This window comes from Cavia porcellus, unplaced genomic scaffold (genome assembly GCF_034190915.1).
Source record: "Cavia porcellus strain 051 isolate PalLab524CR breed Dunkin Hartley unplaced genomic scaffold, mCavPor4.1 scaffold_3, whole genome shotgun sequence".
In the NCBI taxonomy this organism is placed as follows: domain Eukaryota; kingdom Metazoa; phylum Chordata; class Mammalia; order Rodentia; family Caviidae; genus Cavia; species Cavia porcellus.
Window position 1 is genome coordinate 8,240,555 of NW_026947486.1, and position 262,719 is coordinate 8,503,273.

The window sequence follows — 262,719 nt, forward strand, 5'->3', positions numbered from 1 at the left end:
AAATTTGTAAATTTGAATCTTTATTACTGATGATCACAGAAAAGCTGAAATACACAACCTGATGAGTGTTTTTCACCTTATAGGTGGAATTTGTAACGTCAAAAAAATCTTTAGGTTTATAAACGGAACACATTTGATTTAGGAATCATTGAGAAAGAACCAAAGAAAAAAAGCAGAAAAAACTATGACCCATGTCTGAGGAGAATCAACATAGGAAGATACAACATGTTAGGTAGTAGATAATCAGTGGTAATCCATTTCTTGAAGCAACTACATGTAGAACAATAAGGATTTTGAGCATATCGTAACTTTCATTCAGAGCTAAACAGTAAGTTAGACACTACCCTAACCATTGTATGGGAAAGATTCCATTACCAATTTAAAAATAAGAGAACCATGGATTAGGAAGATTAAATAACTTCATATCTAGTAAGCTACAGTGTTTACTATTATTTTATATTGGACAGTGTGACTAGTAAAACTGAGCTGCCCCTCTTCAGATGGAGTGGTGAGGATCATTTTTCTTGTTTACTGTACCTGGTTTGTAATTCTCCCACATTTTCTATAGTGATTATGAGTCATCTATAGTGACTGCAAAATTCTTAACTATTTTTTTTTCAAAATTCTTAAAGTTGATGATGCTGAAGGTAGTGGGGAAAAAGACAAGAAAAATAGTCAAATATTGTTATAGTGCAAATTTTTATGACCTTTGTAGGAGAATATAATCAAGAAACTAGTCAAAAAAGACAGTAAAGTAGGGGCTGGGGATTTAGCTCAGCGGCATAAGTGCCTGCCTTGCAAGCAGGCAGTTGTGAGTTCGATCCCTGGTACCGATAAAAACGAAAAAGACAAAAAAAAAAAAAGACAGTAAAGTTAAACCATTTATAGGTAGAGAATTCAGGCATTATGAAGAACATCACAGAGAGCAATAAATAGCCACTGAACACATTATATCAGGCTTTGATCTAGATCCTGGGGATACAGCAAGAAACAGCAAAGGCAAAAATGCTTGTCTGCAAGGGGATTACATTCCAGTGGTGAGAAACAGGTGAGAAACAAATCTATAATATTTAATTTTTAAATAGTTATGTTTGCCATTTAAATAATAAATTGGGGCCAGGGTGTAGTTCAGCGGTATAAATGCCTGCCTGGCAAGCACAAGGTCATAAGTTTGATTCTCAGTGTAAAAAAAAAAAAAAAAAAAAAAAAAAAAAAACAGAACAAAAGCCACAATAAAATAAAATAATAAATTCAGAAAAAACTCAGCAAAAATAAATGAAGAGGCAAGCCATGAACGTACATCTTAAAGAACACTGCAAAAAGAGGAAACTGCATTATATATACTAGTATGTTTTAGGAACATAAGGTGGCCATTATGGTAAGATCTGAAGAAGTAGAAGAGGAATAGGAAGATTAGTTGTGGAGGGCCAGATGACACTAGGCACAGTAGGCCACACTATGGTCTCTGGATTTCCTTTTGTGGAACATACAAAACATTGGCAGGTCAATAAACAGGATCTGACTTACGATTTCGGCTTTGGTTTAAGAGGAGCTTGTATAGAATGAGAGAGCAGAAGAATTCTCCAATTAGCTTGGTAATCTAATAAATTAGTTATGAGTCTCCACTGAGGACATGTTAAAGGACCAGGTATAGCACAATTCAGTTATTTCAACCATTTCTATGATGCATCTTTTGAGACCAAATTTGGAAAACTTTCTAGAGGCATCTTAAAAATATCTTATTTAATAAAATGTGTTATACCTTAAGGAGCGCAGTTTAATAATAACACAAATGCTGATTTTTTCATATTCACCCCTAGATAGCAATGAATTGTATGAGAGGAGCACTTTGATTTTAATACTCTTTTTCTTGGGTAGTTTTAAATAATATTTTTTATGTGATTTACTTGATGAAACTGCTAAAACTATTTTCCATCCATAGTTTTACATAACGTGCATAATGAAATACTGAAGAAGAGTTCGAAAATGGATAATTCAGCAAGATCATAGAAACCATGTGCTGGGAACTACCCATCAGCAAATGCAGTGAGAAATTCAGTAAGTATCAGGACAAATCTTGCCCATAGGGGTGAAGTAAATGCACTTTGCAAGATGTACAGATTGCTATTTCTTGCTGGGTCATTAATAATTCTAAAAGTTCAACTGCATACATTATTGTGGAATAATACAACTTTCTGGTGCCTGTGCACCCTGTCTTCCAGATTTTTCTGAAATATTTCTCTTCCCAACTGGTTATTGACCTATTGAGAAAATAATTTTGATTAGAGAAGCCTTATATGGCATTGGATAATGGGAAACTCATAGGATGTTCTAGTTATCATAGCTACATAGTAAGTTATCATAAAACATTAAATACTTAAAATAAATATTATATTTTGCTCATAATTTGGCAAATCAGAAAATCTGAAAGACCTTTAGATAATGCTTCTTACTTGGGGCTGCAGTTGTATGAAGGATGCACCAGGCTGGATATCCAAGGTGGCTCCATTATTCTGTCATCTGTGCTATACTCTCAAGCACCTTCATGTGACCTCTTTGTGTTGTCAGGGCTCCCTCACAACATGGTAGCTTCAGAGTAGTCAGATTCTTACAAGCAACTCAAGGGTCTAAATGTGAGTGTTCTAAGATAGCTAATAGAAGCTATATTCCGTTTTATGACTTAGTTTTGGTTGTAATGCAATGAAGTTCATATTATAGTCTACTGGTTTTGTGAGAATTACAAGCCTACGGAAATTCAAGAGTAGGTAACATGTGCCTACCTCCTAAACAGAGAAGAAATGTCAAGGTCACATTGATAGTAGAGGAGCATGTGGTATATGAAATATTGTTGTGGCCATATTTGGAAAATGTATCTGTCACACAGGGTTAGATGGTAAAAATAGAATGTGTGAAGTCACCAAATTCAAGGTAAAATATGGAGGTCACCAGATCTGGAGAAACAGACAAAATTAGGATGCAGAAACTGCCTAAGATTTACATTCTTGCATGTATAAGAAAGAGCATGAAGATTCAATAATAATAAGGGTTTAAACAATTCAAGTTAAAATTTTAGCAAAGACCTCATTTTGTATTTTATGTTCCAGACTATTTTAATGATAATATTCTTATGTTAATCCATTAATTTCATAAACTTTTAATAAGAACCTGCTAAGAACCTATTACATGTAGTCAAGGACTTTTCTAGGCTCTTGGTGCACATCAGTAAATAAACATAACAAAAAATCCCTACCCTCATGAAGAGTGTATTCTAATGGTACAATAATGATGAATAACACTACTTGAAAATTAAGTAAATGATAAATAGAGATGGGGCTTCATATTGTTTAAATAACTTGCTCCATTGTGAAGAATATTTGGGGCTAGAAATTTGGCAGATGACTGTGCAGCAGACAGGGCAGGGAAATCTTTCAGAAAGCATTATATAGATTAAAGGGTTCTTTTGTTTTGTGAGTTCAAGAAGGCCTCTGGATATCCCTAACTTGTTGTGTCTTCCACATCCTTTGCTTTATATCCATCTTATGAGTATTATCGTACTTGCTTCCTTCCATCAATGTCCAAAAGAAACCTCTAGGATTCCATCTTTTGTATTCACACTCTTTTTCATGGGCCTTTGGAGTTTTATAAAAACACCTCCTATTTCTTTATGTGATTTGCCAATAGAATGAGACAGAAAAGAGGATGCCAGTATGGAGACTAGACTTGAAGAATTCTTGCACATTTGTACTTTGTTTTTGGCCCTCTTCCATTGCATGCTAGGTAAGCATGCTAGGGTGGGCCTGCTGGAGGACAACACATAAGTAGGCCACAGTCCAGTTGCTTTAGTCTCACTAAGCAAGAGCCAACCATATCCAAATGCATTTGTGAGTCCAGCCAAGATTCTAGATGTGTGAACAGTAAACTTTTTACATGCTATGAGAGTTTGAGATCATTGTATAGCATTTGAGAACAATAGACAAGTGACAAAACAGGAAAAGCAGGGCTCCTTCTCCTTGTCATTGCTGCTGGTACCATCTCTGGGGTGGAGTGTGTGGAAGGATAATCAGAGTCTGAGTTATCATAAGTGCCTCTAGATTTCCAAGAGTGGGATGTGAGGGAATGAAATGGATTAGGGCTCCATTTCTGCCTGCAAAATCTTGCATTTTATGTCTATATCTTAATACCTATTCCAATTGAAGTATGAGGAAGGAAGCCTCAACATTAAACATTTCAGTTCCTCTTTTGATGTCCTTTCTTCCTTTAACTTCTCAAATTCCCTTTGGATTTAGCTGCATTATCATCATCATCATTTGTAGTAATTAAAATACGCCTGCTTTGGTAGTGTTATCAAAGGGTGACAGCCAACCCATCCCTGAACTAGATAAATGTGTCAGTCCTGCCCATAATTTTGGCAAACTTCAGTCCTTTCCCAGACTGTATTAGCAAGAATGGAGGGGTAAATCAGAGAAAGACAACTAGTTTGTACAGTACAACTACTTCTTTTCTGTCTCTCCCACTGAAGTTTAAGCTCTAAGAGGTCTGGGAACATGTCTATGTTTCTCATACATTTTGAGAATCCAGGACACACAGGAAACCCTAAATAATGCTTGCCTACCGAAAGCAGAAGGGAACACTGGAAAAAAGGGAGGGAAGGAAGAAACTAAGAACACAGCAGAATCATTGAAATCTTAATTATATTCTCACACAAGGCTCATTCTGTTAAGTAGTTATGATTTTAAGATTTTTTTTGGCCTCTAACTTACACATAGGGCTGGGGAGGAAGGCTGGCAAGGGAGACCCTATTTGTTTGCCTTAACTTGGTGTGGTTCTTTTGGTTTTGAATCTTGTATATTAAAAAAAAATAGCAAAACTGCAACTAAAGTAAGCAAGGACGAGAAAAAAAAATTCTTTATTGAGACATTTTGGCTTTCTAGCAGGAAACACAATGGACACAAATCCCCTAGCCTTTAGGATAGAAAGAAGATGAAAACTCTGAAGTACCCAAAAGACAAATTTAGAAGTCTTTGTTCACTTGGATGGGGCTTCTTGTTTATTTTTTTCTGATACTTTAGCCTAGTTACTGGCTTCTAAAACTTGAATGTGCATTCCAATGAATCATCTGGGGATCTTACTAAATAGTCAATAGGTCAGGAGTGAAGACTGAGATATTTTTGATATGTGCGTAGGTGACTCATCCTTCTGACTTGAGCACAGTACTTGAGGTATACAAGGGACTGAGGCCATCACCTCCACTGCCAGGTGCGCTAATGCCCAGTCTTAGCATTTTGGATTGTCCCCCACTTGCCTGGCCTTCTGCCAGGAGGGGAGGAGCTGAGGGCGGAGTGGGAGGAGTGGCATGGGCCCCGCGTGGGTCCCGCCTGAGATCACCTCGGCCCCTGGGAGAGGCGGCAGAGCTGCGGCGGCGCAGGAGGGGGCGCGCAGCCTCTGGGAGGGGGGTGCACGACGCGCATCCCCCGCCTTCACCAAGGCCACTCCAGAGCTTCGCGGCAGCCTGGTGTCCCATTTGGCCATTCGCTCTGTGCTTTTTTCTCGCACCCGCCTCCTCTTGTCACCTCCAACCTCACCCTTCTCGCTTCATCCCCGCCGCATACGCAGTCACCAAGTGCTTCAGGGAGCCGGAGATCGTGCGCGGGAGTGGCAGGGCGCACCATTAAGCGGTCCCCAGCTCGACATTGTGGGGCACAGGCAACAGCATGGACACCAAGCGCTGCTTCGCCAACCGCTTCGATGACTACCAAGGCAGCCTGCTGGCTGGCCAGTGCGAGGAGGCAGTGGCGCCCCTGGTCACCGCCACCATCGAGCGCATCCTCAAAGAACTGCCCCCGCTTGGGGGCGGCGCTGAGGCCAGGGGGGCGACGGCTGGGGCCAGCAGCTGCCAAGGAGGGCTGTACAGTGGCGTGGCGGGGGTGGCCTACATGCTCTACCATGTCTCTCAGAGCCCGCTCTTCGCCGCAGCCCGGGAGCGCTACCTGCGCTCAGCCAAGCGCCTCATAGACGCGTGCGCCCGCGCTGAGGAGTGGGGCGAGCCGGACGCTGACACCCGCGCTGCCTTCCTGCTCGGGGGCGCGGGCGTGTACGCGGTCGCCACACTGGTGTACCACGCTCTGGGACGGTCCGACTACGTGCAGCCGTTGGGCAAGTTCCGGGCTCTGTGCGCCGTCTGCGCGCCGGTCTCCTTCCTGGAGTGCGGCTCTGACGAGCTGTTTGTGGGCCGCGCGGGCTATCTGTGTGCTGCGCTAGTGCTCAAGCAGAAGCTCGCCCAGGAGGTAAGAAGCGGCCCCGGCCGCGGGGGGGCGCTCGCCGCCAGCCCTCAATGACACTGCCCCTGGATGGTCTCTAGGTGCCTCTTTGTCAGGCTCTGTCATTTCTTTAGTCTCTTAAGGTTTATCTTCTGCTTTTGTCCTATTCTGCCCTCCTCCCTCCTTTCAGCTTCTCCTTTGTTGGAATTTCGAGACTTTGCTTTTTGTTCCTCTTTATACTGAACAGGGCATCATCACAGAGTTCTCCTTGTCCTCTAGCTCTCTGCGAACTGACAGTGTGGTTCTTTCACGCAAGACTTCAAAAACTCAATAAATAAATAAATGAAAAGAAGGAATTTCCTTTCTTTGGATCGTGCTGTCAATATCTAGGGCACCTTCGAGTGTTAAGAGCATCAGAAAAGTAAGGTAACTTGTAAGGGCTGGTGTGAAGGTAGGTTACTTCTAGGCCCCCCGGGGTCTGTAAACAAGAAAATTGCTCTTCTGTTGGTCTAATGTGATTACTATCTGGCGTACTACTTAATTTATACCATAGCTCTTATCAAATGCATATTTAATGGGAAAATCCATCCTTTTTTCAAATCCATAAATGTAGACAGAAAACACCCCCACTTTGATCAAATGTACATTTTTCATATGAAAACATGTAATTGGGATAGTCAAAACCACAGCATTCTTGATGCGGCATCTTCTTGATGAATAGCTTTTTAATGGCTTCTTAAAACGAATTGGATTTCACAACTATGGTTCTATGTATTTTCTTTTTTCTGTATTCACTTTGAATACAGCTTGTGCCAGTTCCTGTGGAATAGATGATAAAAAAAGCTCTAGAGTATCATAGTAACTAGAACTGAAAAAGAGGCACTTTCATTGATAATCCACTAGAGCCACATATTGTTCAAGTGAAGAATTGACACATTTAACTTGGCTTTACTTGGGTGAGAAGGGCATTGGAAGAAAAATTAATGGTATAAAGTGCATTTTAAAAGTATAATTAACTTAGATAAATTCTACAGGGCAGATGATATTTTTTGATTTATTAGCACGTGAGGCTTAGTCAAGTGTGAAAAACGATTATTAAAGAATGTGCAGTGTGCTAGCAGAGCAGTAAAGGTCTGTGTCACAAAGTTGTCTTGAAATAGTGCATTCTGTTTCTGAGTCACTGTTACCTGCTAGCAGTTTCCCAGGGGCCCTTCCAGTTGTATAAAACCTTTTAGAAGGCCACTGAGCTATTTACATATCATTTGCATTGCATTTACTTCTGCTTCCCAGATCTTGCAGTCTGGTGGTAGGCAATTTTCAAATTTATTTTTTTCCAGTTCTTTTCCTTAAGATTTCTTTTTCCTCTTTCCATACTTTGAGGCCTCTTTGACAGAATGGAATGGCAGAGTGGGATAACCACCAGGTCATATACGCAGAAACAGAGATGAGGAACCCTGCCAGTATGCAGTGCCAAATCACAAAAACATTTGAAAACCTTTGTTCTGATTCCCCTACCAGATGAAATCTTTTTATACTAATCAAATGAGATGTGTCCCCTGACTCGCAGAGATGGAAAAAATTCCTAAGTTAAAAAAAAATTCTTATTGTATCATATAGTCCTAGCACTAGCCTCAGCTTCCAAAATTTAAGCAATTCGGACTTGAAGGGTATGGAGTAGGGTCTAAGCAAGCAATTCTCCCCCTCAAATCTAAGTTAGCACATGGTCCTGCCTTGTGTAGATAATCCATAAACACTGATAAAACTGAATTTCCAACTTGGATGTAATTTCTCTATGAATGATCTGTCATTGTGTCCCGGATTTCCACCTTCCAGTGTCTTTTGTATTAGCCTTCCTCTGGCAGTTTCCTTATTTATTACCCTAGTTTGTATCTTCCCCATACTACTTGATGCATCTTTGCAACCTGAGAATTACAGTATACTGTGACTAGCTCATTGTAGTTTAGGCTGGATTCTCCCACTAAACCATTCTATCCACCTTTAGGAAAGCAGTCTTAACAACTCACTTCATTGTGCCATTTACCTGCTAAACATCCTGTGTGGATCCCTATTATCTTTTCTCCTACAGCTTCTCATCTCACAGTTAAAACTATGACACTTAAAATGGCTGACAAGGGCCCACATGATCTAGCCCCCTGCATGCCTACTTCTTTTCTTGCTTACTTTTCATCAGCTCTTGCTGTTTTCAGCATTCTTCTGTCTCAGGCTGTACTGTTTGTTCTCTCTGCTTAGAACACTTGCCCTATGGTATTGCTCCAGCTAGCTCCGTGACCATCTATGTCTCTTTAACTCCTTGGAGAGGACATTCCTGTGTGCCCTATTTAAAATTACAACCCCCTGGCCCCCCCTTTCTGCATTATTTTACTCAATTTATTTATGTCTTTAATAGTTAGAAAATAAACTCCGTAAGGGTAGAGATGTTTTAGTGTCATTGCCATACCCCAAGCATTAGCTTACTTTCTGACACATATTAGGTACCAAACTTTTCTTTTTTGGTGTTGTTTCAAATATTGTTTGCACTAAGATTTGCTTTAACACTCATCTTTAATGACATCTAGGTTATCAATATTTTCCTTTACAGTGGTGCTTCTAGTTTTACATTTAAAGAAATTCTTTCCAGTTGCTTAGGTCTGAGTAAATACTTGTTGAATGAATTAATTAAATGAGTTTTAGTTTCTTACCTTGGATCCAACTAACCCATTAGACCACTGCTTGTTAAAGTTTAATATGAGTAGGAATTACATGCAGATATGATTAATAAAATACAGATTTAAGATAGGGCTTGATATTCTGCATTTCTAACAAGTCCCCTATGTGATACTAGATTGCTGCTGGTCTATGGACTATAATTTGTATAATAAGGTAATACAATAGTACATAAATTTTTGGCATTATACCAGCCAGGTCTATTAAGACATAAGTGTTTATGAAGTTTGATATATTTATTTATAAAGCTATAATTCAAAATGCTGATTACCATATCTTGTCATGCTTTCATTGTAAGGACTTGCAAGAGAAATTTATTTCAAGATTTAAAAACAGAAGTAGGTATATTCCTCCCTAGAAGTGAATGAGTTATTTTAATATGCAATGTCACTGACTGACTGTATCTCAGTGCTTTATACTAGGAGGTATGTGACCAAAATTATGGGCTGTATTAGGTAATATAGCATGAACATCTTATAACATGTAATTTTATATATCAGCATTTGCCCCTGGTTTTATCTGATTTGTTCCTTTTTGTAATTTATCTTTTCTAGCTTTTTCCCTTTCCATTTGATTTTATTGTTTGCATGTTTATAAGATTCAGGGGTGAAAAATATTTTGCATATATACGGAGAGACAGACATACAAACAGAGAAAATCACCACATCCAAGAAATATATTTTAATTTAGTTTGATCCTCTTAGAAATGTTAGCTTTTAGGGTTTGTTGGTGACATATGCTTGAACAGTGGGGCACTGAACTCCCAAGAAGTCATGTTGCATAAATTTATTTTAGGTCTATTATGCTTTCTACTAAGTGGCAGAAATGTAATATGAATGGTGGTGTTTTTAGGGGAGGCTGAGGACACCAGTTAAAATGATTTTCACATGATGTAACATTTAGCCTCAATTTCCACACTTGCAAATGGGTTAATAAAAACTTCTTTGAAATGTTTTGCCATTCATTCATTTAACATTAGGTTTTTGTCTTTTTCTTAACACCTTAATAGATCCTGGGATTCAGTGCTCAACAAAAACAAAAAAATATAATTTTGTTATGATGAGTGATTTGAAAGAAGAAAATAGAAATGGTGGCATTGGTGGAATAGGGGAAGGCTTAGGATGGTTTGGTAGAAAGTCTGCAAAAGGGGTGTTGTGCCTCATTGCTACAGTATAAGAACTAAGTGGCTACCCTCAGTGTAGGCATTCTAGGCAAAGATGAAGACCTCAGATTATAAAATGGCTCAGAAGTCCCCAAGAAATGAAAGAAATTCAGTATGGCTAGAGCAGAGAGTGGAAGTTACAATCATGAAAGGAAATGTAAGGAAGCTAAACTCAAATCCTGCAGAATCAGATCAGTCAAAGTCAAGAGTTTGCATTTGTTTCATGTTTAAATAAGGGAGTATATTGATCTTATTTACCTTTTAAAGAGATTACCCTTGTCTTTTTGAATGGAGAATAGACAGACTATTAAAAATAACTAAGAGGTTGGGGATATAGCTCAGTGGCAGAGCTTGTGCTTAGCAGTAGGCCCTGGGTTCAGTCCTCAGTGCAAAAACAACAGTACAAGGAAGACTAATTATAATTATGAGAATGTAAAATCCTTTTGTGTTAAGGACTACTTTATAAGTCTGAAGCTTTGGAAACTTTTCTTAGAATAATATTTTTAAATATGTGGATTAAAACACATAGCATTACAAAGGAAGCCAATTATATTTCAATTCAATTATTGAAACATTTGAAAATAATGTATCACACAGTAGCATTTGTGCTTTTCATCATTGTATTGAATAAGATTTTGCAGTTTTTGTTTTGTAGATTTTGTGCTTTTGAAATAGTCTTGAGAGTCATGGTATTTTGAGATGTCTTCAACAACTGCTGTGATTTCTATAGGTGACAAAGTCACAAGTACTACTGGGGGTTATGTTTTACATTTGTAATAAATGGAAATTTTCAGTTGTTTAAGATGCAAGATATAGATGTACTCTTTATCAGTTAAAGGAGACTGGTTTAGAAGATTCTGTGCTGATTACTCTTAGATACTATGCCTTGTATGGTGCTTGGACACAGTAGCTGCTTAATGAAATTAACATGATCCCCTTGGCCTCTATGATTAGAAAATTCAAGGTAATTCTGAGCATCAGCTAGAAAATGATACTCAATTCAAGATATGTCTTTCTGTTGTCATGACAAAAAATTACAAAGGTATTAATTGGGTCCTTACTGCATTCCTAACGCAGGTGGTAAGCAGCTATATAAGTGAGTATGTTTGTAGCTGCAAATAATAGAATGCTCAATAAAAAGAGTTTGAAGTCAGATGTAGTGGCATATATCTGTAGTCCCAGCACAAGACAGATGGAAACAGGAGCAGTACTTGATCCTGGGAGTTCAAGGCTAGTCTGGGCAGTATAGCAAGATTTCAACTCAAAGAAAACCAACCAAACAAAAAAGTGATTGAGTGGGAATTTTATCTCATTTAACAAAGAATATAGAGGTAAGCCATTCCAAGATTGGTTCAGCAACTAGGGAGACTTATCATAACCCACATCCTCTCCAGCCACTTTCTCTCCTATTCTTGTGTCACTTTTTAGTATTCAAGATGGCTGCTCCCAGTCCAAGTATCATGTTCCTGTTCAAATGAAGGAAGAAGGACAGCTCTGGATTTTTTTTTCCTGGCATCTCTTTTTATTACGTAGAATGTTCTATCTTCAAGAACTTCCCCTCTGACTTACTGCTCAACACTTGGTCTCTGGCCAGTTCTAGTTTCAGGGAAACTGGGAAGACTAGTGTATTGCATTTCTAACTTTTAGAAATGGATGCAAATTCTAACCAGAAAGAAGGAGGAAGGTAATGGCTGTTGGGAAGGTACCAAAATACCCTTTGATTTCTCCTGGCACATTTGTCTGTGGTCTTTTACCTTACCCATTCACTTCTTTTCTCTTTAGGGTTTCTCTTCCCTTTTCTGGCCCACCTCCACTTCCCATGAAAACAGAAAGTTGTATTGTTCTTGCTTGCAAATGTCAATCAAATACAAGCCATGTTAACTAATAATAAAATTTTAAACTGCTGAGTTTTAAGAATATACTTTACTGCAGCAACTATTTCCATTGTTCTAGCTTTTCTTTAATTTATTATTATCCTAACAAGATAAACTCAATGAGAGTGTACAAAATAAGACCTCTTTGAGCTAATATTTTTTGCCAGGGATATGTGGCACAGTGCCTCCCTGGCAAGCGCGAGGTCATGAGTTTGATACTTGGTACAAAAAAATCAATTAACTAATAGTTGTTCATGTATTTTCTTAAAGAAATAATGTATTTAATACAATATTCATATTTTTATACAGTTACACAAATGATGATATATATGTTTTCTACAGGTTTCTTGCTTAACATTCAGCATCTCTACATATCCTGCATGGAGAAATGTTTCTATTTTATACTGGTTACATTTAGTGGCTATAACATGACTTAATCCTTGTCAGTGAACATTTAAATTCATTCAAGTTTTTAAAATTTTTTCTATTCTCAGTTACATATATAATGCATGCTTATATGTATATACATACATATGTCTTTCTATATAATTATCTTGGTTTACTTTTGCAAGATATACATTCAGGATCAATTTTTTAAGACAGAATTCTGGGTCAAATTTGTTTCATTTGATAAAGATATTCAAATTGCTTTCCAAAAAATTACACCCACTTTCATCCTTTGCATCAGGTTTTGGGTTGTGTATGGTCTGACATTCCTGCAACACTGGATTTCAGAAGACTTTAATATAAAGCTAACTGATAGAGGTTTGTTGTGTAGATAATGAATCTCCTTATTGTCCATTTTAGTGGACAACAGAATATATGTGCTGGATTTCACTCAGTCTTTGGATTTGAGCAATCTCCATTTTTAAGCAGATATACACTGTCTGCTGCCTACTTAAACTCTGAAGTTTGGCTTCAAATGACAGCAGGCTTGAGGAAACAGGATTTTTAAAGGCCATGTCCAATACTTAATTGCTTGATTATAGACTTTCCAAAAAGTAGGACATGTCTGTGTGCCACAGTTTAACACTTTTTTACTCATGACCCTGAAGGCTGTGAATGCTAAAAGAATGTAGCAGGAACTAACAATGATTTATTATTTATTTCCACACACTGTTGTACTTCACATCTATTATGTCATGGATATGTAGTTTTCATGTACTTAAATGTAACTTGATTTTTAAAATTCAACTTTTCAATTAAATAATTGCATGCATTTGTGAGGTACAATGGGATTTGTCAATGCATGTATATATATATATATATATATATATATATATATATATAGGATAAACATTATTCTAACATATCATTCATGTCACCTACTTATTTAAAATATTCATTATTATTAACTACAGTATAGTCACTTTTCTAAGAACTACATACTCTTCTTGTCTAACTTATTTTTTTCTTTTCCCACTCCCCACACCACCTCTGGTCATTCCGAGTCTACTTTACTTTTACAAATTCAACTTTTTTAGATTCTACATATACATCAGACATGGATTGAGGAATTTATTCCAGATCATACAGCTTTTCAATAGCAGTGATGTGGCTAAATCCCCACAGACTGGTCTCCAAACCTGTTTTTGCTATTAGAGTTCCACATACTTCAATATGCACATTAATCCTGGGCATCTTGTTCAAAGTTAAGTTTGGATTTAATAGGTCTACAGTGAGGCCTAAAATTGTATATCTCTAGCGAGGTTTAGATGATATTTGTTGCTGGTCCATTGAGCAAACAAGTACAAATACACCAAGTCACTCTTTACCCAATTATGAGTTTTATCATTTGTCCTTGTACTGAGAATATCTTCTCCCACAGATGCCAGAATATTAGCTTTCCAATTTTTAGTTCATGCTGCAGGAAAGATGCACCAACTGGAACACTTGCTGGCAGATTCTGGGATTCTGTTAACATGTTGAATGAATGAACACATGTTTGGGTTTCTTTTTCCAAATAAATATAATTTCGCATTGTATACATAATGGTTTTAAATTTCCTTAAGTAAGTCACATTACAAATTTTAAATTATTTCATGATAATATAAATAAAGCACTTTATTACCATTCTAAAATGAGAGAAAATGTGAGCTTGATATCATACTGTTGTTTAAAAATAATTTAATTAATTTTACCTGCATGACAAAAGTAGATTTCCCTTCCTCAAGTCTAAATTAACTTAAGTTGAAGATGGTCAGCTTTTTTCCATTTTATTTTTAAATTTTTTGACTCATTAATTTAGCAAACATTCTCAAAATATGCCATAAGCTTTTAAGTATAATTTATTTATACTTTTTCATCTATTACTATATATTCCACTACAACTCAAGCATATTTTTTTTGTCAACTTTTAAAGAAAGTATGGCTCATAATTTCCTTATTTTTGAATAAATAGTTTGGGGAAATAAGCACAACGAAATTTCTTTTAAATGTATTGAATTTTAAATGTACAGAATTATTTTGCCAATAACTTAAGCTCCTAGAGTTCTAGAAGAAGGTTGTTTTAATGGTATTTTATTATATGCACTGACCTCCGAATATGAAAACATAGAGTATATTAATTTATTAGTTTATTGGCTGACTTCATTTTTCAGGTTAATTTAATGAATGATGTTTATCATGTGACCCCACACATACAAAATATACAGTGGAGTTCTTCCAGGGGGTAGGAAGGTCCTTTCATATACCCACATGGGATTAAGATAGTCTCTTGGCAAATTGGCCAACAGTCCCTGATGTGTCCAAGTAAATGTTTCAATTCATAATTCAATTTTACGAATTGTTCCCTTAGCTACAATTTTTAATTAAGTACAGTGCATTGGAGGTTTGATTCATCTCATCAAAATTATGTTTTTCTCATGCATTATTTATATATATCTAAGTAACACTTATCTCTTCCTGATTATTTTCTTCATGAATTTAGTTACTAGGGAAACCTATAAAGTTAACAGACCTATTCTAGCCTGTTGGGCAAACTCAATTTTGAAGAAATCATTTGATACATTTTTTTTTCTTTTTGCAAGCTGAGCCAAGGTGTACTTTGTATAAGATCAAGCTTCCTTTCCTGAACAGTTTTAATCATTCAACACCTCAGATAAATGAATGAATTTGACACGTTGAAGTGTGAATATTGCTATCTGGGCCATGAAGAAGCTGTTTCCCAGATGAGAGATATAGTCTTACAGACTTCACTGGTGAGAACGTCATCTAAATGAGAGGTGGCAAGACAAATATTAGCCATAGCATTAAGTGCAGTTAGATGTTTCTGTGTCCATCTGCTGGCTCTGTGCCTTTGCATGGAATGAATTCCTCCTGCTCAGTGGTGTGTTGAAATCTGGTGTCCATGGCAACCAAAGCATCACCAATTTCAAAGCAAGTACTTTGGGGACCAGCTGACTCTCCATGCACACAATGACTATAGGAAAGGTTCACATTCCTAATAGTCTTTACAGTTGTACAAGCCTGAAGAGGTCCAGTGCTCAACTAGAAAGGACGTATTGTCCTTACGCACATATTAGCAGTACATAATTTTCCTTTTTAAAAATGCTTTATTATTTCCTTGTGAGGCAAAGAGGTTAACACATGTATTATAAATCACAACTGTTGAAGTAGATTAGAGTTTTACTGAAGTGATTGAAACAGGGTAGTTAAGAACACAGCTGTCAAGTAGCATTGAGATTGAATTCTGATTCTAGTACAATAGCTTCTTGACCTTAGGTAAGTTTTTTTAGCATTTTTGAGGTTTAATTTCCCTATCTGCAAAACGCAATCAAAGCAACACCTGCCTCTTAAGGGTGCTATGAAGAACCACTGAAAATGTGTATGTAATGTGTTTAGCAAAGTGTCTATGAGACACAGAGAAATGATTCTGTGTATCAGTCATTTGTTTTTATTATTTTGAGGATTACTATCATTAATGTGAAATGAACCTTTTTTGTTGACTCAGTAACATAGGTGTGTTTTTCAGGCATTTAGCCAGTCTGTCTCTTAGTTCCTGTGGTGATTTTCATAGCTTCTTTGTCCCTGATGGCAACAGCAAATCTTCGAGATTTTTACACAGAGGCCGTAAAGGGCAGGAGAGAAATATCCTCTGTGCTGCCATGCAGGAGATTAAACTGAGCTGCTCTGACAGATAATGTGTCAAAGTAAATTGATTGGCTGGCATCACCCCTGAAACATGAACCTATATGAGTTATCCTATATATTTATTCTAGGGAAAGGACTCTTTTCTTTTTTTAAAATTTTCACTTCTTTGCAGACTTAATTAGGAACTGGCTTCCTTGTGTTTCTGATTTGTATTTCTCTGAGTACATTATCTGTCTGGCCTAAAGCTACTGTAAATTGCTAAGCAGGCTAGGTTAAAATTCTTATTTCTTGTCTCCTCTCCTACTTCTGCATTCTAAGTGGTGAACTCAAGAATCTCTTCTTGCTATTAAGTTCTCTTCTTTGTTCCTAAAGAACATTAAATTGCATGACACTAGCTTGTAATTTCAGAGGAATATCAATAGTTGTGACTGTTGAAGTGACAATTTCAAATGAGATTTCCTCAGCAAATGTTACAGATCATCTATATTTGGTAGCTTGTTTCTGATAAGGATTAATATAATTAATGGTTTTTCAAGTGTTTCTTCAGCTTTTGGTGCAGAAATTATTTTTCGCATTAATGTATTTTCCTATTTGCATTGAAAGACTATATGTTATATGCGCTCCATCAATTTTATAATCAAATATTCATTTCACTTTTTAACTTCTATATCTTATTTGTATTCACTTATAATACTCTCACTGGTAACAACTACACTACTAATCTGGAATTATGACTTTGCTTTACTCTTAAATAGTGAGGTGTCATGTATATTTATTATTTCTGGTAATGACACTCACTACCACACCAACTGTGTGTATGTCTATGCTTAGCTTTAATCTTCATGATTCTTTCTTATATTTTTCTCTGAAGCCAGTGAGGCTCACACTTAAGCATGTATTAAAATCTCTGGAGGGCTTGCTAAGCACATATGACTTGGATCCACCTCCAGAGATTCTGACTCAGTAGGTGTAGAGTTGGGTCTAAGAATTTGTGCTTTGAAGTTCTGAGTATTCTACTACTGCCCCTTATCTGGGTAATGAATTTTGAGAAACACTTCCTTAGAAAACACAAGTAATCTTGGCCAAACATCTCTAAAAAATGGGAACTAGATGAGGCTTAAGGTATTAGTAATGTAAGCTTGTTACCCCCAGAAAAATAGGTCAAGAGTATAGAACTTGCTGTATCACAGGCAGTATGATAAATGTGTTTTTATATTGCAGATGAGAAAATTTTAACTTAGAGGCATTCAGTAACTTACCCATCATTGAATACAATGACAATATAACAAAGTGCTGTACATTTGTTGCAGACTTACAGGAGCCTTTGAGTCCTTGATTTCTGGACACTAAAAAGTTTGTGAATTGGAGTTTTCAAGTACCACTAATAGTAATAAGAATGCGGGTTAGGGGGCTGGAGATTTAGCTCAGCGGCATAAGCGCCTGCCTTGCAAGCAGGCAGTTGTGAGTTCGATCCCTGGTACTGATAAAAAGGAAAAAGACAAAAAAAAATGTGGGTCAGGTCTGAAAACAGAACTAGTTGAAATTTTGAGTGCAGTTAGACTCCCAGATACTTCCCCAATCGAAACACCTCAATGATGAACTTAGGTCAAGTCTTCAGAAAGCTTCCCAGAAGTTGTAAATTCATATTTGTGCTGAAAAAAGGAAAAATTAAAGGACAGGGAATCCAAGAAGGGTGCAGTTTTAGGATAAGTTCCGGCATCTGCCTTATCCTCCAGGAGACTTCTGAAATATAAATTGCACCCTAGACAAGAGACATACTTTTACACAAAGAATAAGCTCCATGTGTTGGAATAACAGGGTATGTAGACTTTCAGAGCATGTAAACACCTCTCTATATTGATATTTTGTTAAAATGACTATTGTAGTTCACAAATAGGTCTACTGAAGAAGGCTTTAGGGATGAATTTTTATAAAAAGAACATAGACACAGACACAGAACTAATAAGGATTGCTTGTCAGTGTTGGTAGAAACACATATTGTTTTGTTACTTTTCAGGCCTTTCAGACCTTTATAGAAACTTGGAGTTTTACTTTCTTGATAAACATAATTAGATAAGCTTGCCTTTGAGGCTCAAGCACACTCAGATCAACAGATGACTTACAGACACAGAACTAATAAGGATGCTTGTCAGTGTTAGTAGGAACACACATTGTTTGTTACTTTTTGGGCCTTTCAGGCCTTTCAGATCTTTATAGAAACTTAGGGTTTTACTTTCTTGATAAGTGTAATTAGATAAACTTGGCTTTGAGGCACAAGGCACACTCAGATCAACAGATGATATAGTTTTTTGAAAACAGCATGATGACATCCAAGTTTGCATGCTGAAATGTGACGGACATCCCTGCACACACACACACACACAAACCAACATATGGACACACATAACCTTTTCCTCAGATCAACTCCCAGTGCACTGGATGTAGATTAAGAAGGGTTCCTGGTGTTGAGATAGACACAAGAAAAAAGCCATTGGGTCCTGACCTAGATCCCCAATCTCCCAAATGAGTATACAGTGAAGGCTTAAATAAAATGAGACAAAGGATATGATTTTAGGGCACCAGGAGGATCAAAACCCTTTAGCTGCGTTCAAGACTCTGAAGGTTAAGACAAAGACTTCTCTGGACTGCCCATTTTTATTAGGTCCAAAACAAAGGGCAGGGAAACTGAGTAAAATGAGGGAATGAGTAGGACTTGGGAGTCACTTCAAGGATGTCTCCAAGTAATAAATCATGTCATTTTAGGAGAACTGTCTTATTTTCAGGATAACATGATAGGAGTGAGATTATTGGGTAATTTCTGCAGCGGCGGTCTCTATCTGTATAATTGATGTTTGAGACAAGTGTCCACAGCTGTGGCCTCATCTTGCCTTTTGAGTTATCTCTGGCCTCACAGGCCACTACAGGCCTCAGCCATGACCAATGATTCATAGAGATTCACTTACTATGAATCAGCTCCTGTCACCAGGCAAGGGCCTAGGACAGTTTCACAGGTAAACATAGAAAACCAATTAGTTAATTTTAAATCCTCCTCAGAGCTGCTTTGTAGTGGTATCCAACAAAAAGCCATAAATACTGATATTTGTAGGAGTAGTACTCCATCCCAATGTAATTTTAACTACATTGCTTGGTCATCTTACGATAAAGTTCATGAACAGGCTAGCTATTTCCAATACTCATAGTTTCCATTGGGCTTTTTAAAATGACACTGTTAAGTTGGAAATATTAGTTAGAAGACATTTGAGGAAAGCAGCTGGTGTGAAAGGCAATGCTCCTAATACAATAAATAAATAAGAAAACTAAACTTAAAGGAAACATATAATACTAGAAGTATGCTCTAGAATGGATCTGAAATCTACCCCTCTCCCAACCGACATGTTAACAGGTTGGTCCCTGGCTTTGTCCTTTGAACGATGGTGGAACCTTTAAGAGATGGGGCCTTTTGGGATATTTTAGGTCATTAGGGTTTTGTGGGATACCAGTCTGCCTTCACATTTCCTCCTCTGAATTGACATTATTTTCTGCTTTCCACTGCTGCCATAGTAAGTTGCCTCATCACAGACCTAAAAGCAAAAAATCAACCAATCATGCACTGAAATCTCTGAAACTAATTCAGCATCAAGCTTTTCCCCTTTTATCCTGGAAGCCTCAGGTATTTTCTTACAGTAGTAGCAAGCTTGATCCGGCCTGCAGACCAGTTCGTGGGTCTCACCTGGAGAGGGGATCGGGGATGGGGGCGGGGCAAGAGAAAAGAGAGATGGAGACAGGATGTGATTCCAATCGAGTCTCGTTTATTTTCAAAATGGCTACAACTTTAGGGTGGGGGGCGGGCCAATGGGGCAGGAAGAGGGCACAGAGTGTTATCTGATAGGTCATCATCACATCCGGATATATGACATAAGCAGACGGGGATTATGGGTAATGTAGGCAGACATGAGGATCATGGGAAATGTAGGCTGACACACAAAATGCCCTCAGGCAGGAGGGGCAGGGCAGCAGCAGCTATTCAAAGCCGCTCCCTACACAAGCTGATTAAGAAAATTTTCCAAATGCTAAATTGATACTCTTAGGAAAATGATCACATGTGAAAACAAAAGCTACGGGAGTTCCAGAAGATGCTAGATCAGGAAATAGCAAAATAGGGAGCCTCTCCAAGAGAAACAGCTCAGATGCTGGAATAAAATATCCTGGAGAAGACCAAATGGAAGGAAATGGATCCTCTCAACCTAGGAAGAAACTAATAGTAAAGGAAAAGAAGAGAGGAAAAAGAAAAGAAAATCTTGGACAGAAGGCTATAGCCAAGCTTTCTCTCACTGGAGCCGGTTCCATTGTATACAAAACAACACTTGAATCTGGAGACCCGCAGTCACATTGAAGTTGAGGGTTGGCGAGCCTGAGGGCCTCAGTAGAAAGAAGTGGTTGCGGAGGGGAGCAGTGGAGAGTAGAGCAGCACTGGTTCGAAGATCTGGCTTGGAGATCTGCACCAGCTCACAGTGAGTGCACAGAAATCAGTCCTCCCATGGGAATGGGTAAGGGGCTGGGCAGCATTTTGCAGTCATGCATGGTAAACTCAGGGCCAGAACTGCAGTGGCTTCAGTGAGCCACTCCTAGTGCACAGCAGATTGGTGTGAGTTGGTTGGATTTAGTCCCGCCTCTGCCATGATCCAATAGCCAAGGAAGAGGTCTCTTTGAAACTATACCTAACCGGCCTCATCCATGTGGCAATACTAACATGGTGAACACTTACAATGGTTGCCCAGCTCAGAAGGGAGGGTCCAGCCTGCCCCACCCCTGCTTGTAATTCAGGTGTCATCAGCAGACTGGGGAGGGCAGCCATGCATAACTAACACACTTCAGAGTAATCATGGCCAATATGGGAGGTGCCAGGGACCCCAATTGTCCACTTGTCAGGAGGAAACCAGAAACATGACAAGAGGAAGAAACAAAAGAAAATCTAGAGCCCCAACAAAAACACTACAGTCCCTGAGGGAGGTAAATGCAGAAGAGATTGTGAATTGCATACCTACAGTGTCTGAAATAGCAGCATCTGACATAAATAATTATCTTCATGATATTATAAAAAACTCAAAACAGAAATTCTAGCACAAGTAAAGGAAGGTATAAGAAAATAATAAAAGAAATGCTAAGCACCTCTCAGCAAGACACAGATGGAAGAATGGAGGGAAAAAGAAAAAGGAGAGAAACCTTTGATGAAGAATATTAAAAAAAAATCTACAATACATGAAACATTCAAAGAGACCACCAGGAAATTGAAAACTCCATTGAAAGCTGGCAAAACTACTGGAAAGGAATTAAAGATAGACTATAAAACCTTGAAGACAGGTTTGCAATGTGTGATCGTGAAAGGAAAGATCTCTTAAAAATAACAAGGAACCAGGAATTAACAATACAAAGGCTAGAAGACAGCAAGAAGATCTGTAACTTAAGAAAAAATAAGAGTTAAGAAGCAGGGGTAAACACAAGTGAAATACAAAGGCTATTTACAGAATAATTAAAGAAAACTTCCCAAGCATAGGAAAAGGAAATGTTATCCAGATATATGCGGCATACAGAACTCCAGCCAGCTCTAAAAAAACAGATCTATACCCAGACATATAATAATCAAGATCCCAGAAATTCAACACAAGAACAGAATATTAAAAGCTTTCAGAGAAAAGAAACAGATCTCTATATAAAGGAAAACCCATCAGAATCACGGCAGACTTCTTGACACAAGCCGTCAAATCAAAAAGAACTCGGAGTGAAGTATTCCAAGCCCTGAAAGAAAATAATGTCCAAACCAGGTTGATGTGCCCTACAAAACCGTCTCTCAAAATTAATGGAGAAACAAGATGCTTCCATGACAAAGAGGAACTGGGGGAGTTCATGACCACCAATCCAACCCTGCAAAAAATAGTGAAGGACATTCTAGAGAGACAGAGGAAAACAGCATGGTTTCAAGAACAGTGACAGAGGAGACTCTGAATGGGGCAGACAGTGGAATGAAAGGGAAAAATAGATAACCAATGGCAGAAAAATAGCATGGCAGAGATCAGACAGAGAATATTGGCCATAATCACTAACATAGATAGCCTCAATACACTAATAAAAAGAAACACAGACAAAGTGGATCAGGAGATACGGTCCATTAAGATGCTCTATATAAGAAACATATTTAATCTGAAAGAAGTTTTATGGACTCAAAGTCAAATATGAGAAAATAATGCTCTATGTGGCAGGGAACCAGAAAAATTTGGGAGTAGCTTACCCATCAGCTGCAGATAGGTTGGAAAGACATGTCACTTTTGTGCAGTGGAGATCTACTCAACTATAAGGAAGGCAAACCTTGAGGCTCTTGTAGGTAGATGGATACCACTTGAGACCAAGCTCAGGGGTAAAAAGGTTCAGAAACCTATTTACAAAATAATTAAGCTCAGGGGTAAAAAAGTAGATAGAGGGTTGCCTCCCTAATCTAAAAACTAAAGGAGTTATACAAAATGTACAGTGTACCCTGTTAAAGTGAAAAGGGAGGAATTGTCTAAATAGGGAAGGCAGGGGACATCAGTAATCTTGTGTGATGATTTGAAACCCATATTGCTTTCATCACTCTTTTTAGTTTGGTTATATTCTGTTTCATTTTGTCTACTTGTACTAGATTTGAGGGCATAGACAGTTATTCCAAAGATAGCAGGATTTACTGCTAACCATTTTTAATTTCCTATTATGTTAATCTGAAACCTTGTGTTGCTTTCACTGCATTGTTTTGAGTGATTTTATTTGCATCTGTTTTGTTTGCAGAGGGGAGCAGTGGAGAGTTTTCTTGTCTTTACTGATTTTATTCTAATTTGTTATGTTTGATAGTATCAAGTATGAGAGTATAGGCAACTGCTCTGAATACAAGAAGTTTCACTATGATACCCATTCTGGTTTGACTGTTACCCTCTTTTGAAGTCCTATATTATCTCCAATGTTTTGTTTTTATCAATTTTGTTCTGTAGTGCTATGTTCAATTTTATTGCAATTCTATTGAAGATAACAAGAGATATCATGGTAACCATTGGAGATCACCTTGTATTGTGGTTTTAAATTATGTAATATGTTCATTCTTTTGTTTTGAATGACCCTACTTCTTCTCATTTGGTTTTATTCTTTTCAAAACATAAATAAAATTAAAATAAAAATAAAAAAGAAACAAAATATGAATATTATTGAAAGGAACATTCACAGAACAGAAAAAACTCTCAGAAATTAAAGATATGACAGCAATAACAATAATAATAATTCTACTGAAAGATTAGAATATTAAGTTGAATAATGCTCTGAAAGTTCAAACAAGAGAAAATGAGATTGATTAAAAGAGAGAAGGTCAGAGGAAGTCCAACCTCTGTTTTATAATCAGTCCAAATTCAAAGAAGATGAAGTTAGTAAAAGGGGACATTTTTGAAAAACTAAATCAAGAGTATTTATATAAGTGAAAAACATGGGTTGTTAGATTTAAAAGGTCTACTGGTACGCTGTTGAAAAAAATAAAAATTAGATTCCATAGGCTTTCAAAAAGCAAACAAAATCTGATTTCATGCAAGGATTAGCACTAAACTTTTAAAGCAGCTTTGGAAGCTGCAAGGTGAATAGGAACAAGGCCACAAAAGTTCCTTTAAAAATTATTTCTCAGAATATCATAGCAGCCAAATTTATCGATCAAGTATGAATGTAGAAAAAATATCATTAAGTAGTTAAGGTCTTGAAAAACAATCAGAACTTTTTTGGCTCATTCAAAAGAGGGAATAAACCAAGAAATAAGAAAATCTGGGAATTAAAAAACCTGGGTTTTAAATATGGATGAGTCACAGGATACTTCCAGAGTGATGGCCAAGAACAGTCCAAATAACAGCTGGGTATTCATGCAAAGATTAGGAGAAAAAGCAGGAAAAAGTAAAAGATAATCATTGCACACGATATTGCTTGATAAACACTGATTGAAACAAGGTTATGTAAGTGTTTTGGGTGACTGAGAAATGGAGAAACGATAAGAAAGCTAAAATTTCATCTTTGTGAGCAGATCAGTAAACATATCTAAATGGAAAAATAAAAAAATAGCTGTGTGAGTATAAGCATGCCATATTAAAAATATGTAGGTATATTACAGGTAAAATATACGATAAAATGGGGTTTATTTTACCTTTTTGCCTCAAAGGAGTTGAAATATGGGTGGAAGGGATAGAACAGGGATTTGCTAATATTTTTAGGAAGTGTGGCTTCTTTACATAATCCAGGTATATATTTTTTGAGACATGAACACCAAGGACATCTTCTCTTAACTGACCTTGCCTATGCATTTTGGCTATGATTTCTCCATAGTCTGTTGTTCTTCATAATTACTCTATTCTTACCTAGTAATTTTTAAGATAAATTGTTCTGTGTATAATTAAGATATGTAACACACAATTACAGGTTATACATAGACAGTGAAGAGATTACTACAATGAAGCAAATTAACAGAACTGTTACCACATATGTGTACTCAGTTTTTGCTTTTGTGGCAATAAAAGCCAACAGAACTCATTTAACATCAGTCTTAATCTCAGTACAAATTTGTTGCTTATAGAGCTCTCTAGACTTCACCCTACATATCTGCTGCTTTTTAACTGCTTAGTGATAGACAGTGTTGCTGGAGAACATTTATGATTAATGTAGTCATTTACAGATAAGTTTTGTCAAGTGTTTCCCATTAAAAATATGGCTTGATAAATCCTTATATCCTTGTAAGTCGTACTAAATTAATATTTAATTATAAGTATATATTTTATCAGTTTGACTATTTGTATAGCCCTTTCAACTTAAAACTTCATATAGTAAAACTTTTTTCCTAACAGTATATTAAAGAATTGAGTAAAATCATGAGAATCAGGACTATATTGAGCTCTTACCCAAGGAGGAAGAAGAAAAAGCCAAGTAAAAATAATTGCAAGTGAAAAGATAGATGATTAGAATATAATAGAGACTGGTGAAATCATTTATGTAAAGCAGAAGAAAAATAAAAGTTTTTAATAGTAGTCGTTCTAAGATCCTCTAGTATTCTAAAATGCTTCCAATCGTTCTGCTAGTAAATAGTAACTATATAAAACATTAAGTAGCCAAGTATTTTTACATAAACTGTCCTACTTAATTCTCACAGAAGCTCTTCAAGTTAAATATTATTAATATTTTCACTTTCAAAATAGACAAATAGACAAAATTTTCAAAATAGACATTGAAAATGATATATGGTTGAGAAGTGAAGTAATGATAACATTTATTGTCCAAGAAAATTAGTTTTGATAGATATTGGGAATAGTAAGACAACTCAAACTAAGATTTACCTCTGGAATAAATGTATTTATGATTATCTAATTAATAAGAGATAGAGCACTTTCTAGAATCTATATTGCTCACTGAAGATGAGATTTTCCTGGTACTTTGAGCTAGTCGTACCATTAGCGTTGAACAAAATTTCCCATACCTTAAATATATCAATACATTTTTACTAAATGGCAAATAGTTATTTTTATTCATTATGAGACAATTCCAGGGACTTGATAGAGCTTCTAAAACAGTCTTTGGGATTCAGGACTGAGCTGCTTATTTACCGTTACCATGAATTTACCTGAGTAGCTTAAAAACTCATAGAGGGAGACATCTTGGAAACATTTGGATACAGGTAAGAAATTCCTGAGTAGAACATAATAAAATAACTGGTAGTGTGATGTTGAATGCAAGCATGAATTGTGAAGTGTGAATTGAAATTAGATGACAAAAGGTGAGGCAAATTATTAAGCACAAATTTCTAAGCTCACATTTATTCCCTCAGTTCATTTTGATATTTTTTTTCACAAGACTTTTTCTTTCTTGATCCCTTTCCCTAGCATCCCTGGTTGAACTTTTGGATGTACTGTTAGCTGCACATATCATATTTCTTTTCATGCTACATGTTCCCTAGAGAATGTTTCTTACAGTATCTCTGGGACAATTCTGCCCTCTTCATCACTACTGCTTTTTACCACTACTGAGGTGAATAATGGGTACCCTCTTGGCAAGTAGACAATTCTCAATAGATATTTACAGAAGGAAAAGGGCAAATTAAATGTTTTTAATTTCATGAAATCGAATAAATTCCTTTACTTGAAGCTTATATATACAATCTCAAGAAAAGGCAGCTTGCATTAAACCTAACTCTTTATAAGCTTCTACCTAAATGTCTTTTTAATTTTATAAATCTGACTGTAGAGCCACTTAGGTTTAAGTATTGATAGACAGAGCACTTGATTAGTCATGACTATTGTCATATTTTCATTCACAATCAAGCTTTAACTGCTCAAGAATGGTAAAATTCTACCACATTTATATTACAAAATGGGAAATATGCTGACCTTATGATATGTCAAAATAACCCACTTATGCTTTTGTCTGCTGACAGTAAGACTGTGATTATTAACATTAATCATACCTTTTAGGAAACTGATTTTGTATTTATACAATTCCTGACATCTAAAAACATTTTTATTTTTTCTTTTTAAAATAAATGGTATTTATTTTGCATTCACGAAGGTGATAAAAAACCACCTGTGTGTTTCTGGACCTTTATCTATTTCTGTTTTAAATTTGCATTTTATTTTTAATAAATGGAACATTAATAGATCTAGGCATTTACTTGGCTATTAGGATGATTCTTTATTTTTCTACAAAGAAAAATGGAGAATTTGGTGTAGAAAATGTCACTTTAACTGCATATTAAGCACTACCCCCTAAAAAATTGTAAACTATGTATAGAAGTAGAAGAGTCAGAGCTGGTTTGCAGTAAATTTACTTTTACCACACATAAGAAACGAATATTTAATCACAATCTTCCCATAGTAAGTAGACACCTGAAGAGATAATTAAATCAGAATGTAGAAAGTATCCACATTCTGTAGCACAGTCTGAGTTGACATATTACATCTTAGACAGCACAAGGTTTTAATTAGCAAGAGGAGGGAACCCTGTATGGCACAGTTGTTTCTGATTTATACTGTTGTGTGTTATCCAGCATGTAACTGAGCTCCTCAGTATCTCCACAATTCAGAGAAAAGTCCATAATTCCTGCCTTTCTACATTACTACCAGATGCCTTCTTAGAAGTCCTTACTAAAATTGCAGTATCACATAGCCTTTTATATATGGCTTTCAAACTTGAAGGATTTTGTTTTCCAGCAGGCAAACTGTGTTCCTATACCACTGGAACAAATGTGAATGAAAAAGGGCATGAAACTGTTTCAATTTCTGATTTATATTACAGGCTAGTATTTTGTTTTAGAAATTTCAAACCAAAGAAGATATGTATTTTCTGTGTAGTCCCTTGTTCTGAATGTCTATTATCTTACAATTAATATGTTTTTGTTGTATTCACAATGCCTTCCAAATTTTGTCTGCCAGGGATTTGCTCTTGGCTGGTCCAGTTCCAATGTAGTATGTGTAATTTAGAATCAATTTAAACTTTGTTATATGTTGTGTCTCTTGTATTTGTATACTTATATCTTTAATCAGTTTTCAAAAAAGTCTCATTTTTCCTTCATATATTGCTTCATCTCTATTTTAACAGCTTTATTGATATATAATTGATATACTAAATAATTTTCCCATTAAAACATAATTCAGTGGTTTTAACATATTCTGGAGTTGTACAACCATCACCCAAGTCAATTTCAAAATAGTTTCATCATCTCTGAAAGAGACTTTGATGCCATTGGCAGTCTATCCCTTCTATGCCTTTCTTGCATTCTTTCTGCTGTACTAGGCACAATGTATCTAGTTTTAAATCTCTATGAATTTTGCCTATTTGTGACATTTTTTTACAAATGGAAGAAAATAATATTTTTCTTCTCAGTGGCTTCTTTCATTTACAAAATGTTGTCAGTGACCATCTATGTGGTAACATGTATTAGTACTTCATTTATTTTTATTGCTAAGTAATATTCCATTGTATGAATGCATTACATTTTAGCTACTCATTATATGATAGGAATTTGAATTATGTGTATGTTTGTGTATGGTTGTGTGTGTGTAAACATTTTTGCCCATTTTTTCATGGATCTGTTTTCATTTCTCTTGGGTATAAAGATACAAAAAAATTCCTTTATCATGTACTGGTTTTACATTTAACATTCAAGGAAATTTTCAGAAAGTTTTCTGAAACTGTTGTGGTATTTTACACCCCTGCCAACAATATATGAAGGTTCCAATTTCTCCATATTCTTACCAACATTTTTGTCAGACTATTTATATATAGTCGTATTAAATAGATGTAAAGTGATATCCATTTGTGTTGTAGACATTTTTCTTGATGACTCATGATTCTGACAATCTTTTTATGGGCTTGTCATCCATTTACACATCTTTGGAAAAAAAACCGTTTTGATTTTAAGCTATATTTAACTGAGTTGTTTTTTTTATTTTAAAAAGATTAAGATAAAAGAAGACAAAACAGATCAGAACAGTACAATTTCAGCAACATAGTGTTTCACCTCAAGACAACCTGACGTAACAGTAGCTACCATAGTGTCTCTTTCCTTGAAATATTTGAGTATGCCTTCTTACACTGTAGTATGAAACATAAAAAAATAGTATAAAACCATTCAAGACAATGAAAGTATCACAGAGTATTCAAAACCAACTAAGAGAAAATGAACAATGGTTACTATATTATCTCCTTGTCCATAAAAAAAATTATTTATACTATCACATATAATAAAATCCAATAAGATACAACATGATAAAACTGATAGAGATAGAAGAACAAAAGCTTGGTAGGACTTCAAAACAAGATGATATTAAATCAGCACTAGTTGATTTCATGTCTTATTTTCTTCAAAATAGCTGTTCATACCATCACAGACAATAAAATTGAACAACCCAGATTTAAAACATTCCAGTTAATGAGTGAAAACTTTATATTGCTTCAAACCAATATGATTGGGAATCATGATTACCACATACTTTTATGTATTTTCACCGTTTCTTACACTAGGGAGACTATATGGTATTTATACATGTGAGTTTTATTTATTTTGCTTATGAATATGGTCTCAAGCTCTGTCCATTTATTTATAAATATCTCAAAGTAATCATTTTTTATAACTGAGTAGTACTCCATTGTACAAAACTACCATAGCTGTTTTATCCATTCCCCAGTTGATGGACACTTAGGTTGTTTCCAAGATCTGGCTATGACAAATTGTGCTGCTATAAACACGGGTACACATATATCACTGTGGTATGATGTTTTCAGTTCTTCTGGGAATATGCTTAGAAGTGGAATAGCTAGAACAAATGGGACTTCCAATCCCAGGTTTTTGAGAAATCTCCAGACTGACCGCCACAATGGTTGCACCAGTCTACACTCCCACCAACAGTGCAGGAGAGTTCCTTTTTCCCCACAGCCTCTCCCACATTATTTGTTGTTAGTTTTCTTGATCCTGGCCATTCTTTCAGGAGTGAGATGGAATCTCAGTGTGATTTTAATTTGTATTCCTCTAGTGAGTAATGATGATGAACATTTTTTCATGTATTTATTTGCCATTTGTCATGGTTTGTGTTTGTGTCCCCCAGGCCTCATGAGTTTGCATTGTGCATTTGTGATTCGTTCATTGTCTAGTGCTTGGATTGATGGTTGTTATTGCTACTTCCACTTAAGGGTGGAGCCAGGATGTGATGTAATGGGCAGGAAGAAGGTGTGTCTTTCTCTTTTTGCTGGTTTGAGCTTGCTGTTTTGCAGCCACCATGTATGGCAGCCCAGCCATGCCCGCCTGTCTTGGAGCCAACTGAGTGTGGACTGAAACCTCCAAAAACTGTAAGAAATAAACCTTTCCTTTCCCAACTTGGGCATCAGGTATTTTGTCTCAGCAAGGATCATAAAGTAACTAAGACACCATTTATATTTCTTCATCTGAGAACTGTATTCATCTCAGATGCCCATTTTTGGATTGGATCTTTGAATTCTAGGGGTCTGATTTTTTTTTATAATTCTTTATGTTTTAGACAGAAATCCTTTCTCTGAGGGGCAGTTCACTAAGATTTTTTCCCAGTTTGTGGGGTTTTTTCACTATGCTGGATATTTCTTTTGACATGTAGAAACTTTTTAATAAGACGTGATCCCAGTTATTGATTCTGGGAAGTATTTCCCATGCGGTTTGAGTCCTCTTCATGAATTCTCTATCTACCCCTATGTCTTCAAAGTTTTTACTCAATTTGTCTTCCAATAGATTTAGTGTTTCTGTTTTAATATTCAGACTTGATTCGTTTAGATTTTAATTTAGTACATGGTGATGGGCATGGGTCTGGTTTTAGTTTTTGGCATATAGAGAGCCAGTTTTTTCCAGCACCATTTATTAATGAGACTATTTTTCTTCCAGTGAACATGTTTGTCCCCTTTATCAAAGACAAGGTGGTTGAGTGTGTTTGTAGTTGTGGTTTTATCTTCTAATCTATTCCATTGATCTTCAGCTCTGTTTTTATTCCAGTATTGTGTTGACTTTACTACTGTTGCTTTGTAGTATAACTTCAAGTCAGGGACTGTGATGCCTTCTGCCTTGCATTTGCTGCTTAGAATTGTCTTTTATGCTGTTGTTATTGAATTGTAACTGTTCTTTATACATTCTGGATAGAAACAACTTATCAAAATATAATATACAAGTGTTTTTTATTATTCTGTAGGTTTGATTTACCTATGTTGGTGGTTTCCTTTGAAACACAATTTCTTTAATTTTTGTATATATCGTGCAACTTGTGCTTTCAACATTGATTAAGAAATAATATAAATCAAGTTCACAGTATTCTCTATTTTTATATCATTATTTCTCTACCTTGGCTGTACACTAGAATTACATAGAAAATTTTAAAAATTCTAGAAACCCAAGCCATGCTCCAGACAATTAAAAAATGAATCTCCTAGGATAAAGCTCAGTCATCAAAAGTTTTTTAGTACCATAATTGATTCCACTTGGCAACCAAAGTAACACACACTGCCTTATATTTTTCTGAGTTTTTAAGTGGATATATATTACAACTTCATGTCACTTCATGTTGCTTATCTTCACTTCTACATTTTCTGTTTAGTTATATCTCTGTGTCAAATTCTAGTTAATTTCTAATTCTAGTTAATTTCTTCCAGTTTACCAGTTTACTTTTAACAGTAGTTTGTCTACTCTTTTACTCATCCATTCTGAGATTTATATGTATTAATTGTATTTTTTTTCTTAAGTTTCAGATGGTCCTTTTCCATACTTTTATATTGCTTCCTATGTTTTATGATACTATCATTTGTCACAAAATATTTGATTTTTAAAAATCACATATTTGAAAATTTCAATATTAATTATCATTTAGGCCTTGGTAGTCTAATTTTATTTTTTGATGTTTCTCCAGACTGTCACTTACAGTGTTTTCTTCCCCCTGGGCTGTTTAATCTTTCTACATGTACATGTGCACATATTTTATTGAATTCAGTAAGTGGTGCCTAAATTGAGAAAGTTTCTCCAAAAACAAGATTGATATTTGCTCTTCCTGAAAGCAGAAGAAACTACTGGTTTTCTACCAATTTAACATTCTTCTGAGTTCCCCAGTTTGATGCAGTGGATATCAACAGTTACCCCAAGGGCAAGCTTGCTTTTGCTTATCATATATATATATATATATATATTTCAACTTAGAATTTTTGTTTTTCTTTTTAAAGACCATAGGGGTTTCGTTAATTTACTGCAATCTAGATATATAATGGTAAATAAATTTTATAAAGGACAGGCAGTACTTAAACAATTATGGTATTCTGTCAATTGTAGGACACATTTTTATACAGCAGTAACAAAGAAAAAATGCTGTCAATTAAACTGACATAATACTTTTATATCACTTAGTATTTTGTATTTAAAGAGTTTTAAAGCTATTTGGACATTGATTTTATTATATAACATTCTTAAGTGTATATATAGTGGAAAATTTAAGCTAAAATAAATTTATTTATGAATTTTCTTAGAAATGTTCAGACTTGGGCTGGGAATTTAGCTCAGCGGCATCAGAACCTGCCTGGCAAGTGTGAGGTTGTGAGTTCGATCCTCAGCATAAAAAAAAAAATATGTTCAGACTACAGTCCTCAATCAGTTCTCCTCAGTCACTGATGTCCATGATTTTACACAAAGTAGCATCCTTTGTGCCATCAAAATCTCTGGTAATGCAACATTTCTTTTTTAAAAAAAGATCCTATTTAACGAGATGTGAGGGCACATACCTCTAATCGCAACACGTGGGAGGCTGAGGCAGGAGAATCATTGCAAGTTTGAAACCAGCCTAGGCTATAAAGTGAGTTCAAGGCCAGCCTGAATTGCTCAGCAAGATCTTATCTCAAAAAGACAAAAAAATAGCCTATTTTACTTCTGTCAATTTTTCCATGTATTTGACACCTGCTTTGGAAGTCTTATTGCACATGTACAAGCTGAGAGAGCTAAGTCCTGCTGCCTCCTGGATGATAGTGATTTTAAGATGCATTCCAACTTCAGAGTTATTAAGATGTAAAAAAAAAAAAAAAAGAAGTACATCTTGGAATTGATAAAATTATATATTTTCATTGCTTTGTTTAGGAAAAGATACATCAGTTTGAAGACTAGTGCTACTCAATGTGTGATTTGTAAACTATTGTCATTGTGCCATTATGTTGTTGGTATATGAGTGCATAAGTACAAAAACAAGGGTAAGCCCTGTGTTTCTCTGAAAATAAGGCCTAGGCGGCAAATGATCAGCCTTGAAAACTAGAGCTCAAAGTGTTCATCCCCAATCAGCCTATCCTTACATCCTCTGCTTTACGGAATAGCCACTGAGCAAGAGAACAGTGATGATAGGCAAGGTAAGGAAACTGTTTGAGACTGGTGTTTTTCATCTCCAGCTTTTAAACGTGGTTATTTTTCAGGTTATTTGGGGGAGGGAAAGAGTTAGTTTAAATAATACTTATCATACTGCTTCTCGATGTTGACATTTATCAGAATCACCTTGTGGGCTTATTAAAACACAGATTGCTCGCCCTTACATAGGTGTGGAATGAAGTGGTAATTCTGGTCCAGGATCATACTTTGAGAATCACTGCCCAAGACCACCGTACTCCCAAATGCAGTAGTTTTAGTGCCAAGGACTGACAGCTTGGTTTGTAGGATGAGAAATTCTATTATCTTGGAAGTTTTCTACTTCTACTGGTCATTGTTACTTTTGGTGAAGTTAGAATGGAATCTCTAAGCCTAAATTTGTTTAATCTCTCCTTGGAGCACTGTTCAGAACACCATGACTTTCAGAGCTAGTGTAATCTGTGATAGGATATAGAGTATTTGTGATCATATTTGACTAGATGTTCACATTCTTCTTAGAAGTGCAAAATTGTGTTTTACTTCACAAACAAATCCCTGCTACTATTGGTTGTAAAATAAATTCCCAGTTCTTATGAGAATGCTATGGACAATCTGTTGACAGCGTATCAGAGCTTCTGACTATTCAAGTAGCACAAAGTTCAAGGTAACTCCTTCTTGTGTTTTAAAGTAGACAGCATATCGGACTTTTGAGATACTTGTGTTGCCTCACAAAGGTGAGATTGCGCAGATTCTTCATTAAAAACCTTCACTGCATATCAATGGCATGTATCCCAACAACAACTGTTATCACTGTTATTTTAAAGGATGTATATTAAACTCAGAGACTTGATAAAATGACCTTTCGGGGAAAATTCATCTTTGGACTTATGAAATATTGGTGCTGCAGACAGACTAATTTTCCTTCTTTTCTCCATAGTAAATGCTGCAAATCTTTGAAGGTTTCACTGGCAACATCCTCAGTCTTCTAAATAGTAGATGATGCCTGTCTTTCACTGGGTTTTGATTAATTATTATCTCTTCTTTCCAGGTATTATACCTTGCCAGGAGCATTTTCAAGTTCTAAGTCAGTGCTTCTTGAACTCTAATGAGTCTGAAGTGCTTGGAGAATCCATTAGAATTCTGAAACAGGTCCTACCTAAGATTCTGCATTTTTCTTAAGCTCCTCATTAATACCATTGTTCCTGCTTTGAGGAAAATTTGTTGAATGATGAGATCCTAAACCTTTTTAAACCAGGTGCTTTCACAGGGTACCCAATCTTTTGAGTAAAGTAGCAAGTGAATCACTGGTGGAACACTTTATCAGAAGCTTAGCATGCTTCCCCAAAATAATAGTTGTTTGCACCCTCATTTTCATGCACTATAAATACTTGCCTTTTTCTTTGGATAGTATTCACTTTGGAAATAACACTTTTATGTATGTATTTTTGATGTCTTTTTACTTTGGTTATTAAAATTATCAAATTTAAGAGCAGGAGGCATAGCTAATGTTTAACCTATGCAGGGTCCTAGATTTAATCCCTAGCACTATCAAAAATTGTTCAAATGTATTTTCATCAAAAAATGCTGTTATGGGGGAAGAGTTGTCTTTCAATGTCCTATCGAAGGTCGTTCCATAGCTTAGTATCAGAAAAACCTTCGCACTTCTTAAGGAAGGCTGAAGATTCCACCTCCATGATGTACCATCTAATGATGTTTTCAGGAGGCTTCAATTTTCATTTGTAATCTTCAACTTGTGATCAGTGATCAGTGATACATGAGATGTACATTTCTTTAATGAAATTATGATTTCATTGTTTGCTTTAGTTTTGAGTGAAACAAGGGAAGTAAAAGATATTATTAATGAGCCTGCTTGTGAACATCACACACTGTGAGATCATGACATATTTATTCCCAAGGAGTACACTTCAGTAAAGTAACAGAGTTTATTTTAAACAATTGAGTCTCCTCAGGTTTTCAGGCAAATGCTGCATTTCTTTCTTGACCAAATGTATTAGTTAGCAATTCTTTTAGCTACAACTGGTAGAAGACATGGTTTACAAGTCCTTAAAATAGGATAATTTTTTTTCTAAAATATGAAGGACTCTGTAAGGAGGCAACAGCTGGCACTTTTTCAATGAATGGGTGGTATCAGAACCAGTATCTCTGCATTTGCCCATCCTGCCCCATGGTTGCAAATGTGTGTTAAAATTCTAGATACAGTGTCTCTATTCAAGGCAGGAAGAAGAGGAATGACCTTGAACTTATTAGGCATGTCTGAATTTATCAGGAAAGCAAAAGCTATCCTAAAAATCTTAAGCAAACGTCCCCTTAGATGTAAAAGCGTACCTGATATTTGGCCATCAAAGGGAGATTTGGAAAGTTTGCAGTTTTCTAGGTTACCTTGAATAAAAAATATTAGCAAGAGAGGAAATACGGCTTTAGGGAATGCAACTAACTACATGCCACTAGAACATTTTCCTTCCTGCTGTGGTTCAGATTTGTTCTTTTCTTTACAGAATGTAGTCTTCTTTACTGGGATGTAGAGTGAGTATATGGCAGCAGGAACTTTGGTAGAGGGGAAAAAAGCAAAGGTCAGACAATCTTTCAACAACCAAACTGCATTCTCTCCAAGTGAGTTACATGCTCATGTGGTTCTGAAGGGACAAATTCTACTTGAATTCTAAAGAAAAGTCAAATTGACCTCATGTTGTGCTTGCAGAGCAATTTGGAAATGCAAGCAGCATAATTTCCAACTCCTTATTATGGCACCCTTTATTCTGGAATCTTTTTAGAAAGTTCAAGTACTAAACAGTTTGCGTTGTCAGCTTAATGAATGTCTAATGATTTGAAAGAAAACCCTGTACTAATAATTATAATTAAAATGTCTGTTGGGATGTTTCAAGATTTAGTTCTCAATAAGGAGCAATCAGTAAGGACTTGATAAAGAATAAAGTAACATGGGATGTGAAAATCATGGGGAATATCCTCCTCTTAAAAATGTTCTTTAGATTCGTGGACTTGGGACAGAGAGAACAAAGGCCACACCAGCAAACAAGTGCAACTGGGAACTAGTGCCAGGAAGGGACCATTGCCAGACTGGTAAAAGCCAAGCCGCAGCCTCTTCCGGCAAGCAGTCTTGCAAACAAGAAGTACCAATTCCCTGCCATCACGCTCCATAAACAACTGGCTTGTCTGGAGAAATACAGACTGTGATAATAGCTATTGAGGTGAAATGAAATTGAAAGTCTGTGGTGCTTTGGTGTTTCACTAACATTGCAGGTCTAGGGTCAGTGGTCTGATCATAAGTTCAGATGATAGCAGGACACAGTGTGGCATCTAGGGGGATCTCCTTCTGAGGGTTGTAGCCATTGTTGATTCCCTGTGGTCTTGATTTGTAAGTTCTATACCATTTCCATTGTTTTGTTGGGTTGGGTTTTATTCTCTTTTGTTTTGTTTAAATATGTTAAATCCAATGGCAGGATCCGCTATTTCAAAGATAGCAAGATACATTGTGGTAGCGATTTTGGATTTACTACTGGCTTGTTTTGAAATCCTTTACTTCATTCATTGCTTTATTTTCATTGTTTCTATTCTATTCTGTTCTGTTTGATTTTTACTATGTCCAAAGTTATCTGCAGCTATTTTGAAGACATCAAATGCCAGTATGATAACTATTGTTGATTTTGAAGTCCTGTATCTCTTACACAGGTTTGTTTTGATTGGTTTTGTTCTGTTTTATCCTCTTTAAAATAAAAAAAAAATATATAAAAATGTTCTTTGGATGTTGTTTCTTTAAATAATAAATATTTCTAATCATGAAATGTATTTTATTTTTGGGCAGTCTATTGTTTCAGTGAAAGTTAATTAAATCTCTATTAAACAAGAATTTTTCACATTTTTCAGCCTGGATAAATATTTTTGTCCCTGCCTTTATTTAATTTTATTAAAATAATGTAGTAAGTTGGACTTCACCCTTCTTTTGAAATTAAAGAAAAAATACAATTTTGTTTGGAGGAGTGAATTACTTTTCTTTTGCTTAATTAACAACATAATATTTACAGTCAAAAATCAGGCTTTTCAGCTTTATTGTGTTACATTTTGAAGGTGATTGCCTGATTTAATCCTCTTCATCTATGCTTTCTTGGCTACAAATTAATGCACACATTTTTATCTGTAGTATAATCACTGGATGAAAATTAATGATATCTGTGCTGTAATGATTTTAGAATTCGGAGAGGTAAGATAAAACTCTTAATTTTCATGCACTCACATAAGGAAATAGAAGTCTTTCTCTAATTTTGGAAGTTTGGCAAGGAATTGTTATTGTGAAGAGAATATGGAAACTACTTTCTATAGATCTTGAATAAGAATTTCTTTCTAGGGGCTGGGGATTTAGCTCAGTGGCATAAGCACCTGCCTAGCAAGCAGGCAGTCGTGAGTTCAATCCCTGGTACCGATAAAAACGAAAAAGACAAAAAAAAAAAAAAAGAATTTCTTTCTAGGGGGTTTCATTTCTTGCTTCCAGAAAAAATGTAAAATACCTTGTGCCAAGATCTAATGGCTAAGAAAAGTAATTGTGGAGTAGTGTGGCAGAGATAGCAGAAATACAATTTCAAAGCATTTCTTTTGGACCAGAGTGAATGAGCTGAACTTAAAGATCCTGGACTGAGAACACTGAAATGGAAAGCCATGCTCTAACTTCACATGGATTCTCTTTCCTTGTTGATGGATTTGTTAGTATTCCTCCCTCTTCAGAGTCTGCATGGAACTTGCAAACTACTTTGGCCACAGGCATGGGGTATCTTGGGTCCTGAGTACTATCAAGGCTTAAAGCTCTTTGAAGGAAAACCCAAATCTTCAAGCTCCAGTGAGCAAGCACTGTGATTCGACTTGTTCTTACTTGAATTGATGCTGAATCAATTGATGAACATATCTGTGTCTTAGATTGTAATTTGTGTCCTGTTTTAACATCTCCTCTCTCATTCTACAGCTTTCCCTGTATTCCTCCATTTCTCCATAATTTGTGTTAAAAGACTTCTTGATGTAACTTTGAAAAGTTCTTGAAATATCTCTTTATAGAGCACAATGACCTAAAGAGATACCTAGTGCAGCGGTAAAGAAGAAACTGGTAGAGGGATGGGGAAAATATTGTTCAAGTTAATGATCATAGGCACATTCAGGCTGTAAATTAACAATATTGTACAGTGATGTGCATTTGCTATTTTCTATTTATGTGAAAAAATAATGATTCTGCAACTGAATTATTAAGTTCCTTGTGACATAGTTCCAGCTTTAAAATCAAAATGAGGTGATACCTCAGTTGTCAAATGGCTCCAAGCTTCAACTTTCTACTAATCAAGCAGAAAATTTTAGAAAAAAATCTGCTTGATGTTCGTAATTTTGCTCAATAATCCAACTGAAAATCCAACTTGGAAAAAACCTGTACAGACTAAAAGTGACTCACGTGTCACATATCACCAAGGACACAAAAGGGTGACCTTTTCTGTTAACCACTGCTTTTGCCTAGACAATGTCTATTGCTTGTGTAATTTGGGGACCTCAGAACCAATTTTTTCATTTTGGAAAAATATATTTTATTCTCGAAACTTTCAGTGTTTAAACATGAACTGAGTTTGACAACTGAGGTATCATTGTACTATGACCTAACACCAGAAATTTTTTCCCCTTGGACCAATATAAATATACAACTCATTTAATGACTATGAAGGGCCATGGTGCAGGTCTTTGGTATATTCACCTTATCCTTAATATTATCTTAGTTATCCTACTATTCTTTTTACTTCTTATCCTCATTCAAACCATCGAGTCCCTGAAGGATATGGAACAGCCATTCGTGGCCTTATCTGTCTTACCTCGTCTCCTGCCTATCCTGGCCTCTACTGTTCCATATATATTGGCCTCCTTACTATTTTCAACACACAAGTAATGCACTGTTCTTCAACACACAGGCATACTTTCATGAGCCGTACTATTTGCTGAGAAAATGTCACCCATATATCACCTTGACTACTGTCTTCATGTCTTTCAGATCTTTAGTCAGATGACCAGAACTATACTGACTTACATGTGTAACACAGCACAATAGCACATCCTCACCCCAGTATCTCAGTCTTCCTTCCCTTCTATATATTCTCTTTTTCTTGACACTGATCACAGTTTGTTACGTTAGATAATTTATTCAATTACAAGTTTCATAATGTCTGAGCTTCTTTATTCTTTGTGTGATAAATGTCAAACTTTACCCCAAAATCAGTGATTCACAGAAGTGCTTAAAGAACTCATAATACAGTCATAACCATAGCTATGACAGGAAGGACACAAAACAAAATCAGCAAATAGAAAGGTTCATGGAATGAATCCTACAAGAAACCAGGCACAGGCTTCCAAAGGTGTCTTCCCAGTGAAATCAAAAAAGATGTACTTCATTCCATTACCAATGAGTTGTGACATGTGTGAAATGATGTCTCCCAGGGAAACTCATTAGAGACTCGATGCCAGTGGTGTGTACTTGGAGCTAGTCACATAAGCACTTTCTTCACACCATGTACAAAAATTCCAAACACCTAGAAGGAAGGGACATTTTGCACATATGCCACAATGTCTGCATGAACATTTTAGGAATAAAGAGCCACTTTTATTAGTCTTTGGAATATTCTTACCAAAATCCCAGTCTTGAAATGCCAGCAAAAGGTCCATTTTACAAACAGGCCTTTTTAAGAATAGCTCTCTTGGATCTGATATGTTAATTCTTTTTTTCACATCATGAAAAATATAAGCTCTGTGAAGAAAGCTGCTTTTGTTATGTTTTATGATATATCCATTAGAACAATTCTGGCACATAATACTTCGTAAATATTTGTTGAATGGATAGATAGAATCTAGACCCTAGAGGACACTTTAGTGGAGGAATAAGATGCAAATTAAGAAAGATCTAATCTTCTCTAAGCATTCACCACAACCAGCAGGCCTCTCTCCTACCCAAGCACCACCCTATCCAAGAGCCTAAAACTAATCCAGCCTCCACACTCTAATTTAATTCTTTGGATGTTTCATATGTAAGTCTATCTCATTACCAAAGTTCCAGATTCATGACTGAATCACATAGCATAGGATGTGGATTCTTCCCACAAGGATACATCTGCTCAGAAGCAACATGACCAAACTAACATATTTAGTTGCTTAGAGAAGTTCCGGGTCCCTTGATTTTGTTTTTCTTCTTTGTCCTAGTTGGTTTTGTCATCCATATACTTGGTGTAGTGCTAAGTAAATGTTTTATTGACTTTAAAATTTCATAACTTGCATTGAATCAAGACTGGCCTGGATGTACCATATAACTACACAAGACTGACTGAGATATTCATGTCAGTGATCTCAGTTTCTTATTTTTTTTAGTTTCTTCTCTTAATGTTTATTTTTAAAAACAGCATACCATATTAAAAGGTTTTCCCTTTACACAAAGTACATTTATTTTTCCATTTCCTTAACCTAAATCATTTTTCATTGTGACCATACAAGCTCTTCTGTTTACCTACTACCAGTGACTCTTCATGTGAAAAACTGGTTTTTCATTCCTAATCTCTCAGTAATAGAAAGATTTAAGCTGATTTCAAAACTACTTGTCTCAGGATTTCATCCCATCTGGCAATTCTGCATTATCAAAGGTTTGCTTGTCACTTTCTGAAGCTGAACAAATTGATGGAATGAATCATTTATTTAAATTAAACAAAGAACACCCAACCCATATTTTGTGGGTCTGCTTAAAATTGGACTCAGCTCCAAAAATAGTGAATTGAATTGATCAACAAGAAAAAGATAAATGGTTTCCAAAATGAATATCATATGACAACAATTGGCATCAATATTAAATTTTAATTTTACTGCAGTAATGTATTGTCAATACATTAACTTGAATAAATGGCATGATCTTGATAAAAATTTTTTAAACAGCTTCTAATTGTTTAAGGTACATTTTCACTTTGAAAAAAATTGGGCTAACCTTTCCTGAACTGTAAAAAAAATTGACAAAAACTGGACTCATATGCCAAGATATTGCAGTATTCAGCTAATGTTCTTGAGCACTGTGACTTCGTTACTTTCAAGAATTTATAAAGCCCTTAAACAATTTGTGTTCTAAGTGGCGTGTTGATGCTGCTTGTCCAGTGATCACACTAAGAACCACTAATGTAGGAAGTGAGAAGGAATGTAAGAATTTTTTGTGGGATTTCCTGTAGTGAAAAGGCACATGTTAGATTGGTTGACTGATGTTTGGAGCAAGTTCCAAATGTTATAGTACTAGGAGAATTGAAAGATCACATGGTAAGTTTACTTTGCCTCCTGCACTCATAATTATTAGACTAGATAAGATTTCCACACTGTTGATAAAGATGTCTAGAAATTTTATTCCTGCTTCAAAATTATGTTCTACTGGGGAACTGGAGAATGAGTAAAGGGGATGAAAGTAAATCAATACTATGGAAAAGCAAATATCTACCTAACAGATATGTTAAGGTATAAAATAAAAGTTAATTGTAAATACTTATTCAGACTAAACTTGTCACTGAGAATCTACTAATTGCCTTTATTCATTTGGAAAATTTATGTTAGCATAGGAAAAAAGAAAGAGAGACATAATATCTGAAAACACACAAGAAAAATGGGTAATTGAGCTCACAAGGAAAATTGAACTTAAAACGGGAGTTGAGTTTTCCCAATTTTTGTTTGTTATGACCAGTTAACAAATTTGTTATCAGAAATAAGCTTTTAAAGAGGTTTCCTTATTGCTACAGAATGAGAAGATTTTCTGATATCAGGATTAAATCTGGCAATCCAACTTTTACAGTAATGTACATCCATGTTTTTATTAACATAAAGCTTATTTTCACTTATTTCCTATTTTTATCTTTTGGTTAATATTTATTGTGTGGTTAAATTCAAATTGATATATGGCAATTTATTGAGAGGCAAAATTTGTGGATAAATTGGTGATTACAACTTTTCTTCCTGTCTCTTTCCAGCAACATTCCACCTGCTAAAAAGAAATTCATTTTGCTTGCTTACAATTTTGTTTCCTCTTCACTTTCTTAGAGAAAGAAAAACTATTGCTTGTTGGCTAATTCAAGCTTTTAGAAGGAGAAAGAAAGAGAGAAGCAAGGAAGAACACAAATGGATTCTAGGATTTATGAAAAGCGTTGATGTATAAAAGATTCTGAAGCAGTTGTGAGGGACAAAAGAATTGGAGAATGGGGAAGGGGTTTGTGGAAATGTTATTGTGTGGTATAAATGGGTTTCTATTATTGTCTTTTGAAAGACAAATAAAGTAAAGGCCTTTTTAAAAAATTATATGTGGCTGCTAAGAGACACTGCTCCAAGTTTATACAACATGAATCCTTGTGTTTATTAAGTTTGCCTAAAGTGCCTAAGAATCTCTACTCTAAAACTTCTATTTTCTAGAGAGAATTAAGTAAATCCTTGGGAAATTAAGTTACCAAAGAAACTAAAGTGAATGGAATAAGAGGAACACTATGCCAGTCTGTTAACAAAAACAGTCAACTTGCTCTTGGTAAAGCAGAAAAATGACTGTATCACTGTAGCTGAATTAAGAAAGAGACAAATACATGTAGATTGAGGATACAACTTGAGACTCTAGGCTTCATAAAGGAGAAAATACAATTTCTATTCTTGGGAAACCAAGGGTATCAGTTATCAACAGATGTATAACAAAAGACCTCAAAATGTAAGCAAGCAGACCAAGTGTCAAAAGAGTGGTGCCCCACAGCCAAGAGAGCAAGCATACCCATACCACATGAGCAGTGCCCCTCCACCACAAAAGCCAGCAGGCCCAAACTGGAAACATGGCACCCACTGACACAAAGGTGTGAGTGTGACAACCCAGCAACTCCAAGCTAGTTCTAAATTTTTCTTCCCCACAGCACAGGGCAGCAAAGGTAAAGACTAACCAACTGACCTGATCCTAGATGAGGACAATGCCTAGTGAGAGAAGGAATTAACCAGACCTCAAGACTATGGATTATAAATCCAACAGCCCACTCGAATCTCCACCCTGCAGTCTACATCTAGCAGAGACAATATGACTGATCATTATCTCCATCTACCTTGGATTACATAGCAACAACAGTATGGGGAAACACAGAGGGGTCTCTGATAAGAGAAGGTACCTTGAAAACCAGTAGACCCTAAAGTTAGGGATAGAAACTTGTGACTGGTTCATCCCAACACTTGCAGATCTTAGAAAGATCATGTGCACACACAAACATTCATTCAATAACATAGAAATTTTCTGTTTGACTCAGTGTTTTTCTAAATTTTTCTACTTGGTATATTTTTTATCTTTCCTTCATTGGAACTTTTGAGAGTTTGAGGTTTTTGTCTCCATTTTTTAGTTTTTTTTTCTCTTTTCCCCTTTCAATTTTTTCTCTTCCTTTTCATCTTTTCTTTCCTGTTGCTGCTCTCTGTTTATCTTTTTTTCTTTTTTTCTTTTTTGTCCTTTCTTTGTATGTTCTCTAGCAATATTAACTTTCCTTTTACTCCTCAATAGGACCCTCATATCATTATTCTGTTCTATGATCACATTAATCAATTTTTCAGCTTTTACTAAACTCTCTGGTTCCCCATCTCCTCTACAAAGTTTTATGAATCTTTAAATAGCAATTTAACCCTACACTATTACTATTGCACACTGCTATATTGTTAGCAGAGGTAAAGTTGTTCTATTTAGTAGATATGTATTGTAGGTTAATATAGATCTCTTGGTAGCATATTATTGATCTGTGGAGTTTGTCATATTCAGATTGTATTGGGCACTATAATTGATATCAATTTTATTACTATAGTCAAAGTGAATAGCTGTTGATATTAATTGGTTTTGTTGGGGTACCAATATCTGGATTTCCTTGGAGTCATTCCTGGAAAACTGACTATTGTGCCAAATATGCTGCAAACCACCTATCTCAAGTTAACGGAGATGGTTAGATCTTCAAACAAAGGCAAAAGCTAATAACCATACCCAGAGGATAAAGCAGACATTAAATAAAGAGTTCTCCAGAGAAAAACAAAGCTTTCCACTACAATTAATACACCAGCTTCAACACACACACACACACACACACACACACACACACACACACACACAACGTGAGAGGTCAACCAACAAAATATCTCCAAAAAAGGGGCTGGATATTTAGCTCAGTGGCTTAAGTGCCTACTTGGCAAGCACAAGGTCATGAGTTTGATCCCTGGTACCAAAAAAAAAAAAAAAGTCTCCCCAAAACAAACTCCTCTAAAGCTAATCTTGATCTAAGGATTATCAAAGAGAAGGAACCAAAGCAACTCACCAAAATTATTCAAAATAGAGGTTTAGCAATCTCACAAAATTATAAATAAAAAGGTTTTATGACAAATAAAATGATTGGTGAGAAGGAACTAATAGGTGGTAGAAGAGCTACCCAAAATGATGAAAGACATAAATGCCAACATAAAAGAGTATAGTCCATAAAAGTTCTAAATAGAAACTCAGAACATTAAAATTTCTATCAAAAGACGTGACCCAAATGAGGAGAGTGCCAGAACTGGAAGTGAGACAGTTTTCCATGGCCAATTAGTAAGAGATACCTTACAAACAACAAGAGAAATGAAAAATGCTCTGATGACACAGACTAAAACTTATTTGAATTGGTGAGAAATCAGAATAAAGCACAAAAAGAATTTTAAAATCTGTTTACTAAAATAGCATCAGAAAACTTTCTAAATAAGGAGAAAGAACTTAACATACAGGTAAATGTGGCATGTAGAGCTTCTTCACAAAACATTATAGTGAGAGTCACAGAAATCCAACATAAGAATAGAATCTTACAAGTTGTTAGTAAAACGCAACAAGTCACTTATAAAAGAAAACTCATTAAAATTATAGAAAATTTCCCAACATAAACATTAAAGGCAGGAAACCTTGGGAAAGTGTTTCAAATCAGACTAGTATATCCCACAAATGTATTGTTTGTAATAAGATACTTTCATGATAAACAGCATCTCAAGAAATTTATGATCACCAAACCAGCACTGCTAAAATTTTTCAAGGATAACCTAGAAAAAGATAATGAAACTAATAATTATAAAAGTTATAATAAAATGAATAGACCAGTTAGAATGAGAGTTAAATAAAAGGTAAATATAGAAAATTAGCAACATGATGATAAAGCAATGCCAAAAATAATTCAACACCTGCTAGTAACAACTCTCAATGTGAATGATCTCAGTTCCCCAGTCAAAAGCCATAGACTGGCAGAATGAGTCAAGAAATAAAATCCAAGTGCACACAAGGAACATGTGTATCATAAAAAGAAACTCACAAAGTTAAATTTGAAGGACTGGAAACACTATTCCACATAATGAGAACTGAAAAAATAGCAACTTTAGCTATCCTGCATTGAGACAAGTGAACTTCAAGTCAAAATTGATCAAAACAGGCAAAGAAGTTTATAATATTTTGGTTAAGTGAACAATCCAACAAGAAGAGATAACAATTATTAATATATATTAAGCAAACAACAGCATGTCCAACTTTACAAAGATAATTACTACTGGGTATAAAAATGAGATAAACATAAACACACGACGGAACTTCAATAATTCCACTATCACAAAAAGACAGATTAACTGAAAAAAATTTAAAAAGAATTATCAGAGTTTAACACAACCTTTGAACAAAAAGACTATTGGACATTTACAGAATGTTCCACACAACAACAAAATACACATTCTTTTCAGCAAAACATGATATTTTTCAAAGTAGACTGCATATTAGCCAATAAGGTAGACTTTAGTAAATATAAATGAATTGAAATTATATCATGTGTATCATCTAATCATAGTACAATATATTTAGATATCAACAATGAAAGAAAACACACAATTTATACAAATGCATGAAAATTTGGGCTTATTCCAAGACTTAGCTATTAAAACTTGTTCTGCTATAAACATGGTTACACATATATTGTTGTGGTACCACATCTGTGATTCATTTGGGAAGATACAAAGAAGGGAAATAACTAGGTCAAATAGGACTTCTATTCCTAATTTTTTAAAAGAATCTCCATACTGATTTTCACAGTGATTATACCAGTCTACACTCCTAGCAACAGTGGACAGGTGCTTCTTTTCCTCTGCAGTCCCACTAGCATTTGTTGTTGGTTGATTTCTAGATAGTAGCCATACTTTTTGAAGTCAGATGGGAGTCTCAGCATTGTTTTAATTTGACATCTCTTGAATGGCTATTGACTTTGTGCATTTTCATATATTTATTTGCGATTTGTATTCTTCATCTCAGAAGTACATATTCATTTCAGATGCCCATTTTTGATTGGATCTTTAAATTGGGGATTCTGATTATTTTCAAATCTTTATATGTTCTAGATATTAGTCCTTTGAGTAATAACTGGCTATAATTTTTGCTCACTCTGTGGGGTGTTCTCTCATTCTGTTGGTGATTTCTTTTGCTGTAAAAAAGGTTTTTAATAAGGTGAGATCTCAGTTGTTGATTCTTTGTAGTATTTACAGTGCAATTGGAGTTTTGTTTATCTTTCTGTACACCTATGTCTTCAAAGTTTCTGCTTAACTCTTCTAGTTGAGTGTTTCTGTTTTAATAGTTAGATTTTGCATCTATTTTGATTTTATTTTAGTTCATGGTGATAGATGTGGGCCTAGGTTTAACCTTTATCATGTGGAAAGTCAGTTTTTCCAGCACCATTTATTAAAGAGGCTATCTTTCTTCTAATGAAAATATGTGTGGTCCCTTTATCAAAAATAAGGTATTTGGAGGTGTTTCTGCATCTTCCAATTTGTTCCGTTGATCCTCAGGTCTTTTTTGCCAGTAACATGCTGTTTTTATCACTGTGGCTCTGTTGTATAATTTCAGCTTAGGAGTTCTGATACCTCTGTCTTATCTTTGTCATGCAGGATTGCTTTTGCTATTCTAGATCTCTTGTTTCCAAATTTTAGGAATGTTTTCTTTTGTTCTGTAAAATATGATAATGGTATTTTGATTGGGATTGTTAAATCTGTATAGTAATTTTGGAAATATGGCCATTTTCACTATGTTGTATCTTCTTACTGAAGAGCAATTTCCATTTTGTGATATCCGCTTTGATCTCCTTTTTTAGAATACTGTAATTTTCTGTGTAGAGATCTTTTAATTCCTTTGTTAGACTGAATCCTAAGTATTTCTATTTTTAATGCTATAGTACAAAGACGTGGTTTCCTAAATTTCTCTCCCAGTGACTCTGTTATTTGTGTATAGAAATGCTACTGACTTTTGAATGTTGACTTTGTGTTCAGCTATGCTATTTTTTTGAAGTCATAGTTTTATTATTTTAAAGAGAATAAAGCAAAACAAAACAGGATAAGGAAAATCACAACAGAACAATGCACACAATACAGGACTTCAAAACAAGACAACAGAAATCCACAATGGCTAGCATGTCTCTCATTTTTTGTCAAAATAGCTGGCCATATCATCATACAAAATAAAATCAAACAAATAAAGCTATTACAGGATTTCAAAACAAAATCATAGGACATCAACAAAGGTTACCATGCTATATCCCATATCTTCAGAATAGCTTCCCATACCATCAGAAACAGTAAAATCTTACAAACAGTAAAATCTAACAAAACAAGACAGAATAAAACCAAACCTAACAAAATTGTGGGAAAAAATACAAGAATTCAAAACAAGATAATAGGAATTTAGCCATGGTTACTCTTTTAACTTTTTAGGTGTTTTCTTCTCTGTAAGTCTCGTGTTTGTTGTGCTTTTTAGATCCCACTAAATCTTTAAGTTTTTTTTTCTTATTTTACACTTGATATTAGACCAAAGGCCAAGAAGCAAAATTTTGTCCTATTTTAAAGAGGATAAAACAGAATAAAGCCAATCAAAACAAGCCAGTGTAAGAGATACAGGGCATCAAAACATTATGAAATCAACAATAGTTACCATAATGACATTTGATATCTTCAAAACAGCTGCAGATAACTTTGGACATAGTAAAAATCAAACAGAACAGAATAGAATAGAAACAATAAAAACAAAATAATGAATCCAATAAAGGATTTCAAAAACAAGCCAATAGCAAATCCAAAATTGCTGCCATAATATATCTTTCTATCTTTGAGATAACTGCTCCTACCATCGGATTTAACATAATTAAACAAAACAAAATAGAATAAAACCTAACCCAACAAAACAATGGAAATGATATAGGACCTCAAAAAAAGACCATAGGGAATCAACAGTGGCTGCAATCCTCAGAAGGAGACTTACCCTAGATGTCATACTTAGTGCCACTATCGTCTGAACCTATGATCAGACCACTGGCCCTAGACTTGCAATGTTAGTGAAACACCAAAGCACCACAGGCTTCCAATTGCATTCACATCAGTAGCTACAATCACAGTCTGTGTTTCTCCAGATAAGCTGGTCATTTACACTGTGTGTGTGGGGAGGGTTCGGTACTTCCTGTTTGCCAGCCTGTGTTCCAGAAGGGGTTGGGGTCTGGCTGTTTATAGTCCAGCATTGTCCCAACACATGGTGCTCATTCTCAGACTGCACTTGCTTGCTGTTGTGGCCTTGCTCTCTCTCCCCCCAGTCTTTGAATTGTACTAACTCTGGGGAGAGGCCTGGGTCTGACTGTTTCCAGTCTGGTGGCAGCCCACACTTCACTCTTCAGGTTTTTATGGTAGGGAGATAGCTTGATGTTCACCTATATGAAGCCAAACCACTCCAACCATGAGCATGATTTCTAGTTACATCCATTTACCTACAAAAGCCTCTAGATTATCCTGCTTTTTAGCTGGTAACTTTCCATTGTATGAAAATACCATATTTTTCTTATCCATTCTGTGGTTGATGGGCAAGTTACCCTAGTTTTTTTTTTCTTGTGTCTTGTTTTGTAGGACAATTGTTTTCTCTTCTTTGATTTTCAGTCTATGAATTTCCTTTCAAGTTAAATGTATTTCTTGTATACAGTGTATTGATGGATCTTGTTTCTTGATGCCCTCTCTTTGTGGTTTTTTTTTTTGTTGTTGATTAATTGAGGCCTACATTAATAATTACAACCAACATACATTGGTTCATCTCTGCCCTGCTATCCTTCTGCTGTTGGCCCTTCACTTTTTTTTCCTTTGTTCAATTTCCTACCCTGTTTGGTGGTCCTCCTCCGCTGCTCTTCCTAGAACCTTGGTCATTTTTATCTCTCTCTAGAATATCCTTTAGCACTCTCTGTAGGTTTGGTTTGGTAGTCATGGATTCCTTCAGTTGTTCTTTATCATGGAAGTATCTTAATTTTTCATCAATTTTGAAAGATAGTTTTGCAGGGTATGTGAATCTGAGTTGAAAGTACTTTTCTTTCAGTATTTGAAACACTTCAATTTCTTCTTGACTTGATGGTTTGTGTTGAGAAGTCTGCTGTGATTCTGATTGGTTTTCCTTTATAAATGATCTGTTTGTTTTCCTAACAGATTTTAATATTTTGATTTTGTGCTGAATTTCTGGGATCTTAATTATATGTCTGGATGTAGATTTAGTTTGGTTATGGCTAGTTGGAGTTTTATATGCCTCCCTTATCTGTACGCCAGTTCCTTTTCCCATTTAGGGAAGTTTTCTGCTATTGCTTCTGTAAATAGTCTATTTCATTTGTGTTGATAGGTATCAGCTTGTTTGCTGATACCTATTACTCTTAAATTATTTTTCTTGGCATCATCTTGCAACCATTGAATTGTTATTTCCTGCTTTCTTGTTATTTTTAAGAGATCTTTCCTGTCATGACTGCTAGTTGTGATCCTGTCTTCAAAGTCTGAAAGTCTGTCTTCACTCTCTTTAAATCTGTTTTGCCAGATTCCAGTGAACTTTTTAACTTCCTGGATATCTCTTTAAATCTGCTTCATGCATTGTAATTTTTTCCTATATTGATCATTCAAGGTTTCCATCAATTTCCTATGTTCCTCTTTTTTAGTCTATGAATTCTTTAGATATGCTTAACAATTCTTTCATTATGTTTGTGATTTCTTCTTTTACCTGAGACATTATTTATGATCTGATTACTTTTACAGTCTCATGAAGTATTTTCTTTACTTCAGTTGGTATGTCCTTGGAGACTTCAGGTATGTGATTCCATATTCATCCATGACTATATCTCTCAGACTTGTTCTGTTTGGGCTGGAGGTGTGAGATTGCCTTTTGCTCTTTTGTCTTGACATTCTCCTGGGCTCCTCCAGCAAGCCAAGAGTCCCAAGCACTTCCCAGTTTGGCTTCCCGTCCATTGTGTAGGGCAATGGAACTGGCACCTGGGTTTCACTGAACCCAGGTTCCTGGGTAGGCCATAGGGTGTGAGACAAGCTTCTCTAGCCCCATACAGCTACACTAATCTTTATACAATGGACAGGGTTGCATGGTGGTGGGGCCGCTTCTTTGCTCAGCCTGCATGACTACACTAGAACTCTCAATGGCTGCAGGCACGCAGGGATGTGTTTGTCTGATTCTCCCAATGGGTACTGAATGCCCACAGGAAGGAAGCCTTCCGATGGTGGTGGCTGGCAAGCAGGGCCCTAGTTATGCCACTAAATTTCCTTTTTAAATCTAGAAATCTTTTGGTAGAGTTTTGAGGTCTTCTATAGAGTATCATGTCATCTGCAAATAATAATTTCACCACCCGCTTTTCTATTCTTACTCTTTTATTTCTCTCTCTTCTCTGATTGTTCTAACTAATGCTTCTAGAACTATATCATATAGGAGTGATGAGAGTAGAGACCCTTGCTTGGTTTTTTAATTTTAGTGTGAAAGCTTTCAGTTTTGGGCCATTTAGCATGCTATTGACTGTTGGTTTGTCATAGATAGCTTTTATCAGATTGAGATAAAAACTTTCTATCCCAATTATATGTACAGTTTTATCATGAATGAATGTTGGACTTTGTCAAGTGTCTTTTCTGTATCTATTGACATGATCATGTGACATTTCTTTTGCTTCTGTTGATATGGTGTATTACATTTATTGATTTGCATATGTCTAGTCACTTCTGAATTCTTGAAATGAATCTCCCAGTGGGTACTGACTGCCCACAGGAAGCAAGCGCTCCGATGGTGGTAGCAGGCACACAGGCCACTTGGTCATGGTGTATAATTTTCTTCACAATTTACTGCATTCTGTTTGCCAATATCTTACCGAGGATTTTTGCATCTATGTTCATTGAGGATATTAGCCTATAATTCTCTTTTTTTGGTTGTTTCTCCCAGGAATTACTTTTTTTTTTTTACACAATGGAGTAATACTGAGCCATAAAGAAGGATGAATTTTAGATATTTATTGACAAATGAATACATTTAGAGGCCATACTCTTAAGTAAAATAAATCAGACAAACCTGTATATATCACATGTTCTCTGTGGTTTGAGAATTGAAAGTGTAAGAACCAAAATGTATAGTAGATATTATGAAATAGAAAAGGGAGTTTCAAAAGAAAAGGGAAACTAGGGATAGTGCAGAGGGAACAAAGGAAGGGAAAACAAAAAAATTAGACAAAAAGGTCAAAAAGGAAAAAAAAATACTTTGTAAATGAAGAGAGGAAGAGCAGCTGAAGGGAGGAGAGGAGAATGAGAAAAAAAGGAATCAAGCTGTATCATGTACAGATACAAATTCTGTATTATGCATGTGATCATTATATATATATATATATATAGTGCCATTAAACTTAATAGTAATAAAATAAATAAGTAAAATGATAATAACAAATACTAGTGAAGTTTCAGGGAGAAAGAAATTCATCTACACTGCTTATGAGAATTTAAACTAGTACAACCACCATGAAAAAGTGGTCACAACATTCCTCAAAAAACTGTAAATAGAAACTAAATTTGACCCACCTGTTTCCCTTTTAGGTATTTTTCTGAAAGTTATCATAATACAGTGATACATGCATATCTATGTTCCTCATAGATAAATTTTTAAGTAGTCTGTATTTCTATCAGCAGATGAATGGACAAAGAAAATGTGATATTTACACAGTGGAGTACTGGTCTGCCATAAAGAAGGATAGACTTGTGTCATTTGTAGAACATAGATGCACTTGGATGACATAATATTAAATGAAGTAAACCAGATACACAATCTTAAATGCTATGTATTTTCTCCCATGTAAGAAACCAAAGCATACATAAAGAGCAAAATAAAAGATAGATAATAGGAAGTAGGAAGACAGATCTCTGTCACAGGTGAAAGAAATCAAGAAATAGTGGGAGGATGGATACAGTGAAAGGAAAGGTGATGAAAATAGGAATTCAGATGAGTTATGTACATGAGCTAACACCATAAAGGAATATAAACATTATGTGTTACAAAAATATGCTAAAAAATGAAATTTTTAGAAACCTCACAAAGTGGTGCTTCAAATAACAGCAATCATTTGTTTTGCTCAAAAATATGTGTTTTGGGAGGATTCAGCAAAATAGATTCCCTCTGTTCCTTTAGTTTTTAACCACAGGGGCTCACCATGAGGACAGAGGAGACATTTTCGAGATTTCAGGATGCTTATTCATATGTACTAGCTGTCTATTTGGAATTTGCCTGAAGTGCATAACTTTGTTTCTTCTCCACATTAGCTTTTCCGCGGACTTCTCGGGCTGTCTTGTAGCATGGTAGTTGAATAAAATATGTCTCCAGAAAGATTGGCAAAAGTACACGATATTTCATGACCTAGACTCAGATGTCATATATTACTTCTGCCGTACTCTGTTGGTCACTATCACCATAGAAACTTGAGGGAATGGAGAGTGTCAAGTTGTTGGAAAAACATTTAGATGACCTATTGTAAACAGAAAATCTGTCACATTGGGGAAGGTAAGGCATAGTTTAGACTGTATGTTTTTATTTTCTAAAAGATTAGGTGTTGAACTACTGGGCTCCAGTTGTCCTTATGTCTAAAGGCTTCTGAGTAACGGGGACTATAGGTATGTATTTCTGTGCCTGGTTACATGGTCTAGGTTCGAAAATTAGTGTTTATAACAGCCAAAGATATCTCACTGTTTGCCACTTTGCTTCCTTTCTCCTGTTTAGCCCTATAGACAATGTACTGGGCCCTTACTAAATGGTTAATCCTAGGACAAACTCTGATATTTTCCATTTATCTTTGTTGAGGAGATCAAGTTTGACCATTTAAAAACATTTCAGGTCATACAACTGGGAAGATGGTCCACAAAATATTAAACGAGAGAACCAGAATTTTTGCAAGTAGGTGACCACTGGCTTTCCAGGCAGTGATAGTTTTCCTTAACACATTAAGGGATTAAACTTTAAAACTTTACCTATAATAAATATTACATTTATTATCTGTTCTCCTTGTCTTTGTTTGGATTACACCAAAGTACTCTCAGAGACTAGGATTTGAGAAAAAAAATAGTTTATTTAATAGATGATCCAAGGAAGTCCAGGAAGAAATAGTAAGGTTAGGCAGGAAAAAATCAGGTTGCCCCTGTGGGCAAGTCAGGCTCAATCCCATGGGACTCTTTGACAGCATATGTAGAATATACACCGAGTTGTTCCCTAGGAGGAATGAAGAAGTTGGAGTGTTCATTCACTTCTGAGCTGTCACTTGTTTAAGGATGCCAACTCTGATACCTCTAGTCTGCCCCACCCCAAGACCAAGCTTGTTTGTGAAGCTTGAGAAAGCCCTGAGGCAAAGAATGCCCATCTTTGCATTATTTCCCTGGTGATCCTGCTGGGCAGACCAACACAGAGAAGAATGCTGATGAGCACTTTCTTCTCAACTAGACACTCTCATACCCTAGCTATTGCCACTACTCTGTCTGTGATGGTTTATTTTTTGGTCTCATATCCCAAACTCTGGTTGGGGGCTGCCTTTGATTTCCTAACACATTACGCTTTGCATAGTATTGTATTCTTGCCTGGATGTAGAACAAGTCATATTTTTAAGTCTTCACAATATAGCTTGTGGTACTCTTCTGAAATGGGAAGTAGAAGAATGTTCCCTAAAGTCAGAGTCAAAATACAGATAGTTAGGGGCTTCAGGAGAAAAAAAGAAAGGACCAATATAAACCAGTTTTTTTAAAGAGTAGGTGCTAGGTTGCCAGTATAACTCAATTGCTTGATGTAAATGCGTATTAAGAGGCAGGATACTAAGGAGCTCCAGAGTATAAGCTTTAGAACCAGTATGCTTGAGTTTGTTTTTTTTTTGTTGTTGTTTTTTTTTTTAAACTAGAGAAACAAAAATAATAACAATTTTTAATTGCACATTGATTTTAACAAGTAAAGAAAGAAAACATTCTTACAGTTGAAGTAGATATGTCAAACATTCACTGGGCGTTTTACTGTTTGATTGTTTTCCTGATATTTTTAATTATAGAAAAATCCATGACTTAGAAACATTTGAGTTGAGAACTTTCACAGATAGAAACAAACCTCACATCACAAATACTTATAGATGGCAGACAAACTGCTAAAATATTTCATGTGCCTGCTGGATATTGTCACAGTTGTGCTGCTGTTTGCTTACTGTGCAGAATGATAATATATGTATGCTTGAGTTTGAATCTCAGAGCAGCTCAATGATTATATGACTTGGGATAGTCACCTGAACTTTCTGAGTATCATGTCCCTCATTTGTTACATTCACTTACTTTCATTGTATAATTTTTTGTGTATGTGAATCAGATGAGATGTAACAGGAAATAAGTTTAAAATGATGCCAAGCAATTATTGCATGTTCAATAATGTTAGTTGCTGTTTTTATTATTTATAGTACATATTCTGGACCTAGTGAATTACAGTGTGTAAGAATGGATCCAGAAAATGTGTATTTTTAGCCAATCCTCCTAACTAATGATTCATATACATACTGAAGTTCAAACGCACTGCTTCAGGCTGAGATGCAAGGAGAGCCATGAGGTGCTGTCAAGACAAAGTCGATTAGCTCCGTAACACCTCATTTCTCCAGCTTATTAGGAAATGCATAGTTTTGTGTATGTTTTCCTGATGTCTGAGGCCCCCCTCTTGTTTTAAACAACCAGTCTCAAAATTAAACTTGATGTATTAGTCATTCTCAGTTCTAAACAATATCACATTTTAACAGAGAATTCTGGAATAGTAGAGTTGTTGCGGTATTTTGAGAGTGATTCAGCATCATCAGACAGCCAGGTAGACACTAAGTATTTATTGACTACCTCACTTAGTTTTCCTCATTCTGGTAGGTGCTGATGATAAATAGCATCAAATCCCTGCCCTCCAGAGGCTCACTGCCTAGTACAGAGGCCAATGAATGTTGATGAGATAGGAAAAAGAACTAATAAAACAACATTGTTCTGAGCTTTATCATGAGGATGTTCTAAAGGCTTTTGAAGTGAGAAGGTATGTTACCCTGATGCTAGTCCCTCAAAGGCATGGGCCTGCCAATGTGTAAATCTTGTTTCATCTTGTGCTATCAATCAACATTCCTTGCTACTATCAGTTTGTCTGCCTTCAAATGACATTCACATCATCAGCTAACACATAGCTTCTAACCTGTATGGACTGGAAACCACACAGCCTGAATGTGCTGAACAATTGCCTTTTCTGACCTCTCCGTGTAAAATAGCATCCCCTACTCAAACCAAATTCTATCTCTCATACTCTTTTGTTTTGCTTTATTACACTTACTCTCTGACATGATGTCACATATTTGTATTTCTGCTCTGTGATCTGCCTTCTGCATTAGAAGGCAAATGCTAGGAGGGCAGAGGCTCTGTCAGCTTAGGACGTCAATGTATCCTGTAACTAGAATGTGACCTATTTTTGAGTAGGTTTTTAATACATATTTGTAGAATGAGTGATGATAATAATAGGAAATATATTTTTCTTCATTTTTGTATTGAAGTATAACTTGCATGTAATAAAATGTGCCCATTGTAAGTATTCCACACAGTGAATGTGGTGATATATGTACATATTAAACCCCAACCCAGACCAAGATAGCATTGTTAGCACCACTCAATAGGCTTGCTCAAGACCCTTCCCAGTCAGGATGGCCTCTCAGAGAAAGATAACCCTCTTCTGACTTCTGTTGTCATTGATTAGTCTTGCTGACTCTTGAGTTTCATATAAATGGGATCATGTCACTTGAGCTATCATATCACAGTTTCCTCAACATTATATCTGAGATTCATCCATTTTTGCTGTGTGTTGCAGCCGCTCATGTTTTATTAGTGATTGTAATATTAATTGGATGCATTTACTGCAATATATTTTATCCATTTTGCTCACATAAGGATTGGTTCCAGGTTTCATAAAATTAGTAATGAGAAAGGAGCTGCAAAGCTTTGTGAGTAAAGGACATGGCTTTGGTTGGTAGGTTGGGCAGTTTGGGTATTTTGAATAGTTTTCCTCATTACCCATTTGTCAGCCCTATATATCTGAAATTGTCCTTTATTCCTGCTATTTCAGGGTACTGATTTATGCTTGGGCCTATGAATCTGTCTGGAACTAAATCAAATTCACAAAACCCCCAGTTGACTGGTGGCAGAGGAAGCTCACATTCTGCTTGTTCATCCCAGGACATAGAAGTGGAATGTTAATTAACTGTCTCTTCTAGTACCCTCCTCTTTGTTTCCTTTTTTATTTGTCCTTGGTTCTTATTTGCTTTTTGAAGTCCATTCCCTAACTGGTAGCACTTTTCGACCTAATATGTTTTATAGTAGTGATTCTTAATAATGGCTGCACATTAAAATCACTTGGAGAACTTCAAAAATTTACATGCCTGTGCCTCACTCAAAGGAAATTAAATCAGCATCTCTGGGGGTGGATGTCAGGTATTAGTATTTTTTAAAAGCTGTCCAGCAGTTCTAATGAATAGCCAAATTTGGGAACCATTGAAGGACACAGCTCATCCTAGGAAATAGTGCATATGTATAGATTGAACTCTCTCTTCCCCTCCCACGTCAGGGAGAACCAATTTGTTTCCCGCTGTTTAGCAGTTGGGGCCATTTTGAATGCCCTCAACTTTATAAATTCCAGGTAACAGTTTATATGAGAATTATTTTTAAATGGGGAAGTCAAGGAATGTGCCTTTGTCTTCCACCATCATAATCACATTTTAGTGTCTGTAGTGGCCTTTTACAGAACTTTAAATTTAGCTTATGAATTACAATCTGAATCTATCATTTAAACTCTATGCTCTGGCAGGGATGCCTTGACTACAAGTGGATGAATATTTCTGAAAGTCTGTTGTAACTGTTTTAAATGGACACCATATATCAGAAGAATTAGCTCTATTAGTTTACAATATCATGAGGCCAGGATCCATTTTTTAATCATCTTTGTTCTGACACTATCCAACACTGTTCTTTCCACTGAAACTAACATTCACACTATCTATTGTTTTTTCTTTCTTTGTTGCTTAATATTTCCAACTCAAATAATCCTTACTACAATAAGAACAGTCTGCCTGAGGACTTCTGTGTTTTGTCCTTTTATAAATTCTTTAAATATATTCATTCATCTGCTCCTCCCAACAACCTTGTAAATTGAGTTTTAGTTATTGTCTTCACTTCATAGATTACAAAGCTGAGGCATAAATCGGTTAAGTCCCATGTCAAGACCTCCTAGATCATAACTGATAAACCTAGGATTCAAGCAGTTTGGCCTCAAAGCCCACTTCCTTACCAGGCTTCCCTACCATCTAACTCATTCTTCTCAAATTTTAACATATATAAATGGCACCTGGGAGTCTTGTTAAAATGTATATTCTAACATTTGTCTGGGGTGGAACCTAAGAGTACATTACTAATCAACTGTAACATGGTGATGCTGCTACAGATTTATAGAACACATTTTGATGTGCAAGGACATGACCTAATGAGATAAATTCTATTACTGTCTCAGTTTTCAGGTGAGTACTCAGAGACCCAAAGAGGATAGTAATTTTACCAATTCCTCACAGGGAATATACAATGAAGTTGTACTTAGAATACCTACAAGTTAAGTCTTGAAGATGATCAATTAGCTGCTATGCTTAGTTGCATGGAAATAGCTATTGAATAAACAAACTATGCAATGCTGGATCCATCAGATAACCATTATATAGTCAAAGGTTGGAATATAATGACTAGAACCAAAGCAATTATATATTTTAATTTTTACATTTTACACCTTAGAAATGAATCTAGTATCAGCCATTATATTTGCCAGATTTTCTTTTCATGGTTTAAGTAGTGTTTTGACCATGCTGTTAGCAGGGAAGAAAAAAGAAACATTTCAACATGTTTTTGTTGGAGCTACCATTCTTTGTGTCTCTTTACCATTGCTTTTGATTTTGAAAAGGAGCATGGACCTGGACTCCTGCTGATATCAATATTTATTAAAATTTTCAAACATCAATACCAGCAAATACAGAAGAATACATCTTCACAAATAATGCCACTATTTAAGGCTTGTCATTAGTGGAAAGATTATTTTCTGGCTTTTTAGATAAAAGATATATTTTTACCAATAGACTGACTCATTCAAAGAATTATATGCATGAGATACAGGCTCGCAGTCTCCATTATTTCTGTGATCATGGATTTCCTCTGTGAGAAACCTCTTGAGAACAAGGCCTAAAAGAATTAAATTTCACATTTTCTACAATTCAACCATTAATGTTACAGGATGAACTCTCCACTCACTCCCACCACACTGAATGATATTTTCCAGGCAGATAATGTGACAAGGGGCACTTTGCCTGGAAGAAAATTTATTTACTTATTTTAAGAGATATTTGTTAACTCAGAAAACTGGAAGAAATAAAGTATGCATTATAAATTATGTGGCTCATAAAAATATGTGATTTCACATGACAGAAATCAGGGACGAAATGCTAGTGTCTCAATATTGTAGTGGGATCCAATGTTAAGAAAAGGTCTCCTACAAGAAGTTAAGTTGCCCCTACCCACATCCATTAGTGACTGGTTGACCCAGAGAAACACAGACTAAGATGATAGTTATTGAAGTAAAATACAACTTAGTGCTTGTAGCATCTAGTATTTCATTGATTTTGCAGACCTAAATCTGGTAGTCTGATCATCTATTTAGAGGATAACAATATACAATATAGTATGTATCGGGGCATCTCCTTCTGAAGGTGGTAGCCGTTGTTAATTCCCTATCATCTTGTTTAAAGTCCCGTGTCACTTGCGTTGTTTGGTTTGCTTTGGTTTTACTCTGTTTTGTCTTGTTTGATTTTGTTTTTTTAAGATGGCATGGGCAGTTATTTCCAAGATAGCAAGGCATATTATAGTAGTCATTTTGGATTTACTATTATCTTGTTTTGAAGTCCTGTGTTGCATTCATTGTCTCATTTTTATTGGTTCTATTTGTTGTGTTTTATTTGATTTTATTATGTCTAATGTATGGGCAGTTATTTTGAATACAGTATGAGATATTATGGTAACCATTATTAATTTTATCTTTTGAAAGATAACATAAAAATTAATTTTATGTTTTGAAACTCTGTATCACTTACATTGTTTTGTTTTGATTGGCTTTCTTATGTTTTATTTTGCTTGGTTTTATTCTCTTTAAAATAAAAATTTTTAAAAAAAAGCAAAGGATTCCTAGCTGGATTTTACTCTCATTCTGAAACTGCTACTTTCTCTGCAGAAATGTCAAAGAGGTACTGGCTTGTCTCATTTATCATTGCTAGAATGAATAAACTTGTCCTGAAAATTAGTGGCTGTATTCACTTCATTCATTTGCTTATTCAGTTACTCAGAAAAGCTTTTCTTTTTGGTGCTGAAGATTGAATCAAAAGTTTTTCACATGTTAAGCATGTGCTCTACCACTGACCTATACTCTCAGTTCTCAGTAAAGATTTCTGAGTGTCACTGGGCTAGACACTCTGGGAGAACTAAAGACTATAAGACCACAGAGTTCACACAATTACTAGAGATACAGTACAAACAGGAAAATAAGTTGCCAATAAAAGGTGGAGCATGTCAAGGGTAATATAACTAGGACACATTATTTTAGAGCAGTGTTTCATCAGAAAGTGCTCCTTGTAACCTCATATCAGCCTTAACTAAGGACATTAAAATGCAGGTATTTAGTATCCCTCAGACTCACATAATCAGTAGCTCTGTGAATGAAACCCAGGACTTCACTTTTTTTTTTAAACAGAATCCTACTTGGATTTGTATGTGGATTAAAACTTTTCAAGAGAGTTGGGCATGGTGGCACATACTTGTGATTGCAACACTCAGGAGCCTGAGGCAGGAGGAGTGCTGCAATTTCAAGGTCAACTTGGACTACCTAGTGAGTTCAAGTCCAGCTTGAACTGCACTGTGAGACCCTGTTTCAAAAAGATAAAAAAAAATTACAAGCATACTTCTAAAAGACCACTTTATCAGAGGAATGACAAATTAAGGGCTTGTATACATGTAGTTAAAATGTTAAAAATTTTGAATATAAATGATAAAATATAATTAGTAATATTCACAGATACAAGCATAAGAACAAAGGAAAGACAGAAAGGTAGCAAAAAAAAACATTTTGCCTCCTGGGAAGTGAGGAGATCTGTGAATGTTTCCTACTGGGAAAAATCTTATCAGCTCTGAATTTACTTGTCTCTAACAGAAAATCTGAGAGTGATTTAAAGATGGATCGTTCTATTTCACACAAGAAGTAGATGGAGGTAGTTGATCTCCAGTGCTGATTCAGGTGATTAAGCCTATCTGGGTAGCCATTTTCTTTTCACCTATCACAAGGTGGCTGCTGTAATTCTAAGCATCATACTTTCATGCAGCTATACTCAAATGCAAAATAAAGGACGAGCATAAAATAAAGAATCCTGTTGATTTCTTCTCAGGAATCAACTCTTTCATAAAGTCCTCCCAGCAAATCTCTATGACTCATTAAATAGAACTATAACCTATGACCTCTAGTGGACCAAGACCTTGTCTATCGACTGTGATTTCTTTGAATGTCAGCCCAAAATTCAAGGTGAATTGAGCTGTTATCAGAGAACAAGTATTCTTGTTTTTTATTTAAAGAGAAAAACAAAACTAAATGAAGCAAAACAGTAAAAGGCTAGAAGTAATACAGAATTTCAAGAGAATAAATATACAGTAAGAATTCACCAGTTAATAGATCACATATTGTCATCTTAGAAACAGTTGTCCAGATTACAAAATTAAAGCATACAAAGTAGAGACTAATACAGTGAGATTACAGTCAGTTCTGTTCAATGATCCAAGAAAAACTCAGCAATATGGTTCTCTATCCTACACATTTAAATATACTTGCAGTTATATCCTTTAAATCACTTCACTTCCTCTCTTTTTTACGCTAACAATCATACATTTTAGTTTCCATTACTCCCACAGTTTTTATAACTTTTTCTTTGGAGAGGAAAAGAAAAAAGATTTTCAAAAAGCCAAAAAACAAAAAACAAAACAAAACAAGACAGACCAAAGAAAAACCCAATGTGACAAAGCAAAACAGAGTCAGTTAGATCAGGAGGATGGACATAGTATATAATGAAAAAAAAGGATTACTAGGTGATCGACAATGGTTACCATTGTGTCTCTTGTTATTCTAAAAAGAGTAGCCTATATCAACTGGTATAAAAGAATTGAACAAAACTGTACAGAAGACCAATAAAACCCACATTGGAGAGCTTACAGGATTCCAGAGAAGATAGTAGTCAAACAATAACGGGCATCATAGAATATCTGGATGCCTTCCAAACGGTTGCCTATACTCTCAAACTTGATACTATTAAGCAAAACAGAATATAATAAAATCAGTCAGAACAAGATGTGGAGAACAATACAGGGAGAGAACAAGTATTCTTAAGTGACAACAATTTGGGGTAGATCACTAACAGCATATGGCACAGGAGAACTTCAGTAGGTAGAGTCAGAAGGATATTCCTAGGACAGGGAAAAGCATGAACAGAAGCATGGGGGAGGAGGAAAGTTTGTGGGAATAACATTACTAGATGTAACTAAAACATAGGAATCTTCCAAAGGTACTCTCTGCCACTGAAAAAAAAAATGCATGAAGTGGGTTATATAGCATAGTGGTAGTATGCTTCTCTAGCATGTAAAAGGCACTGAATCAATTCTTAGAATTGCAAGAAATTAAAATAAATAAAAATTAAAATATAAAAATCTACAAAACCCTGTGGTCATTTGGAATTTCATGTAGAAGCCCAATTTACAAAGGAAAGGAAAGTATACTTCCTTTAGTCAGAAGTAGGATGGAATGCTTGGAACCAGCCTGCTAAGCCCTAGGTCTATCTCAGTTAAAAGGATTTTTTTAAGAACAAACTGAAAACAACACCCCAGAAACATAATACTTTGTCTCTGCCACACCTGAAATTTTATGGGGCCATGAGACATATATCAAGATCACTCATTTGGCTCCATGTTGTAACTTCACAGATACACATGGAAAATATAATGTTCCATGCTGGGTATTAGTGTTTGTTCTTATAATATTGCCTTATGCAAATACTATGTATAATCTTCTGCCTTTTTGTTTCTATTTTTGATGTATAATTTCCAAAAGAGGACTTAAGGAGAGAATGATTGAAAACAACCTGACAAAGAAGGGCTCAATTCTTAGTGACAAATGATTGTTTTTTAACCCTTGCCTTGCTACTCTGTATTATTTTCCCAGTTTCTTTATAACAAAGTACTGCAAACTGAGAGGCTTAATCATCAGAAATAATATTGCTTCATGATTCTGGAAACCTGACATCAAATATCAAGGTTTCATCAGAGTTGGATCCACTGCAAGGCTGTGAGCAGAATCTCTTCTCTGCCTCTACCCTAGCTCCCTGTGGTTTACTGACCCTATTGGGCGTTCTTTGGCTTTTTTAGATGTCTCCATCATTACATGAAGTGCTTACTGTATATATGCTTGTCTCTGTGTGTTCAAATAGCCCATCCCTCCACTTTTTTATAGTACTGCAGATTGAACTCAAGACCTGCACACTAAGCTACATTCCTAGCCCTAATTATTTATTTATTTATTTATTTATTTTTATTTTGAGAAAAGATCTTGCTAAATCACCCAGGCTGAGCTTCAACTTGCAGTCCTCCTGCCTCAGCATCTCAAAATGCTGGGATTATAGGTATGCCACCACAACTGAATGTGGTATACACTTTAGCCATATTGGAGTAAAACCCATCTTAAAGACCTTATGATAACTTAATTATTTATTTCACAATAATGTAAGATTCAGACATATTAGAAGTTAGGATTTCAACATATCTTTTGAAAGTGCACATTTCTCCCCAATTCCACACCTCCAATTCTCTTTCTTTGAGACTTCTGCTCCTTCTTCTTGATCCAGGTAACAAGGCTTCATTCATTTAACTCTTACTGCAGTGGAATGTAGTGGGGAAGGTGAATCATTTTAAGGACTGTTTCATCCTCAGTGTTCTCTTTGAAGAGATAATTATGTAGAATGTTTATAAGAAGAAACATTGGGGCTAAATCATATCTCTATATTTTATCTTCTGCATAAGATCCTGAGTTTCAACAAAATGGAGCAAAATTAAAAGACTGAAAAACAAATATTATAATATTACCAATATTATCATTTATATAACATTTCATATAGAATCTTCTTATAAATTTCTTTATGTGAGTGCTCAAGAACTCTTTTTCACATCCATTTTTGCTCCATAACAAATTCTTCTTGAGAATATTTCTTGACAGGCTTGTCTGGAGAAAACCTTAGAAATGTAACCAGAATCTTCCTAAATTTACCTAAATGCATGTACAATGGATCTGAAGTCCGAGCAAGGGGAAATAAAAATAATAAATGAGGCACTGAGGAAACACAAAATGGAATTTAAAAATTATAATTTTGAGATGGGGGGTCAAAGCACATCCAGATATGGAATTCAAATTTTGTAGATCTCAGTTTTCTTCCAAGTTATATGTTCATCATTTGGAAGTATCTTCATTAAACTTTTCACCTGCCTATTAAATACTATACTATTTCTTAGTAGTACAATGTACTGTTGATCAAGAGAGCAAAAAACAGAATTTACTCTGGAAATGGCAGGTTCCACATTCTTATACTCAATTCTGTAATCAGACTGCCTCATCTCAGTGGAAATTTTCTCTTATCCCATTTACCCTAACTATGGAAAACAGCTGCACAGAACTTCCTTTCAGCTCTCCTTGTATTCAAAGAGTCTTATTTGCATCAACAACTCTATGCTTTCATTAATTCCAATCTGCCAACAATTTTCATTCATTTCTCTCTTCTTCAGAGTGATCTACTCTCTCAGTGTGGACTCCCCATCCTAACAGAAGCATGATACTTAGCAATTGTTTACATCATCACTCCTACCTAGAATGCTTTTCCCTCTTAACTGGCTGCCCAATTACATGTCTCTTTTCTTCCACACTTAGAAAAAAGAGAGTTCTGGAGAATATATGGGAAGACACAAATGGGAGAAAACTCCAAGAAGGCAGAGTAAACAAAGTCTAGGTGACAGCCTGGCTTTCTCTTCTGTCTTGTTTGCCCTCCTTGTCTCCCACAGCTATGGTGCTCATCATTTTTTAAAACTTTGAATAAAATAAAAACAAGCAAAATAAAACAGAACACAGCCAATCATAATAAGCCAATGTAAGTGAGATGGGACTTCAAAACAATATGAAATTAACAGTGGTTACCATAATGCCTCTTGTTGTCTTCAAAACAGCTGTAGATACCTTCAGACATAGTAGAAATCAAATGAAACAGAATAGAGTAGAATGAATAAAAAACAAAACAATTAATGCAGTAAAGGAGTTCAAAAGAAGATAAAAGTAAATCCAAAATGGTTACTACAATATAGCTTTGATAGCTGCCCATGCCATCATAATTTTTGACCAGTTGGTGAATTAAGAACTATACTTTCCTAAGACCCAGGTGGCTTCTAGGATGAAGGATAGCTTGTGGGCGTGCTTCCTTTTATTTATTTACTCAGATCTGTGATAGAATCAGTGAATTCCAAGTAAAAGCTTCCATCAAATCTGAGGATATGGGCACCAGCTTAGCGAGGTGTCCTTTTGATGAGGATCTCGCTGTCATGTGTACTCTATTTTTCCCCCACATACTTGTCGAGTTACCCAAAGGGACTGGAAAAGGGACAAAGGACAGTCATTTCACAGTTTCTCAACACAGATCTCCACAGATCACACCCTTGTTTATGACACATCAGTAGTGCTTAATCTCATTCACATTCAAATTAAGAAACTCTTCATACAAATTTTCATTTTTTCCAGATTATATCAAACTACATTTGGATATCTCAGTAATAGTCCCCCTTGTCCTTTTCACATCATCATTTGGCTTCTTGGGAAGTTTGCAATATTTGTGTGGGCCTGCCTCACTTGTCTAATAATACATGCCATGACGTCATGTACCAAGTCTTTTATTAGTTTTTCGTACTCTACACAGTGCTTGACACAGCATTTGCAGAGTGCACACATACTCTTGTTTGACAAATAAATTCAAGATAATCAACTGATTCTGAAGATCATATGTTCTATAGCTACAAGAATTAAATTCCAGAAAGCTTCTGGTAATAGCAATCCTAGTTGAAGGTCACCTTTATGACAGAAATAAGTGTTGGTGGATCAATAACAACCATTAAAATGTTTCCACTTTCACTGAATTAAAACATTAAAAATGAGCATTCTAAACAAAGAAAATATCTATAAGATTTTATCACCTTCAATTAATGTTTTATTTCTCTTTTCCTCATCTCACTTGACATTTGTGGCTTTTTTCACTGCTATTTCACCTAAATAATTTGTTTGGTTTTGTTTCAGGAAATATCCATTTGTTAAAAGATAATCATAGACTGACTATACTTGGCTCTATAGCCAAATATTCAGTCTTTCTGTTTTTACAAGAACACCACCAAAACGAGACATGAAATAATTGACCTTGAACTCCAAATGGTTCACCTTCCTGCAGTACCACAGAGACGTGAAGGCACTTGGAAACTTGAGTTGGAAAAATTTGTTAATTATGATCCAGCTCAGTCCTTGCTCCACTCAACTGGTAACACAGCCTTAAACCTGGCCCCATAACTTATGGCAAAACACCTACTGTCACTCCTCTTGCACATATCTCCTGGATGTCACCTTGAGGTTTTGGCGCAAGATATGATCAACAAACCCTCTGTTCCTCTCTATTAACTATTTTCCTAATTCCCAGGTCCATCTTTTACTAAGTGGTCCCCAAAGTGACCTCCCTCACTTGGCATTTCCTAGAATCATGATTTTTATAGTGATAAAATGGTGCCAGAATTATGTGTACATGAGAAGGACTCATGTTGAGGAAGAACCTGTGTATTCAGAAAGAAGAATTCCAATGTTTAAACGTTGACAATTTTACTAATTTTATAATCCATGGTTTATAGATCTTATACAAGCAACAGCTTTAGTTCTCAGTAAGGATTCTGTTTCCCCTCTGGCATTTCCCAAATGACAGGTAATTTATGTCACATGCAGTATTTTGTTTTCAAATTCTATCACACTCTTGCAGACTTATGCTGTACTGAGAAATTCTACATTGAACAAAAACTTTTTAAAAAATCTAACATTTTCCAAGTATGTAAGTTGTTGGAAAGGAGGCTTTCTCCCTTCTACTGATTATCTATTATAATCTGGTAGGACAGAATTTTGCAAACACATAAGTAACACGTGAATTTCACACTTCTCCATGATTTTCAAGCCTGTTGAAAATTGAACTGAATTGAATATCTCTATTCAAACTGAATGCCACTTCTGTCTTACACACAACATGATGTGCTATATTTCACTGGTTCCGTTTGCTCAATTAGCTGGTAGCCTTTACTTATAGCATTTTACCTACTTGGATAATATTTTTCGATACAAATTATATTTCAAATCTTATCCGAAGCTTTTTCCTGCTTTTCCATTCTCAGATTGCCTATATCTTTGTCTTCAGTATTGCACTAGTTTAAGACCTAGTGTTGTTGCTACAACTGTATTTTGCCACAAGGGATGGCCATATCCCATCAATTGCACTATTTTTCCTTGGTTCCTTTCAAAAATATAAAATGTTGGCTAAATAGTAGGATATGGTAACATATGCCAGTAGTCAGTTACTTGGAAGGCTGAATCAGGAAAGTTTCTTGAATCCTACAGGTCGAGATCAGCCTGGGTAATATAGCAGTAAGATGCTGCCTCAGGAGAAAAACATTACTAAATTCTGCTTTATCAAATGGATAATGAAAACATTCTTTTCACTGTCAAAATTGCAACTTTTTAAAGGCAGTTTTTCTGCTTTGAGTGTTTTAACCAAGTACAGCTCAATTCTTTCCTGAAAAATGCACTTATTCTATATTTACTGTCATGAATGGCCAACACAATTATTTCTACTTTATTTTATTTTAAGGACAGCATGAATGTTGAGTGTTTATTTATTTCTTTCAATACAATAAAATATGGCTATTTAAAACTTTTATAATGGCTCACTGCCTAAGAAACACTTTAATTCTGTGGACCAGTCATACCATAGGTATAAATTGCCGGCCTTATCCTTCAGTTTCTGTAGAAAAAAAGATAAGCCACAAAGATAATGCAGGCATTATCTTTCCTGTGTCCTCAGAGTTATGTAAATAACCCTACTTCCCCTACCACCTGAACAACTGTCATTAGTTTGCTTTTGAGGTCATTCTCTGTCTACTGAGTGAAATTCAATAGTCCTTGAAAATTCAGCCTTCCACAGTCTAATCCCTAGATCACTGCTTAAAAAAGTTATTCCCTTAAATGCAATGATTTTCTTCAAGAGTAATAGGAAGAATAACAGGATATCTTTTTGGTTTCCTGTACACCTATGAGACTGTTCAGTCATTTGTTTATGATGTTTCATTTTTATCAATTAGATTTATTTTTTATTTTAAAGGGTATTGCATGCATTTGATAAAAACAAAAACACACTAAAAATAAAAACACATCCAAGTATCTAGAAGGGTTAAAAACAAGAGTTAAATCTTCTTGCCTTAGATTTTTAGCCTCTAGTTCTCATTCCTAAAGGAAATCTGTTTCATCTAAAGCTTCCCAGGAACATTCTAAACGTATCCATGAACACATATATATGAATGGAACATGTAATGCACATCATTTGCACCCTGTTTTTTATTCAACTATATATGTTAGGGAATTTTCCATGTTAGCATTCACTGATCCACTATATTCCTTTGATGACCAAATGCCATGTCATTGTTTATAGATATACTATACTTCATTTAACAAATTTATACTAAAAGGCATTCTGTTTGTTTCTCTGATTACCATGGTATATAAAGCTGCAGTGACTTAAACATGCATTTTTGCTCATTTGGGTAAAAATATTTGTTGGAATTTTTAAGACAAATTTTGATCCATGTTGCCAAATTACCTTCCAAAGAAGTTGCACCAATAGACCCCTCTCAACAGAATATGGGACAGTTTCCCCCCACTTGCCTGGCTATAAATTTAATTTATTCATTGTTGCTACTCTGATAGTTTTAAGATGTTATTTTAATTTACATTTTCCTATTATGAATGAGGATACTCTTTGCATATGTTTGAGTCTCTTATATATCATCATATGCAAGTCCCTTGTTCATATTCTTTAGTTTTCCAATGAATTGTTGTTCTTTTTCTTAGTTTGTAAAATTTTATATACTGGTACCATCTGTCATATTTTGGCAACATATATAAATAATGCCTCTGTATTTTCATCTACTATAATATTGTGATTACTTTTTGATACATTAGTCATTTGGAAATTATTTTATTATGCCACATTATTGTAAAAACGATACCATTGAAATTGCTTTAAGTTCCATGAGAATGCAGGTCCAGTTTCCTTTTTTAGTCATTGTGCATCTAGTGTCTGACACAGTTGTTTAATAGCAGTTGTGGCCAAAATATCATGAGTAGTACATTTCTGGCATTTCTTTCCAGCTTTTCCTCAGAAGATTCTCTGACATGTTGTTCTTGGCTGAGTAGTCACGCCATACATTACTGCAACATAAGCAGTTGAGATGGCAGTAGTGGAGATGGTACTTGTGGCCAAGAAAGTGAATTTGACCCTGGTCTCTACTGCTTCCTCCTCACCATGCTGAGAGCCTCAGATACCTCTAACAAGTATATCAACTCACATTCACCATCTTGCTGAGATTCTCATGTGAGATTTGGCTACTTTTCAATTGCTTCCATGTGGAAGAAATCCCATACTACCATTGAGGCTGGGATACAGGTGAAAGGGAGTGGCATAGAACACTCATGGGAGACTTCTTTGACCATGGTAGCTGCCATCCAGTCCCATAAGCAGAAAAACCTAAGTGGTTACAAATTAAAATTCACCTTACCATTCCTTTGCAATCTGGAACTGATAGTCATGTGGGAGTGAGTGAACTTCAAAACAACATTAATAGTGATTTTTAAACACATAACAAACATCCATATATCTCAGTAGATTACAACAATAAATATTATTGTTCACTCTATATGAGCTGCTCTTTGTGGATTCAAGTCGGTTCCATTTATGTCCTGGTTCTCCTCATACCATCATTTCTGGGATGGTGTCCCATGGGACATGCAGAAGCTCCAAAGGACAAGTCAAAACATAACACTATACTGAGCTCACCAAGGCCAAGTAGGAAGAACCTCCAGCTTGTTTCTGCCTACCCATGACATAACACAATATAAAATACTGGAGCTTGATACCAGTAGGCTATCAGGCACCATTGAATGCTTACTCTGAAACTGTTTATCTTCAGGTCCTTCCACAGTAAGGGACCCTAATCCCCACATTTGAAGCTCACAATGCTATATTCTTTTTTAGCCACTCTTACAGCTGTAAGTAACCATGTCACACAATTCTTGTCAATCAGACATTAAGAGAGCTTTCAGGATACACCTGAGAATTTTTGTTTCCTGTTTAAGGAAGTCACTTCTTACTACTCAGTACTATATTTTCATTTGTGAATTAGACCGTGGTATAATTCACAGGACTGTTGTATTAGTAAATTTTTGATTCATAACAAACAATCCCAACTCTCAGTGTTCTGGCTTGCTGATAGGTCTATGGGTCATGTGGAGTGCCTCACTTTCAATCTATCGGTAGGGTTCAGTTCAACTCATGTTCTTCAGAACTATACAAAGTACCTATACAAGTTATTTTCCACCTTCTGATTATGTCACTAATGTTTTGATAAATCAGTTCACATAATCAAGACTATCAGTAGGGACAGATACACGCTCCAGCTATAATAGGAAGCATTCTGGTTACATGGTAAAGATGTTGCTGTATAATTTTATTACAGTACAGTGAAGACATTGGACATTGATCCAACATCTCACCCTTCCTAGATGTATGAACATAAGCAAGTACTAGTTTCTCAGAACCTCAGTCTCTTCATCTTCAGATGGCAGTGAATCATTTTCCCTGGGTCAGTATAAAGACTAATCATAAGCCATCTACCTATGGAGACCTTTAGAAAAGGTAGCACTACATCTCCAATAATGAGGTCTTATTGTTTGCTGTAAAAGCTCCTATAAGGTAGGTTTGTTATGTTTGATACACTGTGTCAACTTGAGAATTTTAGAAGTTTAACTGAGAGACTCAGCATGGAACTAGGATCCTTATTTTGTAAATATCCTCATCCTGTGCAAGAGGAGGGCACAGAGATTCTGTGAGTGCTACACCTGTCCTGGAGTGGGAAGGTGGCTGGTGCACAATGTCAGGGAGGTGAACAAGCCTGTTCTGCCCTTTTTGCTCTGGCTCCTGCCTTGAGGTACTACTTCAGTGCCATGCCACCCTGCCTTGCAGCCAGCTGATTATGGACTGAAACTTCCAAAAACTGTAAGATGAATAAGCCTTTCTTTCCTTAATTTTGGGTGTTGGGTATTTTGTCCCAGCAATGAGAGAAAAGTAACCAAGACTTGGTTTAATACTGGTAATTTGGGAGACTGATGAGTAGATGAGAAGTCATTGAGACAATGACTCCCTGGAGGAAGGAGACAAACTATTCACTAGGCAAGTACAGACTGAGTACCTGAAATCATTATTACAAGGTCATTCTCATGTTTCCTTGCTTCAATAAACTGTGACTGCTTTTTTCTTTTTATGGCAAATGACTTAATTCATTCTGACAAGATCATATGAACACTGGAATTTTAAGGCTGCTTTTGGCTGTTTCATAGGCTCCCTCTGCTGGAGCAAAACAGCATCTTTTTCTCAAGATTTAAAGGCACTCCCTTTAATTGAAAGCAAAAGTAAGAAATAATTTGCTGCATTGCTAGACTGTCTTTTCATGTAATGTTTCTGCTGTTGTGTCCTAAATTTAACTGTCATAGAGACATAACACCAGTTGGTACTTATTTTTTCAATTCTGAGCATACAAAATGCATACAAAATTCTGAGCATACAAAATTCTTTAAAAATTTTTAAAGAATCTTCCAGAAATGTGAATTGTTAATAGTAAGCAGGTTTTTCCTATGAGTAATGCCCTTATTACTTCAATTTTAACCTTCTTAATTTTAGAACATCTGGGAGTATTATTTCAAGACTATAGTGGGCTTTTTAGGGATGCTTGCTGAAAGGAAATTATCCTGAGTCACCAAGTTTGTTGTGTTTTGTAGATAGACTATAATTTTCCATAGAAAAATTGCAGATGATTCGAAGCCAATATTCCCCTGCCACAGGGATCCACCCTTTCTCAAAACATATACATTCTCAAGGCAATCAAAACTAGGCTTTCTATGAATTTAAAATGCAGTGAAAACTGGGCATGTTGGCACACGCCTGTAATCTAAGCACTTGAGAGGCTGAGACCAGAGGATTATTGTGAGTGTGAGACCTATCTGGGCTACAAAGTGAGCTCAAGACCAGCCTAAACTGCATAGAAAGACTCTGTCTCAAAAAGACAAATCAAATAAAGTATAAAGCCATTACTCATTGGTTAATGTTTATAGAGTTTCACTTTATTTCTTACTTGGCAGCATTCCACGTATGTTTCCCTTTGCTTTCTTGTGTCTCCATTATGTGGGAGTTACTTTTTGTATTTAAATGACTTAGTAGGGTATTTAGTGAGTTAACTGGCTGATTCATAGAGGCTTCTATGTGATGATTTGGAAGGAATGTCAAAGTAATCTTGACTCCGTTGTACGTGAGTTCATGGTAACACCTCAAACAAAAATAGTGTTTTCTTACAGGTTCAAAACTCAAAGGACAGGGGCTGGGGATTTAGCTCAGCGGCATAAGTGCCTGCCTTGCAAGCAGGCAGTCATGAGTTCAATTCCCGGGACCGATTAAAAAAAAAAAAAACTCAAAGGACAGGCTGGACCAATACCATTGGCGTCACATAGGGTCTTGATAGGAATGCACAGTTTCAGGCCATGTGCTAGATATACTGAATCAGGCACCGCACTTCAACAGTATTGCCAGGGCATTGGCATCACATTACAATATGAGCAGCACTGTTTAAGAAGAAGCAGAAATCACATAGTAATAACACTTTCATGAGAAAATGTTGGTGCTTCAGACTCTGCCATAGTTAGGAATACATTAATGCTACAATCCACTGAGGTCTGTGACTAACAACCATGGGCTCAGCATCAACTCTACCCATGAACATTATAAGACTGGGTAGTGAGCCCACAACCCCTGCCCTGAAATCAGAGCTGACTGTTGTTGATTGGTGCCTTTGAACTCACAGACTTACTTTCTGAAGTGAGATGGAATCTCAGAGATATTTTCATTTGAAATACTTCATTTCTTGAATGGCCAGTTATGTTGGAAATTTTTTCATATATTTATTGGCTGTTTATATTTCTTCATCTGCAAAGTGTCTATGCATTTCAGATATCCATTATTAATTAAGTCTTAAAATTTGAGGGGGTCTATGTTTTTGAGTTCTTTATATTGTCTAGATGTTACTCCTTTGTCTAAGGAGTAGCTAACTAAGTATTTTTTCATTCTGTAGATTGCCTCTTCATACTATTAGTGATTTTCTTGGCTGTGAGGAAGCTCTTTAATTTGGTGAAATCCCATTTGTTGATTATTAGTACTATTTCATGTGCAACCAGGGTTTTGCTGAGAAAATCCTTGCCTACACCTATGTCTTGAAGAGTTTTATTTTTTTCCAGAAGATTAAATTTTTTGTTCTGATGCTTATATATTTAGTTTAACGCATGGTAAGAGATACGGGTCTAGGTTCAGCTTTTGGCATGTAGATAGCCAGTTTTCTTATTACCATTTGTTAAACAGACTGTCTTTCCTTTAACGGAGGTATCTGGCCCCTTTGTGAAAACAATATAGCTGAATATGCCTGGAGTAGTTGTTCCATTGATCTAAGAGTCTGAATTTTTTCCAACATCATACTGTTTTTATCACTGTAGCTTTGCAGTATAACTTCATGTCAGGAATTGTAATGCTTCCTGCCTTGCTCTTGTTTTCCAGAATTGTTTCTGGTATTTTAGGTCTATTCTTGTTCCATATAAATTTTAGGATTGATTTCCTTCTCCAGTTCTGTAAGGAATGTTATTAGTATTTTGACTGGAATTGCATTAAATCTATATGACAGTTTTGTATACCCATTTTGACTATGTTGCTTCTGCTTATCCAGGAAATAGGCAATATCTTTTCATTTTCTAGTGTCCTCTTCAGTCTTCTTTTTCAGTTTTTATTATAGAGGTCTACCACTTCCTTAGTTAAGTTAATCCCCAAGTATTTCATTTTTCTTAATGCAATTGTAAAGGGTATGGTTCCCCTAATTTTTCACTCACTGATTTTGTTTTGGGTATACAAGAATGCTATTGATTGACTTTGTATTTTGCTATACTCCTGAATTTGGACATTAGTTTTAGAAGTCTTTTGACAGAGTTTTTGAGTTTTTATGTATAGAGGGACATGTCATCAACAAATAATGACAATGTAATTTCTTTCTTTCCTATTCATATCCCTTTTAATTCTTTCTCTTGTCTTACTGCTCTAATGTTTCCAGAAATTATTAAACAAAAGTGGTGATAGTGGAAATCCTTATCTTATTCCTGATTTTCTGTGGGAAAGCTTTTAGCTTCTCTCCATTTATTATGATGTTTTCTATTCATTTGTCACAGATGGCTTTTTCAGATTGAGATAAAGACTATCTATTCCTATTTTCTTCAATGTTTATCATCAATGGATGTTGGGTTTTGTCAAGTGCCAGTATTTAGAAAGTCGTGGGCTTTTCAACATTGAAAACCTAAGAAAAACCACAAGTTTTAAACATCTCAGGTGACTGATTTTCAATTTGAAATAGTTTCACCAGAAAACCACCAATATGGGTCATTTATAGTGGCCTACCAGTGTGATGTCTGTAAAGGAGAAACCCAAGCCTAGGATCATCATACTCCAAATACATAAGGCAAATATAGTCAAAGAGGACTATACAAATTGAGATATATCTTATAAAATATAATGTTCATGCTCTTCAAAACTTTCAAAGATAATAAAATAAAAAATGAAGGGAGGTTGAAGATATGTTACAGAGTAATGAAGCCTAAAAGTATATAACAGTCAATGTAATTTGTGATTCTAGGTTAACTCCTATGCCAGAAAGGGAAATAGTTTTATAGGACATTACTAGGATTATCAGAAACATTTAAAAATGGACAATGAGGGGAATTTTAAAGATATTGGCTTGATAGGTAGCAGAGTAGAGAGCCTCTCTGAGAAAAACAGCTCAGACACTAGAATTCAACAACACGAAGACCATACAAAAGGAGAGGGATTCTCATGCCCTAGGAAGAAGAAACTGAGGGGAAAAAAGAAAGGAAGGAAGGAAGAAAAAACATGGATGAAAGGCTGGAACCAGACGAGCTCACTGGAACTGGTCCCACACTGTGCTGTGCGCTCTGTGGAGACAGATGATTCACAGTCACACTGAAGCGGCAGCCACTGAAAACAGGAGTTGGAAGTCGAGGGCCTTTGGTGGGAGGACACGGTGCAGTGCAGAGTAGAGCCATCGTGCATTAATTCACGATGAGTGTGGGAAATTGCGTCCTGCAGCGAGTGGGGCTGGCTGGAGGATATATTGGAGTTGGGCACAACAAGCCCTGAATCTGGAAAGGCATGAGCATAACCAGCCACCCCCAGCCCAGAGAGCACTGGTGAGATCTGCTTGGGCTAAGTCATACCCCTGGTTTGGATCCAATAGCCAGGAACGAAACTATCCCCAGCATGTGATGTCTACACAGCACAGACTAATGTGCTGAAAGCACTTACCTGTTGACTGGCTCAGTGAAGAAGAGCCAGAACACAGTCCCTGTGTGCACCTCAGATGATGGCAAACTAGAGAAGGCACCAAGCACCCAGCCAGCGTGCTTTAGAAAAACAATAAGCAACATGGAGAGGCCCTGAGATCTCCACCATAGACCTGTCTGAAACAAACCAGAAACATGACAAAAAAAAAGAAATAAGAAAAAGCCTCAGCCATTGGCCCTGGGAAAATAAGTCCAGCAGAGGTATATACAGAAGAAATCCAAGGTAGCAAGCATGCAGTATCGGCCACAGCATCAGTGGACATAAACAAATACCTTCATGACCACATAGATGAACTTAAAACTGAAATTCTAATCCAAGTGAGGCAAGATATAAAAAGATTTAAAAAAGAAATGCTAAGTCCCTCTCAAGAAGACACAGGTGGAAGAATGGAGGAATCCAGAAAAAGAAGAGAAACCTTTGATGAAGAATATAAACTAAATCCAGAATACATGAAACAGATCCAAAGAGATTACCAGGAAATTAAAAACTCCATTGAAAGCTGGCAAAATGCATTGACAGAAACTAAAGTTAGCCTTTCAAAATTTGAAGATAAATTTGCAATGTGTGATACTGAAAAAAAAAGACCTCTTAAAAATAAGGAATCAGGAAGTAACAATACAAAGGCTAGAAGACGACAAGAGGATCTATAACTTGCGAATAAAAAACGTGATCCAAGAAGCAGGAGGAAGCACAAATGAATTACAAAGGCTATTCACAGAAATAATTATGGAAAACTTCTCAAGCACAGGAAAAAGAAATAATATCTAGATAAATGAGGCATACAGAATGCCAGCCAACTATAATGAAAACAGATCTACACACAGACATATAATAATCAAGATCTCAGAAATTCACCACAAGAACAGAATATTAAAAGCAGTCAGAGAAAAGAAGCAGATCACCTATAAAGGAAGACCCCCCCCAACAATAATGACAGACTTCTCAACACAAACTATCCAATCCACAAGAGCTTGGAGTGAAGTAGTGCAGACCCTGAAAGAAAATAACCTCCAACCTAGATCTATGTACCCTGAAAAAGTGTCTCTCAAAATTAATGGAGAAAGAAGATGTTTCCATGACAAGGAGGAACTGGTGGAGTTTGCAAACACCAATCCAATCCTATAAAAAATACTGAACGACATTCTAGAGAGAGATAGAAAAAAACACCAGGATTCCAGCAACAGTGGCAGAGAGGCCTCAATGAATGGATCAGTCAGTGCAATGAAGCAGAAAAGTAGATAAATAATAGCAGAAAAATAGAATAGCAGAGATGAGGCAGAGAGTTTGGCTATAATCTCTAATATAGATGGTCTTGATATACTAACAAAGAGAAACACAGGCCAAGTAGATCAGGAGATAGGATCCATCGAGACACTCTGAATAAGAAATATACTCAACCTGAAAGAGGGTTAATAAATCAAAAGTTAAAGATGAGAAAACAATGCTCTATGTGACAGGGAACCAGAGAGAAATAGAGACAGCTCATTCAGCAGCTGCAGATAGATTGGAAAGTCGTGACACTATTGGGCAGTGGAGAATTATTCAACTAGAAGGAAGGAAAACCTTGAGACTTTAGTAGGTAAAGGAATACAGCTCAAGATCAAAGTCAGGGATAAAAAAGATCAACACCACTTAGGTAGATAATGGGTTGCCCACTAATCTAAAAACTAAAGAAGTTAGTGAGACCCAAAATATACAAAGCACCCCGAGAAAGGGAAAGTATCTAAAAAAGGAAGGCAGAGGACATTATTAATAGTGTATCAGGATTTAAATGCCACATTAGTCTTATTGCTCTGTTTACTTTGATTTTATTTTGTTTGAGTCTGTCTACTCATACTAGATTTGAGGGCACAGACAGCTATCCTAAATATAGCAGGATACACTATGGTAACTATCCTTAATTTCCTATTAACTTAAACTGAAGCCCTGTATTACTTACATTGGCTTACAGTGGCTGATCTTATTTGAATCTGGCTTATTAGACCGCTGTTTGGTCTTGACTGATATTATTCGAATTTGTTATGCTTGATAATATCAAGTCTACGAATAGAGGCAACTACTCTGAAGATGATAAGATGCAATAAGATACCCATTCCAGTTTGATCATTAAATGCTTTTGAAGTCCTAAAATATCTCCAAAGTTGTGTTTTTATTAAAATTGCTATATAATGCTATGTTCAATTATATTATGCCTGATGATGTACACAATTCTATTGAAAATAACAAGAGATAGCATAGCAACTATTGTACATCCCCTAGTATTGTGGTTTATATGTCCTTTTCATTTTATGTTTTCCTATGAATTTGTCTTGTTTTCTTGTTTTGGTCTTTTTTTCTTATAAAACAGAATAGATAAGTATACATGTAGAGATTCATACATGTGTAGAATTTCTAAAGAGTTTACGGGAACTGATTATATAATTCATGATGCAATGAACAGATACTCTGAAGAAGAAGAGATACTAAGATACCCGTGCTAATTCTGTAGCATTATGATATATAATCTAGCAATACTATTATTAACTGTTCAGAGTGATATTAGTCTATTGTCTTATGTTTAATTTCAGTGTATGTAAGGATGTACATATTTATTTCGAAGAGAATGAGAGACATTACGGCAGTCACTGTTGACTTCCCTAATTGTCTGGTCTTGAAAATCTAAAAACCCTTCATCATCCTGTTCTCATTAGTTTAGTAATATGATGTTCAGTATGTATTCACTGTGTGTGAAGATGTGGATAAGTATTGGAAGAAAACAGAAACAATGTGATAGACAGTGAAGATCTCCAGTGGTCTTTCTTTGAAATCTGTTTCTTTTTTAGAATCAAGGAAAGTAAAAAAAAATTGTTTCCTTATGATCTGTTTTGTTCTGTTTAATTTTATCCTCTTTTAAAAGAGTTATCATTAATTTGGTGAAAAAAAGAAATACAAATGACAAATAAATAAATGATAAAATGTTCATCATCATTAGTCATTAGAGAAATGCAAATTAAAACAACACTGAGATTCCATCTCACTCCAGAAAGAATGCCCAGGATTAAGAAAACTACCAACAATAAATGCTGGAGAAGCTGTGGAGAAAAAGGAACTGTCTTGCACTGTTGGTGGGAGTGTAGACTTGTGCAAGCACTGGGCAGGTCAGTCTGGAGATTTCTCCAAAGTCTGGGATTGGAAGTCCCATTTGATCTAGCTATTCCTATTCTTGGCATATTCCCAGAAGAACTGAAAACATCATACCACAGTGATATATGTGCATCCATGTTTATAGCAGCACAATTTGTAATAGTCAGATCTTGGAAACAACCCAAGTGTCTAACAACTGAGGAATGGATAAAATAGTTGTGGTACTTTTATACTGTGGAGTACTACTCAGCTATAAAGAAGGATCACATTGAGATATTTATAAATAAATGGATGCAACTTGAGACCATACTCATAAGTGAAATAAATCAAACTCATGTGTATAAATACCGTATAGTCTCCCTAGTGTAAGAAATGGTAAGAGTATATAAAAGTCTATGATAATCATGATTCCTCACTACATTTCATTGAAGCCTTATAATGTTTCCATTCATTAGTTTGAATAGTTTTATCCTCTGTTGTTTGATTTTATTATCTGGGATGGTATGAACAGCTATTTTGAAGAAAACAAGACACTATAATAGCCAGTGCTGATTTAATATCATCCTGTTTTGAAGTCCTATCATACTTTTTTCCTTCTGTTTCCATTGGTTCTGTCATGTAGTATCTTATTGGATTTTATCATGTGTGGTAGAATATAAAGAAATTTTTTATGGACAATGTGATATATAGTAACCATTGTTCATTTTCTGTTATATGGTTCTGAATGTCCTCTCATACTTTCATTCTCTTTAATGGTTTTATATTATTTTGTTTTGTTTGATACTATGGTGTATGAAGCTATGCTCAACTATTTCAAGGAAAGAGAAATAATGGTAACTACTGTTATATCCGGTTGTCTTGTGGTGAAATACTGTGTTGCTTACATTGTTCTCTTCTGATCTGCTTTGTTATATCCTCTTTTATCTTAATCTCCTTAAGATAAAAAAATTTAAAAAGATACTTCAAACATACTTACACCATATTTATTGCTACTTTATGAAGCAGTTCTATACGTCTATTTTGAAGAGTGCCTTTCCTTGAAGTGCTGTGGCTGCTTCTGTCTTGAATCAATTCAAAGCATTTACTTTTGGGTAAAAGTCCATAGCTGTATGGGGCAGTGACAGATCCAGTGAAAAAAATGGATCAGGATACAGTACAATGGTTTCATGAGACTGCCATTTTTTAGTAGCATTTAGCAGCAACACCTATGTTTTTTGATCATACCTTAGAAAGACACAAAAAAGGACTTCTAGAACTGCTTCAGAAGCAGGCACGAAAGGTGGGATAAATTTGTTATAAACAAAGTAGGATATTTTGAGAGGAAAAATGATGATGTTCTTTATAGTAAATTTTAAGATTTAAAGATTCATCATATTTATATTTTTTGATACAGAGGATCAAACTTGCGACCCTATGCTTGCCCGTCAGGCACTTAGGCCACTGAGGTAAACCTGCAGCTCTTCACCATATACATTGATCCTGTCTATCTATATATCTCCATTCCTCCTGTATTTTTCATTTAGACAGGACAGTGAATCTGCCTTTTGTGTGATTACACCCCACGTTGTTCTATGTTAACCATATGATTTCTAGCATTCTAAAATAAAATGTTTCTGGTTTCTTTTAATAAAAAGTTTTAGATGTGAGTTTGATTTATTTCACTTATTAGTAAGTGTCAAGGCACCTCCATTTACCTATAAGTGCCTCAAGATTATCCTTTTTAAAGCTGAGTAATATTCCATTGCTTAAAAATATCACATTTTTTATCTATTCTGGGGTTGATGGGCATTTGGATTGTTTCCAAGATTTAACTATTACAAATTGTGCTGCTACAATCATGGGTGCACATATATTACTGTGGCATGACATTTTCAATTTTTCTGGGAAAATATCCAGAAGGGGAATATCTGGATTGAATGAGACTTCAAATACTAGTTTTTAGAAATAAAAAAAACCTGAAAACTGAAATAATAATGGGATTCAAAATGTGCAATAGGTATTGTAATAATGAGAGGGTAAGAAAGTGCTCAAAATAAAGAACAACTGGGATAAGGGAAAAGATAAAAGAAAGAAAGGAAAAGATTATATATATGCAGATATACATATATAAATGTATGTGTGCATATGTATGCAAGGCAGATAACTATATTACTAATCTGTTAGTTCATTAAAAAGGGTAGTTTGTGCTGTCATTATTTGACTCTTTGATCACTTTTCTGCCTAGATCTTGTAACCTGAACAATTACTCCTAAGATAACAATGTATAATATATTAACTAGTTAATTTCCTACTATTGTTTTGAAATTCTGCATAATTTCTAATCTTTTTTCCGTTTTGCTTAAAAAATATTTTTAGCCAGGGATGTATAGAAGAGCTGGAATCAACTTCTATATAAACAATATATTGAATAAAAGAGATTTGAGGTGACCAAAGCATAAAGACATGATTAAGGAGATTGCTACCACCATCTCCTGGTGATGAGCCAGGCAGTCATAGTGCATAATGAACAAAAGTGCCACTGTGGCTGGTTTTTGTTTTTGTTTTGTGCCTAGGGATAGGAGAAAGGAATACAAAACTTCTGGAGCAGATGACTATTGAAGAAAAGAGAAGAGCGAAGTAAGTTTAGATCTTCAATCTATTAAGGGTAAGAAGCTGCTGAAAGATGCTCCCTTATATATGAGCTTTGACAAACTCCAAGTGATTAATACTGAACAAAACTAGGGAGGCTTCTGGTCTTTTGAATGGATAGAACGACAAGTTGTGAAATATAACCAGTACTAAGCAAAGCAGGATTTACAACCATGTAAGTTAGTAATGAAAGACCTTGTCTTAGACAAAGGTTTATTGTGTAAATACTTATTTAGCATTGCTATGACTCACCAGGAAAATATCAGTGAGAAAAAGGGAAAATTCTATGCTTTCAGGGAGATCTAGTGGATAGTTTGAATAAATTAATATTTTACTCCATATTTTATTTCCCCAAGTATGTCGTACTCTACCAGTCTCTATAACTTGGTGTTATTTTAGTAGAGCTGATTTTATAAAGAAATTAGTATCAAGTTAACCATGTATCTTATCTCAAGTTGCCCAGGGAAAGTTTAACAGATGAAACCTATTTGCATTCTTCATGTTCACTGATGAGTAAGCACTAGAATTTTAAGGTTGGATATAGGGAAAAAGTGACCAATGCTATGGCACATAATTACATGGAAATTTCTTTTTAAAAAGCCCTTAGACTAGAGGGTAGACCAAAGTTTCAGAGTGGGAGCTTTATATTTTTAAAAACGTCTCTGCTAGTGATGCTAGGGCAGAGACACTATTTTATAGAACTTTGCATTACAAATCCAGTGATACTTTGTATTGCAAATAGTGTAAGTGGCTGAAACAAGGAACTCTGAATTATTTTCTGTGGTTCTCTTAGCTTGGCTGGATTTATTCTTGGTCACAGACTAGACTCATAATTATAATCTTGATGCCATGTACCCTCTCAATGAATTGGTCTCATTAGTTGTCACACAAAATACTATTGATCATTTATCACTTTTTAAATAAACAAAAGCATACATCTACACAATAATGAGTGATCTCATGCTTAAAATGTAAGGGAGAGAGATCTATTAAAAATGTAAATAGTAATAGATAGGTACTTACAAAATGTCCTCCAATTATTCAATGAAGGTAAAACTCAAGATAAAATTTATTTGCCATAAGTACATGCACATGATTAAGGATGATTATACTACATAATATATAATGAAAGATGTGTAATTTAGACTTCTGCTTCAGTACCTCAATGTCCAAGATAATTAACTAGGTCCACTTGCATAAAAATATACACAGTGGTAGAATAATTGCCTAGCATATGTGAGGCCCTGAGTTTGAATCTTACCACTGAAAAAAAGAATGTCTATTACAGCTTTATTTATAGAATTAAAACTCAGAAACAAATGTCCATCAATAAAATGAATACATTGTGGTATAGTCAGACAGTAGAATATTACTTAGAAATAGGAATAGCACACATTACTGATGCATGCAACAACATAGGTGGAGCTTGTAGACATGTTAAGCAAAATGTCAGATACAAAAGAGTATTTGCTATATGACTCCATGTATCTGAGGTCCAAGAAGAGCAAAATCAAACTATGATGATAGAGATCAGAAAAATGGATGCCTCTTTGTGTTGAGGTGAGTTGGGGGTTAATATGAGTGGCACTTATTTGGACAAAGGAAACTCTGGATTGATGAAAATGTTCTGTATCTTGATCTGGGCAGTATATATACGAATTATGCAGTTAAATTATTGGGCTATATACTTAAAATTTTACATTTCACTATATGTAAATTATACTTCAATCTTTAAAAAGCAAAAATAAATCAGGCTATTTATCAGCATATCTATCAAGTGATAGAAAAATTGACTTAGCTGTCTGTTAAATCATCATGTCTGAATGTAAAAGTCCTTTGGCTATGCTTTGGAAGCATCAACTTTACTAGCTGTCCAGAAGGAGGGGCTTCCTGTACCTTTGTATGCAAAAGAAAAATGCTGTTCTATCTTTTATAAGGACAAATGACATAAAAATGTGTATTATCTCTGGGCTAATACAGGCTCAGGCCAGAGTTTAGTGATAAGAGCATGGAGACAGGATTTCAATTTCCTTGGCCTTTGACCTTTGTGCAGGGTACATTTGTGCTGACTAGTCAGGGCTGCCCTGATCAGTATCAGAAGGGAAGCTAGGACACCAGAAAAGCTCCTGAGACCTGACTGCAGCCAGGCCCAAGAAAGAACTATTATTCGAACCCAGAAAGCTGTCAGGCTGCCAGTGTTCTTTCTCTCTTTGTGACACTGGTTCTCTGCTACTTCCTCTTTCACTTTCTATAGGTACAATTTGTCTACTGATCTGTTGCTGAAGATGACTGTCCATCATCCCCCTCCCCACACACACTCCTACCAACTTTTGATATGTCCCTCAGTTTTAGTCATACTGTAGGATCAACTAGAATCACTAAAATTCAATGTAAAAATTCCTGAGAGTATCCAGGAATGTACCCAAAGTAGCTCAACTAGATGTCAAGATCCAGAGAAAGAAAAGGGCGGTATTTTATAGAGAAATGAAGCTTTTGAGCTTGGCAGATATTCCCAGAAATGTTTACTACTCAGGGACATGTTTAATCTAAATAGAAAATCTGGCTTCTAGTAGCTTAATTAAATTACTGTCATTTTCACACAAGTCTAGAAGTAGCTGACTGCTGATATTGTTTAGTGACTTTTAATGTCAGAGACAGGATGAGGCAAGTTCCTTTTCCTTCCCTCAAATTGGCTCATAGGCACAAAATGGCTATTGCAACAACATACAGACACCTTATTTCCTTGCAAGAGAGGAAGAAAGGAAAAATCAGCATCAGTCATATGCATTCTCTTTTACCAGGAAACTAAAGGAATTCCCAGAACTCCCAAGCAGATTTACACTGGCATGTTATTAGCAGTTCTGTTTGACATGGTCACCCATGTTAAAGGTGACAAGTTGGAAAAGCAAGTAAATATAAAATTGTATTGCTATATTTAACAAAATGTAGATTCTGCTAATAAGCACAATGTGCAAAATGAAACTCTGGGAGAAAATAGACAGTGTTTGTCCCCATACTGATCTGTAAGAATCCATATTCTCTGAAAATTTATTTTAATAAATCATATTCACATCCGAAAGCAAGTGATGAAATGCACATTTAATTCTTTTTAAAAATTCGTTATTTCATGGCATGCACTAAGCCACATGTATTAAATTTTGTGCTCACTCCACCACCTAGGAACCTTTGGCTAGGATTTGCATTCTATTTCAAAAATCATCATGCAGATAATTGGTTAAGGTAGGATTCTTGGCTCCCACCTCTCTAACCACTACACAAATGCTTCTTCTACTGAAGGAATATAGGATCAAAGAAAGCATGCTTAAAGTGTGTGCTGTTTTCTCTAAACATACTGTTATTTCAAACGTGATTTAATGATAGTTATTTTTATATATGCACCTAGATGATATCCCATTTTAAGTCTCTACCTTAGTATGAAACAGGTGGAAGAGATGAAGGTTGAGATAGATGGCTTCTAGATCCCATCTATGGCTGATACTACATTTTCTAACTGCACTGCAATCATGACAGACATTTCAAATAATTAAATCTTCATTAATATTGCTTTTCAATCGAGAGAGACTGAATTTTATGAGATAAGAATGCCATGGAAAAAGGACAGGATGTTAAATGGAAGAAATTCAAATCTTTTAGCTGATTTTTATCAATGTTTTTTGTGTGTAAACATTTTATTCATTAGATACAAATGTAAGAACAAATTTGGGGGAAACATCATGTTAAATGGAGGGAAGAGTTTCAGATATCTGTTCATACAATATACATTCATGTTACAGCATACTTATCATCTATGTTAACTTTGTCCTACTTCAATACACATTCTAAAAGTGTAATGAAGAGAACATATTTGAGGATCTGTGTGCTACTGGAGCTCTTGAAGATCTGTTCTTAAACCAATATGAAAGGAATCTTAAACGCTTGCAGTTGTAAACTGTATTCATTAACTGTGAATTCAAAAAAAAATTAGAGTCTCAAGTTTTCTTATCCATGCAGTAGAGACATTCAAAAATATTGACTTTCTTTCTTTCTTTCTTTCTTTCTTTCTTTCTTTCTTTCTTTCTTTCTTTCTCTCTCTCTCTCTCTCTTTCCCTTTCTTTCTTTCTTTCTTTCTTTCTTTCTCTCTCTCTCTCTTTCTTTCTTTCTTTCTTTCTTTCTCTCTCTTTCTTTCTCTTTCTTTCTTTCTTTCTCTCTCTCTCTCTTTCTTTCTTTTTCTTTCTTTCTTTCTTTCTTTCTTTCTCTCTCTCTCTCTTTCTTTCTCTTTCTTTCTTTCTTTCTTTCTTTCTTTCTTTCTTCTTTCTTTCTTCTTTCTTTCTTTCTTTCCTTTTCTCATACCAGTAATTAAACTCATGACCCTGTGTTTGCCAGGCAGGCACTTATGCTGCTGAGCTATATCCTTGGCCCTGAAAGCCCACTTCTTTCTCAATGCCCTCTCTTGCTATAGCATTTCAAGTTTATACTATTAAAAAAGAAGTTTTAGATCAGATTTGTGGCATCAAGTCTTCCATTTCCAGTTCCTAAGGTTCCCATACTGCCTAGAGTTTTATATCTCTTCATTCATTTTGTTACATTTTTCCTATATTCTGCAAAAATTCCTCTTTTTATTTTCATAAACTTTTAGTGTATAATTCCAAACAATTAAAAAATAGTATAAAATTTCCATATACGATTTGCTCACAGTCATTTTTTTAGTAACATTTTGCCACATTACTTTATCACCTCATTTGGACAGGAAGGGCATTTTAGAGTACACTACAGACGTGGTAGTCCTTTACCAAGAAATATTTTGTCATATACTTTCTATGAGAAAAGACACTCTCTTTCCAATGAAATTATCAAAATCAGGAAGCCTAATACTAATATAATTCAATTATGCAATTTATGGTCCATTTTTATTTATTTTTTATTTGTTTTTAATTTTAAAGAGGGTAAAATTAAACGGAATAAAACAAAACAGATTATAAGGAAACAATTTTAAGAAACATTGATTTCAAAGCAAGATCACAGAAGATCTTCACTCTCTATTGTATTGTCTCTTGTTTTCTTCCAAATAGTTGTCCACATCTTCACACACAATAAAGACTTATTGAATATTATAGTACTAAACTACTTAGAACAGGATGATGAAGGCTTTTTAGGTCTTCAAGACCAGACAATAGGGAAGTCAACTATAGCTGCCATAATGTCTCTTGTTCTCTTTGAAATAGTTGTGCATTTCTTTACATATGTTGAAATTAAACATAAGAGAATAGACTAATAATCACTCTGAACAGTTAATAATAGTATTGCTATATTTTATATCCTAATGCTACAGAATTAGCACGGGTATCTCAGTGTCTCTTCTTCAGAGTATCTGTTCATTACATTGTGCATTATACAACCTGTTCCAGTAAACTGTTTAGAAATTCTACACATGTATGAATCTCTATATGTGTACCTATACTTTCTGTATTACAGGGAAAAACAGATCAAAACAAGACAACAAAACAAATTCCTAGAAAAACATGAAACAAAAAAGACATATAAAGCCACTGTACTAGGTGATCTACAGTAGTTACTATGCTGTCTCTTCCTATTTTCAATAGAATTGTGTACATCATCAGGCATAATATAATTGAACATAGCATTATATAGCAATTTTAATAAAAACACAACTTTGGAGATATTTTAGGACTTCAAAAGCATTTAATATTCAAACTGGAATGGGTATCTTATTGCATCTTACCATCTTCAGAGTAGTTGCCTCTGTTTTCATAATAGTTGGCTGGTGTTCTGTATGCCTCATTTATCTAGATATTATTTCTTTTTCCTGTGCTTGAGAAGTTTTCCATAATTATTTCTGTGAATAGCCTTTGTAATTCATTTGTGCTTCCTCCTGCTTCTTGGATCACGTTTTTTTTTTTATTCTTAAGTTATAGATCCTCTTGTCATCTTCTAGCCTTTGTATTGTTACTTCCTGATTCCTTGTTATTTTTAAGAGGTTTTTTTTTTTTCAGGATCACACATTGCAAATGTATCTTCAAATTTTGAAAGGCTAACTTTGGTTTCTGTCAACACATTTTGCCAGCTTTCAATGGAGTTTTTATTTTCCTGGTAATCTTTTTGGATCTGTTTCATGTTTTCTAGATTTTGTTTATATTCTTCATCAAAGGTTTCTCTTCTTTTTCTGGGTTCCTCCATTCTTTCATCTGTGTCTTCTTGAGAGGGTCTTAGCTTTTCTTTTTTAAATCTTTTTATATCTTGCCTCACTCGGATTAGAATTTCAGTTTTATTTCATCTGTGAGGTCACGAAGGTATTTGTTTATGTCCACTGATGCTGTGGCCGATACTGCATGCTTGCTACCCTGAATCTCTTCTGTATGTACCTATGCTGGAATTATTTTCCCAGGGTTAATGGCTGGAGGCTTTTTCTTATTTCTTTCTCTTATCATGTTTCTGGTTTCTTTCAGACAGGTCTATGGTGGAGGTCTCAGGGCCTCTCCATATTGCTTATTGTTTTTCTAAAGCATGCTGGCTGGGGCTTGGTGCCTTTTCCAGTTTACTTTTATTTGAGGTGCACTCAAGGATGATGCAGTCTAGCTCCACTTCTCTGAGCCAGTCAACCAGCAAGTGCATTCCGTGCATTAGTCTGTGTTGTGTGGACGTCACATGCTGGGGACAGTTTCATTCCTGGATTTTGGGTCCCTACAAGGGTTGTGACCCAGCGCAAGCAGGTCCCACAAGTACTCTCTAGGGCAGGGGCTGCTGAGTGATGCTATCGCCGTTCTGGGTTCAATCCCATCATGCCCAATTCCAATATGTCCTCCAGTTGGCCCCACCCATCACAGGACCCAATTTCCAGCACTCACTGAGAATTAATGCAGCTCTTCATATTGGGTACGTTATACGCTGTGCCGCATCCTCCTGTCAATGGCCCTGGACTCACCAACTCACAGTTTCCAAGGCCGAGGCTTCACTGTGACTGTAAAAACATCTGATTCCAGGACGTGCCCAGTACAACACGGAAGCAGTCCCATTGTGTGCGTCTGGTTCCAGCCTTTTATCTGCATTTTTCCTTCCTTTCCTTTTCTTTTTCCTCAGTTTCATCCTATGTAATGAGAATCCCTCTCCTTTTATCTGGTCTTCTCCATGTTGTTAAATTCTAGCATGAGTTGTTTTTCTCAGCAAGGCTCTCTACTCTGCTACTATCAAGCCGCCATCTATCTAGCTCTGCCATTTATATTTCTTCATCTGAGAAGTGTGCATTCATCTTGGATGCCCATTTTTTGATTGGGCCTTTGAATTTCAGGGGCTTGATTTTTTTTAATTCTTTATATATTTTAGACAGAAGTCCTTTGTCTGAGGGACAGTTTACTAAGATTTTTTTCCAGTTTGTGGGTTTTCTTTTCACTATGCTAGAGATTTCTTTTGACGTGGAGAAACTTTTTCATAAGAGGTGATCCCAGTTGTTGATTCTGGAAAGTATTTCCTGTGCAGTTTGATTACTATTCATGAATTCTCTACCTATCCCTATGTCTTCAAGATTTTTACCCAATTTGTCTTCCAACAAATTTAGTGTTTCTGTTTTAATATTTAGATCTTTGCTCCACTTAGATTTTAGTTTAGTACATTGTGATAGGCATGGGTCTAGTTTTAGTTTTTGGCGTATGGAGAGCCAGTTTTTCCAGCACCATTTATTAAAGAGACTCTTTGGCCCCTTAATCAAAAATAAGATGACTGAGTATGTTTGTAGTTGTGGTTGTATCTTCTAATCTATTCCATTGACCATCTGTTCTGCTTTTATTCCAGTACCATGTTGATTTTCTTACAGTTGCTTTGTAGTATAACTTCAAGTCAGGGATTGTGATGCCTCCTGCCTTGCCAATGCTGCTTAGAATTGTTTTTGCTATTCTAGATCTCTTTGGGTTCCAGATGAATTTTAGGAGGGATTTCACTAGACCTATGAGTTATGTTGATGGTGTTTTTCATTGGGATTGTATTGAATCTATATAACAGTTTTGGGAGAATGTCCATTTTCACAATATTTATTCTTCCTATCCACGAACAAGGGATGTCTTTCCATTTTCTGAGATCCTCTTCAATTTCTTTTTTCAGAGTTTTATAATTTTCCATGTACAGATCTTTAATATCTTTTGTGAGATTAATTTATAAGTATTTCATTTTTTTGGATGCTAGTGTGAAGGGTGTGGCTTCTCTTATTTCTCTCTCAGTGATTTTTTTTTAGTGTATCGGAATGTTATTGATTTTTGAGTATTGATTTTGTATCCAGCTACATTGCTGAATTTATTTATTATATCTAGGAGACTTTCAATGGAGTTTTGGGGGTCTTCTATGTAAAGTATCATGTCATCTGCAAATAATAATTGTACTTCCTCTTTTCCTATCTTTACTCCTTTTATTTCTCTCTCTTGTCTAATTGCTCAGGCTAGTATTTCCAGTACTACGTTGAATAGGAGCAGTGGTAAGTGATACCCTTATCTTGTGCCTGATTTTAAGGTAAAGGCCATCAGTTTTTGGCCATTTAGTTTGATACTGGCTGTTGGTTTGTCATAGATGGCCTTTAACTTATTGAGGTAAAGATCATCTATTCCAATTTTCTATAAGGTTCTTATCATGAATGAATTGTGGACCTTATCAAAAGCTTTTTCTGCATCTATTGAAATGATCTGGGGATTCTTAATTTTGGCTTTATTAATATGGCGGATTACATTTATTGATTTATGTATGTTGAACCATCCCTGCATGCCAAGGATGAATCCCACTTGGTCATGGTGTATAATCTTCTTGATGATTTGCTGCATCCTGTTTGCCAATATTTTATTGAAGATTTTTACATCTGTTCTCATTTGTGAGATTGGCATGTAGCTCTCTTTTTTAGTTGGGTCTTTCTCAGGTTTTGGTGCTAGAGTAATATTTGCTTCCAGGAATGACTTAGGAAGAATTGCTTCCCTTTCAATTTCACTGAAGAGTTTGAGGAATGTTGCCATTAAGTCTTCTTTGTATTTCTTGTAGAAATCTGTAGTGAATCCTTCTGGGCCTAAGCTCTTCTTTGTAGGTAAGGACTTAATTACATTTTCAATTTCATTAATAGAAATTGGGTTATTCAGCAGTTTTATCTTATTGATCCAGCTTTGGTACTTCATATGTTTCTAGGAATCTGTCCATTTCTTGTGTGTTATCGAACCTATGAGAGTAGAGGTTTTTGAAATAGGTGTTGATGATGTTCTGTATTTCCAGAGTCTGTAGTGATTTCACCTTTTTCATTCCTTATTGCATGAATTTGAGCATTTTTTCCTTCTTTAAATAAGGTTAGCTAGGGGCTTACCAATTTTATTTATTCTTTCCAAGAACCAACTCTTTGATTAATTGATCCTTTGTATTGTTTTCTTCATCTCTATTACATTAATTTCTGCTCTAATTTTTATAATTTCCTCCCTTCTTTTGGCTATTGGCTTAACTTGCTCTTCTTTTTCTGGATGTTTGAGTTGTAGCATCAGGTTGTTTATTTGTATTCATTCTGTTTTTCTCATGTGGGACTTCAGTGCAATAAACTTTCTTCTGAGGACTGCTTTCATTGTATCCCACAAAAGCCGGTAAGTTGTATTTGTATTTTTGTTTGCTTGTAGGTATTGTTTAATTTCTTCTTTAATTTCCCCTGTGACCCACTGATTGCTCAAGAATGTATTATTCAATTTCCATGTGTATCTGGGGTTTATGAAGTTTCTTTTATCAATAATTTCTAGTTTCATGGTGCTATGATGCAATAACATGCATGGCATAATTTCAATTTTTTTGCATTTAATTAAATATGTTCTGCAGGCTAGTATATGGGTCTATTTTAGAGAATGCACCATGTACTGCTGAGAAGAATGTATATTCTGATGTTGTTGGATGGAACACTATGTATATGTCTATCAAATCCATTTGTTACAGGTGTGATTCAGTTTTGTTATTTATTTGCTGATTTTCTGTCTTAGTGATTTTCATTCTTAGTGTCAATGGTTTGGTAAGGTCTCCTCTTATAATTTTGTTATTGCTAATTTAATTTTTCATTTCTATTAATACTTGCTTTGTATAAGTGGGTGCGCTGGAATTTGCTGCATATGTATTTAACATTGTTATCTCTTCCTCCTGAATTTTTCCCCTAACCAGTATGTAGTCACCTCCTTTATCTCTCAGGCTCATTCTTGGTTTGAAGTTCACATTGTCTGCAAACAGAATAGCTACCCCTGCTTTTTGGGGGGTTCCTGGTGCATGTAGTATTGTTTTCCATCCTTTGACTTTCAGTGTGTGAGTTTCCTTTTGGGTTAGATGGGTTTCTTGTAGACATCATATGGTTGGATGTTTCTTGATCCATTCTGCCAGTCTGTTTCTTTTAATTGGTGAATTGAGACCATTTACATTAATGATTATAACTTATATATTGCCTTATTGTTGACATGTTAACTTTCTGCTGTTGCATCTTTATCTTTCCATTTTGTTTAACTCTGCTTTGCTTAGTGGTTTTTCCTATGTGTATTTAAACTGTCTTTCAGTATTCTTTGCAGTGTTGACTTGGTGATCACAAAGTTCTTCAGCTGTTCTTTGTCATGGAAGTATCTTATTTCTCCATCCATTTTGAAGGACAGTTTTTCAGGGTACTTCAGTCTAGGTTGGAAATCCTTTTCCTTTAGCATTAGAAATACTTTGCTCCAAGCTCTTCTTGACTTCGTTATTTGTGTTGAGAAGTCTGCTGTGATTCAGATAGGTTTTCTTTTCTAAGTGATCTGTCTTTCCTCTCTAACAGCTTTTTAATATTCTGTTCTTATGTTGAATTTCTGGGATGGCGATTATTATATGTCTAGGAGTAGTTTTATTTGGGTTATGGATATTTGGGGTTCTATATGCTTCACTAATCTGTAAGCCAGGTTCTATTCTCATGTTTGGAAAATTTTCAGCTATTACTTCTGTAATTAATCTCTTGATATCATTTGTATTATCCACTTCTTTTTCATTTATCCCTATCAATCTTACGTTGTTTTTCTTTGCACTATCCTGCATCTGTTGAATTGTTATTTCCTGATTCTTTATTATTTTTCAAAGATCTTTTCTTTCCTGTTCACTAGTTGCAATCTTGTCTTTGAGGTTTGAAATTCTATCTTCACTTTTGTTGACACAGTTTTGACAACTTTCAATGGAATTTTTGATTTCCTATATATCTCTTTGAATCTGCTTCATGTATTCTGTTTTTTTCTTATATTGTTCATCCAGGGATTCTATCTTTTTGTTTTGTTCCTCTAATTTTTTAACTGTGTCTTCTATTCAGCTTCTCTTTCATTACCTTTAGCATTTCTTTTTTTACCTGGGATATTATTTCTTGCTTGAATTCCTTTAAAGGTCCCTTCTTTAAACTTTAAGCAATAAAGTTGCTTCTTTATTTCAGTTGCTATTATTTCAGGTATTTCAGGTGTAAGCATATATTTTCTTCTATATACCTAGCTCCTAGGCTTTCTTGGGATGTGCTGGATGTTTGAGATTGCATTTTGGTCTTTTGTTTTGTCATTTTCCCATATTCCCATGTTTCAAGTGTTGTTTCAAGTCTTCCTCTGGGCGTGCTGGAAATCATCTCCTATGCCCTTGGCTCCTGGGACTGAATGGAGGTTGCTGAGTGTGGTCTAGTCCAGCTCACAGGATGTCATGTGCCACCTCCAGTGTTCCAGGAAGCTGGACAGGCACCTAACCACTGTGGATGATGGTCCAAAGCTCTCCCTAGGCAAGGACCAATGTGCTGGAACTCACTTCAGATGCTCTCCACTCCTCTGATTGAAGAAAATCGCTGGGTGTAATCTAGTCAGGCCGTAAAACTTTCCAAGCCTAGTCTAGTGTGGCTGGTAGCTGGGTGGGTCCTTGACCATTGGGAGCTACAATCTTAAACTCTTCCTGTGGCACTCTGGATGGTGATTGGAAACTCACCCCTGCTGGCAACCCAGTTCCCTCCCCTGGCAGCAGGTTCCCGGATTGAAAGAAGTCACTGGGTGTGACCCAGGTGGGCCTAAAACCTGAAGTGCCCAGTCTACTGTGACTGGAAGCTGGGCGTATCCTTGACCACTGGGAGCAATGAACTAAAACTCTTCCGGGGCTTGGATGGTGAGCAGGATCCTACCCCCACCAGCAGCCTAGTTCCCTCAGAGTTTGATGCATCTTGAAGAGGATTAATGGCATTGTGTCTTTTAGCATGGTAAATTTTTAAAAAATTAAATTTCACTACATTTTATTATCTACCTATTACATCATGAATCAGAGAAGGCCTGAAGTTAGCAGGTTGGCCACTTCATTTTATATATTAAGACAGTGAAACCAGGGAGATATATCATTTGTTCAGGGACATAAGAAGACAAAGCCAAAAATGAGTGAATTACCTAATCACCCCCACCATTACTTATAGCTTTAGGTTTCATTTTGCACACTGAGAAGATACAATTCATGACAAAACCAGCTTATCTTAGCCCCTAGGATTCCAATTTTAAAAATGTATTTTGGGATGCCAGTAAAATGACTCTCCACCTTTCCTTCCTGCTGTGTCTGACCTTAAGAGCACCATCAACCCCATAGATTCATGCAAAGGACATGGAAAAGTAAACACTTAGAGCTGGTTCTGTTGACACTATTTCAGTGCAAAAATTACTGAGCTTTAAAATGTTGTAAAGTGCTCAGCTATTGTACATCCAGGGCCATTTTTATGAATAGCTTTCTAAAATGACAGAGCTGGAAATAAAAATGTCATCACTTAAATTGAGGGGACAGCACTTTCAGGAAAAAAAGATAATTGCTCCACAGCATTTGTTGCTGAGTCTCCTACAGATTTGGGGATTTGAGAAGCCACTGACATGAAGGAAGACTGGAGAGTATCCATTATCTATTACCCAGAGCAATGCAGGTAGAAGGAACAAGGAGGTCATCCAGCACATTGGCAGCAAAGATGGCAGTGTGTTTTTTCTTCTTTGTCTCTGGACTCTAGGATAGCACTTAATGAGAAAAAAACCCAAAAGTACAGACAGAACTGGAAATTATTTTTGAATTTTCCCACTCAGGTAGTCAACACCACATTAAAGAGAGCCAGAGCTAAAAGTTTTTGTGGAAACAGAGGTGCATATGGACACAAAATTGCTTTACAGGGAAATGAGTATCAGCAATGATGTTAGGTTGACACTTTATGGCTTCACCATTGATGTGAGTTTAACTAGCAGTAGCCTAATGATGTTTTAAAAATGATATTTTAAAAGTGATATTTTAAAAATGGGTTAGATTTTCTTTCATTGCAAGAGTCTGGAGCTAGATGATCCTCACTGAGCTAGATTCCCAATGATGCCTGCATATCCTAAAGTTTTTCCCACTGCCCAACTCCATGATTTTTTTTTCTGAATGTCAGCTTTTCATCTACATGCTAACTGCATCAGGGCACAAAATAGATATTACTATTCCAGGCCTCACATATGCATTCAGGGGGACAAGAAAAGGAAAGGGGAGTAACAGCCAAGTCCAGTCATTTTATTTCTATTTATTATCAAGCAAAAACATTTGCAAGAAGCTACTGTAGATTTTTCCTTTGATGAAAATGAGACTCCATTGCCAGTTCTAGCTGCAAAGAAGGCTATCTGGTAGGCAACACTAGGATTGACATATTTGGCTAACTCTACTCATTATTTATCACTTAGGGTTAGACACAACTGTCACTGTAATAAGAGTGAGATTTGGTTAACAAAGAATAAGGAGAGGCTAGATGTCAAGTAGCTAACCAGTAGTAACGCAAGCCATACATATGTAATTAGAATAGTGGACCTTTTCAAGTGGAAAAGTCACTTACTATTTAGCTATAAACTACTCATCTTTGTATTTCTGTTCTCTGTAGCACTGTATGCCTGTGCAGAAGGCACTTGAAAAGTTGAACCATTTATTGAGGAAACTACAATGACTTACTCATTCAGTACTGGCTTAAAGGAGGCCTTTGGTATGAACTGTTAACTACATACAAAGATTTAATAGTTGGGGACACTGGAAGACTGATGACTCCAGATATTTAAACAACTACTGTGAAAAAGAGACCTAGACCTTTAAACTAATTACAATGAAGAAAGTACAGAAGAAAATATGCCTCTTTAATAAATAAAATGCCTAGAATAGGACTAGTTAAACTGTGATAAAACATCATTGCAAAGGACTTTTTTCCTACTCTGTAAGACATTAAACCATTAAATATACCATCACATCCACGTTCCGGAACTACAATCCAAATATGTGTATGTAGGTTTATAAATACGTGTCATAAAATGTTGCATCATAAAACAATAAAATTATATTGTTGAAAGGCACATTAAATACCACCTTGGCTTAATTGCTTATTTTTCCCAGAGGATGAAACTGAGGCCCAGAGAGGTTGCTTTATTTTTCTACAGTTGTATAGATAGTTAGTTGCAGAGATGTATATATAAATGAGATGATATTGAAAGTTAGTTTTAAAGAGCAAAGAAATATAATTTTGGGAAAAGTGAGAGTGAAGTCTCCAAGTATGATGATGAGAAAATAATGGTAAGCACATAGACATTAAGGCCACATGTTTTTAACTTATCAATCACAAGTTACAACAATGTAGGAATTGCAGGTTGCTCATAACCTGGTCCTTGGGTGGAGGATAAAGTTTGAAAGATGGCAACAGAAAGGTTCAGAACACCAAAGCCTATGGTGCTGAATGAGAGTCACTACTTGACCTTGGATGTCCTTCTTCACTAGAGTTTATATGCAATGTGCTTTATGTCAGGAACTATGCTAAGTGTCTAATGTGGAATTCTCAAGTATCTCTGTAAGGTAAATCTTAATATTGGTCTCTTTTACAAAGGAAAACATAGTTCCATTAAAAATAAGATCTAGGTGGTCTGATGACTTAAGCATAGTTATGGCATCAAAATTAGCACTCAATCCCAGACCCCCTGATTCATAGTTGAACGCATTGTTTTTTCTGTCCTGTGATTTCTCTGTTACCCTCCCACAAAATGTGCATTGATCCCTGGGGTGGGAACACTGGCTAGTGTTCAGTGGACCTCTGGCCTAACCTAGAAGTTACACTCTTTTGCACATCCAGTGTCTCCTGTTCACTCCTCCATGACTCAGACCAAAGGCATTTCTCTATTTTGTCTTCTCTTTTGACATTCTTTGTTTCTCCTCTTCCTCTTTCTGCATATTATTATGTCTTTGCTTTTCAAAGCTGCTTTTGCATTTGTTTTCTTTTTCATATCAGAAGTTCTTAACCTGTCTGTAGTTTGTTATCACATAGGGAGCTTTTAAAATGTCCAGATGCCAGAGCCCCGTGCCTATAGAGTGCAATATGATTGATTTGGGTCATAGTTGGAGCACAGCCACAGGTTAGGAATTACGTCTTCCTTAAATCCTGAGGAGATAGGTAGGGCAAGTGCTGTCATCACTTTTTTACAGATAAGAAAGCTCAGATTCTGAGATATTTGGTGTCTTAGAAGAAAAAGAATGAAATCATGGAATGACATTTGATGCAGACTGAGTTAGCAGACACTTCTAATGAGTCAGAATCCCAGCAGTCAGTCTGCAAGAATGGAGTAAAACCGGTTTTCTTTTTTCTGATTTCTGATATTCCATAGGCTTGTGTTTCTTAACATAAGAAGCGAAAAGAAGCATCAATGAAATGATATCAGGATAGAAAATGTTTGTAACTGAAATTCTCTGCTGAATTTATTTAATGACTGGAGAATAATTTTCAACTTTAGCAACTTGCATCCCATTCCTTATTGCCTAGCATAATAATGGTCAGGCAGCATCAGGAAAACCAGATGGAAGGGACTTGCTCATTCTGTACCAGCACACATGGCTCATTTGGAGACTAATTAGGAAGATAACCAACCTGGCCACATTGGCTAAAAGAGCTTACCATTGGGATCTGCAAATACGGACAGTTTCTTATGTGTATAGAATATTGGTAGAGAATTTAACATTGTTGCTGCTTCTCTTTTCTGGGTAGTCTAATCATTTAAATTATAGTGTGTAACATTCTTGCCTTGTGCTCATTCTTGCTTCCCTGATGTCTTCGAAATCTTCCTATGCTTCCAAGATCTAGTTTCTTATCTTTTCTACGACAGACTTTGCTGCAGTCAGCCACTACATTCCTTTACTCCTTCAAGTGTGGGTCCATGGCTAGCATCATCAGTTTCAGTGTCATCTGGGGGCTTGTTAAAGATATAGAATCCTGGCCCCACTGTAGACCTAGTAACTAGAATCTTCATTTTTATCAAAAGTCTCGAGTGATTTGTGTCCATGTTTTGGTTAAAGAAATGTTGCTCTAATGCACTGTTTTCCCCCCAACATCTTGTAACTTAAATGCCTTTTTTTCTTACTGCTTTTGTTTTTTCACTTCCTATTTATCCTTCAAGGTTCAGCTCATTTATCCTTTATGAAACCACCGATATTTACTGGCATCTTCTTACTTATATAAATCACTCCATTTAGGATTTAAATGAATGCTGAACATTTCATTATTTAAATGGTCGACATGTTTACTTTGCCTAATTATCATGAATGCATGTTCTTCCAAAGTGTATCACACATGCTTTACACATAATACTCAAGAATTATTTGATTTATCAAGATCACTTTCCTGCTTGAAAAGTTTCCCTTAGTCTTATTTCATCCTTTAAAGGTGCCTCAGTACTTTCTCTGTTCCTGATGTTATGGTTTCAGTGCAGCTCCTCCAAGTTTCTGTTTTCTTCATCCATTAAATGAATCTCCACCCATTTCATTTATTTCTTCAGAGGCCTGACTTTTCTATAACCTAGTGAGCTCCAAGTGAATTGTAACCTCAAAGTGGTAACAAAAGTTAAAGCTAACCACTTGTGAATATTGACTTGGTGCTAAAGAAAAATCCCTCACATTGTATATTTGAAGTAATTTAGAATGGTAATTTACAAAAGAAAACTTATTGTTGAATATGGCATGCTAGTCTACACTTGTGCCTAAAGAAAACTCAGAATCGTTTCCCGTTCTTTCATGTGAACTATGCCATGCAGTGGTATCCCTTTTACTGGTCCTACATCCTGAGGCAAGAAACATATCTTTGAGGCTGCCATCTTGCTGAATTCCAGGAAAGAGAGGACACACATCCTAACTATCTATGAACCTTTAAGTCTATCTTTAGGACTATAGTATCTCTTCTAAAGCTTAGCATGAGAGTATACAGGTAACAAAGCAAGAACTCTTGCTGACTTTCAACTTTCAATTTTTTTGACAGTTAAGTTTTCACATTTCATCAATTTGTATCTCCATTCTGATTCTACATGTCATTCAGATCTATTGATATATGATTATTCATTTGAAGTTCCCACAATATGCAGATTATAACATCTCAAAAGCATTTTACCTTCAAGCTGTTGTCCATGAGTATCAGAAATTATTGTGATGTTCATTGGTGGTCAGATGACTTGCTTCTTTATCTGAACAGAAGCGTATACTAACCACCACAATGGAGGATTAAAGTATTGAGAGCAAAAGAAATTACTGGAAAAAAAATGAAAGTTCTTAATCAGTTACATCTGTGTTTGGTGTCATATTGAAATGAGTCTGAATTCTACGCAGATGAATACTCAGACATTTCGTATCATTGCATGATAATGCTGGTGGTAGTTGAACGAGATCTGGGGTAGGAAGTCTAAAATGTTCTGAAAACTGTTTCAAATGAAAAAAAATTTTTTCAGTGATAATTGGCTGTCATGTTGGCCTAAGTACTTTATTTTGACATGAATAATTCATATTAATTGAATGACCCTTTCAAGACACATTTTCCAAGTCTTGTAAAGATATTTATTTCTGTTTTATGGTAGTGGTTAATATTTGTAATAAACTGTATTGGCTGGAGAGATGCCTAGAAAAGTAAAGTATGATTCTGTGTTTGGCTATATAAGTCACACCAGAGTGACTTTGAGGACTATGTCTGGTCCCAAGCTCCTTTTGCTCTGACTCTTTCCCTGTTCCTTGCCTTCTGGCCACCATGAAGTAAACACCTTTCCTCTGCAATTCTCTACTCATGGAAGACAGTCCACTATGCATGGATCAAAATCTCTGAAACTGAGACAAAATAACCCTTTAATTCTTTAAAGTATTTATGTTTATATTTTGTTCTGGCTACAGAAAACTGATCACATATACCTACTTTTGGGAAAAAATGGAGTGGATTTCAATAAAAAGACATAAATACAATGAAACCATTAACCATTCAACTAATGAATAAGGCTTAAGAAGAAAAATGTTGATAGCAAAATCTCTAGAGTAATGAAAATCACTGCATTGATTATCCCTGATTCTTGTCCTTTATGCCTAATATGAAATATTTGCTTGTTCCTTTATAATAAAAAGATTTTCAACTTGTTATGTGGGCTAAAGAGAGCAGCCTGTCACTTGGGCCTCATTAGAGAACTGTTAGAAAACTATAAGAAATATATTTAATAGCAGTTTTGCAAAATCATTTTGTTTCTTATCTCAACCTTTCCTTCATATAGAAACCAGGCATGAGTCCTGTGTGCTGATGAATACCTGTAATCACAGTTACTTGAGGGGTTAAAGTAAGATCATTGCAAGTTCATGGCCAGCCTGGACAATTTAGAGAGACTTCGTTTTAAAAATTGGTTTTTTTTTTTTTTAAAGCAAAGAAACCAAATTCATAGTTGAAAAGTTGAAAAAGCAATGGAAAGTTGGATTTATGTAATCCAAATATACAACATTATTGGGACCTAACTTAATACTGAGGAATTTTAAAAACTAGCAGATGATTTTTTTTAACTGTTGGACCTCAAAAACAAGGCCCCAAGATGTTGTTCAAAAAAACAGGACAAGATGTCTTTAAAGGAAGCACTTTATTTTAGCTGGTACCCAGCGACACAGCCTGCATTGGAATCTACAGAACTGTGTAACCAGGTTAGATTACAGATGGTTTTTTAAAGGAAAAGCCGCACAGAAAAGGAGGGAGCTTATACAAAAAGGGAGTTAATCTCTGCAAAATGTTTTACAACCAGGGCCAGTTGGTCCTGGGACCGAGCGTTTTATAAAGAGTGGTCAGCAAATGTTTTACAACCTAAGGGTCAGCCAGTTTCAGGACCAAATTGATGTTCTGGAAGGGGGTAATTCACAAGAAACAAGAGTTGAAACGCAGGTCAGGGTAACAACACTTTACAGAATAGAATAACGGCACATTAGCCAGGTTACAACATTAACCAGTACTTCTTAAACTTTACTATATATGCACATCACCTAGTGATTTGTAAACTTAATTTCTGACTCAGGGGGCCTGGACCAGGCCCTGAGCATGTGCATTTCTACCAGGCTCCTAGGTAATACTCAGGTTGCCACTCCAGAGTCCACGTTTTTAGGAGCAAATGATTCTCAGATCTCAGATGTCTTAAATGGACTTTGGACAGAAGTATGAAGACATGCAATTCCAGACTGAGATGTGTGCCAGTTAGGTAACTTAGGTGCAGCCATCATTGTTATTTTGATTCAAAGGATCTAGCGTAATAGGTAAATGTGTTTCTGTGAAGAGTAAAAGAGTGAAAAAGAAAAGGGTTGACTTTGTCAGTGCTAGTTCTTTCAATTTTTGAGAAACAAATCAACAGCAACAAAAGGCGGATACTCTGTCAAATAGCTCAAGTAAAGGATAGAGGGAAACAGATGGGTCTGTGTATTGTATGGAAATAGCCCCAAATACTAAAGGAAGCAATCATAAACTCTTGGGAACTAAGAAAAGAGGTATAAGAACTAAGCTACTTTTCTTTACATTTCTTTCGGTATCAGTTTCTTAGTGTACATGCCCCAGTCTTTTTCATGCATGCTGTTAGGTAGTTGATTCTGCCATTCTCCCTCACAGCATCTGCTTACTCCCACCAAACTTCGGTGTGCACATGAGCCCAGCTCTACTCCCTGAAATGCTTTTAACATCAACTGTAATTCCCAACAGCTTATTATTGGGGGGAGTATGCATTTCAGATTGCTAAGAAAAGGAATTTGATGTTTGTAGTAGGCTTTGGGATACCTGCATACTCAGGACTTGGCTGCCATTATCCATGAATTCAATGAGCACCGAGGGAGAAGGGCAGCAAGATCTACCATTTCAGAGGCACTATGGGCAGAACACTTGCCCCAGAAAAGATGCATAATAAGGTGAATATTTTGTGGCTTGGCCCATTTTACTCATTTATTTGGTGAAGATCATCTCTCCTCTGCCCGGATATGCTTCAGTCATAGCATGACTTTTAGCCAGGGTCAAGAATCATACCATGTACTTTATTGCTGTCTTATGCCTTCATACTCAGAGGCCAGCCCAAGAGGAATATTTAACAGGATCAGTGATGGGAATCCGTGAAATTAGTGAAACTGTTTAAACAAACCACCTCCTACTTGTTTTTCTTTTAAGATAACTTTACTTTAATTCAGTGCATGGGAAAAACAGTTTAAAAAGCCCAATCCTTACAAAATGTCAACACAGGTATGGAACTTCAGTGCTACAAATACAGAAAAGGGAATTTAGGCTTGTTTTAGCAAAAACCTTATAGGAAGGGAGCCCCTGTCTGCCCTCTGCAGTCACCTTTGGCCTCTACTTCAAATGCTGTTCTGTGACTCCCAGGGCCTAAGAGTGTTCTGAAAGCACAGAAGCCATCTTCTGGAGGGAATTTGTGTACTGACTCTCAAGTTTCTGTGTGCTCAGAACAGGAAATGGAGGGACGTTTGAGAGACCAGACAAACAAGAATAAGATCCAACTGCTAACACCAGTCCTTTTTCTTTCAGCACTGCTTGTCCATGGGGGAGGAAGGCGACTGGCACATTATTTCTCAGTGTTCCGCACACACAGACTTTAATGAGCACTATTTTCAGTTCTTATTTGCTGATCAATAAAGTCATGGGTAGGTCTTGTCTGTTCTCAGAGATAAAAAAACTTGCATGCATAACTGGTCTCTATCCAGCCGAGCAAGCACTCCGGTTTCTCTTTGTTTTTCACAGTGTTTCTGAGAGATAAGAGGTAACCACCCAGATATGATGCATGACCAGGGGAGGTTTTGAAATAAAATTTTATAAAGTTGTTCCCTATTCTGAGCTGTGGATTAGGGGTGGAAACAATGGGGAGAGCACCATATATAGCACATAGATTTGTTTTCTAGATTCGAAACAAGCAGGCAAACATATGAACACACACACACACAAAAATACAAGTAAATATTCCACTGAGAAAAGAATAAATGTATTTTCAGTTAGGGCAATGAAAATTAACTAGGGAAAGTTTAGTTATTCAAATTAGTGTGTCTCTGAAAATTCAGGGACCATTTCCTACTGCAAAAACTGCTTCTGTCATAGTGATTAAAATCATTATATAGAGGACAGGCCCTGCATGCAGTCAAACAGCAAGAGAGTCTCCCAGACAAACAAACATAGAAAGGAATCAAGATAGAATCCTACTAAGTGAATGCCTTTTAAGGCTCTTAGCAAGTTTCTAAGTGAGAGCCAGGATGGAGGAATTGATTTGAGATTAATGTTGCAAGATTTTCAGACTGAATATATGATAAGGATTTATATAAAGTGCAGAGGGTAAATGTTTTCAATAGCAAATAAAAATTTTGGTAGGGACTTGAATGGGCACAAAGTAGAAAACCATTTAGGAGAAATTTGCTATTAGGCTAAAGAAAGACCTTGGGCTGACTTGCCTTGACAGTGAAGATGCATAGAAAGATAAGGTTTTCAGCAGCTGTAGGCAGAAAAGCAGCTTGTAACCAAGAGACAAAGATAAGTAACTAATAAAGGGGAAATTTAAGTGGAAAGCCATGGCAAGCTTGTTTCACAACAAATAGAACCTGAGGTACAAGTCCAACTTTAGTGAAGCACAGTGGTCCTTCATTGTACATGTTACATTATTGTCTGTTTTCATCGCTAGGTTCATGAACTTTAATTTCTCTTTAATTGCTCTTAAATTGCTCTTTAATTGCAGACTTTTGTCTGTATATCATCTCTATCACTGGACAGTAGATTCCATATATGGAAAAATCTATCCTACAGTTTCTAGAATTTCTACCCAATACCTATTGTGGGATTTCACTGGGATAATTATTTAATAAATGCTAAGTGGCAGAATTAATTCATAATTTTCTTCATTAAATAATTATTGTTTTCCAAAATAAGTGCTCTATTTGTGGAAATCAAAGCCTAAATTATATTTTACTCTTCTAATATTGGTAAATCAGAGGAGCAACTTAATACTAATGCTATTAGGACCTTATTTCAGTAAAATAAGTTGGTGAATTTAATGCCAGATATCAGGTAGGGAAATGAATTGAAAAATGAGTTTTAGAAGAGAGACCAAAATCTAATGGACTAATACTTTTTCTTACATTTATTCCATCAAGGAATGTGAACTTTAGGTAATGTTTTTCTGGTTAATCTGACCAGTATTTTTTCTGTGTAAGTCTATATTTTTGGAAGATTGGTTTCATAATAGCAGGGGTCTTATTTATCCTATTCACTGACCTATCACCAGCATCTAGAAAAGGCTTGCCTGGATAGAGACTTAAGAAATAATCATAGGAGGAAGGTAAAGACTGAGGGAGAGAGAAACAAGAAAAGAAACAAGGCATAAAAGGCTCTTCTTTATATGCCTGTTACCCAAAATTTAATTTTCTTATTCATTAGCTACCACACCCCACCCCCAGGTAACTTATGCAGGAACCAGAGATACAAAAGTGATGAGGCGGCACGGTTTTGTTCTCAAATAACTGATAGTCTAGGAAAAGAGACCTACCACAGAAGGTAGTAAATGTTACAATAGAGTAAGAGGACTGGTGATATGAGGAGTATGCCAAAGGAACCATCTAGTCTGCCCCCTGGAAGGGCAGGGCACAGAACACAGTACAAACCTGAGAAGAAACTTAATGAACTCTGTAATGCTTTAAAGGCTTGAAAACTTTGTAATCTTTATAGTCCTAAAATCAATTGTAGATAGACTGTCTGCAAGACCCTACATTTTAACTATTCTCTATTCAGAGTCATTTTGATGTCTGAAGTTGTTTTTCTTGGTACTGTTTGATTTTGGCTTCAGTTAGAGAATGTAAATGGCTGCAGTGAGTCTGTTATTTAGCAGTTTGTCGTAGAATCATGGCTTTATAAACATAGTCTAAATGTCACAAATTGAAGATTTATTGTCTGGCCCAGACCTACATAGTACCATGTACCAGGAATAACAGCATGGTCTTTTTGTACCACTGTTTGCTCTTATCTGAACACATTCTTCTCCCGGTGATGAGGATTAATAGTATAACAGATATAACATGGTTTTTGCATTTTATAACAGCCTACAATAGTGAAGGTGTGTGTTTTCCATTAAAGCAATGAATTTTTTGAGGAAAATAGATAAATATGATATCAAAGGGAAAATGAGTGTAAAACTAAATCGTAGTTAGTTAGCTATTTATATATAAGGAAAGATAGGGATATGCTGATAAACACTTTAAGAAAAAAATTCTAATGCCTGGCAGAAGGATTTTGCTTTGATTTCTGCTTCTTGATTTTCCTTAATCAGGTGCTGACTCCAGTACAGATCAAGTCAATTTGCCAGGCGATCCTGGAATCTGGGAAACAGTATGCCACGAAGAAAAGAAAACCATTCCCCCTGATGTACTCTTATTATGGAACTGAATACTTGGGTGAGTAGAGTTGGCACAGGTCTGTAGAATGGAGGGAGTTTCCACAGTTAACACCAAGAGTGGAAACTTGGTGGGGGGAGCATGGGCAGTCACTACTGATTAACAAAAAATATTTTAAAATGTCATTCAAAAACAAATATTGATATCAGTGGCAAATTATAATGCAATATTCATTTTTATTGTCTGCATTACAGAGATTTGACAGAGATGCAGCTATAGTAAGAATTAGTTTTACTAATGACTAAAGTCCTTATTCTAGATAAGAAGCCTATTGGTCTCATTTTCATTTTCTTTGTCCTTCCTTCTTTCCTTCCTCTCTTTCTTCCTTTCTACCTTCCTTCCTTCCTTCCATCCTTCTTCCTTCTCTTCCTTACTTGTTTCTTCATTCCTTCCATCTTTTCTTTCTTTTTTGAGATGAAATATCTCTGTGTTACCCAGGCTAGCCTTGAATTCTTAGGCTCAAGTGGCCTTCTTGCCTCAACTTTCACAGTAGTGGAAACTACAGGCATGTGCCACCACATCTAGTTTCATTTTTCTGAAAGATTGTGAATATTTTTTACATTGATTACAAGTAATCCCTCTGCCTAGGGAACCAAGATTCAATCACTAACATTTTAAAGATTTTAACGTAGTGGATTAATAATAGATTACTAAATCACAGAGACTAATTTTGAACTTGTAAGGAGGAAAGTACTTACTCACCTTTTGAGTCCTGAACAAGATTTACAAGCTCTTTTTTTTTTTTTTTGGTCTTTTTCGTTTTTATCGGTACCAGGGATCGAACTCAGGCACTTGAGCTTAATCCCCAGCCCCTGCAAGGTCTTTTTAGACCACATGCCTCTTTTCCAGATTCAAACTTTATCTCCCCACTCCAAGTTCTGTTCAGCATAGTCTCCCAATCACAAAATGTCCTCATATATTCATTCCTTTGTGCATATTTCTTTTGCCTAGAATGCTTCACTTCTCTTATATCCTTCATTTACCTGTAATACACAGAATGCAACACTTTGCACCAATATCAAAGATCTTTCTTTTCTTAAAAGGATTGCTGAATTCTTTCTGGAGAAATATTTACATGTTTCAGATTCTTTCTGAGCAAATTTGGTTAACATCATGGCACTCTGCCCATGATTTTATTGGAGTCTTCATCACATAAGATAGTATTAGTGGCTTACCTGTTAACCCATCTTATTGCCCTTTGTGAACCTTCAGGATGGGAACTTACTATATTCTCATTTATCTTTGTTGTATAAAGACATTTGCTATAAAGCCTGCATACACGAAGTGAAGATAGTCAAATTTATGAATCAAATTTATGAATCAGTGGCTGCTGGTCAATATTAATGCGAATTTTCTCAGAGAATTGCTAAGTTTCTCTGTAAGTTTCCCAGGAATCAGGCGCTGAGATGAGGATTTAGGTGTGAAAAGTTGATTCAACCAGTAATCCCAGAAAGCCTTTGTAGCGTAGTATGGAAATGAGACAAGATAGAAAACAAAAGTTGGACTGGGGATTTAGCTCAGTGGCATAAGCACCTGCCCGCAAGTGCTAGGTCATGAGTTCAATACCTGGTACAAAAAAACAGAGAAAGAAAGAAAGAAAGAAAGAAAGAAAGAAAGAAAGAAAGAAAGAACAAAGGCTACAGTGAGCAACTATTGACAAATGAGGCTCAGTTACTTGGGGACTCTCAGAGACAGTATAGAATATGCCTCAGTTGTCTCACTGAACTTGTTAAGGAAATTCAGGTATTCATCCACCAATTCCCAGCTCCTTCAGAGGTGCTAGTATTTCTGCTTTGTCTCTGTTAACTAGATACATTACTGTGGCCAAAGAAAGTTCCACACAGAATGATAGGTGCTCGAGGGAGAAAATGGAGAGGGTAGGGGCATTTGAATAGTGACTGTGTCAGGGCACTAGCAATGGATGCTCTGGTCCCCCGAGAACAGGAAGCTAGTTTCATTTTTGAAATTTTTTTGAAAGAGAAACTAATATTCAGGCCAATCAAATATCAACTACATTTCTATAAAATGCATAAACATTTTCCTTAAATAGAAAGCTTTGTTTTTCTAACAATCGCAAATCCAGAAAAAGAAAGATATTTTGACATTTCACAACCAAATTTTAAAATCATTAAAAATTTAACCAAATACAACTGTAAATCTGTTCCTGGGGACTCAAGAGAGTTCCAAGTATGGCAAAGTGAAAACTGCCTACATATAAAGCAAAAACTTTAAAATTAAAGATATGAGTTTTTAAAAAATAGCCCCTGGGATACATTAACCCCAGTACAACTAATTAAAACTTACTAACAGGGCATGAGTGAAAATTCCTCAGGGTCTGAGATGCTTTTTTCCCTTTGTTAAGCTAATTCCTTTCCCAAAGACAGGCTCAGGATCAGGCCTGTGATAATTCAGTACTCTCTTGCTAGAGCTGTTTGTTCAGAGAACACCATTTCTGTGAAACCATCAGTGCCCCCTCCAACTCTGAAGCTAAGCTAAGCTCTGTCTTTGGTTCTCTAAGACTTTTGTATTAGTCCAATTTCTCTAGAGAAGTGGATTTTATGTATTGTTTGAATCAATTCCTTATAATAATAACATATGGTAAGATATTGGCTCACGTATTTAGAGGGCTAAAAAAGCCACAACCAGGCAAGCTGATGTAAGATGCAGTGTGAGTCCAAATCCAAAGGCAAGAGAAGACTAATGTCTGAACTGTAGAATTCTTTGTTAGCCTTTTTGTTCCTCTCAGGCCTTCAGTGAACTGGATAACACCTACCACTTTGGAGAAGGCAATTTGTTTTACTTAGTCTAAAGATTCAAATGATATTTTCATCTGGAAATAATCTTCACAGCCACACCTAAAAATAATGCCCAAATATATGGGCAACATGTAGCTCAGTTAAATTGCCACATAATATTAATCACCACATACCTAGCACAAATCTAGTGTAGAACACAACATTTCAAGTTCTAGTTACATATCTAGCTCTCTTACTGAACTAGATGTGACAGCCTTCAAGGGTATGGACAAATTCGTATCAGGACAATGCCTAATTCACAACTGTCAAATGTGAAGAATTAAGTAAATTAATGCTACTTACTAATGTTTACAGAAGGATTGATTCTGTTTCATTCATTGACCTATCTTCAACCCCTAGAACAGTATCTGAGTCCATAGTAGATGCTTAATAGTTCTGTGTTGAATGAATGAGTGAATCTTTAGAATACCTAGGCCAAATTATTTTCAAGTACTTTAGGAGCATTGCCATAAAAGGTATTGATATGCTTATTAAAGGTTTTTAAAAAGCTCTTCTTCAGTAAAGTATAGTAAAGTACAACAGACTTTTTCCATGAATAGTTTGGCAGTAAATATTTTAGGTTCTGTGGGCCATATGGTCTCTGTCACAAAAACAACTATTAAACTGTGACAACACTAAAGCAGCCATAGATGCTCAGCAAATGACCATTGCCAAATTTCAATAAAACTTTAACAAAAACAGGCAGTGGGATACTTTTGGCCTATAGGCTATTGTTTACCAGCAACCTAGATCTTCAACAGCTACATTGCTAAAGTATTCTGTGTGTTCAAGTAGCATGGCTGTTTTATTTTTTTTAATCCTGTGATTATCTTTTCACCAAATCAAAGTGGCTCTCTTCCCTATTGTGTGAGTGAACTATGTTTTGTTTGTCCATATAGGGGCAGCTCATGGCCTGTCATCCATTCTCCAGATGCTTCTTTCTTACCATGAGCACCTCAAGCCTGCAGATCGTGAACTGGTGTGGCAGAGTGTGGACTTCCTCATGGAGCAGGAACAGAATTGCAATTGGCCACCTGAGCTTGGGGAGACCATCGAGAGAGAGAATGAATTGGTCCACTGGTGTCATGGTGCTCCAGGTCTTGAATGCACTGTTGTCTGAAAGCAAAGTCTATCATCTAACTTAGCTTAAAAAAAGTTTCTTTTCTGAGATGTGAAGTAAAAGATTTCTCATTATAGGCCATCACTATGTGAGATTAAAAGGACAAAATAAGGGATGGGGGTGTAGTGGAGCAGCAGACCACTTTTCTAGCATGCATGAAGTCCTGGGTTCCATCCTTGGCACTGCCAAACAAAGAAAATTTACCAGGATGAAATTTTTGGGCCAGGGGTTTAGCTCAGCAGCGTGCTTGACAAACGCAAAGTTGTGAGTTTGATCACGGGTATCAAAAAAAAAAAAAAAAAAGAAAGAAAGAAAGAAATTGTCAAAGCTAGAAATATCTTGATCCGTAAAGGACTTCTGAAAATAATTCCATATCTTAAAAATATATGATCTATATCTCTTTGTATATAAATTAAACTAGCACACCCAATAGAAATAAAACCCACGTGTAATTTAAATTTTAAAGTATAGGGAACATAGCTCAGTAATAAAGTGCATGCTTAGCCTACCAGAGGAACTGGGTTTAATCCAGAACACCAATCACACCAAAAAAAATCGATGTATGAAATAAATGTAATATTATTTATTACAGAACTCAATATACCCATAATATCACTTTGACATTAATCAATTTAAAAATTGAGATAGTTTACAGTTTTAAAATTGGTGAATATTTAAATTCCATTGTCTTTACATCACTCATCAATTAGACTAGCCACATTTCATAGATGAACAGCTAAATTGGATGATACAGATCTGGAGTCTACCAACTCTTATTATGGGACATGACCTAGTAGCATTGATAACTGAGAGCTTGTTAGAAATCCACAATCTTTGGCCCCACTCAGACCTACTGTATCAGAATCTGCATTTTTAACATTTTTAAATTTTAGGCAATCTGCATACACTTTTATTTTTAGGGTTCACAGTTTTAATTTTCTTTTTCAAATGAGAATTTACTGTACTGCCTAATAAAAGTCTAGAGAAATGGGAAGCAATCCCTGGTGAACTCTCAGCCTTTGTTTTTAAAATCCCATTACAGTACTAATTAGGCCTTTGAAGAAGGGGCAATTTGAAAGAAGTTAACTTCAAATAAATCAATTAATTTTGATTAATTTGCGAGGAGAGAGGTTGAAATACCAAAATAACATAATTTTTTTATATTCTAGGTTCATTTCATTTTTAAGGATATGCTTCAATCACAAGAGCACAGCTTTAGACTATATTTGCTCTCTTTGTCATCAGATTTTTTTTACTACCTAACCCTCCACTTAATGTTCTTTAATCCAACTGTAATTCCATTTTTTCCTTCATATAGTTTAACTTGAAGAGTAATATAAGTCATAGTGTATTGACACATTTTCTCTGCTGCCATCTTTACCTGTAGTAGAAAAACCCTTCAGATTGTGTACTTGTATCTGGACATTGTACATTTTGTCCTTCCTAAATCCTGCCGGGTATAATTTGTGCTCTTTTTTTCTTGCTTTGATCTCCTTGGAAATAACACACAGCAGCTATTTACCATCCTGGACATTACATTTCTTCTTGTTATGCTCACTATATCCATTTTCCATCCCCTTTCATCACTCTCAATGATGATCTCTCTGGATATCTTCCAAGCATCCCAGGATCCTTGAGTTTTGGAGACATCCCAAATTAAATGCAGAATATTTTAAAAGCACTCAGTGTGCTAGTAAAATCTCTTAATAGAGTAGAAAAATAATCTATGAGAATGAGTAAGAGAGCCAGTTAATTTATGTAGGTGTCTTGAAGGGCATCCTTTCTATATACCCAATGCCATCTGTCTCTATAAACCATCTCCTGTAACAGGGCAGCATGGAATTCATCACACTGGGGACTTGATACATCCTTCTTTATCATTCATATTAATTATGCTGAGAAGATGAAATATAAGTTGCAAAGCAAAATCATTCAATCCATATTATACCCACTGAACTGTCAAAAAAAAACGCCAATCCTCAAATAAATAAAAAAACTAAGTGGAGCCTGTAATTTCTGCCAACTCCCCAGCCCCATCTGAAGGATATTTGTCTTCCTTTTAAAAGATACTTTTAAAACAGCATCAGGGGACTGGGGATGTGGCTCAGTAATAGAGCTGGTGCACAAAGCCCTGGATTCAATTCCCAGTACCACAAATAAATAATAATCTGAGATATGTAAGTCAAAATTAATCACCATCTTTGAGGAAAAAAATTAAGAGTAGATTTATGAACAGCACAGATGGTTAAGGGTGGTAGACCAACCCTGTGATTAAAACTCTGCCAGACATAATCTACAATGGAGAACTTCATTAATGGTATCTTATCTTTTCATTTGTTTCCTATTGACTTTCCTTCATGTTGCCTCTACAGATTACAACCTTTGTTGTCATTTAGACACTTTAGAAATAATTCTTGACTACATATTGATAACTTTAGAGTCTGACTGTAGCTGCAACACTAACCATTTAAGTCACCTTGAGGAAAATCAGTTTCATCTGTGAAATGAGCACTTTGAGATAGATAAGAACTCAAGCATTTTTTTCATCACAAGAAAGATATTCTCTACATTGATCCTTGTCATTCCGGAGGTATATGTCCCAGATGCTTTGCAAAAGCCCTTATTTATAAATATCTACCATGGCATATAGATTTTTATCATTCAATGCAATAAAATACTGCAGGAAGACTCATATAACCCCTTGATAGCCTTCATGACTGTAATATATAGGGAATGTCATTTGCAAAATTATTAAAACAAAGCTATGGCTAAAACAAACTGTCAACTGCATCAAGTTACATTATTACTATGGTAACACTGACATTGCATTTTCTGTATTCTGTGTGAAACACAGGTGTGAGAATTTTTAAAGACTCTTTGCACAAAAGCACTTAAATAAGTGACTTTGAATAAAGAACACAACTTTTGAAACACAAATTGGTTCCTAAGCTTTATAGCACCTCAGAAGAAGTACACATCCTGGAATGGGCCTGAGTGGTGATTCTCTAGTATCTTGATACTATATGTCAAGTCTAGCTGTCACAAGTTTCTGCTAGATCCAATGTTTTCAAAGATTTGGTCTCTCAAACCATTTTTATTAAGTAATAATTCCTTTCCCCGTCATATTTGGTAAAGATATACATTTCTGCTTGGCTTGAATTTTTTTTTCACTGCACACTAATTTAGTTTCCCCATGAAGAACTGATAAGGTTTACATCAAAACCAATGATACAGCATTGTTCAATTTAAATTAAGCAGGCTTATTGTGGATTCTGTAGTTAGGTTAGGAGCCACCACTTTAGAAGTTTTTCAGAGTCCTTTTTACATATCATTCTGTGATCTAGGCTACAGGAAAAAGCCCTTTCACGCTGGCTAGAGCCACAGGATCTATACGACTGAGGCTAATGGCCTTATATAGCAATTAGACAATCTCAGATCTTCTTCATTCCACATCTCTCATTCCCACCTGAGAATTGGCCTGTGTAGAAATGTGCAATTAGGAATCACAGGGATATTTTTGGGACCATGGTCATGTGTTAAACACTGTGCAACAGGTAAAAATGAGTAAGATACAGTTCTTGTTACTGAGTAATGTACACTATACTAGGAAAGGTAGACATGGAAATTGATCCTTTTAATTTGCCTCTATACAAGTGATAAGGTTTTTATTGGGAGCTATGGGAGACCAGAGGAGGAATTCCTGATACTGCTTCCAGGTTTAAGAGAAGCTTTCTGGAAGAGGTGATATCTGCAGCAAATTGATTGATAAACAAAAATGAGAAGCTTTTTCTAAGAAGTGGCAACAGCATGGACATTCAGAAGCATAGAAACACTGCAGGTAGTTTGTTAAAGTAAAAGCCTTCAAGCAGAGAATTGAGGAGAGACAGGAGCGGAAGCTGTATGATGCCAATGTACCTAGGTAATAAAGAGGTATTTCATCTTCCTTTAGCGAGAATGACTCCTTCCACATCATACTATTTTGTGGGTGACTAGAAGCAGAGTCTGCTCTTATCAGGAACCTATCAAGCAACAAGGAAGCAGGATGAGGCAAAAGGAAAAGCCAAAGCATGGCTCACCTGGAGACTAGCTTCATGCACTCTGACAATGAGGTACATCTAAGAGGCACAAACCAAACCAGAAAATCTAATTCTGTCTTGAGGTAAGGGAGCTGAACCTTTGCACTCTTCTCTAGTTGAAATATGCTGAGGAATGGGTGCATAAAATAACCTTCCATTTAACGGTGGGCTAATCCATCAAGGAAGGGATAGCTGTAAACTGCTCTAAGCATTGTTATTGGCCAGCTCTCACAGGAACTGGGAGATGGGCCAATTTTCTTGTGAGCTAAGGGAGATCCAGAAAGGATACCAATAGCACACGGTACACCTAGCCAATTCCTCTTCAGAAAGCATCATTTTCCAGTAAATCCTTCCTACCATCAATTGTGGGGCAAGAGCCTTGCCATGTAACCCCAGTACATCTCCATTTCTCCACACATACTCTAATTAATATCTCTACATGAAAGTTGGAACTTTAGAAAACCTATGCCTGGCACATAGTAGGTTCTCAATTAATATCCAAACAGCCACCAAATCCTGTGACATTACTCTTTCATTAGCTTCATTTCCATCTTTCTGCCAATATAATAAGCGAAGAGTCATCCTATTACCCTTCTTTAGACCTTCTCATAGCATTGTGGAATGATATGTCTGTAAGAACAAATGCACTGTTATATAAAACACCAAGCAAATCAAAACAAAAACACTTCCAGTGGTTCCTTATTTCCCACAATATGCAGTTCAAGCTGCCTAAATGGACTCCTAAAGCCTTCCATAATCAGCGCCTGCCTGTCAGTGGCTTACTGGTTAGCACATTGCCCCTTTGGCCATCCTATAATTCATCTTTCCTGTATCTAAACCTTTGACTTTGTGATCTTGGTGCCTAGAATGTCCTCCTTACCTCACCTTAGGCCTGGAGTTTCCTAATTGTCCTAAAAAAAACACTGATAAAGTCCTACATCTGTGGCCTCTCCAAACTGTCTTCCCCAGGGAACTTCCATTTTCCTTATCCATCTAGTATCACTGAAAGATTTGAATGAATTTTATATCCCAGCAGCATCATGTACATATTTCTATCTCATTTTTAAGACAGTGCTTCTTAAAGGGCAGGAATTATCTTTAACCTTTATTTTATATCACCCTGGCCAGGACTGGCAACATAATTTTGGGAACTCATTGCAAAATGAAAATGCAGGGACGATTTTAGAAAAAGAAAATTATTAAGTATTTCAAGATGGTAATAGCAACATGTAAGAACCAGGATGGGCCACTTTAAGGGATGTAGACTGTGGGCATATGCAAGTCCAGAACACATGCGAGGCCCACGAAGCTGGCCTTGCATAGAGCTGTACATTAAAATAATCAACAGTCATTGTCAAACAAATGGATGCAATGAATTAATGAATGTATAACTAATTTTCTTTTAAAATCAGCCTTTAGTTTGCTGAGATTCTTTTTTTTTTTTTAAACGTAAGGAAAACAATCCTGTAGGTAAGCCATGTCAGTATTGGTTGACTGGAAAGCTTTGCCTGAGCATTGAGCCCATTGCTGTGTGTTAACCACAGAGTTAAAGGACACATTGTAAGAAGATGACATCAAAATTGTGGCTCTAATATAAATATAAAATGGATGTATATCAAACATTTTTCTTAGCTCATTAACTAATGAGAGAGCTGGAAAGGTGTTACAACTGGTTCAAAAAATATCCAAAGAGCAGGCATATTTATAGAACCTTTAGGAACATACAAATGCATTAGTTTCATGGCTGCAAAATTGACTTCTCCCACAAAGGTGGAGGAAAAGGAAGTTGACTTCTGCCAGACAAAATGTGAGCATCTAGGGACAAGGATTATTTACATTACAATCGGTTTTCTACAAGGTAATTTCTATATGTACATAATTCTAAAACAGCCTGTTCAGTGCAATGAAAGACAGATAACCCTGATGGATGAGCTAGTCAAGATACATACTGCATGTCGCCTTTTTAATGTACTACTTTTTAATGTAATTTTTTTGGTACTAGGATGGAATCCAGGAGATTCACATGAGCTAGGCAAGTACTCTGCCACTGGATTGTTCTCCAGCCCTTTTTTACTTTTTAGTTAAGAAAAAGAAAGGCTATGCACTAGAGAAAATGGTACTGTGTTACTACCCTCTCTGAACATAAAGCACCTGGAAATTGGAACCTGGGTAAAATCATAGCTATTATTTCTCTTGTTTTCATTTCCATCTTTGTAATTGATATTACCTCTCTTGACAAGTTTTGAAGGGACATTTCTTTACTCTGAACAGTGAAATGGGAATGACTGTACAGTTGGAATACCATGAGAAGTCTTGGTGAGGTCTTTTGGAACCATTGTCGTTCTTGGAGAGATTCCCAGTTTTGCTCTTAAGAAAATATGTTTTGTTATAAGTACTTAAACATGATATGTGCTGAACTTCTGTGGTGGGATGAGTAAATTCTATGAACAGCCTTTCCAAATAGCCAGAATATATGCATTTTAAATATTAACCCATTTGTAAATTGAATGATGGATTTTTATCAATCAATGTCCTTCAATTAAAATATTGCCTTTTCTCCAAGGGCCAACTCCACAATATAGTTAAAACAACTTAAACTACATTCCACAAGGAAAAATTTGTATAACATTCTTGCTACTGAAAATGTGATCACCATGAGGGTGCTTGTTAGAAATGCAGTATCTTGTTCTGATGTAATTCTGTGATAAAGTGAACACAGAGGGAGAGAGAGAAACAAAAAAGGAGAAGGAGAGCAGGAAGGAGGGAGGATAGGAGGGAGAGAAATAAGGAAGAGAGAGAGAGAGAGACAGAGGGGGAGAAGGAGAGGGAGAGAGAAACGATAGATAGATGGGGGAGGAGAGGGAGACAGAAAAGATAGTCCCCCTTTCAGAACTGTCATATTAGATTTTGTGAGATGATTTCTGAAGCTTTTAAAGTTTCAGAAGTTCTGTTCTATAGTTTCAGACTTGAAAGTCACCTCTAATATATGATATTTTCACAGGAATTGCCTATCTGTTTGCCAAAGCTTATCTGGTTTCCAAGAAACCACAGTACCTGGATACATGTATCCGGTGTGGGGAGCTCACATGGCAGAAGGGCCTGCTAAAGAAAGGGCCAGGAATTTGCCACGGTGTAGCTGGCAGTGCCTATGTATTCCTGCTGCTATATCGACTTACTGGAAACTCAAAATATATTTACCGTGCCCAAAGGTCAGTCATTTCTCTCATGTATTTTTACAACTTTTAATCTAATGAATTTTCTGTGTAGGTATAATAGTCACATGGTCTAATAAATACAAAAAGAAAATCATCAACAGTACCCACCAGCCATTTGATTGGGTTGTTTGGAAGCACTGCTACCATGTTTTGGTTACCTTCCTAAGGAGATTGTGTGTACATACAAGCAAATGGGAATATGTACATAATTTTGCCCCTTACTTTGATGTACATATGGTAACAGCTTGTTATCTTTTTGATAACCCTAAGTCAGTGTAGGAAGAAATTTTACAATGTTTTTGTTAAATATTTTGTTTTTTATTGTAATAAAATATTTTATTTGCTAATTGACAGTATTTGTGTTATGAATAATAGTATAATGAATAACCATATACAAGTACAATTTTGCAAATATATGGGTATATTTAAAAGGTAAATTCAACTTGGCAATGTGGCTTTTGCCTATAATCACAGCACTTGGGAAGCTGAGGTAGAAGGGTCACTGCAAGATCCTGTCTTTAAAAATCAAAAAAAGAAAAAAGAAAAAAAAGTTAAATTCCTAGAAGTGAAATTTGTGGACCAAAGAATACGTATATTTGTAATTTTGACAGGTAATGCTAAATTGCCCTCTATACTTTATTCCCTGAAAATAATAGAGATAGAACATCAGCTATATAACAGACAACATTCCTTTTAATAGAAATAACTTTTGACAGGTAAACTGAGTAAAACGGAAGAATAATACCATAAATGTACTTTCAATGATCTGGTAGAATGCATAAATGGAAGCTTCACTCATTGTTGACTGGCATGAAACTGGCATTGTCTTTGAGGGCTTCAGAAGGTGTCTATGTCAGTAAGCTGTTACAAAAGGTACTAGTTCTCTATGTGACACTTAGGTTCTGTAATCCAAGGGCCCTGTCCCACGATTATGTTATCTGATTCCTTGTATCTGAGCTGTCACTTGGTGGAGGATCAAGAATAGCCTCTGTACTGTTGAGATCATTCCAACTGAGGGATATAATTGATGGTTATTATATGGAGATGTGACCTTCAGCTAGTCACTTACCCTAGTCTGTATCTCAACTTTCTCATCCATGACACATGGAAAGCAGTGCTTACTTCACACGGGTGCTGTGTATTTTAAATTAGTTAACATATGAAAATCATTTTTAAAATGTCAGGAACAATTGCAATGTCAGTGTACACTGTTAGTATTATTATATATATTAAATTGAGTTTATCATTCCATTCTTTTCTCTGTGCATAAATGTGTGCATGGGTGTATTGTTTTTTTATTTTGAAGATTGGATCTAGGACCTCATGCATGCAAGTGAGCACTTTATCACTGAACTGTAATTGTCATCTCTATGTTATGTTAAATAGGCTCTCCTATTACCTTTATATAATAGTACTGTTTTGAGCTTGAAATTTTGCATGATGAATTTTAAAAGGACTTCCTTCATTTCAGTTTGCTTAGATCTGTCTTGTTATTTTAACCAGTTATATTCACTATGATTATACCATAATTAATTTAACCAATATCTAAGTAATGGATATTAATTCATGTGCAACTTTCACTAGTACAAAAATTGCTCCCAATGTCTACTATATATATTGTGCCTTTGTGCAAATGTTTCTTATGATAAATTTTAGAATTAAAGTTGGTAAGTCATTAATTGGTATTTTTTAGCCTGTAACTAGTCTGTTTTAATATTTTCTTATTTTTTTTCTAATGTGAAGCTTATTAGGAAACATAACATTTTGTTAATACATGCTGTAATTATTTTCCTACTGTGATATTACTTTTTAAACTTTATTCATAGTCATTTTCTTGTTAAAGATGTCCATATTTCCCTTAAGATTTCTGGAATTGTATTGTGCCTAAAAACTACTAATCCCTTTCAAAATTCCAAAAGTGTTATTTTACCATTAAAATTTTTGTTCATCTAGAACTGTATTATTTATTGAAAAGTAAAACTCCACAGTAATTATATATATACATATATACGTATATATATATATATATATATATATTCTAAAGGAGAAATACATATGTAAAGAATTTACATACGTATTTACTTCAAATGAGCATTTACTTCTTTTTTTTTTTTTTTTTTGTCTTTTTCCTTTTTACTGGTACCAGGGATCGAACTCACGGCTGCCTGCTTGCAAGGCAGGCGCTTATGCCGCTGAGCTAAATCCCCAGCCCCAATGAGCATTTACTTCAAACTCCATTTTACTTCAAACTCCATTTTTCTAGGAATTCTTTGAGCATTTTAATTCAGGGTTCTCTAATTCATTTAGATAGAAAGAAGTCTCACCTGTTGTTCCCTAAATATAGCAAATAAAAGATATTTTGGATTGCATCTAGGTTAATGGGTTATACCTCTGATAAATTTCATTAAAAGTTCTCATGCTTTAAAATGTTTATTAAAATAGGAGTGTAAACAAGTACAGCCATTATGTAAATCAGTATGGAGATTAAAACACTGAAATTAGAAATTCCATTTGACTGAACTACTCCCTTTCCAGATATCTTTTGGAAAATATGTCTGAAGAGACATATTACCATGATGCATGTATACCCATTTTTATAGCAACATAGCTCATAATAGCTAAGTGACCTATATGTCCATCTACAGATGAATGGATTATACACAATGGAGTACTATTATGCCATAAGTAAGGATAAATTTGAGACATTTGTAGGAAAAATAAATGTACCTTGAGAACATAATGTTAAGTGGAATATATTCTGAAACACAATCTTAAGTATCACATGGTATCTTTTTTATGAAAAACCCAAAATAGAAATTAAAAAGCAAAATAAAAGACAGATAATGGGAAATAAAGAGATAGATATTTTTCAAAAGGGAAGTGGACCAAAGGATGGGGTGAAAAGAGAGAAAAATGTGTTATGTACGTGTACCAAGTTCCCTTGAGGAATGTGATCATTATATACTGCAAACATTTATTAAAATAATAAAAATCAAAAAGAAAACACCTAAAAACATAGGTTCCATTGGAGACAACTTTTGCCTTCTTGATAGCTTCCTAAAAGAATTAAAAACATCATACCACAGCAATACATGCACGCCCCTGTTTATAACAGCACAGTTTGTAATAGCTAAATCTTGAAAATAATCCAAACAACCATCAACTGATGACTAGATAAAGAAAATGTGATTTTTCAAAATGTACAACGGGTGACTATTCTGCCATAAAAGAGGCTAAGCTGGAAATACTTCTAGTTAAATGGACACACCTTGAGAACATGCTCTCAAGTGAAATAAATCAGACATACATGTGTAAACACAGCATTGTTTCCCTAGTGTGAGAAACTGAAAGTGTAAATAAGGACTAACATATAGAATAGATATTGGGAAATAGGAAGAAACTGTCCAAGATGAGGAGGAAATGGGGAGGAGAGAGAAAGAAGAGAAGAGAAGGCAGGGAAAAGAAAAAAAAATGAGAAAAGAAGGAATAAATGGAAACAAAGCTTTTTTAAATAGGGAGAGGAAGAAGGGTTGAAGAGAAGGTAAGGGAATGGGAGAAAAAAATCAAATTATATCATGTACAGGTACAAATTCCATATAATGAATGTAATTATTATGTATATTGAAAATGTAACAACAAATTTAATTTTTAAAAATTGGATCAAAGCAGCCTCCCTATTTTCTGGCAGGCCAGTCCCAGTTCTAGCTTACGAAGTCTGGTTTATACGATTGTAATTTACCGGGCTCTTCAGAAAATTTTAAATTCTCACAAACATGAATGAGACTAAAAATGTGCAGGTAATATATGAATATTCTTTAGACACAGCATTTTATTGCTTAGAGTACTGAAATTTTCAATTAATTATGATTCAAAGTTAAAATAATATGGCTGAAATTAAGGAGGCTTACCTAATTTTGGCAGTTCCTAAAACAGTATTTCAAATAATATGCACCTTCCTAGAAAAATCATTACTTGATCATTACCTATTACTCTTTTAATTAACAGTTGAAATTTTGGGTTACAGAAAATGTTGACAACTTTTTCATTTTCTTCTATGATTATTAAATTACTATAGTTTTCTACCTATTCTTTTCAGTATTAGATATATTTCTATAAAACCACCTTGTTCTTTGGATTTTCAAATTTTGACATAGAGCTCTAATAATTTAGTTTTGTAATATTTTGAATTTCCAATGTCTGTGGTTGTATGCCTTCTCATTTCAAGTGTCATTTAATATGGTATTGAAGGACACGTGTTATTATGTCACATGTTTGTCTTACAATTGTTAACTGAGGTTAACGATGTTGTTTAGTGGCAGAGAATGTGCTCAGCATGCAAAGACCCTGGGTTCAATCCCAACACCAAAAAAAATTTTTTTACTAACTGTGCCTTAATGTAATTAATTTCCTTTGAATATTTTTATATTTTATTTTATGCATTTGAAAACTTCTATTGAGGAGTCAAGACTGCCAAATGATTTGTTGCACTAAAAAGGCAAAAATTCCCCTCAAGCTGCACCATCTCACTGATTCAATTTTAGGATTAAAAGTTTTGAAATAATTTGAAGATGCTTTATTATTATACTGTTTAAAATAAAATTCCATTTTAAGTTGTTGCCTATTCAAGAAACCATTTGATACAAAGATTGTATCTAACAGAATTGCCATATGTTGCCTGCTCATTTTCCCAAGCTTTCATCAGTAATTGAAAGAGCCCTTAAAAAAAAGAAATAATTATGCTTCATAGCATTCCCTGTGTAGTAGCAATAATATAAACTTCTGAAAGTGTCAACTTTCAGATCTTATACAGGTCTGCTCCATTCAAACTTTGTATGCTCCATTCAAACTTTGAGTTGGCGGTTATTTTTGTTCTTGATGAGAATGAGTAGAGAAAGTCAGTTAAAAAAAGACAGATGACAGCACTCTAAAAACTAAACTACTATAAAAATGTCACTTGTTACAAATAATCTCAATAGTATTTGTGGCAAGTGTAGATAAGAGATGAAAAGGTCTTTCATAGAGAATTTGGAAGCCACTGATATTTTTAGGGTGGATGTCTTAAAATTATCTGTCTTCTAGCTGAGATTACTATTTGACATCATCATTATAAAAGGTCTGTTATCCTTTCACATGTATCTTATTATTTTGTTTTCACAAAGCTCAGATTGTATAAGATCTTGCATATTTAATTTCCAGTGTAGGAGAACATAAACTATGTTCTCTGAATGAGCCTTTGTGCTTTTTGTCATGTTATGCAGTGAACTATTTTTAAGGTCTAATCAGTGATTATTTTTCCAACTCCGTGTTTCTCTAAGGAATTATTTTGCACACGGACCATTCTTAGCAGTTTTCCTCAGTGATGGAATATCATGAATGTGAGTCATTATGTAGCTGTCGTACATTGAGCAAATAAACTTACAGATCTGATGTCAAAAAAAAAATTTCCAACTCTCTACTATCTGTCACGTATAAATGAAAACTAGTTCAGAGATAATATGTCTACAAAGACACAGAATATTTACTTTTTTTGAAGGAACACTGACATAGCACTTTGTTTCTATTCAAGAGAAATTAAAAAAAAACAATTTATCCACCTTCTCTTTTAATCATTAGATGACAGAGGGAATGAAACCCTTAGAAAATACCAAAGTGCTTTGCTTTGCAAGCTCTGAAAATAGTTGCATTTGCTTGCCAGCATAATTTGTGGTGAAACATTCACAATTATTTGATAACTCCTCTTATTGTTTTTACTCAGTGAATTAGACTTTCTCAAAATAATTATACAATCATGGAAAGAAAATATGCTAAAATTTTAATTTAGCTGAAGAAGAGAAAGAAACAACCCAAGGTAATACTGTGGAATTACACACGTTAACACTATTTCTATTTTCTTCTTCTCTTAGGTTTGCTCAGTTCTTATTTACTGAAGAATTCAAGGCTGGTTCTCGAGTTCTTGAAAGTATATACAGCTTGTATGAAGGCTTTTCTGGGACAGTGTGCTTTCTGATCGATCTGCTACAGCCCAGTCAGGCTGAATTCCCTCTCTTCAGTGTCTTTGTTTAGAAGGTTCCATCTCCTTTTGTGGCCCGGAAGAAGTCTTCTGAGGTTTCTTGAGCCTCTAGCAAGGCACTTTCCACACAAGCCACATTCAATGGTATCACAACCATGAGCCTTAACATGGCCACCAGAAGAATGAGAGAAGGCAAGTTACGGGAGCACAATACCAAACTGGAGAGGAAATCTGTGAAATGTAGATTATAACAACTCACCTGAAAATGTTAGAGATTTACTATTTCAGGGAATAGATGTAAAACTAGACATCAGAGGAAAAAGAGAAAGAAATGGTCTATTTTTCAGGGAGTGATATAGTAAACAAATTTGAAATGGTGGCTATGGCAATAAAATGTTAACACTCTCACAATTGAAAACAAAATTCAACTATTTGTGGATGCCCTCCACTCCTAAATTCAGAAATAATGACAATCAAAAACTAACATAATTTTTATCCCCACAAAAACTGCTAGCAGGGATGAGGTATAAGAATGAAGGACATAAAAAGAAATCTTTGGTTGTCCTTTGCCTTTACTTATTGAAATTCATAATTTTTACTGAATAGTGATATTTGTGTATGAAACTTTTATCACTACCCTGGGCACTTTAAAAAATATATTATAACTTAATTCAAATATGGAAATGTTTTTCATATCCCTTATCATTTGTTTTCCTAGTTCATTTTTCTTTCCTAAAGCTCAATTAGAATAGTAACATTCTTAGCTGGGAATGTAGCTCTAGCATAGAGTATACACTTAGGATATCTGAGGTCCCAGATTCTATCCTTAATATCATGGGAGGAATAAAATTAAAATTCATAAGCTAAAAACACCATAGAAAGTGTTACAATCAAGTATTTCTCAATTTGAAGTGTGAACTGTGTATTTTCTAGTGTTAGTAAATTCTAAAGTGCTTCTATGTTAATAATCCCTACAAAACTATTATTGCACTGTAAAATATGCTCTTGGTAAAAATCACTCATCTCAAGGATCAGGGTAACCACGACAAAGGCATATTATTTCTGCGTTTGATGAAATATTATGTCTCTTAGGACAGTCACTGGCTGAAAAAATCACCAGAGATTGTGGAATTTTGCTTCGTTTTATAATCTTAGAGTTCTAGATAAATGAATTTATCGGTGATCAACAGTTCTTCCAAGATACAAGGTACACTACAAATTGACCATAATATCTACTGAGCCCAGTTATCAAACTGAATCTTCCTAAAAACACATAGAAATTGTAAAACTGCTTCAGGTGCTTCATAGTGGATCATAGAACATTGTAGGAGTGTCTGTCGGTTTAATGCACACTGCATGAGCTTACCCCTGTCATAGAATTTGATCCCTGACATTTTCATATATCATATTAAGAAGGAAACTTTACTGTATAAAACTTAATTATTTAAAGTCATTTGATATTTGGATGTTTATGAATGTGTATATATATGACATATATATGTACATGTGCTACATCTTATCTTCTAATCATCTACTACTTAGTTCAGTAATTCCTTATCTAAGTCATACGTAGACCTTTGGGCAAAATTAGGGAATGCTCTATGGCCTAAACATTTATGTGCATTTGGTATGTGTAAATACATGCACTAATGTGTTGGGTGTGTGTCCATGCATACTCCTGTTTGATGGAAAAGAATTTCTAGTATTTGTAAGTTTCTTAATCTGACCAAAGAAAGACAAGAACTATAACCATCTTTGTATATTTTATGGTATTTTGTATGTTTACACACATTAAGACAAAATTATTTTGAGAAGCAGGCATATTTTTGGCTTACTGTTCCATTTCCATATCTTCAGATAAAAGCATGCAGAATTAGCCTCCTTGTTAACTTGTGAATATAGTCAATTTGGTGTAGCACTATATAAGTAGCAGCTTTCAGATGACTCCCAAAATTGGGTCCCAAAATTGGGTCCTCCAGGAACAATCAATCTTGTCATTTCCTCTTAAACTTTACTGCAAAGGCTAATAAGTGGTCTCCTTTAGACATGATAATGAGGCCTGCTTTTCACCATATCATTTTAAATTTATTTCACTGCCCCTATAGGTTAAAAATAACAACTACCCAGTATTAGGGCTTTAATCTTTAATAGTAAACTTGCTTTTCTCATCCTCCAGCAACCCTTGAACATGTGCATTATGATTGCTCCGAAGTTTCAAAGCTAGGAAGCATTAAGGCAAATATTTAAACCCAGGACTTCACTTTCCAAATTTATGTATTTGATATCCTAAACTACCTGACCAAAATATCCTTCTATCTTCCCTTTCTTTTTGCTTGTCTTTTCACCATTCATGTCTGAGACCTAAAATCTAAAGCGGTAAGGAGTGAGACACTAGCTCATCCTATCATTCTAGGATCTTTAGAAAAAGTGGACTTCTTCTTTGTTTACTGATACTTCTAAGATCTAGTAGGGTAACTGTGACATGTTGTCCTTACTGTTGTGGGAAGACACTTCTGGTTTGTCAAATCCAAGAAAAGCTCTTGTTTGGAAACTGTCTTTCTGAAACAACATCTCAGTCAATTAGAACAAGGTTAAGCTCATTAACACTTAAATACTGTGGAAACTTTTTGTTTTCCTGAAGAAATAGAAATGTAGTTTTGGGGAGGTACTCTTCTATCATATTTTCCAAGAATAGGTCAGAAGGCTCTTAAATTTTGCTATAGAAAGGCGGCTTGCCACTTCTTGTTAATCCACCTTGCTCCCTCTGTGTCATACTGTAGTGCAACACCATTACTGCAATACTAAAGCATGTTTCCTCTTAAAGACTACAGGAACATTTTTACCACCACTAGTATAATTTTGATATTACTTATCATATGTGGAACAAGCTGTGTAAGTCTTGAAGGCAATTGTGGAAATGTTTGTGGATTCATCAACAAAGTTACTCAACAATAGTAAGATTGCATTATACTTTGATAATAGGAGTTTTGTAAACTACCACAATCCTGTGTGTTTTTTCATGACACAATTACATTTCTTTTTTTCCACTCATCCCCCAGAATGTTATATTATCTTTTTTATCCAGTCTGATTTTACTCATCAGTTTTTACTTTTTTGTTGACTATTCAAAACTGAGAAAAATTTTGGTAGCACATATGGCCCTGTACTTCTTTAGATAATTGACAGTGTTTTTAAGATGATAATGTTCATATATTGATAACTCAAAGAACAAATAGAATCAAATATGATTTTGTTTTTTGCTAAATCACAGCTCTTCCCTTGGCAACCTACTTCTTTAACTTTCTTTAACATGCTAAGATTATAGTCATTAGTATGCAAATTATTTCAGTTTCTGTAGAGAATATGCCTCAATAATTTAAAAAATGTAAGGTTGTAATTTATAATAATGTCAATAAAATTCACAGAACTGTGGGTGTATTCATTAGTGACAGAGTACTTGCCTAGCCTGTGTGAAGTCCTGGTTCCATCTCCAGGAACAACAATAATATATATATATATATATATATATATATATATATATATATATAGTAATGATAATAAAATAAGGAAGGAAGGAAGAGAGGGAGGGAGGGAAAGCAAATGAAACATGCTATATTTTAAGTACATAGAAAATTATGCTCAATTATGACTTCCAGTAAATGTTTCAGCCAAACAGAATCCAAGTCTGAATAACTGGACAGGTTAAAATCAATGTACATTTTTTATGTTTTACCACTAGTCCTGACTATAGCTTACACAGAGATTAATTTGTTTAGCCTGGGAGCTTCTTTTAATACAAATATTTATTCTACTTATTGAAAACAAAGGATTATGATGCCCATATAAGTGAATTGAGAAATTAAGTAATTTAATACTAAGTTTGATCTGTATTTTAATTTAGGTATCAGAGCTATATGACATATAGAAATAAAAATGTTCTGTCAGCTGTGTATAAGTACTTCCTTTGGGGACCTGGTTTATTTTTCAACACTTTTTCAAATTATAGCTAAAACCACTAAAGCAGTCTCAAATTTGCTAAGGCTCTGTGATCTTGATATAAACTTGGCAAGGAAAATAAATGAGAAAGCAAGCAAAGGAGTAGATAGGTTAGAGAGTTTGTTAGCGCTCTGCATCATAAAGTGAATTAATGGTGCTAAGAATATGAACAATCTTACCCATTCATTTTATTGCTTCCTGGGACCTCTAATCCTGAAACATTCCCAGTGTCTTCTTTCTCTTTAAATAGCTCATTGAGATGTATTTTTTTCTCCCCTATGTCTAGTTAATCATGTGACCTTCTTTCTCCTGGGAGGGCAGCTTTTCTCCTTATCTCTCCTGTCCATGTCTGTTCTTAACTAAGAGCTCCAAATTCAATAAGGCTGGACTCCTCTCCGGACAGAAGGGCTGATCTTACATTCAGCAGCAGCAGTAGTTGAGCCTATTCTATAGTCAGATTACAAGTTCAGCACAGCCTACAAGTGCACCAACTTGTGAGAATGTGATGGTGTTATCCTGCTTCCCCCTCTTAAATAAACTTGGTCACTGCATTTTATTTTATTATTTTAAAAAAGTTGATGCTCCATTACATGTCTTGGTCATCATAAATCTCACAATGGAAGTGTAGTCTCTCTCAGTTCTTTATCTGAAAGTGTTAATGCATTGAGGCCTGATGGATGATGCCTTTAGTGTATAGAAGAATATTTGTTTGAATTTTCTTAAAATATCAAACTTGGTAATTTCTACCAGGACTTTCAAAAATTGAAAATTCTCTTACCTTCAGAATTCTTACCATGTTACTTTTCCATTGTGTACCTGCTATTTACCCTTCTGAACTGAATTTAAACGTTTTTTAGAGTGGAAACCAAATCATTTATACTTTTGTTCTGAGCTGGGAAGAGGGAAAAGCTGGTGATTTATATGAATTAAAACAGAAGATTGTCCTCTCTTTCTTTGTACTTTTATTTGATACATATTTATGTGGTATAGTGCAATAATTCTGAACATGTATCCAATATGTAATGATTAAATCAGAATAGTGTATCCATTTCCTCAAACATTTATCATTTCTATGTGCTGAGAAACTTTGGTCTCTTCAAAACAGAATGAAAAATATTATGAATTATTTTGGACAACAGTGACAGCACTGTACTATAACACTGGAAATAATTTCTCCTGTTTTTCCTCTCAATTCTTTCCTTTCTCCTCCCTGAACAATAAGAAGGAACATAGAAAGGGGGAAACATGCCCAAAATTCAGTTCCTCCCTTGCCGGGTGTGAGTCTCTCTGTGTAAGCATGAGAGGGAGAACATCCTATTTGCCCGAAGATTATTCAACGGAGCTGCTTGATATTACAGCTTTTACCCTACCATAACACATGGATTACAGTCCTAATCTCATTTTCAAAATTTGGCATAAAATCTCTGGCTCTAATTATTTTTGTACTGTTCTCCCTTATTGATAGTTTTTTTTAAAAAAGACATTCTAGTTATTGTATTGTTTTAGTAACATTTCCATTTACAAAATATTGAAATTCTTGATTGCTAAAAATTAAATGAATGATTGCAGTGAGCCACATTTCTTTTTCTAAGTGGGTAATTACCCACTTCTTAAACAATTGTTTTAAGAAGAGTGTCACATGTGAAATAAAATCTAACCTTTAGCTATGAAAAACATCTGAGTGAACAGGTATGTTTAAGCATAAATTGATTAATGAATGAGTCTTAACTTTGTGCCAACTGCTCTCTATTAATTAACACATAATGAGGATCCAAGTTGAACTTCAAGCTATCTTGAACTTTCATTTTTGTTAAAACTTCTGCCACATAGTAGCTATCTGTAGAAGATACCAAGGGTTTCACAAATACAGCAGCACTGTTTGATGGAAATATGTGACCCATAAACACAAACTACATATATAATTTAAAAATTTTATAATAGCCACGCTAAGAAAGAAAAGAATGAAATTAATAATTTTGTATTTGACTAAAGTTACTATATCCAGCATATTAAAATATTATAGTTTTAATGTTCCTTAAATACAAAATATTAATGCAATATTTTACTTGTTGTACTAAGCCTTCAAATTCAATATGTATTTGCATTTACCACTCATCTCAAGTTAGACTAGCTATTTTTCAGGTGTACAAGGACTACACTATGGATTGATGGCTGTATTGACCTTACAGAACTAGTATCACATTCTTCTTAGTAATGATAAGATCTCACTACTGCTTACATTATCTTTGTTGTTATGAAAGAAAACAGAAACAAAACACTGCATACTATATGAGTACTAGACTTCTTATACAACTGCAGCAGAACAGTCAAAGTGAAAAAAGGAGATTCTGAAATTAAGTTAGGGAAATTTCATGCCTTTACTTTCTTTTGGAGCTTACATGGTGAGTTAACATTCCAAACGCTGAGCAAACTCTCCTGGATAAAGAACCCCAGATAAAGTTGACTTGTTGAACTCTGTGTAGTTCTAGAAATTGCCATAGGAGTCTCTACACAAAAAAATGCTTTGTGTTTTCCTCTCCTCTTCTCTTTTTTGAGCACATCTCTCCTTATATTTATATTGAGAATCACCTGGGAACTATGATATTATTGCTCTTGTTCTAGAATATCAATTTACTAAATTGTAACCAGCAGATGGCTTTAAAATCTTACACATAAAAGTAGACCTTTAGAAAGAACCGAAATACATACTTTTAGAAATGGTCAACACACTCTAAAAAGATATGGAAACATCTGAACCTGTATATGTGTAAACGTGGATTCCATATGTGTACAATACAATTTTGCAAGTCTTCCTTTTCCTATTTTATGTGCTTTAGTGTACATTCTCCTTGTGTAAGAAGTAGTTATGACATAGTTATCAGTTTAGAGAGTATACACTTGCCTATTGTCAATCTATGACAAATAATCTTTTTACAACATGGATTTTAGTAGGGCCTCTGATATTGTTCCTTAAGTTTTGTTTTAAAATCTGTGTTTTAGTGGAAATTATCAGTCAAATAAATTTTGCTTCTGAATTTGGCTCAAGTTAACTGTGGTAGCTCACATATGTGGTTGTATTCAGACAAGCAGATTGATTTAAGTGATCAATTTTGCTTCTGTTCTTTAGACTTAAGTGTTTAAATATTAGAAATGTCTTCTGAAGACTGTAGCAACAATAAGAATCAGTTTGCTCTTGACAATGCCATCCAATGTTTTTATGTAGACTCTCCAGGAACAGGAGTATAATATTGTAAATGCAAAAGTTTGATTTTAGAATCTGATAAGCATAGGCTATTCTCTTTTTTTGTTTTGTTTTGTTTTTTTCTAAAAAAGTAACAGCTCTCCCAACTTTGAATATCTAGGGGATATCTGTGTGGAAGACTGAATTTTAATATATTTTTAAGATTTTTAAATTTTTTTCATTTCATTTAAAGAATTAAGACAAAAGAGGACAGAATAAAGCATATCAGAACAGAACAATGTTAGCAACACAGTATTTCACCACAGGAAACCAGATATTAACAGTAGCTACCGTAATGTCTGTTTCTTTGAAATTAATACTTGGTTTTGATGGAACTAAATTAACAAAAATTTAAAGCTGGATCTTGTAGAATACAATTATTAGAGAAAAGATTTTGCAAAGCCTTATATAACATGGGGATAGTTCAACATTGTGCTGCAGTTTGGTAATATGCATTTCCCAGTGAATTGAATCTGCTTCACCAAAACACTTTTTGCCTCTCACAATTTGCAATTGTATAGAAATACAATTGTGTCCTTGGAGGAAAACGTTCATCTTCCTCATGCTACATTCATGAGCAGCAAAATAAGTAATCCTTACTTAACTGAGGGAGATTACAAAGGAATAATCTGTCCATATACTTTAACCGCTTATTCCTAATTGTACTCCAAAGTACCATTACTTAAAGTACTATCGAATTTTTAAGAACTACTCAGTGAATTACTGTTATTAATAAAATTGTACTCTTTGAAATACCTTTGTCTCAGCATAAATGCAGAGTTAAAATGTAAAATTACTAAAAATATAGAAAATACTAGAAATTAGTTATTACTACTTTAAAATCCTATTAATTTTTATAAAAATCAAATCCAGCACAAGTTATATGTTGTATATAACAAAAGTTTTGAATCACTTGCATAGAAAATGAAAAACAAGTTAGTTGATCAGTTGCTAATTGGTATATTTCCTTAGGGGTACTCTGAGGTACTTTTAAAGATATATCAGCAGCAATTAGTTTTGCATTAAGAACAGAGCATTTTGCAGGGTGTTTCACTACATCACAAAATGTCATAGAACCATATTTTATAATAAAATCAAATTCTCAATTCTAGCATTTTACTTATTATACAAAAACATCATTCTTTATAAGTTTATTTATTGTGTACATAATATTAAAAGTAATGAGTATTTCAGTCTCAGTGAGAGAACAAAATGCAAGATATTGATCTTCAGTGAAATTGCATTTAGATGTTTGATAGTGAAACTAGCAACCCTAAACTGTAATGTGTACGTTATTCTCAAAATTAAAATAATACATAAAGACTTTAACACAGAGGTTAACTAGTCCACAGACCAACCAGAAGGTTTAATTTACAAATGTCCAAATGTTATTGGTGTGTCTGCTGATGTTACTTCTGCTCACAATCTACTGTATGGTATATTTAAATATCTCTAAAAGTAAGATTGAGTCAGAAGCTTAAGATTATGTACTTTCCTGTTTTAAAAACTGTTGTTATAATGTTCTAAACACTGAAATCTTTTCAATGTGTTTTCTGTATTAGTTTTGTACTGTAGAAAATAATTTGCCATCAACCGTGCTGCATATTGTTTAAAGTGAAGTTATTTACTAGCTTATTGCCTCCCTGCCTCACAACACACGGTTCACTTAATGTAAAACCTGTGATAATGCTTTGCTTTAAAATAAAATCTAGTGCTAAATATTTACTGTGTTCCAATTAATGATTTATGCTAATTAATTTTCCTTTTAAAGCTAACCAGTATCAAATAAAATCTTACATAAATATCCTATGAAGTGCTGCAGTGCTGATTTTGTGTTTGTGACAATGTGTGTTTCTTGATTGAGAACATGATGGCCTGCTGAGTTCTATAAATAGACATTAGTAATCCTTTTGGAAAAGGGGCCTTGTACCTCTCAGCTGTCTGAATCCTGCTCGCTAGTCTTATAAATAGATTTTCTCATGGCATACAACAACTAAGTAAAACAATCCATCATGTCTACCCCTTGGATCTTTGCCTTGATCCTTTCTGAATCTTTATATTGTATTTTTCACAGTGCTTTCCTAAATAGAAAAAAAAAAAAAAACTGAGAGGCCTGAAGAGTAAAATCATCCAATGTCAGCAGAGAAAAGAATCTTAGTCTAATCTCTGTAGGGACAAGTTAAAACCTGTATTTTAGAGAGATTTGATCAAGGTCTGAGGGTTCAGAGAATTGATCAAGGTCTGAGGGTTAGGGCTGGGATGAGTCCAACGTGATGTCTTGAAAGTATTTCAAAATTCAGTATGTACAGAGGAGTTTGTTAGTCTTAGGGCTGGCACACCAGTAAGAAGAGGCATACCTCAGGGTAGAAAACTGCTTCCTTATTAGGTCCTGGTCTTTGACCTACTATAAAGGAACACATTCTGTAAGCAATTTTTCTCACAGGAAAAGCATGGGCTCTTAGTTCTTTCATCATTGGAAGGAATATTTCAGACTACTGCACCTGGAGGTCTATTTCTAAATGACAGCAAACTCTGGCCTTTGGAAGAACCAGGCTTTCCTTAGCCCAGAAAATAGATAGTAGGCTAAAAAGGCGTCCATACCCCAATTATGGTCCCTATTAGTTGCAGTTTCTCAAAGGCTTATGAATGGGTTCGAAAGACAGCATAAGCCGAGCGACTCTAGGACCCAGAGACTGCGCTGGGGGCCAGCTGGATTCGCCTTAACGTTCTGGGCTCCCGCGCGGCGTGGCGCTAGTCGTCTCACGACGCGGGTTCGCGGCCCGCAGGGAACAGTCGCCTTAGCGACGCAGCGGACATTGTGGCGCGCGGGCGGCGCACGGTGCGTGTGGGCGTGTCCCTGTGGGGCCCGCGCTCCCGCCCCACCTCAGCCCGGTCGGTCGCCCCCAGGCCCCAGCTCCGAAGTCCAGGCCTGTTGGCCCGGCCCGCGTGCCCTCCGCGGGCTGCGCAGAGCGCGGGAGCTGGTGGGAGCTGGGAATGCCGGGAGCCCCTCGGGTAACCGCCACCGCCAGCCGCCGCGCCCGCCGCTGTCCCCGCATCAGTCCCCGGTGAGCGCCGCTGACGCGCGGAGATGAAATTCCCGGCCTCCGTGCTGGCGTCCGTGTTCCTGTTCGTGGCCGAGACCACGGCGGCGCTTTACCTGAGCAGCACCTACCGGTCGGCCGGGGACCGCATGTGGCAGGCGCTGACACTGTTGTTTTCGCTGATGCCCTGTGCTCTGGTACAGCTCACGCTCGTCTTCGTGCACCGCGACCTCAGCCGGGATCGGCCGCTTGTGCTGCTGTTGCACCTGCTACAACTCGGGCCCCTCTTCAGGTGCGTGTGAAGCCCAGAGCCAACCCTAGGCCGCAGCCCCCGCCGCCTGCCCCACTAGTCGGAGCGCAGCGCAGCAGTGGCCTCCGGGTAGGGACCCCTGACTGGATCCAGGCCTGGTCCCAAGGCCGGCCCTCCCCCTCACCCAGCAGTGTGACACGGTCCTAGTATAATGATACTAAAGTGGGGACTCCCACGATCCTATTTAGTACCACCCTATCAAATGGGCAACATTCACCTGAGTAACCAACAAAAATGGCAGTTATTATGTGGTTCAGTCTCATAAAATACATGGCTGTCTCTGCAGATGGGTTCAGGCAGAATTGTCTTGCGTGTTCACAAAACTTGGAAAGTGTGTTCTAAGCTGTGGTTACAGCCCAAGTGTGTGCAGGTAATTTCATTTGACTTATCAGACACGTGGAGGTTACTGTGTGCCCTTTGTGCCAGGCAGTGTTCTGAACACTTTAAAAACTATTAATTTATATTATTCTCATACAGAAGTCTAGAAATCCTCACTATTCTTTTCTCTTTGGTGGTTTAATAGTTGTGCAGTGGGGAAACATAATTGGGTTGTAGAAATATCTTCCAGCCCTTCCTATCAGTCATAAACTCTGCTAAACAGTGGGACACTAAGACAAAAACTTACTATGTCTAAAGAAAAACTGACATTTCTGGAAATTTATTTTTATGAACACAAGGCAAATAGAAGTAAATGGTAATGAAACAGATGTTGGCTTTATCGAAAGACCTTGAAAGGAGTTTAATGGGTGGTTTTCATATCTTTAGAAAAGCAAAACAATGACTATATCTCTGAACTAGAAATAAATTTAAAATACTGAGTTTTAGATATAGAGGACACAGAAATTTGATGAGGCAGCTTAGAGACACACCTCAGCTGACAGAATAGGATTGTTTCCTACAAGGAAGTCCCCCCAGCACACACAGAGTCGTGCACCAAGGTATTTTTTATAAAACTTGTGTACCTCATACTAAAGCCAATCATTCTAGCTGACACTCAAGATACTGACTTGAGATAACACAGTCATGGCAAACTTGGCGAATAATTTCCTGGCCTCCAGAAGCTGCAGAATCCTAGAAGGGAATACAAACTGGCATGCTAGGAAATGACAAGTTGCTCCTCCTGATGGGGGGGAGGGGAGCAGAAAAAATTTTAAAAAGGAGAGAGAAAGACAGAGACAGACAGAGAGACTGATGCACAATGACTTTACGAAGTACTATATCCTAGTGCTATTTAATGAGGAGAGAGTCCTCTAGCCAAGAAAGTCCTATGATCCTGATGTTGGTTCCTACTCAGTAAAATAAATGTAATCTGACTAGCAAGTCAGTTACTGCTTCTTAAAAGGGGAGACATGGGAAACTAGCATTTTTCAACAGCTTCTTGTGGTACATGGTTTGATAGTCACCTTTATGTCTCAGTTCAGATTGATTTCCTGTATAAAGTAGATGTAATTGTTGCCATGTTTATTATTGCAGCACTGAGGATCAAATCCAGTGCCTTTCCAGAGCTAAGTGAGCATTCTACCCATTGACCAAGTCCCTAGCCCTACATTTTATTTAATTTTATTAATTTTTATTTCAAGTACTAGTAATCAAAGAACTCAGGACCTTTGCACTGAGAGAGCTTCTCATCCTTTTTTAAATATTTTAAATTTTGAGACAGGATCTCAGGAAGTTCCTAAGTTGCCCAGGCTGGGCCCCATCTTGCCATTCTGCTCCCTCAACATTTACTTATTTATTTATTTATTTGGGTGCTAAGGATTGAACCTAGGCCCTCACACCTACAAAACCAGTACTCTGCCACTGTGCTGCTACACTTCTAGCCCCTGTCCCCATCTTACACAAGAGAAAAATAAGGCTTCAGATAACATTTTCAAGGCTTCTTGAGAAATGGAATTGGATTATTTATGTTCTCTGATCTGTGAAAGAAAGCAGAAGTGTATATAGTGTATTTTTTTAGTTCTATCTTTAAAAAATTTATTTTGACAAAATTTAAAAAATTAAATACTACCTAAATAGCCATATAATTAAATGAGAATACTCTACCACTGTTGACATTTAAAATGTTTTTAAACATTAAGAGTAACCCAACACAAAGCTAATTACATGATATGCACAAAAGCAGGATGAAAAATATAAACCTGAGCTCAAGGAAATATACTAAGATGTTAAGAGCTGTAATTTCTGGACGGTAGGATGTGACTTCACTACTCTGAAAAACAGAAGTATATAATTTTCTCCTTTGTATATTTTTAGTTTTTACAATGAAATAATTTTATTAAAAGGAAATATTTTGTGCTTTCAAGAGATAACTTTTCAGTTACATAGGAACTTTCAACACTGTAAAAAAAGCTCTACTTCTAGAAGATTCTGAGCAGGTCAGTGTCTTAAGGGAAAAGAAAAATAAAATACTAAAAAAAGAAACAGCCTCTTTCCACTGCCAAAGAGTCTGTTGTTGTAATTCACCTGATTTATTTCGAGGAAATATTGGATACATAATCTTAGAGCTGAGGTACACAAAATGTGGTTTTTAAGTCTCTTAGCTTCCAGACAAAAAGTAAAGCAATTTCTTGTTATATGTTAGCATGACTTTATATCCTAATAACTTTGTTCTGATAGATTTCATCGGAAGGCTAAGACATCAGTTTTACCAGAGATCACAATTATTTTCCCCAAATAAAGGACTGATAGGAAGTTTTACACCTTATTATTGGATTTAGTAACGTTTGGGGATAGTGCAGCTCCATTTAACTTTGGGCAAGTAACAGCCAAATTTATATTCTTTTTATACAAATGATTGTTTTTGAATTCATATGGGAATTATGGCCCAGTTAAATTACAATATAGGGTTGGTGATGAAGTTCGATGGTGGAGTACTTGCCTAGTATGCCAAAAGCCCTGAGTTCTATTCCTGAAACAGATGAAACAGATGTTGGCTTTATCGAAAGACCTCGAAAGGAGTTTAATGGGTTGTTTTCATATATTGAGATATGAAAACAATTCCTGCTACCTCAAAAACAAACCCAAAAAACATACTGAAACATTACAATACATTACGCTATTGATTATGGACTAAATACTATTACCCTGGCTCTGTCTTTCCTTTAGGGAAGTATTTAAAGAGCACCTTATTTCATTTACATTTTATACATGTTCAGTTTTATGTTTAGGTCTGTGACTAGTTTGTATGAACTTTGACTAATGCCTTGAATTTATTTTCAATTTTAAGCAAAATCTTACTTTGAAATATAATTAATATCCTGTAAAGTCATAGGAGGAGGAATATTTCTCACCAAAACATTTAAATTGTTCTGTTTATCATTCTTATATAATGTAAATTTGCATAAATTAATTGAGAAAAGGGGTAAATAAATTTGAGGACAGGTCCAGGAATTACCCTTATTTTTAATGCTGGTATAAGAAAGAGGAAATGGTGCATGAAAAATCTGAGTTTTTAAAATACAAGCAAAAGTTCCAAAAATCTTTATACAAAATTGCAAAATTATTTATGACAATGTTTCTCTACAGTAAACTTTCAAGGCAATTTAAAATAAAATAGTGTAGACAGCATTTATTGACTTTACTTTCCACGTGCTTTTGCATAGTGTTTAATGCCATCCACTGTTAAAAGTCTGTGAGCTGTTATTATCTTATTTTTACAGTCCAGGAATTGAGGCTTAGAGAGATTAAGCAAGTGGATCTTCAAAGGTCTCAAAGTGTTTTCTTTTTAACCAGTTTTGTTTTTGTGTAGCCTCCTAGAGCATGTATGCCATATGAAGATAACATAGTTTATGGGAAATCATAGTATTTCTTTGGAAAAAATACTTTTATTAGGGTCCCTGATACCAATATTTGTGTCTACACCAATATGCATGGCTTCAATTAAGAAACAAATTAAATTGTGCTCGAAAATGGGAGAATGATACTTGGAAATAAGATAAAGTGAAAAAACATGGATCAAACTACCGAATGTTTACATCAGAGCTCAGAGAACTGTTATCCACACACTAACTCCACTGCTTGTTTTTAATAAAGTTTTATTGAAACACAGCAAAGGCCATTCATTTATAGATTGGAACTGCTTTAGCATTATAGAGGCAGTGTTGAGAAATTATAACATAGAACATGGCCTGTAAAACTTGAACTATTTACTTTCTATAAATACAAAAATTTTCTTCACACCTTGGTCTGCATGATTCCTTAGTTTTTTTTTTTTTTTTTTTTTTTTTTGTTGTTGTTGTTGTTGTTGTTGTTGTTGTTCCTTTTTACCTGGTCTGAGCTCCGCTCATCTGTGTTTCCTCTCCTCTTCTTTTCTCTTCTATCTCTTCCCCTCCCCTTTTCTTTTTGGTGCTGGAGATGGAACCTAGGCTTTTGTACATGTTATGCACTCTACCACTAAGCTACATCCCCAGCCCACACCTTGAAAGATTTGGATAAAAGTATCTTATTTGTTGCTTTGTTTACACAACCTTGCAAACAAAACTACAAGAAAACAGAGTGCAAAGACCAGATTTGAAGTAATTAGATACGTTCTACATAATTACATGTATACAGTAGTAATTTGCTAGTTTTTTTTTTTTTTTTTTTTACCAGTGGTAGTAGGAGGTTCACAGATTTATTTATTAAAACCCTACTACATATCAAACTGTTAAGGCAAGTGTCGTATCTAGGAAAACCAATAGAATATAAGAAAATTCACCTGAGTTTTAAAGCCATTTATGACATTAGTTTCATTCTGGGGTCTTTTTTTATTTCCATTCATTTATCAGTGAAGTTTTATTTTGTTTACAATTCTATGAGTGCTTCCAGTCTCACACAGTTCTCTTAGTATCAAGACAATTGCATTTTTCCCAAACTCTTGTTTCATTAATTCATTTCTTAGCATGAACTAGTGTTCCATTTGTTTGCTTGTTTAGATCTTTGAAAACTCATACCTTGATTTTAGCATGCCAGTAAAGCATGTTTTTTGTAGAAATGACAGAAAAGAGGAAAACAGAAATGCTCCATGAAGAAAATAAAATATCTAATTTAACTGCCTAAAGAGAATAATCATTAATGTTTTTCTTGTATATCCTTACTAATATTTTTTGTGGTGATAAGTTTGTAGACTTAAGGAAGATGTTTACTCATTTATATAATGTATTTATCCCTGAGTCTGGTCAAGCTTGACAACTGGATTTCAAATTTCCTATCGTATAGTTGGCTGTTCTTAGCCCGTATGAACCAGCTCATTCTATTTTAGTACGTGTGTGTGTGTGTGTGTGTGTGTGTGTGTGTGTGTGTGTGTGATTATTTTCACAAAGATATGGTATTCATCACATATTTGAGAATAAAGACAAGTATCAGTTTATTATTTAGCCCTTCTTATTCCCAATGGTCCAGCAGTGTAAAAGTAGGCCTCATTCAGTCCTCAGTCACAAACTTGAGTTTTGGACAAACTGTACTTAAACTTCTCAACTGAACTTGATTAGTTTTATTTTCAGCTGAATGAACTTGTCTATGCTGTTTTACATGTTTTCATGTAATACTGTATATTGCAGTGTTGTTAAGTCAACCGACCAAAATCTAGTAGATATCCCGCCCTCACACACACACACACACACACACACACACACACACTGCAGGCACACTGATGCATGATCTTTCTCCCAGGAGCAAATGAACATATAATCACAATTATGTTCAATTTGTACTTACAAAAAATGTTTTCTTGTTTTCTTTATTGTATCAGTAGCTTTATTTTATTTTTTAAGATACAAATGTAATTTCATTGTTAAAGGTGCCTCAGTGTGAGAGTATAAAATTAATAGAATTCAGTAAAATATCGTGTATGAAACCATAAAGCTTTTTAGCAGCATTATAAGATTATGAAAGTTTGTTTCAAAGGAAAAAAAAACCTTCAACAATTTTTAAATTGCAGTTGTGTTTGTCCTAAAGAAAACTTGATTATGCCCAGCCTTTTATTATGAAAAGTTTTAGACATATAAAAGAAAACTTGAGAGAATTCTGCAGTGAACAACCATGTACCCTACATCTGTATTGCACAACTGACATTTTATGTTACATGTCTGTCCATCTATCAGTCTGTGTGTGTGTGTGCATGTAGGTACTTCAGGTAAATCACAGGTATCAGTACCTTTTCCTCCCCATTTTAACATGTACATCATTACTTAGAGAGGAAACCACAATTTATGATCCAAGTATTCTCTTCCTTAGATCAGGTTTAGAAATCCATTAAGTAATACATATCTGGCAGGTCCCTGAGCAAGACTGACTTTAGCTCTGCCATGTAATAGCATGTGAGGACAAAGAAATAGGTACTATGTTATGCTCTTTCAGTGAAATGCCAGATGACAAGCTGCTCTGTACTGGGCAATCTCCTGATCAACCATAATTCCTGCCTTAACCAGGGTGTGTGTGTGCGTGTATGTGTGTGCATGTGCGTGTGTGTGTGTGTATGGAGGGGCGTATTTCCATCTTTCAGAGAAATATGACCAAGTAGGTATGTTCTCTGCTTCATAATTGAGAAAAGGGCTCAGAGAGTAAGTGACTTGTCCAGGGCTACACAGCTAATATGTGTCAGGATTGGCAAATTGAACATTTTTCTGTGACACTTGATCCTGAACTACTTCTCATTCTCTAGTAGGTTTCCTTGCCTCCCCAGTGGTCTTTAGTGTCACTTCAGTGTGATTCTCATCAGCATGTTGGAAGGTATGAAGAAGAGCAAGAATGTACAACTCATCCTTGGGGTGAATGCTATAAAATGGTGACTCCAGTCCAAAACAGCCAAGTCAAGGCTTTGAGAATCAAGCTAAGTAGAAGTAAGGGGACTGAGAAAAGAGAGAATCCTACCTACCTCTAATAATTATGTTTTGCTGATATTTTCAGGTGTTTTGAAGTCTTCTGCATCTACTGTCAGTCAAACCACAATGAAGAGCCTTATGTCAGCATCACTAAAAAGCGTCAGATACCAAAAAATGGCCGCTCAGAGGAAATTGAGAGGGAGGTGGGCCAGGCAGAAGGCAAGCTATTCACCCACCGATCTGCATTCAGCCGGGCATCGGTGATTCAGGCTTTCCTGGGCTCAGCCCCCCAACTGACCCTGCAGCTGTATATAAGTGTCTTGCAACAGCAGGTCACTTTTGGAAGAGGTATGTATATTTTTATTTTTGTTTGCATTTAAATCTTAAAATTTGAAGCAAATCATGTATATTTATGTTGTTTCAAGTAAAGTTTATCCATATATGCAAGGTCTGCTTTCCAATTACTTATCTTACATTTTACTGAGTTAAAATTGTAACATTCATGTCTCTAATGCATCTGCATTTTGTGCAGGGCCAAGAAGGAAAGCTCACCTGTATTCCACTGTGGATCAGATGAGGTGGCTAAAGATAGAGAGCTAGTCTACATCAAGGCCCAGTGACTCAAATGTTTTATTATTCTGATGTCTTGATGCTGGATGTTTTGGGGAAATCTAAGTTCTTCTCCATTTGCTCTCTATGTGTAGTAGTTTGAATATCCTTGCACCATTGTGATTGCTTCCAAGGGTGAAGGTCTTCAGAGCAAGAGTGCCAGATGAAAGGCATATGGCCTTTTGTGATCCACCCTTGAGAGTCATGGATCATTACTTCTTCCTTCTCTTTATTGATATAGTCACAAAGTCATGCTCTGGTTCAAGGAAACCAGAGAGAGGTAAATGATAACTCTTGTCGGGGTGTGTAGAACGCTGGAAATTTATGTAGACCCAAAAATTCCTCTATGGACGTTTTTAGGACAGTTTGCAGCTGAAACTACAGATGCTAAAGGTTGGTAGACTTGTGATTTCACCTCTGTCTTTCAGTGATAGCTCTAAACTAGCTGAGACAGTTGATCATAAGAGATTTGTGGTGAATTATGGAATCAAGACCACTATTCTGTTCAAAGTTCTAATAGATATATTAGAACCTTTCACTTCTAAGTGAACATAACTTTCTACTTTTTGAGCTCACATTGTCAAATTGAGAGTAGAGTTTGGTTAATTCATTTTTCCCTAAAAGTTTCCTTTTGCATTGGACATAAATGAAAAAGATTTCCAACTATGAAAGGGAAATAACTACTTCCAAAATTGATAGTATGTATAACTGAAAACCAAGCATTCTTGTAAGTTTTACTTTGAACACACAAAATAATTTAAAAACCTGAAGTTTATAAATGCATATTTAAGAAAACATTGAAGACAGAATTTTAAAAATACTCTTTATTTACTTCATGGCATGATTTTTATTTTACTCTGTAGTTTAAACTGGATGGTAATATGTCTTAAGTCATGGTAGGATCACATGATACTCATATATCTGAATGGTCTCCCTTATCTATATTACCTTTAAATCTTAAAAAAAAGTTAGTTAGGGTTTTAAGTAGAGTTCTTGAACTTTGACAGAGTAAGGGGGGGTGTTTGTTTTTTGACACAGAATCTTGCTATGCAGTTCAGGCTGGTCTCCATCTCATTTTGTAGTCCAGGCTGGTCTTATTTCAACAATCGTCCTGCCTCAGCTTCCCAAGTGCTGGGATTATAGGTAGATTAATATGTATAAGAAAGTACCTCCCACAATCTCTAGTAGATAGTACGTAATAAATACTGTAACACCTTTATTCTCTAAGAATTTATAACAGAAATGGGTACTAGTCAAGATAAATCTATTCTATTTATTGTTTTTCCAAGTGGCAGAGACACAGTGATAAAGTCGGGGAACTGATTGCCTATTTGAATTTTATAACTAGACCCATTTTTCTCAAATTTTTGATAGTGAAGAATGCCATTTTTCTCAAATTTTTGATAGTGAAGAATGCCTCCTAGGCCTGTAAATAAAATTTTGTAGTAACACAGCTATGCTTTTTCATTTATATATTGCCTATGATTGTTGAGGGCCACAACGGCAGAATTGCACGAGACAGCGTAAGGGTCACAAAGTCTAAAACATTTTCTAACTCCTTACACAGAAAGTTTGCCAACCCTTGTTATAGTTCTCAGACAGAATTCCATTCAGGAATATAAAAGCTATCTTGGAAAATGTCAGTATCAAAAGGAATAGCTGTAAGATATCCCCAGGGACTTAGAAAAATAAGTCTTGTGAGTCAAATGATACATAGACACAAAAAGCAAGTGGGGATGACTGTATTAGATGGCAGACGTTTATGCAGGTTTTGCCCATACCCTTAATATATCTGAGGAAGAAATCACTCACTGGTATGGAAAAAACCCTGGAAGGGGAGGATGGACCGTGGTAGTGGTGGTGAACCTATACCACATATACCACAGGCAGCCTGTTTGTATCATTGAATGCTCACCATCACTGGGTTAGGGTGTGTCTCAGAGGCAAATGTTGGATTGGTTTTGTCATATATTAGGCATGTATTTAATGCATGAGACAAAACCCTGATGACGGGATTAAATAACCTAAGGTTTATTTCATTCATTTATCAAGAAACCAGAAGTAAACAGTTGATGGCACTATTTCAACAATGGCAACTTGATATACCTGAAAATCTGCTGGTCTTCTTCCTGGTTTGCCACTTCAGTCTCAACAATCATAAATGCATTCAAGGTGGGAATAAAGACTGAAGATATAAGGGAAGATGTCTCTCTTTTTATCACTAAGTATAACTTTCCTAGAAATCTCCCTGATACACTTTACTTTTGAGTCTCACTGACAAATCATACAATGACCTAGCTTCAGGGGATTCTTGTAAAGCCAGGAATAGCAGTAATGGTTAACATTGGCTTAGACCACTATCATCAAGCTTCCCTGATGATTATTAGAGTTTCTTGGGGTCTTGTGTAATATATACTGGGACTCTTCAATTCTGTATACTCTAAATCTGTGCTTATTGAAAAAAGCATGGATAAATTTGGCATTGGTAGAGCTTGGCATGCAGGAAGAGAAGAGGGAAACAGTTGCACAATCAATGAAGTGATTCTTTTAAAAATTGTTATGCAATCTATATAACATATATTTCACCATTTAAAATATACAGTTCAATAGCTTTTAGTGTATTCATATTTGTGCCATCATCACCACTAATTTTAGTACATTTTTGTTACATCAAAAAGAAATGTGCTACCTATTAGTAGTCATTCCCTATTCCCTCGTTTTTCCTGCCCCTAGGCCGTGGCAACTACTTCTCTATTTTCTGTTTCTGTGGATTTGTATACTGTGCATATTTCATATGAGTGGTTCATACATTATTAGTTATTTTGAAGTCAACAAATAATTGACATTATGTCTATGAGCTTTAATATTGGGTGAGTTTGATTATATTGAGTCTCACTAAGTTACTATGATCTCAGTAGAGACTTGGTCAAGTCACTGGACCTTGGAGGATAGGATGGTATGAAGCCCAGATGGGATGTCTCTGCAGCCTATCATTTGGCCTGCATGGACCTTATGGTGCCCTTCTTGCTTTCATTCTAGTGGTAATGGTGGTACTAATAATGATTATTCCATGAACACTTGCTTTGTGCTAGCCACTGTGATAGACATCATAGAATTTCATTTCCATGGTGTCCCTGGTAATATTCCCTTTATCTCACTAAAGAGGGAAATTGTAATCACAGTCTACCAGAGGAACCAAGATTTGAGGTTATATTTGTGTGATTCCGTTCATTGATGCAATAAATACTATGTTCTGTGTTTCATATTTCATGCCGATATCTGAGGAGGAAGTGATATAAGGTGGACAGGACCCTGTCATTGTAGAATGTACTGACATGAAACAGATAATAAATCATATATTGATTTTATTTAAAATAAATCCTGCAAAGTGAAAGTTAAGTAGCTAGTATGAGGGGATATTGAGGAAATCTGAGAGATGAAGCGAAGACCTATAGAACATAGGTTTATATTGAAAATTAGTGTGTGATGTAGAGAAAGCAGGTGAAGGAAAAGCATCCTAGCATTTCAAACTTTACCACTGAGGCAATGGGAAGTCATTGATGAGTTTTAAGTAACATGCTGTCATGATAAGATTTAATTTTAGAAACTAATGACTGGGACATAATTGGGTATTAGTGAAGGGAAAGACAGGGAGCTCAGTTGCCAAAGTAGCAGTCAGAATGACTTACTAAAATAGAATGGATTGTCATAGCAGTACTAGGGGTGTGGAAGCACAATCACTTCAGTGATTAATTGCATATGAAGATGAAGCAGAGGAAATGTCAAGAGTGGTTCCCAAGTTTTAGACATGAATAGTTGCAGCCATGGATTCCCATTAGTATTGGTGGAGGATACCAAGGGGAAAAAGCAGGTTTGTGTTGTATATTGGTTTAGAAATTCAGACTTTAAAAATAAAGATTCTATGTAGTTCATGAGAAAAAAAAGATCAGATGTTGAAACTGGATTAAAAGACACTATAAAGGAGAGACATATGAATATTAATAAGGCATATTGAAATGAATATGTAAATGGAGATAAAACTGGTTTTACTATGACCTGAAAGGGTAGAACATTGAACTACTATTTTTTAACATTGAATATCTCTATCTGTGATGTACAGCTTACAAAGGGATTTCACAAGTCTCATGGGCAATACAAAGCTAGAATCAGAGAACCTGGAGTGGTGGTGAGAACATGTGACAGTGTTTCCATGGAAAATAATATTTGCTAGAATATTGAACTCAAATAGAAAATTATAGTTCCCTCAAAAATGGTCTGTCATTTGAGTAATTAGTTTCTTTTTTTTTTGCTACCGAGGTTCTAACCCATGACCACATGCTTGCAAGGCAGGCTGTTCTGCCTGCCGAGCTAAATCCCCAGCCTTGAGTAATTAATTTCTTGTCACAAACATTTCTAAGCCAGGCCCTATCAGAAGTCAGAAGATTAAGTCTAGTGTTTGGATCACTGCTAGGTGTTGAGGCTCTTGACTGTGACAGTCACCCAGTGAGGCACCTTGGGGAGAGGCAGGAGAGTGCTATGCAGAGAAGGGAAACAGGAGGAGATGGACACCAGCCAAGTCACACTCCTGCTTCCTCTGTCTTTCTTATAGCTGGTGATTCACCCTCTATTATACGCAGGGTATACAAAAGAAAAGATTAAATATAGGACATAATTTAAAGGATTATTTTATAATACTCATCCAGACAGTCAAATGGGAAAGAGTGTGGGAGTTCTGTTCCCACACCAGAGACCAAGAATCCAGCTGAGGACCTGAATGTCACAGCAGTGTCCTGCATAAATCCAGCTGAAGACCTAGAGCATGTGGCAATATCCTCCACGAGTCCATCTGGAGGCCTACAGCTCATGACAGGGTCTCATGCAAGTCTGTAGCAAGGATCTGCACTGGTGGAAGCTAGAAAGTGTGCACCAGTCAGATGAAGGATCTGTGCCAGCAGGCTGAGGGATGTACACTGGAGCCAGGAAGCAACGCTCAATATAAGGACCAGAGCTCACCCAAGGAGGTCAGCAGCTATCCTCAATGAGAGCGAGGAATGGAGTTCCTCCAACAATGAGAACAGCTGAGTTCGTATCTGGAGAGCCAGTGCGACAAGCTTCTCTAGAAGAATCAACTGCATGTTATCTTCCCCTTCATTTTTTTAATACTATTGGCAATAATCCTCAGGTCAGTCTTCTACACCCAGAACCAGGCTTATTCAGTGCAACTGGGTATTACAAATTGCCCATTGCTTAATCCAGTACACCCTCTCTCTACCTCTGTGTGCTTTGGCTAATTCACAGGAGTGTCCCAAGAACAAAGGGAGTATGTTTAGGTTGTGCTACAGCTCTTTAGATGCTGCCACAAAATGTCCACCAAACCTTGTTTTCATAGACATCTCTTTGCCAAGTTATGATTCTTTATAAAGCTTTGGACCACTGCTTCAAATTCATCTCTGCCTCTGCCTCTTCTGCTCATTGAAATAGCATTTGAACCTCTTATTGCATGACTGCAGATGGAGGTTCATCTTCAGTTGATATATATTAAGGACGACATCATCCCCTCCCTACCATGAAGGACGATTATGACAGGGCCTTGGTTTTTCCATTTTAGTGTCATTCAGTGAAAAGTGAGGAACTCTAGGACAGGAATTGCCAGAAAGTTAGTTTTTATACTCAGATCTTGACATGCTGATTAAATAATTTTATGATATTTAAAATCTGTTTATGTGGCTAATGACTGTGGCTTATTCAACTTCAAAATATAGCTGTCTGGATTCTTCACAGCACTACATTGAAGAAGACTTCATTCAGGGCATGAGAAAACAAAATAGGTGGGATAACCACATAAAGTGAGCAGTTCTCTGCAGTCCATGTGGTAACTGATATTAGTGTTCACAGTGACTGCTGCATAGAACCAGGCTTTCTGGATTCTCTGAGGCTCTATTTGGCTTTCCAAGGTGGTTTGGAGGCTGAACTCTAGTGAATCCTTTCTGGCAAACACTCTGGAGGCTGGGAGGACCAGCAGGGACTCTGCCATTCCTTTATGCATTGTGATCAGGTGGGCTTGTGTGTTTCATATGAAACATGGGGGCCAGAATATCATCAGCCTGGTCCAGCACCCTGGCAAATGCCCTTTCCACATCCATAAAGAATCTGTACCACAGAGAGAAAGAGAGAGATGGTGGAGTGATATTTGCTGCCATTGGGAATACATGAGACCGCCAAAGTTTAGGTCATTCATGTCTTTCTGAAAGGCAGGGAGGAGGGATGGTGAGGAAGAATTTCCTCTAACTTCGACCTGGGGAAGAGGTCATCATTGGTGACCAGTGTCTTGTGGGGAGAGGGAATCCTGCCAAGTGAAAAAGGAGAGGTTCACAACCTTATCTATCATCACTCCAGTGTCAGATTGGGTCAAGGTGTGGACAAAGTGAGATAGCTTCTACAAAGTTCCCTTGAGGCCCAAAATTGGATTCAAGAAAACTGAGTCCCTATGCTAACCTTGATTGCAGCATTTACTAACCTGCTTATTACAAAATGGAAACTTAGAACTGAATCTGTACAGCAGATAGGCTTTCTAGGACTAAATGGACATCTTAAAAGAAAATAAGTAGCCATTAGTTAAAAACCAAGAACTTTTTACTTAAAGTTCTTGATTGCTGCCTTTTCTTGAAAAATCAACATGAGTATACACATGTTTCCAGTCAGTAAACAAAATAACTGCTGCTTTATTAAGACTGGGTCTCTGATTTGACACAGTCCTCACTCCTGCCTGTAGCATCCCATATCTGACTCACCTCACTTATTTATAGTAATTGTCCATCCACAATAAGTACTTGAGTTTGTTATTCCCATCATATATTAATTCTAGATTGATAGTCTTCTAAAATATCTATCTTACTTACTGAATGGTGTAATGTAGTACTTCTCAAATTACTTGTGTAATAGGGTCAGTATTAGAAAATTCTCTTGTTTTCAGTTTCTCTTTCATTATGAACTGCTATATGGTCATATTAATAGTTTTCAGCTTACATTTGATTGGACATTTGACACTTGTTTGTGTGTATCCCCTATTCATGAAGAGCAACCCACTCACTTAAATGTTGTGGTGAACCAGACAACAACTTCCACATATTTGGTGTAGCTGACAAATAATTAACACTCCAATATCCAATGTCACCCCACAAATGACAGTTTGAATAAATTGGCCTAATTTGTTACATTATACTCTTTTGTGGTAATATTTTTTAAAATTCATTTTATTGGTGCATTATAGATATGAATAATGATAGCATTTATCATAGGGAATTTGTACCTGTGTATGATGTATCATGATTCTTCTTTTTTTCTTATTCTTCCTCCACCTTTTAAACTCTCCTTCCTCTTCTTATGTAAAAAGGTTTTTTTTTTTAACATTTTTCCTTCTCTTCTTTTTTTATTTTCCATCCATTTTTTACCCCTGCCCCTCCCTTGAACATTTTCTTCCCATTTTGCAATACATATTATGCATTTTGGTCCTTATTTGCAATTTCAATTTCTCACAACAGAGAAAAAATGAGATATTTAAACATGTATGTCTGTTTTATGTCACTTAAGACTGTTCTGAAGGTACATCCATTTACCTATAAATGTCTAAATGTATCATTCTTTATAACAGAGTAGTATTCCATTGTTTAAAAATACCACATCTTTATCCATTCATCCATAGATGTTAATTGGGACTGTTTCTAAGATTTAGCTACTACACATTGTGCTGCTATTATGGGTGTACATATATCAATGTGATATGATGCTTTGAATTCTCCTAGGAACATCCTAAGAAGGGGAATAGGGAATTAAAGTTGAAACTCTAGTTTTAGTTTTTTGAGGAATCTCCTTATTGATTTCCACAGTGGTTGCACCAGTGGTTGCACTCCCACCAATATTAGAAAAGGGTTCCATTTTCCCTTTAGCCCCTCCAGTATATGACATTGATTGATTTCTTGTTAATAGTCTTTTTTTCTAGGGTGACATGAAATATCAGTGTTGTTTTAATTTGCATCTCTTGAATGACCGCTGATATTGAACATTTTTTTCATATATCTAGTTCTCATTTATACTTCTTTATCTGAGAAGTGTCCGTACATTTCAGATGCCCGTTGTGGATTGGGCCTGTAAATATGGGACATCTGACCATTCTGAGTTCTTTACCTATTCTAGATGTTAGTCTTTTGTCTGAGGAACAGTTGGCAAAAAATTTGTACCATCCTGTGAGTTGTTTCTGCACTCTGTTGGTAGTTTCCTTTGCCATACAAAAGTTTTCCAGTTGTTAATCCTTGGTATTATTTCCATTGTGATTTTTTTTCATAAATGTCTTTGCCTACACCTACATCATCTAAAGTTCTACCTATTCTATATTTCAGTAGATTTAGGGTTTCTGTTTTAATATGTAGGTATACATTCTATTTTAATTTCAGTTTAGTGCATGGTGACAGTTACGGGTCTAGGATTAATCTCTGGCATGTAGAAAGCCAGTTTTTCCAGTACCATTTATTAAAGAGGCTATCTTCTAGTGAAGGTGTTTGGCCCCTTCATAAAAGATAAGATGGCTGAGTATGTTTGGAGTTGTTTTTGTACCTGCCAATGCGTTGAATTTATCCTCCAGCCTGTATCTTTGCCAGTACCATGCTGTTTTTATCACAGTTGCTTTGTAGTATAATTTCATCAGAGATTCTGATATACCCTGTGTTGTGTTTATTGCTGAGAGCTGTGTTTGCTATTCTAGGTGTCTTCTGGTTCCAAATGAATTTTAGAATTGTTTTTTCTAATTCTGTGAGGTATGCTGTTATCATTTTGATTGCAATTGCATTAAAATGTATGGTAATTTTGGAAGTATGGAAGAATTTTCATTGTATTGGTTCTTCCTACCCAAGAAAAGGGATATGTTTTCATTTTCTGAATCCGTCTTCAATCTGTTTTCACAGTAGTATAGTTTTCAAGTTAAAGATTTTTTAATTCCTTCATTAAGTTGATTCCTTGGCAGTTTTTTTTTCTGTTGCTATTGGGAAGGGTGTAGGTTCCTTAATTTTTCTCTCAGTGAGTTTGTTATTTGTGTAAAGGAATGCTGTTGAGTTTTGAGTTTATACTGAATTGCACTGATGAATTTGTTTATTAAATCGAGAAGATTTTTGGTGAATTATTTGGGATCTTCTATGTTACACATAAATAATGATAATTTAACTTCTTCCTTACCTATCCATGCTACTTTTATTTCTTTTTATTGTCTAGTTGCTCTGGCTAGTGTTTCCAGAAATATATTGGATAGGAGAGGTGATAATAGATACCCTTATCTTATTTTTGAGTTTAGAGTGCAAGTTTTCAGGTTTTTCCATTTAGTGTGCTGTTGATTATTGGCTTTTCATATATGGCTTTTATCAGATTGAGATAAAGACCTTCTATTAAAATTTTCCATAGAGTTTTATCATAAATGAGTGAGAACTTTGTCAGATGCTTTTTATAATTCTATTAAGATGAATATGTGATTTTTGTCCTTGATTCTGTGGATATGTTTTATTACATTTATTGATTTGAATATGTCAAAATAGCCCTGCATTCCTGTGCTGAATCCTACTTTATTATGGTGTATAATCTTGATTTTTTAAATTCTGTTTACCAATATTTTATTGAGGATTTTTACATCTATGTTCACCAAAGAGATTTGCCTATATGTCTCTGTTTTGGTTCAATCCTTCTCTGGTTTTGGTATCAGGGTAATGCTTGCTTCCTGGAATGAATTTCGGAGTATTGACTCCATTTCAAATTCATTAAATGTTTTGAGAAATAGTGATGTTAGATCTTCTCAGAAGAATTCCATCAGGAGCTGGCCTTTTCTTTATTAGTAGGTTTTTAATTACATCAATTTCCCTGACCACTATAGGCTTATTTAGAACTTTTATAGCTTCTTGATTCTGCATTGGTAATTCATATGTATCTAGGAATCTGTCTAATTCTTCTGTTTTGCATATTTTTTACATATAGTAGGTATTGATGATCTTCTGGATTTCTGCAGGATCAATTGTAATGTAGCCCTTTTCGTTCTTAACTGCATGCATTTGAGTCTTTTCTTTCCTTGTTTGGATATGGTTGGCTAGGGATTTGTCAATTTGATTTAATCTTTCAAAAAACCAAGTCTCTGATTCATTGTATTATTTTCTTAATCTTGATTGCATTACTTTCTGTTCTGATCTTTTTAATTTCCTCCCTCATACAAGATTTGAGCTTTCGTTTTCTTTTTCTAGAAGCTTAAGTTTTAATACTAGGCTATTTAGTTGAGCTCACTCTATTTTCGTGATGTGGGAATTCACAGGTATAATTTTTCCTTGTAGGACTGCTTTTGTTGTATTACATCAATTCCAATATATTGTATTGGCATATCATTTAATTGTAAAAACTAATTTCTGCTTTCATTTCAACTGTGACCTATTGATTGTTCAGGAGGGTGTAATTAATTCTCATGTATTTATGTAGTTTTTGTGGTCTCTTGCTGTTGATTTCCAATTCCATTGCCATATGCATGTAATAGTTTAATTGCATGTTTACTATGCGTGTAATAGTTTAAATTCATTTGCATTTATTTAAGCATGTTGTTTGAGTTAGCATATTGTCTGTTTCAGGAAACATCCCATGGATGGCTGAGAAGAGTGTATAATCTGATGCTGTGATGGGAAATACTTGTACATATTTACTAAGTCCATTTGTTCACAGGTTTTCTTCAGTTCTTCTATTTCTTTGTTAAATTTTTGTCTAGTTCATCTGTCTATTTATAAAAATGGTATACTGAAGTCCCCCATTACAATTGTGTTAGTCTTTATTTTTCATGTCTGTTAATACTTGTTTTGTGTAGTTGTGTATACTGGAATTTGGTACATTATATATTTATGATTGTTATCTGTTTGTCTTAGAGTGTTCCCTTAACAAATATATAGTGACTTTTGTATCTTTTAATCAGTAATGCTCAAAATCTACTTTGTCTGCAAATAGAATAACTACTCATGTTTTTTTTCTAGGTTCCTGTCACATGACATATTGCCTTTGACTTTCAGTCTATGAATTTCTTTTTGAATTAGCTGTGTTTTTTGTATACAGCATATTGTCATAACTTGTTCCTTGATCCATTCTGCTGGCTTGTTCTTTTGACAGATGAATTGAGACCATTTACATCAGCAGTTATAACTGACATGTATTGACTTATCCTTGTTATATTATTTTCTTATTTGTTCCATTTCTTTCCCTACTCTTTCATTGATTGTCTTAACGGATGGATTCTTTCTATTGATGTTTATGGAATCATATTCTTTCTTATGTCTTTCCAGAATATCCTTCAGAACATTTTGGAGTGCTTATTTTTGGTCGTGAATTTCTTAAAGTTTCTTTGTCATGAAGTGTCTTATTTATCCATGAATTTTGATTGATAGTTTTGGAGGTTACATCAGTCTGGTTTGGAAGGGTTTTTTGTTTGTTTTTTGGTTTTGAAATACTTTGCCTGAAATATGTCTTCTTGACCTAAGCATTTGTGTCAAGAATTCTGATATGATTCTGATGAGCTTTCCTATATAGGTGATTTGTGTCTTTTCTCTGACAGCTTATGATATTCTGTACTTTTGCTGAATATCTTGAATCTTGACTATTATATTGTTTGGTGTAATTTTTTGTTTGTTTGCTTCATTTTGATTTTTTTGGTCATTGCTAATTAGAGTTCTATGTGCCTCTTTATCTGTTTGTCAAATTCTTTTTCCACATTTGGGAAGTTTTCTGACATTTTGTCCAGGAACAGGTGTTTCATGTCATTTTCACTGTATCTTGGTTTTTTGTTGACTCCAGTGAATCTTATGTTTATCTTCTTTAGATTACCTTACAGCTGTTTGTCTGATGTTTCCTGGTCCCTTAAGAAATGCTTCTAATCATGATCACTAACTGCAATACTGTCTCCTAGATCTGATATTCTGTCCTCACACTGGATCATTCTACTTTTTTTTTTTGGTCCCAGAGATCAAACTCATGACCTCACACTTGCCAGGCAGGCACTCATGGCCCATACTCCGTATATTTTCTATAGAATTTTTAATCTGATGGGTATCTGCTTGAATAAGTTTCATAGGTTCCATTTCTTTACTATGTTGTATATTTATGGTTTCTATATTTTTTCTGAGCTCCTCTATTTTTTATTTGTGTCTACTCGAGATTCCCTAACAAAATCCTTCATTGTGATCTTAAACTCTTTTTTCACTTGAGAAATTATTTCTTATCTGATTTTTCCTGTAGCCTCATTCTTCTGTTTTTTATTACTTCTACTGCTACCATTTTGGAAAATTCTGGTGGATGGCTTCGGATTTCCTCTACTTTATTCCTCTGCATTTTCCCTGAGTGGGCCGGAGGTTTAATTTTGCATCTTGCTTCTGCATCTTGTCATTTTCTATTTTTTAAATTATTTTTCTGTGTTGATGTTTGTATATCTTTTGTGGTATATAGTTTATCACTTCTACCGAGGCTTTTCTCAGAAGACTTTTCTTCAGAAATGTCTTCTAGGTGTTTCTGGCTCTTGATCTTTGAGTCTCTTCCAAGGGCTTACCTTTCTACTTTTGTCAGGGATGAAAATTTGCTATTTGATCCAGCACTCAGTCCTTTGTTACCATACTGTGGTAATGATTCTGACCCCCGGCAATCACAGTGTTGTCATACAAGGAAGTTCATCTGATCACAACAAGTATGACACCATGCCTAGCCTAGAAATTGACAAACTATCATAATTTTTAATTTGATACTATTAACCTAGGAGCAAAATATATAGTTATATAACAAAATCCAACACGAATCAGGATTTTTTTTTGAGACAGTGTCTCACTCTGCAGTTCAGCCTAGCCTTGAACTCATTTTTTAGTTCAGGTTGGCTGTGAAATGGCAGTGATCCTCCTGCCTCAGCCTCCCAAGGGCTGGGATTACAAATCACTAATTTTTATTCTCCTTAGTAGAGTGATTTTATCCTGGGGGGAACTAAGGGAGGTAAGGGTAAAATAGAGTAATAAATGAAGGCAGAGATTTTAGAAGTAAGGCTGAAGGACAAAGGAAGTCATTCAAACTTTGGCAAATTGGAGAAGACAGAAGAGAAAGAATGAAGGAGAAGGGAAAAGAACTTCAAAGCAAACCAGAAAAAACAGGCACAATGTTCACTCACATGATAAAACCCAAAATGTCAAAAGATAATCAAGAAAAGAGAGGCTGGGGATTTAGCTCAGCGGCATAAGCACCTCCCTTGAAAGCAGGCAGTCGTGAGTTCGATCCCTGGTACCGATAAAAACGAAAAAAAGCCAAAAAAAAAAAAAAGATAATCAAGAAAAGAGAGAAAAATTATATACAAAACAGAATAATAGAAATAAAAACGTATGCAATCAAAAAAGAAGGAAAAAGAAATAGAAAAAAAGGTACAATTTCTCTGATCATAGCCCTGCAGCTACCCTCTGGTATCTGAAGTTTTGTCTTAGTATCTAAAACAGCCAAAGTCTGTGTTGAGTAACCCCACCCACTCTGAAGGAGGATTAGCAGTGGGTGTGGAGCATTCCCATCCAGCTTGAGGTAGGATCAGTGAACACCAACTCTGCTCCACAGACTTGTGCGCTGGTCTTGGACTCTGGCTATGGAGGCTGGGGCTTGAGTCTTCAGCCAGAAATTTTCTGGGTATCACTTGGCGGCGTGACCATGTAGTCTTAGTCCATATGTCTCTACAGCTATTACTCAACTCTAGTTGCTGTGAGCTTTCAACACCAGGAGCCCTTAGGCAAAGACAGCCCACATTGGGAGACATGTGTTTAGTTGACCCCTCCCAGGTCTTGCCCAGCCTTCACTGTTTCACTTTGTTGGCACAACTCTCTCCTGTCTCATACTGTTGGGAGCAGGGTAGGGGTGGAAGTGCTAGACTTGGACTCACTACTCTCACTGACACCATATTCTCTTTCCCCACTGTCTCTAGAAATTCCAGTTAGTCACTATGGTGTGCCACATTAAGTACTCTGCTCCACTGGCATGTTTCTCCCTGGAAGACTCTGGTTACCTTTACACTTAAAATGTCTAAGATAGTTCTCAACTCAGTCAGAGGTTGCTTTTTATCCTTTCATAGTCTAAAGGCAGACAATTGGGGAGGGAGCAACGCCCTAGTTAAGCATCCCTGTGTGTGCCAATGAAACATGCTGGCATGCTGCAACAGTCTTTTTGAAAGAGGGCAAAAGGGTGAGAGATCCAGATATCACAAGTCTACTGTGTGTTGTTTGAGTCTGCCACATTATTGGATTTCCATCTACTTATAGGAACTTCCTGGAATGGTAGTTACTGTGCTGTATGCAGGCAGAGGTCCCATAGGCAGCCTTGTGAACTGCGTCATCTCTTTATGAACTTCTATGTGTATGTTTTGTTTAGCCTACAAGTCTATTTCCAATTAATTTTGGAATCAGATTGTGTCCCTCCCTTTCTTCCAGTTACCTGATTTCAATTGATTTTCTCTGAGTACATCCAGGGTGGCTCCTCTTCTATTCAACAACATTGTCAGTATATCTGTGTGGGTATTATTTTAAATCTAAGAAAAGCAGTAAATAGGGTCTGCGTATTTGGAATCATTTTCCATCAATCTTTCTGAAAATTGAAGGTCTATCCTTGTGATATATGGACTTTAATATAACAATGATGAAACTGTCACTAACCTTCTGTGAAAGCAGATAATCTTTTTTTAAATTAAATAATTTTTTAATGAATAAGGGAGAGGTTGAGATAAAAGGGGGCATAACAACATAACAATACAGGTTAAAGCATGACACTTTCAGCAACCTAGTGCTTCACCACCAAATAACCCGACTTAATAGTAGTTACCATAGTGTCTTTTTGCTTGAAATATTTGAATATAACTTCATATGCTATAGCATCAAACATATCAAGACTGTGTAACACCATTCAAGTGGATGAAAGCATTGTAGAGTATTTAGAACCAGCTAACAGAAAAATGAACAATGGTTTCTATATTGTCTCTTTGCCTATAACAATTTTTATTTATAATACCACATACGATAAAATCCAGCAAGATACAACATGATAAAATCAATGGAGAGAGAAGAGCCATAGTTTGGTGCGGCTTCAAAACAAGATGGTATTAAATCAGCACTAGCTATTATGATGCCTTGTTTTCTTCAAAATAGCTGTTCATTGCATCACAAGCCATAATATCAAATATCCCAAAATAAAGCCATTCCAATTAATGAGTGAAAACTTTATAAGGCTTCAAGGCCACATAATGGGGAATCATGGTTACCACATACTTTTATATATTTGAATCATTTCCTACACTAGGGAAACTATTCGGTATTCACAGATGCGAGTTTGATTTATTTCACTTATGAGTATGGTTTCAAGCTGTGCCCATTTATTGATAAATACCTCAATGTGATCCTTCTTTATAGCTGAGTAGTACTCCATTGTATAGAAATACCACAACTTTTTTACCCATTTCTCAGTTAATGGACACTTGGGTTGTTTCCAAGATCTGGTGATTACAAATTGTGCTGCTATAAACATAGGTGCGCATATATCACTGTGGTATGATGCTTTCAGTTCTTCTGGGAGTATGCCTAGAAGTGGAATAGCTGGAACAAATGGGACTTCCAATCCCAGCTTTTAGAGAAATCTCCAGACTGACCTCCACAAAGGTTGTACCAGTCTACACTCCCACCAACAGTGTAGGAGAGTTCCTTTTTCCCCACAGCCTCTCCAGCACTTATTGTTGTTGGTTTTCTTGATCCTAGAAATTCTTTCAGGAGTGAGATGGAATCTCAGTGTGGTTTTAATTTGCATTTCCCTAATAACCAATGATGATGAACATTTTTTCATGTATTTATTTGCCATTTGTATTCCTTCCTCTGAGAAGTGTGTATTCATCTCAGATGCCCATTTTTGGATTGGGTCTTTGAATTTTGGGGGTCTGAGTTTTCTTTTTTTTAATTCTTTATATGTTTTAGACAAAAGTCCACTGTCTGAGGGGGAGTTCACTAAGATCTTTTCCCAGTTTGTGTGTTTTCTTTTCACCATGCGGGAGATGTTTTTGGACTTACAAAAACTTTTTAATAAGAGATGGTCCCAGTTACTGATTCTGGGAAGTATTTCCCACGCAGTTTAAGTCCTGTTCATGAATTCTCTACCTACCCCTATGTCTTCAAGGTGTCTACCTAATTTGTCTTCCAATAGATTTAGTGTTTCTGTTTTAATATTCGGATCTTTGAACCATTTAGATTTTAATTTAGTACATGGTGATAGGCTTGGGTCGAGTTTTAGTTTTCGATAGAAGGAGAGCCAGTTTTTCCAACACCATTTATTAAAAAGACTGTCGTTTTTCCAGTGAACCTGCTTGGCTCCTTTATCAAAGATAAGGTGGTTGAGTGTGTTTGTAGTTGTGGTTGTATCTTCTAATCTATTCCGTTGATCCTCTGCTCTGTTTTGATTCCAGTACCCTGTTGATTTTACTACTGTTGCTTTGTAGTATAACTTCAAGTCAGGGATTGTTATGCCCCCTGCCTTGCCTTTGCTGCTTAGAATTGCCTTTGATATTCTAGATCTCTTCTGGTTCCAGATGAATTTTAGGAGTGATTTCTCGAGATCTATAAGGTATGTTGATGGTATTTTTATTGGGATTGCACTGAATCTGTATAACAGTTTTGGGAGAATGGCCATTTTCACAATAAATTTCTTCCTATCCATGAACATGTCTTTCCATTTTATGAGATCATTTTCAACTGCTTCTTTCAGTGTATTATAATTTTCCCTGTATAGGTCTTTCACTTCTTTCGTAAGAGTAATTCCTAAATATTTCATATTTTTGCTTGCTAGTGTCAAGAGTGTGGTTTCTCTTATTTCTCTCTCTGTGATTTTGTTGTTAGTGTATGAGAATGCTATTGATTTCTGAGTATTGATTTTGTGTCCAGCTACATTACTGAATTTATTTATTATATTTATTATATCTATATCTAGATATCTATATCTATATATCTATATCTATATATATATTTCAATGGAGTTTAGGGGGTCTTCTAGGTAGAGTATCATGTCATCTGAGAACAATGACAATTTAACTTCTTCTTTTCCTATCTTTACCACTTTTATTTTTCTCTCTTGTCTAATTGCTCTTGCTAGTACTTCTAGTACTATATTAAATAGGAGAGGTGATAAGGGACATCCTTGTCTTGTGCCTGATTTTAACGTAAAGGCTTTCAATTTTTGGCCATTTTGTATGATACTGGCTATGGTTTGTCATAGATGGCCTTTATAATATTGAGGTAAAGACCATCTATTCCAATTTTCTGTAAAGTTCTTATCATGAATGAATGTTGGACCTTATCGAAGGCTTTTTCTGCATCTATGGAAATGATCATGTGATTCTTACTTTTGGCTTTATTTATATGGTGGATTACACTTATTGATTTACATATGTTGAACCATCCCTGCATACCTGGGATGAATCCCAGTTGGTCATGGTGTATAATCTTCTTGATGATTTGCTGCATCCTATTTGCCAATATTTTATTGAGGATTTTTGCATCTGTGTTCATTAGAGAGATTGGTCTGTAGTTCTCTTTTTCAGTTGGGTCTTTCTCAGGTTTTGGTACTAGAGTAATATTTGCTTCCAGGAATGACTTGGGAAGGATTGCTTCCCTTTCAATTGCATTGAAGAGTTTGAGGAGTGTCGGTATTAGGTTTTCTTTGTATTTCTTGTAGAATTCTGCAGTGAATCCGTCTGGTCTGTTTTAGAGAATGACCCATGTACTGCTTAGAAGAATGTGTATTCTGTTGTTGTTGGGTGGAATACTCTGTATATGTCTGTTAAGTCCATTTGTTCACAGGTGCGATTCAATTCTTTTATTTCTTTGTTGATTTTGTTTGGTTGATCTGTCCATTGGTGTCAATGGTGTGTTAAGATCTCCTGTTAGAATTGTGTTACTGCTGATTTGGTTTTTCATTTCTGTTAGTACTTGTTTTATATAACTGGGTGCTCTGGAGTTTGGTGCATATATATTTAAGATAGTTATCTCTTCCTCTTGGAGTTTTCCCCTAACCAGTATGTAGTGACCTTCTTTACCCCTTCTGATCATTATTGGCTTTAAGTTGACTTTGTGTGCAAACAGAATAGCTACCGCCGCTTTTTTGGGGGAGGTTCCTGTTGCATGAAGTATTGTTTTCCATCCTTTGACTTTCAGTCTGTGAGTATCCTTTTGGGTTAGGTGGGTTTCTTGTAGACAGCATATGTTTCTTGATCCATTCTGCCAGTCTGTTTCTTTTAATTGGTGTATTGAGACCATTTACATTAATAGTTAGAACTGTTATATATTGGTTTATTGTTGACATATTATCTTTCTGCTGTTGCATGTTTATCTTTCTGCTCTGTTTAATTGTCTGCTTTGTTTAGTGGTTTTTTCCTAAATGTATCTAGGCTGTCTTTCAGTATTCTTTGCATTGTTGGCTTGGTGATCATGAAGTTTTTCAGCTGATCTTTGTCATGGAAGTATTTTATTTCTCCATCGAATTTGAAGGACAGTTTTACAGGGTACATCAGCCTAGGATGTAAATCACTTTAAGATCTGAAATATATCACTCCATGCTCTTCTTGACTTTATTGTTTGTGATGAGAAGTCTGCTGTAATTCTGATAGGTTTTCCTTTATAGGTCATCTGTCTTCTCTCTGACAGCCTTTAATATTCTATTCTTTTGTTCAATTTCTGGGATGGTCATTATTATATGTCTGGGTGTAGATTTATTTTGGTTGTGACTATTTGGAATTCTATATGCTTCATTGATCTTGATATCAGTTTCCAATCTCGTGTTTGGGAAATTTTCAGCTATTACTTCTCTAAATATCCTCTTGAAATCCTTTATGTTGTCCTCTTCTTTTTCATTTATCCCTATCAAACTTATGTTGTTTTTCTTTGCGTCATCCTGTAGGTGTTGAATTGTTATTTCCTGATTTCTTGTTATTTTTAAAAGATCTTTTCTTTCCTGTTCACTGGCTCCAATCTTGTCTTCGAGGTCTGAGATTCTATCTTCACATTCATTTAGGTGATTTTTACAACTTTCAATGGAGTTTTTGATTTCTTGTGTATCTCTTTGCATCTGTTTTATGTATTCTGTTTGTTTCTTGTATTGTTCATCCAGGGATTCTATCCTTTTGTTTAGTTCCTCCAATTTTTTAACTGCATCTTCTTTAGCTATGTTTAGCATCTGCTTCATTTCTTTTATCAATTTTTCTTTTATCTGAGAGATTATTTCTAGTGTGAATTCCTTTAAGGCTTCCCATACTTGCTTCTTTATTTCAGTTACCATTATTTCAGGTATTTCAGTTATGTGGCATGTGTTTTCTTCTATGCACATGGCTCCTGGGCTTTCTTGAGATGGGCTGGATGTTTGAGACTGCATTTTGGTCTTTCGTTTTGTCCTTTTCCTGTATTTTGGAGCTTCAGGTGTTGTTCCAGATGTGGGATAGAGGTCCGCCAGCCTGGGATGGGGTTTCCTGGGAAGGCCCCACTCACTGGACCCAGCAGGGAACCAGGGCCTGGTCCTCAAGCTAGGAAGAGTGTCTCCTCACGCTGGGCGGGATTCCCAGCTGCCGCTGTTAAGTCACTGATCTGGCCTGGACCCCAGTCTGGTGGGGAACCCGCCTGGTCCCCAGGTCAGGGAGAGAGTTCCCACAGGCTGAGTGGGACTCCCAGCTGCTGCTGTTACACTCACCAGCCTGGCCTGGTCTCTGGTCTGGTAGGGAACCAGCCTGGTCCCCAGGTCAGGGAGAATGTTCCCGCAGGCTAGGCAGAACTCCCAGCTGCCCCTGCTACAGTCTCTGATCCTGCTGTTCCCGGTCCGGTGGGGAACTGGTCTGGTCCTCAGGTCAGGGAGAAAGTTCCCGCAGGTTGGGCGGAGCTCCCAGCCGCTGCTTGAAAGTAGATATTCTTAAGGAAACCCATTAGCAAAAGGTGGGCAGGTTAGATACTGTTCTTTTGATATTTGGGTTGTGAAACGTAGGATGCGAAGAATATAAAACTCAGCTAAGGAAGGGAATGTTTGAGATACACAGAAATGAAATAGTGAAATGAGCAAGAAGAAAACCATGTTCTCATCTCCTTTAGTGATTTACTTGTGAACTCATCAGCTTCCACAACTGTAAAATGAAGGCAGTGAAAAATTATTTCAGAGTCCCCTAAAGAAGATACACAATTTCCAGACTATGATCTTTTCCTAGGAAAAGCACACCATTAAAAATGGGTAAATGGAATGGAGGGCATGAAATTGTTTTATATTCTTCACTTGACAGCTGAGATCACTGAGGCCCAGGAGAGTAATCATATTGGTCAAGGTCACATGATGGAGTAGACAGTACCATGACAAAAAGAGCCCAGACCTCTTATAGTTGAGACTTCTTATCCTGTAAAAGGATATTTGGGCAAGATATCTGTATGTATAATGATAAACCTACTTTCAAAGAAGGATGGGCTAAATTCTATATATTTACATTTTAATACATTCCCATAGAAAAGTTTGATGTGTTTTCTCAGTTGAAACTTATGGTAGAAACACTCTGTAAAACTTGAAAGGAAAGATTGTGGGAAAATAATTTTAGAAATTTACAGAAATTATGACTAATGATGACACCTAATTTTGTTGCCTAATAAAAATGAGGATAAGCTCCAGCAAGGCTCTGATAATCAGAAACCTGTTTTACAGTGATGACACTGAAAAATCTCTAGCAACTTCTCATACCACCTAGAACTTTTAAAATTAGTTGTCCTGCAGTATATGAAGGGGATTGGTTCTACAACATGAGCCTGTAGATACCAGTATCAATGAATGCTCAGATCCCTTACATACAGTGATGTCATGTTTTGCATATAAGCTATATACATCAGCAATGGAATTCTTTCCATATGTTTGAGGCTAGTCTCAAGTTTGTGAGCTTAAATGATCCTCTGAGGACTATAGGTATATACCAGTTGCACCTGGCTCTCTCCTATGCATTAAAGCATATTTAGATGACTTCTTATGCCTAACATAACATAGATGTTATAGAAATAGTATTTATCCCAGATTGTTTACAGAATAATAAGAAAACAGTCTGCACCATGTACATTAAAGACAAAATCCATCTGCATTTAGTTGAATCGTGGACGCAGAACTGGCAGATATGGAGGACGTGGACTATATTTAAATAAGTAATTTTTATATTATATTTATTCCAGGGAAGAATGAATATCTTTTTGCTTTGACTTTTTGCCCTCAGAATCATTAATACAAACACAGTAAATAAAGCTAGTTTTTCTGATGTCATTTCGATTAAGGTGAAGGAACAAATTTTTTATTTCCAAGGTCTCTTTGAGAAATATTAAAGACAATTTTAAGTACAAAAGTATTACAAACTTTCTATTTTATCTCATTTTTTAAAATTTCAGAATTGATTTTGAAAAGCAAAATTGAAAAGTTGCTGGGAGATTTGAGAAATCACATAGGATTTTAGTTGTCTGAGTACAGTACATAAATGTATGTAACACAGATATCTAGTGATTAAAGTAATAATATTTTAGATAAATCTACAAAAGACCTTAAAACATTTATAGATGCAGATTTGGGGTTTTATTATATTTTAAAGAAAATAATTGGGCATGATAATGTCAGAAAAAAGTGTGTTCCTCTGATCAAATATCAAATCTCTACTATTTGGTCATGATTACATAATTGATGTGGTAAGATGAACAATGTCCCCAAAAGATATTTAAGTTTGAAATCCTGGAACTGGTAATATCACTTTATGTGTACAGCAAAATGGACTTTGGAGATGAAGAAACTGATTTGAGGATCTGAGTGGACCCTTAAGATTGCAGAGAAAGATGATAATGTGAGAACTGAAGCAAGACACTGCACACCTGGCTTTCAAAGTGGAGGAGATGCCCAGGATCCAGGGAATGTAGCTTTAGAATCTGAAAAAGCCCAAAAAGTGGATTTTCCCTTAGAACATCTGGATGGACCATGACCTGTTGACATCTTGATTTTAGCCCAGTGAAACTGATTTGATACAGCTTACCTTCTGAAGTGTAAAACAGTAAATGTGTACTGTTTTAAGTCACTCAATTTGTAGTGATTTCTTGCAGCACTTTTAGGAAATTAATATAGGCTAAGTGTAATATTTTATGGTGATTAGAATCATTAAGAGCAGACTAATACTCCCTAAACAGTCATTTGAAAAAGAGCAAACCAAATTCTAGGTTTATTTCAATAGAATATTTGATTCTAGAATACCCACAGGCTCTTTTTGACAATCTTACAAGTAAGCCCATAAAAATGAGTGAGGTTTGGCAATATTTTGACAAAAAATTATATTCCTTTTCATATTCTTTTCTGAAAAACTTCTACAGCTTTCTTTATTCATTCAGGGTTTGCTCTTCATTATTCTTCCTCTTTCTACAACAATTTCTTTCTTTTAAGGACAAAAAGATTTTATTTTTTGCCCTTAATGGTAATAGTAATAGATTGTATTATCTTGAGATTCCTAGTATAATATCAATTCATGTATGTTATAAGGTTTAAGCAGGCACAGTACTTAAAGAAATTTGGGGGTCAGCAGTTATGAATTTCTGTCATTTTAGCAGAATAGCATATTTTACAGATACACCTAACTCAGCATTATGCAACCATGTATATACTTCCTAAATCTTTCATAATACATCAGAAATGTTTATAATCATTTGTAGACTTGTATAATGAACAAATAAACAAAAGTATATATACTAAAATTATGATTATTAATCAAATTTTCAGTATTCTGTTTTACTTAAAAATTACTTAGGAAACCTTTGCATGTCCAGTCATCAGTTTTATAGAGATTTTTGAAGTTTTCTTCATGGGGGCAAACTACAAAAACTCCACTATGGAAATATAAGTTCATCAGAACAATGATTCACTTTGCTTTAACATAAATTTAGGTGTTTCATAATTTTAAATATTCAGGATGAGCAATTCTAGGTCATTTGATCAGAAAGCTATATAAAGTTAGGTAAAACATTCCCAAGAAGCATAAAATATATATGCTATATTATACATAACACTGATAAACCAGAGAAGATATACTTATTTACATTAAAGTGAAATTCTTAAAATAGTATTATTAACCAAATATTTACATAATTTATGTAAAATTTAATTAAGTTTTGGGAGAGTGTACTAAGATTCGAACTCAGGACCTTGCACTTACTAGGTAGATACTGTGATGTTGAGCTATATCCTCGACCCCTGAAAATCTTTTTTTTTGGGGGGGGAGGGGTATTTTACTTTATTTTTTATTACAGTGTGTTCAGGAAAGAACAAAAGTGACTTCTGTATGGGAAATCATGTTTAGATACATGTAAAACTACTGAAGGTTGAATAGCAAAAGCGTCCATGTTACCACTAAGAGCTTTAGTTCACTTATCTCTGCAGTACCCATGACACACCTCATACAAATGCTCACTCTTCTTCTGCTGGCCTGGACAGACTGCTTGAAGCCTCATCCCTATCCTTGCTCTGTTCTGCCATGGGGGTCCTGCTGTGTCCCCCTACCTCCACGTTCTGCCTCCTACTTCTCTGCGTTCTGGGATCCACACTCCAGGATACTGTCCTCATCCTTATCCTTACTCTCCTCACCCAAGAGGAAACTCCTGGGGGAGGTGTCCTGGTCTGCCTGTGATAGGGCTTTCCTTCTCCTCCTCACCCACTGTGGCAGCTTACCGATTTGCATTTGCCCAGGCGAGACCGGGCTCATGTCCTGGAGTCCTTTTTCCTTCTTCCATTTGTATTCCATTATTTGTTTGTTGAGTGCATTGTGATCAATCCTACAGAGATAACCATGTGCAGCAGGTCCTGGGGGGTCATGTGGTGACAGGGCATCAGGGTCCCTGAAATGATCTTGTGCCAAGTTGTCTATTTCATCCATGTCAGCTACTGCCAGCAACTGATGAACCTCAGCCAGAAGTGCGTTTCTTCTGTCTTGAACAAACACTCTTGGTGGCACATTTCTGAGTGTCTGCTGGGCCATCAAAAGGTACCTCATGTATCCAGCACTCCTGTAGAACGGCCTCTGTGTGCTTATTCTAGTCAGCAGAGAGACTTGTCTTCCAGTATATGCGGCAGGCTGAGAAGTCTGAAGTCAGAGAGACCTTGGAGAGCTCCATATTCAAGTCCTACACCTCCTGGCTCACTTCTGGAGTGGACAGCAAATCCATCAGGGCTTTGTAGAGGAGACAATTTAAGGCTCTCAGGCACACATGGTCTTCCTTCCTGCTCTTCTTTGAGGTAGCCTTCAGGAGGGATTCTAACTTGAATGGCTTGTAAGTCAAGTGAGACCCCAGGGAAGGTCCTGCATACCAAAACTTCTTTCTGGTTTTGGAGGCAAATTTCTTGAGCAAGTTCTTGCTGCCACAGGAGGCCAAGGAGCTCCGCAGGCCCTGCAAGGGACCCAAAAGGCTCGCGCCATCGCCGTTTCCCCCACAGCACGCGCAGCCCTGCGCAAGAGGCCCACAGCCCTCTGGCCGCGGCCCACATGGAGCAGAGGCCTCAGGAGCACAGGCCCCGCGGGGCACCACGGAATTGACCCCTGCAAATCTTAATTCTTAAAATTGTTTGAAATTCATTTCCTCAAGAGTATATGCTTTTAAGGTAGTACATTTACAGTATCACTAATTTAATTTTTGTATGTTAAAATATATTTGTTATACTTAAGCAATTATGTCTGAACATGCCAATCAGAAGAGAGATGCTTTAATTTAAGAAATTAAATTAAATATCCAATATATTGATACCATCCAGAGATAAAAGAATTTCTGAGTTACAAACACAGAGACATAAAAGTACAGGGAAATATTGCTTAAAGCTTCAATCCTAAAATTTCAGGCATAGGTCAAGTAGCAACACAAAATCAGAACATTTCCCCAGATGAGATTGCAAATAACATGATTTCCTAAATACCATCAAATTCTTTTTTTTAAAATTTTATTTAAAAGGAAAAAGAGAAAAAACAAAACAAAACAAAGCGGTGTAAGGGTACAAGTAATACAGAACTACAAAAAAACAGTAAGAAATCACCAGTTAATAGATTACACATTATCATCTTAGTGATAGTTGCTCAAGTCACAGTATCAAAGCATACAAAGTGGACATTCAAACAGAGAGACTGCAAACAGTTGTGTTCAATGATCCAACCAAAAACATTAATATTGTCAACTATTTAACACCCCTAAACACACTTGCAGTTGTATCCTTTAGAACACATTTTTTCCCTCTCTTTTTTACAACAAAATTTACACATTTTGGGTTTTATTACTCCTTAGTTCTTATTACTTTTTTTGGAAGGATACCATCAAATTCTTAATAAGTTTGAGCTTTAACTGGCTAACTAATAAAAGAATGCAAAACCAAATTTTTTGTTTCCTCTCACCCAAGGGGAGACTAGATCCCTATAAATGATTAATACATTTAGGGAGCTCTCTAGATGTTCAGAACCTAAAATCATGTTCCTAACCATTTCTGACAATCATGCAAAATAATGTAATCAATAAAAAATGAAGTGAAACAAAACAAATACAAAATTAGCCAACAGACAGTTTAAAATTAGGAGCAGGAGCATCAAGTTAGCCCTATTGGCACTCCAGATTAACCTGGTGGAGCCAGGACTTTCACTGTGCATGAAGTTCCCTTCCCTGACCATACTACCTGACTTTGACAGGTGAATCTATGGAGCATCTTGTGTCCAATAGTTCCAGGATACTTTTTAAAAATGCTAAAATCATATTGATCATTATGTATAAACATGTCATTTATTCCTGAGGGAAAGGGCAAATGTTATGGCCAGTTCAAAAGAGAATAAGGATTTTTGGCTAGGAATATTGAAATAAGTATGTATTCAGAAGCAAAACTATTTCATTACATTTTGAGAGGGAAGACAATCAAATCTCTTTTGGATGTTGCATTGTAAACATGTATCAGTGACCTGGCAGATCAGCTGTATCCTTGCATCACTGAACAACATGGCCTATGACAACCCCAGGAAGTGTATCATCCAGAATATTAAGATGACAAAACAGGACTCTGAGTGCCTCCACTTCTTGAGACATGGCTTAGCCAGTCTAACTGATGACATGCCCCAATCCAGGAAAAATTGCTTATGCCTAGTTTACAGAGCTTGAAAGGGCTTCATGTGGCACTATCCATTTTACCAATCATTCGTGATTGAAGAAACTCAGTGCTACTACTGTGATCAAACACTATCAAAGAGTTTAAATCCATGAGTATGCTCTGTTTCTGCCAGTTTTTATTTGGAGATACCTGTGAACATCTAAGGGGACATATAGCATAAAGATTTTGATGTGTGGAGGTAGGAATGGAGAGATGACAGAGACAGAGAGAATACGAATCTGGAGTGTTACATCATTTGAGACCTGTAGCAGGCTCTTAAATGCTCTAAGCCTCATGTCCGTGTAGCTTTGGCGAAAGGTTCAATGTACATTGCCAACATCCCACCTCAAACACCTGTCCCAGGACACACTGCAGTATTTCTCTTCTTTTCTGCCTTGGGGCTTTGTCCTATGTGAGGGAACAGCAGCTTTAGTGTTTCAGGGATGTGTGAGGCAGCTAATGCCCACGGAAGACCCCCTGAACTGAGAGAGGTGGTATTTAATAGATAAAATCTCAGTCTGTCTTTCCTTTAGGTGGATAATTTGTGGCCCATTCTACATATTCCTTTGTGGATCCCCACTGTTAATGAATTTGACACAGCATTAACTATCTTGGTAATGTAGCATTTGCTAGCCTTACATTCTTCTATCTTTTGCATCCCCCTACTTCTTTCTGCTTCCTAGCCCTGCCTCCCAGATCAACCACTTTTGGCTCAAGTTCTGCTGCTGGAGAGTAGTCACATGAATAGAAGTGATAATTTGAGTCACAGCAGGCCAAACATGCAGCTATGGAAAAGGCAGCTAAGTTTGCCTAGGGACAAGTTCTATTAGAAGAAGTTTGTGAAAGAATAGAGGAGCTGAATATGCTTGTATAAGAGAATGAGTGAAATTTATACCACCCTATCTTAGTTGGATTAGGGGGCCAATTTGGTATGTTTCATTGGAGAGTTTGATAAGAATATAATAAGCAGTCATGGTAGCTGTTACACAAAGAAATAGCGTAGATAGAATGTGAAAGCCAGCATGGGATATTTGAATGAGTGATTTCAGAAGTGTTTATTGTCTCTTGGTTGCCTAGGAAAACCATTCTGAATCATTCACTCTTTCACTTCTACTGTATTTGGGAGAAGGATGATTAGATAAGGATTCATAGGTCTAATTTCATAACATAGTCCTTTGGACATGGGTAACCCAACACAGTCGTTTTCCATTTGGTCAGGTGAGATCTCTGGCCAGAGGTCTAGCTTGGCTACACACATTGGGTAGCTTCTGGTAAAAAGTTGTTTATCCATATTGGGAAGGGGAATTGAAGAGTATGTTTTGTGTTGTAAGTAGTGCTTTACATGATAAAAGCTTATAAATTTCTGCTGCAATGCCATCTTAATTTTTGGCACATGTTTAGTCAAATACATACTTGCACATACACATACACAAAATATAAAACCTCAAAAAGTCTGAAAGGAAATGCATTGCAATGTCAGTTGTTGGCTTGAGATAGTAAGAGTATGCGTAAATTTTTTCGCCCTGTAAATGTTTTTCATACTTCTACAATGAGTGTAACTTTTGCGAGGCAGGGAGAGTGATTAGACATGGGCTGCTGGGGCTCACAAGTGGTTTTTATGCATGCTCAGTTATGGCATTTATAGGTGTTTGATGTATAGGCAGTGAATGATGAAAAAAGAGGAAGCTGTTATCACAGATGGTATTTTTGTGAGTTAGACAGGGCTGTTATATTACTCTCATCTTCATAGATAAAAAATCAAGGATATATTTAATTTCAATTTCAAATGCTAGAAGATTCAATAGGAGAAGTTTAAAATTATAAAAAATATAGTATTACTTCACATAATAAGTTCTGATGCAAGGTAATCACCTGGTTAGCTAATTCATCAGCACAACAGTATTATCAGGAACCTGAAACCTTTCATTTTTTAACCTATCTTCTTCAGATTATTCCTAGAGTCTACCCTGATGATGGCAAGATGATTGTATACCTACTATCCATTATATATTTCCGTGTAACAAACTGCCACAAACTTTAAAATAACAATGGCCATTTCTTTTGCCCATCATTTTGCAATTTAATCAAATTTCACCAGGATCAGTTTATATCTGCTTCATTTGGCATCAGCTGAGGCAGCTTAATAGGAACTGACAGTTTAGTACTGTTTTATTCTGGTTGGTTAGTTTGGACTGAGAAACTAAAAATCTTGATTGTTTTCTTTGTTAATTTTTAATTGGCTTTCTTAAAGCATGCCAGTGAGGTCATAAAACTGAGTGTTTCACAAGGCTTGAATTAGACATTTTTCTGTTTCTTAATGAGTTGGCCTGGAAACCAACAGAGTCATTTTTGCCATATTCTTCAAGAAGTCATAGGATCTCAGATCCAAAAAGAAAAAAAAAAAAACATAAATGTTACTTGTTTTTGGGAATCAAACCAAAGAATATCAGGAAACATTTTAAAATATTCACTGATTGTTATTGGTGTAAACATTGCATGCAGGCACCCCAAATCAGAATAGGGTCACATACCTATGGTAACCAGTCCCTAATCACAGGGATTAAAAAGTGGAGTTACAGATATCTCTGAGATATGTATGCCCTTAAACCTACATAGCTGCTGAGCAAGACCTGTAATGAACAGATAGACTTTTCCATTTAACCTTTACAAATTGTATCATTTTCCTATTTGTGCCAAAAAAAACAGTGAGGATACTGGTCTGTATTAATCTTGATTTCCTCCAGCAGCCAAACCTGGAGACTAGTTGTTTGAATACATGGGAGTGTGTGAGCAATAATGAATCAGAATTAGAGTTTTGCCTCTAAAGGGAAGAAGGACATTGATTAAGTGTGAGACTCATAGTATCTGTAGTACTGAAGTTCAGAAAGTTTAAGGGCCCAGAGCCAAGACCAAAATCCTGTATTTGATGCCTTACCCCATACTAATTGTTTTAACCAAAACTGCTTTTCCTGGAATTGAAGAATGTTAGAGTTTGAATGACCTAAGAGGCCATCATATCTGATTTGGTAACCTGTTTGAAATACTGATTTTTAAGTTCCCTCAAAATCCACCACCCTCTGCTTCATTATATTCAACAATGAAGCTCTTACTATCCAAAGCCACTGTTACATCAATGAAGCACTCTTGTTAGAAAGTATTCCTCATGTAATAACAAGTGGGATGTTTCCTTATCCACAAGAAATGACATCAGGCCTACATTACCTTCATAAAACAGATGCTAAGAATTAGATAAATTCCTGCTTTTAGGATTTTTCCAAGAATGACATACCAGCCCTACCATAGTCAACTCTCATTCTACCACTCTGGGATTATATAAGGAAATAGCTGGAAAGAAGCAGTGGAAAAGAATAAGAGCTTCTGCAATTTCTACTTTTGTGTGAAAAGTTACTCCCCATCTCCCAGAAGCTATTTTATGTGGGATTTCAAAATTAAAGGTACTAACAACAAAAGTAGCTATTCACTGTCTAGTTTGTTAAACTGGAAACTCATAGACCTACCCAACTGTTGGTATTTCACGTAGAGATAATTTGTTCTGTGTACTTTGAAGCATAAGAACATTCATAAGCATAAAGAGTAGACCTGCTTTTCAATTGTAGACCTCTGGAGAAAGGAGATTTTAAGGAATAAACTGGATTAAGTAGAGATTGTGTTGCCACATCCCTGGAAATGGGGTAATAGGTTTCTGCTGTATCAGCTAATTATTATAGAATAAAAAAACTACCTATGATTTAGTATTTTAAACAGTAAACATTGTTATTTATAGTCTGTAGGTCATCATAGTGTTTCAGAGTTCTCCAGAGAAATAAAAGAAAGAGAGGAACTGATTTATTAGGGGAATAAATTCACACAATTATGGAAGCTAAGAATTCTGCAAGCTGAGATCCAGAAAAACTGGTGATATAGTTCAGTCTAAGACCAAAGGCTCCAGAAAGATGATGTAGGTTCTGTGCTGAGTATACCGCCTAAGAACCATTTTTAGATTCCACATGATGTCCAAGAACATAAGCTGTGTGTCCCGGATTGAGGAAGGAGAACCAGAATGAAAAAAATACACTCTTCCTGTGCATTTTTGTTCTATTCAGGGCCTCAAATATTGAATGATGCCATACCAAATTCGTGAGACCAGATCTTCTTTACTTAGATCTTCTTTCCTTAGTCTACTGATTCAAATGCTAACATCCTCCAGAAACACCATCAAAGACACACCTAAAAATCATGTTTTGCCAGCTAACTGGACATTCCTTAACCCAATCACATTGACACATAAAATTAACCATCTGGTCTGGGCCAACTCTGAGCTTTCTCAAGAGTACATTGTCTGTCTGTGGGTTAGGAAAGACTGATCTGGCATGGCTGCACCTGAAATGGCTTTCTTGCATATAGTCTCTTCTGCCCCTACTGGGTTAATCTGGTAGTGGCAGCACTCTTGAAAAAGTCAAACATTGCAAAGCCTCTTTGGTCTAGTATCAGAACAAGGGCACCATCACTTCTATCCATTGAGAGGAGACTAAAAAAAAATCCCTTTCATGATAATACCTCCACCAAGTTACAGTACTGAATAGAGTAGTTCCACTTTTACTACAAGAAATCTGCTTCATTTAATCATCATCCTGATAGTTAAACCTTAATTTTCCCACTAAAGCAATATTAACACATCTACTCTCCCATTCCTTATATTTGATTTCTAAATATTCATAGCTATCCTGTCTCCTTTTTATTTTTATTTTCTGTTATCTGGATCTCACAAACATTCCTTTAATGGCATGCTTTGTGTGCTTTGCCATCAAGCTTACTGTTCTTGAGATTAAATCCAACTTGTCACTTTTATCATAAAGAATGGTATTCACCATTGATTGTGATATTGAAGACTTATTTTGACAAAATCAGAAAGCAAAAAGATGTGTTTTACTTTGGTGTAATCAGAACCCTTTATTTTATTAATGTGCCCAAATATGAATTTTTAAAAAAATTGAATTGCACAGTTGATTTATTTTATTTTTTGAGACAGAGTTTTGCCTTGTAGTTCAGCCTAGCCTTGGACTCACTGTATATCCAGGGCTGGCCTTCAACTGGGGGCAATCTCCCTGCTTCAGCCCACCTAGTGCTGGGATTACAGGTGAATTCCCACCATGCCCAGCTAGTCGGTTTGTATCGAAGGGTGATTTAATAAATTCTCCCAGGCTCATGTCTTCCAAGCTTATGATTGGACCACATTTTTAAAATGTTTAGTTAATTAAATTTATTTTGAACTGATACATATAAACAAAAATTATACATATTAATGTGGTACCGTGTAATGTTTCAATATGTGTATACATTGTGTAATATTTAAAGCAATAAACATATTTACCTCCTCAACTATTTATCATTTCCTTATGGTGAAAACATTCAAAATTATTTCATCTAGCTTTTTGAAATGTATAGTATATTACTATCTATAGTCATTGTGCTGTGCAATCATACACCAGAACCTATTTTCTGACTACATCTTTGCAGCCAAACTTTAAACAACCTTTCTCCATCTTTCCCTCCTTCCTGTTTCCCCTGGCCAAAGATAACCACCACTTTACTGTCCATTTCTATGAGAACATTTTTAGATTCCACATATGGATAAGATCATGCAGTATTTGTCTTTCTGTGCTTGACTTATTTCAGTTAACATGGTACATAGTTTAATCCATGTTGTAAAAATAATGTAATTTCATTTTGTTGGGTAAATATTCCATTGTATATGTACTGCATTTTATTTATTTATCCATCAGTTGCTAGACACTTTGGTTGATCCCATACCTTAGCTGTGAGTGAGTAGAACTGCAATGAATATGGATTGCATATGTTTCTTTGACATATTGATTCTGTTTCCTTTCGATATATACACAGGAATGGGATTGTAAGATGATATGTTCCATTTTTTTAGTTTTTTGAGGTATCTTTGTTCTTTATTTTTATAATGGCTTCACTAATTTATGGAATGTTTTTAAAGATATAGTGGAAAGTGTTCAAATTTTTGTCATTATATTTCCTTTTCTTTGTTTGAAACAGATGTGAGGGCAATCAGGCTACAACATCTTTCACCCCATTGATCACCAGGATTGGTTGAAGCACAAGTTAGCAGTCTGTTAAGACAAAATTTTGAATCATGATTATAGCTTTGACCCAATTTTAACTCAGTTATCAGTTTATATCTTCATGCAGTATTTGAGAAACTTGCAATACTAGACAGGGCCATATACCAGAGTCCTAGTCACTCTTTCAAATATCTTAGCCTAATGACTTTGAATGCATATCGCATATCCAGTTGCAAACCTATCTGGCTTTACCTACATTAACATTTTTCCTTGATTTCTGATTATCCATAAAGATATCATGAGGGGGCTTTGTTTGTTTGTTTTCTGGATGTGTTGCTAATAACTATACAGTGTTATTTACAGTACCCATTCATTTATTAATTGCAGGTAACTATTTTGCACATTATTGAAAATATTTGTAGTGTACAATATTAAAAATAGGTTGGAATAGAGAATTATGTAACAACTGCATACTTTCTTGCCTGCCCTTAAATCTTCATGTGGTGAGTTTTCTTTTAAAATATCTTGCTTTAAAGAATAAAACTACTAGTATAATTAGGGTACATTTTGAACCATACTTATTGTAACTTCAAAGTGTATCTTTGGTACATGATTTGTATCTTCATAAATGGTATATCCAGAAATATCATATGCATTATTGGTTCTACAAGAATTTGAACTTTATCATACTACACATATAATTCTATAACCCGTAGTTTTTGTGCAACATTACATTTTGAGAACTGTTGTGCCAGTTGTGCCTGTGTATGTATGTCTAAAAGTGTTCTACTGCAGAATAGGCAACCATTTTCTATAAAGGAATAGAAAAAAAAATTTTTTTTATTTTTACAAGACATCTGTATTCTATGTCACATATTCATTTTTGTTTCTATTTTATGTTTTTATAGCCATTTAGAAATATAAAAACATTCTTAGTTCTTGGTTTATACAAAAATAAGACATAGACTGTCAGCTTCTGTTCTACTTTTATGACAATAAGATTATAGATTCTCCTTTTGATTTATATGACTTCATTGGTCTCAGGCATTTTTTAAAGCAGAAGTGACACTGATCATTTTGCTCATCTCTTTAGAAGTATGAAATATTAAGATAGATAATTATGAATGTACCTTAAACTATTTACAAGTATGTCTGATTCTTTCCCTTCCTTCTAGCCTTACTTTTCTCTTTTCCTTGCCTTCTTCCTTTTTTCTGGCCTTCTAAGGTCTTAAGTTGATTTTCCACAAAAAGATGTGAGAGATAATTGAGAAACCTAGAGGGTCATGATATAGGAGAGGACTGATGAGGCGTGGGTCCTAAAAGCGTAGTGCTAACATTCTTGCCGGATGTTTCTTCACACTCTTGACTATCAGTGGCTGTGAAATTCATAAGGCATACTTATGTGAGTCAGCCTCTTGCCTGTAAATGCAATGTTACTTTACTTGAAAGCTCTGGATCTGGGAAATCCAGATTGAGTTATGTGCTACCTAAAGCGTTAGTAAAACACTTCTGAGTGTGTCTGAGTACACTGATCCAAGGCTTTGGGTCTGTGTCTGGTCCCTGGTCCCCTATTCTCGGGAATTGTTTCCAGCACATTGTGCATCTGTTTACTATGAGGTGAACTGCATTCCTCTGCCAAAATCTTCCACCATTATGTTTCTGTCTTGGAGCAACCCAACCCTTGGAAACTGTGAGCCAAATAAACTTCTTCTCCTTTAAGTTGCTTGTGTTGAGTAATTCACCTCAGTGACAAGAAAATGGCCAGTACAGAAAATTGGTATCAGAGAAGTGGACTCATTGCTTTTAGTGTATCTGACTTTATAGTTCAGAAGTCTCTGGAATTGGTTCACAGGATGGGTTTGGACATGTTTAGAGATATAGGTTAGAAAAAGCCCTAAAATACTATAAGCAGGGTGTTATGGACAGCTCCAGTTGAGATGGCCAGAATGCTGATAGAAATATGGGTAGTAAAATCTGGTACAGGAAGTTTCAGTTAAGAATGAAGACTGTACTGAAAACCAGACTAGAAATCATGCCTATTGCTTTTTGTAAAATAATTTGAGTACATTTCACCCATATCCTAAGACTTATTGAAGCTGAACCTAGATGTTGTAGACTAATTGATCTGACAGAAGAAATTTCAAGACAGCCCAGTATTCAGGCTGTGGTTTGGGTATTGCTAGGTGATTTTTGCCAGATTTATGGTGAGAATCAGACCAAAACCAGAGCAGAAAAATTCAAAAAACTTAAATTTTGTCTAAAAAATATGCACATGTAAATCTGGGGCCAAAAGAGAGATGGTTGCTGAAAGGATTATTGTCATTAAAACCAAACCAAGTCTTTTAAAATGGGACAAGAAGAAAGATCCCTTGAGAGTAACTCAGGAGTAAGACCCTACCCTCAAAATTTTATGTCTTTCATTTGAGAAAAGAATCCATGGTACTCTAGAAGTTCCACTGAAGGAATTTATTCCCTAAGATTCATTTCAACCTACTCAGCCTTTCAGTCACTCCAAAGAAGCTTGGCTAGTGCTCATACTGACAGCAGATCTTGGCATATTCTATGTGATGCTAGTTTTAACACCATGTAGAATGCAAGAGTTCTGGTGTCATGCAGGCTTCCACCAGGATTTCAGAGGAAGATCTGGGAGTCCAGGCAGTGTACCCCCAAGAATTAGATGCCTCAAGTTGTAGCAATAAAGCTTGAGTATAGTAAATAATCAAGGATGTTGGAGCTACCAGGAACATGACATGTCTGCCAAGGAAAGACAGAGACAACAAGTATACCCAATCCAAGAGAGAGGACTTGTGGGCTACAACCTGAAAGGCCATAGCAGTGGGGCCACTCAAGCCCTTTGGAGTTCACATCTTATTATTATGTGTCCCAGATGCTGAACATGGAGCTACATACAGGCTTTAATGTTTTCTGTGCTGTGTTTTGACATTGCTCTTTATCCACCCATTTCTCCTTGTTGAAATGGGAATGGTTACACTATGCCACACTAATTTAGGATTAACTTGCTTTTATAATTTTACAGAGTTTTACAACTAAGCATTTATCTTGAGCCTCAGAGTAGACTTGAAAATTGTTGGAATTTTTGAGACTTTGGGAAATAACTATTTCACATTCAATTGTGTACCTTATAGTTGTATCATGTTAGCTACAAACATGAGCTTGTTTTTATTTGAAGAGTGTGGTTTAAAGAGATATTAATTTATTGACAAAAATGTTAGTAATACATTTTTTTACCCGTAGGACTATAATGATATCTTCTCTTTCATTTCTGATGTTGGTTATTAATATTATTCCTCTACTTTTCCTGATCAGACCAGCTAGCTGTTTATCAATTTTGTTGATATTTTCCAAGAACTAACTTTATATGTCTACTTTGTATAGTTTTACTTCAGTTTTGATGTACATATTAATAATTTTACATATTTATGGAGTACAATGTGTTTTGGTGCATGGGTGCATTGTATGATAATTTCCCTCAAAAAGAAATTTTAATTTGAGAAACTACACATGCATAATAATATTTTTCATGTGTAACTCTAAACACTATTTTTAATCCTTTTTAATGCTGATAGTACCTAGCCTGGTGATAAGCATATATATATACTAAAGTCTTTTTTGCCTAAGTGAATGAAATTCACATTTCTTCTTTTTAAGTATGACATAGTCTCTCTTTCCTACCTTGTGCAGATATCACTGTGGCTAATTGAGTAGGAAAATATAGGGTTCAATAATGATTGGATACAATAAAACTCTGTGATATCATTTTCTATCTTATACACTTAAATATACATGCAGTTATATAGTTTAGAGCACTTTCTTTTCCTCTCTTTTGTACAATGACTATTACACATTTTGGGTTTCATTGCTCCCACAGTTCTTATTGCTTTTTTGGAAGAGAGTAAAACCAAATGAGACATAACAGAACAGAATCGGTCAAGTCAAAAGGGTGGACATAATAGATAATATAAAAACATAATACAAGGTGATCAACAATGGTTACCATAATGCCTCCCGCTATCTCTAACAGAATTGCCTATATCATTAGTTATAATACAATTGAACAAAACAGTAAAGAACAAAACCAACAAAACCAAAACATTGGAGACATTGTAGGTCTTCAAAAGTAGATAAAAGTCAACGAGAATATTTCTAATGGTTCTCATTGTGCCACAAGAGACCTAACAGTAATTCGGACTCAAATGAATAGAATTAAATTTAATTTTCTCTAGGAAAAATAATATGAATACAAATTAAATGCATTTCATACCATGGTTATATTGAAGCGTATGATGTTCATTATGTTTAGAAAAATTGGGACAAAAATTCATACTTAAGAACCTCTGAGAATTTGCTACTTTTAGTTAGACTTATGGACATCTACTTTTTTGAACATTTTCTGAGTTATTATTGTTTGTGTAGACCAGGATTTCAGTATCACGGTTAATTAAATGAAATGTTTGCATGTGTACATGCACACAGTGATCAGTATTTAAAAAGAATCTAGAAAAATTATGAGTTACTTGATTTCAAAATTTCCTATTTGTTTTCAAAACTTTTGGAAGGGCATTTGAATTATTTTAGTTAATGCTTAGTAAAAATGATGATAATATATTAAGCAGAGATTTTGGTAACCAATTTCTTCTCTTTGTGAAAGAATTAGTGGCCAAACATGCCAAATGTGCCATGAATTAAAAAAATTCAAATAGAATGGAGATTTCTAAACATTTGATTTTCTGATAAACCTGGATCAATCACAAATAGTATTTTTTCCTATCTTTTTTAAAAATATTTATTACTATTGAAAAAATTTTAAAGATATATTCGCTATCTTTCTACCCCACTTTGGAAAAGATCACCTACATACATACACCCACAGGATTGACAACAATTTTTCATGTTTGTAGGTATGATTGGTACCTGAAGAAGTTGTGTAGTACTGGTTTGCCTGTAATATTTTCTATTCAATAAGGAATCCTTTTACAAACTAATGTTTTACAAAAACATTTATTGAACATCTACTTATATGCTTTGTATAAGTGCTCCCCAATCATCCATGTATTTAAGTCTTCGTTGTCAACTTGTGACAATAATAGAAATTCCTAGAACCTTTAGGATGTGGGACAGTAGTGAAAGAAAATAAATTTATTGGAAGAATGAATTGTAAGTGATATTAAGACCCTGACCCCTTCTTTCTCTCTTTTTTCCCTATCCACCACGAAATGAGCAGTCACCTCTGACTGATATTCTGACCCATGGTGTACTACCTTGCCATAGGCCCAAATGCAACAGGCCTATAAACTCCAGAGACTCAAACCTCAACTTATAGAAAAAAATAAATCTTTCCTCTTTTTAAACTGATTTAAGTATTTTTTACAATAACACAAAGCTGATTAACATACCTACTAGTCAGGCATTGTGCTTTGTGCTAGGCATCAGTGAACAATAGATCTTTGTCTTTTTTAACTTTTAATCTATCAGGTATATCAATTTGATATGTCTCTTTTACTTAAAAATAGAGCCTTTTTTAACTTGGTACATTGGTTAAATATAGACTAATTCAACATTATAGTTATGTTAAATTTTTTCTACTAAAAATTGAACTGTAGGTTGTTTTCTTCTGACCAAAAGGTTGAGTTAGTATGATATTGCATTGATTACTCCAATATAAAGTTTCAAATCTCTTCTGTTTGATAGATATCTGTAGTCTGTATCCCACATTTCTTGCATCTATTTATATCCACATTAATTTATTTGACTATTCAAAATCCAAGAAAGAATTGAGGTAGCTAGATTGATAGATATATGATAGTACACTGCATGGCTTGTACTTATTTTATTAATTTAAACTTCTAACAACCATTCCACTGAGTATTTTTCTGCACCAAAGAATATTTTCAGCGATAGTGAATTTAGTATACATAGAGATGTCAGTGGCAACCTCAACAATGGTCTATAAGATTGTTTGATAGTATATATCAGTGTTTTAAGAACGTGAAGTCTGTAGGACTTGAAATTCATTTTAGACTTTTCTTCCTATATTAAACCCATATCCAGATATTCTGGGAAAAAATATTTCCATGATGTCACCAAGAGTTTTTACTCAGACTTGGATTTGGTCTCATTTTTGTTCTTATTTTTTTCTGGAGTTTGTGGGCACATGCTAATGGAAGTTACTTTGTGATACTCAAGGGAAAGAAAAACACTTCCCACCCATACAAGAATGTGTTGTCAAAGCTTGGTTTGGGTTTACTGTCCTATGGCAATACTCTTTCTAGAGCATCTTAGGTTCCTTTCTAGAGCTTGTATTTAAATAATCTAAGCCAATTAGAAGACCTTCTGATTCTCTACCCACATTTTTGTAAGTCTTGGGAGTGCTGCTTCAAATTGGAGGCACTAAGAAGATACAATCACACATGGATGGAGAACTGAAATCTTTGCAAAAGCCAAACTGTTTATTTTTAAATATTTATATCTTCCTTCTAGATGTTTTTAATATTTCTTACAATCATAGATACATATCAAATAAGACCAGAAATAAAGACTAGAGAATAAAATACTTGAAAAGAGGAAAGAAAATATGACTTTGGGGGTAAAGTTATACTGGGGGATATTGTGGGAATTAAAAGATTAATGGAATTAGCTTTTTGATTGTCTTATTCAAGTGTTGAAAAAGGGAGAAAATACAAGAGGCTAATTTCAGTCTTAGCCTAATGGCCATATATAATGATTTTTAAAGTTCACTGTACATGGAAAACTGAATTATAAGTGAATATGCTAAACTTTGATTTTAGCATACTGACAGTGGAGAACCTCTGCCTTGATATTCTGAGTGGCCCTACCACCATTTAGGTAGCATGCTAAACGGTCTTGCATGTGAGTATAGGTATTTACATCCTTTGTTTGGCTATCAAGGCCAAAGGTTTTTCTGTCTAGCTCAACTCACTGATATTCCTTCTGTTTACCTGAGACAGGATAAGAAAGAAGAGGACAAGTTAGTAGAGCTGATACAGGGGTCTTTCCATGCCCTACTTCCTTCTGGTCATTGCTTGTACTCTGAGACGTGAATCCTGGAAACCAACTTAGTGTCATGAGGGCTGCCTACTCCCAGATATCCAAAAAGCATGATTTCTGAAAGTCTTTAGATACAGAATGCTTATATAATAGAAGACAGATGTGAAATTTGAGCTCAGTGAAAGTAAAGAAAAATTGAACTCCCCAAAGTACTCTAGGGAGATTTTCTGTGCGTCAGAGTACCTTGAGCTGTTGTAAGAGTAGAAAACTCCTTTTTGCTTCTAACTGATAAAAGAGATAAAATATCAAACTAAAACCACTTTTAGGAAAATAGACCTAATTATATTCATTTAAGTAGAAGAGCCCATCAGATAATACCAACATTAGGACTGACTCTCAGTCTGTTAACTGAGTGATCTCTAGGAGGTTATTCAACACCTATGTCTCTAGTTTTCATCTGTGTTATGAGAATAATGACAATATCTATATCAGAATCAAGTGATTAATGCCTGTAAAATAAAATAATCCCTTACCATGAAATAAGTGCAATAATTTTTGAGCATAAAAAGGATGAGCTGGAGATATTATCGTTCAGATCATTGACTGAGAAATTTAAATATGTCTCGGTCAAAAGAACAAAATCATTCAGGATCTCTGGTGGTTATGAATTATATGGCTATAATTACGTCATATGGCTTTTGAAGGATGAGCCATAACATTTGTTGTAACAATTCTGAGAACCCAAAATATATATGAATATATATTGGAGAGAAAGTCCTCAATTTATATCTAAACTTTTGGTAAACTGGCAGTTGAATGAATGTGGAAAACTGTATTTTTCATGAGGACAAAGCTTGATGAGTTATAACAAAGTGAACATTCTATCCAGGTTGAAATAGGAAAGAGTACCAGAAGAGTCACTTCCTTCTGTCCCTTTTTCGTCACATGCCTTACCGTCCTATCCAAAAAACTATTAAGCCAAAACAGACTTCTAGCAATATTTATCACAACTCTGTATTCTTTTATGCAACACTGTATTCGTAAGTGATCCATGTTGTGCTTTATGTTAGAAGTTTATTTCTTAATATTGCTATGTAGTAGTCCATAGGCTGAACATATTACATGTTGTTAGATGCTGTTCTTGCTTACTAGTTATTTCCAGATTATGACTACTAAAAATAATTGCTTCTTTAAATCTCCTTATACATTCCTTTTTAGTACATGTATATGCAATTCTCTTGCATAGATGCTCAAAAGTAGAACTGCTGGGGCATAGGGAATTCTGATATTTAGCTTCTTTACCATTTTATATATTCACAAGCAACATGTACAAATTCTAACTTCTCTGCTTCCTTGTCAATACTAGGTTTTACTTTTGTAATCCAGTAGTTGTGTAGTAGTACCTTCAGTTTGAATTTACATTTCCAAATAACTAACGAATTTCATTTCTTTTTTACATTCTCAGTTGTCTTTTTAATGTCTAGGGTTGGTGTGAGTTGTCTGTTCTGATCTTTTTGCACATATTAATAAAAAATTAAATTGTGTTATCCTTTTCATCCCTGTTCACACCATCTTGTATCTCCCTGCTTCCATGTAGGATCATTTTCACGGACCTTTTGTATCTCCTTTAGAGCAGATCTGCTCATAGCACATACTGTTTCCTCATTTTTGTTTTCTCTGAAAATGTCTTTCTGTTACCCTTCATCTTTGGGTATAGAAGTCTGTATTAGAGCTGATTTACTTGCCACTTTGAAATTTTCATTATTTTTTCCTTGGTTTAAATTATTTCTGTTGGGATGAGATACACTGTTATTGTTCCTTTGAACTTAATCTTTTTGTATGTGTGCTACTGGAATTTGAACCTAGAGCTTTGATGCTCTAGGCTCTACATTCTCCAGCTCCCCCATTTTTTTGAAACAAGGACTCACTAACTACTATGTTTCCCAGGCTGGTCTTGAACTTGTGATTTCCTTGCCTAGGCCTTCCAGAGTGCTAGGATTCCAGGCATGGCCCAACATGCCTGACTTATTTGTGTGTGTGTGTGTGTGTGTGTGTGTGTGTGTGTGTGTGTGTTTATTGTTGACTTCCTTTTAAGACTTTCTCTTGGTCTTTGATATTTGGCAACTTTAACATGATATGTTTAGTTGGAGTTTTGTTTGTATTTACCCTACTTGGTATTTTTAGTACTTCTCAAATCTGTGGTTTGATATTTTAGCTGTTTAGGAAAATTCTCAGCTTTTATTGTTTCAAATCTTGCTATTGAGACATTCTTCCCACTCATGACATTTCTACTTTTCCATGGTCTCTTATGCTTTTCTATTCCTCCATTTGAATGTTCTCTTTTTACCTTACTTTTAGTTACTGCTAATTATTTTTATAGTTGTGTCTAGTAAAACTGATAAAACCATCTGTTACTTTCTTAACTGTAATTGAACTATTTTTTAGTTCTAGAGTTTTCACTGAAGTTTTAAAAAGTTTTTAGCTTCTGATAAATTCCCCATCTTGTCATATAATTTCATAGGTATATTAATTACTGTTTTTAAAATCCATGTCAGATAAATCCAAAATCTGTATCTCCTGTAGGACTGGTGATATTATCTATTATTATTAGTATTGATTTTCAGTCATTTTTTATTTTTGCTGTTGGCATGCATGTTGTATGTATTTACTGCCAGATAGTTGTACAAAAAATAGAGATGATTTGAGGCTCTAGATAAGTTATTTTCCCCAGGAAGATTTTACTTTTGTTTATGGCAAGTAGTTGACCCAGATGCAGATTAACTTGATTGAATCGCAGCTTGAGTTGTCCAATAGCTGTAATGCAGTCTTTATGAGGACAGTCTGACTCCTGGTGTCCTTTGAGTAAGTCGCCATCAGAAAGCTCTGGGTATAAACCAGGGCCATTATAGAGGTTAAATGTCACTACTCGTTCCTATACCCACTAGCTTTGAGAGACTGCTGAATGTGGTATTTAGATTCTTAGTATCCTAATACCTGCTTTTGTTTAGGCAAATGTCTTGAGAGTAAAAGGAGATTTAGAGTTTTCTGGAGACATTTCTGCTTTGATAAATGTCTGATACTTTTGAAAATATGTTCATCCAGTCATCCTTGACAGAAATATTGTATTAAAGCAGATTAATCTGCCACTGCTATCATGAAAACCCTTTTGATTTTTGACGGCTTTTATCATGGTAAATGTTCTTTGATGATTATATGTTAAAATATTGGATTTGTAATTTAGTAGTTTTTGTAGATCTGACCTTTGCATACTGGTAGACCTTTTGGGATACCTACAGAAAATGTAAAAACCTCCTATTTAGTAGAGTTTAATTTATAGTTAACACAAGCAATACAAGTATAAAAGTGGTCAATAAGCTCATGAAACCATGCTAAAAATCCTTAGTCTTCAGGTAAATAAAAATTAAAAAAACATAAAACAAAACTTTATACCCATTAAAGTGGATAGAATCAAAAGTTAGATAATAGTAAAAACTACCTTCTTCCTTTAAATGCATGTATTATATCTCAATAAAATTGTTAAAATGAAGTATCTAAAGCATTATTTGTGATAGCAGCCAGGAGGAACAGTCGACAAATATTGGATACAAGCTTGTTATGATGATGATCGCTCTTATTCTCAACTTTTTCATCAATAGTTTGCTGACCAGTTTTCAAGGCTTCGGGTGGAATTAAAGGAGAGTATCACTGGGTTCTAGAATAAGTGTTCAAGGCTAAAACAGTTAATAAGCTGTAGACTCCAGCAAGGACAGTAATCTGATTAAATGGCTAGGAAAGCACAATGCTACCAAGGTAATAATCCAAACTTGTGTTAAGTCCTAATTAAGCCCCATATACATTGCTCACTTTCATTATATATTCATTATATATACATTGCTAGTCACTGTTAGGTATTGGTGATAAGAAATCTATATGAAGTAATAACTACTTTGAGGAGATTACACTTTAATAAAAAAAAGAGAAATAACTTAAAGGCATCAAGGGATGAAATAAGGACATCTATGAGATTGTAATAACAGAGCAGAGCTTAAGAAAGTCTTGGAGGGATTTAGCAGAGTTGAATAAATATAGTTGAATGAAGGTACAGGGAGGAGTACTTGATGAGTTGACATAATTCACCTTACTTTAAATAATAAATAAGGTTCACTTAGGGAGAGAAATAGCAGAAAGAAGGCTGGTGATAGAGAAACACCTGAGATGGGACCACATGACAAGAGCCAAATTTAAATAGTTAAGTCTGTTACAAACTGACGTTGTGGTCTCACAATGTTGAAGAATGAAGTCACAAACTAAAAAAGGGGAAGTTAGGAGAGTTTATATTGGAAATAATAATAATGTCTGCAGGATTTCCAGAAAGATGAGGTGAGTTTTGTGAGTGAGTAGGCACATGGACCTTTGATCCAGAACTATTTACAGGAATTGTTCAATTGTTCACAGGCCGCCTATCATAGATGGCTTTTTGGATTTAAAATGACCAATTGGAATTCAGCCTCTCTAACCCAGTTCCTCAGCATGTAAAATTTAAAGGGAACTTGGATTTTAGTAGGAAAACACTAGTTTGCATTTTAAAGTCTCAAAATTCAGAAGCTTAGTATAGAGCGGCTGCAACTGTCTTTAGTTGGGAATGAGCTTCATTTCATGTTGCCCATGGAAATTCATTCTTGGTCCAAAGTCCTAATTCACTGTTGAATCTTTATGTTAATTCTTATCAATATGACTAATCACTCAACTTTATCCCACACCCTTCCACTAGCTAGTCACCTTCTTCATGAGCTGCCTAAATTAACTATTTTATATAGTATTACATTTAGCTCAGGTTAAAACCAGAAAGAAAATAATTTAAAGTAGTACTTCTCAAACTTGAATTGGCACAAAAATCACCAGTCAGATGTTGTGAAAATATAGATTCTGATGCATAAGGTGTGGCACTACTAACATACTTTTTATCATTGCCAAGCTGATGGCTCATAAACTAGGCTGGATAGCAAAAGCTTAGACATGTATTTGGGTATAAAAAGAAGGTAATGAGTCCTAGCTATATCATAGATATATGGGTAGGATGATCTGTGGTGATGGTGTCATGGGCTTCTACAGGAAATGTAAGAGGAGATTTTCAGGGAGATGTAAATATTTTTAAGTCTGTATTATGATGTGTGGATTGTATTTTTGTTCTGGGTAGCACCCTGGGATGTCTAGGAAGAGAAGTCTGCCAGGTTGTTGGATAGTATAGAAAAAAAAAAAAACATAGTTCATGAGTAGGAAGAGATGTACCTTTAAAGGCACTAAGCAAGTAGGAGCTCCTGGGAAATATAGAGGATGACCAGGAGAAAATGATAAGGGGCACACTACAGGTAGACTTACAGTAAGGTGGGAATGAACAATGTCAAATTTTGCAGAGATGAAGAAAAAGTAACACTGTGTTCCAGATTGTAAGGAGCAGAGAATTAAGAAGTGTTTTGAATAGTAACAGCTCAAGAGAATTAGCTGAGGAGTTTAAAAAAGAATGTAATAGTAGACAGAGGGACTTACAGAGTAAACGAGTGGCCTTCTTTTTCCCTCTTACTTTTCCTTACCTTTCCTTCCCCCCCTCCCGTCTTCACCCTTTCTGCCTCCCTCCCTTCTGTGTATTGTAGAAATTTCCCAGCATACAATTGCGCACATTTTTGTAAATGCAGCTAACTTAGGCAGTTTCATGCACTGCACTCAAAGAGTCAGAATTGAGAGTGCAATTGAAAATTTACAAGAGAAAGTTGACACTTAATAGACCTGGGCTGTTGAGATGGAGGACATAGTGGAGTATAGTACAGGTGAAGATCCTATTTTCAGATAGTACAAAAAACTTTAAAATCTGCCAAGTTGATAAAAGAAAAAAAGTAAAAGTCACTACATTTCAGAAAAATTCCAATTCCCAGAAGCTTACTGTGCTTTCTCCACTTTCCCTTAGTCATTATAATGCATATCTCTAGTCTGCCTCAGTTGCCTCCTTCTAGTCTTTTACTAATTTTTGAAAAGTCTATCACACTCAAGCATTTGAGTTCAGTGGTTTTACTGAAGATTTAGTGTCTGTGATAAACAATGACATTACAGAGAACAACCATCTGATGTCTCTATTTAATAGGCTGCCTGCATTATCTCTTGAAAACAACTGTGAAATTGTCCCTCTTGTTCTACAAATAAGGACCCCTTCCTAAGCAGAATCCTGGGGAAGAAAATGTCCCTTGTCTGCTTACACAGACATTGAGTTTTTAGGTAGCAAGTGAGGAATGAGCAAATTCGTACCCAGTGACAATTTCTCTGTGAAATAAGAGTTTATTCTGGAACCCATTGGCCTAGAATGAGTAGAAGGAAGCATTAGGGGTGTGACAAGAGGTTGAAATATTGCTGAAGCCTTCCTTTTTAGCTTTACGTGAAGTGATGTCTTTCCTTATGACAGACAATGAAAACAACAAAATGTCTTATTGTATGCACACCTGGGAAATAAGAGTAGTCCTGTTAGGGGATATTTCACCTCTGAGGTACCACTTATTTAGGATTGCCAATTGATGCCCTTTTGTATTGACTATGGGAAGATAACTTTGGAAAATAATATGAGTGAACTTTTCTCCATTCAAATTTGAATAAAAAGATTATTTGCATAGGCATAATTCCAGGTGGTCATTAGCTAACAGCTAAATTCTGGAGGCATAAATGTACATCACAAGTACTTTGTACAAGTTTGTTGTCTCCAAAGTGTATCTCCCTTCCTGATGCCATTTCTATTTATAACATTTTAAAATGAGCACCCAATGGTTAGAGTGCTTTGATTGAGATCAATCATTTCAAGATAATTTCACTGCATTCTCAGAATTCTGGGGTTGATTGCCTCCAAATACCTACTGGATAATAATTGCTTTAATTGTCTCAATATAGAAAAAAAAGATGTAATTTGGAAAAATTTACCTTATATAAACAAAATGGATAAGTACTAAAAAAATCTGGCTTCTTGTATTGTTAAAAGCAATAAATATTTTATGGTTAAATATGATAAATAAAGCAATATAAGTACTGTATATGTACTGCATAATTTGCATTCTGATCACTCATGTTTAGCTCATCTTTTGCATTTAAAATATTTTTCTTATAGTGCAGAAATTCTAAGGGCTAAAAGAAAAAGACAGTACTGGATCCTTAGGGTGCTGGAATTTCTAATCACACATATAAAAATATACATTCTGTATTGAATGCTCTGCTGAGTTAACCTTTCAGGAAAAATAACTCAGTCTAATTACTTCTAACTCTACTCTCACAATGGTATTTCTGTCTTTTAAATTTGATTAGTGGATGCTGATCTTTCTAGTGACTAATACTGATAATTAAGTCAGTGCCAAGAACTATGAGAAAAATTGATACTTTCAATAAAATTGAGCTTCTCCTCAGAAAATAAATCCCAAGGCTTCAAAATTTATGTACCCACCAAGTGTACAAAGATGTTTTTCCTTTGATTCGAAACGCAAATAGGAAACTAAACCTTTGTTCTTGTATATTTTTAGCTATACATTCAGGCACAGACAATTCTGATACATGAAAAAATTATATGAAATTGCTTTTTAAGAAGTATGCATGGATAATGCTACAATAATAAATCCAGTGCAGTAATACCAAAAGAATAGCCAAATAGATCAATGGAAACGAATAGGGAACCGAGAAAGAGACCTATATATAGTCATCTGTATTTGATCTTCAATAAAAGAACAAAGGCAGTACCGTGTAAAAATTATAATCCTTTGCAAAATTGATGCTAGAATAACCTGATATCTACATACAAATAATTACTGGACACAAACCTTATAATGTTCATAAAAACTGCCTCAAAATGAATCAAATACCCAAATGTAAAATTCAAAACTATACAACTATAAGATAAATAGAAGAAACCTAGACTATGGGATAGGTGGTGACTTTTTACCTACAACACCAAAAGCAGTAAGAATTGATCAATAAGCTGCATTTCATTAACTTCAGTTTCTGTTCTGCAGAAGGCACCTTCAGGAAAATAAATAGATTATTTACAACAAACCGGGAGAAAGTACTTGCAAAAGATGTCTAACAAAGGACTATTACCTAAAACTTACAAAGTATTCTTAAAGCTCTAAAATAAGAAAATATGATTTTAAATTGGTCCAATGACCTTAATACACACCTAATGCGAAAGATACACAGATAGGAAATAAACATTTGAAAAGACACACCACTTTATATGTCATTAGAGAAATATGATTTGCGATAACAAGGCAACACTATATACCTATTAGAATGGAATATATTTTTGCCTTTTAAAAGAAACAAATCCTGCCATCTGTAAAACCAAGGATGAAGCCAAGGACATACACTGAGTGTAATAAACTAGCCACAGAAGGAAAAATAATTCCTGACTTCACTTATCTATAGATTCTAGATGGCAAAATTCATGAAAATAAAATGTTGGTTACCAGGAGATGTAGGGATTGGTGAAATGGAAAAATGATGGTCAAAAGGATACAAAGTTTCAGTTATGTAGGGTGAATAGGTTCTAAGACCTAAAGTATAGCATGGTTACTATAGTTAATGATAGTGAATTGTATACTTGAAATTTGCTGGGGGAGTGTGTCTTAAGTGTTCTCATACAAATATGGTGCCTGTGTGAGGTGATATATTAATTAGCTTAACTGTAGATATATATATATATATATATATATATATATCAAAAGAACATGTTGTACAAATTAAATATATTGACCAAAATCCCATGCTGGTGGAGATGTGGAGTAATATTAATCCTCATTCATTGCACAGGAATACAAAATGTTATAGGCACTTTAATAGATGTTTTAACAGTCTTTAACTAAACTCAGTATATCTTTACTATACAATCCAGCAATCGTCCCCCTAAAGGAGTTAAAAACTTATGTCCAAACAAAAGCTTACATGCGAATCTTGATAACAACTTTGTTTATTGTAAACAACCAAGATGTCTTTCAGTAAATAAAGGAATAAATAAATTGGTACATACAGATGATGGAATATTACGCATTCACCACTAAAAGAAATGAACTGTCAATCCTTGAAAACACACGATGGAAGATATTTAAATGTATGTTACTTAGTGAAAGAAGCAAATCTGAAACATCTGTATAGTATATGATTCAACTATATGACCTTTCTAGGAAAGATAAATCTGTGGAGATTTAAATTCGTGGAGTAAAAACTTAAACTAATTTTAGGGGATTACAAGGGACAGGAATACGGAGTACAGAGAATTTTTAAGGAAGTGAAAATTATGGACTTGCAGAAACCTATAGAATATACATCAAGAGTGAACTCTAATATAAACTGTAAATATTAGATGATAATGATATGTTAGTGTAAATTGTTATTATAGTAAATATACCATTCTGCTGAGTAATGTTGACTGTGAGGGAGGCTATACATGTATAGGAGCAGAAAATATATGGAAAATATATGTTCAGTTTCTTCTGCTCAGTTTTACTATGAAAATTAATCTGTGCTAGAAATAAAGTCTATTAAAATAATTAAATATTTCAAGACAGTTTAAAAATGAGGGAGGCATGAAGGAAGATTTTATCATCCCAATTTTCTGGGTGAGAAAACAGAGTCCAGAAAGATTGACATTTTCCCAAAGTAAACAGATTTGGCAAAAGTCAAGCTACAGCAAAATTCTTAGTTCCTAACTCAAAACCCTGTCTCCCATCTCTCTTTGTGCCATTATGTAGGAGCCTGTAATAAGTGATTTTATTTGCTTTGACCATAGTCTGCGCTCATAGGTTGGCAGTACAGTGGTACCTCAGTTCATGAACATGTTTATTTGCAAACAGTTTGGTTAAAAAACAGAAGTGTTTGGTAAAATTTTGATTTTGTTTGCAAACTCTGCATCAGGTGACAAACACAACTGCACATGACTGCACCTTTCCCACATGAACACAAATGTGGCCATCTTTTTCAAAAACCATAGAGCAAATTAAGCTCATGAACTAAGGCACCACTATATATTTCTTAGCTAACAGAACTCAAGGCCAAAAGTGTTGTGCTCTGTAATATAATACCATGATTAATGTAATTGGGCCACATTTTGTCTTGCTAAATTTATACATACATATGCTCCTTATATACTATTTACACATACTGGATCAAGTCATTATCCACAAATCATTTTAAAAAACAAATAGCTAGAGTTAAAGCTTCTCAAAATGCTCATGCTATCTAGCCAAAACAGATTGTCAGTAAAAGATTTTCATTTCTTTAGCTTGCTGCAAATTTAAAACCACAATGACGATGAACATTCGGTAGTCAGTATATAAGTGTAAAAGGGTATACATTAAATAAGAACACACTGACATACTGATCAATTTAGTGTTGAGTGCCTCCTGTTTATGTGCCTGCTACCAGTCTTTGTTGAGAGGCATCAAAAGGAAATATCAAGTATGGCTCTTCTTGACTCACCAGAAGCTTAGAGACCAACTGCATAGGACACTGTATTTTCACCCAGACCAAGATGAGGTCAAGAAGTCATTTTAGTTTGAGTTACCTCTGAAACAAACCCTGAGAGAAGGATTTGAGTCTGTGTATTTTGAAGGGAAGGTGTAAGGACCATGGAAGGAGTAAAAGGAGGACAAACAATAAAGGAAGCATTGTTTGATAAATATCATAGTAAGTGGCTAGAATTTAATTCTATGAGGAGTCACTGGCAAATGGTATAAAAACACATGCCTCTGAGTGATTTTACCCAAGGAATAGGAAGCCTAAGGTTCTTATATTCCAGCTCTTATCAAGGATGGACTTGGGGTATTAAGGATTCCCCTGGGGCATTAATACCTTGGCACTTCATCCTGCCAGAAATGTAGGCACAGAAGGCTTCTGAAAAAGTCCTTAGGCATATTATACAGGTATTGACAGCTGTAAGTCAGCCTATGGATAAAAAGCAGAAGAGTCCAAGGACTATAGACAGGAGACTGACAAAATGCCTGCCACAGTAGGGTTTCTGGTAGAGGTGAGATTTGACAGTGCTCTTTCTCTTCTCTCTTCAGGCTTCTTAATGACCTTGTCCCTGTTGTCCATTGTTTATGGAGCCTTGCGCTGCAACATCTTAGCCATCAAAATCAAGTACGATGAGTACGAAGTCAAAGTGAAGCCACTGGCCTATGTCTGCATCTTCCTCTGGAGGAGCTTTGAGATTGCCACTCGAGTCATCGTCCTGGTTCTCTTTACGTCCATCATGAAGACGTGGGTGTTGGTTGTCATACTTGTTAACTTCTTCAGCTTCTTCTTGTATCCCTGGATCCTCTTCTGGTGCAGTGGCTCCCCATTTCCTGAGAACATAGAGAAGGCACTCAGTCGGGTGGGCACCGCCATTGTGCTGTGCTTCCTCACTTTATTGTATGCTGGTATCAACATGTTCTGCTGGTCAGCTGTACAGCTGAAAATCAACAATCCTGACCTCATCAGCAAGTCTCAGAACTGGTACCAGCTGTTGGTGTACTATATGGCAAGGTTCATTGAGAATGCCATCCTCCTGCTCGTATGGTATCTTTTTAAGACTGATATCTATATGTATGTGTGTGCACCTCTGTTGATTCTGCAGCTGCTTGTTGGGTACTGCACAGCTATTCTCTTCATGCTTGTGTTCTACCAGTTCTTTCACCCTTGTAAAAAGCTTTTCTCATCCAGTGTTTCCGAAAGCTTTCAGGCATGGCTCAAGTGTGTCTGCTGCCCTTGCAGGTGGCAGAAATCTTGTGAGTTGGTAGGAAAGGCAGACCTAAAATCTTTCAGAGATCAAGATGAGACACCTTCTACAAGTAAAATAAATCCTGATCCCACTCAGATGAGTGCTAATGCTCTATGCTCAGTTTAATGGGACTTGAGGTCTCTCAGGGCACAAGCATGATATTTTCTCAGTTGATATGTGTTCCTCACACAAGTAATGAACCCTGCACCGGGAGCAAGGCAGAAATTTAGCTGTCAACTCCTTGTGAGCTGCTGCTCTTTATAGAGCTCTTGGGTATGTGGGAACTATGGGGAGAAGCCAGGGAGACAGACCCAGTGTTGAAGAAGCAGCCTAAGGCACCACAGTTCACAGGTGACCATGTTATGTTCTTACAGGTCTTACTGCCTGGTTCACTGACAAAAGTCCCCTGAAGTATGAATTGGGATGGTTACATCTATCAGATCGAATGAGGAGAAGGCCTTGTTTTCTAGTTTTCTGGATTGTTAGTCTGGGTAACCTGATGATTTGTTACACCTCAACCAGGTTTTCACCCAAGAGCCATCCTGATGACCAGAGAAGATAACTGTGATTTTGCCATTAGCAACATCATTCCTCTCATACCACACAGAGAGGGCTATTCAAGTTTGGTTTTTCAATGGAGACGTTCTATTTTCATCTCATTGGGGCTTTTTGTACAACCAAATGTAGCCTCCATGGCATGCTCTCTGTAATTGATTCAAGAGACTAGATTTGGAAATTTTATTCCCCAGGACCCATAGCTGCAAAATTTAATTCTAAATTTGGATATGGAAGCCCTAGAATTTTATAAAAATTGTTTCCCTTCCATATGTTGTGAAGAAATTGTTGAGCAGGATGGTCGCTAAAACATCTCAATGATGGAGGGTTGTATAAGTAGAATTCTTATGTTCTCAGAATGTTGAATGTTTGAAGGCAGAAATCTGCTAGAAGGTATGCTTCAACCTAGTTAAGATTCATTTGTATTCTACATTCTGGGGAATTTATAATAGAACTTTATAGGATTTACCTTTTTAGAACAGAAAAAAACTCATCACCTTCATACCCTCCTTCCCCTCTCTTGCCTGCCAGAAAGTTTCTAGATGAGAGTTATCTCAGTTAAGTTTTTCTAGGAAACCCTACAGAAGTCTCTCACCCAATGCAGGTATACAGGGCATTTTAATTTTCATTATTTGAAGGGAAAGGGTTTTTCTCACCACCAAACATAGTGATTGACTTCAGAAACTTTTAAATTTTAGAAAGTAATGAAATAACCAGATTTTTGTCTTTCAAATACATTTTGATTTCACAGTTATGAATTAATTTGAACCAAGTGCTCAGTTTTATTCTTCTGCACCACTTTATTTTCTGTATAATTTTCCCTTGCTCTGTAATTCTATTTGTTTCATTAAAGAAGAGTGGGTATGATAATATATTCTCAATTGTCTTGAAAAAGTGTCTGAACCCATACCATGTATTTCTAGCGCTGATATCTTGTTAATGAAATACCTAGAAACAAAGAACCATAAAGATCACACTAATTTAGAATGTGGACTATAGTAAATTTGACAAATTTACAAAGAGGGCACCCATTTATGAACTTTTCTAGATGGAATCAGGGTCTACTTCTCTGACTTTGTGACCCTACAAAACATTTATTTGACAGTCACATCTCTGATCATTTTGCTTTGTAATTATTTTGTGCTGTCAAATTAGCAATTTTACAATCTGGATTAAGACAAAATTTGGTTATCAGTTTTCACTACATTCCGGGATCTATGAGCAAATAGTAAATATTCATCCACAGGGTATTCCTGTTATTTAATATTTTATACTGTTCTCTAGATATACAACATTCATGTTCTTAAAACTACAGCAACTCAAACCTTACTTAGTTTATGAGAAAATTTTCCACATTTGAAATTCTCTGGGAGCCAGGTGTGGTGACGCATGCCTGTAATCCCAGAACTTGGGAGGCTGAGGCAGGAGGATCATTGCAAGTTCCAGAACAGCCTGAGCTACAAAGTGAGCTCAAGGTCAGCCTGAACTGCATGGTAAGACCCTGCCTCAAAAAAAAAAAAAATAGAAAACGAAAGAAAAGAAATTCTCTTGGTTTACCAATATTTGTGGTTTAATTTTGTGGGAATCTCCAGATAATAGATCTTTTTGTGTAATTTTAATGAAATAAGAATAAAACTAATGATTTTCTGTGTTTTCCCTCTGAATTCATCAATAACTATTTGCCCTGTTTTTAATAGGCCTAGATAAACTGCAACATATATAATTAAAAGATAATCTTACAACACATACTTCCATGTACTTCTCATGGGCACACATGCACAATTATAACACAGCAAAAAAAAAAAACTTTGAAAATATGTAACAACTATAGGTAAAACAATTTTAAGATGTTAAAGCACCCTTTTTGATTATCTCCTAATTAACAGAAGGCTTCTATAGTGATTAACAGTAGTAAGACCATTCTTAAGTCATTTCAACTGTTTCCTTAGATCTGCTCATTATGTTGACATCGGATATTTTGGATATTTTCACGTTCTCTTATCAGAAAGACATTCTTGCTTTGAAATTTTCCAGTGGCTGTTGATAGAGGCAGTGGTTCCCCATTTCCATCCAAATTGCCTTCAGGTCATGCCTTATCAGTGAGGACTGAGGATAGCTACTAGCTTGTCACTGATGAGGCATATTCAGCATTAGACAAATACAAAGAGACTGGTATTTTGTGTCCTAGGTTTGGAATTTTGCCCTGAAATCTCTCACAAAATCTTAATTTTTCAAGTACCTCATAAGTCACTTGAATTTAGAAGACAAGAATTTAAGTGACACCAAAATGAACTTAGCAGTGATAGTTTGTCATGTTCCCAAAGTGCAGTTCACACATTTATATGGACAGAGATTTGATAACTAAATTGGACATTTTGGGTAGTTTAACTCGTGATTAATAGGTAACCTAATTTTGAGAACATGTGTGTGAAATCACTTGAGAGAAATCATTGCATGGTAAAAATGAAGCTCATGGTAAACTGAATTTTGTGTTTTAAAATTATTTTGTCTGAAATGGCAAAATTACAGTCCATACTATGAAGCTAGGTTGTTCTGAAGACATACACCCAAAAATTTCTATATGTCATAGAAGTTAAGATATCTTTTTCAGTTATAATTTGAATTTTAAAAACTCCTAGTACTTTGTCTAATTATTCACATGCCAAAACTTGAGAGCTGCTTCAACTGAATCACTATCATTGGTTTGGAAGTGAAATTGTGTCTCAAAATATATTGAAATAAGATCATCAAACATGTTAGACTTGCTTTTGTTATTACTGGATAGAGCCTATTACAGAGATTGGCATCTCCTTTTTAAGCCCTACAAGTTACTTAAATGCTTTATGCCTCAATTTTCTTACCCACTAAATTATAATGATATACTAACTAGTTCAGCCTACCTCAAGGGTTGTCAGAAAGATCAAATTAGATAATAGGTATGAAAATGCTTTGAAAACATTTTTAAAAAGTACCATACATAGAGATATTATATTATTCAAATCCATAAGCAGGTTACTATTTTTTTACTCTTTGACAATAAAAAGTATCATCATCCGCATGAGTGTCTGGAGTGAATATTTGGGCCTTTAACTTTCTCAGTAGTTGCCCTTAATCTTACCTCCAGCTGCACATAAAATTTGTCACCCAAATCTATGGTACTTGAAGGAGAAGACCCACTGAATTTTAGAAAGTGTTTGTGATGGAATATGAATTTATCATTGTATTTCATGAAGGATGTAACAGCAGTTTTTGATAATTGTGCTTTATAATTTAAACAGCTGATTCAAGGCATTAATTGAATGTGATCATAATCTCAGCCTTGTAAGTGGGAAAATAAGCATTAAGATTGTTAACTGCAGCATTTCCTTGGAAACCACCTTAGAATGTTAGTGCTATGGTTATAAATGTATGTGCCAATATTTTTCAGCCATTGCATTGTGGATGTGAGCTATTGTGGACTGCTTTTGTGAGTCATTCACTCAAAAATATTGTTTATGTCTCATATAATAAATTAATTTTTCAGTTTCTCCTTGCGTTTCATTCCTTATGCACTACATACCTGACTTCTTTATTTTAATCACTATTTAAAAATATAAAATATCAAATGGTTTTGTTGTAATTATACTTTTGTAAACTCACCTGGAAATTAACTCTATAAGTGAAAGTTTGAGAATGATAGAATTCAGCCTTGAAGGACAACAACAGTCCACTAAAACTCCTCTGATCGTTTTATAAATTCTTACTCCATCTGTTACAACTGCACCTCTGGATAATAAGATCTTACTTAGTTGTCTGTTAGTTACTGTGTGTGATAGAAAAAACAGATGTGATATATATCTCTTCTAAACAAACATAAGTGGTGTGCTGATCCAGAGATACAAAACATCAAATAGGTAACTTCACATCAACATAAACAAATAAATTAAAAGCTTGCGCGTGAATGGAAAAAAAAAACAGTCATTTAAAGGAATCATTTCAAAGCATAAAGTAGACATGGAGTGTTTCAATAATTTCTTTGCTTTTGAAGGCAGCCTTGCAATTTGCAAAGACTTAAATGTTAGTGTTTATTTTTTTAAAAAGCTTTATTGAGGCATATTATTCAAAACTGCACATTTCAAATGTATCTCATTAGATAGGTTTAGACCTATGCATACATCTATGGTACCATCACCACAATCAAAATAGTAGTCATATACTCCTCACACATCTAAATTTCATTTTACCCTATTTTTTTCTTTCTCCTTCTCTTCCTCCCTCCCTCCTGCTTTCCTTCCCTGCATTCTTTCTTCCTTCCTTCCTTCCTCAAAACCATAAATTTGAAGTGCGTATTGGAAAAATAAATAATTTGTTTTTCAAATCCACTTTAACATTCAAGTGTTTGATTTTGAATACCTGAGCTCACAGTTCATTATTCTCCACCACGCCTCTGTCACTGCTCTGTCTTGCTGTGTTTGGGCCCAAGTTTGTAAAGATTAGAAACGTGGTAATGAAAGTAGATTTTATTCTGCTATGATCATATTTCTTTGAGTATCCCATTCCAGGAGATTTTTTTTTTAATTTTTAAAATTGATATATAAAAACTACATTTGAAGTACCATGTGATGTTTTGTTATATGTTGAGCCATTGTTTAATGTTGAAATCTGGGTAAACACATCTATCTACTCAAACATTTATTATTTTATCATTGTGAGAACTTTCAAAATCCTTCTAGCTTTTTGAAATGCACAGCACACTTTTTATCTGTAGTCACCTTATTATGCAATAGAACACCAGAACATACTTCTAACTGAAATAGTTTTCATCTTCTATGAACATCTTTCCAACTGAGATAGCACTTAGAAATATCAATTATGTATATAATTAAGTGAGTAATATTTTGAGCTTTTTCTCGTTTTAAAGAAAAGGTACTTTGGGCTGGGGATACAGCTCAGGCGGCACAGTGCTGCCTGAGTAGCTCAGAGATCCGGTCCTAAGTTTGATTCCCGATACCAAAAAAACAAAACAAAACAAAACAAACAGACAAACAGCAACAAAAAAAAAAAACAAGTAAAGAGAAAAAGGTACTTTATAGTAACATGTTTGTAAGGTTGGAAATTCAGAAATCCCTTCTTTCCCATTCATCACACAACAAGCCCTGGCAGATGAGGGCTCTGCTGTGCTAAAATGGAGAGTTAGCTGCAGCCACAAGGTACTCAGGCACTTCTCACGCTCTTAGCATGGTTGTTTTTATTGGAAAATAGGCCAAGGAGGTCTCAAACATTGACAGTTTAAGAAACTTTTGGAAGATAAGAATATTTTTAAGGATTGTTCAGTGGCATGAAGCAGCGTCTCTTTTCAGTAGATTATCAGGAATCTTCAAACCCGGATTGTCGGCCAGATTTCTGCCCAGAAAATGAATCACTGTGGAGATTCAGTATTGAGTGAGAGTTGCAGAGTCTGCCTCCCCAAGGAGAATAGATTCACGCTAACAGATTTGGAATTCTGTTTCTGCTTTTGCTCCCTCACTGATTCCCATCCTGAATTAATTTTATCTCTCTGAATGATGAGTTCCTGATGATTAACATGATTTCTGAGCCCTGGAAATACCATCATACTTAGACATTGATATTATGCATACTGGTTTCAGTTTGTTTCTAATCTTAATTACTTAAATTCCAATAATGAGTCAGCATCTCAGGAGCAATAGCACTCAAGAAACAAACGGAAGTTTGAAATTCTGTTTGGACTGGTGATCCAAAACCATGCCCACCACCACTCAAGCAGACTGAAATCTTGCTATAAATCCTAACAAGGGGGCTTTTTTAAATGGAGTGACAGAACTGTGTAAAACAATGGTGTCCAGCTTTAAGGCTGCAGATTTCCAAGCATTAGAAAGCTATTGCCATCATTTGCAGTAACTAGAAATGAAGGGTACAGAGTCGCAGTTATTTTTCAAACCAGCCAGGGGAAATGCTATTAATGAGTGATAGGACCAAAAAACTGTCACAGGAGTCAAAGTAATTTTCTTTTTCTCCCAGCTCCCACCACAAACAAATATCAAAAATTACAATGTAATAACTAGTTTATAGGGAGTGACCTTAAAAGATATTTTTCTGTAATTAAAACTATTGGGAACAACTACCTTAGGGAAGGTTTTTGTTTTGTTTTTGCTAAAATAGTTTCTCCTGTGTATTTATAATGTATTCTTTTTAAAAATGACATGATTCACACAAGCCACTTGATTACTCTAATTTCTAGCTTAATTCAAGAAATGAAAAAATATCTGTTGGTTAAAAGTGTACTGTGGATGTGTTACTAGATGAGGTGTGGTTCAGTGATAGAGTGCTTACCTAGCATGTGCAAGGCACTGAGTTTGATTCTCCAGCACTGCCAAAAAGAGGGGGAAAAAAGTTATGCCATCAAGGCAAAATGCTTTTGCAGTTTCAAAACTTTCAGAACTATGTATTATCATAACAGCCATAAAAATGGCAACGTAATTCTACATAATCTTCAGTTCCCCACCTTGACCTGTCATTGGCCACCTGTTGCTTCACTTTCCTGCTTATTTCCTTATGATTTACAAAACAACTCCAGCTTCCACATACCCAAAATAGAGTCCAAAACTGGAAATTGGATTTTCTTCTGTGTATGTTTTTTCATTTCAGAAGGAAAATAGTTCCTAGAAGCCATCCCCCATTTCCAGGAGAATTTTATTGGTCAGGTTTGGGTCCCATCCCCAACCCTGAAGCTGTCTCTGGCAAGAAGGATAAAATTGTCATTACTTCCTTTGACTGTGTAACATTTACTTTCTAGATCTGGCAAAGGACCAACATTTGTGAGTATTTGGATGAAAGAACGGCTGCAACATTAGGATTCCACCAGCAGCACAATGAAAGAAATATCCATTTTCTGGGCTACCTATAGTGTCCCTCATTGATATGTGAGACAAATAAAGACCAAACTTGGCTGATAAACTGGGGAAGAATGTGAAAGTTCCTTGTCCCTTATTTCCAGAAAAGAAAGCATCCATGGTTTATGCTATGTCCGTTTGTATTATATGCCCTTGGCTAAGAAGCCCTCTCTAAGAAGCCATTTACTGAATAGATACAATTATACCCAATTATCCTGAGATAATATCTACTAGCAGAATTTTCTTAGTGTTTCAGGATTAAAATTGTGGAGCTTTGAGCATTGTGAAGAACCAAGGAAAATTCTCATCTCTGGAGTTTTAGGGATTTCAGAGGTTAAAAGATCAAAAGAGATACTTATTACTGAGTAAAACAACAGATATTTAAATAGCATCTTCCCTATATGCCAGGTACTCGACTAGGCACAAAGGGGAGACGGGTGAACAGTCTGCCTCTGTACCCCCAAAACGCAGTCTTTTTATAAACATAAGCAACATGATGATTTCAATATAGAGGGGTAAGGCTATAATAGGGACATATCCAGGAGAACCTTGAGACAGAAATAAAGAACCTATGTCTACTCTTGGAAATTCAGAGAATATTCACAGAGAAAGTGATCTGATATTTGAAATCAGAGGTGAATTTACTCTAAAGTTTATACGTTTAAGTTTCAGGGATAATCATGAATACTGGGAGTTAGCATATTCCAGGTAGGATGTAGAAGTCAGGATGCAATTGGAAATTATGTCTCGTCAATGTTTCTGTCCCATTGCCTGAAAAGATTACTGAGAGAAGGGACTTGAACCTCTAAGGCCTTTGTAATTTGTTGTGATTTCATTTTCATTCTGAGTTCATATTCTTTCATTGTATAGCTAATTTTGAGTTTATATTTGGTTGTTTTTCAAGCCTATAGCCAACAAAATTGCAAACTTTCAGGCCCCATAAAACTTGCATCCTCCCCTGCTGAGACCTGATGTATAAGCATGTAGCGACCTGGTGAAGGCTCTAGGAAAAATGCTGGTGGCAAAGGAAAAAGCCTGTACAATGACCTGGCATTAGTAATAATTACATTTGTATTCAGAAAATAGCCTATATGTGAGTGTTGTTGGAACATGGAAGACAGGTGAGATTACAGAGGTGATGAAGAGCCACATTGTGAGAACGAGCAAAAAACGATAGTGCTACTGATAGACACTGTTAAGTGTTGTACTCATGTGATCACTTTTATTCCTCACAATGCCACTATGCAGCAGTTACTGTAATTATATCCATTATATGGAAAATAAAGCTGAGACTGGTAAGATAAAGAAACTGTCTTGTCATTACATAGTAAGAGGCAGGATTGAGATTTAAGCCAATATTGTCTGGTGCCAAAGCCTCAATGTTTAATGACTAAGCTCTCCTGACCCTCAAACTGAGCACTTTGCAGATGCAACTAAACCTGAAAAATTCTGGAAACTGAGGAAAGAAACATATCTGGTAACATCTCCCTGCAGTGAAGTGGCAAAAGCTCATACACACGAGGTGATTTCTGCCTGGGCCAATCTTATAGTTTCCAGCACTGTAACCATCTTCATAAGCCACAAAGAGGCAACCTCCCTGAAACTTATTGGTCACAAAGGAAATAATTCTGGGGTTAAAATTCCATCTGGGTTTAATAATATTTATGCTCAGAGCCACTTTTCTTTTTCCTGGGGAAAAATGATGGAATTTACCCAAAGTCAACTAGTAAGTTAGAGTTCATCCGGGCTTAGAACCTAGATTCTCAAAAAATTTTAACCAAAAAGATTCATTTTAAATAGACACATTTGAAAAAAAAAAGATTTCCTTCAAACTGGTATTTGGAAAGGAGCTGTTATTTCAGTGTGGAGGAACATAGTGTAATTAAAGGCCCACATAGCTTCAGGACATTTTACAATGTTGGGTCAGGGGCCAAGAAATACTTTAGTCCCTACAGAAATAATCCATTTTCCCTTCAATATCCCCAAAGATAATGTTTATTGAGAGAACAAAGTTTTACTATTTCCATGAGTCAGAATTTGGAGCTCCAGTTACCTGATCTTAGATGCAGAAGAATCTTTTTCTCTGCTTTAAAGTTTGAAGTAGTTTCAATGTTTAAAAGCAGGCTATAAGACCTTTCTTTATATTTCTTACATTGATTTCCTGTAAGTATCTTACACATGTATTTCTTTTCATTGCCAATACTCAACTCTTGCAATTATAAGATCAATGGTAGAAAAAGCTTAATCATCTGTACCCAAGGAATATCTTTCACCTAAAAATGGCATAATGTAGACAAATTCTGGCCCTGAACTCTCCCCAATTGGCTCTGGATTTTTCTTTCTTTTAAGCAAGCAGTGGATACCAGGAGACATGTAAAGAGGCACAGTTGTCTTCTATAGCCACCAGAGTCATACATTTCGCCCATTAACATGAGTTACAGGGATAAAAGTCCTAATTCTTTTATCTGGATGTTGACCTCATTTTTCAGGTCTTATACCTCCTTGATGTTGCTACATTAATTTGATTTTATAACTCCCAGACTGAATTCATACTCTCCTATCTCTAGAGAACTGATTCTGAAGGACAAATATAAACAACATTTCAGTTAACATCCAAAGAGCTACTCAGATATGGCAAGATTATATTTAACCTAGCAGTAATACTTGGAGTTATAGAAAAAATTAAATATCACATTATCAAGATCCTGATATAATCTATGTGTTTCTAAAGGAAATAAGTTTTATGCTAGAATGTTATCTTCTTAGATAGCACTCATATTCAATATCCAATACTAATGAATACATTCCACCATACTTGCACTAGCACAGTGCAAATATGGCAGCTACTAGAAACGTGTGACTACTGAACACATGATACATGGTTGTTCTGAATTGATACACATACTGCACGTGTAAAACATGCATCAGATTTTGAAGACTTACTACCTAAAAGTGAAAAATACCTTAATAATTTCTATAATTGATAACATGCTGAAATATTTTTTGAGTATATTGAATTAAATAAGATATTATTAAAATTAACTTCATTACTTTCTATTTATTCTTTTACTGTGGCTGCTAGAACATTTAAAAATTCCAACAAGACTAATTTGTGGTCTGTGTCAGTGTGGATATGATGTCCAGACCTTTGGCCAGGTATATGTCCTGAAGACATTTCTCTGTGAAGAATGCTAAATGCACCACATATTACCAGCTCAATCAAGATCTGCTCTTTGGATGGTATTTTCCTTGTTTTCAATCAGGAAATATTTTTACAGAAACAACAGAGAGTACTCATTCGTATTGATCACTTCAGTGTTCAGAGAATACTCTTAGAAGTCGTGGAAATGTTTTTCTGTACCATTAGCATCAACTAGAGAAGGGATTTGGGGCTTAAAGCTGCTGATGGGCACAAAAAATAATAAATAAATAAATAAAAACTGCTGATGGCAGGCTACATGTCAGATGAACTAAATCAGCATCTCTAGGGGTGGGACCAAGCTCTAGGCACTAAACCGTAATTCACTTAATTTTCCAGAAATCTTTTTATGCAAAGGCAGGTGCCCAGGGCTTAACATCAGTGAATCATTCATCATATAAAAGTGCCTAAAAGTAACAGAATCACTGATTGCCTCACACAGCGTTCAGATATATCCATCTTATGCTTTGTATATTCTATATCTTATATTCTACAGTTTATATTCCTTATATTGTTTATATTGTACAGTCTATATTCCTCATGATTCCTCATACCACTGGGTAAAAAAGGAGAGGGAACAGGAGGGGAGCGGAAAAAAGAGAAGAAAAATTGGCCAGTCTTGTTAAGCCCAGTGTTTCCTCTGCTAATTTGAAGGATCTGTTTCTGTTTTTTAACTGATACACAAAAACATAAGTTGCACATATTAATGAGTAATGTCTAATGTTCAATATATATTTATATTTTATATTGTTCATGCAAGGTTAAACACACTCATCTTTTCAAACATTTATCAATTTTTGTAGTGAAAATTTTCAAAATCCTTCCTTGTAGCTTCCTGAAATGTACAGTACAAACTATTATCTATAGCCACCATGCTATGCAGTAATCCTGCAGAAATTCTTGCTTCTGTCTAACCGCATCTTAGTACTCTTTGATCAAACTTTCCCCACCCCCCACTCCTCACACTATCATTAGCATCAATTAACTGACATTCTACTCTCAGTTTATGAGATCAAATTTTTTTCTGTTCCTATTTTTTTCTGTTCCTTTGATGGCATTCTCCTCTTTTGGGGTCAGAAAAGGTGTTGACAGTAAGGGAATCCTCAACCTAATTCACATAGAAATACATTCTAGGATTCCACATATGAGTAAGATCATGAAGTACTAGTAATTCTATCCTTGACTTATTTCACTTAACATATTGATTGCCATTTCTATCAGTGTTGTCACAAATGGCAGTGTTTCATACTTTATTTTTGCCTGAATAATATCCCATTGTGTATATGTGCCACAAATTCTTTATCCATTATCAACCTAAACACTTAGGTTGCTTCCATTTATTTGAAATTGTGAAAGTCATGATGTGATGAACATGGGAGTACAGATGTATCTTTAACATACTGGTTTCATTTGCTTTGAATATATACCAAACAGTAAGATTCCTGGATCATACAGAAGCTCGATTTTTAATGTTTTGATGAATTTCTATACTGCTTTCAGCCATGGCTGTAAATTTACATCCCCATTAATGGTGTTCAAGTGCTCCCTTTTCTCTGCCTCCTTACAAGCACTTGTTATCTTTAGTCTTTTTGAGACTAAATGCAAGGTGAGGTGAGACTGCAGTAAGATTATGTAAGGTGATATTTCACTACGGTTTTGATTCGCATTTCCCTGATAATTAGTGATACAGTGCTTATGTTCATCAATGATATTAGCTTTGTAATTTTCCTTTTTTTGTGTATCCTAACATGGATTTAGTATCAGAGTAATCTAGGTATCATAGCATTTGTTAAGGAGAATTCAATACCTTTCATTTTTTAATGTTTAAGGAGAAGCTGAGGATATATCTCATCAGCATAAGAGCCTTCCTGGAAACCACAGTGTCCTAAATTTGACTCTTGGTACCAAAATAATAAGAATAAAAATTATAAGATTAAGAATAAGAGCAATTTAAGGAGAATTGGTTTTCATTCTTCTTTAAATATTTGGTCAAATTCACAAACAAACAGACAAACCCTGGTTGGTAGTGTGACTTCTTTGGATGGAAGAATTTTTATTCCTGATTCAATGTCATTATTGTGATTGTTCTGCTCATGCTTTCTATTTCCTCATGATTCTGTCTTAGTAGAGTGTATGTGTCTAGGAAGTTAACTACTTCTTTGAAAATAACAAATTTCTGGGTACATAGTAATTCCTAATAATCTCTAATGATCTTTTGTACTTCTGTGGTGCCAGTTGTAGTATTTCCTTTTCACCTCTGCTTTTGAGTCTTCTTTCTCCTTTTCATAGCAAACACTTGCTTTTGAAAGAACCAGCTTTTTATTTCTTTGCTCTTTCACATTGCATCATGATTCTCCATTCTGTTATTTCTTCTCTGTTCTTTAGTGTCTCTACTATGTATTAATTTGGAGTTTAGTGTGTCATTGCTTTGCTAGTTTCTTGAGATGCAGTGATAGTCTTATCTCAAATCTTTCTACCTTTTTGATGTGGGCATTGATTGCTATATACTTTCCTTTTAGTACTGCTTTTGATGTATTTACAGGTTTTAGTATGATGCCTCTCCACTTTCCATTCAAGAAATTTTAAAATTTTTCTTCTGGTTTCTTCCTTAATCCATTGGTTACTCAAAAGTAAATTTGTTTAATTTCTATGTGTTTGTATAGTTTACATATTTTTTCTTGCCACTGATTTGTACCTTTATTGCATTGTGATTAAAGAAAAGATATTTCATGTATGTTCAGGTTTTAAGATTTGTTGAGACTTGTTTTTGGCCTACCATATGAGCTATCCTGGGGAATGTTCAGTATACTGATGGAAGAAATGCATATTTGAAAGCTGTTGGATGAGATGTTCTGTTAGTCTTTTAGACCTATTTTGGTATGGGATGCAATTTAATTCTGTTGTTTGTTGACTTTCAATTTGTTGATGATCTGTTCATTGCTGATGATTGTATGGGAGTCTATCTCTCCCTTTAAGACTATTACTACTTCCTTTACATATCCAGTTACTCCAAATATACATATTCATAGTTCATCTTGCTGAAATGATCACTTCATTGTTATTTTCACAGTAGCTGTTCAGAGTACAAGATATAGACATGAAGCTTTGTCCAAAAAATTGCAAGCACAAAACTTTCTCATCAATGAACCAATAGAAACCAGGTGTTTAACTATCTTAATGATCTACTGAATATATGTATTTTTTTCCTTTTCCCTATCACAGTTTTTATTTACTTTGCAGAGTTTGCTCCATATATACAATATCTATTGTACAATTTGGATCTGTTTACTCTTTGAGATTTTCACAATAGTGAGACAATTCAATGTTTTCACATGTAGAGCTGATTTATTTGACATGTGAGTATGGTCTCCGGTTGCATCCATTTACCTATAAGTCTCATTTATCCTTATTTATGGCTAAATAATATTCCTTTGTATAAAAAAGTACATCTTTTTTGTCCATTCCTCAGTTGATGGGCATTTGTGCTGTTTCTAGGATTAAGTTATTACAAATTGTGCTTCTACAAAATTAGTGCACATGTATCTCTGTGGTGTGCTGTTTTTAATTTTTCTGGGAAAATATCCAGAAGGAAAATAGCTGGTTCAAATGGGGCATCTCATTTGACTTTTTTGAGGAATCTCCACAATGATTTCCACGGTGGCTGCACGAGTCTACACTCCTACCAGCAGTGCAGAAGGGTTCCTTTTTCCTACAAGCCCTTCCAGCATTTGTTATAGGTTGATTTCTTGATGATAGCCATCTTTCTGGAGTGAAATAAAATCTCAGTGTTGCTTTAATTTTCATTTCTTGAATGACCAATAATGTTGAACAGTTTTTTTCATATGTTTATTTGCCATTTGTATTTTTTAATCTGAGAATTGTGTATTCAGATAGCCATTTTTGGGTCCTTGACTTTTGGTGACCTGACTTTTTTTTTTAACTTTTATGTGTTTGAGATAGAAGTCTTTGTTGGAGAGGAAACTGGCTATAATTTTTCCAACTCTATGAGTTGCCTTTTCATTTTGTTGGTGATTTCTTTTATTTTGTGAAAGCTTTTTAATAAGATGAAATCCCATTTGTTGATTCTTTGTTGTGCTTTCCATGCAGTCTAGATTTTGTTCATGAAGTCTCTCACTAAACTTATGTCTTCAAGATTTTTAACTATTTTCTCTTTAAGTATATTTAGTGTTTCTGTTTTAATGTTTAGATAGTTGATTCATTTTGACTTAAGTTTAGTGCCTGGTGATAGGCACTAGTTTTAGTTTTCAGCATGTGGAAGCCAGTTTTCCCAGAAATGTTTATTGAAGAAACTATCTTTGTTCCAGTAAACATCTTTGGCTCCTCTGTCAAAGATCAGATGTAGTTGTTTCTTCATCTTCTGCTCTGTTACAGATCATCAGGTCTGGTTTTTTCCAATACTTGGCTGATAGTATCACAGTAGCTTTGTATTATAATTTCAGTTTAGGGATTATGATGTCTCTGCCTTGCTTTTGTTGTCCAGAATTTCTTTTGCTGTCCTGTCTCTTATGGTTCCAAATGAATTTTAGGAATCTTTTATCTAGCTCTGTGAGATATGCTAGTGGTATTCTGATCATGATTGCATTTAATCTTCATAATGACTTTTAGACTATAGCCATTTTAACTATGTTGGATCTTCCTATCCATGAGCAAGGGATATCTTTCAATTTTCTGATGTCTTCTTTGATCTCGTTATTCAGAGTAGTGTATTTTTCAAGGTGCAGCTCTTTTGCTTATGTTAGATTGATTCCTAAGTAGTTCATTTATTTGTATGCTATTGTAAAGGGTGTGGTTTCCCCAATTTCTCTATTGTTTTTTGCTTCTGTACAGGAATGCCATTGATTTTTGAGTGTTGACTTTGTGTCCAGCTACACTCCTGAATTTGGTCATTAAATCTAGAAGTATTTTGTTAGACCTTTGAGGTCTTCTACATAGAGTATCATGTCATCTGCAAATAATGATAATTTAACTTTTCTCTTTATTACCTTTATTTCTTTCCTTCTTGCTCTTATCTAATCAGTTTGACTAATGTTTCCAGAACTATATTGAACAGGAGAGATGATAGTGGGCATCCTTGTATTATTCCTGATTTTAGAATAAAAGCTTTCAGATTTTGACCATTTAGTATGGTGTTAGCTGTTGGATTGTCATAGATGGTTTTTCTCAGATTAAGATAAAGAACTTCTATTCCAATATTCTCTAGGATTTTTTTAAATCGTGAATTGATGTTGGAATTTTTCAAATGCTTTTTCTGGATCTATTGAAAAGATCATGTGATTTTTATATTTGTTTCCATTAATATGTTGTGTTACATTTATTGATTTGCATGTGTTGCATCATCCCTCCATCCCTGGTATGAATCCAACTTGATCATGGTATATAATCTTCTTGATGATATGCTACATTCTATTCACTGCTGTCTTACTGAGGATTTTTGTGTCTATGTTTATTAGGGAGATTCACCTGAAATTTTCTTCTTTGGGTATATTCTTTGGTTTTAGAATCAGGGTAATACTTGCCTCCAGAAATGATTTTGGAAGTATTGCTTCCCTTTCCATTTACTTAATGAGTTTCAGCATTAGTCACACTATTTGTTCTCTAAATTTCTTATAGAGTTCAACAGTGAATCAGTCAGGGCCTGGGCTTTAAAAAAAGACAGAAAAAAGAATAGGAATGACACAAAATTTCAAAAAAATTTAGGGAGTTAAAGCTAGTTAATATATTACATATTATTATCTCAGAACTTGTTCAGGTTACAAAATCTAGACACAAATGTGATCAATCAAACAATGACAGCATGAGCTGTTCTTTTAAACATACAAAGTTAAGTTTTAAATTACATTCTCAATTTCTTTGGCTGATATCATGTTATTTAGATTTTTTATTTCTTCTTGATTTAGTTTTGACAATTGTGTTGTGTCTAGATATCTATACATTTCTTCTCTGTTTTCCATCTTATTAGAATATAGGTTCTTGTAAGAGGAATTGTTGATCTGAATTTCTTTGGAATCTGTTGTGATTTCTCCCTTTTCATTCTTAATTGTTTGAATTTGTGTTTTTTTTTTCTTTCCTCTTTTGGACAAGGTTGGCTAATGATTTATCAAATTTATTACTTCTTTCAAAGAACCAACTTTTTGGTTCATTGATTCTTTGTACTGTTTGCTTTGCTTAAATTACATTAGTTTCTGCTCTTATCTTCATAATTTTCTTTCTCATATGTATTTTGGGTTTGATTTGTTGTTTTCTAGAACTTTGAGTTTTAGGGCTAAGTTGTATATTTGAGCTTGTATTTCTATAAATTTCCCGATTAGGACTGCTTTCATTGAGTTCCATAAGCTTTGTATATTGTATTGGCATTATCATTTAATTGTATATAATGTGTAATTGCATGTTTAATTTCCTTCATAACCCATCAGTTGTTTGTATACGTATTGTTTAATTTCCATGTGTTTGTGTATTTTTGTGATTTCTTTTATCTTTGATTTCCAGTTTCATTGTGCTATGGTCAGGTCATGCTCAAGGAATGATTTCATTTCCTCTGCATTTACTTAATCATATTGTGTGATCTAGTATGTGGTCTATTGTGGAGAAGATCTGATGTGAAGTTGAGAAGAATGTGTATTCTGATATTTTGGGGTGGGATAATTAATAGACATCTACCAAGTCTGTTTGTTCACATGATTGGTTTAATACTGATACTTTATTTTGTATGTGTGGACTTTAGAATCTTTACTGCAAATTTATAGAGCACTAGATGATGATCTTTCTCAGACTTTAAACTATCCATTATTTCTTTTATTTTAAAGAGAATAAAACAAAACTAAACAGAACAAATCAGATCAGAACAAAACAATGCAACAACAGGATTTCAAAATAAGACAACAGGAAATCAACAATGGCTAGCACCATGTCTCCTGTTCTCTCCAAAATATGTGCCCTTGTCTTCACATATAATGAATTCAAGCACAACAAAACAGTATAAAACCAATCAAAACAAATAATGAAAGCATTTCAAAAACCAGACAATAGGATAGTCAACAATAGCTAACAATGTCTCTTGTTCTCTTCCAAATAGCTGTTCATACCTTCATATATGTTGAAATTAAATAATACAAAACAGACTAACATCAATCAAAACAAGAATAAAAATGTTATTAGACTTCAAAACAAAATGATAGAAAATCAGCAATGGCTACCATAATGTCTTGTTTTCTTCAAAGTAACTGTTTATAACATCACATGTAAAAATAAACAATTCTTAAAAATTTTTTAGGAAAGATTCTAGGTATGTATAAGCCTGTAAATGTGCATCAATCCTTTCTGTCTTAGAGAGAAAAACTAAACTAAACAAAACAAAATACAGGAAAAAATGAGAAACAAAAGAGACAAATACCAATAACAAAGATCCTGAAACAAAAACAATATATGCTCTCAAAACAGGGTGGTAGGAACATAACTAAGGTTGCTAATTTGCATAGTTATCTTCAAGAGCATTAGCCTCAATGTGATCATTTTTCATAGCTGAGTAGTACTTCATTATAGCTGAGTAGTACTCCATTGTATAAAAATACTACATCTTTTTTTTTTATATATTCCCCAGTTGATGGGTATTTATGTTTTTTCCAAGATTTGACTATTACAAATTGTGCTGCTAAAAACATGGGTGCATATATATCATTGTGGTATCATATTATCGATTCTTCTGGAAATATGTCCAGAAATGGAATAGCTGAATCAAATGGGACTTCCAATCCCAGCTTTTAAAGAAATCTCCAGACTTATTTCTATTGGGATTGTACCAGTCTATATTCTCACCAACTGTACAGAAGAGTTCCTATCTCTCCACAAACTTGTCAGCATTTGTTGGTGGTGGTTTTCTTGATTCTGGCCATCCTTTTTGGAGTGAGATGAAATCTCAAAGTTGTTTTAATTTCCATTTCTCTAATGACAAATGATGCTGAACATTTTTTATTTATTTGTATTTATTTGTCATTTGTATTTCTTTAGATGAGAAGTGTGTATTCTCAGATGCCTATTTTTGGATTGGGTCTTTGAAGTTTGAGGTTCTGATATTTTTGAATTCTTTATATGTTCTAGATAGAAGTCATTTGTTTGAGGGAGAGTTGGCTAAGATATTTTCCTGATTTGTGCATTGAATTTCACTCTGTTATAGATTTTTGACATGCAAAACTTTTTAATAAGACAAGATCCCAGTTGTTGATTCTGGGAAGTATTTCCTGTGCAGTTTGATTTTTGTTCATGAACGCTATGCCTACCCTTATGTCTTCGACATTTCTACCTACTTTGTCTTGCAGCACATTTAGTGTTTCTGTTTTGATATTTAGACTTTTCATACATCTGACTTAAGTTTAGTACATAGTGATAGCCATGGATCTAGATTTAGTTTTCAGCATATGGAAAGCCAGTATTTTCCAGTACCACTTGTTAAACAGGTTATCTTTCTTCCACTGAATATGTTTGGCCCATTTGTCAAAAATGAAGTGGCTGAGTGTGTTTGTAGTTGTGGTCATTCTTCAAATCTATTCCATTGATCTTCATGTCTGTTTTTGTACCAAGACCATGCTGATTTTATCACAGTAGATTTATAGTATAAATTAAAGTCAAGGACTGTGATGCTTCCTGCTATGCCTTTGTTGCCCAGAATTGCCTTTCTATTCTAGGTCTCTTCTGGTTCCAGATGAGTTTTAGGAATGATTTCTCTAGGTCTGTGAGGTATGCTAATGTTATTTTGATTGGAATTGCATTAAATCTGTATAACAATTTTGGGAGAATGTCCATATTCACAATGTTTATTCTTCCTATCCATGAAAATGTACTGCTTTCCATTTTCTGAGATTCTCTTTGATTTCTTTACTCAGAGTATTATAATTTTCACAGTTAGATATTTTATTTCCTTTGTTAGTCTTTGATTCCTAAGTATTTAATTATTGGGATGGTTTGGTGTGTAGGGAGTAGTTTCCTTTATTTTTCTTTCAGTGTGTTGTTTGTGTACAGGAATGCTATTGATTTTTAGTGTTGACTGTGTATTCAGCTACATCACCAAATTTGTTATTACAGCTAGAATTCTTTCAATGGAATTTTAGGGGTCTTTTATATAGAGTATCATGTCATTGGCAATTAATATTTTTACTTCTTCCTTCCCTATGCTTATTCCTTTTAATTCTCTTTTGTCTAATTGCTCTAGCTTTTATTTCTAAAAGTATATTGGGACTTCCGCGAGAACATGGTGGACAAATAACAGCAGCCATGGAGGCTCTCTAAGATTATCAGTTTAGAATCCAGGAATGGTGCCGTGTGAGGAGTCCTACGCGAGGGGAGATGTACCCTGCCGACCCAGGAACAATCTAAACTGAGAGAAACCAACTGGAAATGCAATCCTGATGCTATAACAGGAACAGATAAAATCTCATTGTGGAAGCTGGATCCCATGCCATTGGAAACCGTGATTTGAATTTCCTGCTGCCGCTACTGCGTCCCAATCCACATGGCAGGGAGAGAGATGCACGAAAGCTCTCAGAGCTGGAGTCAGCGAACCAAACGGCATTGAGAGCGGGACTGGCAGGGAGCCCTGCATTGACCTGCAGTGAGTGAGAGAAATGGGGACCCTTTCATAGACTAGGAGACTCCAACAGAGGACATTCTGGGAACAAGCAGACTAGCCAGAAGAGGGCCCTGCAGTGACTTTAGTCACATATTCCTCTCTCAAGCGGGAGTGGTGGGGAGCACTTGGCCTGGTGACACCACGGATTAACATCCAGTAGGCTAGCCCAAATCAGGTCCGTTCACCTGGCAGTGCACACTAGCAGTGAAGCATTCAGTAGGCGGGCCCAGCAAAGGCTGCCCAGGTCTGTGTCTTCCTAGTACACTGCAGTGGGCGGGAAGATCTAGCATGCGAATTCAAACAAACTGCAACAGACAAAGAGAAAAAAAAAACTGGGCCTGCTACATACACTTGTATGGAAGGAACAAAAAGTATGTGAAAAGGGTCCTCAGTCCCCAATCCTGAGAACACTGATCCAGGAAAGGTAAATGCAAAAGAGAATGAAGGCAGAAAACATGCAATATCAGACACGGCACCTATAGACATAAAGCGGTATCTCCGGAGCCTCATAGACGAGTTCAAAAATGAAGTATTTAATGAAATAAGTAGAATAGTTAGAGAAATGCTAAGCACCGCCCAAGAAAAAACAGATGGTGGAATGGAAGAATGGAAAAAAAAGGGGAGAATTGTTCGATGGAGAAAATAGAGAAAACATAGAATACGTGAAGAAGCAGGTTCAAAGAGATTACCAGGAAACTAAAAACTCTATTGAAAGCTGGCATAACAGCTTGAAAGAAACTAAGGATAGATTATCAGAACTGGAGGACAGATTTGTAAGGTGGGAGCATGAAATGAAAAGCCTCTTAAAAATAACAAGAAAACAAACAGCAATAATACAAAGACTAGAAGATGATAAGAGGATCTATAACTTAAGAATTAAGAACATAAAAGAAGAAGTAGGGACTCAAACAAATGAACTACAAAAGCTATTCACAGAAATAATCCAGGAGAATTTCCCTAATTTAGCAAAAGGTAAAGATATTCAGATGTATAAGACACACAGGACCCCAGCCAGCTACAACCCAAACAGAGCTACACCCAGGCATATAAGAATCTAAATTCCAGAAATCCAATATAAGAACACAATATTAAAAGCCGTCAAAGAGAAGAAACAGATCACTTACAAGGGAACACCCATCAGAATTACAGCAGACTTCTCGGCACAAACCATCAAATTACGAAGAGCGTAGGGGGAAATAATTCAAGCTTTGAAAGATAATAACCTCCAGCCAAGATTGATATATCCTGCACAACTGTCGCTAGAAATTGATGGAAAAACAAGGTGCTTCCAGGATAAAGAGGAACTAGGGGAATTTGCAACCACCAATTCAACTCTACAGAGATTACTGCAGGATATTCTAAAAATGAAAAATATCAAGATTCCAGAAACAGTAGCAGAGCAGCCACAATGAATGGAGCAGAAAGCGAAATGAAGAGGACAAACTGACAACTAGTGACAGAAAAAGAGCTCAATAGAAATGAGGCAGAGAAGGTTGGATGGTAAGAACAGCCATTTTGGAGAAAACAAGACATCATAATAGGTAGTGCTGATTTAATATCCTCTTGTTTTGAAGTCCCATCAAGCTTTTGTTCTTCTGACTCCATTGGTTTTAACGTGTTATATCTTATTGGATTTTATTATATGTGATAATATAAACAAAAACTTTTATAGACAAGGAGATTATACAGAAACCATTGTTCATTTCCTGTTAGTTGGTTCTAAATACCCTGTAATACTGTCATTCTCTTGAATGGTTTTACATTGTCTTGATATGTTTGATGCTGCAGTATACAGTTATACCCAAAGATTTTAAGGAAAGAGACACTATGGTAACTACTATTATGTTGAGATTATCTTGTGGTGAAACACTATTTTGCTTAAATGGCTATGTTTTGACCTGCGCTGTTTTGTTGTTATGACCTCTTTTTTATCTCAATCTCCTTTTTATTATCTACTTTTTCATTTTTATCCTTTTAATTAAGGGAAAAATAAATAAAAAATAGCAGAATATATTATAGTAACCCACTTTGAGTTCCTATTAACTAGATTTGAAACTCTGTATTGCTCTCACCATCTTGTTTTGAGTGATTTTCCTCTATCCTGTTATGCTTGATAGTACCAAGTTTGAAAGTATAGGCAACAACTATGTAGACAATAAGATTCATTGTGACACCCATTCTGGTTGACTGTTATCTTCTTTTGAAGTCCTCTAATGACTCCAATGTTTTGGTTTTATTGGTCTTATTCTTTACTGTTTTGTACAATTTTATCATAACTGGGATAGAGAGAACATGGCGGACAGACAACAGCAACTACTGAACGCTCTCTAAAGGCTCGGCTCAGAGGCCAGGAATGATGCGGACTAAGGAGATACGAACCAGTAGAGATATGCTCTGCTGACTCAGGAACGAACTGGGCTGAGAGAATCCAACTTGGAATACAGTCCTGGCGCTAAAATAGGAACAGAAAAATCTCGGTGTGGAGGCTCGACTCCGCGCCATTGGAAACCGCGGTTTGGATTTCCCGCCGCCCGGCGGCCGGCTACCTCCACAGCGGCTCGGCAAGGAGAGACGCGCAGAGGCTTGGGAACGGGAGTCTGCGAACGGAGTCGGAAACGCGACGGACAGGGAGGAAGGCTGACCGGTGGCGAGGTGAGCGAGGAACTGACTCCCTACCGCAGTTTGACTCCAGCGGAGGTTTTTCTGGGCTAGGGCAGTCCTGTAAGAGCAGGGTGCGGTGGCAACTGCAGCCGCACGTTTCCCTCTCGGACGGGATTGGTGAAAGGTGCCTGGCCGGAGGGACGCTGCTGGCGGACTCCCTAGGCTGGCCTAACCCAGATCCCAGAGCCTGACGGTGGCCCGGAGGTGCGACCGACTCCCGCGTAGGCTGCCTCCTCCGCAACTCCCTGGGGCGCAGCGGTGAGCGGGAACAACTAACCAGCGCAATTTGATCAAGCTGTGGCTGACAGGCAGGGAAGCCGGGCCTCCTGTGTAAGATTACATTTTATAAGGAACAGAAAATATGGGGAAGGGAAGCAACAAAAAAGGCTCCTCGACCCCCAATCCTGAGAATCAGGCAATAGTGGACACTCCACCAATATACATTAAGCGCCATTTAGAGAGCCTCATAGACCAATTCAGGAATGAAGTTATCAATGACCTGAAGCTAGAAGTATGCAGAATAGTTAGAGAAATGCTAAGCACCACCCAGGAAAAAGCAGATGGTGGAATGGAAGAACAGAAAAAGAGGGGAGAATTGCTTGATGGAGAAAACAGAGAAAGCATTGAGTATGTGAAGCAGGTGCAAAGGGACTATCAAGAAATCAAGAAGTCTACCCAAGACTGGCATAACAGCTTGAAAGAAACTAAGGACAGACTATCTGAATTGGAGGGCAGACTTGAAACATGGGAGAATGAAATGAAAAACTTCTTAAAAATAACAAAGAAACACACAGCAATAATACAAAGACAAGAAGATGATAAGAGGAGCCATAACTTAAGGATTAAGAACATAAAAGAAGAAGTAGGGACACAAACAAGTGAACTACAAAAGCTACTCACAGAAATAATCCAGGAGAATTTTCCTAATTTAGCAAAAGGTAAAGATACTCACATGTATGAGGCATACAGGACCCCAGCTACTTACAACCCTAACAGAGAAACACCCAGGCATATAATAATAAAAATTCCAGAAATTCAATACAAGAACAGAATATTAAAAGCTGTAAGAGACAAGAAACAGATCACTTACAAGGGAAGACCCATCAGAATTACAGCAGATTTCTCTTCACAAACCATCAAATCACGAAGAGCTTGGGGAGAAATAATTCAAGCTTTGAAAGATAATAATCTACAGCCAAGATTGAGATATCCTGCATAACTGTCCCTGGAAATTGATGGAAAAACGAGGTGCTTCCAAGATAAAGAGGAACTGGGGGAATTTGCAACCACCAATTCAACCCTACAGAAAGTATTGCAGGATATTCTAAAAAAAGAAAAATACAAAGAACCCAGAAATAGGGGCGGGGAGGCCACAACGAATGGAGCAGAGAACAAAATGAAGAAGACAAACTGACAGCTACTGACAGAAAAAGAGCTCAACAGAAATGAGACAGAGAAGATTGGATGATAGGAACAGCTTTTTTTTGGAGAAAATGACATCTTAATAGGTAATGCTGATTTAGTACCATCTTGTTTTGAAGTCTCATCTAGCTTTTGTTCTTCTGTCTCCAATGGTCTAAACAGGTTGCATCTTATTGGATTTTGCTATGTACGATAGTATAAGAAAAAACCTTTTAAAGACAAGGAGATTATACAGAGACCATTGTTCATTTTCTGTTAGTCGATTCTAAATACTCTATAATGCTGTCATTCTCTTAAATGGATTTACATTGTTTTGATATACTTAATGCTACAGTATATGAAGTTGTACTCAAGGACTTCAGGGAGGGAGTCAATATGGTAACTATTTTTGGGTCAGGATTAGCTGGTGGTGAAACACTATTCTGCTTAAATGGTTATGTTTTGATCTGCCCTGTTTCGCTGTTATGCCCTCTTTTTTCTCAATCTCCACTCCATTATTTACTTTTTTATTTTTATCCATTTAATTAAAGGGAAAAATATAGCAGGATATAATATAGTAACCCACTTTGACTTTCTATTATCTCGATTTGAAGCCCTGTATTACTCTCACCATCTTGTTTTTGACTGAGGTTCCTATATTCTGTTTTGCTGGATAGTATCAGGTTCGAAAGTTTAGGGATCAGCTGAGAAGATAATGAGATTCATTATAACGCCCATTCTCGTTGACTTTTATCTACTTTTGAAGACCTACAATATCTCCAATGTTTTGGTTTTGTCAGTTTTATTCTTTACGGTTTTGTTCAATTGTATTACAACTAATGATATAGGCAATTCTATTAGAAATAGCGGGAGGCATTATGGTAACCATTGTTGATCACCTTGTATTATGTTTTTATATTATCTATTATGTCCACCCTTTTGACTTGACCGATTCTGTTCTGTTATGTCACATTTGGTTTTACTCTCTTCCAAAAAAGCAACAAGAACCGTGGGAGCAATGAAACCCAAAATGTGTAATAGTCACTGTACAAAAGAGAGGAAAAGAAAGTGCTCTAAACTATATAACGGCATGTATATTTAAATGTATAAGATAGAAAATGATATCACAGAGTTTTATTGGATCATTGAACAGAACTGTTTGCAGTAACATTGTTGGAATGTCCACTCTACAAGCTTTAATTTTGTGACTTGAACAATTATTTCTAAGATGGCAATATGTAATCCATTAACTAGTGATTTCCTACTGCGCATTTTTTTATTCTGTAAATCTGTATAACTTGTACCCCTTCACTGTTTTTTTTTCTTTCTTTTCTTTTCTCCTTAAATAAAAATTAAAAAAAAATTTTATCATAACTGATGAGATAGGCAATTCTTTTTAAGATAACAAGAGGCATTATGGTAACCATTGTTGATCACCTTGTATTTTGTTTTTACAATATGTATTATGTCCATCCTTTTGATTTGACTGACTCTGTCTTGGTATGTCACATTTGGTTTTACTTTCTTCAAAAAAAAAAAGTAGTAAGAACTGTGGGAGTAATAAAACCCAAAATGTGTAATTGTCATTGTACAAAAGAAAGGAAAAGAAAGTTCTCTAAAAGACATAACTGCATATATATTTAAGTGTATAAGATAGATAACCATATTACTGAGTTTTGTTGGATCATTGAACAAAACTGTTTGCAGTCCCACTGTTTGAAAGTCCCCTCTATATGCTTTAATTTTGTAACTTCAACAACTATTTCTAAGATGACAATATGTAACTAACTAGTGATTTCTTACTGTTTACTTTTTCTGAAATTCTGTATAACTTGTACCCTTTTTCTGTTTTTTTTTCTTTTTTCTCCTTAAATAAAATTTAAAAAAAAGAAAAGAAAAAAAAACTACATTGATTAGGAATGGTAATAATGGGGATCTTTGTCTTGTTCCTGATTTTAGAGTGAAAGCTTTCACTTTTTTGACCATTTAATATGATACTGGCTGTTGGTTTGTCACAGATGACTTTTATCAGAATGAGATAAAGGCCATCTAATCTGATTGTCTCAAAGGTTCTTATCATGAATGAGGGTTGGGCTTTATCAAAAGGGTTTTCTCCATTTATTGAAGTGATCATGTGATCCTTATCTTTGGCTCTATTGATATGGTATTGTACATTTATTGTTTGGCATATGTTCAACCATCCCTAAAAACCTGGGATAAATCCCACTTGGTCATACTGTATAATCTTCTTGATGACTTGCTGTATTTTGTTTGGCAGTATTTTATTGAGGATTTTTGCATGGATATTCATTAGGGAGGTTAGCCTATAGTTCACTTTTTCTATTGGGTTTTTTTCTGGTTTTGGTATCAGGGTAATTCTTGCTTCCAGGAATGAGTTAGGGAGAATTGCTTCCCTTTCAATTTCATTGATGGGTTTGAGGAGTGTTGGCATTAAGCCTTCTTTGAATTTCTTGTAGAATTCCACAGTGAATCGACCGAGACCTGGGCTTGTCTTTGTTTGTAAGGTTCTAATTACATTTTCAATTTCATTAATTGAGCTTGGGTTATTCAGAAGTTTATATCTTCTTAATCCATTGTTGATCACTCATATGTGTTTGGGAACCTGTGCATCACTTCTGTGTTATCAAATCTATCAGAATAAAGGTTTTTGAAGTGTGTGTTGCTGATCTTCTATATTTCCACAGGATCTGGTATGATCTTGCCCTTTTCATTCCTTAATTGATGAATTTGAGGTTTTTGTTTCTTTTTTCTATAAGGTTGGCTAAGGACTTACCAATTTTATTTATTCTTTCAAAGAACTAACTCCTTGATTTGTTAATTCTTTGAATTTTTTATTGTGTTGATATCTGCTTGGATCTTTATAATGTCATCCCTTCTTTGGGCTTTGGGTTTGATTTTCTCTTCCTTTTCAAGAAGATTGAGGTGTAGCATCAGGTTGTTTACTTGTGTTTGCTCTGTTTTCACTGTAACAAATTTCCCTCTGAGAAATGCTTTCCTTTTATCCCACAGGTTCCAGTAAGTTTTATTTGTGTTTTCATTTGCTTGTAGATATTTTTAATTACTTCTTTAATTTCTCTGTGACCTATTGATTGCTCAGGCAAGTATTATTTAATTTCCATGTGTTTATGTAGTTTTTGCAGTTTCTTTTGTTATTAATTTCTAGTTTCATGGCACTGTGATTAGATATGATGCATGGGATAATTTTGATTCTTTTGCATTTACTTAAACATGTTCTATGGGCTAGTATATAGTCTATTATAGAGAATGTCCCATGTAAAGCTGAAAAAAAAATGTATATTTCGATGTTGTTGGCTGGAAAATTTTGTACATGTCTACTAAGTCCATTTGTTCATATATTTCATTCAGTTCTGTTATTTCTTTGCTTATTTTCTGACTAGTTTATCTGTTTCTTTGTGTCAATGAGGTGTTAATGTCTCTCATAATAATTGTATTATTCCTTATTTGATTTTTAATTTCTATTAATATTTCTTTTATACAGCTAAGTGTTCTCATATTTGGTGCATATGTATTTAGGATTGTTATCTCTTCCTCTTGAAGTTTTCTCCTAACTAGTATGTACTGACCTTTTTTGTCTTTTCTGATCATTCTTGGTTTGAAGTTTGCATTGTCTGTAAACAGAATAGCTACCCCTTCTTTTTTGGGTGCTCCTGTTTTATGAAGTATTGTTTTCTATCTTTTGACTTTAAGTCTATGAATTACCTTTTGAGTCAGATAAAGTTCTTGTATACAGCATATGGTGGGTGTTGTTTCTTGATCCATTCTGTTAGTCTGTTTGTTTTAATTGATGAATTGAGGCCATTTACATTAATGGTTATAACTGATATGTATTGGCTCACTTTTGTCATGTTACCTTTTTATGCTTGGCACTTTACTTTTCCTTTCTGTTTAATTGTTTGTCATGCTTAGTATTTTTATTCTGTTGGTGTTCTTGAAGTCATAGTTATTTTTATGTCTACCTAGAATATCTTTCAATGTTTTCTGGAGGATTGATTTGGTGGTCATGAAGTTCTGCTGTTCTTTGTTGTGGAAGTAACTCTCAATCAATTTTGAAGAACAGTTTTGCAAGGTACTTCAATCTGGGTTGGAAGACATGTTCCTTTAGGATTTAATATACTTCACTCATTTCTCTTGACTACATTTATGTGTTGAGAAGCCTTCTGAGGATTCTGATGGCCTTTCCTTTGTAGGTAATCAGTCTCTTTTCTTTAACAGCTTCTAATATTCTTTACTTGTGTTGAAATTACTTGTATTGATTCTTATATGTCTGCATGTAGATTTATTTTGGTGATGGCCAATTGGAGTTCTCTATGCTTCACTTATATGTATGTCAGTTTCCTTTCCCACGTTTGTGAAATTTTCATCTATTACTTCAATAGTCTTTTATATAATTAGTATTGTCACTTTTTTCATTTAAACTTATCAATCTTATATTATTTTTCTTTGCACCATTTTGAAACTTTTTCATTATTATTTACTGATTCCTTGATTTTTTCCTTGTTTTTATTTTTATTTATTAATTTGGTACCAGAGATCAAACTCTTGACTTCATGCTTATGGGCAGGTGCTTTCACCAGCAGACTAATTATTTTTAAAAGATATTGCCTTTCTTGTTCACTAGCTATATTTTTGTCTTCAAGGTCTAAAATTCTATCTTCACATTCATTGAGACAATTTTTCCAGGTTTTGATGGATTTTTTGATTTCATGTATATCTCTTTGAATCTGTGATATGCATTGTGTTTCTTATATTGTTCATTTGAGGTTTCTATATTTTTTCAGTGCTCCTCAATTTTTTTAAACTGTGTCTTCTTTACATAAGTTCAACATTTTTTTATTAAGTTTATCATTTCTTTTTTCACCTGGGAGATTATTTCTGATCTGAGTTCCTTTATAACTTCATGGAGTTATTTCCTTAGTTTAGTTGCTATCATTTCAAAGTTTCAGATATATGGCTTAAACTTTCCTATATGTCCATACCTTATAGGCTTGTTTGGGATGGGCTAAAGGTTTGAGATTGCATTGTGTTCTTTTGTTTTGTCATGTCGCTGTATTACCCTAGGGAATGCAAATGTGAGGTCTCTTCCTGGGTCAAGGAAGTCTGTCTCTACTGCAGGGGAGTTTCCTCAGTTGATTGGGAGTCATTAGGCAGGCCTTTCCATCTCCCTAGTTGCACTCACAGGCCCTTCATATGGGGGAATATGCTGGGTGGACATTCAGCACTCCCCAAGTGGCACTCCCTGGCTGTTTGAGGTTTCTGGGTAGGACACTACCAGGTTCTTATTAGTGTACCAAAGTTGAACAGCTGGATGGAGTATGTTGTGCAAGCCTGTAGCTCATGCCACACCAAAGCTCCCCATCTGCCTGTATTCAATGGGTTGAGCCCTAACATGTTCCAAGTGAGGTGCCAAGGTTGCAAGGGTAGGTAGAGGTTGCTGTGTTGACCTACTGCTGATGCCGCTCAGTGCAGGAAGTTCCCCTGCCACTTGTGTTGCTGGGTGAGGCATGCCTAGGGCACAGAGTGACATGTCAATTCCCCCCAGTTTTTTTGGATGATGGTTGGGGCCCTACCAGGTTCTGAGAGAAGTGCTGAGGTTGCTCAGCTAGATTGAGTTTGCTCTCTGCCACTCAGCTCAGGAGGTTCTTCTGTCACTCAGAATTACTGAGCAAGGACCAATTAGGACCTGAAGCGACCTACCAGTGCCCCTAGCTGTTTGGGGATGCTGGGTGAGGCCTAATTCTGATATTTCTTTGTTGACTTTTTGTCTAGTTGATCTATCTGTTTATGAGAATGGACTATTAAGTTCCTCCAAAACAATGGTGTTACTGCTTATTTGGTTATTCATGTCTGTCAATATTTGTTTTATGTACTTAGGTGCACCAGTGTTTGGTGCATATATATTTCTGATTTTTATTTTCCTCTTTGTGGGTATTTACCTTAACAAGTGTGTAATGACCCTCCTTGTCTCTTTTGATCAGCTTTGGATTAAAGTTTATACTGTCTGTAAGTAGAATAACTATTCTTACTTTTTTCTGTTTTCCTCTTATATGGAGGATTGTTTTTCATTCTTTGACTTTTAGTCTATGACTTACTTTTTGGGTAAGAAAAAATTTTTTAATGCAGTGGATTGTTGGATTTTGTTTCTTGACCCATTCTGCCAGTCTGTTTCTTTTGGTTGGTGAATTAAGGCCATTTACATCAATGATTATAACTGATATGTATTTGCTTATCTCTTTCAAGTTATTTTTCTCTTGTTGGTTCCCTGTCTTTCTCCTCTTTTTAATTACTTACCTGCTTGGTGGTTTCTTTCTATTGCTGTTTTGGTCTTCATTATCTCTTTCTAAATAAACTTTACAGCATTTTTTAGACCTGGGTTCACGGTCATGAATTTCTTCAGTTGTTCTTTATCATGGAAGTATCTTATGTCTCCCTTGAATTTGAAAGATAATTTTGTGGAACACATCAATATGGGTTAAGGATTGCTCAATTTTATGGCTTGAAATAGCTGAGTCCACGCCCTCCTTGATTTTAGAGTTTGTGTTGAGAAGTCTGCTGTGATTGTGATGGGATATCTTTACAGGTGGTACAGGTGGTTACTTTCTTTTTTCTAGCTGTTTTCAATATCTTATTCTTCATATACAATTTTGGAATCTTGATTATTATATGCCTTGGTGTAAATTTATTTTGTTCATGACTATTTGGAGTTGTATATGCTTCACTGATTTGTATATAAAATTCTTTATCCATGTTTGGGAAATTTTCTGCCATAATTGATATAAAGAGGTTTTAATGGCTTTTGTGCTGTCTCCAGATTTCGCCCCCGAATTCAATCATTCTTATATTGTTCTCTTTGATTTGTCTTATAACTGTGGGATTGGTTTTTCATGATTCCCTGCTTATTTTAGATATATTTGTTTTCCTGGTCACTAGTGACATTCCTGTCTGCTAGTGCTGATATTCTATTCTTGCCTTCATTCAATCTGTTGTACCTACTTTCAATAGACTTTTAAATCTGGATTTCTCTTTGGATCTTTTTCATTGATTCCATTGCGTGACTATGTTGGGCATTCATAGATTTCATCGTTTTCCTAAGCTTCCCTATTTTTCTCTCTGTGTCTTTTAAAATTTATTTTATTTTGATAGTCATTTCATTTTGTACATTAGATATTATTTTTTTATGACTTCTTTCAAGCTTTGTCACTACTGCTACTATCATTTCAGGGAGTTCCAGTGGTTCAATTTTGATTTCTTCTTTCTCTTTGTGGTCTAACCGTTTCCTGGGTGGGCTAGGTGTTAGGGGTTAGATTTTGCTTTTTCCTCTTGCCATTTTCGGTTTTATTTTGTTTTCTGTGTTGATGCATGTAGATTTCTTATGTTAGATAGTGTTATCCTTGGTGTCAAGGTTTTCTTTTTTTAGTTTTTAAATTTTATTTTAAAGAGCTTAAGACAAAAGAGAACAGAACAAAGCAGTTCAGGACAGAACAATGTAAGAAACACAGCACTTCTCCACAAAACAACTGGATATTAACAGTAGCTACTATAATGTCTCTTTGTTTGAAATAACTGAGCATACCTTCATATACAATAGTATCAAACATAACAAAATAGTGTAAACCATTCAAGAGAACAAAAGTATTACAGGGCATTCAGAAACAAAGAACAGAAAATGAACAATGGCTACTATATTATCTCATTTTCAATAAAAATTGTTTATATTATCATGCATATTAAAATCCAATAAGACACAACATAATAGAATCTACGGAAACAGAAGAACAAAAGTGTGGTAGGACTTCAAAGCAAGATGATATTAAATCAGCAATGGCTGCCATAATATATTGTTTTCTTCAAAATAGCTGTTCATACCATCACACATAATACAATGAAACCAAACAGATTAAAACCATTCCAATTAATTAATGAAAACATTACAAGGTTTCAAAGCAATGTAATGGAGAATCATGATTACCATAAACTCTTATGTACTCTTACCATTTCTTACACTAGGGAGACTATACGGTATTTATACATGTGAGTTTGATTTATTTTGCTTATGAGTATAGTCTCAAGCTGTGCCCATTTATTAGTAAATATCTCAATGTGAACATTCTTTATAGCTGAGTATTACTCCACTGTAGAAAAATACCACAACTTTTTTTATCCATTCCTCAGCTGATGGACCTTAGGTTGTTTCCAAAATCTGGCTTACAAATTGTGCTGCTATAAACATGGGTGCACATATATCAATATAGTATGATGGTTTCACTTCCTCTGGGAATATGCCTAGAAGTGGAATAGCTGGGTCAAGAGGACCTTCAAATTCCAGATTATTGAAGAATCTCGAGACTGACCTCAACTGTGGTTGCACCAGTCTACACTCCCACCAACAGTGCAGAAGAGTTCCTTTTCCCCCACAGCCTCTCCAGCATCTGTTGTTGGTAGTTTCCTTGATTTTGGTCATTCTTTCTGCAGTGAGATGAAATCTCAGTCTGGATTTAATTTGCATTTGTCTAATGACTAATGATGATGAACATTTTTTCATGTATTTATTTGCCATTTGTAGTTCTTCATCTGAGAACTGTGTATTCATCTTGGATGCCCATTTTTGGATTGGGTGTTTGAATTTTGGGGGTGTGACTTTTTAAAATTCTTTACATGTTCTAGACAGAACTCCTTTGTGTGAGAGACAGTTCATTAACATTTTTCCAAGCTTATGGGTTTTCTTTTCACTGTGCTGGAGATTTCTTTCAACATGCAGAAACTCTATAATAAGACATGATCACAGTTATTGATTCTGGGAAGTATTTCCCATGCAATTTAGTTCCTGTTCATGAATTCTTTACCTACTCCTATGTCTTCAAGATTTTTACCTAATTTGTCTTCCCACAGACTTAGTGTTTCTGTTTTAATATTCAGACCTTTGATACATTTATATTTTAGTTTAGAAAATGGTGATAGGCATGGGTAAAGATTTAGTTTTCAGCATAAAGAGAGCCAGTTTTTCCAGCACCATTTATTAAAGAGACTGTCGTTCTTCCAGTAAACCTGTTTGTCTCCTTTATCAAAGATAAGGTGGTTGAGTGTGTTTGTAGTTGTGGTTGTATCTTCTAATCTATTCCATTGATCTTCAGATCTGTTTTTATTGCAGTTTCATGTTGATTTTATTACAGTATCTTTGTAGTATAACTTCAAGCCATGGATTGTGTTGCCTCCTGCCTTGCCTTTGCTGCTTACTATTTGCTGCTTTACTATTCTAGGTCTCCTCTGGTTCCAGATGAATTTCTCTAGATCTATGACGTATGTTAGTGGTACTTTTCATTGGGATTGCTTTGAATCTGTATAACAGTTTTGGGAGAATAGCAATTTTCACAATATTTATTCTTCCTATCCACGAGCAAGGGATGTCTTTCCATTTTCTGAGATTCTCTTTGATTAATTTTTTCAGGACATTATAATTTTCCCTGTATAGATGTTTTACTTCTTTCATGAGATTAATTCCTAACTATTTCATTTTGGGGTATGCTAGTGTGAAGGGTGTGGCTTCTCTTATTTCTCTGTCAGTGATTTTGCTGTTAATGTATAGGAATGCTATTGACTTTTGAGTATTGAATTTGTATTCAGCTACATTGCTAGATTTATTTATTATATCTAGGAGTGTTTCATTGAAGTTTTGGGGGTCTTCTATGTAGAGTATCATGTCATCTGCAAATAATGACAATTTAACTTCCTCTTTTCCTATCTTTACTCCTTTTATTTCTCTTTCATCTAATTACTCTGCCTAGTATTTCCAGTACTATGTTGAATAGGAGAAGTGATAAGGATCATCCTTGTCTTGTGCCTGAGTTTAACGTAAAAGCTTTCAGTTTTGGGCCATTTAATATGTTGCTGGCTGTTGGTATGTTTTAGATGGCCTTTATCATATTGAGGTAAAGACTATCTATTCCAATTTTCCTTAAGATACTTATCATGAATGAAAATTGGACCTTATCAAAAGTTTTTTCTGCATCTATAGAAATGATCATGTGATTCTTACTTTTGGCTATATTGGTATGGTGGAGTACATTTATTGTTTTTTGCATGTTTAATCATCCCTGCATGCATGGGATGAATCCCACTTGGTCGTGATGTATAATCTTCTTGAGGATTTAGTGCATCTTGTTTGCCAATGTTTTATTGAAAAAATTGTTTCTATGTTCATTAGGAAGATTGGCCTGTACTTCTCTTTTTTAGTTGGGTCTTTCTCAGGTTTTGGTACTACAGTAATATTTGCTTCCAGGAATGACTTAGGAAGAATTGCTTCCCTTTCAATTTCATTGAAGAGTTTGAGGAGTGTCAGCATTGTCTTCTTTGTATTTCTTGTAGAATTCCACCATAAATCCATCTGGGCCTGGGCTCTTCTTCGTTGGTAAGGACTTAATTACATTTTCAACTTCATTAATAGAAATTGTGTTATTCAGCAGTGACCCAGCTTTGTAGCTCATATGTTTCTAGGAATCTATCCATTTCTTCTTTGTTATTCATCTTCGTGACCCAGCTTTGTAGCTCATATGTTTCTAGGAATCTATCCATTTCTTTTGTGTTATCAAACTATGAGAGTATAGGTTTTTAAAATAGATGGTGATGATCTTCTGTTTTTCCACAGAGTCTGTAGTGATTTCACCGTTTTCATTCCTTATTGACTTAATTTGAGTTTTTTCTTTCCTTTTTTAAAAAATAAGATTGGCTAGGGTCTTATCAATTTTATTTATTCTTTTAAAGAACCAACTCTATGATTCATTGATTCTTTGAATTGTTTTCTTAGTCTCTATTGAGATTTCCTTCTCCTCTGATTTTTATAATTCCCTCCTTTCTTTTTGCTTTGGGTTTCACTTGCTCTTCTTTTTCTAGGTGTTTGAGGTGTAGCATTAGGTTTTTAAATTTGTTTTCATTCTGTTTTCCTGATGTGGGAAGTCAGTGCAATAAATTTTCCTCTGAGGACTGCTTTCATTGCATCCCGCAAATTCCAGTAAGTTGCATTGGTATTTTCATTTGCTTGTAGGTATTGTTTAATTTCTTCTTTAATTTTCCGTGTGACATACTGATTGCTCAACTTCTGTGTTTGTGGGATTTTTACAGTTTGTTTTTCATTAATTCTTAGTTTCATGGCACTGTGATCTGATAACATGCATGGGATAATTTCACTTCTTTTGCATTTACTTAAATATGTTCTGTGGGCTAGTATATGATCTATTTTAGAGAATATTCGAAGCACTGTTGAGAAGAATGTATATTCTGGTGATGTTAGGTGGAACACTCTGTATATGTCTATCAAGTCCATTTGTTCACAGGTGTGATTCAGTTCTGTTATTTCTTTGCTGATTTTCTTTCTGGTTGATCTGTCCCTTGGTGTCAATGGTGTGTTAAGATCTCCTATTATATTTGTGTTATTGCTTATTTGATTTTTCATTTCTGTTAATAGTTGCTTTGTATAGCTTGGTGCTCTGGAATTTGGTGCATACATATTTAAGTTTATTATCTCTTCCTATTGAAATTTTCCCCTAACTAGTATGCAGTGATCTTCTTTGTCTCTTCATATCATTCTTGATTTGAAGTTCACATTTCCTGCAAACAGAATAGCTACCTCTGCTTTTTGGGGGGTTCCTCTTGCATGAAGTATTGTTTTCCACCCTTTGACTTTCATTCTGTGAGTTTCCTTTTGGGTTAGATGGGTTTCTTGTAGACAGCATATGGTTGGATGTTGTTTATTGATCCATTCTGCCAGTCTGTTTCTTTTAACTGGTGAATTGAGACCCTTTACATTAATGGGTATAACTGTTTTATATTGGTTTATTCTTGACATGATATATTTCTGCTGTTGTATCTTTACCTTTCCATTCTGTTTGTCTGCCTTGCTTAGTGGTTTTTTCCTATGTGTATCTAGAATGTCTTTCAGTATTCTTTGCAGGGTTGGTTTGGTAATCATGAAGTTCTTCAGCTGTTCTTTGTCATGAAAGTATCTTATTTCTCCATACATTTTGAATGACAGTTTTTCAGGGTACATCAGTCTGCGTTGGAAGTCATTTTCCTTTAAGATCTGAAATACTTCACTCCATACTCTTCGTGACTTCATTGTTTGTGTTGAGAAGGCTGATGTAATTCTGATTGGCCCTTCTTTATAGGTGATCTGTCTTTTCTCTATAGTAGCATTTAATAGTCTGTTCTTAGGTTGGATTTCTGAGATGGTGATTATTATATGTCTGGATGTCATTTTATTTTGATTATGGCTATGTGGAGTTCTATATGCTTCACTAAAATATATGTAAGTTTCCATTCTCATGTTGGGGATACTTTCAGCTATTACTTCTGTAAATAAATTTTTGATATAATTTGTGTTGTCCCCTTCTTTTTCATTTATCTCTATCAATCTTACGTTGTTTTTCTTTGCATCATATTGCAGCTCTTGAATTGTCATTTCCTGATGCCTGTTTATTTTTAAAAGATGTTTTCTTTCCTTTTCACTAGCTGCAATCATGTCTTTGAGTTCTGAAATTCTTTTGCTGATGTGGTTTTGACAACTTTCAATGGAAGTTTTGATTTCCTGTATATATCTTTGAATCTGCTTCATGTATTCTATTTGTTTCTCATATTGTTCATCCAGGGATTCTATGTTTTTGCATTGTTCCTCTAATTTTTAACTGTGTCTTCTCTAGATGTTTTCAGCATTTCTTTTGTTATTTTTATCATTTCATCTTTTATCTGGAAGATTAGTTCTGATCTGAGTTTTTTTTTTATAGCTTCCCACAGTTGCTTCTTTATTTCAGTTGCTATCATTTCAGGTGTATGGCTTATATTTTCTTCTATGTACATGGCTCCTAGGCTTTGTTTGGATGGGCTGGAGGCTTGAGATTGCATTTTGGTCTTTTGTCTTGTCATTTTCCTATATTTCCATGTTTCTAGCAGTGTTCCAAAACTTTCCCTGAGCATGTTGAAAATTGCCTCCTATGTCCTCAGCTCCTGGGACTGAATGGAGGTTGCTCAGCATGGCCCAGTCAGGCCTGCAGGACCTCCTGTGCCACCTCCAGTGTTCCAGGAATCTGTGCAGAGTTCTAACTAACATGGATGGTGGTGAAAACCTCTCCCTGGGCTAGCACTGATGTGCTAGAACTCACCTCACGTGCCCTCAGCTCCCCAGATTGAACGAAGGTTGCTGGGTGTGGTCTAGTCAGGCCCTAGAAACCTGCCAAGCCTAGTCCAGTGTGTCTAGAAACTAAGACTGCACTTAACCACTGGGAACGATGGTCATAAATTCTCCCTGGGCCCATGCTGGTCAGCTGGAATTTACCTCACATGGCCTCAGCTCTTGGGTTGAAAGAAGATCACTGGGCGTGGTCAAGGTTTTCTTGGGTAATCTCTTCTTCTGGGATGTCTTCTACATATAGGTGGTTCTTTGTCTTTCTGTCTATCCCAAGAACCTATCTTCCCTGCATATTAAGAATGTGAAGTTTTATCTGTTTGGTTCAAGGCTCATTCCTTTGGTATTGGACTATGGTGATGGTTATGACCCATTGAAATCTCAATGTTGTCATACAGGGGAAAAAAACTGATCATAATATGTACTGCATCCTGGTTAAAGTAGTACAGTTAGCAATAACAACAGAATCAATCACAGTCTGGCTACTGGCAAGTTGTGGTAACTATTTCCCTTATATATTTAACTGTAGAGTCAAGTTCTACAGTTATATAACACAATTTATATGAGGAACCTGTATGAAGTGATTTTCCACTTAGTAGAGTGATTTTTATCGTATTATGGGAGTAACTGAGAGGAGTAACAGTTATGATGGAGAGGTTAAAGAGGTTAAATATAGTAGGGGTAAATTTTCTAGGCCTAGTGTGATCATTCAAGTTGTGGATAATTGTAAGATAGAGGAGGGAGGGGTTGGAAGACAAAGTCTAGGGGTATTGAAGTGAACTAGAAAGGAAAAATCTCATGAAAGCTCATAAAATCAAGCAAGATAGTTGATAAAAGAGAGGAAGAGGACAAGTAGAATAATACAAAGGGAAAGTTAAGAGGTCTAAATTGTGAACAAGAGGGAAAAGAATATACAAAGCACAAGGGAAAGGAAATACAGGAAACAAAAATAACCACACATGGGAGAGAAAACATACATACATATAGAAGAACCAATGGCAAAACATAACTGAGTTAAAATAACAAAAGGGATAAACTACAAACAAAATTAATAGCAAAAAATAAAATACCAAAACCACTACCAACACTAACAACAAAAGAACACACTAATCCAGCAGGCTACTAAGAATAAGACCAATCAGATAGAGAAAAATAGAAGTTTTGATATTCCTTTAGTTTCTATAGCTCTGTGACAGGTCCAGTTCTGATCACAGTGATCCCAGAATGGGTACCTTAGTCAAGATTGCAGCTGAATTTGTGCTGAGTTTGTCTCTGGATTTGGGTAATGTGATTCAGTGTCTATGGCTGGACTTTTCTCCAGTCTTTTAAAAAAGAAAAAAAGAAAAGAGAGAAGAAAGAAAAAGTAAAAAAAAAAATAAAGAAAAGAAAAGAAGGTGCCTCAATCCTGCCCATTCTTCTATTCTATATATCTTTATCCCAAAACACAAAGCCGGTTCATCTAACTTACCACCTACTGGTTCATATTCTTACTGTTGCTTCACCATTTTCCACATCACCAGTGCCACTTATCCAACTGCAAATAATGATAAATTAACTTCTTTATATTCTATCTTTATTCCTTTTATTTCTCTCTCTTGTCTAATTGCTCTGGCTAATATTTCTAGAAGTATATTGAATAGGAATAGTGATAATGTGCATCCTTGTTTTTTTCCTGATTTTAGGTTGAAAGATTCCAGTTTTTTTCCATTTAGTAATATGTTGGCTATTGGTTTAGTGTATATAGCTTTAATCAGATTGAGGTAAAAACCATTATTCCAATTTTCTGTAGGGTTTTAATTATGAATGAGTGTTGGACTTTATTAAAAGACTTTTCTAGATCTATTGAGATGATCATGTGATACTTGTCTTTTGCTCTGTTTATATGATGTATTATGTTTAATGGTTTACATATGTTTAAAGATAACTGCATTCCTGGGATGAATCCCACTTTGTTGTGTAGTATAACCTCTTGATGAATTGCTACATTCTATTTTCGAGTTTTTTATTGAGGACTTCTACATCTATATTCTTTAAGGATATTGGCCTATAATTCTCTTTTTCTTTTGAGTGTTTCTCTGGTGTTGGTATAGAGTAGTACTTGCTTCTAGTAGTGAGTTAGGGAGAATTGTTTCCCTTTCAATTTCATTGAAGGGTTTGAGGAGTGTTGGCGTTAAGCCTTCCTTGAATTTCTTGTAGAATTCTATAGTGAATCCATTAGGATCTTGTCTTGTTTTTGTTGGTAAGTTTCTAATTACATTTTAAATTTCATTAACTGAACTTGGGTTATTCAGAAACTTATATCTTTTTGATCCAGCTCTGGTAATTTGCATATTTTATAGGGATCTGTACATTACTTCTGTTTTATCAAATCTATGGGAGTATATCTTTTCAAAGTAGGTATTGATGATCTTTTGTATGTGTACAGGATGTGTAATGATTTCACCATTTTCATCCCATATTGCATGCATTTCAGGGTTTTTTTTTTCTTTTTTTGATTACATTGGCTAGAGGTTTATCAGTTTTATTTATTCTTTCAAAGAACCAGCTCTTCAAATCATTCTTTGTATTGTTTTTTTTAGTTCAATTTCTTTCTTCAATTGAATTACTATGTGCTCTTATATTTATAATGTCCTCCCTTCTTTGGGCTTTAGGCTTGACTTCCTCTTCCTTTTCTAGAAGTTCGACATGTCAGGTTGTTTATTTGTATTTGTTCTGTTTTCTTGATTTGAAAATTTACCACAGTAAATTTCCCTTTGAGGACTGTTTTCATTGTGTCCCACAAGTTCCAGTAAGTTGTATGCTCATTTTGGTTTGCTTTTAGATATTTTATACTTTCTTCTTTAATTTCTTCTGTGACCCATTGTTTATTCAGGATGTTAGTATTTAATTCCATGTGTTTATGGATTTTTTTCAGCTTTCTTTTGTTATTAATTTTCAATTTTATTGCACTGTGGTCAGATGCTATGCATGGGGTAATTTTGACTCTTGAATTTACTTACACATGTTCTATGGGCTGGTATATGGTCTATTTTAGAGAATTATATGTGCAGCTGAGAAAAATGTATATTCTAATGTTGTTTGGTGGAACACTGTATACATGTCTACTAAGTCCATTTGTTCACATGTTTCATTCAGTTCTCTTATTTCTTTACTGATTTTTTGTCTAGTTGACCTGTCTCTTTGTGACAATGGGGTGCTAAAGTCTCCCATTATAATTGTGTTATTGCTTATTTGGTTTTTCATGTCTATAAATGTTTGTTTTACATAGCTGAGTGCTCCCGTATTTGGTGCATATATATTTAATATTGTTATCTCTTCCTTTTGAATTTTTCCCCTAACTAGTATGTAGTGCCTTCTTTATGTATTTTGATCATTCTTGAAGTTCACACTGTCTTCAAACAAAAATAACCACACATGAGGTAAAAACAAATATACAAATAGAAAAACCAAATAGCAAAACACAGTTGAGTTAAAATAATAACTTGCTTCTTTGCTCACATGATTTGGTACCCTGTGAAAGCATCTGGTTTGAAAATGTGCTAAAATTAACTGTAATGATAGTTTCACATATCTGTGAATATACTTAAAAACCATATTGTTCACTTTAAATGCATGTGTTATATCTCAATAAAATTATTAAACTAAAGAATCTAAAGCATTATTTGTGATGGCAGCCAGGAGAGAGAGTTGACAGGTATTGCATACAAACTTATGATGATGATGATCATTCTTTCTTTCAACCTTTGCATCAACAGTTTGCTTACCAGTTGTCAGAATTTACAACTGGGAGCTTGATGTATTAAAAAATTTTTGCTTATCAGAATAAATCACCAACAGAGTGTAAAGAAAACCTACGAATTGGGAAAAAAACCTCTTAGCCAACTTTCCCTCAGACAAAAGAGTCCTATCTAGAACATATAAATATTTTTAAAAGATCAGGCCCACAAAATTCAAAGGCCCAATCTGAAAATGGGCATCTGAAATGATTACACGCTTCTCAACTGAGTAAATATAAATGGCAAATACATATATGAAAATGTACAATGTTATTGGTGATTCATGAAATGCAAATTGAAACAACACCAAGATTCCATGTCACTCTAGAAAAAATGACTACCATCAAGAAATTAACCAGTAACAAAGGCTGGCAACGGTTTGGGGAAATAGGATCCCTGCTCCATTATTTTTGGGGGTACAAACTGGTGCAATCACTGTGGAAATCAGTGTGGAAATTTCTCAAAAAAGTCAAAATAGAGGCCCCATTTGTCCCAGCTATTCTCCTTTTGGTTATTTTCCCAGAGGATTTAGAAACAGCATCCCACAGCACTCTATGTACACCCATGATTATAGCAGCACAATTTGTAATAGCTAAATCTTGGAAACAACCCAGATGCCCATCAAAAGAAGAACAGATAAAAAATTGTGTTTTTTTAATACAATTGAATATTACTCAGCTATAAAGGAGGATAAACTAGAGGCTTTTATAGGTGAGTAGATGCAACTAGAGACCATATTCATAAGTGAAATAAATCAGACTCACATGTAATCATCTTTTGTCTCCCTTGTGTAAGAAACTGAAAGATTAAATAAGATCCAAAAGATACCATAGACATTGCGAGAGGGAACAAAACTGATCAAAAGGAAAGAAAAACTGGGATGGGGAAAAAGAGAAAAGAAGGAAGCGAAATACACACACACACATACACAAGCTAGCTCAAATAATTATGTTACTGATCCTATTAGTTTGGTTGCTTATATTGTTGATCTCTTTTGTGTGCGCCTATTTTATAATCCAAGTAACTATTTTGACAATAACGATATACAGTACAGTGACTGTTGTTAATTTCCTATCAGCTTGCTTTGAAATCCTATATCATTTCTGTTTTGTTTTGGGTTTTTTTTAGTCTCTTTAAAATAAAAATGAAGTCTGGACAGCAATGTTGATATATGAAATGTCTCATAAAGCTTCATGTTTTTAGAAGGCAAGTTTAGTAATAGAGTCCTATAGCTCACTTACTGTTAGGAGGTGAGGTCTGATTAGAACTAGTTGGTCACTGGGGTGTGACACAGGATTTATGTCCCTCTGTAGTTCATTCTTTCACTTTGTGCTTCTGACCACTGTGATTTGAGCAGTATTCCTCTACCTAAGTCCCTTCCACTATGCCATTTTTATCTTGGAGCTGGCCAACTATGAAATTGACTTGTAAAATGAATGAGCCCAAATTAACCTCTCCTGTTTTTTTGTTGTGAGTGTTGGATATTTTGTCCCCAAAACAAGATAAATAACTAAGAAAGATTTTGCCACAAGTTAATTAGGGGCGTTGCTGCAAATATACCTAATCATGTGCTTTGGAAGCCTTTGGGACTAGTTTGCAGGATGAGTTTATAAATGTTTGTTGATGCTGGCTATAGAAGTCCTAGAACTCTGTAACCTGAGGGAGATTAGAGATCAGCAACTGTAGTCAGAGATTAGAAGATTAGGATGCTAATTGAAATACTGACAGCAAAGTCTTGGCTCAGGAGGTTTTAGCTGGTAACTAGGACTTAATTGGAAGTTGGACTCAAAATCATATGATATCCTCTGGCAGAAATTTGCCTACATATTGTTCATTTCCTGAGACTTTGCAGAAGATGGAGATTAAGAGCAGCAGGCTAATCTGATGAAGGAAATTTCTAGGCAGATCAACACTAAGGTAGGGGCATGTATACTTCTGGAAACTTTTAGACAGATCTACCTTGAGAGTTAGAAACAAATGGCAGAATCAAATAATTTTAAATGTTTGTATTTTTCAACCAAAAGGAAGTGGTTGCACAACTTAAATCATGGGAAGCATGGCTGGTAAAAAGACTGCCATTAAAAAGAAGCCAACTGAACCCAAACCTGTGGCAACTGGAAGGAAGAGAATCCCCGATAGGTCCTTTTCCTGTTATTGACCCAGAGCTGCCATGATGGCAGAAAAGGGAACCCAGGTGGGCTCCATTCACACCATTGACCTGGAGCTGTGGCAACTGCAAGAAGCAAGCCCAAGATGGACTCCTACTCCTTCCTTTGACAGAACTCAGGGACTAGAGACCAGCAAAAAAACCCAGCAAAACAGTAGGAACCCAGCTAGAACATACACAATGTACAGACTGACTAGCTTTTTTTCACTAATCCTACAATCGCTTCCACTATTTCAGCACTAGATGGCACCCAGATTTGGATTTTCCAGAAGCTTGGTGCTTTGTGCCATTGTTTCAGAACTAGAGGGCAATCTAACCTTAGGTTTGCCCCAAATATTCTGTTAGTGTATCAAATGAAACAGGACTGTATCTAAAGGGAGTAATCTGTCCCTAAAATATCTTCCAGGTTCCAATGTATACTCAAATGCCTCATCCATAATTATTGACTTGTGGTCAGACACTGAAAGATTCTATCTAGCTCTGGACAGAGTCACCAAGAATGAATCAACCCTAGAATTCCATGCCACACCTGTGGCCATGAACGTCAATAAGCTGTGTCACATCCTGAGCTCACAGCCCCCTGCAACAAGTTTAATATTGGTTCAGAACCATACTTCTATGAGCTACCTACGGCTGAGATGAACTTGTGGCACAATATGCTGCCATTTGTTCCTAACTCTCAAGGTAGATCTGCCAAGAGTTTCAGATGCTCAGACCACAGGCAAACCTGGAAAAACAGACCCTTAGAGTCTGCTTCTTGTTAGGTTTCATTGGACTAGTACTAAGTTCTAGGGCAAAGTTCTGTACTTACTACCCAGTGTACAGGATCTTGTACCATGCTATGCTACCTTAATTTGGTATTTTATTATAGGATGCAGACATTTGTTCAGCAGGACTTATACAAAGCTGAGATGTGCCTGAGTTTCACAGTTTCAAGGACTAGCACAGTTTTTTTTTAATTATTTTATTTTAAAGAGGATAAAACAGATTAAAACCAATAAAACAAACCAGTGTAAGAGATAAAGGATTTCAAAACATTATGAAATCAACAATAGTTACCATAATGACTCTTGATGTCTTCAAAATAGCTCCAGATAACTTTTGATATAGTAAAAATCAAATAGAACAGAATAGAATGCAAACAATAAAAACAGCAATGAATGCAATAAAGGACTTCAAAACAAGCCAATAGTAAATCCAAAATTGCTACCATAATATGAAATAGCTGTTCCTGCCATCAGATTTAACATAATCATACAAAACAAAAGAATAAAATTCAACCCTATAAAACAATGGAAATGATATAGGACTTCTAAAACAAGACCATAGGGAATCAACAATGGCTGCAACCCTTAGAATGAGATACCCCTAGATGTCACACTGAGTACCACTGTCCTCTGAACCTATGATCAGACCACTGGACCCAGTTGTCTAATTGTATTTCTTCTTGTTTGCCAGCCCACATGATGGAAGAGGCTGGGGCCTCTCTATTCCAGTCTGGCAGTGGCCTACACATCCTTGTACAGACTTAAGAATATAGTGATGCACATGTTGCAGCTGGCAGTAATGTAGGTATAAACATGAATCTGCCCCATTAGAGTACAGGTTTCTACCTGGTATTAGGGCAATTATAAAGACCCATCTGTGAGCACAGATCTAGTGTAATCTGTGCTCTCGATGGCTGAGAAATCGGTGGCGAAGACAGTCCCATGGTCTCCAACTCCCGCACTAAGCTGACTTGTACTCCAGTGTCACAGCCACAGGGGCCTGCATGCATATTTTGGAAGATGGGAAAGTATTCTCCACAGCTGGAATTAATGCAGCCAAAACGCAGGTCTGTGCTACAAGTGCACAGTTCCCATCCTGAGGCCAGGGCTGACTTAAAGGTTTTCGCTGTGAACTCTGGTATGTGTTTGGGGTCGTCATTTTCTACTTGATTATTGATTTCACGTGGAGGGCCTAATGCAGCCCTGTGCTGGCTCTCATGCCCTGCTCGTCAGAGGGTGGAGCTCTGATCCTGCTCTGCCTCCAAGGATGGAGGAGGATTGGTGGAGGTTCTAATTTTGCTAACTAGATAAGGCAGTTCTGGCATCTCAATCTAAGGGTGTCGGGCTGGTCCTAGGGGGCACTGAGCTCTATCCAGTACTGATTTCATTATATGATCCTTATAGTGAGTAAATCTGGTACTGGTTTCACATATAAGACCTAAATTCAATTCTATACCATCCCTAATCAAGAGGTGTCTCCTCACTAGGCCACATGAGTAGGTAAAGGAGAGAGGTGACTCACTGTTCCCTTCCTGCCTTCTTCAATGCATCTTCATATTATACTAAAACCAGGGAGTATGGGCTCTCATTTGATTTCCTTAACTGTTGTGCTGTAGTTTGACGCATGAATAGTTGTTCACATTGGTATACTTGTGGGGACAGATGCCTAGAGAATTTTACTCAGCCACCATCTTACACTGCCTCCTGAATGATCTGTTTGGAATAACTGAAAATATTTAATTTAAAATGCTTGGTCTTTTGGAATGCTTTGCTGGCTCTGCTTTACTGAGATGCCCCAGTACTGTGAGAGAATCTGTGTGTGACATTTCAGCAGCAGGCTCCAAGGACCACTGTAAACCAATTTGTAACCACTCGTCACTCCCAGTTTTCCCAGTGCCTTCCACCAAGTTCTGCAGCTGGTGAGGCCAGTGTCCTGTCCTTCTCAGTCTCACCTTGTTTTCTGTGAGCCACAGACCCACAATTCACACCAGTTCTTCTGGCACCCGAACTGGGCTGCTCTTCATGGAGGGCACCATGGAAGACTTTCATGCTTTGTATTCACATCCCATCATCCTTGGGGGAGGCTAGGCCTCTGGATCCCATTAGACTCACCATAGGATCAGGCCCTGCCTTCTTTCTGTCTGATCTCACCTGTCCTCCTGCTTCAGAACATAAGATCTGGTGGGAGCATTGGATAAGCATTCTTCAGATTCTCCAGTGAGAAGAGGTAAAGGCCCCTAATTCTCTGATATCCCCATCCATTTGATTGGCCCTTCCCAAGCTTAGTTCTGGGGAGGAGATTAGAACATGGAGGGCTGACCACCAGCCACTAGGGGACTGGCTCTAGATGATTCAAAAGTGTGTACTTTTAACCCCTGAGCTCTTGTCTTCCCCTCTGTGACTCTTTCCCTTTCTTTACTCTTTTAATTTCTGTTCTTGGGCTTCACAGAGTTGCAGAACAGCAGAAAATCAATGTTTTGATTTAGGAGGGCCTGGGATGTTCAGTTCCGATATCCTTTTCGGAAGGAATCTGAACACAATATTTAAAAGTAAAAAAAGAATTTAGGGAGATTACTTCAGTTGTGTTTATTATCTATCATTAAAGATACCCTTCCACCAGTCTCTGAAGGCACTGCCACGAACCTAATGTAGTTTATGTTAAATTGCCCCCCTACACTCCACAATCTCTCATTACTATGTGTTGATTTCCTCTTTTCCTCACCTAACTATCCCCTACAAAATTTACAGCATTACTGCATGCAGGTCTATGGTGCCTACTGATTACCTCTGCATATGAACTTTATTACCTGAACTTGACTCTGACTTTGTTGAGGCTGTGGACCATGTTCTCTATCATTGTCCAGGACACTAGGGAGTAAATAGCAAAGGTAAAGATTTGTGAATTGATTCATTAGGAAAAGATAAATTATATCTTGTCTTAATTCAGCTCTCATTGCTTACTTGCTTAATCTTCAAATCTTTAAAATTTGCATTCAATTCCTATCCACTTTTGTATTTAAAATACATATCTGGACTGGGTGAAAATTTTAACACAACCAGTTCCTTGCCTTTGTGCTAGATGTATTCAACTTTATATGACTGTTTCTACAAACAGAAAGTGTGGTATCTCCAAAAGTTCTCGTGCGAAGTAAAGAAGACAATACACATGCAACAATTAGATTAATGCCTGGCACACTATTCATATTCACTTTTCCAGCTATTAAAAACTGAATGCATTGAGCTGGGCATGGTGGCAGATACCTGTATTCCTAACACTCAGGAGACTGAGGCAGGAGGATTGCTCAGAGTAGGCAGTCTGTGCTACATAGAATGTTCAAGGTCAGCCTGGAATATGTAGCGAGAACTTGTCTCAAAAACAAAACGAACAAAAATAGTTTAACTCAATGCATGTCACTCATTTACCTGATAATCTTATCTTTGCTCTGAGATTTCTATAGCTCAAGGACGTACTTACATGGTAAAACACTGTCTTAAAATGTGATAATTGTTCTCTCTCTTCATTTCATCACATTTTTCAAAGGCGTAATTTCTACTGACCTGTTGGAAGTCACATGCTCCATGGCCAGCAGGTGGCGGTGTTTGCTCAACGACGCAAAGACTGGAGCTCAGGGCTCTCAGCATGTGCTGGGGTTGCAGTTCTAATCTCTTACAAGTCCTGATGTTCTGTCTTCCATTCTTCTTACTCTGTTGCCTTTCCCTCCACCTCTCTTCCCCTGTATGCTTGGCACACCTCTATTAGGCATGTAACCACCTCCTCAAATATGTGCCTTCCGGAGGCACATATTCGACAAGGTGCAGCTGAGGTTTGCCCACTCCCAAGGTGTTGACTAGAAATCCTGCCTTGAAAAGAATCACCTTGGAAAGCCCAGAAAATTAAAGGCAAAACAACCAAATGCGTCATCTTGAAGGAGCAGGAAAGTAATGAGCTGGACTGCTAGTGCTGTCCCTTGAAAACCCAGAGAAAGCCATGATGCTCAGGCTTGATAGTGTGTCACTACACTGGGATTTCCCTGGCTTCCCAGTCCTACTCACCAGGTGATCTCAGGAGCTTCTAGTGACCAAGAGGCAAGCAAGGTAAATCATCATATTTGCCAGCGCCGGCAGAGGAAGCATACAGGTTAGGGCATTCTGCATGTGCAGCGCCAGGTGATCTATCCTGCATTCAGCTGCATCCCAGTGGCCCCTTTCTAGATCTCATCACCATGTTCTCTTCCCTGACATTGTAGCAACATGAATGTGTTAATAACAGCTGCTACTGTTCAGGAGCTCATGCTGTGCACCAGGCATTAGTTATTCATGTGCATCACTGCCTTAATCTCCAACACAGATTGCACAGTAGTTTTACAGATCAAGTCTTCTGTTTAGGTTGAAAATCATCAAGGTATGGGGCCAGAATGAGGAAGAGCCATGACTGAGTCCAGGTCACATGATTTTCAAAGCCTTGTCCTTAACCTCCCACACCCTTGAGTTCCACCAAGTCATCACATGTTCTCACGACAGCAGCTCCAACAGAGCAATACCATCATTCCCCGGTCCACCCACACGCACTAGTCGCAGATGTTACTTCCTTTCACCACCCTGACTCACAGATTTGCAAAGAAATCAGCTCTGGCAACTTCATATACTACTCTGGGAAGACTGGACTGCCACCCTCTGTGTCCATCTACAGCCATGTGATGAAGAGGCCCCATAATGCCCAGATGAGTACATCAGTTGGAGAACCAAGGCGGTGACTGGGGAGTGGACACACCACGTGTGTCTTTAGAAACTTGGTGAACTGGGGGAGCGTGGGGAGACGCAAAGGCAGCACAGGGACAGCCTGTCACTTCACTCAGAGCAGGAGTTTGGGTGGTTCCCCTGTGTCCTCACTGAGTGTCCATTCCCTGGGTAGGGCTAGTTCCCAAAGAGCCATAAAGAAACACAAAAATTCTCCTCTGTGGGGCTGGGGATGTGAGGGAAGGGGGCTGCTCTCCTGAGGACTGGGAGCAGTATATGGACAAGCCACTTCTGGGCATGACAGTCCTCACAAAAACCGACCTCATTTCTATCTGACAGCACTGTGGACAGACACCCTTTCCTGCGGCTTCATTTGTCAGCTGCAGTCCCAGTTCTGATGGAGAAGAGACAGGAGCAGATTGTTGTGATTATTTTCTTTCACAGCATACTTTATTTTATTGGCCTGGAAAAGGAGTAGTCATGGAAACTGTGGAAGCTTGTTCTGGAAAGGGTTTTTTAACCTAGCATTGCTTTACCTTTTGTCATTTATAATCCATGATTCTTCCACCTATAGATCGTAAACCATTAATGAATCTACCTGTGAACTTAATGTGATTTTTTTAAAAATAAGGAACTAGACTAGAACTGTATACAGAGGCAACTGTCAGAATGCATGTTACATATTGGATGAAGTATCTATCCTCTGGAAATTTTTAAGTTCAATACAGTTGTGAGAACACTTGGTCACAATATCAAAATATATTCTATGGCTGTGGTAAAAAGTGTTTGTAAAATGCCATTAAACTAAGTCTTACTCAAGGCTAATTTTGAAAGGAGAAAAAATACTCTTGTTTTTTTAGAAAGGCCATTTATCGAAGCAAACACTAGATACAATTCAAATAACCATTAATAGTAGAAAGATTAATAAAAGGCATCATTAATATAGTGAAAATATTACATATATGGCAAAAATGAACTAGGGCTACATGTAAGAATATGGATGAATCTTACTAAGGTGTTAATGTGAAAACAAGATATATAAAGAATGCCTACTGTGTACTCCAATTTATAAAAAGCTTTTGAAAGCAAAAATGAAATTGAATGTCTTTGTGATGCATCCATGGTTGACAAAGTTTTAAAGGAAATTTGTAATCACATAAAATCAGAATAATAGCCCTGGAGAAAGTGAGGACTATGATCGAAAGGGATATCCTGAATGGTGGATTCTATAGGACAAGAAATGTTCTGTTCCTTAACCCAGGTATTACCTACATGGCTATTCATTTTACAATAATTTGTTAAATTGGACATTTATCTTATATGCACACCCAGAAATATGTCATTTTGTGTAAGTTTTAAAAATTCACATGGATCACATTTCACCTCTTTACGCTTTAAGAACTTTAAAATATAATAATGGTGCCTCATACAAGTTTGCATGTGCCCTTTTGCATTTGTAAATACATTTCTATATGCCTTGGAATAAAATTATTGGGCTGTAGAGTACACATATCCTCAAATTCTCAAAGTTGTTTATAAATTAATCATGCCAATATACTCTCACATGGTCATTACAAGACAGCTCATACTTTCCATACACTGTGTAATTCAGTATGGCTTATTTTTAAATTTTAGTCATTCTGTGACTTTTGTTTTAATTTTCCTAATGATGTTGGAACATTTCTGTCTGTTCTTTAATGAAGCTCCCGATTTAAGTTGCTTGCCCATTTTCCTGTTGAGTGGTTTCTTCAAATTGAAACCAAAGTAATAGTAACAAAAACTGAAGTAGACAAATGCAACTACAAAGAACAAAAATCTTCTACACGTAAAAAAATAAACAAGGCTAACAAGGAAAACTCTGTGCTACAGTTTAAATTTTAGACTCTCCTCCAAAGGCCTGTGCATTAACAACTTGCTCCCTAACATGGTGCATTTGGTATTGGGAGGTAGTGAAAGTATGAAGAGATTAGAGAGAGTTTGTAGATCAGCGAGGTCATGCCTTTGAGGGAACTATGGAACTGTGGGATTGTACAGCCTCATCTTTCCTGCTTCCAAGCATGAGTAGCTTCTCTGCAAACATTCCACTGTAATGTGCTGCCTCACCACAGCCTCAAAAGCAATAGGGGATACATGGAATGAAATTTCCAAAATTGTGAACCAAAACAAAGCTTTTTCCTGGGAAAGTTCATTTGTTTCATGCATTTTTCACAGTAATGGAAAGCTAACACAAAAATATAGAAAGGAGGAAATATTTGCAAACATTTTATCTCTAAGGAATTAATATCCAAAATATATAAGGAGCTCCTACAATTCATAGTAAAACACATGTTACTAATAAAACAAGACTGGAGGTATAGCTCAGTAGTGGTCTGCCTATCTATCATGTGCACTATCCAGCAATCTCCAATACCATAAAAATGAAAAAATCATTAATATTAAATTTATAAGGAAATTCTACATTTCAATAGTAAAATATGACTTAAATGGGCAAATAACTTGAATAGACATTTCTCTAGAAAAGATATACAAATAGATGAAAAGTATACTGAAACATACCCAATAACACTAATCAATAAGGAAATGTAAATTAAAACCACAATGAGATATTACCATACATCTGTTTTAATGGTTATTAAAATAAATGGTTGTGAGGATGTGGAAAAGTTGGAACACCTATTCATAGTTAACAGGAGTTATTATAACCCCAAGTATTGTGTACAGTCATGCAAGTATTGTAATCTCTTCTGTAGCTTTCCTCACAATCCAAAAAGTTACATTTACAATCCTATTGAGATATTATTGGAATCCCAGCAAGTTAATTCCAATCTATCACCTCCAATGCAACCCATGGTAAGAGTAAATAAACAAGCCATATTTCAAGTTAAGGGCAGCCAAGGTGTCCTAAATCCAATCCCCGTGAAGATGTGCGGACAAGGGCCCTGATCCTAGGCCTCTCCCAGAATTTATTATCTTGTGAAAAAGGGGGTGGCTCGAGGATGAGTGACAATGAGAATGGTGGGAATTAGGTGAGTAGCTTGAGCTGGCAGCCAGATAGGGAGAAAAGCATCTCTGCAAAATGCAGAGATCAGGATATGCAGAAGGATCAATTTGCATAATTCAATTAAGGTAGCAACTGAGAATTTTTTTTGGAGGCTGTTTCTTTAGTTTCTAATATGTAAACTTTTCTATTATGTAAACTCCCTGGGGAGTCACAGCCTCTTTATCTTGAGGCTCATACCCAGTTGACATTCCTGGAGCTGCTGGCTCTAACATCCCACTGTGCTTATATATTTTAGACAGCAATATGCAAGGAAACAGGAGACTGTCTGATGGCTTTAGAGATTACAGATCAGTATTTTACTAGCCTTATTTGAAAAGCTTAGAGCCAGAGAGAAGGAAATACTATAGTCAGGTCTGTACATAACAGTTTAAGGAAGTAAGTCTCCATAAAATCAAAGTTGCAACATTGTTCTACATTCAAGGGGAGTCACTCAAGTTGTCTCCCACAGGAATGTCATATGGTGAAGGCATATGGCAAACAGTATGGTGATTCTTTGAAAACTGAAAAATAGAAATGCAAACAAACAAACAAACAAACAAACGAAAAAAAAAAAAAAAACAAAGAAGCACAGTATTATCTAGCAATTCCACTTTTGGGCATTTTTCCAAAAGAATTGAACCTAAGTTTCAAAGAGTTATCTTTCCTTCCATTATTGGCAATAACTGAGATAGAGTAACAACCTGAATGTCCATTAAAAGATGAGTAGATAAATAATATATGGTGCATAGAAAGGAAGTTTATTTATTCTTAAAGGAAATAAATCCTGAGATTCCTAAAAAATGTGGTGAATCCAGAGAACATTATGCTAAATGAAATAAGCCAGATATAGAAATACTAATACTGTATGAGTTCACTTGTGTGAGGTATCTAAAATAGCCAAAGTCACCTTCGAAAAGGTCCAACATTTATTCATGATAAGAACTTTACAGAAAATTAGAATAGATGGTCTTTACCTCAATATAATAAAGGCCATTTATGACAAACCAACAGCCAGCATCATACTAAATGGCCAAAAATTGAAAGCTTTTACTTTAAAATCAGGCACAAGACAAGGATGTCCTTTATCACCACTCCTATTTAATATAGTACTGGAAGTACTAGCCAGAGCAATTAGGCAAGAGAGAGAAATAAAAGGGGTAAAGATAGGAAAAGAAGAAGTTAAATTATCATTGTTTGCAGATGACATGATACTCTACATAGAAGAACCCCTACACTCCATGGAAAGACTCTTAGATACAATAAATAAATTCAGTAATGTGGCTGGATACAAAATCAATACTCAGAAATCAATAGCATTCCTATACACGAACAACAAAATCACAGAGAGGGAAATAAGAGAAACTACACTCTTCACATTAGCAAGCAAAAAATGAAATATTTAGGAATTACTCTTATGAAAGAAGTGAAAGACTTATACAGTGAAAATTATAATACACTGAAAAAAGAAATTGAAGATGATCTTAGAAAATGGAAAGACATTCCTTGCTCATGGATAGGAAGAGCAAACATTGTGAAAATGGCCATTCTCCCAAAACTGTTATACAGATTCAATGCAATCCCAATAAAAATACCATCAACATACCTTATAGATCTAGAGAAATCACTCCTAAATTTCATCTGGAACCAGAAGAGACCTAGAATAGCAAAGGCAATTCTAAGCAGCAAAGACAAAGCAGGAGGCATCACAATCCCTGACTTGAAGTTATACTACAAAGCAACAGTAGTAAAATCAACATGGTATTGGAATCAAAACAGAGCCGAAGATCAATGGAATAGATTAGAAGATACAACCACAACTACAAACACACTCAACCACCCTATCTTTGATAAAGGAGCCAAGCAGGTTCACTGGAAGAACGACAGTCTCTTTAATAAATGGTTTTGGAAAAACTGGCTCTCCATTTGCCGAAAACTAAAGCTAGACCCAAGCCTATCACCATGTACTAAATTAAAATCTAAATGGGTCAAAGATCTGAATATTAAAACAGAAACACTAAATCTATTGGAAGACAAATTGAGTAAAAACACCCATAGGGCTAGGTAGAGAATTCATGAACAGGAATCAAACCGCATGGGAAATACTTCCCAGAATCAATAACTGGGACAACTTCTTATTAAAAAGTTTCTGCATGTCAAAAGAAATCTCCAGCATAGTGAAAAGAAAACCCACAAACTGGGAGAAGATTTTAGTGAACTCTCTCTCAGACAAGGGACTCTTGTCTAAAACATATAAAGAATTAAAAAAACTCAGACCCCCAAAATTCAAAGATCCAGTCCAAAAATGGGCATCTGAGATGAATACGCAATTCTCAGATGAAGAAATGCAAATGGCAAATAAATGCATGAAAAAATGCTCATCATCATTGGTCATTAGAGAAATGCAAATTAAAAACACACTGAGATACCATCTCACTCCTGAAAGAATGGCCAGGATCAAGAAAACCAACAACAACAAATGCTGGAGAGGCTGTGGGGAAAAAGGAACTCTTCTGCACTGTTGATGGGAGTGTAGACTGCTGCAATCACCATGGAGGTCAGTTTTGAGATTCCTCAAAAAGCTGGAATTGGAAGTCCCATACGACTCAGTTATTCCACTTCTAAGCAGATTCCCAGAAGAACTGAAATTATCATACCACAGTGATATATGTACGCCCATGTTTATAGCAGCGCAATTTGTAATAGCCAGATCTTGGAAACAACCTAAGTGTCCATCAACTGAAGAATGGATAAAAAAGCTGTGGTATTTTTCTACAATGGAGTACTACTCAGCTATAAAGAATGATCACATTGAGATATTTACTAATAGATGGGCACAACTTGAGACCATACTCATAAGTGAAATAAATCAAATTCATGTATAAATACTGTATAGTCTCCCTAGTGTAAGAAATAGTAAGAGTACATAAGAGTTTACAGTAATCATGATTTTCCATTACATTGCTTTGAAACCTTGTAATGTTTTCATTGATTAGTTGGAAAGGTTTTATCCTGGTTTGTTTGATTTTGTTATCTGTGATGGTATGAACAGCTATTTTGAAGAAAACAAGACATTATGGCAGCCATTGATGATTTAATCCCATCTTGCTTTGAAGTCCTACTATGCTTTTGTTCTTCTGCTTCCATTGGTTCTATCATATTGTGTCTTATTGGATTTAATTTGTGTGACAATATAAACAAACTTTCTATGGAAAATGAGATAACACAGTAGCCATTGTTCATTTTCTGTTATTTGTTTCTGAATGCCCTGTAATACTTTCATTCTCTTGAATGGTTTTATACTATTTTGTTATGTTCGATACTATTGTATGTGAAGGTATGCTCAACTATTTCAAAGAAAGAGACATTATAGTAGCTACTGTTAATATCCGGTTGTCTTGTTGGAAGTGCTGTACTGCTTACATTGTTCTGATAGGTTTTGTTTTGTCCTCTTTTGTCTTAATCTCTTTAAAATAAAAAAAAAAACTAACAAAAAACCATCTTGTTAGTAAGAGATTGACATACACGATCATGCAATTAAGCTATATCAGGGCCAGGTAGTTCTAGACCAAACTGTCCAATAAAAGTTTCAGTGGTGTTGCAAATATGCTGTATCTACATTATCCAATGGGGAAGCCATTACCCACCTGTGACTATTGAACATTGTTAATGTGCCCAACCAATGAAACTGAGGAATTCAATTTTAAATTATATTTGATTTTAACTTAAATATAAAGAGTTACATATACTCATACCATTTTGGAAAACATTAGTAAAAAATGATTTGTAAATACAATTAAAAGTACCAATTCCTTTTCTTAGAAAAATTTCAATGTAAATTCTACCTCTATCACCATAGTCATGTTATAGATTATATATTACATTGGCCCCTCTAGGCATCCTTTAATATGTATGCAGCTGTATCTGGCATTTGTGTTTGGTTTGTTATCTAACACTGGGATTGGTGATGTGAGTGTTCCACCCACCTAGGTGTGGAGTGATGACATGATGTAATGGCGGGAAGGTGTGTCTTTCTCTTTTTCTTTCACTTTTGCTGTTTGCAGCCAGCCACGAATGGTGGACCACCATGCCACCCTGCCACCTGGAGGCAACTGAATATGGACTGAAACCTCCAATAACTGTAAGAAATAAACCATTCCTTCCCTAACTTTGGGCATCAGGAATTTTGTCTCAACAATGAGAAAGAAAAGTAAGTAAGACAGAATTTGGTACCAGAGGAATAGCCTCATTTCTGTGACTATACCTAATCATGTGGTTTGAGAGCCTTTGGGAATGGTTTGTAGGAAGAGTTTGGGAAGGTTCAGAGATGTCATCTGAATGCATAGAGCTGGAACAGCTTAGGCTATTCTGTAGGGAAGATTCTGGTCAGAGTTCAGGAGACCAGAAGAAATAAAAAGCCTACTGCTAAAAACCAAGCTCAGGAGGTTGCTTCTGGGAAGGACTGCATTGGTCGTTGGACCCCACATGATGTCTTATGGCTTGGCAGAAAGTTTATCTGCATTTTGCTTATGTCCAGAGACTTTTCCTGAGACTGAGATTAAGGGCAATGGACTGATTAATCTGGCAAAGAATATTTCAAAGCAATCCAATATTGAGGTGGTGGCATAGATACTGTTGGAGGCCTTTAGACAGATTTATTTAGCTAATCAAGAGCAAAGAGCCCAGCAGTATAATTTAAAATATTATGAGTTTGGTCAGAGTAAAACTCCAGTAAAGCTGTGGACTATAAAGATAGAGACAAAAGTTTGATTGCTGAGAAGAAACAGAATTAAAAAAGTTAGTCTGGGGCCATCCTGGGAAGAAGTGTGTGTTCACCTTTTGCAGACTCAAATGACCAAAAGTGAAAGACTTTTCTCAGATGAGAAAGTTGTAGAGCCCCACATTCCAGAGTGGTGACAGAGGCCACGAGAGGTTCCAAAAAGGCAGTGACCACACAAGATTGCACAGTGGTGGCAGCATAGAGAAGCTTTTCCTCACAATCAGATTCAGAGAGCTCAATAATCCAGGTATTTGACTCCTATAGCCAAGAGAGAGAAAAGCCTGGGTACTGCTCCAGCTGACAGCAGACCTTGGCAGCATCCATGTGGGACTTATTTTAGGTGCAAGGAAAATGCACAAGTTCTGAAGGTGAGACAGCTTCCACCACCATTACAAAAGGTCTGAGAGGCCAAGCAGTGTGCCCCTAATAGGGAATATATAAAGATGTAAGGATGAAGCCAAAGATGCAGTGGAGACTCCAGAAATTTGAAAAATCCTAGAAACATGAATCATACAAGGAAAGCTGCAAAAACTGAGCAGAGGAGCTTAAGAGAGTAGCTGCAGGAGTTAAAATCCCTGGAAGTTACATGGGGATGGAATCACCCAAGACTTTTAGAGCATGCAACCAGATTGTTTCAGATGTTCAGCATGGAATTTCAGGGCTTAATGTTAAGCCCTGCTGGATTTTGAACTTGTTTTGGTTCCAGTCCTTGATATTACCCTGTTTGTAACTTTTAGGATAGTGATGTTTATCTTGTGCCTCTGCATTTGGAAATGTTTAACCTTGTTTCATTTATACAGGGGCTTGCAGCTAAGAGATTGCCTTAGATCTTGGAGCAGATTTGAGACTTGAACTCATCAGCAAGGCTGAACCTGTTAGGACTTTGGCAACTCTTGGAGATGGACTAAATTTCTTTTGCAAAAGCATATACATGAGTCTTTGGCGGGGACCAGGGGTGAAATCTTATAGCTTATATATTCCTTTGCCCCACCAACCAGGCCTTATGTAATATGGATGCAGTTGAATCTAGCATTCATGATTGGTTTGTTGTCTAGTGCTGGGACTAACTATGTGAATGTTCCACCTGCCTAGGGGTGGAGCTACAGTATGATGTAATGGTGGGAAGGTGTGTCTCATTCTTTTTGCTTTTGCTTTTGCTGTTTGCAGCCACCATACTACACTGCCACTTGGAGCCAACTGAGTATGGAATAAAACCTCCAAGAACTGAAAGAAATAAATCTTTACCTCCCTAAATTTGGACACCAGATATTTTTTTCTCAACAACAAGAAAAAAGTAACTAAGACAACCATGAAACTCTTGAATTTTCTAACCCTCAACATATTCATATGTAAAGTGGGAATCAGAAGAGATACATCTTGGTCTTGAGTGAATACTGTATTAAAACCCATGAATGAAAACCAAGAATTAAAGAAACTGTGGGAAGTTCATGTTCAATAAATATTGGTTGTTTTTCTTCCCATGCTCTGTGTCAACATCTTGCAAATGTGTGATCTCCTTAAAAGAGGGACTGGTAAGAACATTCTAATGATATTGCGAAGTATACACAGCATCTCTAACTAGAATCCCCACTCATACCTGCAGACCAGAAGCAGAAGTTTATACTTTACTGGCAAGGCTTCTTCCAGAACTCCAAAGACACACTTGTGCTCACGAAGAAACCCATGGCCAAACACCAGTCCAGCCTCCAAATAGAGCAAAAATCGACCTTCCACATCATGTTTTTCGTGTGTTTGCTCATGTGACTTCTTTTTCTTCTTATTTTTATAAAGAGAATACATCATTTACTTCTTTATGCATTGGATAGTTCTTCAGAGAGTTCCCCTTTGATAGGGAGAGGTCCCATTTTTCTATGTTACTAAAACTCACTTTGTGCTCTCTTTCAGCTTTTAAATCTTTTTTGATGTTTCTGATGAGTATTATAATGTGACAAGAAACCATGACCAATTTCTAGTGTTTGAGAAATAGAAATCTCATGTTACAAGTTGAATTGTCAGTCAAAATTCATATGTTAAAATCTTAGTCCCAGCACCTCAGAATATGACTGTATTTGCTGACAGAAGCTTTAAAGAAAAATATTCAGAAAAATTATGTCATGAAGGTGGACTTTAATCTGATATGACTAGTGTTATTGTAATAAGAGGAGTTAGGACACAGATATATACCCACAGGGGAAAAAAACACCATGTAAAGACAAAAAGGCCATCTATAAACTGAGGAAACAAGATTCAGAATGAAATCAAATCTGAAATCTTGAACACATACATGATGCCTCAGAACTGTAAGAAAATAAATTTCTGTTGTTTAAACCTCACAGAGTGAGGTAGCAAAGTATAACATCCCTGGCAAACAGAACAACATTTTCTCCTTTAGGTTGTTTCAATTTACATATACTTAAGTAAATGTTCTTTATCAAGTATTGCTTGCCAACTAATGCAGTAAAGTCCTTGTGGTTGTAGTTGATTGCACACTCCTATAAGAGCTGATAAAGTGAGGCAATGCTTCAAAATGTGGCACAATGGGTCTCGATTGCACCATAGATATGTGGTCTCCACATAGGAAGTCAAGATCCCCCTTTACTCCTGACCAGTCAGACAAAGCCTGGAATGTTTCCCAGTTCTATGTAGCACTTTGAAAAATAAGATAGTTCCTGTATACTGCTCAGGAACCATGTATAGTGCACAAATCCAGATCTATTGTATACAATTAGCCTTCTCACGCCACACTAGTGTGATATTTATCCCCTCTCTCTCTTGATAAGAGGATATTGAGACTAAGAGAGGCCAAATGTAATGTCCAAGGTTATACATGTGGTAATTCCAAGGGCCAAAATTCAAACTATAATTTTATAAGATCACTTTATACCTATATAAGGGCAATGCTTGGATAATGAGTCATCTGGGAAAACCAGAAAGCACTGTATGCATTTAAACTAAATAAAAGGAATGAAGACCCTGTCAAAATATGTATACAGGACCCTTATGAGGAAGAAGACATAGAATCAAATGGGGTAAACTCTTCCAACTATCCACTCTCTACCACAGTCTCTTAATGGATCTGGCTAACCACTTCAACTCCATGAATCTCCTACTTCCTGTCTCTATAAATTATTTCTACTGAGCAGTACCTATACTTCTCATTTTATGGTTAACAATCTGCCTGTCAATTCTTTTCTTAACATATTCCTGACTTGTAGTCTTCTTTCTTCTCACAGGACCATACGATATGCCTTCTTTCCTCTCACAAAACGATAAGATATACTATTTGATTCTTCCATATGAAAGGCTATGAAAGTGGGACTTAGGGTTGCCTTTGTTTTAACGCCTCATTGGTATTTATAGATTTCATTCCTCCCCTGCATGTGAATCCTTGTACTTTTCTGATATCTGGGCTAGTCGACAGTATCTTCTTCTTCCCTTCTTTTGTGAGCAACCCATACTGACCTCCCAGTTGCTTTCTTAGAACCCAGACACACAGTTTATCCCATCACTCCCCACTGAACCTACCTATCTTTCTGGGTGACTTCAGTAAACCCAATATGCTTTCCCACTCTTCCTTGACTCTATCATCTCCAGATCACCTGTCTCCATTGCAAACACTCTGCCTTTGTTGTCTGTCATCTCTCAGAAATGTACCACCTCTAATGTCTCTATCTCAGATATTCACAATCTGACTGCCACCTTCTGTTCTTCTGGCTTCCTCAGTTACACCAACATGATTGTTCTTCAAAATTATAAAAACCTTGGCTTCGTTTTGACCTTTTGACTTTGCTTCCATCTTGTGTTTAGTTGACTTTGGACTCATCTTTATACTCTATCATCCAGCACTTTAACCATTTCTTGCATATCTCTTGAATTCCCTCATGCTCAACCCTTCTGTTCTACTTTTCAGGTAAAACTCAACTTTGCTAAACTTGTCTGTCCTGCTCTACACTTCCTCATGGGTTGGTAAGGTAACTAGCAAAAGTTACCATCACATTCAAACCACTACTAATTTTTAGCTCGTCTCAACTGGGTCCTTAACTCAGCCTGGAAATCATTTTGTTTTCTACTGTGAAGTCTTTTCTCTGAAGAACAAATATAGTATTGAACTCTGTTGTGCATTTCTTGAAATGTCTACCCACCTCTTCACTTTCAACATATGACCCTGTCTTCTCTTTCACAAAGAAAATGAAAACCACAAAGAGGAAGTCTCTTACCCTCCTACCACCAGCCCTTCAAATATCCTGCATCTGCACTCTCCTTCCTCTTATTTACTAAAGAGGCCCCTCTTCCTCTCTAAGACTTATTCTGTTTTTTTCCTTCCCTATGCTAAGAAACATTGCCATATTTAAATTATTTTGTGCTTAGCCTCTCTTTTTGTCTTCACTCATTCTCCATACTTAAACGTTTATATTTGAACAGCATGAAACCAAATCCTTCTGGTGTCCACGTATCTCTATCCCAGTCAACCTCTCTCTTCCTTAGCACAGTCTTCAACATTTTGAGGTGACTCTCTCCCCGAGCTCAGCCTGTAGCATCTGGATCCTCTCATGTTTTCCAGTGAAACTCCTTACAGAAGTCAACAAAACTTCCTATTGCTAACCTCAGAGGTCATTTACCAGCCTATTTCTTATGTAACTTGTTTAAATGACTGGTATCTGAAATGCCTTTAGCTGCCAAGCCCTGTAGCTCTATTTTCTTCTCTAACAGCCTTTCCTCTTTATTTCAGATACCCTCTCCTGCTGACTTCAAACCAAGGTCTCCAAGAAGTGTTGTTCTCTGGCGCCTCTTTTTTTTCTTCTGTGGCACTCTTTCCTGCCTGTGTTTTCCTTCTATTCACATAACCACATCCACACATGTGGCTCCAGAAAAAGCATCATTATTGAGTTCTGTATTTGTACATCAAACGAACAAGTGAACACATTCCCTCCCCAACTCGCCTAAACTCAATCTTATGCACAACTGAATTCATTATTTTTCTCAACATAATGAATTTTCTTCCTGAGATGCTACTATTATTAATTCAGATGTCCCAGCTAGAAACCCAAGGTTAACCTTGTCTTCTTTCTCTCTCTTAACCCTATTCTGTTTTTTCTCAGCAAAAACATTCCTTCTGAATCTTGTCATTTAACTCCTTTTCTATTATCCCTAGTTTATTTGAAAGGAATTCACACAATTAAACTCTGTCAAAATGGTGATGTAATGTGGAATTGCTGTATTGTTTGAAAACATTTAGTTCCATTTCAGAAGAAAAGGAAACAACTAGCAAGCATGGAACTTATGTGGTAGGTACAGGTATTAGTCAATTTGGGGTACCACAATAAAATACCATAAACTACATTTCTTAAACATACATTTATTTCTCACCGTTATAGAGACTGAAAGATTCAATTCAGGATACCAGGATGGTTATTAAGGGCTCTCTTCTTGGTTTTTGGCTGTCCACATTCTTGTGGAGTCCTCAGTTGGCATTTCCTCAGTGAGTGTGTGTGCTCAGAAAGGAGTGATTTGTCTCCTTTTGTTATAGGAGCACTATTTTTATACAATTAGGATCCAAATCTTATGACCACATTTTACCTTAATTGTCTACTAAAAGCTCTTTCTCCAAATTTAGTCACATTAGAGATTATCACTTAAACATATGATTGAGTCTTAAACTTCAGGAGACACAAATAAGTCCATGGAAATAAAAAAGTTATTGACCTAGAAAGAGATATGAAATAAGTAATATGATTGAAGCAAATATGCATGAACAAAACGAAATAGGATGAAGGGATCAAGGAAACACTAATGCTCTTGATACATATAGTAAATATACATGATATGAATAAGGCATATCATTTTTATTTCAGGAATGTGCAGTATTCCATATTTATGAAGACTTAACTTGACCACTCATTGGATTCATGCATTCTAGCCCAAGCAGAAATACAAATAAAACTCTTGAGTTATTCAGCAAGCTTACTGGCATCTACGACAATGATCACATTTACTTGTCTCTGTATATCTGAGTAGCATATATCACTGCTTCCAAGTAACTTTCCTCTGCGTACTCCTTGCTCTAACCACAACTCTGTTGTTCATAACCACACCATCATCTAGTAATGCTGATGTGGCAGGAAGACATAAAGGATCCTGGCCCACTGACCATCCTGGCATTCAGATAGTGTGTGGTCCTTCTACTTATTTGAATATTGTCCTAAGTATGTGAACCTATCTCATATTTTCTCTTCTGATTCTTCTATGTATGTTAAATTTTAATTGGCTGAACTGGGAACCAAGTATTTTACCTTGGTTTGTAAATCTGTTTTTGTGCTCTCTGTGATAGCTTGTCTGGTAATGTACTTGAAGACCACCATTATGCTAAATAATTTTACTATATGACAAGTGGATTGCATTGATGATCTTAATTCTTCACCCCTCCATATATGCACACTCTTTTATGTGTACCTACAGCTCCTCCCATCAAGGACTAAATGTATTTTCCTGGATTTTGAGTTTAAACTCACCTATATGATATGATTTTGTCAATAAGATGAGGTCTTAATTATTTTCTTGTTGCTATGACACAGTACCCAACACCCACAACTTACAGTAGAAGAGGTTTATTTTAGCTCAAAATTTATAAAAGTTTCCATTGCATAATCCTTGCTGGCTCCTTGGTATGACAGCATGGCAGAGGAGGGGGGTATGGCACAGCAACAGGTAACAGAGAGTGATCAAAGGAGGAAGGAGAGAGATTTACCCTTCCAGGCCACAATTTCCATGACTCACCTACTTTGACCTAGCTTCATCTCTAAACATCACATTAGCTATAAACTTAATCAGTGGATCAATCTACTGATGAGTATCACACTCCCATGATGCAATCACCCCCTCAAAGCACCAGCTAGGAGTGTATGAGGTTTTGGTGGCACATCCACATATAAACCATAACACATGTTAACAGATATTATGCTGGCAGAATCTTTGCAGAATGCTTGTTTTCTTTGCCTTGCCTCTTACACATTTTCCATCTATATAAGAAGGATATAACCAAGTTTATCTTCTGCTCCTAGGAGGAAGATAAAACACAAGGTGCGTAGCCATTCTCTCTCAAATCCAGTTCAAATCACCTGACTCTCAGCTTGCTGCATATACTCAGAAGAACTCAGTTTAGGTTAGCCATATGTCAGTTGATATGTATACTCATGAGAAGAAACACTTGTAAATTTTTTAAGGTACAAAGTAAATTATGGAATCTAACATAGTAAACTAACTAATTTGTATGTTTATGATTGAGCCACTCTCTCTCTTACTCCTAGGCCCTTAAACATGTTGTTTTCCCTATTGAAGACATGTATTAGAGTTCTAAAGTTGCCATAGCAAAATACCATAAGCTGGATGAGTTTAAACAACAAAAACTCAGTGTGTATTTCTAGAAGCTATAAGTCTAAAATCAAACTCGTCAAGAACAACCTTCCTATGAAATAAGCACTCTTTCTTTATTCTCCCTAGCTTCCAGTAGTTGCCAGCAATCCTTGGTATTTCTTGGCTTACAGCTGCAGCACTTCAGTCTCTCGCTTTCAGCATACGATGTTCTCTTCTTGTTTATTCATATTTTCTTTTAGTAAGGTCACAAGTTACTTTGTATTAAGGGTCCATCCTATTCTTATACAACCTTAATTAATTATATCTTCAATTATTTATTTCCAAATCATTTCACATTATGCAGTACTGGTCTTTAGAACACTGTCATATCTTTTCAGGAGACACAGTTCAACCCATAGTAGCATACTGTTCTCACTGGCTTTTGCTGGCCATTAATTCCATTCATTTTTCAGATATCATCCTTGTTATTAATTCTAGTGAATTTTTCCTTGTTTCTAAGAGCTAGTTAAGTTCCACTCTAATGTGTAAACAAAATGTCATGAGTTACTGAGTAAGGAACAATTGCATCATAAACTTTGATTTCATGATCTTAAAATGAATAGGATCCTCTTTTATTATGAAAATGATAGTGCTATACCAAAACATGATAGTGATTTTTATTATGAATGTAATATTGGCACACCAAAAAATGATACCATGTGCTAGCTACTTGTCTCTAAAGTGAATTATGGAATCAAAGTAAACCAGAAATAGAAATGCTTTCATGATTTCCTATGAATTTTCATGCCTCTTTTCCTTTGTATATGAGTATTATTTGTCTTTCTAAATACCAAATGGTTTCCTTTCCTTTTATCATTTCCAAATTTATGGACATTCCGTTTTCCCAGTGTTAGATATCACTGGCTCAGTCACTTAGTAGAATAGAGATCAGTTTCTAAAAATCCCAGGGAAAATAATCTGTGGGCCTAAGTTGGGTAAGGAATAAGCTGCAGACCAACCAACAACGACTTGGGAAAATGTTATGCAGTTCAAATGTAACTAGGGCTGTATTTTTGTAGATATATGTATAAAAGGGTTCCATGAAAGACAGTATCATGGTATCAATATGAAGTGTCCTCCCTCAAAGACTCGTATATCCGAAACTTGAATGAAACATGAGATCAATTGTTCAGAGGTGTGTCCTACAGAAGTGATTGAATCAAGAGTGCTAACCTCATCAATGGGTTAGTCCACTTAAAAGTTCATAGCTGGATCAGGCCACTTTTTATTTTAGACACAGGATGATTTGAACAGCATTGAAAGCAATGCATAAACAAAATTCTATGAGTTGCTAAATATGAAATAAGCACATTAGGAATTTCCTTTGTTGTACCATGTATCACATTGTATGTCAATTGCCTATGAATATTTTTGCACGTTATACTGTGTTATGAATTCCATGAAGAATGAGAAGGCCACAATTGTTGTGGCCAATTTTGGGTCCATAATACTCAGTGTGGTAGAATAATTTCATTAATTGTTCCAAGTAGTGACTTCCTTCATTCACATATTTTAGTCATTGGCCAGATGATTTTCTTTGGCTAACAGAACGTTAATGAATGTGATATAAACTAAGGTTTGAAAAGTCCATCTATGTCTTTACCTGATCTTTTGTATGACTAGGCTTCCTTACTCTTTCACCTTTGCCTCAAAAAAGCACCTACCCAGACAACCCACAGATCCAGGATCAAAAATAACACAATTAACATTTTAAGCCATGATGATCTGAGTAGTCCTTATAACATTTTTATAACCATAGATGTTAACTGTATCTAATCCTCCAAGTGCTTTTTCTCAAGCTTCTTAAAATAAATTTTCTCAAACAAAATGATAGTATAATTGCTTTCTGTGATGATTTCCATGAAATTATCTATATATTTTAGACAACTTCTGTCTTTATCATTTCTCAGAACTAACCAGTGAAACTCTAACTTTGTAATTTCTTTCTTTTTCACCTTTTTAAAAAAATTTATTTAAAAGGAAAAAGAGAAAAACACAAAACAAAACAAAGCGGTGTAAGGGTACACGTAATACAGAACTCCAAAAAAAAAATAAATAAATAAAAATAAAAAACAGTAAGAAATCACCAGTTAATAGATTACATATTATCATCTTAGAAATAGTTGCTCAAATCACAGTATCAAAGAATACAAAGTGGACATTCAAACAGTGAGACTGCAAACAGTTGTGTTCAATGATCCAACCAAAAACATTAATATGGTCAGCTATTTAACACCCCTAAACACTTGTTAATTTCTGAATTCTCTCCTTTTTTCAAATATTATAATAAGTTCATTTAAAAATAAAATTCCTCTTTTTTCTTTTTCTTTTCACAAATGCCTCTTACCAGTTAATTTTCATCTACCATCCTGGTCCTTATACTTTTAAACACTTTTATGCCAAAACTATCACATACTGGTTCATGGAAGCCAATTGTTAAATTTTCAGAAATTTTCTGAGTTTAACATTAAACATGACCATTCTTAAAATCAGCTACAGTGTGAATATGCACACCACAGAAATTGGTGAGTGCTACAAATTAGGGCTGCCTCCCTCAACCGAGAGAGAGCCAATTTTTAAACATTTATTAGCACACTATTGTCAAAACTCTGTATTTTATTACTAAAACCCACTTTCATTTCACCTTCTGTCAGAGAGGTAGATGTACTACTTGAGATGTTCACTATTAAAAGGAGGCAGGTTAGGAAAGTAGAACCTCTAGAAATAGTAAATTTGATTTTTTATTCATCTGAGTTTCATGGATGGAGTTCTAGTTTCTACAACACTATTTGTGAAGACTGTTTCTTCCTACCTGAGAAAGGAGTATGTAATTGTAGGTTACCTAAATTCTACCACTTACTGCCTCTTCATGAGGCCTATATTGGAAATATGTTGATCCTTTAACTCCCAGCCTGTGAGGCGCCTTCCAGTGTTTGAGAAATGATGAAAAATTGAAAAAACTCATTCCCTTTGATACTTGGAAGCTGGAGCAAAAGCACAAACATAAGGACATTCTTCCAGGACTTTGTAGTAATGAGAAGAATTAGAAGAGTTCTAAATTCATTGCACTGGGAGTTTTGGTTGCATCTATCACATATCCAGATGTTTTCTGTTGTCACCTTGGCTTTCTGCCAATTTAGCTTCTCTCTGTTCTTGCCTCTTTATCACTCTTGCCTCTCTAGTCTTCCTATCAAATCTTCAACATGTTGCACACATTTTGATAAGTAATGTTTTGATGGAGTTAATCAAATTTATCTGTTATTTGTAGCTAAATGCACTGACTTAAAGGACCAGTATGCTGAAAAACCCACAAGGATGCTGCCAGTAGACAGCAGGGCCATGAAGTAAACGCTGCTGCTGCCACCAGGATGTTTATGCCTGGTTTATGCAGCCGGACTTCCACTAAAGGGATTTATTCAATTGAAAGGATATAGCTTACTTTCATTTTCAGTTAAGCTTTTTCTGAAATAGTAAATCTCTTTATCTAAGTAACAAAAATGAAATTAAAGCTTGCTGTATTAAAATCAGATATCTAATTTAGAGATGAAATGAAGCTACCAAAATTCTAAGCAATGAGGCAGGCTTTTTCTCACTAATTTTAAGTACTCAGAATCAGAGTTTGACCTTATATTTTCCCCACCACAATTCCCTTGCTGAAACTATGGAAATTAGTATGTCTTAGTTGCTCCTTCTCTGGATAGGTCTCTTTGGCTTCTGATTCCTAAACACGTTTGTGTCAGTACCACTATCCTTTGATCTAGTTAAAAGGACATATAACAGTGATTACATTTTCTAAATGTCTTATATGAGAGAAATAGCCCGATGTTGGCTCCTTGTGATGTTTAGCACAAAGTAGGACTCTGAATGTCACTTTTATTTGTATCATTATTCTGGTGGCCAAAAAAAGCAAATACACTTGGTAGCAAGATCTTTGTGAAAATCACATCAAGTTCTTTTTTGTTTTCTAGTCAAAAGTAAGTTCTTTTATATGGGTTCATTAACTTTGTTTTTGTTTCTAGAGAGTTATTTTTAAAGATAATTTAATTTTCTTTCACAATTATAGAAAATATGACACACTTTCTAAGTGAAATCCATAAAACAAAGCAAGGTCAGAAAAATCAATATTTTAGAAAGTTGACCTCTTAGATAAATGCTACTATACGTATATTTCTCCACCTACACATATCTATTAATGTAGTAACTAAAATGAAATTTATTCACAAATATAAAAACTTTTAAGCGGTAAAAAGATAAAAGAAGGTAAGACACAAAATCTAAAAGCATACAGTAAAACAATACATCAATATTGAATTTATAATTACCTACACAATCACTTTTATTAATGTTTTTGTTTCTTTGTATGGCTTTCAGTTACTTTTAGTGTCCTTTCATTTCAATTGAACTATTCCTTTCAGCATTTCTTAAGGGAGATCTACTAGTGACACACTCCTTTAAGTCTTCATTATCTGATAATGTCTTCATTTCTCCATTTGGAAGGACAGTTTTGTTGAATATGGAAAGATTTTTTTCATTCAGCACTTAAATATACTGTGGCATTTGGGGAATTTTTGAGCTTCTTAGATGTACAGATTTATGTTTATTAAGTTTGAAAATTTTTAAACCACTGCTTCTTCAAATATTCTTTCTGTTCCTTTCTCTCTTTTCCTCTGGGATTTCCACCGTGTGTATATTATTATGTTTGATAGTGTATCACTGGTCTCTTAAGCTCTTCGTTTGTCATCATTTTTTTAGGTCTGCTAACTTGTATTCAATCTCACTGACTTTTTGTCCCCCTGCTCAGCTTTACTATTGAGTTAATCTGGTATGTTGTTTTTATTCTTATTATTGCATTTCTCAGGCACAAAATTTCCAATTGCTTAATTTTTATGATTTCTGATTCTTTATTGATAGTCTGTATTCATTGAAGCACATTTTTACTGGTTTCCTTTAGTTCTTTGTTTATATTTATCCTTTAGCTCTATGACACTGTTTTAAGAATATTGATTTAAAGTGTTTATGTAGTAAGTTTGATATTTTTGTTTCCTTGAAAACACTGTCTCTTTTTTCATCTTTGTATGCCTTATAATTTTTGCCAAAAACTGGATATTTTGAATCTTATCATGTAGTTACTCAGATGTTCTCCGCTTTCTAGGGTTCTTGTTGATTGCAGTGAGTATTTTGCTTGGTGACTCTCTAAATTATTTTGTATGTATAGAGTTTAAGTCCATCACCATGCATGCTACCTAAGGTTTGTTTGCCTTTTTTCTTTCCTTTCTTTTTCTCTTTTTTCTTTTTTGTACCAGGAATTGACCTTGTGCTTACTAGACAAGTATTGTACCACTGAGCTATCTTTGACCCAATGTTTCTTTTCCTTTAGTTGTTAGTTAGTTGACAGAGATTTATTTGAATTTCTGGAGCCAAAATTTAAAACAAGGAATGAGAAAAGCAAGAGCTGGAGAGACAATGAAAGAAGAAAAACATTTGCTTTGAGTCCTTGAAGATTGATTCTCTATTGGGTACTCCTTCAACCCCCAACCAGGCCATTTATAATTTTGCCTTAACATTCATTTTCTTCTTGCTATGAACTTAGAAATCAGGCAGAGATGAAAGCTTATGTTCTTCTTAGTTCTTTTCTGAGTATAAATCCTGTCTTCAAACTGTGTGTAACATTCTAGTTCAGCTTGTCTACATAGTTTAGATTATCTACATAGTTCAGCTCGTCTATTTTTCAAAATACTTCTTACCCAAAAGCATCTCACATCCCAGTTATTTATTTATTTTAGCTAATTTTTGTGTGTCCATCATTTGCTCCAACTATTTTTATGAAGTTTTTTTTTTTTTTAAATCTCAGTTGGCAGTGGCTTGTTTTCATTGTTTTTGAGGAAAGATCATGACATAAACACTTCTCTACCATGAGAGAGTTCTGAATTATGTGAGACAAAACAAAGCACCAGGGACCAATACTTCAGTCAATCCTTAGATAGACCAAAAGAAGCACTATTTCTTATGAATGATGTTTGTTTAGCATATTAGCATATTCACCTGTTCCTTTCAGAACCATATAAGCACAGTGCAAATGTTGGCAATTGTCTTGAAGATCACTGCCCCTCTGGAAGAAGGATGGGACAAGGGTATATATTTCAATGCCACAAAATGTCCTTCCTGTGTTTTAGTGGTGTTTCTCCTGGTTAAGTAAAACTTTCATGATCTTGCAGAGTTCTAATAATTTTATCCAGTTTCTCCCAAACTTTTTGATAATTATGAGGATGGACAGCCCCCAGAATTCCTCACTTCATCTGTATAACTATTAGCTACCATAATAAAGCACCATTGACTGTGTGATTAAGATACTAAAAAGTTATTTTCTCAGAGTTTTGAAGGTTAGAAGCCCAGGGTCAAAGTACGGTGAGGATCAATTTCCACAGAGACCCTTTTTCTGGCTTAGTAATGCCCAAGTTTTCATTATGTCCTCATGTGACTTCCTTGTGCGTGCTGTGAAAGAGAACTCTCTGGTGTCTCTTCCTCATTATTTTCTCCTTCTCCTCCTCCCTCTCCTCCTTCTTCCTCTTCTTCTTTCTTTTTTTTTTTTTTTTTTTTTTGTGTGTGTGTAGTGCTGGAGATAGACCCCAGTGACTTACATACTAGGCAAGCACTCTACTGAGGCAGGAGATTAGGGATAATGAAAACTGACTGAGAAAGTAGGCATAGCATGTGAGCCACAAAATCCCAGTGGGGACATGGCAGACTGCCTGGGAAAGTAGGTATGACCTGCTTAGCTACAAAATCTAAGGACATAAGCACAGAACAGTTCACAAATCTTGCACTTCGAATTCTCCCAAGAATTCAAAAGCAGGTTTTTCGATAAGGTGGCCTAGACCTGACATCAGAGGAGTAGTGAAATAAAAAAAAAAAGTCAATAGTAAGCTTCTGCGCTGGTGTGTTCTTTCACTGTAGTCTCACTGTAGGGCATACTTTTTGCCTACTTTTACCCGGCCCAAATTCACTCTGCAGAGCCTGTGTACCACTGCTTGTGCTTGTTTTGACCAATTCTTTGCTCAGGACAGAAAAAAAAAATAAAACACTAGAAATCACACCTAGAAAGAGACTCCACAACCCCAGAAGCTGGTAACACTATCACTTAACTACACTCCCAGTTCTATTCTTCTAACAATACACTAGTTCTATTGGATTAGGACCCAACCATCCTGACCTCATTTAGCCTTAAATGCCTCCTTTACACTCTG

General features: G+C 35.8%; 2 protein-coding genes, 1 long non-coding RNA gene and 1 pseudogene across 4 annotated transcripts; 2 read left to right on the forward strand and 2 right to left on the reverse strand.

Annotated features, from left to right (window-relative positions):
* Positions 1 to 5,711: 5,711 nt before the first annotated feature.
* On the forward strand, positions 5,712 to 131,165 carry Lancl3 (LanC like family member 3). 2 transcript variants are annotated; one of them, XM_063245688.1, is made up of 5 exons: positions 5,712 to 6,284; positions 104,780 to 104,903; positions 108,598 to 108,795; positions 115,896 to 116,103; positions 122,013 to 131,165. In XM_063245688.1, the coding sequence occupies exons 1-5, from the start codon at positions 5,712 to 5,714 to the stop codon at positions 122,170 to 122,172; spliced, it is 1,263 nt and encodes a 420-aa protein (XP_063101758.1). In that variant the 3' UTR covers positions 122,173 to 131,165. The 2 variants fall into 2 exon arrangements, with proteins under 2 accessions (XP_063101758.1, XP_063101760.1); XM_063245690.1 differs by lacking the exon at positions 122,013 to 131,165 and adding an exon at positions 116,746 to 117,262 and having other exon boundaries at positions 115,896 to 116,106.
* Positions 98,591 to 110,799, reverse strand: LOC134475406 (uncharacterized). Its single transcript, XR_010046503.1, has 4 exons — positions 110,200 to 110,799; positions 108,645 to 108,737; positions 105,606 to 105,886; positions 98,591 to 98,726 (listed from the first exon to the last, which is right to left on the reverse strand). It is a non-coding gene; the product is annotated as an uncharacterized LOC134475406 (long non-coding RNA).
* Positions 131,166 to 132,129: 964 nt separating the features above from the next.
* Xk (X-linked Kx blood group antigen, Kell and VPS13A binding protein) lies at positions 132,130 to 195,327 on the forward strand. Its single transcript, XM_003469344.5, has 3 exons — positions 132,130 to 132,689; positions 139,593 to 139,855; positions 190,548 to 195,327. The coding sequence occupies exons 1-3, from the start codon at positions 132,445 to 132,447 to the stop codon at positions 191,369 to 191,371; spliced, it is 1,332 nt and encodes a 443-aa protein (XP_003469392.1). The 5' UTR covers positions 132,130 to 132,444; the 3' UTR covers positions 191,372 to 195,327.
* Positions 163,615 to 164,725, reverse strand: LOC100735831 (putative ribosome-binding factor A, mitochondrial; annotated as a pseudogene).
* Positions 195,328 to 262,719: the final 67,392 nt, after the last annotated feature.

Bases quoted from the DNA above. Each gene is read 5' to 3' on its own strand.
- Xk (XM_003469344.5), top strand. From the start codon at position 132,445: ATGAAATTCCCGGCCTCCGTGCTGGCGTCCGTGTTCCTGTTCGTGGCC. The intron at 132,690-139,592 runs GTGCGTGTGAAG...TGATATTTTCAG, and splicing joins CAACTCGGGCCCCTCTTCAG to GTGTTTTGAAGTCTTCTGCA. The intron at 139,856-190,547 runs GTATGTATATTT...TTCTCTCTTCAG, and splicing joins GCAGGTCACTTTTGGAAGAG to GCTTCTTAATGACCTTGTCC.
- Lancl3 (XM_063245688.1), top strand. From the start codon at position 5,712: ATGGACACCAAGCGCTGCTTCGCCAACCGCTTCGATGACTACCAAGGC. The intron at 6,285-104,779 runs GTAAGAAGCGGC...TTCCTTAATCAG, and splicing joins AGCAGAAGCTCGCCCAGGAG to GTGCTGACTCCAGTACAGAT. The intron at 116,104-122,012 runs GTCAGTCATTTC...TTCTTCTCTTAG, and splicing joins TATATTTACCGTGCCCAAAG to GTTTGCTCAGTTCTTATTTA.